This window comes from Ahaetulla prasina, chromosome 3, assembly GCF_028640845.1.
Source record: "Ahaetulla prasina isolate Xishuangbanna chromosome 3, ASM2864084v1, whole genome shotgun sequence".
NCBI classification, from domain to species: domain Eukaryota; kingdom Metazoa; phylum Chordata; class Lepidosauria; order Squamata; family Colubridae; genus Ahaetulla; species Ahaetulla prasina.
Window position 1 is genome coordinate 30,540,716 of NC_080541.1, and position 288,358 is coordinate 30,829,073.

The following is a 288,358-nucleotide window of genomic DNA, read 5'->3' on the forward strand; positions in this document are numbered from 1 at the left end:
AGAGTTTACTAGAAGATAAATAAGGTGAGTGTGCATAGTAGAAGCAGCTTTTAGGTATAAAAAGTTCTATTTATACTAAAGATTTGTGTGGAAATATGCTTAAAGTTTCAACAACCCACTTTTTTCGTTTGTACTCTGATTGGGTTTCCATGGAACCAGTTCATTCTATGTATTGTATGAATGCATACTTTTCTTTTTATCAGATGTTAGCTGTTCTAATTTTGTTACAGAAGTTTTGAAATATTATTTTATTTTGTTGCTGTTTTAATATCTGAAAATTGCCTGGAGCCTGTAAGGATTGAATCATGAGACCTTAGTTTGAAAAAGAAGACTTTATTGTGCATAGTATGTTCATTTTTTTGAAAGATGTTTTAAAAAATGTATTTCCCGCAAAACCCTTTTTAAAATAGCGGCTGTTTATATGGAATTTTGCGCATTTTTGTTTATGGAAAGATGGAGACTGTTTGATTGTTTGAATGTTAGTATAATGTAAAGTTTATTTGGAATAAAATGTACAAATCTGCTCTTGATAGAATCCATGATTCATTTCTTTTGCATCTCTGTCTTGATCAGGAACTTACCTATTCATATTTGAGGATTAATTGTAACTTGGTGACAGGCCCCATCTATTTTTTTTCTTTTTTACTTAAACAAACACCACTGTCATTTTCTCAAAAAACATATCACATCATAACTGTAAATATAAATTACTGATTTGGGGAATGAGATGATTATAATTCTCTCCCCCCCCCCCAGGAACTGAAATTAATGGTAGTAAAGGTGGAAAATAAAAAGGAGCTTGGGAGTTTCTCATAATGTTGTATTCACTGGGGAGTTGCCTTCCACTTGACTTGACTTAAACAATCATTCTTTTGCTCTCCAATAATGCAGTCGGTGGAAAACTGTGAATTATTTTACAGCTTTTGTTCAAGAGCTTTCATTAGTCAAAATGCTTTTTTACCTTTTTTTGATAACCAAAAAAAAAAAAATGTTTTCTCAACAAGGGCACTCTTTATTTTTGCCTTCACAATACAAGCATTTAAACTGGCTGCATTCTATTAAATTCACCTCCCTGTCTCTGTTTTCGATTTAGGACACAAATACAATAATGCCATTTTAAAAAATACATTGCTGAACAAAATTATACCTTCTTAGGCTTTGGGTACAAAACATTCAAAAATACAAGCAATGTTCTTTTAATCACTGCTTTTACAGATGATTACAAAATGCTTAACTTTATACAATGAAAGTGTACATATTCAATTACATAGTTCTAATGAGGTTGGATTTGGGGCAAAGGCCTAGAGCCTTTCTTATCCAAAGGATGGAAACCAAAAAGACAGTAAAACTGGGTTGCCAGCTAAACTAAGATATATTTGTCTTTGAAAAAGTGGGAGACTCAAAAGATTCAAATCTGAAGCAGGTAAGCATCTTCCAGATGGGTGGGCTTTAATACCCAGCATTCCCAACTATCACGGCCATTCCTAAGAAGTTGAGAGTTGAAGTCCACTCATCCATAGGATACCCAGATTGAGCTTTAATCAGAATCAGTAGAAAATATATGGAAGTTTTCACATAATTAATGGAAAGCTGCAAGTAATTCTGAGAAATTGTCACCTCTACTCCACAGGTTGCTTTTTATACAATAAGAAGATATGGAAAAAAAAACAAAAAACAAGATAGTCCTTCTTTCTAACAGTGAATTTATTATAGCTAATAAAAAACATAGGTGTCCTTGAAATGTATCATGATACAAGGATAGGAATTGCATTATGCAACGTGCACATTTTACCATTTTCTTAACATCATGATAAGCCATGGTGGCGCAGTGGTTAGAGTGCAGTACTGCGGGCTACTTCTGCTGCCTGCCGGCTGCCTGCAATTTGGCAGTTCAAATTTCACCAGGCTCAAGGTTGACTCAGCCTTCCATCCTTCCGAGGTGGGTAAAATGAGGACCCAAACTGTTGGGGGCAATAGGCTGACTCTGTAAACTGCTTAGAGAGGGCTGTAAAGCACTGTAAAGCAGTATATAAGTGCTATTGTTATTGCTATCATAGTCATTCCAGGGAGAATTTCTATGATTTCTGAGCTATAGCTGAGAAGACCTTGGTTTTGTTTTTTTTACCAATTGCTATTCCAACAGTGATGTGAAACTTTTCTAAAAATTTACATTGAATTAATATCTAATATTCTTTATTTTTTTAATTATTAAGGTTAATACAGTCACATGAACAGAGCAACTGCATAGGGGTTAAAGTAGTGTCCCATATAAACAAAGACACCCAATAAAGTAGACCAACAGCTTCTTCCTAAAAATACTACAAATATTAATTTTTATAGGTTCTAATATCTTTGTTTTCCCTAATCAGGGAAATGGTTGAGATTTTTTGAATGTTTCTTTCTTAAACATAAGAATTCCAGTATAGATATTACTTTAAATACATTTGAATATATCAGAACTGCATAAAATATATTAATAAATTATTTAGAAATAAAAATATTTGCTTGAAAATATATAAACTAAGAAATCTAAGGAACATTCGATCAAAATATTTAAATATAATTTTTGTTATCTCTCTGTACAAGCCAAATCAAACATGGGCAAGAATTCAATAGTTTCAACAATTTTAACACATTAAATCAATTGCCAATTTGTTTTTCTAATTATATGACCATTCTTTTTGGCATATTTCATCCATGAAATCACTGAACACCTACTACAATTATTACGAGGTATAATAACTAAATGAAATCTCCATTAAATTGTGTTGTTTCTTAATTCAATTTGATAGATGGCAAACAAAAAGGACTATTGATTTATGTTCTTATTTGTGGACTACTAGTTGCATCTGATAAGTCAACTACGGCAAACAGGAAGCATTTTGTGTATGTTAATGGAACATTTGATCGGATCCATATTAGTTTATTCCTTTTTTTTTTTTTTTGGTTTTCCTTACTTTAAATTCAAATTGACGAAGACCAGAGACAGGCCCTTCTCAACAGTACTCTATTTGACTGCAGTAACTTGGGAAATGTGTTTCCCAGGATTAGTATGCCATGCACATTTTTGCACTTTGAATTTTTATTGCATTACTTATGGACTTTTATTTCTAGATTTTTAAAATAAAATCTAACGTTTGCCAAGACAGTGAGCTGATAAAAATCCAATACAAATAATTATGCTTGTTATGTGTTAAAAAGACAAACCAGGAAATTTGGTGTGTGCTGGTTGTTTCAGTGGAAGCAAATAAGCAACCATTCCACATAGCCCAGAATGTCTCACTGAATAGTTGAACTGATGGATCATGACAGTTAAAATAATTAGTTAAAATACAATCCCCGAGGCTTAAATAGAATAGAATAGAATAGAATATTTTATTGGCCAAGTGTGATTGGACACACAAGGAATTTGTCTTGGTGCATATGCTCCCAGTGTACATAAAAGAAAAGATACGTTCATCAAGGTACAACATTTACAACACAATTGATGGTCAATATATCAATATAAATGATATTATTATTATTTGTTGAGTTTTCTCTTCACTAGTCTACTGACAAAAGCAGAGAAGCAAAGAAAAAAGCGCAGGGAAGGAAGGAGAGAGGGAAGGAAGTGGTAAAAAAAAAATCACCCCGACTCGGGAATGCCTTGAGAAGAAATTAAGAAGTGGGGGGGCTCCCGCCATGCAACATTCCTGCTCCCCAGTTTACAGAACCGGCAAGCCGCTCGTTATCTCTGCAGCTCTTAATTAATTCGCCGCCTCGCCTCCTTCCTTCCCCTTTTCAGCCCTCCCTCAGCCGTCACTTTTCCACAGCTCCGGGGACCCGGGTCAGCCCCGACCGCGCTCCAAACGTGCACACGCGGGTCTGACAAATGACCTCTCGAAATTATCTCAGAGCGCCGGGCTGCGGTTGCTACGACGACCAATGCTCTTCGGGTTCGCAGCGAGCCATGTGACAGTGACATTGACGTCAGCCGGAGGCAGGCGGTGTGGCTAGAGTCTCCGGCGGAGCCCGAGCCGTATGTGAGAGATCTGCCGAGTCCGGGGCTGCTCGCTCGCCCGCTCGCTCGCTCCTTCCTTTGCCGCCGCGCTTCCTCCGCCGAGCAGCCGGAGCATGGCGCATTAGAGAAGAATTGCATTTCTGCGGGGCGAGGTAAAGGCTGCATTTGGCCGCATCGCTTTGCTTTTTTTTTTCCTCTCCCCTGCGGTGGAAGAGCCTCCTTTTCCCGCCTCGTGTATGTCGCTCCCCTGTTTTCTCCTGCCTGGCGTGGGCTTGTTTGAGGCACCTTACAACTTTCCCCTCCGGGGCAGAAGGCGAGTCGGGGTTCCACACACACACACCCCCCTTTAAAAGTGAGGCTAGAGGCGGCGCGGCTCCTCCGCTGAGCTGAGCTCGGGGCAGCGGCGGGGAGTAAAAGTTCAGGGCGGGCGAGGGAAGGAAACGCCAGGCAGCCACCGAGACTGGGCGGGACGCTGTCGGCAGGCGTGGGAGAAACTGTCGGGGACCGGAGAGTCCACGGAAAGCGGCTTCTGTCTTCCTTTCCTTCCCCTGCCCTTTGGCCAGGTACAAAGAAGCCCCTTGACTTGATCTCCTGATCCGATTAAAAGAACCCTTTTTGGCCTCGTTCCTTCTTGCTACGAGAATCCGTGCTGGATTCCCAGCGGATCGAAGTTGGGAGCATTGGAAATGGCATTTGCTTCCAGGGGAATTTCGACTTGCATCTCAAGGCTCCACGCACCAACTTGGAAGGAAGCCCCATTCAAGTGGAAGCGAACTTCCAAGTCGGGACGACTTGTGGGAAGCTACCGGCGTCTCTTGACCGCCGAGAAGAAGTGGAGCTAATGCGAATTCTAGGTTTCCTGGTGTTAACATTACTTTAGATTGTGACAAACGAGTCTTTCTTTTTTGCTGGGAGGCTGTAAGAACGAGAGTCAGAAACAGACTGTTCCAAATCTGAGCTATGCCAATGGAATAGTTAACAAATGGTGTATTTTCAACTACCTTTCCATTCGCCCACTCCCCTTGCAGCTTTCCTTTTAAACTTTTCTTCTGGGGGGAAACAATGACTGGCAGCAATGAAAAATAGGACCTCTCATTTGAAAGATATTACTCCCCGTTGGAAAAAAAAAAACCCCACACTACTTGCTTACTTGCTTCCTGTATGAGGGAAACACTGATGAAAAATAAACTGCATTTTGCATAGAATTCCAGACTCTCTGGAGTTGATGGGCCAATAAATTTAAATAAATAATGTTTCATTGAGTTGTATTTGAATGAGAGTTCGCATGAATGCCTTTATATAACATTAATTAGAGTGATGTTGCTATTCCTCCTTTTGTCTAATTAGAAATATAGGAGCAATGACTGCAATATTGATGTTTTTGAAAGAAACAGCATGACATTTGCATCCAATCTGCATACTGTTTTTAAAATATCTCTTTGAAATATTTAATGAGTGACAAAAATGGCTTTGAAACTTACCAGATACACTAAAAAAGAGAAGTCTGAAAAAAGAATAGCATGTGATTTGTCTTGATACAAGGGTCTAAACATGTGGGATCGTATGTGTACATTTTATGTTCATGAGGGGGAATAAATACTTTGTTTCAGTTATTGTTTCCTAATAATTTGTGTTGCATTCCTGAACCTCTTAGGCAGCTTTTCAAAAATTTAATACTTGCTTATCAGTAAAATACTAGGATCTGTTCCCTGCTTAATATATTGGCTGAAGTAAAAAGAAGAATTAACCAATAAGAAATATGGTAACAGGTTTATAAATATTGCAGTCAGTAACTATTTTGCAATGTAGTTTTTAATTATTAAAAATATAGATGCATTTATTGTCTTAGAGGTTAAACAGAGCCTTTTGAAAACTCACTTTTTGTATCAATCAGTTTTAATAGATTTGGAATGAGAATTCTGATAGATTTAACCTAATGATAACATGTGTTTTTGAATTAATAAAATAATAGAATAGAATACAATAGAATAGAATTCTTTATTGACCAAGTGTGGTTGGACACACAAGGAATTTGTCCTGGTGCATATGCTCTCAGTAAAAGAAAAGATACGTTCATCAAGAATCATAAGGTATAACACTTAATGATAGTCATAGAGTACAAATAAGCAATCAAAAAACAATATCAATATAAATCGTTAGGATACAAGCAACAAAGTTACAATCATACACTCATAAGTAGAAGGGGATGGGTGATGGGAACAATGAGAAGATTAATAGTAATATTAAAAGATGAAAGGAACCAAACATTGACTGACATTTAAAGATAACGGGGTGGGGGTGGGGTGGGGTAAGGTTGTATAGATGACAGGTATAGGATGCTACTCAGTAAAATGCTTTTCTGCCCTAATTTTCTTAAGCAAAACTTTTGGAGAAAAGATAATTATGTAGCTGCAGTGGAAGATAACCGTTCCACTCAACTGCATTCTTAAGTTTGTATATGTATAATCATGTAGCAACACTGACAGCACCAAATGTATTGACAATTTCTGTAATGATTCATGGGTAGCTAAAATTGTAGTCTTTCCATTTTTACTACATCAGATAATAGAAGCAACAGTTTGCAGTGGTGATAAGACAGAGGTGAAGCAATTCCTGGATGAATGATTAGATTGAAATTTTCGAAGCTGCTGCCATAGCAGTGTTGAGTGGTTGGCAGAGTTGGTCTCCTGAGCATGCAATCATGTCTCTTTTGCTTCTGCAGTGATTGGTACTCGGAAAAGGCTGAGAACTGAGTGACCCATCAGTGCAGGCTGTAACAAGAAGCTTTGTTCTCCACCCAGATGCAAACATCTGGAGTTGCAAAGGACCCACCCAATTTCTATTGGGCAAACTCCCTACAGAGTGTGACTGGGTTCACATATCTTGTAAAGCCATAAACTGTTATTGTTGTTGTTTTCACTTCGATTTAGAATGGTGCTTTTGGGAGCCATGTGGGGGGGGGGGAAGTGATCTCTTGTATGGGTTTTTCTCAAAACGTTGACTCATAAACCATGATTGCCAAATCATGATCGCTGGCTCACACAACACTATACATTTTTAAAAGTGATTTTAAATTTAGATAGTATTTTAAACGAAGTAGTTGTATTGCAGAGCAAAGCATCAACCCCAGAATCAATTTTAAGAGACTTTTCCCAAATAACAGCCTTAGATGTTCATGTAAAATAAAAATACTAGTTTTTTAATTGTAATTGCTTTATTTATATTCTGCCTACCTGCCTAGAATAGATAGAGATAAGAATAGAATGCTATAGATAAGATGAAATGGAATGGAATGGAATGGAATGGAATTTTATTGACCAAGTGTGATTGGACACACAAGGAATTTGTCTTGGTGCATATGCTCTCAGTGTACATAACAGAAAAGATATGTTCATCAAGGTACAGCACTTACAACAATGATAGTCATAGGGTACAAATTTAACACTTAACGATACAACACTTAATGATAGTCATAGGGTACAAATAAGCAATCAAAAACAATGTCAATATAAATCGTAAGGATACAAGCAACAAAGTTACAGTCATACAGTCATAAGTGGAAGGAGATGGGTGATGGGAACGATGAGAAGATTAATAGTAGTGTAGATTTAGTAAATAGTTTGACAGTGTTGAGGGAATTATTTGTTTAGCAGAGTGATGGCGTTCAGGAAAAAAGTGTTCTTGTGTCTAGTTGTTCTGGTTTGCAGTGCTCTATAGCGTCGTTTTGAGGGTAGGAGTTAAAACAGTTTCTGTCCAGGATGTGAGGAATCTGTAAATATCTGTAAATAAGGGGTGTGGTTAAATAGTGTCCTTGGAGTTTAGAGACTGTAAGAAAGAGCAATAGGATGATTTTTTGTGATGCCATTCCACAGCCAATTTTTGATGGCTCCCACAGCAGCCATTTTGTTGAGTTCCATTTCTAGATATTTCATGTGCTCACTACCTCAAAATGGTTAGAGCTTTGCTGTACTTAGTTAGAAGTATTACATTTTTCTTCTTCAATTGGGTGGCTAAATTGCTGTAGGCAATATCAAGAAAGTTACATTTGATGAAGAAAAGTAGGCTATTTAAAAAAGGATTCATACTTTTTCCCAAATTACATCTTATCCTCCCAAACCCCCAAGTCATTAAATGAAAATGGAATCTCTGTAGACCACTTGTAAGCCAGGATTTGATTTAGAAATCAACCCTCTGAGTAATAATACTGTAATACATAAGGTGAATGCACATTTGAATGTATGAACATTCTGTATCTTTAGCAACCTCAGGTGGAAAAATGTTACTGGAAAACTGGATTTCTTTGCTGTTTTTTCTTGTTCCAGCATTTCAATAGAATTGCATTCTTGCTGCAGACTAAAGCAGTTATACATTCATATCATGCCTGGGGAGGAGAATATATACTAGGAAAACCAGCATATCCAATGCACAGGTTATTTGCTTATGACAAAATGACACACCTGCCTGTAGCATTCCAGAAAATACAACAGTCCCTTTGTACAATTTAGAGATCTTGCTGGCAGTGGAATCTCAGGTCATCCACACATGTGAGGAGCAAGACAAAAACTCATGTTGACAGGGGATGCCACTATTACACACCTTGACATCGCCATACAGCCATTGTGCCAGGTGATGCTTCTCAGAGCTACCAGGTTTTTAGCAGAATACACAGAAAAAGAATGTGAGTCTGTACAAGTAATACTCATGTATTCATTGGAGTGCAAGAACCATTTTGTGCAGGATTTTTGCATTAAAGCAAATTTTCTTTGACATAACCAGGATAGGAAGGAGACCCAAAGGTGCTTTTTTCAAGAGGCAGCTGGACTTTCTGGTTTTTCTTTGAAGACATTTTGCTTCTCATCCGGGAGGGGGGGGGCAGGTATACGACATCATCTATCTCCAATCTACAACACAGTCCTTTCAACAGTTCCAAGAAGGCTCCACACCAATTTGCACCACTCAGGTGACTGTGATGAAACAGATAAACAACCCGCTAAAAGAATGCAGATGTCCAGCTGTCTGCAAGGAGTATAAATCCTTCCATTCCCTACCATCCAGTCAGAGCCGAAGAAGCTTCTTGGATGAGAAGTGAAATGTCTTCAAAGAAAAACCAGAAAGTCCAGTTGCCTCTTGAAAAAAGCACCTTTGGGACAACCATGACCTGAATGACTGAGAATCTCTATAGAGAGAGAGGAAGGAGAGTTTTTGTTTTCTTGAGTCAAAAAAACTAAAGAGATGGCCTGAGACCATAAGAACAAAACCCCAAAGTTTAGGAAGTTCCTGAAGAGGGAAGCAACAACTCCACCCACCTTGTGCAGAGTTACAGTAATGTCAGTTAAGAAAAAAAAAACACCTAGTATTTACACTGTAAATATTACAGTTTTCTAATTGGTTGGTCACTTGTAGGCTTGGATATTTACTGTTCTCCCTATTCCAAGATCCAATTATGAATGCCAGGACCATAGGAAATGCAAGCAGAGATCTCCCAGGTAGGGTAGTTTAAATCTGAACCCATGTTAGGAAGGGAGAACCACTTCTACTAGTAATTATCCAGAGCTCTATGATCCTTTTTTTAATGAAACAGTTCTTTTTGGTCTGCGTTGTCCTCCCTGCAATTTGGGTGACAGCTCACAGGATACAGCTCATACATCCTAATGAAAGCAGCACTCTTGTGTATCTGACAGCCTTACTCCATCACCTGGAACTGAGTAATTGTAAAAAATGAGGGTCATTCTTCCCATTCTTAAAGCAAATTGAGCTATGTCCGGAACACTGCTCTAAAGAGGTGAGGATTTATCAAATGGTGTTGTCTCTGTCTTACTGTGGCAAAGATTCTGTGGCATATTACAATAATATATTGTATACAGGACTGAAGGCTAAAACATATAAAGAATGGTTGCTGGAATTGGGTATGTCTAGTTTAATGAAAAGAAGGACTAGGGGTGACATGATAGCAGTGTTCCTATCTAAGGCCGTGATGGCGAACATATGGCACGCATGCCAGAGGTGGTACGCAGAGCCCTCCCTGCTGGCATGCACGCCGTTTCCCAGGTCAGATCTCCGTGGCATTTCTTTCGTGAGCTTCTGTTTCCCTGCAAACGATGAAACAGAAGCTCATGAAAGAAAAAGATCTTCCCTCTTGCTGCGGTGCTGGTGTTGGGATGCCCTGCCTCCCGCCGGCCAGCTGGTCTTCGGGTCTCTGCTGTGCATGTATGCATGTCCGTGCATGCACACATTCACGCATGTCTGCAAATGCGCACATTTGGCATGTCTGCACATGCGCATGTCCGCACATGCACATGTGCATGTTGGCGCAGGTGCACGCCTATGCACCTTTCAGTTTGGCGATGCACGCTCGCAGTTTGGGCACTTGGTGTCTAAAAGGTTCACCATCACTGATCTAAGGAGTTGCACAAAGAAGAGGGAGTCAAGCTATTCTCCAAAGCATTTGAGGGTAGGACAAGAAGCTAATCAATGAGAGAAGTAACTTAGAACTAAGGAGAAATTTCCTGACAGTTGCAACAATCAACCAGTGGAACAAGTTGTGAGTGCTCCAACACTAAAGGTTTTTAAAAGAGATTGCACAACCATTTGTCTGAAATGGTATACGGCAGTCTGGCAAACCTATGGAACGCGTGCCAGAAGCGTCACACAGAACCATCCCATGTGGAATGCACGGCCTCCTCTTCCATGTTCCTGTCGTGTCCCACTCCTCTGCTGACGGCCGGGTCAGGGAAATCCGAATCAGGTGTGCCTCTGCAGCTCTGCCAAAGTCCTAGCAAAGTCCTCAGGGCAGGCAGGAGACCAGAAAGTGACTTCAGCAAGATATGTTTAGACTTTGCCTGACTCAGAGAATGCCAGAAAGCAGATCCTTTATATAGGCCATGGGGTGTGGCTCCATGACTCAGCACTTATCCAGGCCTGCCCCTCCCTTCCTTCTGTTGCCTCCGCCTATCAAGTCTTCTGACGCGAGGGTCACTCCAATCGGCAGCTGTTGGTAATTGACCTTCCTCAGGCTCACATGCTGTGGAGGAGGGGGAGGGGTCTAGTTGCTCCGTTTGCCTGGGCATGGAGCCAGAGCTGGGGGCTGGAGATACTTGCTCTTCTTCAGCCTGTCTGGGCATGGAGCCAGGGCTGGGGCCGGGAGGACATTCTTCAGCGTTCGGAAGCAGATAAGCAGACCCCGGCTGCAGTGAGAGCGGGCAAGACACAACAGTTCCTATTCACACACACGCACTGGTCAAATGGCCTGCATGTGCGTAGGAGTGCCAGAAGAGCAGCGTTCCGCCGTGCACGAGCGTGCCAGCACCTGAACTTCCGGATTTCTGTTGTGTGCATGCGTGACGGCCAGCTGTTTGTTGGGCACGCCTCTGCGCTAAAAACGGGAAGTTCAGATGCCGGCGTGCACATGCATGATGGAACGCTGCTCTTTTGGGTTTTAGTGCTCCCGCATGCGCAAAGCCATCAAGGCTGCGCTGTCCAAGCAGGTTGGTTTTGTGTGCCATTTTCAGCACGCAGGTCAGCATGCAGTGACGTAAAAGGTTAGCCATCCCTAGTATAGGATTTCCTGACAGTGGGACAGCAGGTTTCCTGAGCAGGGGGGTGGACTAAAATACCCCCAAGGTCCCTTCCAACTCTGTTATTCTGTTATATCACGTACTGAATTCATTGATAAACAATTACTATTGGTAAGCATAAAACATAAGAGATTTTCCCCCTTTTCCTTCTTAGTTTGTGCAGATAGAACTTGAGTTATGACTGTAATGAAACCTATCCATTTAAGGTTGTAAGTCATAACAGTCATAAAACGTGACCAGCCCCACTCATCGTTCGCTATGGATGCATTTTTGCTGAAATGCTGGTTTTCAGCAAAACTATAGTAAAATGCAGTCATGTGACTGCGGGATACTGCAAGTGGCGTAATGCACCCAAATTCTGATCACATAACTGCAGGAATATGAAAACAATTAGGACTTTGGATCTGGGTCATAAATCCTTTTTCCAAATAGTAGTAACTTCACATGGTTGCTTAAAAACGGGAAGTTCAGATGCCGGCGTGCACATGCATGATGGAACGCTGCTCTTTTGGGTTTTAGTGCTCCCGCATGCGCAAAGCCATCAAGGCTGCGCTGTCCAAGCAGGTTGGTTTTGTGTGCCATTTTCAGCACGCAGGTCAGCATGCAGTGACGTAAAAGGTTAGCCATCCCTAGTATAGGATTTCCTGACAGTGGGACAGCAGGTTTCCTGAGCAGGGGGGTGGACTAAAATACCCCCAAGGTCCCTTCCAACTCTGTTATTCTGTTATATCACGTACTGAATTCATTGATAAACAATTACTATTGGTAAGCATAAAACATAAGAGATTTTCCCCCTTTTCCTTCTTAGTTTGTGCAGATAGAACTTGAGTTATGACTGTAATGAAACCTATCCATTTAAGGTTGTAAGTCATAACAGTCATAAAACGTGACCAGCCCCACTCATCGTTCGCTATGGATGCATTTTTGCTGAAATGCTGGTTTTCAGCAAAACTATAGTAAAATGCAGTCATGTGACTGCGGGATACTGCAAGTGGCCGTAATGCACCCAAATTCTGATCACATAACTGCAGGAATATGAAAACAATTAGGACTTTGGATCTGGGTCATAAATCCCTTTTTTCCAAATAGTAGTAACTTCACATGGTTGCTTAAGTAAACGGTTGTAAGTTGAGGACTACCTGTATTCTTATTTTGCTTGTTTAATGTTTTACATTTCTTTTTTTAAGATAAAAACTTTTTAAAGACAAAAATAAAGATGTTAACTAAAAAGAGAGAAAATGACATTGTCCTCTTTTTATTCACGGCAAATTTAAAGAGTCACATTTCCTGAATATAAAGTATTCGGTACAATTGGTTGGACTTTTGTTTTGTGGATACTACTTGCTTTAATATTTATATATGCTTGCTAAGAGGTGGTATGTATGTTTCCTGAATAAATAAGTATACTAGAAATAAGTTGTGGGTATTTCAGTATTTATTTTGTGGCAGGGATGCTATAGATACCATCTTATTATGTGGCTTTGACAGTATTACTGTTGACCCAACTTCTGATGTTACTGCTGTAGGTATCCTGGGGGAGGTTGAATGAAAGGACCACAACATTTTTTCCATTCTGCAATGTACTATCACTAGCAATTTTGTGGTCTAGATTATACTTGAGAAGTTAGCAAACATTTGCAGGAGAAAAAGAAAACATATATCTTAATACTATAATAGCAGTAACCTCTGGTCCCTAATAAATATTTATTTATTTGTACCCCACCTTTATTATTTTTACAAATAAGGAGAACTTATCCAACAAAACCTCTTCCTCCTATTTGCCCCACAGCAACCCTTTGATATGGGTTGGACTGAGAGAGCGCGACTGACCTAAAGTCACCCAGTTGGCTTTCATGGCTAAGGTGGGACTTGAAGTCACAATCCCATTGCTTCTTGTTCTACCCTCAGGTGCTTTGGAGAACAGCCCGACTCCCTCTTTGTGGCAACCCCTGAGATATTGGAACACTGCTATCATGTCTCCCCTAGTCCTTCTTTTTATTAAACTAGACATACCCAGTTCCTGCAACCGTTCTTCATATGTTTTAGCCTCCAGTCCCCTAATCATCTTTGTTGCCCTTCTCTGCACTCTTTCTAGAATCTCAGCATCTTTTTTTACATTGTGGTGACCAAAACTGAATGCATTATTCCAAGTGTGGCCTTACCAAGGCATTGTAGAGTGGTATTAACACTTCACGTGATCTTGATTCTATCCCTCTGTTTATGCAGCCCAGAACTGTTGGCTTTTTTAGCAGCTGCTGCACACTGCTGGCTCATATATAAATGGTTGTCCACTAGGATGTCCACTAGGTTGTCCAGTAGGTTGTCCGCTGGCTCTCCTATATTGAAATAAAAGTCAATATTCCACATATCATCACAGTGTTATATTAGTAGTAACCAGAACAAAAAAAAAGGTATTTAATGTTAAATACAGAAATTATGTTTAACCTAAGTATGAAGAAAAGAAGTAACACACATATCCTCCAACACACAGAGGGAAGAAATTTTGAAGGTCATTTTCCAGGATTTTGACTTCTATTTTAATGAAAGATCTTTCTTGAGAAAGCTTCCTTTGGGAAATGCTATATCCCATAGTGCTTGAACTCTAGTTTCTAATTATATTTCCATAACATTTTTGTGACTAATGCACAAATACGGAGCCAAGAATAATTTAAACATCTTAAAATAATCAATATTAAGCAACTTCTGAGATTTTGAGCATATTCTAGGATTAAAACCCTACAGTCCAAACATGCAAAGAGAAACATGTTATCTTAGTAAAGTCTTGAGTAAATTACAGTATATAAATGTACATTTAAATGGGATATGTATATCATGTTTGTTGCTATCCTATCTAAAGTCATTGGAAAACAATGCTTTAAGTAAGTGCCAAAAGATGTTAAAACCCTATGATGCAACCAGTGTGGATATATCAGATGCTATTCCATTTTTGCTTTTGTTGTTGTTGTGTTATTTTACTGGACTTGGTCAGTAGCTTACTGAAATCCAGTATGAACAATAACGCTGATTGAAAGGTACAACAAAACTTCCCAAACAGCAAATATGTAATCTTCACTGAGTTTCAGGTTTAGAAATAACTCAGTGAAATCTTCTGGGAATGTTTAAAATAGCATTTGTTCTTGGCTAAAGAAACATTAGTGAACTTTTAAGCATAATAACTCTAGCAGGTGTTGAAGAATCAAGTAGCTATCTAAGAGTTGCCTGCTTTTTATTTTTTTTTAGAAAAAAGTTGGAATGTGAAAGAAAACAAAATTAACTATCATTACGTTGTGTAATTTAATTGGACATAAATAACAGATGGATATCTGGGTTATTAGGATTTCTTTCTCTTTTTTTTAGTTAAAAAGGCCATGGCATGAAAATAATTTATTAAGCTAATTTTAGCAGGATTTTAGTTTTAGGTTTTTGTTTTTTTAAAAAAACAATGTTTTAGACATTTCAGATGATATCAGTGAAATTTTCTGGTTCAAAAAGAAAATTTTACTAGGAAGTTTTGTCAGATAAACATTCAAGCAGTTCCATGCTATTGGAAAAAAATTAAGCCATGTTGCTGACACAAGTCTCATCTATGCCTTTGAACTGCACTTTCCTTTTACACACTATGTTAACATTAATAGAGCTAAATAGTTTAATTAGAGCAATTGGTGAAGTTAAGATACTACTTCAAACAACTACTCCAACTTTGGGAAATTATTAAAAAATAATGCTGGCCTTGCTAATCAATTCTCATTTGCTAATCATTTGCTCCGCCGACTCCAAGTTTTCTTTTGAGAGAGAAACATTTGGAATTTTTTTTTCTTTATGCAACTGACTTAAGTCCCATTCAAACAACTGTGCAATGTCTTCCAAAGCAGCTGATTTTGATTTGTCAAACTGGCTTGATTTCATTCTATGGTAACTGATCACACAAATACATTCATTATATTTTATTTCAGATATATCAAACTGACCCTTGCCTCTAAGACCTCCTTTCATTCATTGCAGAATAGTCTCTTCCTTTAGGTTTGAAATTTATTTAAAAAAAAGAAAGATGCATCAATAAAGCCTAGAGCAGTATTTTCAAACTTGATAACTTTAAGACGTGTGGACTTCAATTACCATAATTCTCCATGCAGGCTGGGGAGTTCTGGAAATTGATCCATGTATCTTAAAAGGAAGGAGATGAGTTGTTCATGAGGTTATAGCAATGAATTGTAAATCTGAACACTTCCTGGTTGACCAGAGAGTCAAGTAATACGTTGTTTACCCAAGGATATTACGAGTTTTGTTCTGCTAACTTCCCAGAGCAATTGTCATGGGAAGAGGAAGACCAACTTGGCTCTCTCATCAGCTAAGACAGGAAGCTGTTGGAGAAAGTATATTTTGCTCCTTTTGCCATATAAATCAGTTATTGATCATAATCCTGATGCTACAGCTTGGAACAACAGTAGACATTAGTTCTATTCATTGGTCATTATGGGTAATCCTTGAGTTATTTAGTGACATTCAAAGTTATAATGGTGCTGAAGAAGTGACTCATGGCCAGTCCTTGCACTTATGACCATCACAGTGTCTCTGTGGTCACATGATCCAAATTCAGGCCCTTGGCAATTGACATGACTTTCTCATGATTGCAGTGTCCCAAGATCATGTGATCGCCATTTACAATCTTCCCAACTGGCTTCCTACGAGCAAAGTCAATGGGGGAAGCTAAATTCTCTTAATGACCACATACTTCACTTAATGGCAGTGATTCATTTAATGACTATGGCAAAAAAAAAGGCTGTAAAATTGGGAATGACTGATTTTACAACTACCTTGTTTAGCAACAAAAGTTCCAGTCCCAATTGTGGTCATAAATCAAGGGCTACTTGTATCAATTCTGGCTACATCTGCTAACCAAAGGAGCAAGACACACAAATGGCTATTCAAGGTGGAGGATCGGTCAGAAATGCCTGTTCGTCCAGTTTATGACTCACTAGGATTGTGCAGATTTTTGCAAAGATTTTACTTTGACAACAGTTAGTGAAACCTTCCTCAAAGCTTCTTTATGGAGCAACATAATTAATGCTGCCTTCTCCAGCATTAGGTGACCCAAAGTACTCCTCTGCAGCTTTGGAAACTGAAAGAGGAGGTGTTCCATGTATTACTTAGATCAGGGGTCTCCAACCTTGGTCCCTTTAAGACTTGTGGACTTCAACTCCCAGAGTTCCTCAGCCAGCTGGCTGAGGAACTCTGGGAGTTGAAGTCCACAAGTCTTAAAGGGACCAAGGTTGAAGACCCCTGACTTAGATAATGCAAAAAGTCTATTTTTACCTTTTGTAAAGAGTGGAAAATGGAAAGAGGAGGCTATTGAACAAAACTCTTAATCACCTGTTTTGAGACTCCTCTCCGCTTCTGCACAGAGAAAACTCTGTAGCAGTGTTTTTCAAGCTCGGCAGCTTTCAGATGGGTGGACTTCCAACTCCCAGATTCCCCCAGTGAACTTGTTGGCTGGGGAATTCTGGGAGCTGAAGTCCGCCCATCTGAAAGCTGTCAAGCTCAAAAAATGCTGCTCTATCAGTTTTATATATAAATGAGGAAGAGGAAACAGAGGGGATGCGGATGTACTCTTTTTAGAAAGTACATCACGCAATGTACTTTCTAAAGAGAGATGGTCACCTTGCCTGCCTTATGGCTCAGTTTTTCTGATGTTGATAACCAATCATTTTCCTATCTCATTTTTCCAAGATAAAAATGTAGCAAATAGATAAATAATTTCCCCACTGACTGAGGTATAAACACGATCAAATAACCCCCCCAAAAATCTCATCTGAGATTTCCAGACTCTCAGAATTACTGGTTTTTCACATGAGTTAGCATGAGATTTTGGAGAGTTTTCATAAGATTTCATGTCAGATTACAGACACTTGTCAAGATTCTCCTATCTTTCAATTCAGGAGAAGGGCAAGATGAAGGTGTTTTTTTTTTATGAATCGTGGTGCTGTTGGGTCTGCATTGCTGGTTGCTATTGCAGCAGTAGTTTTAAATTGAAATATAGCAGTATATTCAATTGCTTAATTAATAAAATATTGAAAAAATTAACTTTATGTTAGCTATAACTTTCTCCTTTCTTGCCTCTTTTTTTTTCTTTTTTGGTGTGTCTTTACCATTTTCTTTTCCTTTTCTTAAAAATGCTCAATAAAAAAACAGATACAAACCTCCTCCAATGCAATTGTGACAATTATCCCTAAAGTTGTCTCTTAAAGGTTACAGAGAACATTTTTTGATAGAAAACAGATCCTTAAAATACTATTTTGTTATGTTGTTAAACATTTTATTGAGAGAAAAAAGGTGCTTACCTTACGGTATGAAAGGGAGAAAACAATGTGTTTCTCAGATATTAAATTATTGTGGGATTCTTCAGAAATATCCGAGTATAGGTAACAAATCTAAAAAAAAAGACTGATAGTTTGTATGATCTCTGTTTTGGAAGTTATAATGTGCTTCACTTAGATGTCCCCAGACATATATTTTCATAGCTTACTGGATCAACCTTTCTTGTATTTGATAAAATTCTGTAACATTGTCTGATTTGCTTCATTGGTCTCTTAGACTTACTGTACATTGCAATTTTTTCAAGACAGCTTGGGAGAGAATGAAATAATACAAAAGCAATTAAAACCCTAGTCCAGGGGTCAGCAACCTGTGGCTCTGGAGCCGCATGTGGCTCTTTCACCCCTCTGCAGTGGCTCCCTGTCACTCAAAATATTTGTCACAACTGCCAATGTACGACACCTGATGGCACGCGATTTATTGAGGTTTTCAACTCCCGGTAGGCCTACCATGGATAAATCCAAGAAAAGAAAAGTTTCAGAAGAAAACGGAACGTTTAATTCAATTACATATGCTAGTTTTGTGGCCACTCAAGCAATAGTCAGGCACGGGAAGGGTTTTGTGGTTCCTGGTGTTTTCTTTTCCGTGGAAAACGGGTCCAAATGGCTCTTTGAGTGTTTAAGGTTGCAGACCCCTGCCCTAGTCAAACCATCTAGCAGTCACCATTCTTCTGAGTGATGGACAATTGCATCTTCCTTCTTGCTCTGCAGTGTTCTTTCTGTTTTTTAAAAACAATATTTTTCTTAAATTTTGACATCATACATTAAAATACAAATTAACATACATGGGAAAGGGAATGACAAAAAATACATCACACAAATATAACAAAAGTGATCTATGTCTTTCTTTTTAGTACACAGATGTTAACAATACAACCATTTTTTTCTTTGTTTAAAGAAATAACACCAATCTATGGAAGATCTTGAAATACTTATAATCTACATACTAAAGACAGTATTCATTAAATGTTCTCTTAATGGCATCTAAAAGATAATAAGATATCAAATGTAAATCACCCTATATTTAAAAAGCTACAAGCTACTATTTCTCTAGTCAAGTCCAATCTAACCTTCAAAACCCAAAGATAAAAGTTGATTCTTCTCTGTATGCTGTAAGAAATCTCTCAATCTCAGTGTCCTAAAGCAGGGGTCACCAACCTTTCGGAACTCAGGGACCACTAAATTGATAATTTTAAATCCCATGGACCACTAATATGATCTGCCTAATGACCAGCTGGGTGGGCGTGGCAAAGTGGTCATGTGACTGGGTGGGCGTGGCCAACTCAATGTCACTCACGTCAAGGGGCACCTTGCCAGCCTCTACTCGTTACTTCTTGCCTGCCTGCCCAGGCACTTTAGGGCCCCAACAGGAAGCAGTTGCTAGAGCTAAGCAGCCACCATGAGAAAGAGTTGGCAAAACAGCTGGCTCGGTTCAAATTGAATCTAACTGAGAAGGAGGCTTAGCAGAAGCACCTCACTGAGTACAAGCATAGGCTTTTCAAGCTGAGGGAAGATCTGTGAGAGTGCAAGGCAGGTACTGGCGCCTTGCAACTCAGTGGGCTGAGATGGTCAGCTAGTTCCAGGCCATGGTGCAGTCCCACTGGAACAAGACCCTCCAGCTCTTCATCACTAGCAGCACTTCCCTCCAACCTTCGCCCAAAGCCCTGCACCAGGAGGTTGAAGCAGACCCCAACTCAGAATTTCTGCCCCACTCCAACCCGCACAAAAAGACTCTGAAGGGGGAGACTCTCTGCAGCAACATAAACGTTCATTACACGTATCCGTCCCAGGGGCTGTAATTTGAGGACCCCTGATTTAGTGCAATATAAAAAATGCAAATAATTTTTCTGTGGGCCACCAAAATTTTCTCATGGACCACCAGCTGGTGACCGCTGTCCTAAAGGACACTGGGGGGGGGACTTCTAGAAAGTTCTAGAAGGCAGAGATGCATCTACATAGCGGTCCTTCATTCTCAGAAATTGTGAGGCTCCATTATGGTCCTAAGTGGAGGACTACCTGAAATTGGGAATATAAACGATAACAGCAGTTCTTTCACCTAGTTTGTTAGCATTATTAAATGATTTGAATCTGCTTTCTTTTTCAAACATACTGTGTTCTTTGAGATTTCAGTGTAAACATATAAAAATCAGTATTGTTCATTTTGCTCGAGAACAGTTTCTTTATTATTTCCTGCTGTGTACAAAGAAGCACATTTCATTGAATAAATCCATTTATTTATCATGTTAACATCCTACTGCAAAAGAACAAACAATTCTTGAAATATGAGAAGAGGTAGTAAAGTGGTATCATGTTTTTTTCCTTTAGAATTTTTTACAGAGCAGAGTATCTTTTAACATTCATTCACCACAGGCGTTTCATTCCACAGCAGCAAAGGTCCAGTTCTACCTAATCCATTGCATTGATACAAAAAGAAAATCCATTTACTGTGCGCTCACATAGAGTAGGATTATAATCCTGTAATAGAATTTACTTCTGAATAAATATGTATAGGACTAAATTTTTAATATTTAGATATTCTCCAATATCAGTATTTTTGTCCATAGCCATATACAACATACTGGTATATTCAGATCAGTGGGTAGTGAAATTGGCAAATTAACCCACATTTTTTCTCCTTTTTAATTGGAAGGGTCCGTTTAGTCCATCATGTCTGATTCCCTGCTCAGTCTGGAATCCAAAGTGAGCGTTTTCAGCAAAACATAAAATAAGGTAGACTTGCAAACACGGAAGAAATACTGACTTAAATATAAGAAAACAAGGCAAGCTTGGCTGTTTTAAGCAAAGCTTTGTAATTGCAATCGTAATTAAATTTTGAAGTTCATTCCTACAAGATGTGGTGATGGTTACAGATTGGCTTGAGTTGAATTGTAGCAACTTGTATTAACTTTGATGGCAGTTTGACTGCTTGAAGACCCTAGTAGGCTTCCTTGTAGAGTGATTGGATACTATGAAAACAGCTGTCCCAGAAGTGCTTTTTCAAGAGGCAACTGGACTTCTGGGGGTTTTTTTGAAGAGATTTTGCTTCTCATCCAAGAAGCTTCTTCAGCTCTGAACAGTCTCTCTGGTCATCCTCTAGTAACCACCTATAAATGCCCTTCTCCGTGAATTTTTATTTTATATTATTTTGTCAAACAGTATACACAAGCATCAACATAAAACAACAACACATCATATAAGCATATATATGAGCAAAAGTATGAATAACTATATTAATTTGATATAATGAAAGGAAACAATAGGACAGGAGCGGTAGGCACTTTTGTGCTCTTATGCATGCCCTTATAGTCCTCTTAGGAATGGGGTGAGGTCAATAGTAGACAGTTTTTGGTTAAAGCTTTTGGGATTTTGAGAAGAGACCACAGAGTCAGGTAGTGTGTTCCAAGCGTTAACAACTCTGTTACAAAAGTCATATTTTCTGCAATCAAGATTGAAGCGGTTAACATTAAGTTTAAATCTATTGTTTGCTCTTGTATTATTGCGATTGAAGCTGAAGTAGTCTTTAACAGGAACCTGGCCCTCCAGAGGTCATCCACCAACGTGACCAAAGCTGTCTCCGTGCTATACCGGGCGGAAGCCGGACTGGAGCAGGTCTAGATAGACAGCTTCCTCCAGGTACTGAGGAACTGCCGTGCCACCACACTCTCTACAACCTTCGCCACAAAGCGAAGGTTGGAGACTGACGATAATTACCCAAAATAGCTGGGTCCAGGAAGGCTTCTTGAGGAGGGTCTCACCACCGCCTCTTTCAAGGCAGCGGAAAGACCCCTCCATCAAAGAAGCATTTATAATACCCCGGAGCCAGCCTCGTGTCACATCCTGAGTGGCCAGCACCAGCCAGGAAGGGCACGGGTCCAGTAAACATGTAGTGGCATGCAGCCTCCCCAGCAACCTGTCCATGTCCTCCGGAGCCACAGAATCAAACTCATCCCAAACAACATCAACAAGATGCCTCTCAGTCATCTCATCCGGATCACCGCAATCTTGGTCCAAGCTATCCCGAAGCTGAGCGATTTTATCCTCGGCACGTCCCTGTAAGGGGTCATCCCATCCCCCCTGGTGAAGGAGGGAACGGGTCACCCGAAACAGGGCGGCCAGGTGGTTATCTGCCGACGCAATGAGGGAGGAGGCGTAAGAACGCCTCGCCACCCTCAGTGCCACTAGGTAGGTCTTTGAAAAAGACCTAACTAGTGTCCAATCAGCTTCGGAGCAGCTGGACCTCCAGGTGCTCTCTAGGCGTCTTCTCCGGCGTTTCATCTCTCTCAGCTCCTCAGAGAACCAAGGAGCTAATCGAGATCTGCGCCGGGTCAGAGGCCGCAAAGGCACGACACGGTCCAAAGCCCCAGCCGCGGCCTGTCCCCAGGCCGCGACTAGTTCTTCAGTCGTGCCGTGGGTAAGATCCTCAGGGAACGGCCCAAGCTCCGTCTGGAACCTCTCAGGGTCCATCAGGCGCCTGGGACGGAACCAACGCATTGGCTCCGTCTCCCTGCAGTGGTGAGTAGCGGTCTGAAAGTCTAAGCGGAGGAGAAAATGATCTGACCATGACACCGGTATTGTCACTAAATCTCTTACTACCAGATCATTAAACCACTGTCCAGAGATATAAATCAGATCCAGCGCGGATCCCCCCGTGTTAGTAGGGCCATCAGTTACTTGAATCAGGTCCAAGGCCGTCAATGAAGCCTGGAACTCCTGAACCACTGTTGATGACAAGCCAGCCGATGGCAGATTGAAATCACCCATGACCAAAAGTCAGGGGATCTCAACAGCCACCCCGGCAAGTACCTCCAGTAGCTCAGGCAGGGCTGTAGTCACGTAGCAAGGAGCCAGGTACGCGATCAACAAACCCATCTGATTCTTATGGCCCCACTTCACAAGAAGGGATTCACAGCCGGCTATCTGAGGAACAGTGGTCTCTCTCGGCTCTAGACCCTCTCTCATTACAACCGCCACCCCTCCACCCCTACTTGTTACTTCTTGCCTGCCTGCCCAGGCACTTTAGGGCCCCAACAGGAAGCAGTTGCTAGAGCTAAGCAGCCACCATGAGAAAGAGTTGGCAAAACAGCTGGCTCGGTTCAAATTGAATCTAACTGAGAAGGAGGCTTAGCAGAAGCACCTCACTGAGTACAAGCATAGGCTTTTCAAGCTGAGGGAAGATCTGTGAGAGTGCAAGGCAGGTACTGGCGCCTTGCAGCTCAGTGGGCTGAGATGGTCAGCTAGTTCCAGGCCATGGTGCAGTCCCACTGGAACAAGACCCTCCAGCTCTTCATCACCAGCAGCACTTCCCTCCAACCTTCGCCCAAAGCCCTGCACCAGGAGGTTGAAGCAGACCCCAACTCAGAATTTCTGCCCCACTCCAACCCGCACAAAAAGACTCTGAAGGGGGAGACTCTCTGCAGCAACATAAACGTTCATTACACGTATCCGTCCCAGGGGCTGTAATTTGAGGACCCCTGATTTAGTGCAATATAAAAAATGCAAATAATTTTTCTGTGGGCCACCAAAATTTTCTCATGGACCACCAGCTGGTGACCGCTGTCCTAAAGGACACTGGGGGAAAAAGGGGGGGGGGACTTCTAGAAAGTTCTAGAAGGCAGAGATGCATCTACATAGTGGTCCTTCATTCTCAGAAATTGTGAGGCTCCACAATGGCGCAGGCTGGTAAGGCCTGTTATTAAGAACAGCCTGTTATTAAGAACACAAAGCCTGCAATTACTGCAGGTTCGAGCCCGGCCCAAGGTTGACTCAGCCTTCCATCCTTTATAAGGTAGGTAAAATGAGGACCCAGATTGTTGGGGGGGCAATAAGTTGACTTTGTAAAAAATATACAAATAGAATGAGACTATTGCCTTATACACTGTATTTGCCTTATTGCCTTATTGCCTTATTGCCTTATACACTTATACACTTATACAATATTGCCTTATTGCCTTATACACTGTAAGCCGCCCTGAGTCTTCGGAGAAGGGCGGGGTATAAATGTAAACAAAAAACAAACAAACAAACAAAAAACAACAACTGTAAGCCGCCCTGAGTCTTCGGAGAAGGGCGGGGTATAAATGTAAACAAAAACAAAAAAAAATTATGGTCCTAAGTGGAGGACTACCTGAAATTGGGAATATAAACGATAACAGCAGTTCTTTCACCTAGTTTGTTAGCATTATTAAATGATTTGAATCTGCTTTCTTTTTCAAACATACTGTGTTCTTTGAGATTTCAGTGTAAACATATAAAAATCAGTATTGTTCATTTTGCTCGAGAACAGTTTCTTTATTATTTCCTGCTGTGTACAAAGAAGCACATTTCATTGAATAAATCCATTTATTTATCATGTTAACATCCTACTGCAAAAGAACAAACAATTCTCGAAATATGAGAAGAGGTAGTTAAGTGGTATCATGTTTTTTTCCTTTAGAATTTTTTACAGAGCAGAGTATCTTTTAACATTCATTCACCACAGGCGTTTCATTCCACAGCAGCAAAGGTCCAGTTCTACCTAATCCATTGCATTGATACAAAAAGAAAATCCATTTACTGTGCGCTCACATAGAGTAGGATTATAATCCTGTAATAGAATTTACTTCTGAATAAATATGTATAGGACTAAATTTTTAATATTTAGATATTCTCCAATATCAGTATTTTTGTCCATAGCCATATACAACATACTGGTATATTCAGATCAGTGGGTAGTGAAATTGGCAAATTAACCCACATTTTTTCTCCTTTTTTTAATTGGAAGGGTCCGTTTTAGTCCATCATGTCTGATTCCCTGCTCAGTCTGGAATCCAAAGTGAGCGTTTTCAGCAAAACATAAAATAAGGTAGACTTGCAAACACGGAAGAAATACTGACTTAAATATAAGAAAACAAGGCAAGCTTGGCTGGTTTAAGCAAAGCTTTGTAATTGCAATCGTAATTAAATTTTGAAGTTCATTCCTACAAGATGTGGTGATGGTTACAGATTGGCTTGAGTTGAATTGTAGCAACTTGTATTAACTTTGATGGCAGTTTGACTGCTTGAAGACCCTAGTAGGCTTCCTTGTAGAGTGATTGGATACTATGAAAACAGCTGTCCCAGAAGTGCTTTTTCAAGAGGCAACTGGACTTCTGGGGGTTTTTTTGAAGAGATTTTGCTTCTCATCCAAGAAGCTTCTTCAGCTCTGAACAGTCTCTCTGGTCATCCTCTAGTAACCACCTATAAATGCCCTTCTCCGTGAATTTTTATTTTATATTATTTTGTCAAACAGTATACACAAGCATCAACATAAAACAACAACACATCATATAAGCATATATATGAGCAAAAGTATGAATAACTATATTAATTTGATATAATGAAAGGAAACAATAGGACAGGAGCGGTAGGCACTTTTGTGCTCTTATGCATGCCCCTTATAGTCCTCTTAGGAATGGGGTGAGGTCAATAGTAGACAGTTTTTGGTTAAAGCTTTTGGGATTTTGAGAAGAGACCACAGAGTCAGGTAGTGTGTTCCAAGCGTTAACAACTCTGTTACAAAAGTCATATTTTCTGCAATCAAGATTGAAGCGGTTAACATTAAGTTTAAATCTATTGTTTGCTCTTGTATTATTGCGATTGAAGCTGAAGTAGTCTTTAACAGGAAGGACATTGCAATAGATGATTCTATGTGTTAAACACAGGTCTTGTCGGAGTCGGCAGAGTTCTAAGTTTTCTAATCCTAGGATTTCAAGTCTGCTGGTATAAGGTATTTTGTTGTTTTCAGAGGAGCGGAGAACTCTTCTTGTAAAATATTTCTGGACTCGTTCAATTGTATTAATGTCAGAGATGTAGTATGGGTTCCAGACAGGTGAGCTGTATTCTAGGTCTAGCAAATGTTTAGGTCTAGCAAATGTTTTGTATGCTCTGGTTAGTAGTGTAGAGTTTTTGGAAAAGAAGCTACGCAAAATTAGGTTTACAATTCTTAGAGCTTTTTTTGCTATGTAGTTGCAGTGGGCTTTGGTACTTAGATCATTTGATATGAAAACTCCAAGGTCTTTAACAGTGTGGGGTTCATTTGTAAGGTAATGTCCATCAAGCTTGTATTTAGTGTTTGGGTCTTTTTTCCAATATGTAAGACTGAGCATTTGCTGGTTGAGATTTGGAATTGCCAAGTTTTAGATAAATCGGATACAAAGTCAAGGTCTTTTTGAAGGATAGTAGTATTGTTGGTGGTGTTAAATAGTTTGACTAGACAAATTTGACAATTTGTCTAGTTCTCATTTAAAATCATCTGAATTGGTGGGCATGTCACCCCATTGGATGGTGGTGACTTTCATAGTTTTATCTTGGCTTTAAGAACAAAATCTTTGTTACTTGGAAGATCCCCATTATTGAGAAACTATAAAACATTTGTTTGTTTGTTTCTAACTACATTGGGGAAGGAATGGAAAGGACATAATAATAGTTCCAAATTTGTAATTGAAATGAAAATATGAAATTGTTAGAAAATTATCCTTGACAAAATCAGATAAAGTTGTTTATCAGGTTTAGAGGAATAGTAAGTTACAACTGAATTGAAAGGAGGCAGAAAAATAAAAATATTGGGAACAATGTGTACTAAAACTGAAGACCAGACTAACTGACATTGTTTTATTGCCAAATTTATCATTGTCATATATTTCCAGAATTTTTTTTCCATCTCTGTAGTTACTTCTAAGAGGGAGGCATTGATAGCAGGGACAAAATGTCATTAGAATTTTTTTTAAGTTGAGATTCAGGACTTTTCAAATATACTAGAAAGGTAAAGTTTACCTTACATTGAACTCAACTCTTTTTAACTTTATGGACACATCTGTGCAGCCGTGTAGAAGTGGTTTTTCATTGAATTCTTCTAAAATGCGTTTCTGACTTCTCAGTTTAGCTTGTAGCTATAATTTGGGATCTCTTCCCTCTTGCACTTCCCGATGCCCTCCAGAGCTATTTTATTAAGTCTCTGAATCTACAGTAGCAGGTTATTCTGGCTGCAGAACTAATAAGAGCTCTACTTCTATATTGCCTAGCAACTAGCTGGAAGTATAGAAGTTTATACTGTAACATGTTTCTTGTGTGATTCAAGAAAAACAACCTTACACATCCTGCTTTATGATACTGTATATTATACTGAATATATCGCTCAAGGTTTTTGAATAAGCTGTTTGCATTCTGCATCAAACCCTTCTCAACCTCTTTTTCCAGAGCACGGCTTTGAAACAGTTGAACCTGTTTTGAATGCTGAAAACCATCTGTTTGCTACCAAGTGGAAAGTTTGAAGAAGCTGATCAGATAGAGAAAATGATTTTGACAAGTGGACAGATAAGAAAGAAAGTGAAAAACGCAGGTGTATGAAAACAGAATGGAAATGTGATGAGAATGTTAAGAGGGTAGAAATGAAAGTTTCTTTGCATTTTGAAAGAGAAAAGAACAGGAGCATGCATAACACTGTATTTGCTAAAAGTTGTAGGAATAAACTGCTCCTGGTTCCTATAGTCTGCAGTTTTTTCTCTGGAAATCCATTCCTACTCCCATACCATTCCACACCAGAAATGGATTTCCAGAGAAAAAATTGCAGACTACAGGAACCAGGAGCAGTACTCAGGTGTTCCTGAGGACACAGATAAACCTCCTAGTGCTTCAGTGACCCTCTAAAAGGATGCAAATGACCAGCTGTCTGTAATATAAATCCTTCCATTCCCCACTGTCCTATCAGAGCTGAAGAAGCTTCTTGGATGAGAAGTGAAACGTCTTCAAAAGAAAAAACAAGGGAATCCAGTTGCCTCCTGAAAAAGCACCTTTGGGATGAGAAGCGAAATGTTTTCAAAGAAAAAAAAACAAAACAAAAAATTCCAGTTGCCTTTTGGGAAAAAACACCTTTGGGACAACCATGACCTGGATGATTGAGAATCTCCATAGAACTGTATCCTTTCCATGCATCCCTTGTCTACGTTTTGAAGAACAGAGATGCAGTGAAATGTAGCTCATCCCCTGTAGTAAAGATAACGTTTTGCCTGTTCAGTCATGTCTGACTCTGGAACGCTTGGCTGAGGGAGTCATTGCTGGCTGAAGACATTTTCCATGGTTCATGTGGCCAGCTGCATGCCAAAGGTGCACAGTATGCTGTTACCTTCCCACTGAAATGGTACCTATTAATTTATATTAATTAATACCTATTAATTAAATTAATACCTATTAATTTACTCAGTGGTGAAATGCACTTACCTTCGCTCCCGGTTCAGAAATGTTAGTGTGCATGTGAGCGTAGCGAGCACGTGCCTCTTCTGCACATGCACAGAGCGTTCTGCGCATGCGCAGAGGGTCAAAAACGGGACATAATGACATCCCGGTGGGTGGCTGGAGCCTCCCGCCGCTGGCCCTATCGGTTCGTGCGAGCCAGATAGATCCAGCCAGATTTCATTTACTTGCATTTGCATGCTTTCAAACTGCTAGATGGGCAGCAGCCGGGGCAGGACCTTGAACCTTTCCAGCTGACAAGCTCAGTGTCTTTAACTGCCAAGCCATCACACCCTCTCCCTTGTAGTACTATAGAAATTCTAATGTTAAAGACAAATCAAATTAGAAGGGAAGAGAGAAAAATGTATCATATATGTCAGAAAGAGAATGTATAATATTGTGAGATACTTATCAAACAGAACACAATAGAGGTCTATAAATATGAAACTGGAGAAACTCAAAACAACATCTACTTCAGCACCTCTAAAGACCTTATAAGGTTTTCTCAGCATCCATCGAAGGAAGGAGTTCTGAATTCCATCGTTCTTGAATTAAAACAATAACTTCAATTATTAAAACATTGTAAATCCAAGCAGAGTAGGATGCATAATAATTGGAAGAACAAACTGTAACGGACAGATCAAGATAGCCGTTACTGTAAGATCTTTGCTTATTTGGGATTGAAATACAAGCCTCATTCAAACTGGGGTGAAAAGTCAAATTAGAAAAAGTTTCAGAGTATGCATCCTGTAAAATCATCCAGTGCAATTAAAAAGATCTGGGTGGATCATTGTTTCCTTTTGGATAATTGAGATGAACTGGATGTACTATCAGTATTGATTTGAATGATCTAAATTGAGCCAATTAGATTCATCTGAGTTGTATAGCATATGTAAAACACATCTGAATTATTGCTTTAGTTCAACTCAGTTACTACCCAGGACACAAGGCAAACCAGAAATTGCATTGCTTTCATAGTTTTGAAGCAATAAAAGTAGTTGAATAAAATACAATCAATGACTAGGTGCTCCTCGATTTATAACGAGACACATAGCGACCTTTCAAAGTTATGACGGACTTTCTGGGGTACTTACAACCAAGTCCTGAATTTTCAATGGCTGCCCCTCCCCATATTCACATGATCGCATGTTGGATGCTCAGCTGCCGTCCTGTATATATGGCTGTTTGCAACTTCCCCCAATCACATGATTGCATTTTACAACAGTGTGGCCAAAAAGCGGCATTTGCTTCTGGTTTTCAGCAAAACTGGACCATAGTTGGTTCACTTAATGACTGTGGTGATTGCTTTATGGCCATGAATATTAGCTTAACGATCATCACAAAAAGATTGTAAAATCAGGTCGGTCATAAGGATGAGCTGATTTATAGCCATCACAATTTGTTTGCTTGTATACCACTTTTATTATTTTTACAAATAAGGCAGGGAACATATTCAACATACCTTCCTCCTCCCATCCCCAAAACAGCCCTGTGGGGTGGGATGGGCTGAGAGAGAATGACTTACCCAAAGTCATCCAACTGGTTTTCGTAGCTAAGGCAAATATTCGTTTCTTGCTGTAAAGTGAAGCCAACCTTAGGAAGTCTTGATGATGAACTTACAATGAAATGAGATGAGATGGAAATGGTATAATTGGGTCGAAAATAGGAAAAAAGGGGAAATAATAGATAGTAGAATTAGTAAGAATTAGACGTTCTAATTAGAATTAGTAATATAATTTAGTAAAATTATATAGAGTATAGGAGAACACTAGGGATGATATGTAAATGGTCATAGTCATGCACAAGAGTTGAATGAAAATTGTTTAATTGTTAAAATTCAATAAAATTTATATTAACACAATGAGATGAGATGGGCCAACACTGGGTATTTTGAGGTGGTCACTCGTGCATTATTCTCAATTGGATAGTGACATGGGCAAAGTGGGTTGGAGATAGGGGTTCATTCATTTTTGCCTGTGGACATCTGCATTCCCCTTACTAGGAAACTAGCTATGCTTAGCTTTGTATACTAAAGACAGGACTAGAATTCCTGGTCTCCTGTTTTCTAGCTGGTGCCTAGACCAAACTGCCGCTCATGGCAAGTCTCCAATGCGATTGTAAGTCAAGGGCTGACTGTAATAGCAATGAGATTTTGTTGATTTTATTATTGGTACAAGGAGGTGGAAGATTTCAGTTATAACAGCAAAGTCAAGGCTCAGGTTGACTGAACAGAGGATTACTGTGGAAAAGATCATGAACTCATGTTCAGGTTCCAAATGAAAATGAAAAAATAAGCCCATCCAGTTTCCATGATATGATCTCGAGCCATCTTCAAAAGAGGATATCACGATTTAGTTTAAAGCCCAAATTCTCATTGATTGATAATTGGAGATCCTGTGATCTCCAATTATCAATCAATGAGAGAGAAATGACAGAAGTTGAGAGAAATGACAGAAGTTGAGTGTGGAAAGTAATTGTGATATACACAATAAAAATCCTATTTCAGAAGCATACATTTTATTCCATTAATTCTACTTTAAATCAGAGATTTATACAGTTTAAGAGGAGAAGGAGAAAATAAATTCATTCTTCTCTGTTAGAGTTAACTGTAACTTGCTTCATTTTTAAAGAAGCATATTGTGTAATTAATGTTATGCACAAAATGAAAAATGTATTTTGTTTTGATTACCAAAGAAAGCCATTGTAGTTAAAAAATTTAGCTGAACTGTTTTGGGCAGATTGTGGTCCACCTGAGCCGAAAACTGGAATATCTTAGTTATTCCCAGTTTCAGCTGAGTCAAAATCTGGAGGGAGCCTATGGGGTGAATGGGAATAAATTTACCATTCTTTCCTTACTCGCCTCCTGGGATCCCTTCAGATTTTGTCTCCCCTTTCTGTCCCCTCCTTTCTCCATGATCTGCATCAGCTTCTCCACTGATCTTTCCAGCCCCTTATTTTCTCTTAGCTACATCCTTGAATTCAAGCATTGCACACCCATTGTCTGTCTGTCTGTATCTGTATCCTGCCTTTATTATTTTTTATAAATAACTCAAGGTGGTGAACATATCCAAAACATCTTCCCACTCCTATTTTCTCCACAACAACAACCATGTGTGATAAGTTGGGCTGAGAAAGAGTGACTGGCCCAAGGTCACCCAGCTGGCTTTCATAGCTAAGGCAGGACTAGAACTCACAGTCTCCTGCTTTCTAGTCTTAACCATTAGACCAGGGGTGTCAAACTCAAGGCCTGGGAGCCAGATTCTACTGGTGGGGTGCTTAGATCTGGCCCGCGGGACTACCCTGGAAACGGCGAAGGAATGGCCTGCAGTGTTTCTGCCAGCAAAAATGGAGCTTGGGAGGGCCGTGTGCAGCCCTCCCGAGCTCCGTTTTCACTGAAGAGGGTTATAGGAGGCCGTTGCAGCCAAAAACATAGCCCGGGAGCCTGTTATCGCTGGCAGAGCGCTTGGGCCACCACAGGCACCTCTGACATGAGTGATGTCAAGCTGGCCATCCCCACCCTGGCCTCCCGAGGTCAAACACAACCCTGATGCAGCCCTCAATGAAATCGAGTTTGACACCTCTGCACTAGACTAAACTGGCTTGCTTGCCACTCCCTCTGATCTTCCAGACCTTTTCCCTTATCTCCTCTTTGCCACTATCAGTGGCCTTGTTTTTCCCCCCCATCTGTACCCGGGAAAATCTCTGCCGAGAACAAGCAAGTTTTGATCCATACTGTATCAAAGACATCTGTCTTGCGTTTGCACCTGTACAAACCATGTATATTTCTCTGGGATATGGTCCATCCAAAGGTGATTATTGTGTGCATGGAATGGTCTGCATAAAATGTTTTGTACATCCTTATTACAGTATCTCATACCAGAAAATAGTTATATCAATCCTTTCTGATATGAAAAAAGCCTACTGTTTCCCATTTCATCTTTTAATTAATGATTGATCATACAATAATTAGGCTGCCCAAAGTCACTGTAAGTTGGGCAGTCATATAAAGCTATTTAAGAAATAAATAAAATAAAATACAAAAAATAAAAGATACACCCAGGGGCTATTTAAAATATATATTTAAACTGTTGTCATACAAGATTGTATGATGTATAGAAGCATGGACTGAATTAGCAATACAGTAGTGTCTATGTTACAGATTTTAAAGGTACTGTAAATACAGATGAATGAGATACAAGGAATCTAGACTAAAGCAAATTCTGTGTATTGAAGTAGGCAAATATGTTCATGTTATGAAGGAGAAAAGGAATACAACATTTTGTTTAATTACATTTGCTCTTAAATCTGGAAAAAGAATGTGAATCTAAGAATAATTTGGGAAGAAAAATTACAATTCAAGATTTAATTCAGATCCTCTCCATTCCTTACATGCTCCACAGACATAATATGCAACATTGAAAGTATGTTTATAGGGTCTTTGGAGAAATGAGAACAAGGTAAAGAGAGAAGAATTACATTTTCTTTCAAACTGCCTTATCTTCATGCATTCCATTGCAATGATCCTGACTGTTTATTTAATGCAATATTTTAGAATGTATTTTCTTTAAAAAAACAACTACTCCTCCGCAGAAGATTTAACCAATTGCAAGTGCAAGCATAATTGGTGAACTTGAACAATATTACTCTTTCATATTCGTTACTAAAGAGGGTGCCTTTTCCTGTGTTAAAATATATTCCAAAATAAGTTTAGCTTTTTAAATTTCTACCATTTAATGTTGGCTTTTAATCAGTATCAGTTCTAAATGTTTGGGTTGATTTAAACAGATGCTTTTAAAATAATTACACTTGTTCACCTCTTTACATTGAATGTTTTCTATGCCTCAGTAAATAATGTGTAGCATACGAAGTATTCAATGCCTTTATCTTGTAGTAAACCTTTAGTACTGGACTGGACTAGTTTTTTAAATTTTATAGGGGTTTTAATTGGTTTTAATATTTATACTATTTTTAATTAATTTGGCTTTTGAATAAGTTTCTTAATGGTTTTCTTAATTTGTATATATATGTTTTTTAGCTGCCTGTGAACCGCCCTGAGTCCTTCGGGAGATAGGGCGGTATACAAATATGAATAATAAATAAATAAATAAATAAATAAATAAAGTAACTATTATCAGTTTTTGATTAGATAGAACAGAATTTTAGATAACTGGGTACCTCTATGGACCCAGAAGGTCTATCATTTATGCTTCATTATTCATTTATTGCCAGCTTTTTGAGATAGTCCACGCCAGGCCAGGAACCGGTACCGTGAATATTTTATTTTATTTATTTATTTATTTTATTTTGTCACAACAGTATATATAAGCATAAGCATGAAAATAACTATATAATATATAAGCATATATATGAGCATAAGTATGTAATAACTATATTAATTGGATATAATGAAAGGAAACAATTACAGGAATGTTTGTAATCCCCATACTGGCTGGGAATTCTGGGAATTGAAGTCCACACGTCCTAAAATAGCCAAGACTGAAAATTGCTGCCATAGCATATAATAAAAAAAACTTGAAATCCTGCAGAAGTTTCTCCTTGCCCACTCTTTTACTGAACATACTTGTTGTTTTTCCATCCTTAACATCTCCTGCATTTTATCATCTAGGTCCATGATGGTGAACCTATGGCACGTGTGCCACAGGTGGCATGCGTAGCCATATTGGTGGGTATGCAAACTCAGCTGTGGCGTACATGTGCGTGCCGGCCAGCTGATTTTTGGGCCTCTTGGACCCACCAGAAGTAGGGAAACAAGCTGTTTTTGCCTCTGGAGGGTTTTGGAGTGGTGGTGGGGAAGGCCCGTTTTTCTCTCTCACCAGTTTCCAGAGCCTTTCTAGGAGTCTGGGGAGAGTGAAAACCCTCCGGGGGTGTGTGTGTGTGGAAGGCTATTTTCACCCTCCCCAGACTCCTAGAAAGGCTCTGGAAACTGGTGAGAGAGAAAAATGGGCCTACTGGGCCATCGCGTGCCAGGGGCGGGGCTGGGGGCATAGAATTGTGGGTGTGGGCGCTCATGTGCGCAATGACCCCCCCCACCGCTCCTGGCACGCGATGGCAAAAAGGTTAGCCATCACTGATCTAGGTTATTTTATCAATCCTTTCCACTTATTTCTAATATCTCTATGTTCTTTAACCAATTAACACTCCTAAAAAGAATATCCAATTACCCAATTGGTTAGGCTTTTCTGGGGAGGACCTCCATTGGCAACATTTTAAAATGGCTGTTGGTTTACTTTCTTTGTGTCCTTGCTAACATTCTGAAACAAATCTTAGAGCATAGGACTTATATAGATACTGTGCTTACTATTCTTGTGAAAGATTTAATATATAATATAATATAACAACAGAGTTGGAAGGGACCTTGGAGGCCTTCTAGTCCAACCCCCTGCCCAGGCAGAAAACCCTACACCATCTCAGTCAGATGGTTATCCAACATTTTCTTAAAAATTTCCAGTGTTGGAGCATTCACAACTTCTGCAGGCAAGTTGTTCCACTTATTAATTGTTCTAACTGTCAGGAAATTTCTCCTTAGTTCTAAGTTGCTTCTTTCTTTGATCAGTTTCCACCCATTGCTTCTTGTTCTACCCTCAGGTGCTTTGGAGAACAGCCCGACTCCCTCTTCTTTGTGGCAACCCCTGAGATATTGGAACACTGCTATCATGTCTCCCCTAGTCCTTCTTTTCATTAAACTAGACATACCAAGTTCCTGCAACCGTTCTTCATATGTTTTAGCCTCCAGTCCCCTAATCATCTTTGTTGCTCTTCTCTGCACTCTTTCTAGAGTCTCAACATCTTTTTTACATCGTGGCGACCAAAACTGGATGCAATATTCCAAGTGTGGCCTTACCAAGGCATTATAAAGTGGCACTAACACTTCACGTGATCTTGATTCTATCCTCTGTTTATGCAGCCCAGAACTGTGTTGGCTTTTTTAGCAGCTGCTGCACACTGCTGGCTCATATCTAAATGGTTATCCACTAGGACTCCAAGATCCCTCTCACAGGTACTACTATTGAGCAAGGTACCACATATACAGTACCTGTGCATTTTGGTTTTTTTGCCTAAATGTAGAACCTTACTTTTTCACTGTTGAATTTCATTTTGTTAGATAGCCCAATGTTCAAGTCTGTCAAGATCTTTCTGTAACTTGAGCCTATCTTCTGGAGTGTTGGCTATTCCTGCCAGCTTGGTGTCATCTGCAAATTTGATGAGTTCCCCATCTATCCCCTCGTCCAAGTCATTGATGAAGATGTTGAAGAGTACTGGGCCTAAAACAGAGCCTTGGGGTACTCCACTGCATACTTCCCTCCATGTGGATGTAGTTCCGTTGAGGACTACATGTTGAGTGCGGTTGGTCAGCCAGTTACGAATCCATCTGGTGGTGGTGCTGTCTAACCCACATTTTTCTACTTTATCTAGTAGTAGGTTATGGTCTACTTTATCAAATGCTTTACTGAAGTCCAAGTAAATTATATCGACAGCATTCCTCTGGTCTACTAATTTGTCCTATCTGTTTGATAATGTTATATTAATACTTTATTTTTCCATCTGATTATCTGAAAGAGACTTACTTCAACAGGAATATAATTTACCAGGACTATCTAAATCCTTCTTCTTTACTTTTTTTAAACGTGTCATTGGCCACTTTCTCATCTTCTGATACAGAAACCAGATTTATGACATTAATATTTTATTAGAATATTAGCACTATGGTAATTAAATCATTTAAAGCACTTGCACATCTATACTACTTAATTTTGTTTGTTTTGTTAACTCCCCCACCCCAAAGTTTTAGCACTGCATCTCTTATCACCACCTCTTGATTTCATTATCAAGGGAGCTATCTTTCTAATGGTATAGCAATAGGAATTAGACTTATATACCACTGCATAGTGCTTTATAACATTCTCTGAGCAGTTTACAAATGTCAGGATATTTTCCCCAACAATCTGGGTCCTCATTTTACCAACCTTGAAAGGATGGAAGGCTGAGCCAGCCTTGAGCCGGTCAGGATCGAATTCCTGGCTGTGGGCAGAGTTAGCCTGCAATACTGCATTCTAACCACTGCGATACCACAGCTCCTTGTATCAGTTTAGACATAGCTATAGACTGCTCATTTTTTTCAGTGAAAATAAGTATGTAAAATTTATCCATCCTTACCACATGCTCTTTATTTTCCTTTAATATCCCTTATTTTCATAGATAAATTAGATTTTCTGTGCCATAAAACTAGTAATGAAAACAAACTGGCATAATACAGAATGCCTGTTCAGTATTACTATACTGAGTTGGAAGTTCACTGCAGCTCCTTTAGATAAAATTTTGGATTCTTTATACAATGAAAAGGGTAGACGGCGTTTGGGATCTAAATTTGCATTGGCTCTTCCTTGGCTGGCTAATAGCTATTATTTCTTTCTCCTAAAAGATGCAGGTTATTTATCTGGTGAGGGTGTCTGAAGAAGACTTTTGGCAAATTTCAAATATTAGTAAGCTTAACTATTTTTTTTTCTCCTCCAAATCAAAGAAACAGAGAGAAATTTTATTGCCTGTGATCTGGATGATGAAATGAAGTGCATATTTAAATCTGAAATGAAAAAGTTTGAGAGGAGGAAGGACTTTTAAAATCATTAAATATTCTATTCAAGGCAGATCTGTAAGAAAAGAATTTCAGTGTCTTTTATAGTTAGGAGGTTTAAATTCTAATTATTTCAAGCATTATGCTTCTTTCTGCTATTGAAATCACTAGGATTCCGAGGGATTAAATTTGGATTCTGACTATTGCTTTAATGTACTTAGCTGAGGGATTACTTGGATTGATACTGAAGTTAGTCCTAAAGCTGCTTTGGTTACTGATAGCTGGTTGAATTCTCATATGAAATCACCTTAAACCCGATTTTATTAAAAAGTTATTAACGGCTTAACTTATAAAAATCAAAGCATATAAAGAAAATAGAGTGAAAAAGAAGAAGACAGAACAAAATAATGTTTAAATGCATTTCTAGGATTGGCTGGATATTGTTGACTGCAATGAGAGTCTTCATACTGAAACTCCGATCTGTAAATGGATTGTTGTTTTTGCAAATTTGACTATAAGCTGAATTTATAAAATGAAAAGTTTCCATTGCCTGCTAATGAAGAATGATTATTTTACTGACTGTTTGAAATTATAGTAATTGGCGCAGTGGTTAGAATGCACTAATGCTAACTCATCGCTCACTGCCAGTTCGATTCTCGCAGGCTAAGGTTGACTCAGCCTTCCATCCTTCCGAGGTTGATAAAATGAGGACCCAGATGGCAATATGCTGACTCTGTAAATCACTTAAAGAGGGCTGTAAGGTGCCATGAAGCGGTATATAAGTCCAAGTTCCATTTGTCTGGGTTCCAACGGATGTCCTAATTAAATCATGAGCTTCGAGCCAAGCTTCAAAAGAAATCCAGTCATTTATTAGGAGCTTCATGTTGGCAGGTTCCCAAGTGAAGCCAGTTCTGACTCTATGTAATTTACTCCCCAATTATGACCCTGTCTCTCCTCCCCCAAGGTGTGACACCAATCACATTTGCCAAGGGAGCAATTTTGCGGATTTTAGAGGTCACTCCCCTCCGGCTGCTGTAGGTAACCCTGGGATACAGCCTTGAAAGAGATAAGCCTGGAATGTTATCTGTCTTTGGCTGCCGTGCTGTTTTGCTGGTTTCCCATCCCCCCTGGCCTATTTAAACTCGAGAGCAGGGCAGGGATGCTTTGCGAGTTGACACTATTGCTAATGCTATTGCTATTTCTTACTACAGATGCAAATTACTTGACATTTTGCCTATTTTTTAAAAGAGAGATTGGTCCATCAATTTCCCAATGTTTATCTGATTTTTTTTCTCTATGTATGGAAAAAGACTTTGTCTAAATCAGACTGGGCTGATATTTCTGATTCACTAGTAACTTGTTACAAGCACCTGGGATGTGAGGCCTTCCTTGTACTTTGAAGGACATTTATTTATCTATTTATTTATAGGGCTAGCTCAGATCTGCTAACCTATCAATGCTAAGATGCACCTTGAATTGTATCTGGTGTCTGGCAATCAGTGCAGCTTTTTAAAGATACTAGATGGGGTACTCATTACAAGGGGTACTCATTACAAACCAAAGTGCTATATTTTGGACAAACTACCACTTTTAAATGCTGTTCAAGAGCATCCTCATTTAAACCAGACATTATGAGAGTTAGATTTACCATTAAGTTCTTCCTTTTTTATTTGTACACAAGAACAAGAAGTGTCCAGCTTCAATTCTATTTGTAATAAAGCGCTATTCATCATCAGGTTTACTCATGTCTGTATCTCAGAGTGCAGTGAGAGGTGGGTTAGTTAGTATATGTAAAAGTTAAATATTATCTGCGTACAGCTACCTTGATGATCTTGATTTCCATAATGAAGTGGACTATGAACGATCAAAACTTACATGGTGAAAAATTTATTACTATTTAGTAAGCAGAAAGACTTATTGTGTAAAAACTGGCCAGTCTAAGAGTTCTTTTTAATGAATAGTAGCTGTTGGAGGCAAAAATCAGATTAAAACCGACACTGATTAAAATTCCCATACTCTTTATTTTCCCCAACTAAATACTCTCCTAGGATGGATTAAAACAAAACACATTAAACAAGGGATGTGCCAACCACTTGAATATAGTCACGCAAAGGAATATCTTTTGCATTTTTGGATAGATGGTTCCTGGTTGGGTCAAATCTTTTTTTAAAAAGATCACTGACTGTAATAGGAACCTGTTGAGATCTTAAGGTCAGCAGAAGATTCTACCTTAAAGATGTCATCACTTTCTCATGCTTGTTTGTCATGCACATAATGGAGGACACTATGTGACACCCCCAAGCTTTGGAATGCACCCCTTGGAACTTGTACTCAACCTCTTGTCTACTCTTTGATCTTTTTGGAAGAGTCAGCCTTTCCTCTTCATGAGACCTTTTCAATTAAAAATAGTTCATGAGGATTTATCAGTTTTTCTAAGGTTTTTAGTATTGCGGTTTTGATTTTTTAAAAAATCTGTTCCCAAGAATACCATTTAGGCGGAAAAATAGGATGAAGCATAGTAAAAATAAGTAACAAAGAATAAATGCATATTATTAAATAAATGCATAGATGCATATTATTAAATAAATATATATTATTCTATATTTTCTCCTGTAAATGCATTTACTGTGGCAAGATGGAGAGAAGAAGCAGAGAAATTCAGTGAGAAGCCAGTGAGAAGACAGTGTCTACAGAGCCCTTTTAAAATGAGTCTGGGTAATTGCTTGATATATACTCCTGTAAAAGCGCCGTTCTATTTAATTCCAGATATCCAGATAGCTGTGTGTAGAGTAGTCTTTTTCTGTCTCTTGTTTTCAAGATACAAACACAGCTGGTCCTTTTATTTCCTGCTATGCTGGAGTAGCGGAAAAGGGGAAAGGCAGCTAATAACTCTGCAACAGATATCACCACTCCAAAGTGACTATTATTTTAGAGCAAAAAAAAAGCCCAGGAGAAACTCGGTTCAAAATCTCTTAGCACATACCAGGTTTCCTTCGTCTTTCTCACAAAGCTAAGCAAGTCTTGGGCCTTTTAAAATTCCTAACATCTGGATTGTAGCCGTAGCCTGTATCTGTGTATGTACATGAACATTCCTGGGAGTGGGAAAGTAATTTGAGCAAGGATTAGTGAAACAGGCTTATAGCTTTCGGAAGAAAGAAGATTCATTTGAGGAAATATGTGTTAGGATGGGCAAAGTCTACTACTTACCCCCATCAGAACAAAGTCAGGGACAAGTGCTCAGGGACTCCAGTCCTGGAAAAACAGGTAGAAAGAAATTACCCTAAGGCAGGAGTCTTATAAATGAAGAGCAAGCACAGTGGAAGACCAAGAGAGGACATACCATAGAATTTTATCTATACACCAATGTCCCTTGTGTTCATCAGGCAGTGAAGAGTGGTGGGATTCATCCGGCTCTGTCTGGTTCGGGTGAACCGGTAGCAGCGACTGTGGGAGGCTCCGCCCACCCACCTGGACGTAATGCGTGAGCACTGCACATGTGCAGAAGGCCCTGCGCATGCGCAGAGGAGGTGAGTGAATCCCACCTCTGGCAGTGAATATTGATTTTTAATTGCTTGAGACCACAGATAATGTGAAGAAATAAGTGCAATCTATAGCTAGAACAATTATACTAAAAAAAATGATCCAACCTATCTTTCTGCCCCGATGGAAAGAGTTCGTATTTTGTTCTATTATAATAATATAATATTGTATCACTTTCAGCTTCTACATCAATAAATCTGGTGACCTAATTTTTCAGCTTTTGTTCAACAGCTGGAGGAAGGGCTGTAGTTTTTCTGACATCAAAGATTTAAAGTCAACAGTAAACTCAGCTTTCCCTAAAATACGTGTTAAGTTACTAAATTCCTTTCTTGCAATTAAACAAGGGGAACTGATCTGATCCAAGGTAGTAGAGTTGCAATAGCTCCTTTCCACCTAACCATCTGTTCTGATTGTGATGCAAAGAGAGAGACAGAGTGGTTCCAATCAAAAATAAGATTCAGTCCAAACATTTATCTTTTTCTTTTTAGATTTAGAAGACATGCCTCCTCGCCCTGTGTTATTCTCTTATTTTCCTTTAAATACATAGAAGAGTTAAATAGCAAAATACTCCTGTGATTTATCGGTTCTCATTTTAGCTTTGGCCGACAGGAAGTAGCATCTCATGGTTTTGTTAAACACGGGCTTTTCCCACACTAACCTGAGATCTTTTAACTGGGATATTTTAGGTTGACCTTTCAACCTCCTAAGAAACTGGATATTGAATTAATATGTAGCCTGAAGCTACACACCTACTTTTCATTTTAAGTCATTACAGACATACTGAGATGGCGCAATTCACAGAAAGCTTGAAGCACAAATCTCCCTTTTAGAGTCATAGGGCTGGAAGGAAACTTGGAGGTCTTCTTGTCCAAACCCCTGCCTGAGGCAGGAGACATTCCATCCTGGATTGTCCAATCTTTTCTGGAAGACTTCCAGTAATGTGGCACCCACAAATCAAAGAGGTAAGCTGTTATTATTGTCAATAAATTTCTCCTTAGTTCCAGATTCGATCTCTCTTTAATAAACTTCCACACGTTGCTTCTTGCCCTGCCCTCAGGTGCTTTGGAGAATAAGTCAACACCTCCTCCCCATGACTGCCTCTCAAGTATTGGAAGACAGCTATGATATCACCCCTAATCCTTCTCTTTGTTAGGCTAGTCATATCTAGTTCTCTTAACCATTCATCGTATACACTCTAGTCTCCTGTCCCTTAATCATCTTTGTTGCACTTCTCTACCTTCTTTCTAGAGCAAGGGTGTCAAACTGGTGGCCCACGCAGGCCACGCCCACCCCAGCTCGACGAAGGCGAAAAACGTTGCGATATGTCACGTGACAGCAACGTGATGCCGTAAGTTTGATACCCGTGTTCTAGAGCAGTGATGATGAACCTTTTTGGCACTGAGTACCGAAACTATGAGGGAAGTGGTTGCTCAGGGGCTAAGACGCTGAGTTTGTTGATTGAAAGGTTGGCATTTCAGTGGTTCGAATCCCTAGTGCTGCTGTGTAATGGGGTGAGCTCCTGTTACTTGTCCCAGCTTCTGCCAACCTAGCAGTTCAAAAGCACATAAAAAATGCAAGTAGAAAAAATAGGGACCACCTTTGGTGGGAAGGTAACAGCGTTCCGTTTGCCTTTGGCATTGAAATCATGCCGGCCACATGACCATGGAGACGTCTTGGAACAGCGCCGGCTCTTCAGCTTTGAAATGGAGATGAGCACCGCCCCCTAGAGTCGGGAACGACTAGCATGTATGTGCGAAGGGAACCTTTACCTTTACCGAAACTAGAGTGCGCGTGCCGGAGCGCTGGAACCCGGAAGAAAGCAGCTGGCCGGTACACATGCCTGTGGCGGCCAGCTGCTCTTCCGGGTTCTGTTGTGTTCATGCGTGCTGGACCAGCATGTGCACGCCAGAACCCAGAAGAGCAGCTGGCAACGGCACACATGCCCAGAGAGAGGGCTCTGTGTGCTACCTCTGGCACATGTGCCATAAGTTCGCCATCACAGTTCTAGAGTCTCAACATCTTTTTTGTAGTGTAGTAACCAGAATTGGACATAGTATTCCAAGTGTGCACTATATCGTTTTGTGATCTTGATGCTACCCTCTGTTGATGCAGCCCAGGACTGTATTGGCTTTTTTGGCAGCTGCAACATATTGTTGACTTACACTTAAGTGATTATCCACTAGGATACCAAGAGCCCTCTCACAGTTACTATTATTGAACCAGGTACTGCTCAGTTTATAGCTATACATTTGAACATCAGAACTGCAGGATTAGCAGTCTTACCCACTGGAGACTATCGAAGCCTGTGCAAGGCACAATGACATCACACACATCCTGACATCATCATGCCAGTTTGGTGTAGTGATAAAGGTGCTGTGAGTTCTAGTTCCACCTTAGGCATGAAAGGTGGCTGGGTGACTTTGGGCCAGTCACCCTCTCTCAGCCCCACTCACCTCACAGGGTTGTTGTTGTGGGGAAATTAGGAGGAAAGAATATTAGGTAGGTTTGCATCTTGAGTTACTTATAACTAATAAAAGTGGGATAAACCACATGTCAACCAGAGGAATTTGCCATGATTAATAGAAATTGCATCCTTTGTACTCATAATGACATAGTAGCCTATGTGGCATCACTTTTCCCACTCTACGGACTCCTATGGGAATATTTGGGAATTAAGCATGAAGGTACATTGTGAAACTTGGATGATGAAAAAAGGTAAAGGAAAAAAACCAGGAATCTGAGGAAGAAGATGGAGGAAGATATGGTAAATAAGAATAATGGAAGAGATGAGGAGAGAGTGTGAATTCCGATTTTTTAAAGATAGCAATGTATTGACTTACAGTAGCATTCAGAAATTCCTGTTGATCAAATTTGGCTGCATTGGCCAAAAACAGGAGTATCAAACTCAGTTTCATTGAGGGTTGTGTTTGAGGGTTGTGTTTGAGGGTTGTGTTTGAGCTCGGGGGGAGGGGGGGGCTGGGATGGGCATGGCCAGGGTGGGCATGGCCAGCTTGACATTAATCGTGTTGGGGGCGCCTGTGGGGGCCCGAGCACTTTGCCAGCAAAAACGGGCTCCCGAGCTCTGTTTTCAGTTGCGACAACCTCCTGCAGCCCTCTCCCAGAGAAAACGGAGCTCGGGAAGGCTGTGAGCGGCCCTCCTGAGCTCCATTTTCGCTGGCAGAAACACCACAGGCCAGTTCTTGGCTGTTTTTAGGGTGGCCCCACGGGCCAGATCTAAGCACCGTGCAGGCCGGATCTGGCCCCCAGGCCTTGAGTTTGACATCCCTGGCCTAAAGGGTGGATTTGTTTATTGGTTAATAATTGGCTTGAAAGGAATTTAAAACAGCATGATCTTTAGTTGTATCATTGCTTTCTATCACTCAGTGTTTGAAAATGTTTTTATCCTAGGTGTATTAATAAATTATTCACATTACATTTTGTTTTTATTTAAGTAGTATCCACTGCAACGCAAAAGAAATTGTAAAATAGAAAAGATAGGTGTAAAATCTTGTGTGCTATTTTTTTTTAACATAGTGGGATGTAGGTGGGAGCAAGAGAATGAGATACTTACCTTGAAGTATAACAGCAAATTTTCCTTATTGTTTAGGCTAGTTTGTGGTTGCCATGACTGCAACCTTCACCATATTGTGCTTTTTTAAATAGACATTAATAAGAGTAAAAGAGCAGATGTATAATTATGTTATTCTTACTCAGTCCATTAAATGTACAGATGGCATTATAAAATAGTTTCATTTGAAAGTATGTATTTAATACTTACTTGTTTATTAATTTCTATATTGGCAGATGATTAATTCAAACCCACAGATTCTTATGGAAGGATTTCAGAACATTCTCAAAGGACTCAAATAATATGCGTCTACTTAATACCTGCCCTGAAAAAAAAATGAAAAGACAAATATTCCTCTGAGAAATGGAGACTATTATGAATTTAAAAACAGAAGCAAGTATTTCACTTACATCAGAGGCATCTGCAGTTGGGAGATCAAAAGAATCAAGATGGCAGCTGCTACTTTTTGATCAAAGCCTGACCCTTTTTAGATGCATGGCATGGCAGGGTCATATAAAAGGGGCTGGGCTTCAATTATATGGCTGAGACTGCCATCTTGCCTTTTTATTACTTTCCCAACAATGCTCCTAATTTGGACCATTATTGATAGAATTCTGGGAAGAATTCTGGAAGTTAAAGTCCACAGGTCGTAAAGGTGCTATAGTTACCCACCTCTGTCACAGATAGACCAATGGTGGGATTGATTTTTTTCCCTACTGGTTCTGTGGGCGTGGCTTGGTGGGCATGGCTTGGGTGTGGCAGGGGAAGGGTACTGTAAAATCTCCATTCCTTCCCCACTCCAGGGGAAAGTTACTGCAAAATCCCCATTTCCTCCTGATCAGCTGGGACTCGGGAGGCAGAGAAAAGATGGGGGCAGGGCCAGTCAGAGGTGGTATTTACTGGTTCTCCGAACCACTCAAAATTTCCGCTACCGGTTCTCCAGAACTGGTCACGGTATTCAGAACCTGCTGAATACCATGTCTGGGATAGACTTGAAAAATTTGGTCATTGTAATGATATATGACAGTGACCTTGGGAGACAGGAGGAAAAACCACAGACTAGACCAGTGGTCCCCAGCCTTTCTAGTTTGGTAGTTCTACTTGCTCGAGCAGAGGGCACTTGAGCTCATGTGCAAAGTTCCTGTCGTGTCCCACTCCTCCGCTGACGGCCGGGTCGGGGAAGTCCGTATCAAGCGTGCCTCTGCAGCTCTGCCAAAGTCCTAGCAAAGTTCTCAAGGTAGGCAGGAGACCAGGAAGTGACTTCAGCAATATAAGGTAGACTTTGCCTGACTCAGAGAATGCCAGAAAGCAGATCCTTTATATAGGCCATGGGGTGTGGCTCCATGACTCAGCACTTATCCAGGCCTGCCCCTCCCTTCCTTCTGTTGACGCCGCCTATCAATTCTCCTGAAGCAAGGGTCGCTCCAGGCTCCAGCTGTTGGTAATTGACCTTCCTCAGGCTCACATGCTGTGGGGGAGGGGGAGGGGTCTAGTTGCTCCGTTTGCCTGGGCATGGAGCCAGGGCTGGGGGCTGGACGCACTTCTTCTTCCTCGGCCTGTCTGGGCATGGTGCCAGGGCTGGGGCCTGGAGGCATGCCAGGACATTCCTCAGTGTTTGGAAGGAGATAAGACGGGTCCGGCTGCGGGGAAAGCGAATGAGAAATAACAGTTCCACTTGTAAGAGTGGAGGACACTCTCATGTGAAGCGCCATTCACGTGAACAGAGCTTCATGTGCGAGCGCAAGCACCTGTTCTGACCTAGGCTTCCTGAGTCAGTAAAACATGAGTAGTCCCAAAAACCTCTTTTATTGCAACAGCTGTGAATTCTGTTCATTCACAGATGAGTCCCAAATATTTGTAAAGAGTACTTTGGGATAAGGCTGATAATCACTCACCTTTATCTCCCTTGACATGCTGCCAAAGACCTAATTGGCAAAGCCACATGGAGTCCAGAATAAAACAGAGCTTCCGACTTTAAACTGAACAGAATTAACAACACTGGTTCCTGCAAAGGCCCACATGCCTTTGCTCCTCTTTTAAGTCTTATGGGAGGGGCCAATCATCTTCAAGCCCTACTCCCGAGTTGTCCCTTTTGTTTTAACTGTTACTTGCCTTCTGGCAGCTCTGCGCATGCTGAGGTCCAACTCTGGAGGCTCCAGAGGCAGCATGTATCTCCCAGATGGCCCTTTCTCTGCCTCCAACACAGAGCCCTCATCCGAGCCTTCCCCAGACTCTAGGACTGGCCCATGTTCTTCCCCATCCTCCTCACTGTCCGACTCTGCTGCCAGCTCCGCAGGCCTCCAGCAGACCACAACAGCACCCACCACTTGCACGAGTGGAGTTTCATGCACAAGTGCTTGCCCATTTCTCCTGTGACCTGATTTCGAACAGGTCCCGGCCCGGTAATGGGCCCTGGCCCATGGATTGGGGACCCCTGGACTAGACAACAGTCAGATAAGAGGCAGTTGAGTCCATAGAAAAATGGAGTATGTTAAACGCCTCACAAGGGTAGCTCTTTAGTTTCTTGGACTGTAAAAGTGAGTGGGAAGAGATGTACTTTGAGACTTGAAAGATTAATTCCAGCCTTGTGAGGTCGTCCAGATAAGAATCACGTCCAGAAATAGCAGCTCTATTTTTATTGTAAAGTTAGATTAATATAATTGTTCAAATCTTGCAATGTAATTTTTTAAAAAATCTCTTCTGATATGGGGAAAATAGGAGGAGGGAGTATTATGTATACTCGCTGAGTTCCTTATACAGTAATAAAGGAGAGATAAAATCTAATAAATAATCTCTATTACTAATATAGATTACTCGGTTTTTAATTTTAAATTTAGCAAAAACAGGTGTGGATACTGGTTGAAAAATAATCCAGTAATGGATTATCCAGTAATGCAGATTATCCAGTCATGAAGATAATTCAGTGAGGGGTTGTTCAATGATATAAGCCAGTGATCGATATTGGGTAAAAGATAGTTCATGGCCATAATTACACAATGAACTTTCATTCTGAATATGGGCAATATTTTGACTACCATCCATACATAAAGTTATTACAGAATGAGGACAAATTTTGCATTGTAAACATCGCTTGGAGATGGGAGATACTTCCAATGTAATATACCAGATCTCCTACATGGATTGCCCTATGACTATGTAGGACAGACAGGGAAGAAGCTAACCACCAGATTGCAAGAATACAAGCAAGCGGTCAGAAAAGGAGACCCGAACTCATTGGTAGCCTTATAGAATAGAATAGAATAGAATTTTTATTGGCCAAGTGTGATTGGACACACAAGGAATTTGTCTTGGTGCATATGCTCTCAGTGTACATAAAAGAAAAGATACGTTCATCCATACGTTATAGTGCAATGAACAAAGACATATACATTCAATTTTGCAGCTACTAAGATTATTGGATGAGCAAGCACAAAAATAGCCAGGGAAGTGATTGAAGCTTGGGAAGTGTGCCCCTCAGCCAACAAGAGTGCTGATTTACCACCAGCTTATCAAGTAGTTAGGAGAAAAGGTCTTGCAGCACAAGGAAACAACAACTAACAACTTAATAGTAAGTAATTAATGCCCCTTAACAATAACTTTAGGATTTAATTTATAGCAGGATGTGTGGATTTTTCTGCAAAGTGGTTTTATAGAATAGAATAGATTTCTTTATTGGCCAAGTGTGATTGGACACTCAAGGAATTTGTCTTGGTGCATATGCTCTCAGTGTAACATAAAAGAAAAGATACATTAGTCAAGAATCATAAGGTACAACACTTATTATTTAAGTGGATTTAGATATAGTATTTTCATTTTCAAAAGGCTGTGTTCATTATAATATGGTGGTCTCTTAACAGTTATCTGGACCTATTTTACACTCCAATAAAATGGTGGTGCAGTACCTTTTTTTAGTTAATCTCCGTCTTTAATTTAAAAATGATATAATTTTTTTTAATTACAAAGGAGAATTTTAGTAATGTGTGAATATAATTCAAATGTAATTATACATAAAAACAAAATAAAATTAGAATGTTAGCAGTGTAAAAAAACAGAAAAAGGAAAAGAAATCCTTTGAATTATTCCACTTTTCTCCAAGATAGTAGTTATATCTTTATAATATCACTATCACTCACTTTTTACTTTTGGCTCATATCTAGACTTCCCTTTTCTTCAATAAAAAGCTAGTTCAAAAGTTGAGAATGTATAAATTTTGTTAACCAGGCTTTAAATTCTGATACGCAAGTATCCTTCCAGGAATATAGAATCTCTTTTTATACATGTATATATTCTCCATATGTCTTTAATTAGATTATTTATCTTTAGGTGGCTTTTCTGAAGCCTAACCACCTTAAGTAAGACTTTCCCAAATAGGTATTTTCCTCCTATAATCCCCAGCCAGAATGGGAGTTAAGAGCCAGCTCATCCGGAGTTGGAGACTCCGTTGGAGAAAGTGATATGTGTGGAAAAGAATGCGGAGGTATAAACATTTTTTCTCGTTTGAAGTGGATTATTATGAATGTTTTCTATATTCCAGGAAGTCAGCTGGAATGAAGAATAAAGGTTTCAATTTTCCAACAGGCGTGACATTCCAGGAAGGAATCTTGGAAACTGGAGTTTTGTGGGGAAGAGATGATTGAAGGCTAAAAAACGCCTACTGAAATGGATGGTGTGGGTTTAGCCAAGTGCCAAAGCCAGGGTAGTTGATAAAGGGACTGACTTTAGTAATTGGAAGTCGGCAGGAAATTGTGTTGAGGTGTTCACAGTCCTCGCTTAATAGCAATAGCACTTAGACTTATATACCACTTCATACTGCTTTTACAGCCCTCTCTAAGCGGTTTGCAGAGTCCTCTCAACAATCTGAGTCCTCATTTTACCTACCTTGGAAGGATGGAAGGCTGAGTCAACCTTGAGCCTGGTGAGATTTGAACTGCCAAACTGCTGGCAATCGGCCGTCAGCAGAAGTAACCTGCAGTACTGCACTCTAACCACTGCGCCACCTTGGCTCTTAATGATGGCAATGGGGACTGCAGGAATTGCTGTTGCTAAGCAATGTGGTCATGTGATGTGCTTTACAAACCCATTGCTTAGCGATAGAAATTCCTGCCATCACTTGAGGACTACCTATAGTTGAAATGGTGAAAACTTGGAGAAGCAGACAAGAGTGGGGTTCAGTGTCTTAACAGGACCTGATTAAATTGATATTTACCCCCAAAACTGGAAGAAATCAGACAAATGAAACAGATCCCCCCCACTTTGGAAAATTGCTAATTTCTCTAGAGACAATAGTAAAAGTCTAGGAACGAAATCATATTCAATTCTTCCTTTTGTGTATGTGCCATCCTAAACCAACCTTATTTTTTCTTTCTTTCTTTCTTTCTTTCTTTCTTTCTTTCTTTCTTTCTTTCTTTCTTTCTTTCTTTCTTTCTTTCTTTCTTTCTTTCTTTTCTTTCTCTGTCTCTCTTTTTTCTTTCTTTTTAAAGTCTTTATACAAATTAGAAAAATTGAGCATCTGTTTCGGCTTTACTTTTTATTCTTTGAGCTTGAGAAGACGATATTAATTTTGTTTGTTATATTCAGTATATTAACTTGCATCTCCTTCATAACTTCATCTTTTAGTCTGCTTGGAGCATTTTTTAAATTTGATTTTATTATCTCTAGTGTTATTGGTTTATTTCCCAAGGGAGATATGAAAGGCTAAAATCTCTGGTTACTTGCCTCTAAACTGTATATCTAGGAGATTCTCATTGTAAAAATTATTACACTGTTTTTGAGTTTTATCTTCTAATCACCATAGGTTGTGGGTGGCCTATCTCTCTTTGGGTTAGGACCCCAAGTGGGATGTTTGTTGGTGATGGCAGCAGGTGTCCTAAAGCAAGAAGTGCAACCAAGGTGTAAAGACCTAGATCAGGAGTCTTCAACCTTGGTCCCTTTAAGACTTGTGGACTTCAACTCCCAAAGTTCCTCAGCTGGCTAAGGGACTCTGGGAGTTGAAGTCCACAAGTCTTAAAGGGACCAAGGTTGGAGACACCTGATCTAGATGGTCTACAACAGGGGTGTCAAACTCAAGGCCCAGGAGCCAGAGCTGGCCCACGGGGTGCTTATATCTGGCCCGTGGGACCACCCTGGAAACAGCAAAGGCCCATGGTGTGTCTGCTATTGAAAATAGAGCTTGGAAGGGCCACGGGCAGAGGGTTGCAGGAGGCCGTCGCAGCCAAAAACAGAGCTCGGGAGCCCATTTTCATTGGCAAAGCACTCGGATCACCACAGGCATGCCCAACATCAGTGATGTTGAGCTGGCCACACCCACCTTGGTCCCCCGAGGTAAACACAACCCTGATGTGGCCCTCAGTGAAATTGAGTTTGACACCCCTGGTCTACAAGGTCATAAAGAATCTTCAATCAATCAAGACTTGCTTTTTCTGGCAATAGCAATAGCACTTAGACTTACATACCACTTCTGGGAGTTGAAGTCCATCCAACTTAAAGTTGCCAAGGTTGAGGAATACTGAGTTGGAGCTTCCTTGACTTTATAATTACTATACCCCAGGAGGCAGTATACAGCTACTTTGATCCCAATAAGAAGGATCACATCAATTACACACAGCTGTCATACGCTTCCTCCTAGTAGTCAGAAGTCATAAAAAAAAAACCTCAGAAATAAATATTGAAAAACTCCACACTTTAAGGGTTCTAATCCTGGAACCTCTAATATGAAGGCATAACCTAAGATCTATCTCTCTTATGTAAGAGCTCAAAGTAAAGAAGACTATGCTACTCATAGATAGGCTTGGACCTTAGCTTCCAGATTTTCTACTCAGATGAGCTGGTACTTCTGTGGGTAGAAATCCAATCCATCTAAAGAATGCTGGCTTGGAAAAGTTGACCTTTGATGTTTGGATTTTACCCAGTTCTGTGATAATTATGAATAATGTTACAGAAATATGTAACGAAATAACTCTTCCACTCTAAATTTAATAGTTTGGGCCCCATTAATTTCATGTGTGCTAGCTTAAGATTCTCATATTAAAAACTCAGAGATTTCAAGTGCTTAACTTTGGCTAAATCATGGCAGTTATCTCCTGGCATGTACAATAATAATGAAGTGGTGGTGACAGGGATCATTGATGGGGACTCATGACCACCATCGGAAGCAATAGTGAAATATGAAGTCAAGTCTCAGAAAACATTGACAAGATGGTCTTTGTAGTGGTTGGAAGACACCGACTTTCTGATGAGGACATTTTTGTTTCTTCCTGTCTCCCTTCACATCTCTATTCTAGCCACCTGCTGAGACACTACAGAGAAAAGATAAAGGGAAGTTGAAGACAAGATGCAGCAGCTGTAGAACATCTATGCCAGAATAAATCTAGAGGAACAGAGCCTTCTCTTGATCTTTAAATTCCATAAACAACTAGAAGCTCATAAAAAATAGCAGTCTGCAATTACTTCTGTTTATACCTTTGACATTTGACATTAACAAGCATAGTTTGGAGAATGATGTGAGGGGAAAGGTATTCATTGAATACTTTGAGCAGGTAATAATTTCAATGTCCTTACATTAATGTAGAAAACAGAGTAGTTGGGCGTGAGGTCACATATATTTTTACTCAGCTTAAAATCTTAGTTCTTTAGATGATCTAACTGTTTTACTTGATAACATTTCTGGAATACTTTAAGAAACTTGATATTCCTTTCAATGCTGTAATTTATTAGCAGGACAGGTTCTTAAAAGCCCTATTTTAAATTTCAGAATGGGTTTATTTATAAATAGATTTATGTTAATCTGAATAACTTTGTGTGGCATTTATTGCAATTTTATTATTATTGATATTGTTCTTGGAATAAAAGTGTGAGATAAAACATTTGGAAAATAGATATAACTGTGTCCAGGTTTGTGGCAAGGGCCAAATTCTGAAGAAAATACATTGCTACTTCCATGGATTTTGACTTTTTTAAAATATTAAAGGCTTTTTGGAATTTGTAATGTTTTATGTCTATTGTGTATTTTGAGACAGTGTTGTACTTTTTAAAAATTTATATTTTAATATGAAATATTTTTACATAAAGTATCTAAAGACACTTGGTTATTGGGCAGCATAAAACTATCAAAACATATGTATAAATAGATGATCAGGAGTCTGGGGTATAGGTCATGCCAGAATTTTTTCTGTTTTTTTTTTCTTTCTTTCAATGAAAGAGGGTTTGCATTTGCATTCAGATGAGGAGAAATTCCATGCTGGAATGTGGTAGTTTTAAACTCATGCAGTGGTTGAGTGGTATGCCTGTGAATGTCTTGTTCTTACAACCACAATTGGAATCAGAATTTCTGTTGCTAAGTAAGGTGGTTGTTAAATGAATTGTACTTGATTTTATGACCATTTTTGCTGTAGTTCTTAAACAAATCACTATAGTTAAGTGAATGTGGCTTTCTTCATTGACTTTTCTTTAAAGAGCTGCCTTGGAAGATTGCAAATGGTGATCAAATGACCCCAGACACTGCAATTGTCTTAAATACATGCTAGCTGCCAAGCATCCACATTTTGATTATGTAATTACAGATTAACAGATTTGGAAGGGACCAATTCTGGGTGGGGGGGGGGTTTGGTCATCTAGTCCAACCCCTCCCCCAAGCAGAACCTACACCATTTCTTACAGATGGCAGTCCAGTCTCTTTTTTTGTTTGTTTGTTTACATTTATATCCCGCCCTTCTCCAAAGACTCAGGGCGGCTTAAAGTATATAAGGCAATAGTCTCATTCTATTTGTATATTTTTTACAAAGTCAACTTATTGCCCCCCTAACAATCTTTACCTACCTTATAAAGGATGGAAGGCTGAGTCAACCTTGGGCTGGGTTTGAACCTGCAGTAATTGCAGGCTGCTGTGTTCTAATAACAGGCTTCTTAACATCCTGAGCTATCCCGGCTCTTCTTGAAAGCTTCCAGTGATGAAGCTCCCCCCACTTCTGAAAGCAAGCTGTTCTATTGGTTGATTGCTCTCACTGTCAGAAAATTTCTCTTTATTTCCAGGTTGAGCCTCTCCTTGTTCAGCTTCCATCCATTATTCCTTGTCTGGCCTTCAGGTGCTTTGGAGAATAGCTTGACCCCCTCCTATCTGTGGCAGCCCCTCAAATATTGGAAGACTGCTATCATGTCTCCCCTGGTCCTTCTCTTCACTAGACTAGCCATGCCCAGTTCCTGCAACCATTCTTCATATGTTTTAGCCTCCAGTCCCCTAATCATCTTGGTTGCTCTTCTCTGTACTCTTTCTAGAATCTGAACATCTTTTTATAGTGTGGTGACCAAAATGCTGCAGTGGTTGTAAGTCACTTTTTTCCGTGCTATTGTAACTTCGAGTAGTCGCTGACGATGATAGTAAGCTGAGGACTACCTGTAGATTTTTGAGCCTCCTGGGTTTCCCACACTTCCATCTAATTCCAAGGAAAGCTGTCAGGGAAGACCTCTATTCATTGGGCTATTTAGATAACAGAAGACTTGTCAACTACATGGCAAGCCAGTTTAGTCTACTGGTAAAGGCACCAGGCTAGAAAAAAGGAGAATGTGAGTTCTAGTCCTGCTTTAGGCATGAAAGTTGGCTGAGTGATTTTATGCGAGACACTCTCTCTCAGCCCACATCAGATAAACAAGGCAGTCAAACAATTCCTGTGCAACCAATGGATCAACACTCAGATGATCTGGAAAAAAGAAAAACATTGGGCTTGCAGGAAAACATGAATAAAAAAGGCTTGTTACCTACATGGGGAAGTCTTATCCTTGTAAAATACTTGAGGGGTGGAATCCTAATTTGGAAAAACTTAGAAAAAGGTTGACCTATTTTCTTGATCTACAAATAGGGTTTAGAAGTCAGAAGAAACCCTTGGGTTCAACTCTAACAAGACTTTCTGTGACATATATCCATATTGCTCACCAGCCCTTCGCCCTGACAATCTGACAAAGAAGACCTGGTGCTCCTTTATATTATAGAATCCTGGTTGTATCCGAGAGCCGAGGTGGCACAGTGGTTAGAGTGCAGCTGACTGCTAGCTGCAGTTCAGCAGTTCAAATCTCACCAAGCTCAAGGTTGTCTCCGCCTTCCATCCTTTCAAGGTCGGTAAAATGAGGACCCAGATTGTTGGGGGCAATATGCTGCCTCTGTAAACCACTTAGAGAGGGCTATAAAAGCCCTCTTCCAATCTGTTTCCTTCCCAATAAATTGGGATACCTGGGAATTATGAGAGTTGCAGTCCCAACTTCTGTTCTTGAAGTAGATTGCTATAGGGTTTAAAATTGTCTAAGGAGTGTTACTACACAGTTTCCAATATTGAAAAGTCATATATATGGTTGTTGGAGACTCTCTTCATAGGATTGAAATTCTGTGAGGAAGAATGCTCAACTAGGGTTCAGGGAAAGTAAAAATTTATTCAACAAAGCTATAGATAATCACTGTCATTACACACATTGTGTAATAACTTATTGTTTCCTAAGAAGCTTTGAGGTTTCATGCTTTGTCAGAACATCTTCTGCAAAAGGTGCTTATATTATTTTAATAGCATCATGAATAATAATGCAAATCTTCAGGAATAAATCTTTAAAATAAAACAAGCAAAGAAATATTAGGAAAGGAATAAAAAGTTAGGGGGGGAGTTAAGAAAAATGTATTTGAATAGTTTGAATGGTATAAGATAAGGTCACTACTTTGTTTATGAATTGTGTTTGTGTGGAGGGGGAGAAATTAAAAATAAATAAAAACTTGTATTAAAAAAAGGAATAAATCTTTAAAAGGCAGGCAAATTTACTGCAGGCATACAAGGCACCCTTCTGCAGAATTCTACTTAATGTCTCCCAAACCATTTTTAATATGGTCTATTGTGTATAATTTTAATTATGTAAGGGCCTGCTGGGTCCTGATTATAAATTCTATCATCAGTCTCTCAACAGCTGAAGGGTGCCTATGCAAAGTCTGCTGTTGATATTGCATCTCATTTTTTTGTACTTGCAACTAGTGTCAGTGCCTTTCTCTGTTGCAGAATTTATACACTGCATTGCACTGGCCCTGAATGCATTGATTGATATTTTTCATAAAATTGGTTTTCCTCAGAGTTTGGGCTCCCAAATGTTATCTCCATTCCTTGTGCCATTTGCAAAAATCATGTTGTTTTCAGTTGCTATTGCAAAACATATTCTTTGAGTTTGCCAAGTACAGCAGGGGAATATCTGTCACTAGGAATCAAGCAGCTTTATTAGTGTAATAAAGGTGAGATAAAAATAGCATGTTTAAGTCAGAGAGTTCCAAAGTGTTACGGGCTCTTGCATTTGTAAATGTTAGAAGTATTTACCTGTCATACACAAATTCCTGGCTTGGTAACTCCAGTAGCATTTCTGGATCACTGTATTGAGTTATTTGTGGGATGCTGAATTGGGTGTACTGTTGCATTTGTGAATTGTGTCTCTTGGGACTTCCTGTCTCAGGTGTTCAATATGCTTTTGCTCTGTGGGCTTGAAAGAGAAGAGAGCAGCTGGAAAAGGTGCTCCTATCCCTTAGTGTATGATCTGCCAGATGACAAAAATAAAGGAAACTGGGAGGCTGAAAGGATAATCTACAGTACTATGAATTAATTTACAAATCCTTTTGAATTGTTTCATGGTGTTAATTGTCTAAGACAGACTCCTGTCTTCAATATGGAGATTTCCTAGTAAATAAGGAATAATTATGTAAGATATGCCTTAAGAAGCTGAACCCAGTCAAGGTTGATTGGCATGAATGATCAAGACCATCATTGAACATCTAAGACAGGAGTGTCAAACTCAAGGCCCAGGGGCTGCATCTGGCCCATGGAGTGCTTAGATCTGGCCTGCAGTGTCTCTGCCAGCAAAAACAAAACTCTGGAGAGCCTCTGGAGCTCCATTTTCTCTGGCAGAGGGTTGTAGGAAGCCATCACAGCTGAAAACGGGGCTCGGGAGCCCATTTTTGCTGGTAGAGCGCTCGGGCCCTACAGGCACCCCCTACATGAGTGATGTTGAGCTGGCCACGCCCATCCTGGCCACACCCACTCTGACCCCCCAAGGTCAGACACAACCCTGATGCAGCCCTTAATGAAATTGAGTTTGTCACCCCTGATCTAGGCTATTGGGAGAAAAAAGGAAAATAGTTAAATAGTTCAATCATGTATCATTAAGCAGCTGAAGCTAATTAAATATTAAAAAACAAATGCAGTTGAAACTATATGTTTTTTAGCAGGGCTCTTGCAAAGTATTTGAAATAATGCTGTGCTAAGTACATTAATACAAGTGGTACAACTCTTTGCAGAGTGTTAAAATAACCACCTTCTTTGTAAGGGTTGCACAGCTGCATAGACGGCATCTCCCAAATATTTATGTGTGCATGTACACACACTGACAGCACTCATGTTGACACTGCTAGCAAAGTAAAGTGACAGAGAATTATAGTTCCAGCATCATTAAAGAGCTCCAGGTCAGGGAAAGCTGGGCTATGTTTTGAATTCAGAAAACTTGTCCTATATACTAGATAATAATATACTAGATAATAATAGCAATAATACTAGAACAACTAATAGATTTAAACTTAATGTCAACCGCTTTAATCTAGATTGCAGAAAATATGACTTCTGTAACAGAATCATCAGTGCTTGGAATACTTTACCTGACTCTGTGGTCTCTTCCCATAATCCTAAAAGTTTTATCCAAAAACTTTCTACTATTGACTTCACCCCATTCCTATGAGGACCATAAGGAGCGTGCATAAGCACACAAACGTGCCTACCGTTCCTGTCTTATTGTTTTTCTTTTCTTCTTCCTATATATATGCTTATACCTCCTTATATTTACTCATATATGTGTTTATTTACTATATAATCTTTTTGTATGATACCTGCATATATTGTTGTGACAAAATAAAATAAATAAAATAAAATAAATATAAGTTAAAGACATTGATACCCCTTCTTGGACCCCCAGCGTGGCCAGATTGTGCCTGTGAAATTTGATGGCAAAATCACTGGGTTTTGTTGGTGGGACTTTTTAGGCTGATTGGGCAGATTTAAGAGTATGGAAAGGAGTGGGTGGACCCACAGGTCATCCTGCCTCCATTTCTACCCTAATCCCTTAGTACATAGAAAAAGACTGAAAAAATTTAGCCCTACCCCTTCTAGGGATGTGACATCGTTTTTTGTAAACCACTCTGAATTGAGAAAGGTTAGAGCAGCCTAGAAATGTTGTAATATACAATCAAACACAAATAAATGTCTGTCTGGAAAAAAGAAGAGGCCACGTTGCAACCTAGCTGCTGAAATGTTGCCTCCTCCTGCTTTAATCCCATCCAATCCATGAACTGGGGTTCCTTTCTTAAGCATTTTTAGGTAATCCAGACTTAATTTATTATATGGAATCATATTCAAATTGGAAGATAACAGCCCTTTTCTGAAGGCTAACCTTCAATTTAGTACTTGCTCCTAATTTATAGAGGATCATTTTGCAGTAATGCATTGTCAGTTCACTCTTCCCCTCTCCTCATAGCGTTTATTTTGGGATTAAATACTTTAAAAATGGTGTCTTGGCTAAGAAAATACCTAAATGCATGTTTTCATTCTTTATTATTTTATTATAGTTAAGTATATTTTGCACTCAAGTTTTGTGTACGCAAACTTTTTGTTCCTTAAAAATGTTTCTGACCTGGAGTGTTTTTTAATATAAAGAAAATTTTACATGAGATTAAAAAAACTAGAGAACATAAAAGGAAAAACATGAAAAATAAAAATAAAAGGACCAAAGAAAAAGTGAAAGATAGCAAAAGACAAAGAAAAAGTCGGGTACCTAGAGAAGTAAATTCCAATCTTTGCAGCCGTTACAAACATAATAATTATCGTCTCCACCCTACTAAATTACATATCATGGTTCAGTTTTTCCCTTAAACAAACCTTTTAAATCAATAAATTCCCAAACCACCCATTTATATTTATCCATTTTCAGCAAAAAGGCCATAAAGGGTTTCCAGTCTTTAATAACTGTTGTTCTTTCTTTAATCAAACAAGTCAATTTAATCATTTCTGCAAGCTTTGCCAGCTTCCCGATCCATTTCTCCATTATGGCTATTTCTGCACTTCAGGTCTGTCATTCCTTATGCTCCAGATGCTTCATTCATTTCACTGGAATGTGATCAGTGTGTGCGTGTGCGTGAGCATTTGACTACCTCCCAAAACTTTGTAAAGCCTATGTAATTGTGGCTTTCTGCTGGTTGAATTCTCTTTACCAGAGATGCTCATATAATTATGGATTTTGATTTGTTTTATGTTTTGTTGGCCATAAAGATCACATATACCCTTTGATTTGCTATTTAGCTTTGTGTCATCTGACCTTTACAGTTAGGATAGTTAGCTGAAAAAATGTTTCCTTGTTTTGGTTTCCTTTTTTTGGCAATGGGGATATTTGATTATTAGCCCTTTGCGGGTTCTGTTTGGATAGCTGCACATACAGGTCATGTTACCTATTAGGAGAAGTAAAACTCTCTCTTCCCGTTGGAAGTAACTTGAATAAGAGACCAATCACAGAAGGATAGCAAAAAGAACAGGTAAGGCAACATCCTGGAAAAAAACTTATCTAAGAATACGCCAACAATTAGAGGGGATCCAATAGTTGTTTTATTAAAGCTAGCCAATTAAGAGTGAATCACTGGTCTCCTGCCATAAAAATGCCAGAGACTGTCAGCAAAATTCTTATATATGTTACAAAGATTGAAGAAGAGCAGATTTGACCATTAACAAAGAGTTGCTATATAACTGATAAGGAATACAATTAGGACATACATAATTCTGCTCATCCCCCTGTCTGGCAAGATTGTAAAAGGGTGCTTAAGCCCCGTGAATGCCAATCAAACTGGCTGTTATTCTAATTGTTTTACCCTGGACCAGTGGTGAAATATGAACAGGTTTACTACCGGTTCGCTGGCTGCACATGCGCGCTGTGTGCGCACAAGCACAGTGCGCACCATGCACCAAATGTGAGGTACGCGTGCACACAGTGCACACCAAAAGAAGGCATGGGGTAAGCAGAACAGCATGCAGGTGGTGTGTGATTAGCTGTGGCGCACATTTTTTTTTTTTACTTTTAAAAGCATTTTTTTACAACCTATTTGGCCGAATAGGTTGTAGAAAAATGCTTTTAAAAGTAAAAAAAAGGCTCTGATGATCTCAGCTGAGCCGCTCGATCATCAGAGCCTTTTTTTACCTTTTAAAAGCATTTTTTAAAAGAAGCAGCAAGCGGGCGACCAGGTGATTGGGTGGGCAATGGGCGGTGGGGCCAGGGATTTTTGCTACTGGTTCTCCGAACCACCGCACCATCGCTACCGGATCGGCCAATCTGGTCTGAACTGGGAGCATTTCACCCCTGACCTGGACCCTGTTTTGGTAATGCTATAATACCATTATCAGCATCTTTGAGAATGTTACACTTTATGGAGACACCGAGAGCGTATGTACCAAGCCAAATTCCTTGTGTATCCAATCACACTTGGCCAATAAATAATTCTATTCTATGTTCTATTCTAAATGCCATTCACTGATTAAACGAAGATTGTAACTCAAGGAAAATATATGTCATGATAGAATAGTATTTCAGGAAAGACAGTTAAGCAGTTTAGTGACTAAATCTGTTGATTTCTACACTAAACAAGTAGGCTTATACACAAACAAGAAGAGATTGAGGGAACATGGATGTCTTGGGTATGAGCACATTGGGCACATGCTGAATAATAAAAAATCCTTCCACAGCACTTCTATTTGACACCATCCATATATGGTGATCTGTGTGACTGTGGTGGCTGGGATTAATTAGAGATGAGCCAATACATTGGGGCTGGAGGGAACCCCAAGCTGGAAAAGCCATTAAGATGGTGCAGAAGATATAACCATTGCTGCAGCTTACTGGGAGTTCATACTTAGTCTTAGCCTGTGGAACATTACTATTAAACCTTTATTAAATCATACCTGAGTACTGGGAAACCATGAGTTCTAGTCATGCCTTTAAACACAAAGTCAACTAGTTGACTTTTAGCCAGTCAGTTTCTCTCAGCCCTAGGAAGGAGACAATGGCAAACCCCTTCTGAGAAACCTTCCCAAGAAAATTATATGGATTTGTCCAGGCAGAATTGGACAGGATTGAATGGAAGGGGAAAAAATCAACCCTACATTAAGAAGGCCAAATACCTGTAAGAACTAATGTAGCATTATGGTTAAAAAGTCAGAGAAAAGGAAAAATGTTCAGTATTCGAACTACGTCATATAACTAAGTGACCATCCACCAAAATATAGTCTTGTTTACCACCACTTCCCTTTGTAGAAATTGCAGTTGTAGCTCCTGAGATAATTCTAAAAATCACTCTTTATTCAAAAAGTTGAGAATCTTTTTCTTTATGTGCTTCCTTGAGGAGAACTATTGAGAAAGCTAATGAAATGGCTGAATTTATTGTTGAAATGTTGGTTTTTAAAATGTTTCTTAATAGATTATATGACATGATTTTAATTAGATTCATCATGTCTATAGCAAAGTTCTGGTAATGAAATCTAACCTTCATAACTTAATTATAAATGTGGACATTAGAATTAGGTTTGGTATACATTTTTAATAACTTTCATGGGAAAAGAATTTTCAGTTTTATAAATGTGTGTTTTATTGACTTTTTCCTTTTTAAAAAAAAATATTGAAGGATCCTACCTATATCGCTTTAAAAAACTAACTGGATTTGATAGCTGGTCATTATGGAATATAAAGGAGCATGAAAAATTCCTACTGCATTGAATCCTTAATCACATTCTCTTATCTTTTATTTTTACCTAAAAAGTTCTGTGTATACTTTCACAAATTTATAATAGCCACAGAAACCTGATAAACAATAGAAAAGCATCACTAATACTTACAATAATGTGCATTAAACACAGAAATGTTGTCTCTACTATATGGACATTACTAATCGAATTAGTTGAGTAATATAATTTTGTAACCCTTTCTGTTCTTTACATTGTGGAAAATCTGTATGAATCTATCTTGCCCTGGCTTTGATCAATGCCACTGTTACTATTGAATTAATATTGAATAAATATTTTCAGGTGTTTTAGATTAAAGGTCCCAAGACCTGTAAAGGGTGGGTTTAGCTATGGCTTGTAGGAATTGCAGTCAAAGTCATTTGGGGATCACTCTGCAATAAGCTTTTATGATGAAATTTGTAAAACTGGCATTTTATTGAAAACCCCTTTTGGTTATGCTAATTGTTTTATTGTGTATGCCATTCCAGGCATACATGTTTTATTATGCATACCACAATGTGAGATAGATGGCTATACGAATGTGGTAAATAAAGCAATTCATTACAACAGTGTCTCTAAAATCTTGGCAACTGTAAGATGTGTGGACTTTGACTCCCAGAATTCCCCATCCAGTATGCTGGCTGGGGAATTCTGGGAGTCAAAGTCTCCACATCTTAAAGTTGTGACGGTTAAGAAACTCTGCACTACAGGATATAAACAGCTTTAAGGAAAATGGGGCTTCTGAGCAGGCCTCCTCCTGTAGGGCTTTGCATTGGCTTATTAGATCATGTCTAGCTATACCCTTCGTCAGTCTTTCAGGTCTCCTCCCAGGTTCACTTAAGAGCAGGGATCTCTCTTCCATACAAAACATAAAATGGTATTCACATAATGAAGTTCAGTCACAAGTCAAAATCTGGTGCTTCTCATTTGCATGCTGAGGGATTCTGGTTTGGGAGAAGTGGACTGTACTGAGATAACTGTACTAAATGAAAATGTTAATCATTACCAAGAGAATCAGCCTTTTAAAAGGTTGTTTAAGGCCCACGCTGTTCATCATCCCTTGGTTTTGTACACAAGAGAATAAACTGCTTTTTCCCCCTCCCTTCTTTAGATAAAATCCTGATACCACCATGGGAAAACAGAACAGCAAGTTACGCCCAGAAGTGATGCAAGATTTGCTAGAAAGCACAGACTTTACTGAACATGAGATCCAGGAATGGTACAAAGGCTTTCTCAGAGACTGTCCAAGTGGACATTTGTCCATGGAGGAATTTAAGAAAATCTATGGGAATTTTTTTCCTTATGGGGACGCTTCTAAATTTGCTGAACATGTGTTCCGTACATTTGATGCAAACGGCGACGGAACAATAGATTTCAGAGAATTTATCATAGCTTTGAGTGTAACGTCTCGAGGGAAACTGGAGCAAAAGCTGAAGTGGGCATTCAGTATGTATGACCTGGATGGAAATGGATACATCAGCAAAGCAGAAATGTTAGAAATAGTCCAGGTATGTATCACTTATAAGAACCAACCAACCAACCTACCTTCCTTCCTTCCTTCCTTCCTTCCTTCCTTCCTTCCTTCCTTCCTTCCTTCCTTCCTTCCTTCCTTCCCTCCCTCCCTCCTTCCTTCCTTCCTTCCCTCCGCAAACAATGAATGAGTAAATTTGTCACCATTCTTGAATTACCATGTTCTCTTCACTAAAAAAATGTAATATGGTATTAATACTTAATCCTTGGCTAGAGTAGAAAGAAAAATCTTATCTCTGCCAAGATATTCAGATGTGTCTCCTTCTGAAGACCATTAAATGAGAAATTGGATTCTCAGTATAAATTCTGTTTTATCTAATTGTTCCATATTTTGATTGGTAAATTATGTTTTTCTGTCAGCTGTAATCCCTCCCTGTATGACGAAAAAACAGTGGCCGTCAGCTCTGCTGAAAAAGTAAAGTAAAATGAGATCTACAGTAACCAAGGCAATTAGAAAATCAAGGCAATTAGAAAATTCTTTTCTCAGGATGGTCTACTTTGTATTACAGAATTTTGATTCCTTATTTGGCTAGTGTGGGTATGTGCAGTATGGATAAGTATAGCCAAAGCAGTGAAAAACCAATATGTTGTAGCAGCTAACCTTGGATTAGCACTTGAAGTGACAAGATTCAAATCAGAAATCAGTGGAAGACCTTCAGCCTAACTTACCATGTTGTCCACCTAGAGACAAACAACCTTTCCCAACCCGATCTCTCATCTACAATTTCAATACCCTTGGAGTAAGCTTTGGAAATCCTGATTATTCTTGTTGGAATAAAAACTTGATGGATAACTTTGTCCCCGTAATCCTTTTGTCATACAGAGGGGCGGATTTTCCTACCCTCATTTCTGTACTGGTGCTGCATTCTTATCTTTTATCACCTTTAAAGTTGTTCTGTTCCTTAAGCTGACACCTGTCTTCTTTTGCCTATTTTGAAGTGTTCTTTTGCTGTTGCTACCACCATTTAAACAGGGGTCTCCAACCTTGGCAACTTTAAGCCTGGAGGACTTCAACTACTAGAATGCCCCAGCCAGCAAAGGTTTAAACAATAACCAGTGGATTTCACCACTCCAGAGTATTTAAGATAAAGTTTTAGTATAAATGTTTCATCTACCCCAGGTGGCTTGCTAAACTGATATTATTTCATGTCCCTTCTGTGGAATTGAGCCCTGGTGACCATTAATACAGTCTCAAACGAGACATGGGCCAGCAAAGTTGTGGCACAAGCTTTTGAGTTTCCAATTTGTTTCTGGGAGGAATAAAAAATGTCAGATGTCAGAAAGATTTTCTTAGAGATCTATTTTAGCATATATAGCAACTATTTTTTGTAGTTCTATAAATAGCCTATTTTAATTAGGTTTCTGAACTTCATATATTTAATGAAGGACTGTCGTTAAGGTTACCTTTGTTACCTGCCAATTTGATTTCATATTAGAGTTCCCAAGTTTAATGCTGTATTTTATTATTTTTGGCAACTTGTGTCATCACCATAGTATTTGTTGGAATTGCTCACAATAATGGCAAGGTGAAAAAAGGGAAGGGAAGGGAAGGGAAGGGAAAGGACAATTTCGACCAGTCTGTCAGGAAGCAATTTGAATTTCTTCTGTGATAAATATAGATAAACTTAGATATAGTGTGGCACATTGCAGTGGGGAAAAACCCACTTGCATCTGGAAAAGTACTAAAGGCTACTTTAGCATATACTAAGGCTATTCTCTGTATTAGCAATTTTTCCTATGATCTGTAGGCATCTTCTTTCCTGATGCTATTTCTTTTCAATATTCAGTTTTCCCCTAGTGAGTCAATTAGGGCCACCATAAATGCTTGATGCAAAAATCTGTATGACTGCTAGAGGGCGAAATATTTTCTGTGTCAATTTCCTGCCATCAAGTGTTCATACGGATTGTTGCAGACCTGTTCAATTATGTATGCCATTAAAACAAATGATACTATTTTTCATTTATACTTTATTATTAATTTGACTTCACTGAGTAGCAGTTGAATTTAGAAATAAAGCTGATTAATAAAAAAAATAAAAAATAAACATTTATTTAGATGCCCAATTTCGGAGAAACTGATACCTTGTTTCCCCGAAAATAAGACCAGAAAGTTATAGCTTTAGTTTGGAAACATTCTGTCCATTAGTTATAAGAAAGTAAATAATTAAACTATTGGACTTTGCTTGTGTGATAGCATCACAAAGATCACAAATTATTTTATTTGCATAATTATTTCATTATGCAAGTGATACACATCATTATAGAAGATCTATTGCATCCAGAGTTAATTATACTGAGATCCAATAAAGTTTTACTGAATATACTGTGTTTCCCCAAAAATAAGACCCTGTCTTATATTTTTTTGAACCCCGAAATAAGCGCTTGGCCTTATTTTCAAGGAGGTCTTATTATTTTGGGGCACATGGAGCAAGATGGGGCTCCTCTTGCCATCTTACCTGATTTCCACTCTGCATTTAAATATTTTCAGGGAGGGCTAATTTTCGGCGGGGGGCTTATTTTAGCGCATGGGCTTTTGAGGGGGATGTCTTATTGAGGGGGATGTCTTATCAGGGGATGTCTTATTTTCGGGGAAACAGGGTTATACACAAGTAATATAGGGTTGTTGTACTGCCCTGAATTAACTGAGAATAACTATAATTACCAAGACTAATTCTCAATGGAGATGTCTAAGGTTTCTTGGTTAAGATATATTCTAAGGTTCAATCACATGTCAATATCCTCTGAACACATTTCAGAGCATATTTAAGTGGACTTAATTCTTCAAGGGAGGGAATAGGGTTTTCTTTAAGGTATGCTTAGGAGGCTACACATTTATTATACTTGCAATTCAACTTTATGTATCTTGCATCACATAAATCTCCTAGTGTTCAGTAAGAGTTATTTTCAAGAAATGATATGGAATTACTGTACTTCTTTAAACAAAATAATCATCATTTTAATTTTTTTTCAGATACTTTTTTTTCTGTTAGTGTTTTTTAGTTGTACAGTAATATTTTTAAGGATGCTTTATTCCTCCACTTTATTTTAAATATGCAATATACTGAATATTTATGGTAAATAAACACAAAAACATTATTTACAAGAAATATACAATTAGAATACGTACTGGATTGGTCATTAACTTTTACTCCCACTGTTCAGTAATTAATGCTTTAAATAATGAGCACTTTTTTGCTCATTCAGCAATTTCTGTTATTAGTTATTGCAACAAGTGTTTTGACATAACCAATAGAGATGGAACAAGAAGTGGTTCCAGTAAGTCTTTTCCAGGGGTGGGGCTGCTGGGGGTTTGCAGGGGTTTGGGAGAACCTCTAGCTAAGATTCTGTGCAGTTCGGGGAACCCCCAAATCCCACTCCTGGCTGGCCCCACCCACCCTTCCCCTCCAAGGTGTCCTCACGTGGCCTGTTTTGGATGCAGGTAAGTCCAGGGCACGCATGGAGGCTCGGGAAGGGCGAAAAACAGGTTTACTGAAAGTTTGGGAAGACCAGAAATGGGCCCATTTCCAGCCTCCAGAGGGCCTACGGAGCCTGAGGAGGCTGTTTTTGCCCTCCCAGAGGCTCAAGGAAAGCCTCTGGAGCCCAGGGAGGGCAACCCCCCCCCTGCCGTGATGCAGGAGGCCAACTAGGCCACACCCACCATGGCCACGCCCATCCAGCAACTGGGCAGAGAACCCCTTGCTAAAATTTTTGAAGCCCACCTCTGGACTTTTCACATACAAAAAGGTATAGCATAAAATTTACAGGTGTGATGTATAATTGAAAACAAAGGGACTAGAAATCCTGGGAAACCAAAATCTCTGCGTACTGGTGTGAAAACCGATTTAAGGCTATAATTGTATGCTTATTTATATGGAACTAAATTTTCAGTAAGATTTAATTCTGAATAACTGGAATTAGAATTGTTCCTCTAAGTGCACCACAGGAAGGTATTGATTGCATTGTGGATCCTGTTCAGTTCAGTGTTTGACCCATGCTTTAACTTGTTTGAGCTGGAGCGAGGTTGTTCCAGTGATCATAATACAGGGATAACATTTAGGTGAATTAACCAAATGATGCTTTTGCTGAAAAGCAAGACTATTTGTTAGTTTTTGGAAAAACCAAATCCTCCCTTATAATTGTAGAATCTAAACAACATAAGGGAGCATCCACCTTTAAACTGCAATGAAATTTCGCTAGCAAAATATCATTTGGTTAATAACCCCCGTTGGTAATCATTATATCTTCATCTCAATGTGTCTTTGGGGATAATGAGAATTGTATGGTATATCTGTAAAGTCCAATATAGAAGAGGAAGCTTTAGTTACCTAAACTCCTGAAAGCTACCTGGGGTAGGTCTGCCAATGCACCGAATTCCCATTGAAGTTTCTGAAATTATGCCATTCTAGACCCTTCCTTTTCATATTCCATTTTTTTAGGCAATCTACAAGATGGTTTCTTCAGTTATGAAGATGCCAGAAGATGAATCAACACCAGAGAAAAGAACTGAGAAAATCTTTCGCCAGATGGATACCAACAGAGATGGTAAATTAGCTTTGGATTATCTTCCTTTTAACTTGCTTCTGTTGTTTCTGATCTCTCGATGCCTTTTGAAGAGCAGACTTGAATAAGTAGGAGTATGCCACTGATTCATAGATCCAGCAATAAGCTTCTGTGAAAGAATGATAGCTAATGTTACTGTGAAAAAGTTTTGGCCAAATGCTGCTGCTTGTTAGGTTGCTGTCTTGCAGCTCAACCCGTTACTCAGATAAATATTAGCATGTAGATTTAAGCCAGGAAATACACACACAGAGACAGACAGACAGACAGACAGACACACACACACACACACTGGTTAGAGATCCCAGTTATAATGGCACAGAAGACAAATCCTGGAAGCATTACAACTAAAATTCATTCCTCAATTCCTTTAAACATGTCTTCTGCTTCCAAATCTAGGCGTAAGAAAGAAGTCAGTTCTTTTTTTTATGGTTGTATGGAAATAGTTCGAAAATTGCTTTTAAAAACTGATTACAATCCAATTAGAAAGATATTTATTTTATAATGCTGCTATGAAAGCTATAGATGTGTCTTCCAATTCTCTCTTGGCATCACTGTGCTTTGTTAGCTCAGTGTCTTGATTGACTCAAAGCTTTTTCTCCTGAACTGTAGGTAATTTTTCACTTCCAAAGTAACAGATCAATTTTGGAAAGGCATTACTAATCACATTATTATTATTATTATTATTATTATTATTATTATTATTATTATTATTATTATTTATTTGATTTTTATACTGCCCTTCTCCCGAAGGACTCAGGGCGGTGTACAGGCAAGATAAAACATACAATGTACAAATTAAAATGCAATTTAAAAAACTTATTTTAAAATTAGCCTGGAAAAATTCATGAACTATGGAGAGGTTTTGTTTACCTAAGCCATACCTGAACAATTCCGTTTTTGCAGATGCCAAATGCCTCATAACTAATCACTGCCATCAGAGTTGATATTTCTCAGTTCTTGAGTAATGGAGATGATTTTACAATCGTGTAGACTAAGACACTTTTGAAGCAGGAACCTTTTCTCAATAGTAAAGATCATCTTCCGCAAAGAAGGAATCTCAGTTTTAGTTTCTGGCATCTGTAATTTAAAAGCAAATGGGTCAGATTCAGGAGAACCAGTGCCAATCTGAACAGACCAAACTTTCCCAATATGACCTTCTGGATGTTTTGGAGGTTGTAAACCAACACTTTCAGAGTCTGTAGTTTGGAGAAGCTTATAGTACACAATAATAAACTGTGTCAACAATATATAAGCTGGTGCAAGGTAGAATTTCAAATTTAAGTTTGCTATTGAATATTAGTTCTCTTGGCCTTGTCCTCACCTTGAAAGGGAATATAATACAAATATGCTAAACCAGCAGTCCCCAGCCTTTCCGACTTGGCGGCCCAGCACAGGGAGAGGGGGGATGGTTCAGTATGAGTGGCAGGTTCATGTGTGAGCACAGCTCCATTTGTGCGAACTCCAGCATCTGCTGCTGATGCAAGAATCCGTTGCTCACGCAAGTGGAGCTTCATGCACGATCACAAGCACCAGCACCTGCCACTTGTGCGAGTGGAGTTTCATGCCAGTGCTCACCTGCTGCTTGTGCAGCCCAGTTCTGAATGGGTCATGGCCCAGTAGTGGGCCATGGCTTGGGGGTTGGGCACCCCTATGCTAAACAATGCAAGAGATAGGGTTCAAAAGATCAGGAGGGAAAATGGGTGGAAGAAGTTGTGGTTGACTCCTTGACTCATTCAGTAACAGATTCAACACTGCAGAAATTATATATAGAGAGGCAATCATATGATGTTTAAGATCAAGATGTTATTTTTAAGGAAACTATTTATAGGGTTATACTTGCCTGTATATACTAAATTTGCATTGCATACTAAACCATAAATATATAGTTTACAAATCACAGGGATTAAACCAAATCTCAAATAAATTACGACAATACGTTGCATGAATTGGACCAGCATGTTGTACTGTAATATGTTTTGTTTTGAATTAGCATGTTGGGAGAACAAAGTATAGTGGTACCTCGGTATTCATCGTTAATTGGTTCTGGGAGGCACGATGAGTACCAAATTTTTCCATAAGGAATAATGTAGTGAGTTACAACACAGCCAACACTGACAAGTTCTAACTTTTGCATTGAGTACCAAACAAACGATGAGTACCGGGACAAAATTTTCATGTCAAAATGTATTGAGTACCAAATTCAATGAGTTTAAAGCAGTTGAGCACCAAGGTACCACTGTATTTTTTAACCATAACTTATGGCCTAGCATACTCTCTGAACCTAATAATAAGTAATGATGATTCACCAAACCAACATCTCTGTTTATTTTATAGGAAAACTTTCTCTGGAAGAGTTCATTCGAGGAGCCAAAAGCGACCCATCTATTGTCCGTCTCCTTCAATGTGATCCCAGCAGTGCTGGACAGTTTTAAAACTGATGTTTGTATTACTTTGTGTCTTTCTGGTTTGTTTCTTTTGTCTCGTATATCTCTTCGCCAGAACAACATTCATGGGTGGTGTTGCCTTTTTAAGGCTACCTTTGCCTTCTTTTGTGGCATTATTTGCTTTCCTTGTTGCCAGACATGAAGATGTTGTGCTTACACTCTCTCTAAAATGCATTCTGGATTACAGAGAGTGCAGTTGTCACAACAGTGTCTTTTTTCAAATTGTAATTATTTGTGGCCTGTGTGCCACTGAGTATGAATAGGACATTTCCTAATTGGGTTTATGCCTTAAGTCATGTCTAGTTTGCCAATTCCAAGCTGGTTCCAAAACTCTGAAAGATCTGAGGCACATGTGGAGAAGACTGAAGTCAACCAATAACTGCCATCAATCAATCAAATCTTTATTACAGTCAAAGACCAGCATAAGGAGGATGGGATACAGTCAATTAAAAAGCATAGAACCTTCATCAAGTAATTATTAAAAAAAAACAAAAGCTGTAAAACAAAAGTCTAAAAGAAATCTTAACAGGAGGGTTAGAAGCATTAAATGGGTGTAGGGGAGCATGAAGAACAGCGTGTGGCAAACTAAATCTATCATAGTAAAGAGCATTCTTGTATAATGAACTAAATGCTCCTTATTATTAGTTTATGGAACATCTGATGGATGTTCAGCACCGCTGCACAGAACCTGACAATATATGTTATAGCAAGGTTAGTATCTGAAAGCAGCAGGAAGGGGTAGAATTGTCCTTTGCACTCTGGGATGCAATAGTGGAGAGATAAGGCTAATATGAATGTCTTTACAAAAAAGGCAGAGAAGTATATGCGCTGATGTTTTTGTGTGTCTGGTAGCACAGGGACATCATCTCTCTGGATAGGAAACTTTACTGTGTTGGCCTTCAAAGACAGCTGAGGGGAGGGCATATGTACATCATTCCAGAGTAAAAACTCTCGGTTTATTAGGTACCGTATTTTTCAGAGTATAAGACACACTTTTTTCCCTCCTAAAAGAGGCTGAAAATTTGAGTGCGTCTTATACTGCAAATGTAACCCCATGCGGTGGCCAAAATGGCTACCCAGAACAGCTGCTGCCTTCTCTTACCCCTTCCGCGCTTTGCCTGCTTTAATCACAGGAACTCCCTCCGAGGATCAGCTGCGCTTTTGAAGCACAGCCCCAACCTCAAAACCAGCGAGCAAACTAATGTGCTGGGACTAGCTAGGTAAATACCTGGTAGGCAAAATCCCGCCCCCCTATTTTCCTCCCAAAAACCTAAGGTGCATTTTATACTCCGGTGCGTCTTATACTCTGAAAAATATGGTACTTCAAGTTTGGTTAGGTATGCCATTGGGGAGTACCTGCCATCTTCACTGGCAGTAAAGATTGGGGACTTGGCTAGATCCAGATGGTGCTACATTCCATTTAATGTGTCTTGTCCCGAATAGCTCTTCGCCAGAACAACATTCATGGGTGGTGTTGCCTTTTAAGGCTACCTTTGCCTTCTTTGTGGCATTATTTGCTTTCCTTGTTGCCAGACATGAAGATGTTGTGCTTACACTCTCTCTAAAATGCATTCTGGATTACAGAGAGTGCAGTTGTCACAACAGTGTCTTTTTTCAAATTGTAATTATTTGTGGCCTGTGTGCCACTGAGTATGAATAGGACATTTCCTAATTGGGTTTATGCCTTAAGTCATGTCTAGTTTGCCAATTCCAAGCTGGTTCCAAAACTCTGAAAGATCTGAGGCACATGTGGAGAAGACTGAAGTCAACCAATAACTGCCATCAATCAATCAAATCTTTATTACAGTCAAAGACCAGCATAAGGAGGATGGGATACAGTCAATTAAAAAGCATAGAACCTTCATCAAGTAATTAGAAAAAAAAAAGGAAAGCTGTAAAACAAAAGTCTAAAAGAAATCTTAACAGGAGGGTTAGAAGCATTAAATGGGTGTAGGGGAGCATGAAGAACAGCGTGTGGCAAACTAAATCTATCATAGTAAAGAGCATTCTTGTATAATGAACTAAATGCTCCTTATTATTAGTTTATGGAACATCTGATGGATGTTCAGCACCTCTGCACAGAACCTGACAATATATGTTATAGCAAGGTTAGTATCTGAAAGCAGCAGGAAGGGGTAGAATTGTCCTTTGCACTCTGGGATGCAATAGTAGAGAGATAAGGCTAATATGAATGTCTTTACAAAAAAGGCAGAGAAGTATATGCGCTGATGTTTTTGTGTGTTTGGTAGCACAGGGACATCATCTCTCTGGATAGGAAATTTTACTGTGTTGGCCTTCAAAGACAGCTAAGGGGAGGGCATATGTACATCATTCCAGAGTAAAAACTCTCGGTTTATTAGGTACCGTATTTTTCAGAGTATAAGACACACTTTTTTCCCTCCTAAAAGAGGCTGAAAATTTGAGTGCGTCTTATACTGCAAATGTAACCCCATGCGGTGGCCAAAATGGCTACCCAGAACAGCTGCTGCCTTCTCTTACCCCTTCCGCGCTTTGCCTGCTTTAATCACAGGAACTCCCTCCGAGGATCAGCTGCGCTTTTGAAGCACAGCCCCAACCTCAAAACCAGCGAGCAAACTAATGTGCTGGGACTAGCTAGGTAAATACCTGGTAGGCAAAATCCCGCCCCCCTATTTTCCTCCCAAAAACCTAAGGTGCATTTTATACTCCGGTGCGTCTTATACTCTGAAAAATATGGTACTTCAAGTTTGGTTAGGTATGCTATTGGGGAGTACCTGCCATCTTCACTGGCAGTAAAGATTGGGGACTTGGCTAGATCCAGATGGTGCTACATTCCATTTAATGTGTCTTGTCCCGAATAGCTACCATGCACCTTCCAATATTGGGGAATGCCACACAAGATTTTTTTAAGATGTCATTCTAGTGAATAAAGAGGTCTTGGGGGGCTTAATACATTTGTCAGGGAGAGTGTGCTAATGTTTATATGAGATCTGGGGTTAAGACACTTTATATTCAAATTTCTGTTACCATATGAGGTTAGACATAGGCTGTATTATTCACTACACATTTTCCTTAAAGGTATTCGAAAATTAGCTTATGCTAGGACTTAAATTCGTAGCTGTGAGAAGTACATGAAAAGCCAGTTTGGTCTTGTAGTTTAGGTGCTAGATTAGAAGCCAAGATACTTTGAGTGTTAGTTCTGCCTTAGACATGGAAGCCAACTGGCTGACTCTGGACCAATCTCTCTCACACTTGGAAAGAAAGCATTGGCAGGCTAGTTCTGAAAATGTTGCCAAGACTTATCTCTGTAGTCATCAGGAATCAGGGTTATTTCAATGGACCATAACAGCAACAGAAGTTCTACTACTGTTGAAGAAATCAATGCAGATCTTATTTTCCAATACAGAAGCCAAGATGGTCAATTAAATATGTGCATTCATTCTAAGAAATCCTTAGTGATCGGTATATGAGGTATGAAATTCCTTTTCTAAATGATGGTGATTTCAATCCTCCAGTCTGAATGTTGCAACAAAGGGACTAATGGCACCATGGAGCTAAATTTAAGTAATACACAATTAATGTTTTGTCTGCAAAGCTATGAGCTATAATAGAATTCATGATAAGGAATAACTAACACTTGCCTATGCTGAACCCTTCAGAGATGCCATACCATTTGTAAAATTATAGAAAATAATGGGTTTTTACAGATTATATAAATATTTCCACTATTTTTTTAAAAAAACCAGATTCTACAAATGGAATTTCTTATCCTTAAATAGAGATTCATTTGGAGAAAGGGCAGAGGAGAATGATATTTTATTTATCATTATCTTGAATATCATTTAGCGTCTTGAATCAGGAAGAGTAATTGTGCAAGTTGAGAACTGAGCTGAAGAAAACAAAGCTAAATGTTGGGAGTAATGTATGCCATGCAGTGGTGGTATTCGGGTGGTTTGGACCGGTTCAAGTGAACTGGTAGTGGCAACCTGCGGGTACCCACCCACAGCATGCAAAGTGCATGCTCAGGAGCTCTCATTTTCAGTGCGTGGCAAACCGGTGGTAAAATTATGTCAAACCCATCTCTGATGCCATGGTAGAGGAGAAAGAAGGCCTATCTGAAAGGCCTCTAGCTCTGAACAACTTCAGGAAGAGAAGAGGATTTGGTGATAATAGAACAGGGATCTCCAACCTTGGCAACTTTAAGATTTGTGGACTTCAACTCCCAGAATTCCTCAGCCAGCAAAGCAAAGCTGGCTGAGGAATTCTGGGAGTTGAAGTCCACAAGTCTTAAAGTTGCCAAGGTTGGAGACCCCTGTAATAGAATATTGTACTTGCATGTTACAGAGCCTTATTTTGTCTGTACTTAGTTGAGGAGAATCAGTAGTCCCAATATAATTGAAAACATATTTTCTAAGCATGTAACTTTACTAAGATTGATTTGCAGAGTAGAAATAAAGCAGGCAGGAAAGACATGGTTATACACGATCTTTTCCTCTTCCACCGCCATGCCAAAGCTGTTTCCTTCTTTAGCTTCAGTCTTGAAGCTTGGCTTTTAGAAAAACAATAGAAATGGGAAACAGGGCATTGTTCCAGGGAAGAATTAGAGATCTGGAAGTACATGCAAAAAGGAGAATCAGCTGGCAGGGAAGACATCTGTATATTTAACCCTTTAGGCACCAGCCAGGTTTGCTCTTCAAATATCTTGCCAAGACAATTTCCTCCATCATCAATGATTTTGGAGTCCCACTGGCACGAAAAGAGCAGAAAGGGAATATTGTAATGGAGAATTGGAAGGGTTTAACATTGTTGTGGTTCTGCGATTCCCTTTCTTACACAATAGTAGCATTTGCTTTGTAACATGTAGTTTTGTTCCAGTTCGAATGGAAAGGGGTCCAAAGAAATTACATGATTTACTGTAAACACTTGGCACCCAGGGGTGAAATCCAGCAGGTTCTGACAGGTTCTGGAGAACCGGTAGCGGAGATTTTGAGCAATTCAGAGAACCAGCAAATACCTTCTCTGACTAGCCCCAGAGTGGGGTGGGAATGGAGATTTTGCAATATCCTTCCACCAGAAGTGGGGAGGGAATGGGGATTTTGCAGTATTCTTTCCATGGAGTGGGGTGGGAATGAAGATTTTGCAGTATCCTTCCCCTGCCACGCCCACCAAGCCACGCCCACCAAGCCACGCCCACAGGACCATTAGTAAAAAAATGTGGATTTCACCCCTCTTGGCACCCAAGGAGGAGATTGATGTGAATTGATGGTAATTCCTTTATTATACAGTTATCTTCTCCTCCATTTCCTTGAAATCCCTTCTACAAAACTTTAGCTACGTTGAAGACAATGGATGGACACAATGGACTTTATAAACATTTTGGAACCCTTCCCAAAGCAACTGTCTGGTTTCATGATTTGTCAGGCAGCAGCGTCAGTTCAGAACTTGAGAATAAGCACCAGGGTTTGTTTGTTTTTTGGTTTTTTTTTACATTTATACCCCACCCTTCTCTGAAGACTCAGGGCGGCTTACAGTGTATAAGGCAATAGTCTCATTCTATTTGTATATTTTTACAAAATCAACTTATTGCCCCCCCAACAATCTGGGTCCTCATTTTACCTACCTTATAAAGGATGGAAGGCTGAGTCAACCTTGGGCCGGGCTTGAACCTGCAGTAATTGCAGGCTTTGTGTTCTTAATAACAGGCTTTACCAGCCTGAGCTATCCGGCCCCTTGCTTGACAGGTAAGAGAAGATGATAGAGAAGACCTTATTGGCATAGTTAAATGGGAACAGACTTGGAAGCAGTGTTATAAAGAACAATAGTCCTGTTCGACCTAAATTGTTAAATTTGTTTCAGTAAGGAAACTGCTTGTGGAAAAGATTTCAACCAAGGGGTTGGTTGTGAGACGATTAGTACTATTTATGGTAAGAAGCATTCTTTTTTAAATATTTATTTGGGTTTTGTTACATATTTTTTGAATTCCACCCAAAAAGGAAATTGGACAAATCCACTCATGAGCATTTAACTCGGGGTTGGCTGAACATTTTGATTTGTGACGTTGTTGTTTTTTAATTGCTTTTTTGGCCTCTAACAACCATAAGAGATGTAGCAATCTTGGCCTGGAAGAGTCAGAGCTGAAGTTTCTGCTTTTAGGAGGTTTTTGAAGGTTGCAATAAAAGATATATAAAGTTTATCCCCAAAGAGTTGAAGAATCATGCTTCTGAATTTCATTTTTTGGCTACTAAAATTGGATTTACGGTAAGAAATGGGGGAGGGGACAGGGAAATTATGTATGATTTCTCAGTTGTGAATTTACAGAGCTGAGAATCAATTTGTTCCATGTCCAGGCGCTGCAATCAAGAATAACACTCTGCAAAATGCTTTGTGCTGTTATGAGGAAATGTGTTATTTTTCTTCTAAAAATAAAAAGCCAGAGCCCAGCAACATCTTTGATTTTTAATAGCATTGGGCACCTAACAAATTTATGCCTGGGTATTTTTATTGAAATAATGGACATAATGTTGGCAAGGTAAAACTGTATATAAAACAGGCAGTAAGTGGTTTGTATTTTCACCAATCCACCTGACTACAGCATTTGATATAGTAGCTCCACTATATTAAAAGTTAGCTATTCTTTAATCATGAGTCTCACAAGCCCATCATTGTAAATTTAAAGCATTTCTGACCAAATTTCTAAAGTATTTTGCTTTATGAAGAAATGGGTGTTCATAAGGTTGCATTTGTCTCAATAGCTGATTTCAAAATAAAAAAGCAGATTTACCAAAAGTCTAATTAAGGTCATGCAAGGGTATGGCCACAATTCGTTCTTTCAAAAAAGCAGCCAGATGTGTCTTGGGTCCCCCCTCCTCTCTTTTTTTTTTTAAACATTGCCTTTGTTTAAGCAGCTGTGCTCATCCATTTGGATGCTTGGCAAATCTTTTGGCCCAGAGCCTTGTTTCCTGATTTAGGGACTCAGTGTGTGGTTTCCTCTCTGCTTACTTAAAATATGAAGAACAGAATACATTTTTATATTAATGGTTGGATGCAGAAACCATTTGGTTGCTAAAGTCCGGAGAACAGCTGCAAGGAAGAGAAGTAAGGCTAGATTTTAACTCGTATTTTAACATTTCCTTGCTCCTCCCAAGTTGGTGTTCTGGAAATAGAAGGGTTCCTTTGTTCAGAATGGGATAACTCGCTGCGGCCAGCTCACCATGGCCAATTTGCCACAGGACAACTCGCCATAGTTAACTTGCTGCAGGACAACTTGCCATGGAACAATTCAACAGTTCAATTTAATTATTTTAAATAATTTTTAAGTTATTTTAATTTTTGTCATTCACATTTCATTTTGTCCCTTGTTTGGCATCCTTTCTTTAATGATTATATTCCATCATTTCTTCAATATTAGTGTAACTCAGCAAATTGTCTCATGACAAATTGGCCGTAGCAAGTTGGATGCAGCGAGTTGGCTGCTATGAATTGTCTTAGACCCTCTTTGTTTATGGAACAAATAGGAATCTAGGATAGGAGTCTCCAACCTTGGCAACTTTAAGACTTGTGGACTTCACTTCTGGGAATTGAAGTCCACAATTCTTAAAGTTGCCAAGATTGGAGACCCCTGATCTAGAAGATCATTCCCCTTCCTTCCCTGAGGAAAAGTAGGAAATTTCCAACGGTAATGTTTACTTCTACCCTCTCCACATTACCCAGATCCCCAGCTCACAGATTTTGCTGAAAATATTTTGTGTACAGTTGACCAGCATCTGCATTCACTTTATGTGCTCATGTTCCTATAAAAAGATATGAGTAAGATCCAGTGGAAACACGGATGTCCATTGAGAGGGACAGTTGCGGAATTCTTGTCTTGATTCACATAACGTGTGTCCCTGATGCAGGTAAAAAAAGATCAGGTCTTCCATCACACAGTTGTGGTCATCATCATTACATCCACTGCATGGACATCTCTGAATGGAAAAAGGTTGTAATCAGGCATAAGATGCAGATTTTTCTACAACATAGCTTACATGTTTTATCTTAAATCAACAGAGTCGGCAGCTGTGTCAGAAAGAAGATGGAGGGAAGTCTTGTTTCTAGAGAGCAATTACAAGATGGTTGTCTTCGACCCATAACTCAGTCTTAAGTGCCATTTAAACAGTGATGCGTATTGTCAGTCCGTAGCTATCCATGCTCTGACAACTTGTTGCAATGCTGGCAACTCTGAGGGAGTGCAAAGGCATTTTTTTTCTTTATACTTGTTGAAGAACAATTCATGCCAAATGTTGAGGTGTTTTCACACAAGCATATACGCAAGCACACACCCGAAAGACATTTCAGGCTTCCTTTTTAACACATATGGCTTTATTTTAGGCCTTTGCAGGTAAATATTACGTTCAGAATAATTTCCATTTGCTTGATTGCGGCCTTTTGGAGACGCTGATGCAAAGCTTGAGGGAGTGTTCCTTTAATTTCCAGTATTACCACATGTTTTGGAGCCAATTGTTCCATTCTATTCTTAGTTGTTTTAGGGTAGCGCATGCAATCCTAGAACTGAATAAAGATTCAGGAACAAATTTAGAACACAATAAGTGCTGCTTTGCTATCTACAGAATTTCCATGGCAGTAAAGCTTTCAGTGTGTTGACCTTAGTTTGGAGGATGCTGGTCATGGCTGTGTTTCACTGATATCTGTGAGACACATCAGTCATGATCAACATGAGTCTCTGATTTCAGGAGGACATGAGTACAGTTAACTAGCCCTGGATGGCCTCAGATCTGTGGGTTTGTTACAGATCAGCCCTTTTTCTGTGTATGTGTAGTGTGAATCAACCATGCATTCCTGTGCTCATCAGTATCCAAACTATGTAGCATGCTTCCTGATCAAATTAAGGAATCCATCGATAAAAGTGGCTTCTGTGGGTGTAACTTCCTTTCAGGGATTAAATGAAAAAGTATATATTGTTTTTAAATGTTCAGCATGATACGTTAACTTAAAGCATATCTGTAGAACATAACCCACTTAGTTCATTTGAGAAGTAGAGCTGATTCGATGAATGATAACAATATAATTTCTGTGTTCTGAGGCATGGCATTCATGATTTCCTTTTCTATGCTTTTTGCTGGAATATATTTTTCCTACTCTGGGAAATGCATCTGTATTTCTGTATTTACTGTTCTGAAAATGATTTTAACTGTACTGACTAGTTTCCTATTGGATGAGCTCTTCCGTCCATCATTCACATGATATGCAAATTTTGTGAAAGTCTTAGTGTGATTTGCATTTTTAAAGCAGTACTGACTGTGTGATCCTAGTGTGTGTTGGTTGGTAGTGGCCATGTTGTTGTAAAATGTAAGGGGAAAAAAAACTACTTAAATCTTTTTTAAGTGTTTGGCTTATTAAAAGTATTGAGACCTGCATGTTAATTAAATTGATTATTCCTCTCTACCCCATTGTGGTAATGATGCACAAATGATGCAATTGTTTTTACTTGTATAGGGAACTTGCATTCTATGTTTGTCCACTTGTTTGTTTAAAATTGAAACTTGTTATTATGATCTGTCTAAAAAGTCTTCCTTCCTTCCTTCCTTCCTTCCTTCCTTCCTTCCTTCCTTCCTTCCTTCCTTCCTTCCTTCCTTCCTTCCTTCCTTCCGTCTTTTCATAGAAAAATTGATCCTGAAAAATGGTCATTTCTGTAAGTTCCTATCCACATGGTTTGTATTATCTTTCCCTATCCTGTCCTGGAAATATGTTGGAAACCTACTTTCAGAATTCTCAGCCAGCACACTATTCATCTTCCTGCTGGGAATCTTGGAAACTGAAGTCCAAAACACATGTGGAGATTCCGTTTGGAACATAGCTGATGTATAATTTTATGTTAAACAGATACATTAAAAGTTATTATATTGAATTGTTTTTTTCAACTCAATTTCATGCATTGATGAATTAGTAAATATCAACAGCTTGCAAGATGGCTTTAAACATGCTTAACCTTTTTTTATATTGCACCCAATGTTTCCTAGATCTGTTTAATCCCCCCCCCAAGTGTTCAGATTTGATAGCAGAATCAAAATTCTAAATGTTACAGTCTATTGAGAGCAATTCATGCACATAGATACTGACCAGGTGGGAAATTTGGATATTTGTCTTATTGATGTGGGACAGGTTTTTTTCCTCATGATTTGTTTGTTTTAGCAATGGAATGGAGCCCAAATTTCTTTAATGTATATTGAAGTGCAGTATAATATATGCAAACACTTAACAGCAACATTGGTGATTGGTTTTAAAAAAAAGAGAGAGGTAGAATCAGAGAGAACGGTGAACCTGTGATCATGTATTTTTACAGTGCCAAACATATGAACAATATTGTTTGAAGAAAAGTAAGAATTTTTTTACTGTATTACTGCTGAACAAATGTTGTTTTTAAATGTTGAATTTTAAATAATTTTGTATTGTATACCATTTTGTGACATGGTACTTTTTCATACTGGAATAATTGATTGCACCTGATCATAATTGTATTTTTTCCTTTTATGAATACATAACTGTAACCCACTATTTTTGAAAGATATGCAGATATTATGTCTGTCATGGTAACCTTGAATTTTGTTTTCTCTTCCAACTATTCACTGCTGTTACACTTTCTAGAAAGTTCAGTTCCATCTTTCTTGAGGAAAACCAAAATCATTTTCAGAAGCCCCCCAGCATGATTTCAAACTATTCTGAGTATTCCTGCTCACATACAGCCTATGGATGTCCACAGGAGTTCAGAAAAATCAAAATGGCCGTTGTCTTTCAGATAAATACAATATTCATGGTTTCTGATACCAAGAGACATGAAAGACCTACCACTTCACCAGAAAGAAATGACCAATCATTTTAGAAATTGATATAAAATTATTGTCAAAATGAAAAGACCAGTGATAGCACAGGGACTTGCTTTTCGGTGGTTTAGAAGATTTTATGTCTTTTACTTTGTGAGCATGTCAAAGGCATGTTTACTTAATTGCTGGCTGCCAAATTTTGGCTAGATAATTGACTGTTGCAATTCTACGGCTCTGAGTTTGAGTATGAATTTAAAGTGTGGCCAAGTAACAGCAAACAATAAGAAAATGTAGGACTGCCCTAGCAACTACAGTTAAAAGTCACCCCTGCTGTTCTTTCCATCATGGCCGGAGATTAATGCCTTTTGAATCGTATCTCATTATTAATAAGAACATGTGATTGGAACGCGTTGCCAATGAAGCCCACATGAAGTATAAGCTCTTGGAGTTGAGTTTGCTCTACTGATTAAACTAAACCATGGTTGGCTAATTTAACACTCAGCGACTGCAGTCACATAATTAACTAGATTAGGCTAAAATAAGATTGCTGTCTCCTGTGAAACAAGCCATAATAGTTTATTCATTCAGACATGGCATGGTTTGTAAAGATGAACACTGTGTACAAGTAGTCCTTGTTTAATGATCACATTTGGGACCAGCAAGTCTCACTAAAATGGTCACTAAGTGAAGCATGATTTTATGGTCCTATTTCAACTTTCCTTCACTTTATAGTTCTCCAAAGGTCGTAAAAGCAAGGCTTGGTTGTAGAATTACTTTTCACTACAGTTGTAATGGTGAATGGCCACTAAATGAGGACTGCCTGTATTGTTAAACTAGATTTAGGTGTATTGCTCTGTGTGAATCCAGGCATAATATGGCCCAAGTAGTTAATATATAATTCAATGTGTGCTTTTGAGGGAATGTAAATAAATACCCAGGGATGACTAATATCTATGGGGGGAAAAAAGATCAACAAAAGATGGTTATACTTTATGAACATTTATTTCTTTCCATTTAAAAATGTACAAAAAATATAAACCTGTATTATTTATATGTTTATAGAGTCCCCTTTCCCATTTACAAAACTATCATTAGGTAACACACAATATTTATACACAAAGCTTGCTTTCCAGAAATGAGGGCACTGCACAGCGTTTTTGGCATAAGTACTTTTTCATTTTTGCACCATGTCAGTATCTTGCAGGAAGAATTGAAATTAGAAGAATGAAACCATCAAGGTTAGAACAGTTAACAAACATTATTCATTTTAAAAATTTCAGCAGGCCTTCTCCCCATACAGTTTTTGCAGTGTGATGACAGGCTGAACCCATTGTGTCACGACAGGAGAAATTTTGCAAATTTGCATCTTTCCAACGGGTTTATCAAATTAGAACCAAAGAAAATAAGCAGGAACAAAGTTTCAAATCATAAATCCAATGCTTCTATGTCTGTATCAGCCATTTTTATTTGACAATGAGATCAACAAAAAGAAAAAAGAATAGAAAGCTAAATTAAGCTTCTATATGCCCCTGTTTATCTCATGTAAAAGTAAAAGTTAAAAATGGATAGACTTAACTGATCATGTTTAAATTTGTTAGGATAAGAAGTCATAACATGCCCCTCACAATTAGACAAATCAAAGTCTGACATTGTGCAACATTCAGTGCTGAGATCTGTAAAGCATCACCTTATAATGGGATGAGAGCTTTTGATATTTAAGGGATATATCACTCCTGTATAATCTGCAATTCATTTCGATTCCATAATATGTTATAAAGCTTTAAGTTCAACTTCCTGGAAATTTCTTTAAAAAACCCCCATATAGACTGTATCAATTTATTAAAATATTCTCAATGCATAAATGCAAAATCTGTAAATGCTACATATTGTCCCTGAACTTAACTCCTTGACTAATGGATGCATCATCAAGGCCACACACAAAAAATCTTATTTCAGAAGATAATAATCGTTTTTCATTTTCAGCATTATAATCTAATCTGCTGAGATACTTGTGAACATTTGCTCCTTGACCTAGTAGATCAGGGATCCCCAATTCCCAATCTGTGGACTGGCACTGGTCTGCAGCATGCTAGGAACTGGTCCATACTAACAAGCAATGCCCCATCCGTGGGATGGAAACAGCACACAAAACCATGCCCCCTTGGGTCTGCAGAAAAAAAAAACCCCTCTATGGAACCAGTCCCTGGTGCAGGGGTGAAATGCTCCCGGATCAGACTGGATCGCATGATCCAGTAGCGATCATGGCCAGTAGTTCAGCAATCCAGTAGCGATGGCGGACACCACCCGGGTGTCATTATTTCCTGGTTTTAACCAGGAAGTAATGTGTTTTTTACCTTCTGTGCATGCGCAGAAGGTCTGTGCACGCAGCACGTGCACTTCCGAACCGGTAAAGAAGGTAAATAGATTTCACCCCTGCCCTGGTGCCCAAAAGGTTGGGGGCAGTTGTAATAGATGATTTGGTTCTCACAACGTGCTAATACGTTGAATAAACCATATTTTAGTTGGCTTTGTCTGATCCAATCAACCATAAAATATGCAGTTCAGAGATACATTGGACCTTTCTGTGGTGTTTGCAAAGCTGCATTCCAAAAAAGCAGCATATTGGATCAGGCGGGAATAAATTTCATTTCATTTGCCTAAATATTAATTCAATATTAAAATTTGGTACCAGTTTTTGCAATACTAGGAACTGTGCCCAACTACTGGATGAAGCTAGGTTTCTGAATGGACAACTTCACCATAAATATGGTTTACACCAAAATGGTTGAATCTGCACAAGATGTTTTGACAAAGCCAATCCCCTTATAACTTCTTATTGCTGTTGTAACTCTAGATATTGACACCTATACAGACATCAAAACTCCAAATTCTCATCAACAGCCAAGCTGGCTAGGAAGATCTAAAAATTAACATCAATGATCCAGGGTACTTTGGTTAAGAAAAAACTATCTTAGAATGAACCAGTTTAACGTATGTGGTTTCTCCAACTTGCACAACAGGAACACACAATGTTTTCCAGCTCCATTTAGAAGAACATCAGTAATAAATAGATTCATTTGACAGCTCTTTTATTTCAATGAAACACCTACTTGCCAGCCGGGTCAGGTGAGGGAGCTGAACAAAATCTGAAAGAAACCCTCTAAATCAGGCATCCTCTATTAGAAGCACTCTGGCTGATTTCTGGGTAAGAAAGCTGCCTATGAATAAGAAGACCTAAAGCATGCCTGTCATTGTACTCCTTATTTAAATTACAGTAATTATTTCTAAATTTGTATCTACTGTATGTATAAATTATCACATGCAAATTTCCTGTAAAACTGCAATTTATCTACTTTGGCTGATATATGTCTGCTTTTTTTATCCAATCTATCAAGCGGTAGTGAATTGCAGTGCTGGAGGGATACAGAAGCTTCTGCAGTCTTTAGCAAGTGCCAAGTGGTGTTCGGCGAGTACACCTGATTCCTCCTAAACCTTTGCTGATCAAAAACAAAGCAAAGCCACATTTGAATCTCACCACTATATGTCACTTTAAAAACAAGTTTCCTATAAAATAAAGGCTATATAATTTTAATCCATCAGCCTTCAAAGTTTTACACTTCTAGAGATATTCAATTTTATGCACGCATACAAGTGGAGAACAAAGATGCTTTCTTTCAAAAGGAAAGAAAAATAATCGACAACTTGGAAATTCTGACAAGATTCTGACTGAAAACTAATAAATTTATGATTAAAGAAGCTGTTAAATTATATCTCAGGTCTGACATTTCTTCTGGGACATTTTAAAACTCAAAAGACATAAAAATGAGCCAATGAAAATTTAAACCTCAAAGATGTAAAGACTCAAGATGCTACAAGAAAAATAAATGCCTGCAGGATCAAGTGCTCTTTAAAATTGGTAGCAAGCTGATTTATATAAAAGAAACCTTTAAAAGCCTTTTTCTTCTGATTAGCAACCCAGCTATTACCAACAGCATGCTAAAGAGAAGTTATTACACCTGTTCAACTGTGCAGAGGGCAAAAGGAATGTAAGGGTGGGTTGAATGACCCAGAAGGTAAATTTTAAGGTCACATTCCATGGCCTGAAAAATAAAGGAGTGATTTAGGCAAAGAACAGATCGCAAGAGCCACCATAGAATAGAATTGAATAACAGAGTTGGAAGGGACCTTCTTAGTCCAAGCCCCTGCTTAGGCAAGAAATCCTACACCACGTCAAATGGTTATCCAACATCTTAAAAACTTCCAGTGTTGGAGCATTCACAACTTCTGGAGTTCCACTGATTAATTGTTCTAACTGCCAGTTTAGTATAGTGGTTAAGGCACAATACATCAAATGCTAGACATCCATAACCCTAGGAAGAAGGCAATGGCAGACCACTTCCAAAATTCTGGCTAAGAAAATTGCTAGGACTAGCCCAGGCAGTTGCCAGATGACCAACCAACCCAGAACATAGTTGGCATGCAGTCAAATAAATCATTGCAGCAGGAATCTTTAGGAGACAATGCTATAAAAACAGGGCTATATGAAAAACAGATCTTTCCATATATATCATGAATCATTGCTTGAAAGGTTCAGAAACCTGGGACTATTGCTCAGCAGATCTGAAGGCTTACTATGTTGGAGAAGGCTTAGATGAGAAATGGTTCTAATCTGAAGTTTCTGCTGATGAAGACAATGGCCTTTTTGTATGCATTACCTCTGTTCTGCTACTCTGCTAGTGCCCTTTCCCATTAGTCTCATCCATGGAAGTGCCATTAAAAACAACAAAGTAATACAAAAACCAGACTAGATATTGCATAACAGTAACAAAAAAAATGGTAGACAGTATATGTACACAGATTCAAATCAAGAACAGCATTCCTCTGTACATTTTTTATATTTACATTCTAGTGGGATTTATCGGAAACAATAATTTTACAAAACAAAAATGAAAAAAAGATCATACAATACAACTGTCTTTGGAGATATATTGACAAAAAAATTGCAACCGATTGAGTTGGAAAGGGAAATAAATGATAGCAAACGTGATGGGATCTGACCTGCAGTCTTTCCAAAATCATTCTGCCATCCATGCAGAATATATGTATTTTTGTTTTTGTTTAGGTCCATTAAGGATAAAACAAACACTTTCATGCATAATGTAAAATGTTCTCAACAAATATGAAGTTCACAAACTGCATTTCAGTGTGAACTACAATGCCAACAACTACCAAGACTCATGTATAAAACTAGAGAAGAGGAAATTGATTTTATTTTTTTCTCGGTCACTAATTCTTATGAAACTGAAGTTAATTCTTTTCAGATCCTAATTTTTGCAAATATATATGGTTTGGTTTGTTGCACTTAAGATTTTTTTGTGGGGGAGGGGAGGAAACTACTAACGATATATATTCTGGGACTGATCTCTATGTCCGTGCTCTTTTGTTTGCAATTTTATCTATTATGCAGAATATTTTACAAATATGTCCCCTAACAATGGAAATTTATTTCATTTATTTGTTTATTTGTATCCTGCTTTTATTATTTTTACAAATAAGGCAACAAACATATCCACCTTCCTCCTCCTATTTTCTCCACAACAACAACCCTGTGAGGTGAGTTGGGCTGAGAAAGAATGAGTGGTCAAGCCACCCACCTAGCTTTCATGGCTAAGGAGGAAATATAATTCATGGTCTCCCGGTTTCTAGCCTGCTTCCTTAACCACTAGATGGGGGGGGGGTCAAATTCACGCCCAATGGGCTGGATACATCACTCGCTGGCCACACCCAGTTTAGCTAAGGAGAAAAAAGTCATGATACGTTATGTGACAACGCCGTAACAATGCGAGTTTGACACCCCTGCACTAAATCAAATCTCTGTAATTTTTGTACACAATTTCATGAAAAAATGCATTTTACACATCTACTATGAACTAACGTCAGTACAGTGTATTTAATCAGTAGCTAAATTTCAGTTTGGTTAAAATGCAAGCCAATTGAATTCATTTCTGGCCCTAATCATGGGTATTGCTTGATTTCTTTAAGAAGAGAAAGAGAGAAAAAAACCCTCTGGACATGTGCAATGTATTTAGAAATCTAAGTCCAATTCTTAGTTACGAAAAACATAATAAAGTAGCCATCTTCAAATATATAGAAAGCTATTAGGCATTGTTATTCTCTGTTACTCCTGAAGGAAGTATGAGAATCAATTAAACATTAAGAGATGCTTTGAACACGAAACAGGCTGATGCAGCAGATGATGGGTTCTCCTCTGCTAGACATATATACTCGGTATTTACATCTTTTATAGGTAATCCTCAACATACAACTGTAATCAAGCCCAGAATTACAGCTATGAGTTGTGGCAGTTGTTAAGTGGTTCACCATGGGATTATACCAATTTTATACATTTTTTTTTGTAGTGGTCGTTAAATGAACCCATTTTTCTCAATGTGTGTTTTTTGATGGAAACCCGAAATAGATGCCAGAAACTGGCAAAAAATACTGAAAATTGTATTCATGTGCCCACAGGGCATTGCATATGGTTGTAAATGCAGGTGTGTGGGTGTGTGGGTGGGTGTGTGGGTGTCCAGCAGAACTCTAGAACCAGGACCTCTAATGAGGTCAATCATAACTTTGAATGGGTCACTAAGCAACTAGTCATTTAGCAGGGACCACCTGTATTTATATCCTCCAACATATGGCGTGTTCAGGGGATTGGACTTCTCCACATAATTCCAAACTTTCCTCCCAATTTTATACTTCTATTGTTTTATAACCATATAATTTTCCTAGAATGAAAACAAAACATAAAATACCTTGCTAAACTCACACTGATTCCACGTGGCCAGGAACTTTCAGAGGTAACTTGAATGGAAGAATAACATTTGTTTTAAAAAGGTTGGGTGAAAATTGGAAGCAGCCATTGGTGGGAATGATATAGAAATGTCACATTTATGACTCCTTGCATGATGCATTACAGAAATGAATGTCCATTCATCAAGAATGCATACCACAGAAGATTTAAAAAAACCAAAGCGATAGAGAGAGAGAGATAAAGAGATAGGAAAATACTTCAGGAACTGGAAGGCTGCAGCATAATGGAATAAGTCTGACTCTTCCCAACCTGGTGCACTTCAAATGACCTTCAGTTCTACTCTGTAAATGTCTGACTTAACGGGAGTTCTAGTCTAAAAATAACAGAAAGCATCTCATTGAAAGACCTGAGAAGCTGGTATAGTAAGGAAAGAATAATCTTCGTTGTGACAACAAGGAATTTTAACTTTCTAATGTGGCTTCTGGATAAGCTTTGAGCAAAAGGTATCAAAACCCCTGAAGAATCAACAGCTGGTGAGAGAACTTTGCTCTTTGGCCAGGAACTCTGCCAACTTCTTATCCAAACACAGAATAGAGTGGCAGTAAACACATCCACACAGATAGGAAAATATATTATTACATATTATAAACAAATATATACAGAGGTTAAAATGGATGGTGTTTTACTTACAAAGTACATGCCATCTGAAAATCTTAAAAGCCCTCAGTTGACCTGCAAAGGGAGGGATATGGCTAAGCTACCTGATACTCAGCACTGGAGGTTTGGTATACAGTAGGTGTATAAGATCACCAGGCACTTTGCACATTGTTAACGCTTATCAGGTTTTCTAGCAATTCATTTTAGAGTGAAATTTTAGTGATTAACTCCCAGTGGAACTAACATTATTTTTCAACTTCTTATTTTTCTTGCATTACCTATTTTTGTTGCTTTCATTTAAAGTCTCTGTTATACCTTTGCAACATCAAGATTGTGCAGTCTAGGATCCACTGAGTATTTACATGTTGCGGAGTGAGGAGCAATAAATAAGGAACTTTATGAATGAATTTGAATTTCTTCTTGAATTGAATTTTGAACAGACTCATCAGTAATTGTCAAATTGGCTTCCAGTGGCAAAAAAAATGAAATGTGGTTGTTTCCAACTTAGTTTTGTAACAACCTTTCTTCTCCGTATCAATGAAATCAGGGTTTTTATTATTATTTCTTCCTTCCTTGATGGCAAAAAGTTTTCACTTCACAAGGTCTATGCTGGTCTAGACTAGATTTCTGTCAACGTGACCTTGAAACCCTCCATTATGTTCTCCATGTTTAGGATGAAAGTATCTTCATTGGAATAATGTTCAATGATGTTATCATCCATATTTACCAGAATCCTGAAACAGGAAAGAGATACATTAAGAAAGTTCAGGTAATGGCTAAATATACAAACTCATAATACAAGTTCTTTCATTTTGATTTAGTCCCAAAGGTGTTTTTTCAAAAGGCAAATGGATCTTCAAGAAAAAACAAAGTCCAGTTGCCTATGGAAAAAGCACCTTTGAGACAACCATGATCTGGGTGACTGAGAGTCTCCATAGCCATTTTGATTTAGCTTATTGTATGAGCTTGGCCATTGTGACCATTCTGAACTCAGCCAATTCTAGCTTTTTCAATAAATCATGGTTTTAAAACAGTAGCTTTGTGGCTGTGGAAATCTATCAATTAAGGGATAGATTTAAACAGTTCAATACACAACAGTTCAATGTTGTGTGCAAGGAGGATTTTATTTTATGTTAACCATTTGTACAAGGGCCTTGACAAAATTCACAGGAAAACTCATTATCCAACTTGAAGTCCAACTCCAAGTTGCCCCATAAAATATTTCATGATTTTTTTTTGTCCAACATGCATATTCTTCTAACTGTTAAGGATTCAAATTCATATTAATTCTCCAGTTAGTTCCCACTTAATTCTCCTATGCAACTTCTTATGTTATTTCACTGTATTTTAAAAAAAATATTTTTACGATATAATTCCTGTGCTTTGAAGAGGAAAGCATAAATTCCAGATGCTGTTGGATTACAACTTTAATATACCTCAATCTTCACCTTAGTTGCTGGAATGGCTGGAATTGTAAACCAACATGTCCAGGGCCATTTTGAGGAGATTGGGTTAAACCACTGTAGGATGTAGAACTGATAAAAACTTTTGCTTGAAGCTCATGGCCAGTGAATAGACAATATCAAGCTTGATGGATTGATGCTGTAGTTGTGTAAGACCATTGGAAACTGTCTGGAGGTGAGGCAAGATTCCATAGAGGAATTTGTAGTTTAGAGAACTATAGGTAAATTATGGTAAGTTAAATGAACGGAAATCATAATAGTGGCCTCATTTAGGTGTTCCAACAGAAGAGAATATATGTACCACAGAGTTGAACTGTGGAGTCCTTGATGCTCTCTGGTTGTTAAATTGCAGATGTTTTATTACCCAAGCAGGTAACATCAATGCTACTGAGTGTGCAGTTTGTATACAGTAGCTTGTCCTGCCAGTGTTGACGAGGGTGTGGTTTTCACTTTACTGTAGACAGCTGGGGAGGATGTGCTGTGATACATTTACACATTATTCAAAAGAGACAATAAAAAAATTAAGAAGGAAACAAGAATTACTATATCTGGCATGTTAGAAGGAGTTCGTTCTCTTGTGCTGTTATCTTTAGGTGAATTGTAGCATTATTACTTATTCCTGAGCTACTTGGGTCAAAGCCCAAAGCCAAACTGAGAAGTCCCAAGGGCATTGTTAGCAACAAGTAGGGGAAATGAGGACCCATTGAATAAGCATGTGTATGCTAGCCCACTATGGCTCCCGAAATAACACAAGTGGTAGGGCAAGAAACCGTGTGGCTACAGCTTCCAAAACCTCTGTTGAAGGTACCTTCCAGTGGTGGTATTCAGCTGGTTTGGTCTGGATCACGTGAACTGGTAGCTGCAACTGTGGGAGGCTCCGCCCACCTGCTTGGACATAATGCACGACTACTGTGCATGCACAGAAGGCCATGCACATGCACAGAGCTGGCACATGCGCTCACATTTGCAAACTGGTGGGGAAGGTAGGTGAATCCCACCTCTGGTACCTTCCCAAGCTGCTAGCTTCCAAGAACAATTTCCACTAATTTGCTGCTCTCCAGAAGAACTGGACTGCAGCTCACATCATTCACAGCATCTCCATGCTGTCCAATGATAGGATATGTTCAAAATATCTGAAGGGCACCAAGTTAAGGAACACTATAGCAGAACCACCCAGATTAATTAGAGGCCAGTGGTTGATTTGATATCTATTGCAATCCCCATGTGAACCTGGAGCTGGGAATTTGTCTTGCAGCGTGAGCTTATATCAGAACATGAAAGATTTAAAAGCTTAGCTGCGGTCTCAGGACTACTTTATAAAAACACGAACTGCAGGATTAGTTGGTTTCTCTTACCCTTTTTTGCTTTTTTTATAAAGCTTTGTAATCTTCTCAGCTGGAAGGCCATATTTCTCAGAAATCTATATTTAAAAAAAGAAAAAGAAAAGGAGATAGATTTATTAAAAGCAAACCTACTGCAGAATCACTGCCCTCAATTAGATTTAGGCAATTCACAGCAGGCTACACAATGTCCCTTCTTAGTGCTGCAGAACCTGGAGATTGCACTCCAGAACACAGTGGGACATGCACACGGGAAATGGAGCACTTTTAGGTGTAGCTTCCTGCTGCTTTTAGTATTTTAATATTTGCCTATACTACACTTTCTGCATGGTTTCCTTCTTATGGCTTTCATCTCTACTGATTTAAAACAGGCTTCTCCCCTAAAGAATGAATTAAGATCAACTGTCTGAGAACTGAGCCTCTAACATCAAAAGTGAATCTTCTTGCAAGAATTTTGCAGATTAGTGAAAGTGTCAGGGTTCTGACCAATGCCCTAATGAAAGCAAGAGCCTCAAGCAAATTCTAAGAAAAATCCAGTTGTTTATTAGGAGCGCCATGTCGGCACGGACCAAGTGAAGCCAGCTCTGACTTCGCACCTTGCCTTTGACCCTGTTTCTCCCTTCCCCCAAGTGTGTCATCAGTCACATTCCCCAACAAAGCAATTTTGCAGGTAGTAGAAATCACTCCCTCTGGCTGTTGCATGTTTCTGTGGAGATGGCCTTGACTTTGGCTGACTGGGATGTGTTTTGTTTTGACTGAGCTGCAAATTCCTCGATGCAGCTGCGAGGCTTGATTCCCCATCCCCCTGCCTATGGCAATTCGGGAGCAAGTCAGGAAAGCTTCGCGAGTTGACAGAAAGCAATTTGGGAGTATACCATGATCTGGTGCTGTGCCTAAATTTCCAAATGTTGAAGGTAACAAAGAGTATTCTAAGCAATGGCAATAAACTTTCCTTATCCAGTTGCAGCCAACCATGCTTTAGTTTCATGAAACCAGACAGATGGCACAGCCTTAAAGAGTGCCCAGAAGCTTCACTTGATGGAAGCTGGGGTGGGAGGAAGCTGCTCCAGGCATAGCATTAAGATCAGATTGCACTTACAATCCAAAAACACGTATTTTAGTATAAATGCAAGTAGTTTTGGAATACAGTAATCAAGATGGATCCTTTTCAGATGTTCTGGTTTTAGTTGAATCTGCAACCGTAAAACTAGTGCCCAAATGGGCACACACAAGCCTAAAAAAGAATTTCTTGTCTGTGCCATCTGGAAATCTGGGGAGTTTAATTGGACATATTGACAGAAAGCCAAACTGAAAAGGGTTCTAAGCTACAGCATCTTATAAAGAAGACAATGAATCATCAGCCCTCATCCCCAAAAGAGAATCTAAATGAAGCATGAGATAACAGATTTTAGAACTTAGTTGATTCTACGAAAATGTTAGCACCCAAAGCAGTGAGTTATAGCAGTTCTTTCAAGTATATTATAACCAAGTTATTTCAAGTTATATGTGCAAAATGGAATCTTTGATCCCCATTTGTGGCATTAACCAAGGCTGAAGAGAAAGATTCTTGTGAGACATTTTGCTGACAGAAGAGAAACACAAATGATTCCAAAAAATAATGGAATTAATGGATGAGGCTCTGAAATACTACCCATTTATCTCAACTGTTCCCAAAACTTTTGGTAATAAAATATTTTTATTTAATGTATATAGCAAAACCACTGCTACCTTAATACGATTTTTGCAACTCTGTATGTCCAAGCTAAGTTTTTTCTAGAGTTATTCCAACAGAAAATCTTCCAAGTAGTGGCTGAACGTTCTTTCTCCTTCTGTGTTTCCCATATGTTCTCAATACTATCAGAAGAGTTCTTCCATCTTGATAATGCATTGAAGTTTTAATCTAGTTTAGTTTAGTTTAGTTTAGTTTTATTAGATTTTTATACCGCCCTTCTCCCGAAGGACTCAGGGCGGTGTACAGCCGAAATAAAATACAGAGTATATACAATTAAAAGAAATTAAAAGAAACTATTAATAAATGGCCGATAATTTAAAAATTTAAAAAATTTACAAATGTTTAAAATCTCTAAAACCCCAATTTAAAATCACTATTTATGCCCGTCCTGCTTGAATAAATAAGTATGTTTTTAGCTCACGACGGAAGGTCCGAAGATCAGGAACTTGACGTAAGCCAGGTGGGAGTTCGTTCCAGAGCGTCGGTGCTCCCACAGAAGGCCCTACCCTGGGGCCGCCAGCCGACATTGTTTGGCGGGCGGCACCCTGAGAAGGCCCTCTCTGTGAGGCGTCTGGTCGATGGGAGGCATACGGTAACAGCAGGCGGTCTCGTAAGTACCGGGTCCTAAGCCATGGGCGCTTTAAAGGTGGTAACCAGGATCTTGAAGCGCACCGAAGACCACAGGAAGCCAGTGCAAACTACAGAGCAGAGGTGTTACGTGGGCGCCTCGGCGGCTCCCATTACCACTCGCACAGCTGCATTCTGGACTAACTGCAGCCTCCGGGTGCACCTCAAGGCAGCCCATGTAGAAACATTGCAATAATCCAGCGAGGCGTAACCAGGCGTGGTGACCGTGCATAAGGCATCCCGGTCAAGGAAGGGACGCAACTGGCGAACCAAGCAAACTTGGTAAAAGGCCCTCCTGGTGACGGCTGCCAGATGTTCATCAAAGGACAGCCGGCCATCCAGGAGGGCGCCCAAGCTGCGGACCACCTCCTTTGGGGCCACTAACTCGCCCCAACAGTCAGCTGCGGATGCAGCTGACTGTACCGGATGCCGGAATCCACAGCCACTCCGTCTTGGAGGGATTGAGCTTGAGTCTGTTTCTCCCCATCCAGACCCGTACGGCTTCCAGGCACCGGGACAGCACTTCGACCGCTTCGTTGGGGTGGTCCGGGGTGGAAAAGTACAGCTGGGTATCATCAGCGTACAGATGATAACTCACCCCGAACCCACTGATGACCTCGCCCAGCGGCTTCATGTAGATGTTGAACAGGGTAGGCGAGAGAATCGACCCCTGGGGTACCCCACAAGTGAGGCCCCTCGAGGACGACCTCTGCCCCCCTGTCAACACCGACTGCGACCGGTCAGAGAGATAGGAGGAGAACCACCGATAAACGGTGCCTCCCACTCCCAATCCCTCCAACCGGCGCAGCAGGATACCATGGTCTATCCATCTATGTTTATGGAGACTGGGAGCAGAGATATTGCTGCATGTTCTTCACTTAAGAAATGTGGATCTCAGAATTGTTACTGCATTCTTAAAGGACACACTCCCCTGTCTTTCTAAATTTAACAAACTAACTTTTCAGGGACACTTTCAAATTGGGAAAACGTGCCACGAGAGGTTGGGGATGGCAGGGGATACAAACTGTCCTTGGCAACCAGTTTTCACAACACATCAAAGCAAACACCTTTTCCCATTGCAGGTCAACATAATCAAATTGCAGACCTAAAACTAAAGGATTAAAGGATCACCTCATCTGCATTTCTCCACTGAGAAAGTAGCTCTGAGTTGGATCAGAATAGACTGGACAAAGGGAGCGGGAGGTAATATTTTAAGATTCCTCTTTTTCCTTCTTGTGCCTCTTGAAAAACTTTCAGAGAGCACTTCACCGCAACAGTGCAGAAGACTGCTGGAGAAAGGTAACAGGAAAGGATTTATCAGTATTTCTCAACCCTAGAAACTGTAATGTGTGGACTTTTAATTTCCAGAATTCCCCAGCGTGCTTGCTAGGAAATTTTGGGAACGGAAGATCACATCTATCAAAGTTGCTAAAGCTGAGAAACACTGGAATTCTTTTCCTTTAGAATGGAACCTCTGATCCCCAGTGTGTCCCTTAAATAAAATTCTAAAATCCTAATGGCCAATTGTGATGAATTTCAATGTGTCTAAAAACTCACATCTTGTTTTAGTTATGATCATACATTTCTTTCTCAACACCATTTCTTTAGATAACTGAAATGGCTCTGAATTTCTGTAAAAAGAGTTCAAACGCCTGGGGGGAGGCTCGAGAGTGATTGAAATGCAAGGGAAAAAAATCTAATTGGGGAAAAAAAAGAACAGGATGGATCCCCTTATATAGTTATCTTCCTAGTGTGCATAATCAGGTCAAATGTTACCAGTTCATTAGAGTAATTGATCACTGTTCCTGCTTATCCATATTGATGATCCAGATACACTAATATGGAAATGAGATGGTACAAATATAGTGCAAGTCATATGGTGACCTTGTATCATGTGCATAATGAAAATGTGGTAAATATGTACTGTCTAGTTTAACAGGTAAAAGAGATTGAAGACGTACCATTTTCTAAGTCAAGAGCTCACTGTATTTTTCTTATTTAGAGCATAACAGAAAATTTCCCTTTGCTATGGACAGCCTGGCAGACTTTATTGATTCCACAATTGGTGGTGAATGACTGTTCTTAATTGAGAAAAATATTTATCTGGATAATGCCAATGAAAAAGAAAATATTGGCCTGTAAACTAGTTATGCAAGGTCTTTCCCTGCACAATGGTTCTTTGCGCTTAAAGCAGACTATTAAATCTTGTTCGCTCAGTTTGGCTTTCCAGCAATTTGAAATGAATTATCTCCATAATCTCTTGCTTTTGCACTCCTTTTTATTTTTATTTATTTTATTTTGTCACAACAGTATATATAAGCATAAGCATGAAGTAACTATATAATATATAAGCATATATATGAGTATAAGTATGTAATTATATAAATTGGATATAATGAAAGGAAACAGTAGGACAGGAACAGTAGGCACATTTGTGCTCTTATGCACGCCTCTCTGTTTTTAATTTTATTGTGTATGTATTTTTAAGCATTTTAATTATATTTCATTTTTATTTGTAATTCAGCTTTGGGATCTATTCTGAGCAAAAAGGCAACTTGGAAATTAATTAAGAGTTCACTTCACATCTTCCCTTATGACTCAGAGCCAAGCCAAGGGAAAATGGCAATGGAGAAAAGCTCTTAAGCAACGTTAAGGGACTTTGCCTTGGTCTCCATAAAGATAGAAACAGCAGTGCTGCCCCACAAGCAAAAGCAGGAGGAATTTTGTCATGAAAGCAGGAGGTAGATAATCCAAAAAAATTCAATCGGCACCAACAGCAAGCAGATTCAAGAGTTATTGTTTTGATCATTATGGATATGGTGGCAAATTATTGCAAGCCAGGAATCTGAGTCACTGCTTTTAATCACTTACTAGTAATTTCTAGATGTCAGTAATGACTAATTAGACTCTTAATAACAGCCCTGAGTTATCCAATTTCCAGAATTGTTTTTCTGAACTATACAGCACTTAACAAATATTCTATTTAGTATGTAGGTACACATACATGCTTTATTTTGAGTATGTACAATATATGTCCCTTTATATAGTCCTCTTATAACTTACTATTAAACAGGTCCCTCTGATTTTGCCTTAAAGGTTTTATGAAGAGAAGTGGGACAGAGTAATTCAGGTGGAAATCTATTTGCAATTTCCTGATAAAATTGAAGTTCTGTCCCTTCTAAATGGAACATTGTCTCTCATTTGATGGTGCATTCTGTTATTGTTCTTTTCAACTTATTAAAAAGTTTTATTCCCCAAAGTCTGAATGTTATGTTCAGCAATCCTATTCTTGCTTCTTCTGAGCTTTTGACAATACAATGGCTACCTGTGAGAGCTCCTGTTATAACAATCGGTTTGCAAGGGTGCCATATTATTTTCTTGTCTTTGGAAAAAGCAGAATGGGAAGATTTACTGCCCATTCTTCTGGTGTGCTATTGTAAAAGGAAGAAAAATGATGTGAATAATAAATCTAAGAAAATACTGTCAAGTATGGAAAGTTTGGGTGAGCCCACAGATCAAAAATTGAAAAATGGGAGAAATGTGCAAGTTGTAAACAATAGAGCTTTTGCTTTATGATTATGGTGGGTTGTAGTCCTGGAAACGTAGCTAAGCTTAAAGTGCCAAGAACTTCCTAACTCAAGTGAGCATACATCTATGTATATGAGTATGCAATTTTAAGAAAAAAAACATTTTATGTTGCCTTGTCAAAGTATAACATATATCTATGAAAGATTTCCTTCCCTATGGAAAGTGAAATATGAAGGTCATCAAGATGGCACTGTTCCAAAGATTTGTAGCATATTTGTAGCAGGTTTGCATTGCAATGTGGCATAAATTTCAAAAGCGCACAGGTTAAAATATTTCTGCATTCTAAACCCTACCCTTTCTGGCAAACAACCCATTTAGCAAGAGGCATCAATGAATGTGAGCTATTTAGTCGTTCCCACTGCCTTTCATGATGGGTTTTTTAAAAAAATACACCAGAAGGAACATAAAGTAATGTATAATAAATTATTTTTCAAAAATACAATAAATAGATTATAATACGTATTTAATTATTATTAAAATAAACATGGTCATTTAAAAACTACAGGAAATAAATAAATTTGCCTGTAAAAAAAAACAACCTAATAAATTGTACAAATAAATGTCATGCAAAACAGACAATATTTGAATCAAAGCAAGACGGCATTATTCTAGGCATGAAAGCCATTTAGTTCCATAAATTTCCATCTTTTGTGCCTTTTGAGATTGAATACCCCAGAAAGATCTGGTGCATAATATAGAACTGGAAATTTTTCCAGATTTATTGTTTCTCCAGGAGAACTTTTGCCCAGGTTTGGTGGATCCACCAGTTGTGTGTCATCTTGGACCAGAGATGTCAAAAGCATGGATGATACTTTTCTCATCTCTCAGACAAACTTGCAGTTTGAAAATGACTCAGAACAAAATTACTTGCAGTAGAATGTACCTATTTTGGGAGAGCTTCACTGGTTTCCAGGCATAATTTATGGTGCTGGTTTTTTGCCTGTAAAATTCTTTTTAGCGTAGCCTCTTGCTATCCAGAATTGTCTTTTCTAGAAGAATCCACCACTCAACATGATTTGGCCAGGAAATTCTGTGGCTACCCATCCTAGAGAAATGGGGGTGGGGAAGGGAAGGGAGGATGGGAAGGCCATTCACATTGGAGGAACATCTACCTGGTGGATGGGCTGAGACGGTTTACGATCTTTTGTCTGCTAATCCATCAGGATATAATGGACTTTACATCTCTTTAGGACGGACTGCCTGTCTCTTTTTTTCCATCTCTTTTTTCCATCCGTTACCGGACTCCAGAATGACATCCCAGTATAACATCTCGGCTGCCAAATGGGACATAGCCAGCTGATGGTTGATTCTATGCGTTATTCGCCACAAGAACTCTTGCGCCTGCGAGGTGCCCCCGCCTCGCAGGAATGGCCCACCACACTATCGAGGGCCGGCCTCTATGACGGGTCTTGGGACCCACAGAGGTGGCATGCTAAAAAGAAGGGTTTATGGGGTTTTTTAGAAAGGGAATTTTTAAGGGTGGGAGGGTAAGGCGGGTAATGGGGTAACCCGTCGGGTAGGGGCCAGTTCCTGCACATGCTCATGGCGGTTTTCTTTATTAGGTCCAGAGGTTATGGGGAGAGTGTGTTCCTATCTGTGAGGGTGGTTCTATTGACACGGTAAGTGGGAGAGGCAGGTATGGCGGGCGAGGGTCATATCAAGTTTCGGGAGCGCGTGCTCGATGTTTGAAAGCGATCACGCGCTCCGACCCTTGGACTTCACCCGTTCCCGGATGGTCAGGATCCTCAGAGCTTGGGCCTCCGGCTGATGTTGTGCAATGCCGGTCCGTGGTGAACAAAGCCCCCTCGTTTGTGACCTTATACAGGGGTTCCGCGGACCTTATGGGCATTACGGAGACCTGGTTGGGCACTGAAGGGGCGTGCCCTGGTTGAGTTGTGCCCGCGGGTTTCCGTGCATTCCATCAGCCGAGGCCCAGGGTAGGGGTGGGGGTGGCGGTTGTGATTAGAGAGAGTCTAGAGCCGAGGGAGACCACTGTACCTCAGATTGCCGGGTGCGAATCCTCTTGTGAGATGGGGTCATAGGTGTCAGATGGGTATGCTGATCACGCACCTGGCTCCTTGCTGCGTGACAGCTGCCCTGCCCGAGCTCCTGGAGGTGCTGGCTGGGGTGGCAGTTGAGACCCCAGACTTTTAGTCATGGGGACTTTAACTTGCCATCGTCCGCCTGCCATCGACGGCAGCTCGGGAGTTCATGGCTTCCATGACGGCCTTGGACATGACCCAAGTAGTTGATGGCCCTACTCACATTGGGGGTGGCACCCTGGTCCTGATTATTCTCTCTGGTCAGTGGTTGAGGGATCTGGGCTTAAAGGAATTAGTCATTGAACCTTTGTCATGGTCAGATCACTCTCTTCGCCTGGACTTTCTGACCGCCATTCACCACCGCAGGGAGACGGAGCCGATACGTTGGTTCCGTCCCAGGCGCCTGATGGACCCGGATGGGTTCCGGACGGAGCTTGGGCCATTTCCTGAGGGTCTGGCTCACGGCTCGACTGAGGAACTTGTTGCGGCCTGGGAACAGGCCGCGGCGGGGGCCTTGGACCGTGTCGTGCCTTTGCGGCCTCTGACCCGGCGCAGGTCCCAACCGGCTCCTTGGTTCTCCGAGGAGCTGAGAGGGATGAAGCGCCGGAGAAGACGCCTGGAGAGTCTCTGGAGGTCTAGCCGTTCGGAAGCTGATCGGACACTAGTGAAGTCCTATACTAGGACTTACCTAGTGGCATTGAGGGAAGCGAGGCGTAGCTACGCCTCCTCCCTCATTGCATCGGCAGATAACCGCCCAGCCGCCCTGTTTCGGGTGACTCGCTCCCTCTTACACCAGGGGGAGCGGGATGACCCGTTGCAGGGACGTGCTGAGGAGTTTAACGGTTATCTATACGATAAAATCGTTCAGCTTCGGGATGGTCTGGACCAAGATTGCAGTGATACGGGCGAGATGCGTGAGGGCGGTCTTGGTGACATTGTGTGGGATGAGTTTGACCCTGTGGCTCCCGAGGACATGGACAGGTTGTTGGGTAGGTTGAATGCCACCACGTGTTTACTGGACCCGTGCCCCTCTTGGCTGGTGCTGGCCACTCGAGAGGTGACACGAGGCTGGCTCCAGGCGATTACGACTGCTTCTTTGGTGGAGGGTGTCTTCCCGGCCGCCTTGAAAGAGGCGGTGGTGAGGCCCCTCCTTAAGAAGCCGTCCCTGGACCCGGCTGTTTTAGGTAATTATCGTCCGGTCTCCAACCTTCGCTTCGCGGCGAAGGTTGTAGAGAGTATGGTGGCATATCAATTTCCCTTGCACCTGGATGAAACTGTCTATCTAGACCCGTTCCAGTCCGGTTTTCGGCCCGGTTACAGCACGGAGACGGCTTTGGTCGCGTTGGTGGATGATCTCTGGAGGGCCAGGGACAGGGGTTGCTCCTCTGCCCTGGTCCTATTAGACCTCTCAGCGGCTTTCGATACCATCGACCATGGTATCCTGCTGCGCCGGTTGGAGGGATTGGGAGTGGGAGGCACCGTTTATCGGTGGTTCTCCTCCTATCTCTCCGACCGGTCGCAGTCGGTGTTGACGGGGGGGCAGAGGTCGGCCCCGAGGCGCCTCACTTGTGGGGTGCCGCAGGGGTCGATCCTCTCGCCCCCTCTGTTTAACATCTACATGAAGCCGCTGGGTGGGATCATCAGGGGTTTCGTGTGAAGTACCAGCTGTATGCGGATGACACCCAGCTGTACTTTTCTACACGGACCACCCCAACGGTTATCAAGTGCTGTCCCGGTGCCTGGAGGCCGACGGGTCTGGATGGGGAGAAATAGGCTCAAGCTCAATCCTCCAAGACAGAGTGGCTGTGGATGCCGCATCCCGATACAGTCAGCTAACCGCGGCTGACCATCGGTGGCGAGTCATTGGCCCCGATGGAAAGGGTCCGCAACTTAGGCGCCCTCCTGGATGAACGGCTGTCTCTAGAAGACCATTTGACGGCCGCTCCAGGAGAGCGTTCTACCAGGTTCGCCTGGTACGCCAGTTGCGCCTTTCTGGACCGGGATGCCCTATGCACGGTCACCACGCACTCGTGACGCCTCGCCTGGATTACTGCAATGCTCTCTACATGGGGCTCCCTTGAAGGGCATCCGAGGCTGCAGTTAGTCCAGAATGCGGCTGCGCTGGTGATAGATGGAGCCCTCGTGGCTCCCGTGATAACACCCATCCTGCGCAGGCTGCACTGGCTACCTGTGGCTTTCCGGTGCGCTTCAAGGTTTTGGTGACCACCTTTAAAGCGCCCATGGCATTGGGCCGGGCTACTTACGGGACCGCCTACTGCTACCGAATATCTCTCACCGACCCGTGCGCTCTCACAGAGAGGGTCTCTCAGGGTGCCGTCGGTAGCGGCAATGTCGTCTGGCGACACCCAGGAAGGGCCTTCTCTGTGGGGCCCCACCCTCTGGAATGAACTACCCCGGACTTCGCCAGCTCGGACCTCCGGACCTTCCGCCGCGGGCTTAAAACGTATTTATTTAATTGTGCAGGGCTGAGCTAGATTTTAAATTATTGGTTTTAAATTGGGTTTTATTTGATATTTTAATTCTAAATTTACGGGCTTTTTAGAATCAGTTTTTTAATTGTTTTATATTGTATTTATATGTCTTTTAAATGCCTGTACACCGCCCTGAGTCCTTCGGGAGATAGGGCGGTATATAAATTTGAATAAATAAATAAATAAATAAATAAATAATACTGTTGGGGGGTTAAATAAAATGTTGATTTTTATCCTTTAAGAAATCAGTTGGAGCTTTTGGTGAGTTTTAGTGGAACATAGCAGCATATTTTAAAATATGTTAATACTTAAAATTGATTTTACGGATGTTTTAAGCTACTGAGATAAGCCACATTAAGAGTTGCCTGAGTATACAAATAATCAATCAGCCTGCTCTACAGTCTTTCTCAGCAAAACAGTTTCACATTTTTACCATCCCTTCTCATCTTATGCAGTCAATAATCTATTTGTCACCATCCACCAACATCTTATGCAGTCAATAATCTATTTGTCACCATCCACCAACAAGTCAATTTGCCCAAGATATGGAATGCAAGAAAGAGTTACGGAAGGTTTTTAAAAAGGAGGGGGCTGCCACAGGCTTAATTCACACAGACTTGGAAATTTAAAAAAAATAGAGATGAACAACAAAATAATTAGAAAACAAATTGCTTTTGAGACAATATTGAGATTAGAAAAAATAAATACCGTATATACTCGAATATAAGCCGATCCGAGTATAAGCCGAGGTCCCCAATTTTACCCCAAAAAACTGGGGTAAACTGGGACTCAGTATAAGCGAGGAGGAAATGAGGCAGCTACCGGTCAGGGAAAGCCTCCCCCCCTCAGCCGAGAAGGCTGGCGGCTCCCCCGCCCCGCCCTCTCACTGCACCGGCAGGGCTTCCCCGCGCTAATGCAAAAGCCCGCCAAGTTTGCACCATCCGGTATAATGTGAAAAAAAGAAAAAAACAAAAACCTCGAGTATAAGCCGTATATACTCGAGTATAAGCCGAGGGGACGTTTTTCAGCACAAAAAACATGCTGAAAAACTCGGCTTATACTCGAGTATATACGGTATTAAAAGTTTTAGGTCCAGTTTAAGGTTTAAGAGATTTCTTCCTGTCAGTCCTGTCAGACTGATATCTTTAGGGATTAGGAAGAATCTCTTATACTCTTTCCACATAATCACTGTTATGGCTATTTATTTTCAAGGTTCAGAGACAAAAATAAAGAAGTCACTAATCAAAAAGGACGTGAACTACTTCAAGTTCCTTTTCAATCTGGAACAGCTTCTTGGAAAGAGATATCAGTAGCCAAGGATAATTGAAATAAACAACTCTTTTCTCTACACATGTTCAATTTATGTATATAATAAATATTTTGCTCATTAATGTCATTTTCTGTGGCATTTTAGTTGGTATTGAATAAATGTTCAGTCATTTTTAAGTTTGTATAGATATAAAATTATTATTTCTTTTCCTGCAATTACCCCAGAAATCAATGTTTGCTGCTTTAATACAATAAGATATGAGATGAGGTGACAAATACTTACTGCATCCATAAGGCCTTTCACTGTGGGAGATTTTAACATCAAAGCATCAAACACTTCATCCGCTTCTTTCCTCACATACAGCAGAACTAAAAAATAAAGAACCAAACTTTGGAGAAGACGTTTAACAGTTCCAGAAATGAATCATTTCCCTTGGACGGCAATTGCTTTCTTTCCACCAACTGACAATTGAAAAAAGCCAGACTCTTCTATTAAAAATAAAACTATCATAGAAAATAAGTATGTCATGGGGCGAGAGGCATATTAGCTGATTTGGAAAGGGTGTCTTTTTTTCCCTTCCAAGGAATTGTGTTATGAATAGCAGCATTTCTTAAAACTTTTAGAACTTGCAAAGCAATTCAAGGTGGTTACATTGGAATTCTCTATAGCATTGAGTTTTTGAAGTTCTCTATAGAATTGGATGACTTGCCATCATGGATATCAAATTGACCAATCAATAACTAAAAGTTCCATTAACTTCTACAGCAAATACTCAAATCGGATAAACTGAATTTTCTTTTTGTGATACAAGGGCAAAATAAGTACAGGTAGTTTTCAATTTACGACAGTTCGTTTAGTGACTTTGACGTTACAATGGCACTGAAAAAAGTGACATGACAGTTTTTCACACTTATAACCATTACAGCATCCCCATGGCCATGTGATCAAAATTCAGACACTAGGCAACTGATTCATTTATGATGGTTGTAGTGTCCTTCGTTACTTTTTGCAACTTTTGAATAGCAAAGTCAATGTGGAAGCCAGATTCACTTTATGTTCCGTCCCCCCAACCACAATCAATTAGAAACGCAAACTGACGAGATGTGCTAGTAATTTATTCTTGCCAAGTCCTCTTATCTATCAGAGCGACTGCAGTCCGAGCTGGAACAATCCCAAAGTTCAGAAGGAAACGAAACAGAATCCAGGAGCCAGAGTACAGCCAACGTTTTCAACAGTCAATTGTTTGTTCGTCACAAGAACTATAGGGCAGCCCCTCCTGCTTTTATATCCTGTGGGGTGTGGCTCCGTGACTCAGCATTCTCTAGGCCTGGCCCACCCTTTCTTTTGATGTTGCCGTCTCTCCTGTCTGCGATACTGGGGGTCCAGCCACGACTGATTGTCAAGCAGCTGAGTCTTGAGGCATGGCCTGAGAGGGAGGAGATGCAGGAGACAGAGGCCTAGTCATCTCCTCCACCTGGCCTGCCTCTGGGACTTGGAGCGGAGCCAGAGAAGGAGGCTCCACAGAGGGAAGCCCTGTCGGCTCTTCCCCCTCGCTCTCTGAGTCACTTTCTGCCAGGAGGCCAGGTTCAATGGTGGTGGGGGCGAAGACACAACACTTTACAACCATGTTACTAATTTAACAAGTGTAAATTCACCGAACAACTGTGGCAAGAAAGGTTGTAAAATGGTACAAAACTCACTTAGTTACTTGCTTAGTAACATAAATTTTGGGCCCAGTTGTGGTTGTAAGTCGAGGACTACCTTTAGTGTTCTGATAAAACAAAATAGTTTTTTCATAAATTGTCCGATAGTCCCTTCATCATTTTGAACCTGAGGTTTCAACAGTAACATCAGAAAGTATAGATGCTCAATTAAAGGTCCTCAATTGAAGTCTACTGATTCAGCAATCATTCAGTTACGATAATGCAGAATGAAGGGCATTTACCATAGTCTTTGTACTTGCAACCATCACAGCATTCCTACTGGCATGTGATTGTGATTCAGGTGCTTGGCAATTGGTTTGCAATTGTAAAGTTGCAATGTCCCGTAGTCATATTATTGCCATTGGTGACCTTTACTGCTTGCTTCCAAGAAGCAAATACATTGGGGAAGCCAGCAGGAACTCGCAAATGGTGATCACATGATCCAGGGATGCTGAGACCATGTACGATTAGCCTAACAATGGCAATTGGGATTGCTGTCATAAATCAGCATAGTCATGTGATGTTGCATTCTACGGTACAACCACATGGCTTTTTAATGGAGTTCACAGTCCCAATTACCATCAGTAAGAGACGGCTACATGTAATTTACTTATAACATGCATTTATGTGATTTTTGTGATATACCCTGATTTTGAGCTTTTGAGCCTGGCTATTTCTCAACTATGTCCCAAATTCTAACCAAATTTCCAAAAGCCGTCAAGTATACTGAGCTATCATTTGCATCTTCTGGGGGACTGCTACTCACTACATCTTGGAGGTATCCAGTTGGGAAAGTGTTGTGTATTTTATGTGGTTTATCATCAATTGCTGCAAGGTATATAAGAGAAAGACAAAAATAAGACTAAGAGCAAATAAGTACCTTTTTTTGTTCCTTCTTCTTTTATTTGTTTCAGCGGTGGTGGAACAAAGTCCTCTTCAACTGTGCGGAATATCCGTTTAGCTAGAATACTGCCACTGGGTAGAAAAATAAAAAGAAACAGATTTGTAAATTAATCAAGATACAATAATTGTCGGACAAGGAATGGCAGAGCCTGGGAGCAGAGTCAAAAGAGGAATCAGCCTAGAATCTTCGTGTAGTTACCAACAGACTAAGTCCAAAGTCCCTTGAACTCTTATCTAACTTCAAATTAGTGCTTTTAGTTTAGTAGATGGGCAATAAGCATGAGCAATAAATCAGTTTAATTGGAACTTCACATGTGCTCCTGGTCTTTTGCACTCGATAATAATCCTCCTCCTTGTCAAGGAACAACTGCTGATCAAGATTAACTAAAGACGGAATATCCATCCAATGAAGTCTCCACAAAACATACTTTTTAAAAATAATACACTAACTGAATCTGACGTAACTTTATATGATGGGATTTAAATCCTTCTTGCTGTAGAATGTATACTGATAGATATCAAGGCAAAAGCCACAGTAAGTACTATGGATCTGTTCTCTATGCTGCCATTTTAATTCTCTTTATTCCTTGAAAAAAGTCATCAGGCAAACCGATTTCAGTATCATATTTGCTCTCTGTTTAAAACATTCAAAAGGTAGCATTACTTCTGACATATATCCTTTGACTTTCTCTCCAAATTCCAGCTAATTATTTCCATCAAACATCATGTTATGATGTTTTAAGCATATTAAAATGCAATAAAACATAAATCAATGTTTTAATTAATGGTTTTCAGGAAAAAAAACCAAGATCAGCCTGTACAATGAAATGATGAAATAATAATTTTTAAGAAAATGCTAGCACTTTTGATAGGCCTGTTCTAAGAACAAGGTACGGTTAATTCCATGGGCATAATGCTGATGTATTATCTAAACTAACAGCTTGAGAAGTTATGTAAGATACTAGGCACAAAAAAAGTTAAGACTATAAACCAGTTTTGTGCTCATATATATTCCCAAAACTGGAACTCTGAGGAACTAAGCTTCCATTAATTTATTTGATATAATTTAGAGGCTTTCTGGTTTCAAATTTCTCTAAGCAGCTTATGCTTCAAAAGCAAGAAACACTAAAAATTCAAAAGCAGATAATAGATATCAAGGAAAAGAAATTATACATAACAACAATGACTGACTGCAGGGTTGTCAAACTAACGTCGTCATAGTGGCATCACGTGATGTATTGGGACATTTTCCCCCTTTGCTAAACCGGGCGGGGGCGTGGCCAGTATGTGACGCATCCGGCCCATAGCCCTGACCTACAGGGTTCAGCAAGCCTTCACTGCCCCAAGTCCTGGGAGAACACCCAGGTTGTCAAAGACTTCCAGTTTATCACCATATGGATTTCTGGAGGGGATCCTGTTCCAGAGAGCAGGCTTTGTCACGGAGGAGATATACATCCTAAGTCCTAGCAGATCAAATTGTTTAATTGTGGGGATCTGTTTCAGTGTTATTCATAGATATGAAGCAGTTTCTACTCCAAAAGGTCAACAAAGCAGGCATGCAGATCACAGGAAGGTAAGCGGAGCTAAGAGGAAATTCCAACAGTCACTGAGCTCCAGATGATTTACCAATGATTATTTTCACAAAATATTTCAAAATTGGCAAGCTGAACTGCATTTTCTTAATGTGCATTATTCAAGTTGTTAAATTTTTTTGTTAAGTTTTCTATAATCCGGAATTTGCTTTGCCTTGCTTCAGATGTCTTGGCATCTGAAGAACTCTGGGAGTTGAAGTCCACAAGTCTTAAAGTTGCCATGGTTGGAGACCCCTGCTTTAAAGCATACCTAACCAAAATTGTATCTCAGGAGGCGCAGATTATGATACTAAATATCAGATCATTTCTATCAGAAGCAATAGAAATTGCTACAACAAAAGAAACAACACTGTTGGGGGAAAAATAAAGTGCTTTGATTTGCACATTTATATTTATATTTTGTATAAGGGGGTTGGATTCTTAGTTACAAAATGTATAGTAAAGCTCATACCCTTCTCGTTCATCATCGTTGTTATAATAAACCTGCAAAAAAGAACAACAAACAGATTTATAGTTACGGTGTTTCCAGGAAATCATGCAAGAAGCCAAGCCATGAGTTTCTCTTTTTCACATAAATCAGTTGCTCATTTTGTTCATTTTTAGAGGACCTGTGAGAAAAAAAGTCTCTGACAGGTCATGTCTGTTCATTCTTTAGACTTCTTCCATTCTCTGTTGTTTGTTTGAATTAAACAAAGTCAGGTAAACACAGTTGGTTTGTCTGCCAAAGGTGTAAACGCCTGTGAAAAAAATGGATACGATGAAATTCTTCTCTTTCTCTCTGTATTTCCTTCCATCCTGGAAGAGTCAACACCCCTTGACTCTGTGGAGAAGATGTGGCTGTGCTTTAATGTGAAAAAATGGCTTAAAAAGAATACTTTCCAGATATTTGACTTGATGCTAGGGGTCAAATTTGATGTTTTAATATGAGGAGGAAGACACAGCTTTTTCTGGCACAGGGGCAGTGGTGGGTATCTACCGGTTCGCCCTGATTTGGGCAAACCAGTAGCAGTGGCGGGAGGCTCCGCCCACGTCTCTACGTGTGCGCAGAAGCTTATGCGCATGCACAGAAGTGTTGTGCATGCGCATGAGCGCACGCGTGCCCACGAGCAAACCAGTAGCGACCGAAATTGAAATCCATTACTAGACAGGGGTCACATTTGGCCCTGGAGAACCTGAAGAACAAAGGATGCACTAAAATTGGCGATTTCTGCTAATTCTGTTCAGAAGAGTTTGCAAAAGTCTCCCCTTGAATTTCTTTATAAAAAGTGTGTCATGATCAAAGGAACCTTAAAATCTCAGCTTTCCTTCTTCAATCTTAGAAAATACTTTTTAGCTGACAGTAACCCTGTTAATACCTATTAAATAATAGTAGATTAAAAGAAATATTTAATTTTTGCCCTTTCTATTTTAAATTTGGTTATGCTGAGCAAAAGAGCTAGATTTTGATAGTTCAACTCTTAGCTCTGTTCAGTTAGATTTAATTTCAGTTGTGATCCACAGCTCAAAGACAGAGGTTGTGAGTGGCATACAGAAAGCTCTCTGTTCAATCTTTGGCAACCAGATGAAATAATGACATGAATGAGCCTTTGCAGATTCAAGATTGCCACCAAAGTTCCCTAGTATGCTCTACTGGCTTAGTTGGTCAAATAATCTGATCTGGAAGAAGACAGCTTCAATTCCCAAAAGTTATTTACACAGAATGGATCGTGCTCATTTATTTTCAGGAAATAGAGGATGGACCAAACCATTACAAGGCAGGATAGACCTTCACATTGCCCAATTTCTTACCTGCCCAGCTCTTTGGAGATTGCCAAAATGAACATCTGGTATGAAAAGAACAGGTTGGGAATCCAGGTCAGCCATAGTTTTAAAATAGGTGATATCACTCTTCTTTTGGAGTGGCACAGGAGTCAACTTCCCTTCTGCTGTTCAGGGAAAATGGAAGAGAAGGTTACTGACCGGGAAGACATTCTTAGCACCAGACTGAGCACTGTACAGACCAAGAGAAAAAAAATTGCATCCTCACCATTAGGGCAAGTTGCCTGAGAAACTTGGCCTTTCGATTTCTTTCTGTTTTGTTTTCTTTCTTCATCCCGGATTTTCCTTTCGGCTCCCTGTGACAAGAAGCACAGACTTTAAAGTAAGTGGCTGTTCTGGAGAGGAGGTATTTGTCACCAGGAATGGGCTTAGTCTTACTAGTTGTGATTATTTTAGGGTTTGAACATTGTCCTGATTACCAATTTATTATGGTGGGAAAAAAATTCAACATGATAGAAAAGCTCTGCCCATATTTTATGTATGTTATACATACAAAGTACATAAAAAATAGCCAAAGCTTCCATTATGCTCTCATGGCCATCATGTTGACTTTTTAGCCACACCCTCAAGCACTCCTATTTGTGATATAAGAGAATATTTATAGCTCAGGGTTGAAATGCTTGGTTGTTTTCTTGCAGACATTACATTATCCAAACTAGGTAAGATTATCAGCACTGTTTGGGTTGATATGGTGTACTGCTCAGGGTCTTTTGGGATTGGAAGAAGGTTATAAATACTGTAAAACAAACAAGTAGCCAAATAGAATTAAGAAATATTGAAATGAGGCTATATATGTTATAGCTACATTGTAGGAATTTTTGAGGTACTGGTTTGTTCAGACTACTTTATTTGTACTTTGACATGTGGATAGCAACATAGTACTTAGGAGTTGCATGAAAATGGTGGTGTCCATTTCCAAGCCCATTCTCAACTTTGGAAGCTCAGTAGATAACATCAGACCAATCACTATTTCTCACCCCTACCTATTCAAGGATGGTTAATGAGGAAGGCAGTGTTCTAAAGTAGGCAGCTACTTCTAAATAATAACATTAGTAAGAATCCTTGACAATAAATACTAATTTGAGATGCGAACGAAAAGACAGTGATGTTCTCGATAAAATGCAAAAAATCCATCTTGATGAATCATACCAAGGTCTCCCTAATCTAATGTTGGATACTCCAACTGACTCTCGGCAGTTCACAAATAAAATAAAACCAATTATCATGAGACAACATGAGAGGATATAAATTTGCAGAGACTCCATTCTTACACAGCATTTACTGTACTTCAGTGTTACACAGCATTTACTGTACTTCAAGATTTGGTATCCAGTCCTTAATTCCAAAACACATACCTACATAGATACACAGACACACACATACTGGTCCCACTTCTGATTGCAGAGGCAGAAAGCTAATGAACACCAGTTATCAGAATGAACAAAGCCATAATACAGAATCTGTAAGCAACTGTAGTAACTTTTGCAAGCAGACATTTAAAAGATACAGATGTGTTCTGTGGGATTTCAAAATCTAGCTTTGTTGACATAGTTGGCTTCAAAGCAAATTAGAATCACTACTCTACAATACTAAATATACTACATTAAGGAACTCATTACCACTGTGCACATATTAGAAAGCAGACTACCTCTGTGGAAGCTTTTAAATTATAGCATAGTGTAACATGTTTGGTATCTTTGGTATCTCAAAATTCCTACTTGAAAAAAATTAATCCTATGGGGCCAGATGCAGACATTCCTGGAGGGAGAGGTGGGTGAGAAAAAAAAAACAGAAGGAGCTTATAGGAAAGATTCTTGTTGTGGGTCAGTACAGTGCTTTTGACTTGTAATGTGATCTGGCCATATTGTATATTTTTACTTTGCATCTTATATGGCTGTTTTGGTCTAGGAAGGTGGCATTGTCCGGCTGTCCTCGTCTGGGATCTGAAGACAAAGTGGTCAAACTTGGTTATATTGGCATAAGAGCCATTCCCTGGAAATTCTAAGGCTGCAACCTGGACTGAAAACCCAGCACAACCGCCACCAATAATAATCCTAAAAGAAGCAATGGCAAACTGTTTCAGTACGGTCATCTAGAAGTTGAACTGGGCCCAAAGGAGCTCTATCTTTCCTTTAAAAAATTATTATAAAAAATTATTTTTAAACTATGACAAGCAGATAGAAAATACATTTGATAAATAAACAAAATTATGAAATAAATGATATATAGTTGTGTTCTCATTCCTTAGGTCAAACCACAACCACTTTTGAGTTGTGATGAAACCGAGCAGCCTATAAATCAAATAATAAATGAACAGCCAGTACAATCCATTAGAATAGAATAGAATAGAATAGAATTTTATTGGCCAAGTGTGATTGGACACACAAGGAATTTGTCTTGGTGCATATGCTCTCAGTGTACATAAAAGAAAAGATACGTTCATCAAGGTACTTAGTACTTAGTACAAGTACTTAGTACTTCATTCCTAATATCAGACTTGCTCATTGTATTGGCTTACAACTTCTCCAACCATGTTGGTTAGTGTTTGGGTCTATTACTGTATATCTTATGTGTTCGGAAAAGTCAGATTGTGAATGGATGCCATAAGCCATGAATATCATGTTTCCTTTAGGGCAACTTAATAACCAAAGTGGTTATACTGGTTATAGTGGTGAGCATAGCTGCCTTCCAAGCATTTGACCTGGGTTCGTTTCCCGGCCAACGCAATTCCTTTATGGGTGGCTCAGTGGCTAAGACACTGAGCTTGTTGCTTGAAAGGTCAGCAGTTCAGCGGTTCGAATCCCTAGTGCTGCGTAACAGAGTGAGCTCCCGTTACTTGTCCCAGTTTCTGCCAACCTAGCAGTTCAAAAGCACGTAAAAAATGCAAGTAGAAAAATAGGGACCATCTTTGGTGGGAGGTAACAGCATTCCGTGCACCTTTGGTGTTTAGTCATGCTGGCCACATGACCACGGAGACATCGTCAGACAGCGCTGGCTCTTCGGCTTTGAAATGGAGATGAGCACCGCCCCCTAGAGTCGGGAATGACTAGCACATATGTGCGAGGGGAACCTTTACCTTTAATAACCAAAGAAAGCCTGTTTGATTTTCTGGTTAAGGCACCAGGTTAGAAATCAGGAGACTGTGAGTAGGAACAAAACTAGCTGGCTGACCTTGATCTATGACCTGAAACCCCCTCCCCAAACAAAATTATTTTAAGAAATATGCTTAAAATGATCTCTTTTAACTCAAAGGAATTCTAGCTTGGGTCCTCTGATTCAGAAAATAAAATTGGTAACATTTAGTAGGTTTCATAATTAAGATCAGCAATTGAAATATCTTCTCAACAGAGTACATTACTTGTAAACAACTGAGAGGGAAGCTATCGAGCAAAGTTAAAATTGTGTCTGTCTGTCTGTCTGTCTCTGTCTCTGTCTCTCTCAAAGGTTTCTTCACAGGCATGAAAGTAAGCACAGGGCGTATGGCTCTTGGGTTTCAGCAGTGCCTCAACTTCCTCACTGCTGTCATAAAAATCATACTTGAGAGGTCACCTAAAGGCAAAGCAAGGTCAGTCATTTATCCATTGCTAACCCAGTGGAGTTAAACAACCCTTTTGTTCATCCCCACAAGCAGTAATAATACTGAAAGTCTTAGATGCTCTTCATTCTATCATGCTGTTCTCACTGCTTGAGACCAGAATCTCTATTAAATAGCTATAGGTTTCTGGCTTGCATCCCACGGCCTTGCACTTAGCTGTGCTATTTAACTTGGTGCCAAGCTGGTGAATTAACAAGCTACCTTCTCCATAGCATTTTATTCTCCCTTAACATGAGATGGGGAAGGGGGATTTATAAACCAATGGGAAACCATGGGAAGGCTTTAGAAATTTATGATGCCATCCAAGGCAGGGGGTTGCAGGGCAATTCTACATAGAATTTGAATGTGTTTGAAATGGCTAAACTTTTAATGTTAATATTTCACAAGATTGGTTAGTCATCTGAATATTTTCTTAAATCATTCCAGACCCTAGCATGGTAAAATTGAACATATTTTTTTGCAAAAATATATGTACACGTATTGTTCACAGTAGGGCATTTTTGCCTTCCCTCTTTGCTTTCTTCTTAATGCATAGAAGTGGGATATACATTAAGTGTGCTAAAATCAAATTTATTTGGAAGGGGGCTGACATAAGGGCATCATATATATTTTAGAGAGAACTCCTCTATTCTAAGGGCTGACCACCTCAAAACTAAGATGAAGAATTTCATAAGAAATAAGGTGAAGTGCTTTGAGTTCTCCTTCCAGAGATAGCAACGGGACCATAGATTGGCCAACATTGCAGATCCTGTGGCATAAGTCTTTCCTATTGTGGTAAAATGCCTAATCTAATGTCTTAGGATCACCATTTCTGGAATTTTCAGTAGCATGATCAACAGTTGTGGTAAGTACAATAAAAGTCAAAATTTGGTAGACAAAAAGATGGATAGATACAAATATTTTAGGTAGAGATAGATGATAGATGGATGGATGGATGGGTGGGTGGATGAGAGGATGGATGGATGGATAAATAGAGATACAGACAGACTGACTGACTGACTGATAGTGCTTGTGTTATGCATTTGTCGATATATGTATATATGGATGGATAAGATAATATCTTATTTGAGATGGATAAGTAATATCCTATCAGAGTCTAAGTCAAATGTTAACTTTGGAAAGTTTTTACTGCAGAGGCCAGATGGACATGTTCTATCACCCTGATGTCAGCAAGACTACTTTTGATTTTTATAGTTTAATTTCTCAAGTCTCTCCCGGATGGCAAGGAACAAAGATAAAATGATGCAATAGTTGTACATACATAGTATTTTAAAAGACCATGATTTATGACACAAACTCCTCCACTCCAGTAGTTGATAGCAGCTTCTGCCTACAATAAATTAATCTTAAATTTGCTTGGTGTCAGAGCTGAGTTTCCTTGACAACCTGCCTGATGCTATTTAAGGGCTTTTGTGTGTGTGTATGTGTGTAAAGTACCATTTTATGGTAATAAGGAATAGCTAGCTATTCTCCAGGAGGTGAAAGGGTTTTAAGAGCAATTGAATTAACACTGAACGGAAACAAATCTCTGCCCTGGACTGTCAAGATTTAATGTGAGTCAACTGCATTGCAAATTCAGACCCAGAACAGCTGCTGTTTTACAAATACAGTGTGAATTTATGGCAGACCTTTTAGAAATGGATTACATTAAAATATAACAGCATAACTTAATAACAGAGTTGGAAGGGACCTTGGAGGTCTTCTAGTCCAACCCCCTGCCCAGGCAGGAAACCCATTTCAGACAAATGGCTATCCAACATTTTCTTAAAAATTTCCAGTGTTGGAGCATTCACAACTTCTGCAGGCAAGTTGTTCCACTTATTGATTGTTCTAACTGTCAGGAAATTTCTCCTTAGTTCTAAGTTGCTTCTATATATTCCAAATATCTGGAGTTACCTGTAAAGATTACCTGAAAAATAAATCCAAAGCCAATTGTGGTTGCCCCTGTCCTCATAGGTAAAAGTCACTATTGTCAAATAATGCCTATTCTGTAAGCGCCGCATTGGTTGCCCATGTGCTGCCACACTCCTGATCTACAATAGATGAAGTTGGAAGAGCCCTCCCCAAAGGCTATTCCTCTGGGATAGCCTCCTTCTATTGGCTGGATCAATGACAACTCACTCTGACTTCTTTTTATTCCACAGAATTTGTGGACACTAATGTAATGTCTAATGTATTTAGCTGTATAGCTACACACAAGCCTATTACAACCACCATTAAAACTCAGTTAAACACTAAACATAAAGACCATCAGCAAGTGAATAAATGCCAGACATTCTAGTCAGTGTAAGTATTGACAAGGTTCTTTACTACTCAGAGACCCCCCCAATCAGGGTGGCACATCTATGTCTACAGGTGCTTTCTAAATAGGGTCCTTGAGTGGCTCAGACTGCTAAGACAGTCTGTTATTAACAGCAGCTGCTTGCAATTACTGCAGGTTCAAGTCCCACCAGGCCCAAGGTTGACTCAGCCTTCCATCCTTTATAACAGGGGTGTCCAAACTTGGTCCCTTTAAGACTTGTGGACTTCAACTCCCAGAGTCCCTCAGCCAGCAAAGCTGGCTGAGGAACTCTGGGAATTGAAGTCCACAAGTCTTAAAGGGACCAAGTTTGGACACCCCTGCTTTATAAGGTAGGTAAAATGAGGACCCAGATTGTTGGGGGCAATAAGTTGACTTTATATATAATATACAAATGGATGAAGACTATTGCTTGACATAGTGTAAGCCACCCTGAGTCTTCGGAGAAGGGCGGGATATAAATGCAAAATAAAAAAAATTAAAAAAAATAGAAGGGCAGGGGGCAGTCAAAGTTCTGAGAATGATGTTCCAAGTAGCAGGCACCATGGCAGAAAAGTTTCTTTTTCTGGATCCTTCAGGTGACATTAGCTAGCAAACAGGACCTGTGACATGTCTGTGCTGCTGGATTTGATAGAATGAGTAGATATAAGCTGGAGAGAGGCAGTCCGTCAAATACCATAACCTCATGCAACACAGGGATTTACGGGTCATTACTAGCACCTTATAGGGACGTGGTGGCTTAGTGGGTAAGACGCTGAGCTTGTTGATTGAAAGGTCCGCAGTTCAGCAGTTCGAATCCCTAGTGCCGTGTAACAGGGTGAGCTCCTGTTACTTGTCCCAGCTTGTGCCAATCTAGCAGTTCAAAAGCACGTAAAAAATGCAAGTAGAAAAAATAGGGACCACCTTTGGTGGGAAGGTAACAGCATTCTGTTTGCCTTTGGCATTGAGTCATGCCGGCAACATGACCACCGAGCCGTCTTCGGACAGTGCTGGCTCTTCGGCTTTGAAACAGAGATGAGCACCGCCCCCTAGAGTCAGGAACGACTAGCACGTATGTGCGAGGGAAACCTTTACCTTCACCTTTTTACTAGCACCTTGAAATGCACCTGGAAGCACACTGATAGCAAATGTATCTTGCAGAGCAAAGGCATAACATGAACTGCTTGGAGTGTATATTTTGCACAAGCTTCCAGATTCTCTTCAAGGGCAGCCACCAAGTAACGAACATTACAGTAATTTCCAGAATAGATTCGGAAAATAAGCAGTGACTGAGAACAAGGCCTTCTGTTCCAAGAAAGAATGTATCTGGAACACAACATGACGCTGTGCAAAAGTCTTCCTGGACCCACAACTCTAGATAATCCATTTCATCCAAGATCCTTTGAAGATATTGTAGACCATCTTCTCAACAATGTTCCCTAAAAGGGGAAGATTGGATCCTGGATGATGTGTAATGTAGTTAGATTTAGCAAAGAGTTCTTGTGAAGTGGGATAACCAGCATCTCTTTAAGAGAAGGAGCAGCAACCCATTCTCTCAAGGATCAAACCAGGGTGAAATTCAGCCGGTTCTATCTGGCTCGGGCGAATCGGTAGCGGTGGTTACGGGAGGCTCTGCCCATCCATGCGGATGTCACGACGTCACTTTTTTGCAATGATTTTAAGCCTCTGCGCATGCACAGAGCACATTTGCGAACCGGTAGGGAAGGTAAGTGAATTTCACCCCTGGATCAAACTCATCCCAGATAAAAGAATAAGACTGCATCCTGGGTATCTCCATAGATTACACTAAATTTGGAGTCCAATTATGGTGGATCTGATCATGTTGGCCTAACCATTGCCTTGCATACTTCTGTGTAGCCTCACAGATGGAACTTCTGGCTCCCCCCTTACTGAGGAAGACCCAAGTCTCCTTAAAAAGGGTTGCTGGACAGCTATCCACAGATGTAGTAAAGGCGGAGAAGTACTTATGTTTCATGATTCTGACCGCCACAAAGTAGGCCTTAATAGCGGCTCTAATCTGTGTTTTGTTGAGTTCATATTTTGTCAATTTCCAGCAGTGTTCTAGGCATCCTTTCACCTGTTTTATCTCCCTCAATTCCTCTGTAAACCAAGGGGACTGATGGAATCCATAACTGGAAAGAGTCCGCATTGGCAGGATCCAATCTAAGACCTTAACATCCTCGTGTTCCAGGTTGCAACTGAGGCCTGTATCAGACCATTCAGCAGACCATCAGGAACAACCCAAGCTGCCTCCAAAACTTCAGGGTTGATTAGTCATCTTATGCTAGTTGACACTATCTGATCTTTGAAATGATGGTTATAATTGATTTTACCCATTGTACTTTTAACCAGTTTCATTTTTAGGCCTTGTTTTTGTGAACTGCCAGAAGTCCAGGGTCATCTGCAGCAATGGCCACTGATTTCAAAATGGTGGGAATGCCTGGCCAATCAAAGCCCCAGTCATTTTCATGTGTGAGATGTGTACTGTATGACATATGTCTGCCATATGAAGTCAGTGACAGTCACTACTCTCTTTCATTTCTTTGGGACTCTTTCCTTGTGGCATTTCTTTTTTTTCCTATCAGGCTGCTACATATTCTGAATATTTTATAACAGATCAGTTCTTATTCATTTTATATTATTGTAGTTTATTTCTAGCTGGGGCAAGATGCTTTGGACATTTGCTGGAAAAATGTAAGCGTTTAAAAGAAACTGAATAAGAAAACAAATATATATATATTTTTTTATTTACATTTATATCCCGCCCTTCTCCGAAGACTCAGGGCGGCTTACAGTGTATAAGGCAATAGTCTCATTCTATTTGCATATTTACAAAGTCAACTTATTGCCCCCCCAACAATCTGGGTCCTCATATGCCTATCACAAAGTCCCAGAATTAACCTACAACTTACACGGTTGCAATGAAGACAAGATGAGGAGTAGAGAAACTATTTATGCCACCTGGAGTTCTTTGGAAGAAAGAAGGAAAGAAATATTCCACAATATTTATTTACCCAAACTATCGGTATTTTCACGCTGTGCCACTAGATGGCACATGTGGATTTACAGAGAGAAAAACGAATACAACATAGGCCCCGGGTTTGTCCTAACCTCCACCTCTGATGTTGTTAGGTCTGCTTAAATGCCATTATTTGGTCCCTGTAGCTCAGAGGTCTTCAAACTTGGCAACTTTAAGACTTGTGGACTTTAGCTTCCAGAATTCTCCAGCCAGCTGGCTGGAGAATTCTGGGAACTGAAGTCCACAAGTCTTAAAGCTGCCAAGTTTGAAGACCTCTGCTGTAGCCTCAGCTGGTGAAACCAAGGCAGCCCAGTGAAAAGTTACTTGAAGGCCTTTTACTGCTGAGCTGGGAGACAAAATGGAGTGTTATTCCTTCTCATATACCTCACATCCTAGAAGCTGATTTAATGTGTAAAGGCACCTTCTTCCACACTTGTGGGAGTAGTACCTACTTCATACCACCTGAGAGCAACAGGGAAGCATGTATAGCTCTATTGTCCAATCTGCCCCTCTGTTTTTTGCCTGGGATGGCCACCTCACTCCGTTGAATGGTAGGGCTATCTCTGCTTGAGCTTCTGACAGTTCTTCTTCTACAACTGCCACAAGGCCTAAGAAACAATTCAAATGACAACCTGGAAGAGATTTCTTCAGTATAAAGGTAAAGGTTCCCATCGCACATATGTGCTAGTCGTTCCTGACTCTAGGGAGCGGTGCTCATCTCCGTTTCAAAGCCGAAGAGCCAGCACTGTCCGAAGAGGTCTCCGTGGTCAGGTGCACAGAATACTGTTACCTTCCCACCAAAGGTGATCCCTATTTTTCTACTTGCATTTTTTATGTGCTTTCGAACTGCTAGGTTGGCAGAAGCTAGGTCAAGTAACGGGAGTTCACCCCATTACGCGGCACTAGGGATTCGAATCACTGAACTGCCGACCTTTGGATCGACAAGCTCAGCATCTTAGCCACTGAGCCACCACATCCCCTTAGTATATATTATCCCAATGTTTGAGGTAAAGAAATAATATTTGTATCTGTGGTGGAATATCTCCTAATTTATAGCTATTCCTCTCTGTTTGTAGCGGGACAGTCAGAATCCAGTGTATGAATGGGGTATAATACACCGTAAGGGACAAAAGAGTTTGGGCTAACTTGAAGGTGGAGATAGGTAGTCCTTGATTTACAACAGTTCATTTAGTGACCATTTGAAGTTATCACGACACTGAAAAGTGACTTATGACCGTTTTCCACATTTTTGACTTTTGCAACATCCCCATGGGTCTCGTGATCAAAATTCAGACACTTTGGCAACTGACTTTTATTTATAATGGTTGCAGTGTCCTGGGGTTATGTGATTGCCTTTTGCAACCTTCTGACAAGCAAAGTCAACCGGAAAGCCAGATTCACTTAACAACTGTGTTACTACCTTGGCAACCGCAGTGATCCACTTAACAACTATGGCAATAAAAGTCATAAAGGGGGGGAATTCATTTAACAACTGCCTTGCTTAGCAGCAGAAATTTTGGGCTCAATTGTGGTCGAGGACAACCTATAAACACAAGGAAAGTTTTAGAAGGATGTGGATCCGAAAACAATATTCTTAGACCCTGAAATGTATAAACCATTCATGCAAAAGTTGAGGGTTGTTTTTTTTTATGTGTTCATTACTCCTGGCTCTCAAACAGTGTTTAAATAAGATTGTCTGCAGTCCAGGGACTGCAGTTTGAAGGAACTCTTGGCTATAAATGGTTATCTTAGGACCGCATTCCCAGAGACATTTATGGTTCCACTGATCATTACTGGGAAAGTAGGGTATAGAAATAAACCTACCTACTCCAACCTAGTCCTCCCCAGATGCAGTAGGATTAGAATTCCAAGCCATGACTGAAGAGAAGTTCAACACATCTTGAGGAAACCCAGTGCCTCAGAATCTCGGAATCCAAAGGCATAGAGAAGTGTTTTGTAACTAACCTAACAAAGAATCTAAGCTTTCCCAATTTCTGGCAATCTGCAGCCTGGGGCAAGCTTCAGTTTGAGTGATCACACATCCTATTTTAAGCCTCCTGAGCTACCCAGACTCCAGGTTTGATAAGAGTAACATTTTAACTACCCTTGTGCGCTTTTCTCTCACTTTTAAGAGGGCTTTGATTAGATCTGTCAACACTCATTTCCTGCTTCCCAACCATGAAATCTGAAGTATCAATTAAACAGGATAGTCAAAGTGATGAATATGTATAACTCAAAGGCTCTACTTCTTGTCATCTATAGGTCACCTTTGATGAGTCTTAGTCTCTTAAGCTCTTTTTTCCCCCCTCCTTCCTTTTTTAAAAAAAATCCATCAAGCGGAAGAATAGTCAGAATAAGACTGTTAACTCCTTTGGTATTTACTGAGCTTTTACTAGGCAGCTGTATCCTTAAATTTCTGCAAATATTTGACGTAAAAAAATAGACGTTAAAACACAACGCTTAAGAGTCATTGCTTGCAACAACCCCACCTCCTTTTTATTAAAAAAAGGGGGGCTGTTATTGTGATATTGCATTGCAGCTCTACTTGTTGGACAATCCAGAAGCCAAGTATATACACATTGTGAAGCATGAGCTAATGGGATAGCTTGGATAGCCTTTTATTGCTCTACCACTCTGTCATGCCTTCTCCCCACCCCATCCGCTACTGCATCTTATGAGTTCTCATTGCTTAGCAACCAGATCTCAGCTATTATTATTTTTTCCTCTTTGTGGGCAGAGTAAAATTGCTGGACTGGGATGTAATGTCCAAGGGTATCCCAACAGGCCTTTTCATAAAAGCTTGGCTATCCAAAATCTTCCAACTTCTAAATACCCCTAAGGACTGCCAAGAGTTTTGGGATTACAATGGATAAAATAATATCTAATAAAGAAATATATGGAGAAGCATTCCTCTGGTGGAGATCAAGTGATGTTAAGCTTTGCAGAGAATGATCTTACTCTGAAAGAGCCATTTGATTTCCTTGTTACCATTTCTTCCCCTTCCATTCAGTTGGGTCTGGAGTCCCTGCAGTTTTCTTGGCAAGGTTTTTCAGAAGTGGCTTGCCATTTCATCCTTCCTGGGCGGTGGTGGGCTTCAAATGTTTTTACTACTGGTTCTGTGGGCATGGCTTGGTGGGCGTGGCGTGGCTTGGTGGGCGTAGCTTGGTGGGCATGGCAGGGGAAGGATATTGTAAAATTTCCATTCCCTCCCCACACTCCAGGGGAAGGTTATTGCAAAATCTCCATTTCCTCCTGATCAGCTGAGACTTGGGAGGCAGAGAATAGATGGGGGTGGGGCCAGTCAGAGGTGGTATTTACCGGTTCTCCAAACTATTCAAAATTTCCGCTACCGGTTCTCCAGAACTGGTCAGAACCTGCTGAAACCCACCTCTGTTCCTGGGGCTGAGAAAAAGTGACTGGCCAAGGGTCATTCAGCTGGCTTTGTGCCTAAAGAAAGACTAGAACTCACCATCTCCCAATTTCTAGCCTGATGCCTTAGCTGCTATACCAAACTGGCTCTTTACTATTTCTAAAATAGTTTTAAGAATGTCAATTGTTTATTCATTTGCAATATATTTTGCACTGGTTTGTTAATCTGTATTTATTTCTTTTTACTAATTGTATTATTCCTTTTTTAAATATCAATTTGTTCTAAGTGCTCCATAAAAGAAATAGCAGCATATAATGCTATTTAATATGATTACTAATTTAATTGAAATATCTGATTTAATTGAAATACCAGTGTCTTAAAATTATCTTTGACAGTTCATTTTATCTTTTTTGCTGAAGAAATGGAAAGAAAATAGCAATACAATATGGTTTCCTAAGTTAGTAATAAAAAATTATTCAGTTTATATCTGCAGTTTTGTTTATTTATGGTAAATATAGTGAGCAAAGAAATCAGGTAGAACTTTATCCTTTTATAAAATATGCTTTTATGTCATTAGAATAGAAAACTTCCAATAGACTTGGGAAATAAATTATTACTAAAATCCTATTCAAAAATTCTATTAAACTGATAAGTGGGTAGATTTTTTAAACTATGCAATAGGATTTTTTTTAAATGTATAAACCAAACCAACTTCTTATAAGTAGCACCTTTAGTAAGAATTTGGAAGGAGTCACATTAGGAAGCTTGTATTAAAATAATATATTGCTTGTAAGAAATGTTTTAGTATTAATACCTGAGCACTCAACACTGCTGCACAACTAGATTTCCTACACATATGAATGAGATGGAATGAAGTTTTCATCTCAAAGTTTCGTGTAATTCTATACATGATTCCAGTGATTCTGGTCATAATAAGAAAATAGTTACTTAGCAACCGTCAAACTTATTCCTTTTAATAAAATGTGTTAGCTTTAAAAGGTTCTTGGTTTTAGGTATCTTCTTTTGAAACTTGTCCTACTTTATCTACTTTTTACCATTTTTTTCTCTTGGATTTTATCTCATTTGCTTTAATCATCAGAGATCAATCCATTTTTGTATGTCCTATTCCAAGACTTTAGCTTTATGATTAGAATCCTTTTCCAGTTGTCTGACGGTGGAGTTCTAAACTGGCTTTCATAAAATGCCTACTTATGGTTAGTCCTTGACTTAACAACCATTCCTTCAAGGACTGCTTGAAAGTAGGTTGGTGCTGAAAAAAGTGACTTGCAACTAATCGTTACGCTTGTGACCATCACAGTGTCCCTATGGCCATATGATCAAATGGGAGCTTGGCAACTGGCATGGATTTACAATGGCTACAGCATCCTAGGGTCACATGATCGCCATTTTCAACCTTCCAGCTGGCTTCCAACAAGCGAAGTCAATCAGGGAAGCCAGATTTTCTTAACAATGGCACAATTCATTTAACAACCAAGTGATTTACTTGGGCGTAATTCACTTAACAACATTTCACTTGGCAATGAAAGTTCTAGTCCCAATTGTGGTTGTAAGTCAATGACTACCTGTATTCTCCAGGACTATCCTAGATATCTTCCTTTGACTAACTTCTAACTTAGTGTACTCCAAATTAGTCAGATCTATAACTCCTGGCTCTGAGTTCTGGAGATTGTACTTCCAGCAGTGGGTCAAAAAAGGCTAATTGTAATTGTAAATCTGTAGGCAGCAGTGGGATTCAGCCGGTTCGGGCTGGTTTGGGCAAACTGGTTGTTAAATTTCTGGCTGGCCCTGCCCCACCACACCCGACCCCACCCCACCCCTTCCAGGAGCCCCCACGTGGGGACACACGGATGCCAAAAATGGGACACCCAGAGGCAGCGATAGGTGGCAGCAGCGATGGGCGGCAATGGCGGCGATCCCTGCAGCCTGGAACAGCTGATAGGCGGTATTCCGGGAGGCCGATCCAAACGCCAATCAGCTGCTTGTGTTAAATCAGGCTGTGCTGAAGCTGACCAGGCTGTTTGCTGCAAGGAGGTAAATTGCTGGGAGGCAGAGGCAGATTTTTCATTTCCTTGTTTTCCTCCCCAAAAAGATAGGAGCGTCCTATACTTTGGAGCATCTTATAGTTCAAAAAATATGGTAACCAAAGAAGGAAAAAGGGTTTGCTCTCCCGGTTATGTTGTAATTAAGAAATACATTATCTTACCTTGTCACAAAAAACTTTGATTTGGCAGAAGGCCCGATGAATGGGCTTATTGCTGCGATTATTGTAACTGTATGTGTCGATCTGAATCATCAAAGGAAGACCCTTGACTCCTTTTTGAGAAGAGAAGTCTGTGCTTAGGCAATTCACAGTGATGAAAATCTGATAGGGTTGAAAAACAGAGGTTTACACAGATACACTTTCCCACAAAGAATGACCTGCAAGCTCTATTTCATATTTAAAGTTCCATTTGGAGCTCCCCTTGAGAAATTTTCTTCCTTATAAACAGACATCAGTGTAAGTTGCTTTACTTAATTATTACATAATTTACAGTTCTTTCAATAAATGAAACTAATCTGGCAAAATGGTTTGTTCAGCTCAGTTAAAATACCTGTTAGACAAGGGCAGTGTTGGAATCAATAAAATTACAGTAGCAGAAGTCTCAGCCACAGAAATCAATATATGAAAGGCTTCTCCTCTGTCTTTCACAATAGTTTCTTGAAACTCATTGTTCCCCAAGGGCAGGGGTCTGCAAACTTGGCTCTTTTAAGACTTGAGGACTTCAACTCCCAGAGTTCCTCAGCCAGCTTTGCTGACTTTCAACTCTGACTTCAACTTCAGAGTTGAAGTCCACAAGTTTTAAAAGAGCCAAGTTTGCAGACCCCTGCCCAAGGGGAACAAAACTGCAAAAACAGTCACCATCATCGACCTGCTGATGGTACCTTCTGCCCTACAAAATTGTCAACTGTACATGAGGTGTTAAAACCAACTGAATAAACAATATTCATTCCCTTGCAGGACTCGAATAGTAATGAGAGGTTTCAGGCCAGCTTGAGCTGCTTGGTGACACAGGTTTTATTATTACAAGATTTGGAATTGCTCAGTGTTGCATTAGAAAATATACATGTATTTCTGTGGATAATTCTCTGTCGTTTTATTAAATGTTGTATACTAATGCCCCATTAGCACATGAACCTATGTCTAGGTCAGCAGTTTGCAATCTTTCTGTGACACAGGGCAAATATACCTTTAGATATAGGGGGGGTCAAACTCAAGGCCCATGGGCCAGATCCAGCCTGTGGGGTGCTTATATCTGGCCCATGGGGCTGTCCTGGAAACAGTGAAGTACCAGCCCATAGTGCCTCTGCCAGCAAAAACGGCGTTCAGGAGGGCCGCACGCAACCCTCCTGAGCGCCATTTTTGCTAGCAGAGGGTTGCAGGAAGCTGTCTCAGCCGAAAACAAAGATCAGGAGCCTGTTTTCGCTGGCAGAGTGCTCAGGCCACCCCAGGCGCCCCGACACATGTGATGTCAAGCTGGCCATACCCACCCCAGCCTCCTGAGGTCAAACACAATCCTGATGTGGCTCTCAATGAAATCAAGTTTGACACCCCTGCTTTAGAATAATATAATGACAGCCAATTTCTCAAAAGAGGGCAGAATCAGTGCCAAAACTAAGTAAAAATCTAAATCAAGTACTTAAATATAATGTGTGTGTGTGTGTATGTATGAATCTATATATGTTTGTGTATACACACACACACACACACACACACACACACCTTTCCCCTTCTAGCACATTAAACACTATAAACTGGACACAATTTTGGAGGAACTCTGGTGCTGACCTATAACATGTTCTAAAATTTAGTAACAAAACAAGTCATTGCATAATGTTCTTCTTATCAATAATCTTAAAACCAAAAATTCTTATGACAACAGGAACAGCAGAAGAATCCTTAAAAGTAAAAGATGGATTTTACAAATTTTAATAAATGCTGCTAAGAGCTCCATGACATGATATGAGTCCTCAAGCAGATTACTCCAGAATTGTACTGTTGCGAAAAAGACCCTGCTTTTTCTGGCTGATAATCTAATCTTGGGAAATGATGATACTCTGAGAATATTGACTTTTGCTATGACTTCTGTAATGAGTTCCTCAGAGGGAAAAGATTATATGTTCCTCTAGGATGCATCTGTGCATGAAAAATGATTTCAGATCTAATCTTGGCATCTTTAGGTAGGACTGAGAAGTCAACAAAGTCATTCGTTAGCACAGGCCAGACCAATTCCATATGCTAAGGAAATTCCAGTCAAAATATACTGGTCATATATAATGGAGAACCCATCTTAAAGCCATTGTACATTTAGCTAAGTATTGGCTACAATGAATAAGATTGGTTGATAAGCTACTCTGGATTTGAATTCATTACTTATGACAGAGTATGTTGTATAAACCAAGCCACTCATGGTTTACTGAACACATTGTTAAACAAACCATAGCTTAATTCTGGGGAGAATTTATAGCCCTAGTGAAATATGTGGTCTATAATCCTTTCTTTGTGGCTCTCAGGGGCTTCCTCTGGAAAACTAAAAAAGCATTTGAAGGCAAGAAATTCATAAAAATTAAGGTAGACTTAATATAATTTAAAAAGCAAATAATTTCCCACCAAATATCTAGAAAATGCAATGTTGCCTTAATGCAATGTTGTCTTTTGATATGCGACTGTAGGTACATACTCCATCAAATAAGTCTCAATTTCTGATTACTTTATAGATGTATCAATGTAAATGTTCTTGGCAAAAATACAAAAGTCATTTTCTATTTCCTCCTTCTGGAATATTTTTCAATTTTCCAGACTGGCCAACAGGGCTATTAAAATAGTAATCAAGTATGACCCTTACATTTTGAGATCAATCATGATTGACTAAATGCTGGGACCTGTTCAGACATTATTCCCATTAGTCTTTCCAGAAATGTTACACACAGCTCTGGGCTATCAAAAGTTAACCATCTGAAAATCAAAACATGATCAGAAGAAATGATAGAAGAACAGACAGATTTAAAACCTGAACTGTTGTTATTGGGTATCTTACCAGAGAAATTTAGTAAGGAGAATATATATTTGATTGTACATGTTATAACTGAAGTGAGGATAGTATTTGCGCAAAGATGGAAAGCAGAGAAAATCCCTATGGAAGGAGAAATAATTAAGAAACATGAATAGATTGACCCTGATAGTTAAAGAAAGAGAGGAATCGGAATACTTTAAAATATGGGGGCAATTCTATTATTGGTTGGAGAAGAGATACAGATAGGGTAATGTTATAATGAAGAAAGAGGAGAAAGAAGATAGATAAATGTATTAATAGAATAGCAACTAGATAAATGTATTACGAGGGATGCGGTAGCTCAGTGGCTAAGATGCTGAGCTTGTTGATCGAAAGGTCAGCAGTTCAGCGGTTCAAATCTTGAGTGTCGCGGAACAGGGTGAGCTCCCGTTACTTTTCCCAGCTTCTGCCAATCTAGCAGTTCAAAAGCATGTAAAAAATGCAAGTAGAAAAATAGGGACCACCTTTGGTGGGAAAGTAACAGCGTTCCTTGCATTTTTGGTGTTTAGTCATGCCGGCCACATGACCACGGAGATGTCTTGGGACAGCGCTGGCTCTTCGGCTTTGAAACAGAGATGAGCACCGCCCCCAGAGTCAGGGATGACTAGCACATATGTGTTATTAATAAATGTATTAATAGAAAATCAAGAAATGTGGGAGAAATGTTATAATAAAAGAAATGATGGTATTAAGAAATGATAAATATCAGAGGACTAAGAAGAAGACACAAAAGATGTACTCAGATGATACACTGAATGTTGGATTATGTATGTTTGTTTGTCTATAATATAAAAAAAAGTTATCCATCACTGGCTTATCGTGATGCATTAGGTACCTTTCAGTTTTCCATGGAGTTTAATCCTGATACCGTCTATAAGTTCAAGTACTGATAATGCTGAGATAATACAATCAACTCATGCAACATTTTCACAGACACTCTCCCTGTAGCTGAATTCATTCAGAAAAAGAACAACTAAAGGAAAAGGGAGTTTGGTTAATAGACTACAGGGTGAAAAAGCTTTGCATAGAGGATTTAGCAGCAATCATCTGATCACCAGGCAGATAGCACTGCCCAGTAATTTGGGGTGAAGTCAGCTTAGCTTGTTTACTTGACCAAACTAAAAGCAGCATTTCTATTCTTGATGGTTATCTCAGGACTATGCTTACGAACTACACGGTTGAACTTTAACTGCTATGAAAGTTGCTGGGAAAAACATGACAGATTCAGATTAAGCAATGAGCAGCGCTACCCGTCTTACTATAAACTCCTTTAGGCACCTTTGGCACACAGAATTTAGAAAACGTATGAAAGAGGGTGGCAGTGTTGTTCTATTGCCCCCATCCTTGATGTCTTCCGCAGCACTATTGACGGTCTATTGATAACTGTTGATAAGCTTCATTATGCATCTCTGACAGTGGGTGCAATGCAGAACAATATTCCTTTTGTTAGCAGAAATTTAGTCACTTGAGTCTCAAAAAAAAAAAAAGAGAGAGAGAGAGAGAGAACACCTTCAGAAAATATGACAACATGTTTTTGAAATTCAGGTTTCCCCCCCAGTATTTTCAAAGTATCTTGAGGTGGGGAGGAGGGAGGATAGAGAAAATATGACTCCAGTTTCCTCCTTTAATTAGACTCAAAAGTTTAAAAATATACGTTTTATTGCCTTTCTATCGTCAAATCTACTTTAGAGGTATCACCATGTCTGTACATCACAAAGTGGATTTGTTCTAACAAGTGCCTTGCTGATTCCTGACATTAAAAGACTACAGTGCAAAACTGATTCATACCAGACCTTTGGAGATTATAAACTGGGAAGGCTGAATTAAAGAAATAAATTCTTAAAAGAAGTAAATTATATTGACAGAGATGTACAGAAGAAGAAGAATGATGCAATATATGGTACATAGATTATCATTCAGAAAGATAGAATATTCCTCTTCTGACATTACATACCGTATATCAGGTCTCTTAAACAATCAAGAGAGGCATATGTGGTGATGTGTGCTTGTCGTATCAGTATTAATGTCATTTTCTTCCTTACAGCACACAGAAGAAAGTGGAATAGAAAAAAAGTGAGGGAGATCAATGGTTTTTGGAAAGGTTTCATGCTTAGTTCACCATCCAATTACCCTCCTTCTGAACCCACACTGGGAAGATTTATATTTAATTATGGAAAGGCAATTTGCAAGCACGTGAAATCAGCATTACTCAATTCCCTTAGTTTGTTTTTAATTTTTGTTTAGCTTTGTGGTTTGGATGACAGTGCTGCAGTGGCAGTTGCTTCTGAAAAATGAACAACCCATCATCAATTATCTGGAAAATAAATAATCTTTCAGCAACATCCTAGTATCATTTGCTTTCATAGGGATCTTTTTTACTCCAGCAACAAGGAGTTCAAGAGAGAAGAGTAGATTTATGGTACCATATGCTATATGGATGCTACGGAAAGAAAGAAGTTTGAAGGAAAAGCAATAGCGATCGCATATTATCTTGCTAAACAAGTACACCAGGATTGAGTAAAGCATTGTACCTACTGCCCAGAGATCATGAGTAAAGATTGAGTAAAGGAAGAATAAAGCTTGCAAACATGACTCTTGAATTATCATGTATCTTATTTTATTTATTTTATTTTTATTTATTTATTTTGTCACACAGTATATATAAGCATAAGCATGAAATAATTATACAATATATAAGCATATATATAAGTATGACTATGTAATAACTATATTAATTGGATATAACGAAAGTAAACAATAGGACAGGAACGGTAGGCACGTTTGTACTCTTATGCACGCCCCTTACAGACCTTTTAGGAATGGGGTGAGGTCAATGGTATACAGTTTTTGGTTGAAGCTTTGGGGATTTTGGGAAGAGACCACAGAGTCAGGTAGTGTATTCCAAGCATTAACAACTCTGTTACTGAAGTCATATTTTCTGCAATCAAGATTGGAGTGGTTAACATTAAGCTTAAATCTATTGTGTGCTCTTGTATTGTTTCAATTGAAGCTGAAGTAGTCTTTGACAGGAAGGACATTGTAATAGATGATTCTATGAATTAAACTCAGGTCATGTCGAAGGCGGCATAGTTCTAAATTTTCTAAACCCAGGATTTCAAGTCTGGTGGCATAAGGTATTTTGTTGTGTTCAGAGGAGTGGAGAACTCTTCTTGTAAAATATTTCTGGACACGTTCAATTGTATTGATGTCTGAAATGTGGTATGGGTTCCAAACAGTTGAGCTATATTCAAGAATTGGTCTAGCAAATGTTTTATATGCTCTGGTTAGTAGAGTGGTGTTTTTGGAGAAGCATTTATCCATTTATAGCATTTATCACAAATGCTATAATCAATTACAGGTAGTCTTCAACTACAACCATTCATTTAGTTATGATGTCACTGAAAAAAGCGACTTACAACTGGTCCTCACATTTACAACTGCCACAACATCCCTGCAGTCACATCATCAGATTTTGGGTACTTGGCAACCAGTATGTATTTATAACGGTTGCAGAGTTATACATCACACAAATCCCATGGTGATTGCAGGGGTGGACAGTCGGTGAAGACGAGGTGGAGGGGCTGCCTTCTGTGATGGATCCAAAAGCATGCAGGACAGAGAAGAGACAAGAGCAACGGAGATCTGCCAGATTACTCGGGAGAAGACCCTGCCCGTTTTGATAGCTTGCACCGGAAAGCTATTTATCACAGCAGACAGCGAGAGGCGTTGTGGGAACAACATGTTTGGTTTCTGGCTGTGTGTGTTTGTTCCTGGTGTTTCCTGCTAGACTTTGGAAACTCTGAACTTCTCTTATCAAGTGAGCTCTTGTGGGTGTTCTTCAATTTGGCCTGGTGGACTAAGTTTGTTTGGTAGACTTTTTTGTTGGAGCAACTTTCCATTGTTTTATGGACTATTGGCCATTGCCTTGTGGACTAACCTTGGCCTGCTTATGGCTGGAGTTATTTGTGACACTTCTGAGGCTTGGTGAAGGGAATTGCTGGGGAATATTAATAAAGTCTCTAAACCACACTTACATGTGCGTGGGTTTGTGTGAGTGCGACAGCACATTTGATTGCAATTTTCCCTGTTCTAACAAGGAACGTCAATGGGGGAATTTGGATTTGCTCAAGACCATGTGATTCGCTTACTGACCATGGCAAAAAAGGATGTAAAATCAGCACAGACATGTGATGACTCACTTAAGGACAGCAGCACTTAGTGATTGGAGTTCTGGTCCCAATTATGGTCATTAAGTTGAGAACAACCTGCTTGTGCAAACATTTTTGGTCTAGAGTTTTTTTGAGTTTGAAAGCTCTACTTTTTCTGTGAGTAGAATAGGTATGGTGGGCCAGAAGAAAAAAAACCTACAGAAGTTTCAATTAAATTGAAACAATACATAAGTATGATGACTAATCTCCAGGAATGCATTTCAGAACTCCTGTTACAATAAGAATTACAATTTGGCAACTACTTTTGTCTGTCTGTAGAGTTAGAACCAAAATGCACGCAGAGGTCTCAAAAAAATGCCCTTCTGATGCACAGAAAAAGTCTCAGTCAGCTTTAGGCCTGGAACAGACTGAGCAGAAAGGAGCAGAACAGTTCATCCAGTAGCCAATAGAAGAGTATGGAGATGGCCTTGAAGATGATATTCAATAACCATTACGTAAGTACCAGCTTAGTAACTAGTGTTGGTGACCAGTGTAATTTACTGAGGACCAGTATCATGTTCTCAAGACTTGGTAATATTTTGTATCTGGCCAAAATCTAGCAACACTTAGCAGCTTGCAAATTATACAGTTTAATAACAATTAAAATATCTATGCTACACTCTGAAACAAATAATGTAAATAATGAAAAAAAGTATTTTTTTTTCAAAGTGGCACAGTGCTTAAATTAAGGTTCTTCAGATTCCCATGTTTATAGTTTTACAAAATTGCTATGGAGAATTAGGTGACTCTCCTGCACTGGGAACAAAGGTGTCTCTCCTCTCCTACCTATTTCTGGTATGTAGGAATGATGGCAGTTACAGTCCAGTACATTCAGGAGACATCAAAAGTGTAGAGTGGTTTAGGAAAAGAAGATTTCTCATTCCATTCAGACTAGGTGCTTATCTCCTCCAACAATGTTTCCTCTAGTGCTCATCCTCTCGTCTTGCCTCTCTTTAACTGGAGTTTGATTGGAACTGAATCAAGAAATTTATCTGTACCACACCTGCATAACATTTCCTAGAAGCTTTTCATGCATGCTCCAATAAAGTTTTATGAAGACCTGCAGAGAACTCTCCTTAAAATTATACTTGAACAGCAAGAAACCATATAATCAAAACTTGTTTCACAGGAAGAAGGAAGTCTTAGTTTAAAATATTCCGAAGTAGAAAGTAAAATAAAAGTAAAATCTACATATGCTACTAAGAGTGGTGGTGGTGCAAAAAGCTCTTGATTTAAGTACAGGTAGTCCTCAACGTATGGCAATTCGTTCAATGACTGTTTGAAGTTATGATGGCATTGAAAATACTTATGACTGGTTCTAATGGTCATTGCAACATCCCTATGGTCAAATGATCAAAATTTGAATGATTGACAACTGGCATGTATTTATGACAGTTGCAGTATCCCAGGGTCACATGACTGACATTTGCATATCTTCCTAGGGGTCTTTTTTATTTATTTTATTTTTATTTATTTATTTTGTCACAACAGTATATATAAGCATAAGCATAAAAATAACTATATAATATATAAGCATATATATAAGCATAAATATAAGCATAAGTATGTAATATTAATTGGATATTATATTATATTATATTATATTATATTATATTATAATATAATATAATATAATATAATATAATATAATATAATATAATATAATATAATATAATATAATATAATATAATATAATATAATATAATATAATATAATATAATATAATGTCTTCCAACAAACAAAGTCAATGGGGGAAAGCCAGATTCGTTTAATGTCCACACAATTCATTTAACAACTTCAGTGATTTGCTTAAGCACCATGGAAAAAAGTTTGCAAAATTAGCTCTACTCACTAAACAAACACCTTGCTTAGCAATAGATATTCTGATTCCAATTGTGGTCATAAGTCAAGGACCATCTGTAATACATTTATCTTTGGGTCAAATTGCTAGAAAATTGTCTGAATGTATAGCACCATCAAAACTTGTCAATGTGCGGACCCAACTGCATTTTTCCAGAGAGGAAGAGGTTGTCTCATTGGTATGCCATTAACCAAGAAGTCCCCATCTCAAGTGATCATCAAATACAGCAGGCGACACACCCTGGCTGCGATTGGGAGAAGTCTCTTTTAAGGACAAAACACAGGAAACAAATATTTGGATGCAGATAACAGATCCTAGATAAAGTGAACAATCTAGGACCAAGTATTTTCTTGTTCTGGTGAATACAGTCATCAGCTCCTACCCTCAAAACGACACTATAAAGCACAGCACACCAGAACAACTAGACACAAGAACAGTTTTTTTCCCGAACACCATCAGTCTGCTAAACAAATAATTCCCTCAACACTGTCAAACTATTTACTAAATCTGCACTACTGTTAATCTTCTCATCATTCCCATCACCTTCCACTTATGACTGTAACTTTGTTGCTTGTATCCTTACGATTTATATTGATACTAATTCTTTCCTGATTGCTTATTTGTTGCCTAAGACTATCATTAAATGTTGTATCATTAAGTGTTAAATTTGTACCCTGTGACTATCATTAAGTGTTGTAAGTGTTGTACCTTGATGAAGGTATCTTTTTTTTTTTATGTACACTGAGAGCATATGCACCAAGACAAATTCCTTGTGTGTCCAATCACACTTGGCCAATAAAAAAATTCTAATACAGTCATCCAGCTCATGGTTTATTCAATTATCTAGTTTTGGCCAAACAGATGCAGATGTAGAAGATCCTGCAAAGCTATTGACAGCCACAGGGAATAATAAAAGGCACAAGAGAGAAATACCACAATTTATGCCAGTGAACTAATGTAGGTTAGCTTCTCATGACCCCTCTCCCCCCCTCCCCAATTTCCTGAGATATACGAGGAAGGGAAAGAAAACACTGTCAGGTTTTGATGATTCCATTATTATAGCCAATATCAAAATTACCAGATCTGTTTCCTGACCTGGTCCACCTCAAAGGGCTGATACCAATAATGTCCACAGATGCTGAAGACTTGTCTAGTATAAAACAGCTAGTTATAATCTTAATAACCTTATGGTTTAAAAATAAGAATCCTATTTATAGGAGAGAGAACAGAGAATTTAAGAGAATTCCATGCCACAAAAAGATCCTATTAGCAACATATTAATTGTGAAACAAATTCAAGTACTAATTGTATATTTGTTTGTTTGTTTTTATGTTATAGTTTCTTCAAAACACTCAACTCAGGCTAAAGTAGTGCATTAAATAAATACAGGTTCTTTGTGCAGAGTTAGCACAATTTTTATAGTTTTCCTTATAAATTCCAGACAAATTCAACGCCTTTGTTTCAGCTCAATACCAATGTCTACAACAAATGTTTACATTTCATTTAAACAGCTTCTGAAACCCTGCACCACACCCCAGCAACTACATAAAAATTCAATTTGCTGCAAAAGCTGATCACACACCTGTTCAATCGTGTGTACACTGCCTTTCTTAAAGACATCATGGTGTGTTAGGCAAAACATTTTACTTTAAATGTGTTTTAAAGAAGTGCATTCTCCAATAAACATTTTGATGGTTGTGTTTAAATATAGTTTCCAGTTTTAATCCACATTTTAAAATATCAATCATTAACAGAAAATGTATTGTTACAACTGTTGTATTAAGAAGATTATTCTAGGAAAATGAAATATACATCTCTTTCTCACTGACATACACAGTTGAACTAGATTAGGAAATCTACAGCACCTAAAGATCTGAAGGACAATTATATTCTAGTGAACTAATCAGCTTCAGTATGCATTTAATCTGATTATTACCATAGAAAATTAATACAGGAACTCTATGTCAACAGCTACATGCTGGAGACATTCCCTGAAGCTGTTTCTTTTAACATAAGAACTACATTTTGGCTTAACAAAGTCCTATTTTGAAATTTTGAAAAGATCAGAAACATTACCATTCCCAAAAGTATTTCCCAGCAAGATTATATATGATGCATATTTCTCTGGTAACACCAGATGTTTACATCCTGAGAGTAGATGGCAGTTATACTAACCGACAAGACGGCAAAAAAATTGTTGGTCGAAGGGAATGAGAAGCAATTATCTTTTTTCTCTCACCAATTTCTCACCATCATCTTCTCATGAATTTATGGGACTTTTAATAATATAATAACAGAGTTGGAAGGGACCTTGGCAGTCTTCTAGTCCAACCCCCTGTCCAGGCAGAAAACCCTACACCATCTCAGTCAGATGGTTATCCAACATTTTCTTAAAAATTTCCAGTGTTGGAGCATTCACAACTTCTGCAGGCAAGTCGTTCCACTTATTAATTGTTCTAACTGTCAGGAAATTTCTCCTTAGTTCTAAGTTGCTTCTTTCCTTGATCAGTTTCCACCCATTGCTTCTTGTTCTACCCTCAGGTGCTTTGGAGAACAGCCCGACTCCCTCTTCTTTGTGGCAACCCCTGAGATATTGGAACACTGCTATCATGTCTCCCCTAGTCCTTCTTTTTATTAAACTAGACATACCCAGTTCCTGCAACCGTTCTTCATATATTTTAGCCTCCAGTCCCCTAATCATCTTTGTTGCTCTTCTCTGCACTCTTTCTAGAGTCTCAGCATCTTTTTTACATCGTGGCAGCCAAAACTGAATGCAGTATTCCAAGTGTGGCCTTAGCAAGGCATTATAAAGTGGCACTAACACTTCACGTGATCTTGATTCTATCCCTCTGTTTATGCAGCCCAGAACTGTGTTGGCTTTTTTAGCAGCTGCTGCACACTGCTGGCTCATATCTAAATGGTTATCCACTAGGACTCCAAGATTCCTCTCACAGGTACTACTATTGAGCAAGGTACCACATATGCGGTACCTGTGCATTTTGGGTTTTTTTTGCCTAAATGTAGAACCTTACTTTTTTCACTGTTGAATTTCATTTTGTTAGATAGCGCCCAATGTTCAAGTCTGTCAAGATCTTTCTGTAACTTGAGCCTATCTTCTGGAGTGTTGGCTATTCCTGCCAGCTTGGTGTCATCTACAAATTTTATGAGTTCCCCATCTATCCCCTCGTCCAAGTCATTGATGAAGATGTTGAAGAGTACTGGGCCTAAAACAGAGCCTTGGGGTACTCCACTGCATACTTCCCTCCATGTGGATGTAGTTCCGTTGAGGTCTACATGTTGAGTGCGGTTGGTCAGCCAGTTACGAATCCATCTGGTGGTGATGCTGTCTAACCCACATTTTTCTACTTTATCTAGTAGTAGGTTATGGTCTACTTTATCAAATGCTTTACTGAAGTCCAAGTAAATTAATTTTTCTTTTCCACTTTTTAAATATTTTGTACTCAAGTAAAGATACATGCTTCTTATCAATTATTGAATGTATGCATTCATAACATGATGCACATATCCCATTAAAGTAATCTAAAGCAGGCCTGAATAACTTGGAGAATGAAAAGGGCTGATAAATTAGAAATTATGGGCTGCAAAGGAATTGGTGGCACATCAGCCAGCTGTTTGGTGGCTAGTGGAGCTGTGGCAGTGCCAGAACTGGCAGCAGTGGTGAGGCTTGGAAGTCTATCCCAACCCATGGGCCCTTTATTGAGGAGGCCTAATCTAAAGCAGTCTTTTTGTGGGGGAATATAATTTGGAATCATAGGAGGGAGGGATTATTTCCAGAGGGCAAAGAGATAGCAGAGTTTGGAATGTCTGGCGGGCAGGAAGAGAGCAAGGATGGACCTTCCCTAGCAATTCACAGAGTATATCTATAGTTTTGCAGATAATCTCTTTAGTATGGCAAGATTCTGTCTCTAGGCGAACAACAACAATAGACTATTCAGAAGTAACTCCTTATATTGTTCTTGGTTTGTTAGGCCTGATGGTTTTAGAACCAGTGATATTGCATAATATGTTAAGAACAGTGGTGAAATGTAAAATTTGTTACTACTAGTTCTTTGGGCGTGGCTTGGTGGGGGTGGGAGTAATATGACTGGGTGGGCATGGCCAACTTTTTTTTTTTTACTTTTAAAAGCATTTTTTCTACAACCTCTTCAGCCAAAGAGGTTGCTAAAAAAATGCTTTTAAAAGGCTCTGATGATCTTCTTTGATCCCGAAGAAAAAATTCTTTTAAAAGTAAAAAAAAAACTTCTGATGATCGCGCAGCTCAGCTGGGAAGGGGAGGGCAGGGATTTTTGCTACCCACCACCATTGCTATCGGATCAGGCGATCCAGTCTGAACAGGGAGCATTTCACCCCTGTTTAAGAAGTATAGGCAGCACCAATTCAGAAAGGATAGCTGCTAAGTGTAGTGAATATATTTAGGATTTAGAGTGTATGTATAAGAGGTAAGGGGTTTTTTTGTTTTTTGTTTTGTTTTGTTTTGCTTTCCAAGGACTGGACACATAATTGCAGGCAAATAGCTGCCATGAGATTTACAAAATGGCTTCCCCATGATCATAGCTACAAGGCACACAGAGTCTCCCAGATGAACTGGGTGAGATCCTAGTAAGTCTCTAAGGTATTGCTATAAATACATAAAGGTCAATGCACTGCAACATATTGTCCTAATTATTTTTTACTATAATGATACAATAAAGAATTCACGTGGGCAGTGAATATGGTGAGAATTAAGGAAGTGTCTGGGGATACAGTAGTACCACATATATAATCTGATTTGTCAACTCATTTCTGTCACTATGGAAACATTTTCCCTACGGTGTTATTTCTGATGGTTGTGGAAGATTCTGATCCATATAGGAATGAGTGAGTTGATGCAGATTTCAGAATCACATATGACTCAGTAGTATAAGAGTGCATCATAAGGATGAGGACCCTAAGCTATTAGTGTGTGAGGTAAGCTATGATGATCAAATAAAACAATATCAACAAACTAGCATATGTTCAAAGAAGAGCCACAAGAAAACTGAGGAAAACTGAATGAAGTGTGTATATTTAGCCTGCTGAAGAAACAACTAAGAGGTAATATTTAACTCTTCCAATATGTTGCATATTCTACAAATGTTCCATTAATGTGGGTTATGCTGCAGGAGGAAACAGGAATGCTAATTAAGAATACCTGGTCCAGCAAATTATACAATTATACTTTACAATGGAATATTTGCTTCAGTAATTCCAGGAGGCATTGTTCCTTCATCTGCAAATATTACTAGTGCAATTGCTAACTGACAGGATTATGGATGTATTTTGGAACAAATGGATTTCCTTCATGCTACATCCTTCTGATTCTGATATTACAATAAGCGTTTGCCATCTTGCAGATGTTGACCTTCTGCCCTTGTAGATATAACACACTGAAGCTATTTCCAGATGATGATAAACTTGATTCATGATAAATGCTTTCCAGCAAGAGTTGCTTCAGAAGCATTATGTGGTCAAGGAGAGGTGATTCTTTTTATCCTACACCCATGATGGTGAACCTATGGCATGCGGGCCAGAGGTGGCACGCAGCGCCCTCTCTGATGGCACATGAGCCATTGCCCCAGTTCAGCTCTGCTACAGATGTACGCACGCCTCCTTTTGGCCAGCTGGTCTTCGGGTCTCTGCAGCGCATGCAGGAGTGGGGGACAAGTGAGGGGCATGTACACATGTGTGGAATAGGGGGTGCATGCGCGGGGTGTGGCACGTGCAGGTGGCGTGCACGCTTGCGTGGGGTGGGGTGCATGCACGGGCTCCGCGCACACATTGCATTTTGGGGATTTGGGTGCGTGCTCGCATATTCGCACACACATGCGTGCTTTGGACACTTGGTCCGGAAAAGGTTAGCCATCACTGTCCTACACCAACTACCCCTAAGGCCAATGTTCTGTTAATCATGGAAAGTATTACTTCATGATATGCCATTCCCTAAAGTTACCCTGATCTGACATTAAAATCCCACTTCAAGTAAATCTTTCATCCCGCTTCAAGTTCATCCCAAGTGCCAGAAAATAGGCTAGTTGTGTGAATCATTTATACAAATAGAGTACATACAGTAAGTGGGTTTTATTTCTCTATGGGAAAGACAAATACCTATGCTGTTTGAAATGAGGCAAATGCCAACTTTATTCTTTGCATCTAGGAAGTCCAAAGTTCATCTTGGGAGACTCCATGTAAGATTAGGGAAGAAAATTCGCTGAAACTATTAGAACACCAAGGCTTTTCCCCACGCACATCTTGTTAAGCCATAATATTTGCTTTTAAGTTAATGTGATGCTTGAACCTGTGTTTTATTTTTAGGCACAAATGGAACTATTATGCTTTAATCAACCATGCGTTCCTAAAACCCTGACATGATATTTATATACTGTATATATAATGTAGACAATTTCCAGCTAAATGGTCTGATATTCCTAATAAAAGAGGATATAGTAACCCATGCAGACTTTCAAAATAGCTTCATTGTCAACTGGTACTTAAACAAGATTAATTTAAAAGTTCTCCAAGATTGGCAGTTTTAGACTAGTAATATCTGAACAACAAAATAACCATTATTAAAATGTCTATATTTTTTACGGATGTAGATGTATATCCTGTCTTTTACTCAAGAGCTTATGGTAGTACACTATTGGCTTTATTTTTTTCCCATGACAGTGCAAAATAATGTCTTAAGTTTTGTTTGCTAAGCAATTCTGCATGTTGTGCTACAAAAGATACACATTTTTGACAGATCTTACCTTTGCCTCTTCATTAACATCCCAAGTGAATGAAACAGCATTATAGGCAATTTCTTCAATATTTCCAATGGTGTTGAAGCTTTCCTTATAATCAGCTGTAACAAAAAATAAAAAGATCACAGATGCTTATATAAAATGCAGACATTTGTCCTTACATTCCAATATACGTGTGTGTGTGTGTGTAGATAGATAAAAGATAGACAGACAGACAGACAGACAAGACAGATAGATATTTTTGATTTGCAATTTAGTACTGCAGTTGTGGCTCAATTTGCCAACATCAACATTTTCTAAACGATACTACAACTATTCTTTAAAGTTGGTATAAGATACTTGAAAGATTACAGTAACCAGGTTCCCACATATTAGCCTAATTATGCCAGCCTGATATGAATTTTGGTTGATTACATTATATTAGCCAATATTTTATTGGGGGAATTATAGAACAAATAATTGGAGGGGGTTGTCCTGGAAAGTATGCAGAATTCAACCATTAATAAAAGACAAAAAAAGAGAGAGGATTTTTTTCTGAACTGGCACCAATCAACTGTAGATGTCAACTAAATTTAGCTTTAAATAGTTTTTGGAAATCTCACTGAAAAATGTAACAAGAGATGCCAGCTGTCCTTTGTCTTTGTACTTATGTTCTACAAACATTTACTATTGGTGAATAAGTAGAAGGATAAAATCTTCTTGCATATTGTCCAAGAGTAGAAGAGAGAGAACATTAAAAAAAAAAAACATAGAATGAGTAAAAGAAGCAGAACAGGCACCACCTGGAGTAGGAAACCCTGGAAAAAATAACACATACCCTCATCACCACTAAATCAGACTACTACAACGCTCTATATGTGGCATTTTCTTCCAAGTTTGCAGTTTGCTTTATGCAGCAGCCTAGATACTAATTTGCATGATAGCAGTTGCAAGCATTAACACTTAGACTTATATACCGCTTTACAGTGCTTTACAGTCCTCCCTAAGCAGTTTACGGAGTCAGCATATTGCCCCCAACAGTCAGGGTCCTCATTTTACCCACCTCGGAAGAATGGAAGGCTGAGTCAACTTTGAGCCGGTGAGAATCGAGTTGACAAACTGCTGGCAACCGGCAATCAACAGACGTAGCCTGCAGTTCTAACCACTGTGCCACCATGGCTGTGATAACAGCTACAGTAGGGGTGAAATGCTCCCAGTTCGGACGGGATCGCCCGATCCGGTAGTGATGGCGGCGGGTGGTTCGGACAATTGGTAGCAAAAATCCCTGCCCCCCTTCCCCCCACATGCTCAGCTGAGCCGCACGATCATCAGAGGGTTTTTTTACTTTTAAAAGTGTTTTTTTTTTTGGCCAAAAAAATTGCTTTTAAAAGTAAAAAAAAGCCCTCCAATGATCGCGCGGCTCAGCTGGGATTAACATAACATAACATAACTAACATAACATCAGAGTTGGAAGGGACCTTGGAGGCCTTCCAGTCCAACCCCCTGCCCAGGCAGGAAACCCTACACCATCTCAGTCAGATGGTTATCCAACATTTTCTTAAAAATTTCCAGTGTTGGAGCATTCACAACTTCTGAAGGCAAGTCGTTCCACTTATTAATTGTTCTAACTGTCAGGAAATTTCTCCTTAGTTCTAAGTTGCTTCTTTCCTTGATCAGTTTCCACCCATTGCTTCTTGTTCTACCCTCAGGTGCTTTGGAGAACAGCCCAACTCCCACTTCTCTGTGGCAGCCCCTGAGATATTGGAACACTGCTATCATGTCTCCCCTAGTCCTTCTTTTTGTTAAACTAGACATACCCAGTTCCTGCAACCGTTCTTCATATGTTTTATCCTCCAGTCCCCTAATCATCTTTGTTGCTCTTCTCTGCACTCTTTCTAGAGTCTCAACATCTTTTTTACATCGTGGCGACCAAAACTGGATGCAATATTCCAAGTGTGGCCTTACCAAGGCATTATAAAGTGGTACTAGCACTTCACGTGATCTTGATTGTCAGAACCTTTTCAAAGCATTTTTTCTACAACCTCTTCGACTGAAGAGGCTGTAAAAAAATGCTTTTAAAAGGCTCCTCTGGCAATCCCAGCTGAGTTGCCTGATCATCAGAGGCTTTTAAAAGCATTTTTTTACAACCTCTTTGGCCGAAGAGGTTGTAGAAAAAATGCTTTTAAAAGTTAAAAAAAAGAGTTCCCCACGCCCACCCAGTCACATTACCCTCCCCACCAAGCCACGCCCACGGAACCGGTAGTAACAAATTTTACATTTCATCCCTGAGCTACAGCCATATAAGACCTTCACTTCAGGCACTGCTGTGGGTCTCCGTAATTTCTCTGACATCACTCAAAATATTGGTTTTAAACTATAAAGTACAATATCCCTTGGCTTCCAGTTAGCTCCTAGTGGAACTAAACTGTCCTGTGTGCTGGTCCAGATTAGAGAGATGCAATTACTCCCTGAATAAAGACTGTTTTTCTACAGTGGTCCTCACTTCACTGATGATGTCAAACTATTTAACACTACTAACAATACAGCTACCCTTCAAAAAGACCTTGACTTTGTGTCAGAATGGTCAAAAACTTGGCAACTCCAAATCTCAACCAGCAAATGCTCAGTCTAACATATTGGAAAAAAGAACCCTAACATCAAGTACAAACTTAATGGACATTACCTAACAGATGACCCCCACCCTGTCAAAGATCTTGGAGTTCTCATATCAAATGACCTTAATGCCAAAGCTCACTGCAACTACATAGCAAAAAAGGCCCTAAGAGTTGTAAACCTAATTCTACGCAGCTTCTTTTCTAAAAACTCTACACTACTAACCAAAGCATACAAAACATTTGCCAGACCTATTCTTGAATACAGCTCATCTGTCTGGAACCCATACCACATTTCTGACATCCAATACAATTGAACGTGTCCAGAAATATTTTACAAGAAGAGTTCTCTACTCCTCTGAATACAACAAAATACCTTATGCCACCAGACTTGAAATCTTGGGTTTAGAAAACTTAGAATTCTGCCACCTTCGACAGGACCTGTGTTTAACTCATAGAATCATCTATTGCATCCTTCCTGTTAAAGACTACTTCAGCTTCAATCACAATAATACAAGAGCAAACAATAGATTTAAACTTAATGTTAACCGCTTCAATCTTGATTGCAGAAAATATGACTTCTGTAACAGAGTTGTTAATGCTTGGAACACACTACCTGACTCTGTGGTCTCTTCTCAAAATCCCCAAAGCTTTAACTAAAAACTGTCTACTACTGACTTCACCCCATTCCTAAGAGGTCCGTAAGGGGCATGCATAAGAGCACAAACATGCCTACCGTTCCTGTCCTATTGTTTTCTTTCATTGTATCTAATTAATATAGTTATTGCATGCTTATGCTTTTATATATATATGCTTATATATTATATAGTTACTTTCATGCTTATGCTTATATATACTGTTGTGACAAAATAAATAAATAAATAAAATAAATAAATAAAACTTTGAAGAATAACCCCAAGTGGTAGAGCAGTTCTGGTTTTCAAGTCTGTAAAACAAGAACTTGGGAGTCAATGTTATTGTGGTTAGTTTGGGGTGGTGCTTGTAACTGTTCTTTTCTTTTTCTTTTTAGTTCTATTACTGTTATGCTTTTATTGTTTTTACAGATTTATTATTGCATATTTTGAGGCTATTGTACATTTATGGCTTATTTATATTGCCAACCATCAGAAATCACTCCCAATGCAATGGCTTATAACAAATAAATAAATTGTTCATGGGTTGAAGACAGAAGGAGACCTCATCACAACCAAAAGGTCAGCTTTCCAAAATGCAGTTTTGTGCCAATCTAGTTTGGCTGGAAGAGGAAAAAAACCATGAACATTCTGTATGACACATTCTTGATCTCTTAATCATGGTCTAAAGACTGCTGGTTTATTATCTATCATGGGATTGCAACTCATTCTATTCCCTAAGATTCCTTTACGTTCATCAAAATAGATTTATAGAAATCTCAAGATTTTAAATAGTGATAAAAATGTACTGAAGTAGAACTTTCAAGGCAGGGGTGAAATCCAGCAGGTTCTGACAGGTTCTGGAGAACCGGTAGTGGAAATTTTGAGTAGTTCGGAGAACCAGCAAATACCACCTCTGGCTGGCCCCAGAGTGGGATGGATATGGAGATTTTGCAATATCCTTCCCACAGGAATGGGGAGGGAATGGAGATTTTACAGTATCCTTCCCCTGCCACGCCCACCAAGCCACCCCCACAGAACCGGTAGTAAAAAAATTTGGATTTCACCACTGCTTCAAGATATTTCTTTAAAAATTCTAAGGATTCACTTTCAAAACAAATTCATAACACCTTCATAAAGGTGTTGGTTATCACCTTTAAAGCGCTCCATGGCATAGGACCGGGATATCTTCGGGACCGCCTTCTGCTACCACATGCCTCCCACCGACCGGTACGCTCCCATAGAGAGGGTCTCCTCAGGGTGCCGTCAGCCAAATAGTGTCGTCTGGCGACCCCCAGGGGGAGAGCCTTCTCTGTGGGGGCACCTACCCTCTGGAACAAGCTTCCCCCAGGACTTCGACAACTTCCTGACCTCTGGACTTTTCGCCGCGAGCTGAAGACGTACCTATTCTTCTGAGCAGGACTGGCTTGATAGGGGTTTTTAATTTGTTTTAAAAGGGGTTTATTTTATATTTATATTATGTATTTTATATTAAAATTTAGGCCTTATCGAATAAGTTTTTTAAATAGTTTTTATTGTAATATATTGTATTGTTTTTACTTGGCTGTTCACCGCCCTGAGTCCTTCGGGAGAAGGGCGGTATAAAAATTAAAATATTATTATTATTATTATTATTATTATTATTATTATTATTATTATTATTATTATTATTATTATTATCATCATCATCATCATCATCATCATCATCATCATCATGGGTAATATAAACCCAGAAACCAATTTTTTGGAATAAAAGAATTACAGAATTACAGAATTACAGGTGGTAGACTTTAGGAGAAACCCTTCCATACTTCCACCTCTCACAATACTAGACAACACAGTATCAACAGTAGAGACCTTCAAATTTCTAAGTTTTACCATATTGCAAGATCTAAAATGGACAGCTAGCATCAAAAACATCATCAAAAAAGGACAACAGAGAATGTTCTTTCTGCGCCAACTCAGTAAGCTCAAACTGCCCAAGGAGCTGCTGATCCAGTTCTACAGAGGAATTATTGAGTCTGTCATTTGCATCTCTATAACTGTCTGGTTTGGTTCTGCAACCCAACAAGAAAGACACAGATTTCAGAGGATAATTAGAACTGCAGAAAAAAATAATTGATACCAACCTGCCTTCCACTGAGGACCTGTATACTGCACGAATCAAGAAGTGGGCCGTGAAAATATTTACAGCTCCCTCACATCCAGGACATAAACTGTTTCAACTCCTACCCTTAAAATGACGCTATAGAGCACTGCACACCAGAACAACTAGACACAAGAACAGTTTTTTCCTGAAGGCCATCACTCTGCTAAACAAAAAATTCCATCAACACTGTCAAACTATTTATGAAATCTGCACTACTATTAATCTTCTCATCGTTCCCATCACCAATCTCTTTCCATTTATGACTGTATGACTGTAACTTTGTTGCTAGTAATCCTTATGATTTATATTGCTATTGATTGTTCCTGATTGCTTATTTGTACCCTATGACTATCATTACATGTTGTATAATTAAGTGTTAAATTTGTACCCTATGACCAGCATTAGTGTTGTAAATGTTGTACATTGATGAAGGTATATTTTCTTTTATGTACACTGAGAGCATATGCACCAAGACAAATTCCTTGTGTGTCCAATCACACTTGGCCAATAAAAAATTATATTCTATTCTATTCAGAATTAAACTAATTTAACTTCATAGAAAAGACCTCTCGCAAGCAAAATGTACATTTCTATAATGAGCACGTGAAAAACTTCTGCCCACTCTCTTGTCCGCTCTTCATTTTCTATTTTTTTAAAAAAATAAAACACATACATTCTATTCAGGAGAAGATTATAAGATTAATATTCCCCATAGTATTTACATGATAGAAATCTCTGACTGACTAAAAAGAAAGAATTTAGGGTAGACTCTTTTGAAAGGCTGGGATGCTGTCCGGACAAGTGAAACTATCTGCTTGGAATGTCGAACACACCGGAGGGCACAGGGATCTGTGGAATTTTCAGATAGATCTGGTTTTCTTTGAGAGGAAGGTTCCCAGATGTCCATGTATCCGATTTTTAATCTAACTAGTAAAAAAAGTGGGGGAGGGACATCCTTCACAACACAGAATAACATTTTGAAGTTAAGCCACTACTGCAGGACAATTAAAAAAGATCAGAAAAAAGATCAGAAAAAAGATCAAGGATCAACATCGTTAGCATAAAACCCTGAATTCTAAAAAGGAACACACCAGCTCTCCTTCCCTACATCTTCCTTTTCTTCCTATTGTTCTTCTTCTAGCCTTCTTTCTAATACTCTCTGTTCCCCTGGCTTTTCTTGCAATACACACCCAATTTATATGGCTGCCAATCTATCCAAAGAAACGTTGGGTAGAGAACAAGCAAAAACAAGGCAAAATAAAAATTTCCATTAAAAGCAAAAACAAAGAAAGCAACTCGAGGTCCAATACAATCTCCATAGTCATCCATCATGGTCATCCACGCCAAACTCCTGTTGCTAGCATCTTCCTAGCCCCAAGGCTGGGAAAAGACACAATTCTTCATAGCCTTCCAGAAAGCCAATAGAGTCAGGACCATCCCAATTTGGGGATGAGGGGGAAGATAGTTTCACAGGGCAAGCACCAAGGTATGTGTCCAAGGCCCCCCAGGTAACCCTGTTTCAGCATGGGTGTTTGCAGGAAATCCACTCTGCCAGACCTGGAAGATGGGCCGAAATCACTAAAAGAGATATTAGGGGACACTAGTGTCAAAGCATGTAGGGCTTTAAAGATGACAGTCAGTACCTTGAATTTCATTCGGAAAACTTACTGGAAGACAGTGTAGCTGCCAAAAGATAGAGTGCCAGGATAGAATAGAACAGAATAGAATTCTTTATTGGCCATGTGTGATTGGACACACAAGGGATCTCACACATATGCTCTCAGTGTACATAAAAGAAAAGATACATTCATCAAGCATAATAAGGTACAACACTTAATGATAGTCATAGGGTAAGCAAATAAGCAATCAAATCATACTAGGAAACAATCAATATAAATCGTAAGGATACAGCAACAAGTTACAGTCATACAGTCATAAGTGGAAAGAGATTGGTGAACTATGAGACGATTAATAGTAGTGCAGATTCAGTAAACAGTCTGACAGTGTTGATGGAATTATTTGTTTAGCAGAGTGATGGCCTTTGGGGAAAAACTGTTCTTGTGTCTAGTTGTTCTGGTGCTCTATAGCGTTATTTTGAGGGTAGGAGTTGAAACAATTTATGTCCAGGATTCGAGGGGTCTGTAAATATTTTCATAGCTCTCTTTTTGACTCGTGCAGTATACAGATCCTCAATGGAAGGCTGGTTGGTACTAATTGTTTGGATGAATACACTACCACCATCCTGGGCCCACCAGATGTCACTGACAACATATAATTTTGTAAAACTACTTCTACATTCAGCATTATGAACATTAAAAAAATAATAATCTTAAACTGCATTTGCTAATATTAATCTACTAGATCCAAACCCTTCTTTAGGACCCTGAAACAACATCCAAATTAGGAATAAACTAAATGTATTCTTTGCATGTTGATGCAAATATGTGGTCTAAACATGTTCCTTACATGATTCTGTAGGAAGAATTTTTTTTAATGGCCTGGAAACAAGAGCTGGTAAACTTCTCCATCTCTTGGTATGAAACTTCCATGGCACAAGAAGAAGAAAAGTGGGATACTTTGCTCAGGAATTTGCAAACTAAAATAATGAAGGTTTCCTGTTAGAAAAACTTCTTTTTTTAAGGCTGTTTACCCCAGATATTGTGCCTTAACAATTGCTCAATATTCATAATAAGCTGGTGCAGGTCACTTTTCAGGTTTGACCAGTAGTTAAAATATATAATTGGTAACTGAACTGATTTTATCTGATAATGCTGTAAGAAACTTTGATTCCTAATGTTTAGATGCATTTTTCTTTTTACTTGCTTACTATTTTCTTTATTTCAGAAAATAAATATCTATATCTTTTCAAAGACCACAAAAGAAGTTTTGAAAGCTACTTGGAAAATTGATAAATGGTTGGCAATGCAATCCCCATCTGTTTCCTCCTGAAATCCCAGATCAGCAATGATCCTCACCCCTGGATAACATAATTCTAGAAAGGTAGCTAAAGAGACTCCAGGAACATATACCACATGTGGTGGACATGTAAGAAAGCAAGGAGTTGCTGGGAGAAAATTCATAAATGGTTAGAAATGCTAACTGAGCAACACACTGAGTTCAAACCAGAAACATGCCTTTTAGGAAAATTGTCGGAAAGTTATGACAAAGCAACCATTTACTTAGTACTACATATATTGTCGGCAGCTAGAATTACATATGTTAAATATTAGAAAAATGTGAACACCCCATCGGATGATGACATAATTAGGAAAATGTGGGATTGTGCTGAAATGGACAGATTAACTCTAAAAATTAAAGATAAAGAAGACTCAAAATATTACAGGACATGGAATAAATTTTAAGCATGGATAGAGACAAGAGGTAGAAATGAGAGGGAAGTTTATGAATGTCAGTACAACAAAGATGTATAAAAATATGGATATAATATGGAAAAATTTGTAAATAAACTAATGTAAATAGAAACTTAGTTGAAGTTTTCTTTTCTTCTCTTTTTTTTGGGGTGTATTGCTGTAATTACAGTTATAGTTATTAGTATGTATATTAAGATTTACCATTAATCTCTCTTTCTGGCTCTGTTTTATTTGCATTGTTATCCTGACATGGCACTGTCTTTTCAATAAAAAGAAAAGAGATTTTATCTTTATATTGTGATTATGCTCAAACATAGACTTTAAGTGTTTTAATATCTTCTCCTTATAGTATTTTGCTAAGGTTCTTACCCCATAATTCTTGTACAAACATCAAGCAATTACTGCAAGACAAGCCCAAAGTAGAGAAGATTCGGGGCAGGGAGAGATATGGTAACAATCTTCAAATAGCTATCAAGCAGAACCCCTGACACAGAACTAGAATCAGGTGGTATAAAATGGCAGAGAAGTTTAGGACAAAATTACTAAAAACAAGAGGTGTTGAAGAAAAGAAGAGGGTGCCCTTGAAACATGGCTTCTCCCTTGTTGGAAGTATTTAAGCAATGGCTTTGTCACAGATACTCTACAGGTAGTTCTTGATTTACAACACTTTGTTTAATGAACATTCAAAGTTACAACATCACTGAAAAAAGTGACTTATGACCCTATTTCACTTACAACACTTACAGCATCCCCATGGTCATGTGATCAAAATTCAGATGCTTGGCAATTAACTCATATTTATGACAATTACAGTGTTCCAGGTCATGAGATCACCTTTTACAATCTTCTAACAAGCAAAGTCAATGGGGAGGCCAGATTCACTTAACTGTGTTATTAATTTAACAAGTGCAGTGATTCACATAACAACTGTGATAAGAAAGGTTATAAAATGGGGCAAAACTCACTTAACAAGTATCTCACTTCGGAACAGAAATTTTGGGCTCAATTTTGTTCGTAAATCGAGAATTACCTGAGCTCACATTCTATATATAGATTATATATTACGTACGGGATTGGACCAGATGAAGTCCAAAATTCCTATGATTCTAAACTAGGTAAAAATACAAAAGTTGGAGTTTACCGTAAAGTTTACCGTAAAGCGGAGCAATGGAGAACTCTGAAGAGGGCTCCAATTTCATACAAAACACTGCAATATTACACAACTGAATAAATGGAACACAGAAGACCAACTAAGTCATCTTCTGTATGCTGTGTCTAAATAAAATCAGCATAAATGAAAGTTAAAATCTGACAAAAGGTTGGAAGAATCAGGAAAAGCTGATTATCTTTGAGAGGGAAAGAAAAAAACTAAGGAAAAGATCATATAACAACACTAAGCAATTAGCTAATATTAACATGTAATCTCTTATAACTTCTTTAATAAGAAGTATGATTTGTGTGAGCTGCCAGGAAACTTGAACAACTATGGGGGGAAAAACTTTTAAAGACAAAAAGAATACAACCCTGCTCCCTTATGAAATACCTCAATCTGGGCAAGGAAAAGGAAAAAGGACTGGTGGCACATGGATACTAATGCTGCCAATCTGGATTTCAGTACCAAGAAGACAGATGGTAGACCAAAGATCAAAGACTTTCACAAAATTGATGAAGGCAGCCTCATGCCATTATTTGCAAACTCTACTGCTTTAGTACATGTATGTAACATTGCAATTCAATTCCATCATTTGCCACCATCACTGCCTCCTGAGCTGGATAGGTCAAAATTTGACAAAAGCTTAAAAATTACTTAAAATTTAGTTTACATAATTTAATTACTTTAAAAGATTTCATAAAACTCTGCTTTTCAGTTGGTGGCCTGCAAGCACTATATTGCATAGCCACATGAGATAAAATGATTTACGGATGGATCTTTACTACCAACCACTGTTAATCTTTTGTCAATTATTTTGAAAGATGGAGGAAGTAAATGAAGAGTAAATAGGGAGAACAGGAGAAGATGAGAATAGGAAGGATGGCCATGTAAAGATATTCGTCCTTAGTTTAGACATCTCCTAAAGTCTTGGACAAGGACTCCCAGAATTACTAATGCGATACAATCCAGTTCATTGGGAAGATATCAGGAGCATTAAAAACTGATATCAAATGCAACATATCTCATGGCCAGTTGAAAAGATATATAGGAATGTGTGTGACTGGTTACCATGGTAATGAAAGAGAATAAGTGGGCAGTTTAGTGACAGAAAACTAAAGAGAAATTCTGGGAAACTAGAATCTGCAGTTTTGAATTAACTTTGAACACGAGACTTGCTTATTCTGCTATTTTCACCACAAGTTGTTTTTATATTACTAGTTCACCTAAAATACTTAACACATAAAATAAATTCAGTTTAGGCTTTGAAGATGTAGTCTTTGCTTAGACTGAATATTTACTCTCCTAGAAATATTATACTGTAGTTTTCAAGAGGTGAAAAGGAAGTTCCATATTGTAAGTTTGCACCAAGTGTGATTTTTTTGTTTTTACTGCAGCCTTGTTGCATACCAAACCAGACTTGATTTCCCAATTGGCTATTCCATCTTCAGAATAAAATTCGCTCATGGGGCTACTCACCAATGTCCAAGACCCTCTGTTTAGCTGTGTGCTGTCGTGAATGCCAATATTTCCAGTGCTTCAATTGCTCATCCCGGTTTTTATCTTCACTGAATACAACCATGATCACACTCTAGAAAGACCACATAACAATCATCAATTGGTTATGGTCACTAAACCAAAATGCTAAGCAATATAAACACAATATAAACACACACACATATATTTCACATGGTGTAACAGAATACAGTATTAAGGCATAAAAATTCACAAAACGACAGATAAAATATCTATTTTGCCAATTTTGAGTACCCTTGCTTTAAGCTATGGGTTTGAAGGAGCACTTTCCACTAGCTCTAATCGCTTTTGCGCAATCCTTGTTATTATTATTTTTTTCAATATAGAAGTCTTACATTGTAAAACATTTCAAAGAAACAGACAATACCTACAATAATTTAGCATTCCAGGACAGGTGTAGTGGCGTATGATATATTGTATTAAGAATTTCAGGTTTCAGGTTTCTGATTCACAATCTTTTTGGAGAAGAATGAGTTTAAGCTTTTATTAAGAGATTGGTTGTTATAACTGTATTCAAATTTCAACAGAATGAAAACAAGGACACATATTAAAAGTCTTTAGCCAACCAACATTATCGATTAGTATACATGCAAGACTAGCCATACCCGGACTTTGCTGATTGGATATCTGAAGCATTTGTTGTCCCCAGCTTCACTCAGTGTTACAGCGTAAAACTGCCCTTTGTTTAAGTAAGTCATTGGTCCTTCTCCTTGTTTTTGGCGGAGGGATTTGGTAGCTTCCAAAGTATATCGAAATGTGTTACTATGAAGAAAATAAGAATAAACTTAGAAAATACATTATTGAGGGAAAGTTGAATAAAGGCCTTGGAATTTTAAATGCATGCCTTAGATTGATGCATTAATTCATATAATAGCAATAGCACTTAGACTTATATACCGCTTCACAATGTCTTACAGCCCTCTCTAAGCAGTTTACAGAGTCAGCATATTGCTCCCAACAATCTGGGTCCTCATTTTACCGACCTTGGAAGGATGGAAGGTGAGCTGGTGAGAATTGAATTGAATTGACTTGAGCTGGTGAGAATCGAACTGCCGAACTGCAGGCAGCTGGCAGACAGTAAAAGTAGTCTGCAGTACTGTATTCTAACCACTGCGCCACCACGGCTCATATAACTATGAAAGATTGCAACCTCTTTTTAAGATTGTTCTTAGGATAATAGTTCAGTTATTGTTATAGAACTACATTACACTAAACTAAAGTTATTTATCCTAATAATGATGCTCTAGTAACAACATTAAGTTACACCATATAAAAGGCCACATTTGAAAATTCAATCCAGGTCAATGGCAACTATTTGGGACTTAGATATGGTCAGTGTCTAAAATATACATATATATATATACAAGGAGCTTTATATGAATTTCAGTATTGTGTCTGGATTGGGTGCAATCCAGACACAATACTGAAATTCATATAAAGCTCCTTGTTTACAGCATGCTCAGCTCACATAAAAGCCAAACTTGCTTTTGTAAAAGAAAGCGCTTTCTCAAGTCAAACAATACAGCATAGTCAATTTATAACTCAGACAGAATGCATCTGTGTTTTACATGAAACTGAACAGAGAAACAAATCCAGATTGGCAGTGCAACATAATATGAGACTGGATTCCCTATATAATACAACTGCAAACAAGACTGTGAACTAACTTACTCCATCATCCCTCACTTACATGCTGGTCAACTGGTTAAGATTTTTAAAAAGCTAGCAAGATAGATAGAATCAAAATCTTACATTTTCAAATTTTGCAAAAACTCAGTAGATGGAAAGGATAAAAAATACACAATTGAAAAAAATACAAAGAAATTATACATTTCAGTAGCGGAACTTGGACTATTTGTCCCAGGAATACAAGATTTCAAGCACAGCTCTGAGCATATTGGATCAAGGTTAGTTGAAAAATATAGATTTTCATAATAGTCCCACAATGGTTTTGCTAAGAGAGTTTGCTGAACAAAATACATATCTCTTCTCATTCAGCTAAAATTTGCATTGAAAGGATAATTTCCAATTCTTACAGTGGTAATCCTATCCCTGTGTTTGTTCATATCAAGTACAAGACCCATTTTTGTAGGCAGATCATGTAGTATAACAGCACCACCAGGTATGACTACCATCAGAGTCAATGTTTAGGAAGTACAGGTAGTCCTTGACTTACAATAGTTAATTTAGTGACTGTTCAAAGTTACAACAGCACTGAAAAAGTGACTTACGGCCATTTTTCACACCTTCAACCGTTGCAGCATCTCCACGTGATCAAAATTCAGATGCTTGACAACTGACTCAGATTTATGATGATTGCAGTGGCTCAGGATCATTTGATTACCTTTTGCGACATTCTGACAAGCAAAGTCAATGGGAAGCCAGATTCCCTTTACAACTGTGCTACTTAATTAACAACTGCAGTGATTCACTTAACAACTGTGGCAAGAAAGGTCATAAAATGGGGCAAAATTCACTTAACAAATGTTTCACTTAGCAACAGAAATGTTGGCCTCAATTATGGCCATAAGTCGAGGACTACCTGTATGGGGATGTTGTTCTTAATTGTTAAAATTTAAGAGCAGCTGCCCAGCTCTGAGCAAATTTTTGAACCTACATCCAGTCTCAGCACTATAGAGTCTCCTCACCTTATCAGCTGGTAAACATTTCATATGAAATACATGGTTGTGATCCAGGGATCCTTCCTAACTGAATGTTAGTCTCAAATTCAGAATAAATTTAAATAAATATGGATTTATTTTTTAGGTTAGATTATCATATATTCTGCCATTTCACTCAGCTTTCTTCTGTGTTTAAATGTAGTTCTCACAGTGACTGGAAGGAGAATGGATTACATCCTTTTGTAATTCAAAGTATTTGGCTTTGAATGAAATCATTAGTTGTACAAAAGATTTACTCTGGGTGAAGACTAGATCTTGTCTCTCCTTTTTGCAATGTTCCTCCCTCAATGAGGAAAACTGCTCTCATTTTATCCTATGCACCTGTCTGCCTCTCACGTTCTCAAGCTCATATTGGTGAGGAAGAAAGAACAAAATTCTGTCTTAAGAGGCGCCTTGCTCTTCAATTCTTTTGCTGTCTGGCAAATCTTAGGTTTTAGTAAAAAACAAAGTGAACCCAAGGCTAAGTCTTTCCTCCTCTTTATTACATCAGTGGTGTGATAAATGCCACACTCCACTGTCTGCACTATGTGCTGCTTCATTATTATGATTATGCAACCAGCAGAATTCTAGCTTCCTTTTTTTAAAAGATTTTTTAAAAAGAATTCCTGTATTTCATGGTAACACATTTTCATGTCACTATATCACTGACAGTGATCACAAGAGTGTTTGTGAACAGACAGAAGTTTAAAAGAACATTAGGTAAACACGATGAGAACAAAATTTAGTGTATTCTTTTTTACCAATATTTTGTGATGTTGGAAGCTATGATTGTAAAACTGTCAGTAGTTGAAAAAGTGCTATTCCAGGGCTAAAACTAGCAGGACTCATTCTTATTTAATCACCAGTACCTAGATAAAAATACACCTTTGGTTCTGCTAAGAAATTATTTGATCAAATGCTTTACTTTTGAAACCTAATAATACAAAATAGTAAAAAATACAATACAATATGTTATATTGATAATATTCCTCTCTTTCACTTATTTAAGAAAGGTTTTGCTTCTGAAAATAAAAGAAAGGAGAAAGGATATCTTTTGCATTTTTAAAAAAAGAACAAATGCTGAAGGTAATACAAATAATACTTTTGTAATGCATTCCTTCACACCTCTGTATTTATAAAGGAAAAAGTGAAAAGTGAAGGAAAAATGGGAAATGTGTTTTGATTCAAATAACCTCAATATAATGCACATTTGAGAAAAAGAATTCACATATATGCAGATGACCTTGATGGATCTTGAAGCTCTGATAGTTAATTCAGTGAAAATGTCAATACAACGTGACACGCTATGAAGGTGAATTCCATACTATGAGTCATTAGGAAAGGGATCAAAAACAAAATCAACATTGTAATGTCTTTCCAAATATACTTTATGGATACATTTAAGATATTGGACAAACCTCAATTGCTCCTTCTCAAAAAATTAATATAAAACTGGAAAAGGCTATACATAAAAAGAAGTTTAGAGTTGCAATTTTTTTCATTTTGAAAAAAAATAACGGTAGAGATGGTAAAGATTTTGAAAATTATGCATGTTGTGAAGAATGTGAATAGTGAATGCCTTTCCCTCTCTCATAATAATATAAATTGGATTTAACCTAAATTTATCCAATGAAGATGAATGATAGAAGATTCTGGAGAGTTTAAAGCAGTCTTAATCTTTTTACCCTGTTGGAAACCTTGAAATAACTTTCAGGTCTCAGAGAACCACTGCATAAAAATGCTAAAAAATATGAAAATTCACAGTACAATTCACTTCTATACAATTCATGTTTTTAACAAAGGAGCCTTGACTCCAGCTGTGCAGGAATCCAAATTAGGGCACTTACAACCGAATGCTTTTTAGGCTACATCAGTGAAAATACAGTTTCTAAATCACAGGGAATCATTGTTCCGTTTTACTCTGTTCAGGTATTTTATTCAATTCTGATCATCACATTTGAAGAAAGATTCAGATCATCTTGAACAGATTTGGAGAAGGGCAACACGAATAATTAAAGGACTGAAAACTAAGTGATAGGGAAAGAAACCAAACAGGGTATGAATGGTTAGCTGAGACTGAAGGAAATAATACTTTACAAATGTCTGAAGGTCAAAAAGAAGGTCAAGAGTTAAGCCTTATCATTCTAGAGGGCAGTTTACTGAATTCAATTTTCAGAAAGGCAGATCTTGCCTGATTGCTTGGGAAAATGTAAGTGAAACCAATTGCTAAGGGAAATATTAAGCACCTCTTCATTGGATAAGCAGCATTCAAATGAAGTTACTTAGGATCTGCCAAGGATCATTTACCACTCCAGGCTGTGCTGGAGATGCCAAGGAAATCTGGAACTAGTGGCTGTGGAGGTTGTTAGGGTCTGATAGAACAAAACAAGCTCAGATTAAATCTTACCGTGTTGCTATTTGTCAATAAATATCGGGAAAATACAGAGATATCTATACTGGTAGTTATTCTTTACAGGATTGGGCTTCCTTTTCAAGAAGTGTTGGAGTTCCTCCTAGATTTTCGTTTCCTGATTAAATAGCCAGTGGAAGCTGTGGCTAAGGAGCCTTCATCATCCAGTTTTGAATGAGGTACCAGTTATGACCCTACTTGGATCAGATGCTCCCAAGATAGTAAACCTTCATCCCAGGGGTGAAATCCAGCAGGTTCTAGAGAACCGGTAGCGGAAATTTTGAGTAGTTCAGCAAACCGGCAAATACCACCTCTGGCGGGCTGGCTCCAGAGTGGGGTGGGAATGGAGATTTTGCAGTATCCTTCCCCTGCCATGCCCACTAAACCGGTAGCAAAAAAACAGAACCGGTAGCAAAAAAAAAAAAATGATTTCACCATTGCTTCATCCTGATCACTGGACTGCACTTTGTGTGAATCTGCCTATGCAGATGATTTAAAATGCAGCATCTAGACTGCTAGTAGGAACAGTCATTGCAGGATCTCACCAATTTTAAGGCACTACCTGCCAATAGCTATTTGGACTCAATTCAAAGACCTGATTGTCAGAACCATATTCCATCTCTGCCCTTCTAGCAGAAAGATCTAGTGAAGCCTTGTTCAGGCTGAATGGCACAGAAAGCATGGGCTAGGTGCCAGGCATTTTTATTTTAACCTTAGTAACTACAAAATTTCCTGTGAAGCACTTTATGCTTGTATATGAACCCAGCAACTATGTAGATAGAACTGATCCTTATGGAGCAACAGTGGTGGGTACAAGGTAACACCTATATTATATTCACATATCACTCTCCCAACCATAGGTATCACCCTCTGGCCATTCAAAATGATGTGGAGAAGAAATTTTCTAATTCTTACTCTCACTTTGCTATGTGGCACAAATTATACGTATAAAACATGCCTCTTCTGGATCTCATTACAAGATATATTTCATCTTCTGAATTTCATTTAGATAGAAGAAGAAAACAGAGGCTGAGTATGCTCACTGCAAGTTTAAAAAGTCTTCTTCATGATAAATGGCCAAGCAAAATCAGTGTCCTCCATGAACTTTATAGCCTGAAGTCAAACAAAAGCTTTTATAAATCTAATGTACCTTCAGTATTTTCTCATTGTCAATACTTACTTAGTTGTTTGTTCATAAATATATTCCTCAGGACCCACAGAACTACTGCGAAATTTCTGAAAGGTGAAGAAATAATATATATATCAAGAGTAGTTGAGCAGAAAGTCATGACTAACTTAAGCTCTACTCATTTCCACTTGACTGGATCCAATCCCATAGATCTAAAGACAAAATCTTTTCTAAAACACTCATATGAGGAACAAAATATCAAGATAACTTTAAAAGAGGCAAGAAGTGTAGTTTTAGAAACACCTATATTCAAGATCATTTGAATCTCAAAAATACTTTGAATAATTTTTTTAAAACTCTCAAATGGACTATTGCAATTCACTCTACATGGGTCTGCCCTTGAAGAGCCTTCAGAAGTTATATCTGGTATGGAATATGGCAGCACGTCCAATTCTGTGCACTCCTTGATCAGCGCATGTTACACCTTTTCTCCTTGAGCTGCATTGGGATTCAATTTATACTGCTGGCTGTAATATGTACTTCCTTGCATGAGACCAAATTGTTTGAGGGACAACCTCCATCTGTTTATGTCTACCCATTCTATTAGGCCTGGCAAAAATGGCATGCTCCAGGTTTCATTTGCCAAGAAATGTTATCTGGCAGAAGCAGGAAGAGAGCTTGTTTTATAGAAGCACTCTCCCTTCAGAATATCATTTCCCTCAAGAGAAAAATCTGGGCCTGAGCTCATCGCATGCTTGTTTTCCATCACTATAGTTTTCCAGGTAGTGGATAAATAATTTCTATCCAATCTTTTATATCTGACTCCCAATGTATTCTCCCTTTAGAAACTTTTTTGCGAGAGTTTATACGGCCTATTTCAATCTTAGCATTTGGTTTCATAATTAATGTGCAAATCCCATAATAATGGAACATTTCATTGTTTATACTTTGAGTAAATGTCCCAAAAGGAAAAAAAATGTCTAAAAGGAAGTATCCTAACAACGTTGTATCTCTGTTATTGCACACAAGAATCTCCTAAAACATGTTCAGGCCACTTACAAAAGAGATTCTTACTACACTAAATCTCAACTATTTTTTTTTAAAGTGTACAATCTATATTTCATTAAGCCTTCCAGAACAACTTACACATACAAAGCAGCAAACAAAATTCAAAACGGTCTAAATTTAAAAAAAGTTAAAATAATATGTTCAAATTCTAAGAGAATCAAAATTCAAATACATTAAGCTGATAGATTAGAAAATGTAATAGAACAAAATTATTACTCTGTGTGTCATTTGAAAGGATAAGAAAATTAGCTGTCAACTCTGAAGGAAACCTGGGGTTATTACTTGGAACGCTGACATTAGCAACGGTTGCAGAGATAATCCTACAAACCTATAACAGAATTGAAATAATCTCTAGCTAGTCATCTTCTGCCTTTGGAATACATCCTCCAGAGTTTATAATTTATTCCACTTGGCAACTCAGGAATATCCAAGGGGTGGGCTGCTGGGGGTTCGCAGGGGTTCGGGAGAACCTCTAGCTAAGATTCTGTGCAGTTCAGAGAACCCACAAATCCCACTCCTGGCTGGTCTGCCCACCTGCCCCACCCCTCCCAGGAGTCCCCACACAGCCCATTTTGGATGCTGGTAAGTGCAAGGTGCACATGGAGCCTCGGGGAGGATAAAAAATGGGCCTACTGGAAGTTTGGGAAGACTGGAAACAGGCCTGTTTCCGGCCTCCAGAGCCTGGGGAGGTCATTTTCACCCTCCCAGAGGCTAAAAACGCCCCCCCATGGTGCAGGAGCCCAACAAAGCCAGGCCCACCATGGTCACATCCACTCAGCAACCGGGCAGAGAACCCCTTGCTAAAAGAACCCTTGGGAATATCCATTATCCAAAGCCATTGTTTTAGAGTTGGTTTCTCAGTTATGCCTAAATCACTGACTTATTGGGGTGATAAAGTAAATGAACTGCCCTGTCTTCCACTGAGAAAAATAAAAAATATGTGAACAACGAATAAACCTCACACCTTCTGCTCCCACATTGCCCAAAATAACAGACATACCTCTGTTCCTCCATCTTTAAAGGTATCACTGTATGTACTGTCCGGAGTGCTGCGTTGATCGTCTTTCATATAGGTTGAATGGGGTGTGATGCTGGGCACTTCATAATGCGGATGTTCGAATATGACCCCCCGATGTTCTTCATTTTCTCCCCTGGCATAATGCACCGAAGGAGTCATGTAAACTGGGGTGTATTCCTCTGCTTTTACCACCATCACCCCGGTCACAGAAATGGAAGATGGGCTTCCTGATACATTTGAACTGAACTGCTCCCTTTTGGAAGTGTCCAGCTGCTCTTGGTTCACGGAAAGATTTACTGGCACCGTTTTCAAAACCTGCACTCTGTTTTCACCATTGCTGCTCAAGTTACTTTGTGTTTCACTAGTGGAAAGGCAGTTTCTGAGGGGAAAAAAATACAGCGAGTAAAAGCAAATTCTGAGAGGCGGCAAATAGATTAAATACAAGCAAATAAACAATCAAATCATTTATTTAATTAAATGTTATTAGCATGGGGTGTTGATATCTGTGCTGAACTAGAACAGGGAACCCTACATTTGAATTTGCCTTGAGTCGTGAAATTCACTAGTAACCTTGGGCTAAGTGGAAGGAGAGAATTTGACTTCCTTCAAAGAAAAGTGGACTATAAACAATACTCCAGGCTGCTGTCCTGATGTTTATAATGCTTCAGATTAATATTGCAAACAATCCTGGAACACATTTATGAAGGGCAGTATAGAAATAGCAATAAGTCATCTGAAGTATCATGAATGTAACAGTTTCACTGTTTGGGTAGCTTGCCCATTGTCTATCACTCCACCATGGAATGCTGCTGTTGCTTTAGCTGTGGAAGAAACAGCCAGGAGAGTTCCTTCTGGAACATGGACCTCATATGAAAAAAGAGCATTTCTCAGAACAAGATATCATGGGTAGGGTGCTCTTGCTGATTGAATGTGCCACCCTTATGGGGGGGAAAGTGTCAAATGCAGTTAAAACTTTTTAATAATATAAAACAATATTTAACATTTAAGAAAATGTTTTAACAGAATAATAGAGTTGGATGGGACCTTGGTGGTCTTCTAGGCAAGTGGTCTCCAACCTTGGCAACGTTAAGCCTGGAGGACTTCAACTCCCAGAATTTCTGAAGTCCATCAGGCTTAAAGTTGCCAAGGTTGGAGACCTCTATTCTAGGCCAACACCTTGTTCAAGCAGGAAACTCTATACCATCTTAGACAAATGGCAATTCAATCTCTTTTTTAAAACCTCCAGTATTTACAATACTTAATCGATTGTCTTTTATAATCCCAACACTTCCAGTCTGATTTTTTAAAAAACTTGGCTAATTTTATCTTTATCTTTAGATAAAATCCCCCATCACACATACTGTACACATAGAAAGAGAGAGACAGATTTAAAGACATTGTACCTTTTGTCCTGGTCTTCTTGATTATCACTCACTTTGTTAACAGGCAATAATCTTCTATCTCTTGGAACCTGAAACATCAGGACATGCAACTTTTGAATGTTGTATTTATTTAAAGGATATTAAGGGCTCCTTAATGATAGTGATGGAACCATCAGGATTGATGACTAGATCTAAAATTTCAGATCAGTTTTACTTGGTCTTTGGTAGTCTGTGGCTCACATAAAAGCTAACTACAGTTTCAAGGGCAGATTACAACCAGTTCTAAAATATATCCCTTGGTTAATTATTTTATTTATTTCCATGATTAATCGCTGTGTATAGGGCAAAAGAAGAAAGGGACGACAGAGAATGAGGTGGCTGGATGGAGTCACTGAAGCAGTAGGCATGAGTTTAAATGGACTCCAGAGGATGTAGAGGACAGGAAGGCCTGGAGGAACGTTGTCCATGGGGTCGGACATGACTTCGCAACTAACAACAAAAATCTCATATAATGACTCCAGGTGGCTCAAAACAATTTGTAAAAAACATAGTTAAAAAAAACCCCTTGCCCTTCAGTTGTCAGATCAATTACAAGCCATGGTGGTGCAGTAGTTAGAGTGCAGTACTACAGGCTACTTCTGCTGACTGCCGGCTGCCTGCAATTTGGCAGTTCAAATCTCACCAGGCTCAAGGTTGACTCAGCCTTTCATCCTTCCGAGGTGGGTAAAATGAGGATCCAGATTGTTGGGGGCAATATGCTGGCTCTGTAAACCGCATAGAGAGGGCTGTAAAACACTGTGAAGCAATATATAAATCTAAATGCTATTGCCATTGCTATCCTCACATCAGCCTCTTGGATTGAGTCTGGAAATGCAACTGGAGCCAGATTTATTTAAATGCAACAGATTTACCTGCTGCAAAAAAACCATTTTCAGGATCTTATTCCCTACCTTATAATAGTCATATAATAATCCCAGAGCAGCAGCACTGTCCTCGTCTCCGTTGATGCTCATCATAGCTTTAGTAGCTGCTGTTAAGGGGTTTTCCAGATAAGACTTCCAAGCTTCATCTTCACTTGTGTAAGCTCTTCTGGTATTAAAGGGAGCATCGCTTGGCACTATAGTCACAAGCCGGTTTTTACTGCGGTTTTAAAACACACACAAAAAAGCATGCTATCATATCCGAAATACTTTTCTTTACCAATAGCTCAATTTAATCCTAAACAGGATGGCGGAGGAAAAACTAATCTAATAATTTAAAAAACTTAGGACACAACAATTAAAAACAATATGCTCTGTTATCCCACTGAATATGGGAAAACGAACAAAGTGATCTTTTCTGTATTCCATAACTGGAAACGTTGACAAGGTTCTTTATGGAACTTTGGAAAGACTGAAGACTTTCCAAAGTATATATTTCATTATAGTTTTGTGTAGAAATTCCTCTTCATAACTTAATATTGCATTTTCAACAAGAACCATTTTGTATAATAATGACTAGGGCAGTACTGCCAACGTAGCATCCTCCAGATATCACAGTCTGCAACATTTGTCATGATGATGGTGAAGATGAGATGGGCAAAAACTGGACTACACCATTGGACTAGAATCAGAAAAGTTGGGATCTGGTTTCTATTTTGTTAGAACTTTCACAGGGTTATCCTGGACCAGAATAGCAGACTGGAGATTACAATCTCTCTGGTCTTGTCCAAAACAAAATTTTGTACTTGGCTTTTAGGCAAGTCAAAGCCTCTCAGAATTATTTCATACAGTGATATCAAATGCAAAATGAGGGCAACAACATGTTTATTCCTTGAAGGAAGGGTGAAATATAAGAACGCATGTGCTTTCTTTTATGTAATCATTTTGGTTATTTGTAATAGGGAAGAACCTCTTAGGTTAAGAAGGTACTGGAAATTATGAAAAAAATCAAAGAATATGACTATAAAAGTAGTCCATAATATATTAAAAAATCCATAAAGGGCAACCTGTAAAAAGAGCTGGATTCATACTTTAAATTGTTTGTAGAAGATCCCAATAAATAATAATAATTCAACTTATGTACTACATGGCCAGTCTTGACCCAAATATTAAGATTTTAAAAATAGAATATTCCTTTAAACTATTTTATTTTGCTTGTTAACCTCCCACTTTCTAAGCAAGGTTCAATATTTGTTACATACAATTAAGGTACTACGATGATTGACAGAGTCGTCCAGGTGTTCCAGCCAAAAAAATTGATTTTACCAATAAAAATACAGAATTCCCATAACTCTGGAAATCAAGTAAAATGTGTTTCCTCATTCTAATTATTGACTAAGTTTGGTCATGCATTCAACTGCAATATCAGACTTTAAAAATTAAAAAGTAAGTATTGAAATTGTGCAAAATTAACCATAGAGTTTTTTCAAAAGTGGTCATGGAGAGTTCTGTGCTTGACATTGACTTTGGAAAAATGTTGTTAGGTGGGTCCATTTCAAAGGCAGCATCTCCCTCCAATATACTTGCCGCCCAGTGCCACGAGCTTGTTAAAGATGCATAGCGATTATACAGTAGCAATGTGCTGGAGGCCTCATTTTTATTCCCCACAATGCCCCCAATATTCCAGTGCTCCTAAAAATTAACATAGCAGCTTCTCCCTCAATGCTTAGTCTAGAAGTCTGGTGTTTTTTTTTAAAAGGAAGTGGGATCTATGAGATGTCAGAAGTCAAGTCCCTAACAGTTGCCCAAACATGTTGAGTTACTGATACAAGACATGGAAAAATGTTGAGAAATACCAGGCTATGTTAAGAAGTCAGAACATGTAGGCAGGCAGGGAATCAATTACACAATAACTTTATCATTATCAAATGCTAGAAGTTAAAATATTTTAACAAGCAGCTGATATATACTGTATTAGCTCAGTCCTTTTAATTAGGTATATCTCGAGATAAACTGTCCATACTGAATTAGCATGCTGTTTTAAATTGTTTTAGTTTCTTTATTCAACCCACTGCTTGACAAATTATCAGAAGCTAAAGATAACTAAACCTAAGCACATCCTTAGGAATATAAGAAATTGCCCTGACACCAGAATCTAAGTTATTGTTTATGAAACTAATATGGTTATCTGTGGTAAGCAGTTTATCTCACCAGCTATTGAATTCTTTTAACAGAAGATGCCAAATACTGAACATGTGTGCTTAAAATCAGAAATGTTCAATCTTTTTGAGGCCATGAATTGTCTTTTAATCACTGAAAAAAGTGCCATGAATTTTCTTACAAAAATATTAGAAGTGGCATAAAGGCTAAATTAAATTTACATTAAATTAAGATGGTGAAAACAATTATTTCCCATCAATTTATTAAGTTTCTGCAATGTCCTAATCATTATTATTTGGTGTTAAGTTTTGAAGGCGCTCTGTGTATTTACCTAAATTTCAAGGACAAATTCTACACACGTATTTTTCTATGCAAACCTCTTTATATCTCTGACATAAAAACCCATTATGCATTTCCAGCACTTAACAAATATCAAACAAATGACATTAATATTGGTGATTCAAAAGAGTTCTGTTCCATGTTTAAATATCTTCCTACCAGGGACAAATTGGTTAAAAAAAGGAAATTAAACCAAATATCACTTTTTTGTATTAGAACACCACAAATATCTGCTTTCACAGGAAAGTAATCCAAATGTATGAGGAATGTACTCAATGCAGCCCCCAAATGTCTAAAATCAAAGACCTGCTTTCTCAACAGTTGAGCCAGGAAACATTAAAAGCCTAACAAAGATTTTAAAAAGCAAATTCCCCAGCAAAACCAAGAAAAAAAGAGTCCCAAAGAAATCTTGATGTCACCCATATTTTTGCCAAAGCTCCATTAATTCATTACCCAAAGGTGTTTTTTTCAAAAGGCAACTTGACTTTGTTTTTCCTTGAAGACGTTTCTCTTCTCACCCAAGAAACTTCCTCAGTTCTGAAGAAGCTTCTTGGATGAGAAACGAAACATCTTCAAGGAAAACAAAGACAGCCCAGTTGCCTTCTGAAAAAGCACCTTTGGGACAACCATGACCTGGATGACTGAGAATTTCCATAGACATTAATCCACTGCTTTTACTGTCTTTTCTCACCCTCCCCAAAATGTTAAGGATGGCCTAGAGCAGGGGTTTCCAACCTTGGCAACTTTAAGACTTGTGGACTTCAACTCCCAGAATTCCTCAGCCAGATTTGCTGGCTGAGGAACTCTGGGAGTTGAAGTCCACAAGTCTTAAAGTTGCCAAGGTTGGAGACCCCTGGCCTAGAGCAGGAGTCCCCAACCCCCGGCCCCGTGGAAAAAAACTCTCTCCACAGAACCAATCCCTGGTGCCCCAAAGATTGGGGGCTGCTGGCCTAGAACTGCCAAAAAAATGCTCCATTCCTGATTTACATCAGTTACAAAGATTATACAGCTCAATTTGGGGGATATAGATAGTGGGTTGTCGGGACAGGGATGTTACTATATTTTGTATTGCAAGAAACACACTATTGCATAGCAGCTTCCTACAGAAAGAGCTTCTTGCATTTGTTTGGATTTTTTTTCCCTATTATTACTGCATTATACCAAATATTAAAGTGCCACTCTGGATTATTTGAAAGGAAAATTCATTGCTGCTTATCTGAACACTTGGCTGGAATAATTTTACAGGTGCCATTTTCAAAGAATGAATGGCAGAAGGAATATGAGGGAGGAAGATAAGGCCTGGGAGGGGTAGATAAACATGTGTGGGAGAACCTAATGATTATATTTTAAATGGAACTCTTGAAACCGTAAGTTTCAATTTCTCTGCCAACTGCAGAAAATGTTATTTATCTTCTCTTTCGCCTTCCAGCAGAGTTTGTTTGCTCTATAGTGTGTGTGGGGGGATCTTCATCCAGTTATCTTGATGTGGCTAACCTCAACCTAACCCTGACCTTCCCCTAAGGCAAGGCTTCACTGGCTTTGATGAAGCAAGCTAATTGAGAATGACCCAGAAGGTAGATTCAATCTATACATTAAGCAACCTTGAAGCAGTCAAAGTCAGATGCAGCACAAAAGACAGGAGTAATTTCTTGGGGGCAAAATTTGTGAGACATCTGCAAAGGGATCAAGAGCAGAAGGAATCCAAGAATGGTGCAGAAGAGGATTGGTGATCCAGGATTTTATTCCTGAAATTCTGTACTGTACACACAATCAACCTCTCCTTGGCTTTGATTGAGTTCAATACTAATTGTTTAAAAATTTACTGAACTTCATTGAGTGTCAGGAAATAAAGCCTTAAAGAGACTGGTGCCAATTCCAGAGATTCTCTTCCACTTCGCTGCAATCCATTCCCTTTCATAGGAAACTAGTTGTCACTCAAGCAAACTTATTTAGATTTGTAGCTGAGAACTCTGGAGTTGTCATTCCCATACATCTGGCAGGTGCCAGGCTAGGAAAGGCTACATTTGATGTTTCCAGAAAGAATGAGCCAATAGGAGGATTTTAGCTTTGAAGAAAAAGCAAATGGGGTCATGCATGCATCTATTCGGTTGCATTCTTGTAAGTTTAGAATAGCAAATTACCCACTACAGAGCATTGGGCTGTGTGTTTGTTTTTCACCTGACAAATAAACAAATACTGTCCTAAGAAAAGAAATTGAGCTCATTTCAAAGAAAGGCCACCCTTTAGATTTCTCAACAGGGAAATTCTATTTATTTATTTATTTATTTATTTATTTATTTTTTCAAATTTATATACCGCCCTATCTCCCTAAGGACTCAGGGCGGTTCACAGGCAGTTAAAATACATATAAATACAGATTAAAAAACAACAATTAAAAAACTTATTCTATTGCCCAAATTTAAAATAGTATAAATAATAAAAACCCCTTAAAACCCATAACTTTAAAATCTAATCCAGTCCCGCGCAGATAAATAAGTGTGTTTTAAGCTCGCGACGAAAGGTTCGGAGGTCCGGAAGTTGACGAAGTCCTGGAGGGAGTTCGTTCCAGAGGGTGGGAGCCCCCACAGAGAAGGCTTCCCTGGTGTCGCCAGACGGCACTGCCTAGCTGACGGCACCCTGAGGAGTCCCTCTCTGTGAGAGCGCACGGGTCGGTGAGAGGTATTTGGTAGCAGTAGGCGGTCCCGTAAATAGCCCGGCCCTATGCCATGTTTAAGCCAAATAATATGTAGAGCTTTATTTTGGAATAATTCCATGGCTTTCCAAAGGCAGACTTGCAATGTTGGAGTCCTTCTCTCCCCTCCCTCCCTCCCTCCCTCCCTCCCTCCCTCCCCCCCCTCTCTCTCACACACACAGAGCATTGACTTGTCTCCTTAAAACAAGACCTCTCTTGCCTTTGTACTGGAAAGTATATATCAACACTACGAAGTCAAGGAAGTAGCAGATGATAAGCCAATGAAATAATAGCTGCTCCAGAAACTTAAAGGTAATACTCAAGAATAGCTCTGCACCACACTAACCACCCTAGGAATTATGTTCAGTTGTAACTAAACGTAAATAAATATAAATGCCATCTTTCCACCATCTCCCTAAATTCATCTGCCGTCTTTTAAGGCAAAGAATCTAATAACCCCAATAGTAAGTGGGATTCAGTTCCCAGTCAAATCAGCTTTTGTATGTAAAGGAGGAGGGGTATCTTTAAAAAAAACAATTATTCACTTGTTTTTGTATTTGGCAATCTTAAATTAGCTTTGCCTGGAGAAGATCCCCTCCACCTGCAGAGGGACACAGGCTATACAAATGAATGGGTTACATACAATTGTAATGATACATGGAATAATCTTGGGAAATAGGAACAACTTCAGCCAGAGCAATGATTAGATAATGGGGAACTTAGCCAGCAGAAGGACTTACTGCTAACCTACACACTTGTAAAAAAAATAGAGCTAGTTCTTCTGGGTGTGCTTCCTATCTGGACTATTGCACAAGGCTAGCATCAGTTTAGGGTATGACAATCCCTCAACGACAGTGGTTGTAAGAGAAATCATTTGGCATGGTGGTTAAGTTTATGAGCTGAGGTTTGCGAGATCAGGGGATTCCAACCATGGCAACTTTAAGTCTGGCGGACTTCAACTCCCAGAATTCCCCAGCCAGATTTGCTGGCTGAGGAACTCTGGGAGTTGAAGTCCGCCAGGCTTAAAGTTGCCAAGGTTGGAGACCTCTGTGCTAGATTATCTCAGGCCATTCATTTTCAACCTATCCAATCTCACAGACTTGTGGGGGGAAAAGGGAGAAAGGACACCATCTATGCCTCCTTAAGCTTCTGAAGGAAACAAGGGACCTATGTTTAATAAATACCTTAAAACATCCACATTAAAAATAGTCTGTTTAATTTTATTTATTTATTTATTTATTTATTTAATTACATTTTTATACCGCCCTATCTCCCAAGGGACTCAGGGCGGTTTACAGCCTATTAAAAACACAAAAACAGATATAAATACAAAATAAAACCCTAATTAAAAAACTTATTAAATAAGGCCAAATTTAAAATTATAATTAAAATACAAAAACCCCATTAAAAGCTAAATTAAAATTAACATCCTAGCCGAGTCCTGCGCAAATAAATAGATGTGTCTTAAGCTCGCGGCGAAAGGTTCGAAGGTCGGGAAGTTGACGGAGTCCTGGGGGAAGTTCGTTCCAGAGGGTGGGAGCCCCCACAGAGAAGGCCCTTCCCCTGGGTGTCGCCAGTCGGCACTGCCTGGCGGACGGCACCCCAAGGAGTCCTTCTCTGTGAGAGCGCATGGGTCGGTGGGAGGCAGTCGGTGGCAGCAGATGGTCCCGTAAGTAACCCGGCCCTAAGCCATGGAGCGCTTTAAAGATGGTTACCAAAACCTTGAAGCGCACCCGGAAGGCCACAGGTAGCCAGTGCAGTCTGCGCAGGAGAGGTGTTACATGGGAGCCACGAGCCAACATAATAATTTATGTTGGGACGCACCATCGTATTCTTATATTTCAGTGCAAAATGTTTTATGCCGTGGACTGACTTCAAGGGGAACATATGCATGATTCAATAAGTATAAACATGAGTGATAGAAAACAGTGTAAAACTTTCTAAAAAGCCTTTTCTTCTTTATTGAAATATGTTTTATAGCAGGGATGAATAATTATTTGTGATATAAGGAGTACAGGCACAGTGGGTGATGGAGGAACACCATGGAATTGATGGTGCTAAGATGAACTTGGATGGTTCCAAGTGTTTTTTTAAGCTTAGGATACAATATAATACAAATGAGATGTGTGAAGTCTAGCAGCGACTGAATAGAATAGAATAGAATAGAATAGAATAGAATTTTTATTGGCCAAGTGTGATTGGACACACAAGGAATTTGTCTTGGTGCATATGCTCTCAGTGTACATAAAAGAAAAGATACGTTCATCAAGGTACAACATTTACAACACAAATGCACCCATCTTCATTGTTAAGCCAAAATAAATATCATTATCAGTAAAAATATGATTTTTGTTGTTAGTTTTCAGTAATGTAATTTGAAAGAAGGACGCTTCAATTAGGTATGAAAACCTCATGCGGTGTGCTGGTTGCTCAGTCCTGATTCATAGTATCATTATTTTATCTTAATCAGAATGTGTGAATCACTGAAAGATCTAGATGTGCCAGGCATCTGCATTCTAATAAGACATTGTTTCCCTTTTACATTGTTTCCCTTTTACACTGGGTTGTGAATCATTTAGCCAATGAACATAAGACCTTTTTTGGTATTTGTTGTGGTCCGCCAGCAGCCCGTGGAGCTAGCAGCAGAGTCAGACAGTGAGGAGGCTGAGGAGGACCATGGGCCAGTCCTGGACTCTGAGGAAGACCCAGACAAGGGCTCTGCATGGGAGGAAGCGATGAGGCCGGGCCAACTGGGAGCGATGTACGGACTCTGAAGCCTCCAGAGGCGGACAGCACAGAGGCAGAGGAACAGGTGGAGCCTGTTCCTAGTGCACGCTTGTGAAGAGCTGCCAGAAGGCAAGAGCAGTTAAAGCAAAAAGGACAACTCAGGAGTATGGCCAGGAAATGATTGGCCCCTTCCATAAGGCTTAAAAGAGCAGCAACGGCTCTTGGGCTCTTTGTAGGAAAACAACGTTGCTACATTTGTTTCTAGCCATGGTCTCTTGTTTCTGAAGTTCCTGGGGCTTTGCCAAGAAAAGCTTTTGGCAGAAGGCCAAAGAGGACAAAGGTTTGTGATAAGGCCAAAGGACTTTTTCTGAAGGATTTGTTTTGGAATTAATTTGGACTAAGCTGAGAATGAGTTGTTCTAATAAAATACGTTTGTTTAGGACTGATTGTGTCTGGTAATAACTACTTGGGCCTAGGACACAACAGTATCGTCTTTTATACACAGACATGTAGCTACTGGGTGGGATACTAATTTAAGGAGAAAGGCATATCACACAATGGATGAAACCAGGCACTTATATTTTTTAAAATTGTCTTTAGGGCCAGCTTCTGATTTCTTTTTAATTATGCATGTTAAGCTTATTTTTACATTATAATATTTAAGTTTTCTTGCCTGAAAGCTATGGAAAGCCAAAACTTCTCAAGCTGAGTCTGAAAATTGCCAGGTGACAATTTCCCAAGCATTCTTATTGGCAGGGTAATCCTCAAAAACTTTTACCACCATTGTCATGATCTGCATTAAGGAAATCAAACAATCCACCAAATTATGCACTGACTCTCTGTTTCCAGGGATGGGCAAATTCTGTTGGTCCAAAGGCTCCATTAGGCTTTTGAGTTGGGGGTTGCTTTCAAAAGATAAGCATGGTGATAGACTTTCAGCAGTTCTAAGCTGTAAAATGGTGTTGTAAGCATTGGCAAAAATCCACCTTGCTCCTTAATCTTTTCCATTTCCCCATTTTAAAATAAAACATCCTGAATGTTTTAACCCAACTATTTGATCTGTGGGACCAGAAAGCAATGGTGTCAGGTTGCATGCAGTCGGTGCATCATACTCTGTCCACCCAAGCTCAATTCTTCTATCAGTCTAACTTAGAAGCAAGAGAGATCTCATTTCCCCCTCTTCTTTTCTGAAGACAGTGAGCGTGATCAGAATGATATCTGCCTCTTGCCATTATTCTTTAAGAATCCTCTGGGCCTCCCAGAAGGTCAAGCTGGGAAATGAGGTTGACAAGAAACTGGAGACCTTTTTTTCCTTTTCTTTTAATGATAGGAACTACAGTTATTTCAATTTTTAAAAAAGGAATAACTTGGCAGAAAGACTTCTGGCATCAAGGAGAATACCAAAAGTGCTGCAGAAAACATGGAGATTAGAGGAAGAAAAGATTAAATTAGAAACCAAATCAGGCAGCTGCATTTTTGTTGTTAGTTTTCAGTAATGTAATTTGGAAGAAGGACGCTTCAATTAGGTATGAAAACCTCATGCGGTGTGCAGGTTGCTCAGTCCTGATTCATAGTATCATTATTTTAAGTCCTAGGAACTACTTTGAGATATAGCCAATATAGTATTTCTATTTACTTGTAGTATAGATAATAACTTCCTACCTGCCTGCCTGCCTCCCTGCCTTTCCTTCCTTCCTTTCTTTCCTTCTTTCCTTCCCTCCCTCCCTCTTCTTGTTCCTCCTCTTCTTTCCCTTTTGTAGGAGGGATCCTGAGGTGAAAGCACCTCATTTTCATGTCAGCTCATGTCTGTAACTGGGAGTTGTATATTATAAAATAGTCCTAGCATGGAATAGAAGAAGAGCAGGGATGAAATTAACTTCCCTTCCCTACCGGTTCACCAATGAGTGCACACTGCGCGCATGCATGCTTTACTTGCGCGTGCCATTGTCTGCACGTGCATAAAGCTTTCTGCGCATGCGCAGAGGCTTAAAATGTTGCCAAAAAGTGACATCATGATGTCTGTGCAGGTGGGCGGAGCCCAGCCGCCACCGATTCTCCTGAGCCAGATAGACCCGGCTGGATTTCACCCCTGATAAAAAGTCTGAATGCAAAAATAGGTTCTTTCCTCATCCTGCACAGGACAGAATTTTGCAGACAAGATTTAGTTCAACATTTCAAATGTTATACTCTCTTTTATACTCTCTTTTACAATTAAAATAAAAATAAAAAAGGACAAAAATGTCTTTCAGTCATTCATATTTGCTGATTCAATGGACTTGTAAAATTCGTTATTGAACTGCACTTCAAACACCAAAAGGAAATAAATCTCTGCCTTAAGCAAGTTATTAACTCACTTTCTATAGGCAACAGAAAAGAGAGAGAGAGAGAGAGAGAGATGAAAAAGGAAAAGAAGAAACATTTATTTATAAATTTTCAATCCCAGTTTTTAATCCATTATAACAAATCCACAGAGGGATAGTTATTTATATCAAGTCCTTGAATTTAGGCTTAACACACAAGCGTCAGCACAGCGAAATCATTTCTGAATAATCATGTACAGAATTGCAGTGCCAGTTTCATGTCTCAAGTGCGCAATTGGGACAAATACAGTCCCATAATTCCCTGCAAGGATAATTATTGACAGTTTCTTCCTGATGCTTTTCTCCCAAAGTAAAAGGACACAAAGAGTCAACACATGGGAAATGTACAAACTTTTTTAATTGAACGAGTCCAGAAATATTTTACAAGAAGAGTTCTCCATTCCTCTGAAAACAACAAAATACCTTATCCCACCAGACTTGAAATCCTAGGCTTAGAAAACTTGGAACTCCGTCGCCTTCGATAAGACCTAAATTTAACTCATAGAATCATCTATTGTAATGTCCTTCCTGTTAAAGACTACTTCAGCTTTAATTACAATAATACAAGAGCAACCAACAGATTTAAACTTAATGTCAACCTCTTTAATCTAGATTGCAGAAAATATGACTTCTGTAACAGAATCATCAGTGCTTGGAATACTTTACCTGACTCTGTGGTCTCTTCCCATAATCCTAAAAGCTTTAACCAAAAACTTTCTAAAAAGCCTTTTCTTCTTTATTGAAATATGTTTTATAGCAGGGATGAATAATTATTTGTGATATAAGGAGTACAGGCACAGTGGGTGATGGAGGAACACCATGGAATTGATGGTGCTAAGATGAACTTGGATGGTTCCAAGTGTTTTTTTAAGCTTAGGATACAATATAATACAAATGAGATGTGTGAAGTCTAGCAGCGACTGAATAGAATAGAATAGAATAGAATAGAATAGAATAGAATAGAATAGAATAGAATTTTTATTGGCCAAGTGTGATTGGACACACAAGGAATTTGTCTTGGTGCATATGCTCTCAGTGTACATAAAAGAAAAGATACGTTCATAAGGTACAACATTTACAACACAAATGCACCCATCTTCATTGTTAAACCAAAATAAATAATCATTATCAGTAAAAATATGATTTTTGTTGTTAGTTTTCAGTAATGTAATTTGGAAGAAGGACGCTTCAATTAGGTATGAAAACCTCATGCGGTGTGCAGGTTGCTCAGTCCTGATTCATAGTATCATTATTTTATCTCAATCAGAATGTGTGAATCACTGAAAGATCTAGATGTGCCAGGCATCTGCATTCTAAGACATTGTTTCCCTTTTACACTGGGTTGTGAATCATTTAGCCAATGAACATAAGACCTTTTTTGGTATTTGTTGTGGTCCGCCAGCAGCCCGTGGAGCTAGCAGCAGAGTCAGATAGTGAGGAGGCTGAGGAGGACCATGGGCCAGTCCTGGACTCTAAGGAAGACCCAGACAAGGGCTCTGCGTGGGAGGAAGCGATGAGGCCGGGCCAACTGGGAGCGATGTACGGACTCTGGAGCCTCCAGAGGCGGACAGCACAGAGGCAGAGGAACAGGTGGAGCCTGTTCCTAGTGCACACTTGTGAAGAGCTGCCAGAAGGCAAGAGCAGTTAAAGCAAAAAGGACAACTCAGGAGTATGGCCAGGAAATGATTGGCCCCTCCCATAAGGCTTAAAAGAGCAGCAACGGCTCTTGGGCTCTTTGTAGGAAAACAACGTTGCTACATTTGTTTCTAGCCATGGTCTCTTGTTTCTGAAGTTCCTGGGGCTTTGCCAAGAAAAGCTTTTGGCAGAAGGTCAAAGAGGACAAAGGTTTGTGATAAGGCCAAAGGACTTTTTCTGAAGGATTTGTTTTGGAATTAATTTGGACTAAGCTGAGAATGAAGTAATTCTCAGTTGTTCTAATAAAATACGTTTGTTTAGGACTGATTGTGTCTGGTAATAACTACTTGGGCCTAGGACACAACAGTATCGTCTTTTATACACAGACATGTAGCTACTGGATGGGATACTAATTTAAGGAGAAAGGCATATCACACAATGGATGAAACCAGGCACTTATATTTTTTAAAATTGTCTTTAGGGCCAGCTTCTGATTTCTTTTTAATTATGCATGTTAAGCTTATTTTTACATTATAATATTTAAGTTTTCTTGCCTGTAAGCTATGGAAAGCCAAAACTTCTCAAGCTGAGTCTGAAAATTGCCAGGTGACAATTTCCCAAGCGTTCTTATTGGCAGGGTAATCCTCAAAAACTTTTACCACCATTGTCATGATCTGCATTAAGGAAATCAAACAATCCACCAAATTATGCACTGACTCTGTTTCCAGGGATGGGCAAATTCTGTTGGTCCAAAGGCTCCATTAGGCTTTTGAGTTGGGGGTTGCTTTCAAAAGATAAGCATGGTGATGGACTTTCAGCAGTTCTAAGATGTAAAATGGTGTTGTAAGCATTGGCAAGAATCCACCTTGCTCCTTAATCTTTTCCATTTCCCCATTTTAAAATAAAACATCCTGAATGTTTTAACCCAACTATTTGATCTGTGGGACCAGAAAGCAATGGTGTCAGGTTGCATGCAGTCAGTGCATCGTACTCTGTCCACCCAAGCTCAATTCTTCTATCAGTCTAACTTATATATATATTTGTTTTCTGAGGTTTTCACGGGTGTTTGTATATAGGTCTTTGGTTGTTCGGGTTTTCTCCCGTAAAATTGGAAGTGTCTTGGCCGTTTCGACGAAGTCTCATTCACATCTTCAGGCTTCTTCGTGCTTCTGGGAGCAATGTGTGATCGCAGCTGTTTCTTCCTTTTAACTGCTAGTGGGGTTTGAACTGATTGGGTGGGAGCTTGGCTGTGCTCTGATTGGATGGGGGTTTTCTGTGCTCTGATTGGCTGGGGTGTGTCCTGTGTTGGTGGGGGCTTGGTTGTGCTCAGTCTAATCTGTGCTGCAGGGGATTTGAGCTGGTGAGCTGCACTGCTGCTGTTTGGCTTCGTGTTGTGGTCGTGCTACATCTTCAGTGGGTGTCAGTCTGCTGCATGTATGGATTGGAGGGTTTGAAATGGCTAATGTTGCAGCTGCGGTCTGGCTTCTGGTCCTTGGTCGTGCTTCCTGATCAGTGTGGGTTTGGGTCTGCTTTCTGGGTGGATGTGTGGTGGTGACATCCTGTGTGGACCTCGTGAGTGTGGGTCTGGTGTCATTCCTCGTGTTAGGGTCACGCTTGTCAATAAGGGCAGGTTTCCAAATGGCTGGTAGGCGGAGGTACCATCTCGTTTGTCCATGCTGTGTGGGCGTTTTTCTATCTCGATGGCTTCTCTGATTATTCTGTTGTTAAAGTGTTCAGTTTTGGCGATAGTTCTGGTCTTTTTAAAGTCAATATCGTGTCCTGTGACTTTATCGTGTTGGACCAGGGAAGAAGTTGGTTCCTCTTTTTTGAATGAGTTCTTGTGTTCTTCAATCGTGCACTTATTCTTCTGTTGGTTTGTCCAATGTATGTGGTGGGGCAGGCGGTGCATGGGATTTCATATACTCCTTGATTTTCTAACTCAATTTTGTCTTTGGGGTTTCTTAGGATGGTGGATATTTTTGGTTTGTGCAGAATGCTGTCTTGATGTTATGTTTGTGGAGGATCTTGCTGATTCTGTCTGTGGTGCCTTTTATATATGGGAGGAGGGCTGTGTTTTCTGGCGTTCTTGTAGTCTTCGGAGTTTGTTGGTGTGCGTGTCTGTCTTGAGGGTGGTCTGTGTTTCGCCTCCAGACGGCAAGTTGTTTGGATTTGTCCCAAAGTGCAGGGTGCATCTTGTTGCTGAGTTTGAGGTGAAGTGTGAGGAGATCTTTGTTGATTTGATCTAGGAGGAATCTTTTGTGTGAAGTTCATTTCTGATTAAGGCCAATTCTGTTCTTTTTTTTTGGTGGCTGCAGAGTTGGAGTGGAATTTCAATTGGAAGCATTTGGGATTAAATTTTCATCGCGGCAGTTTAGAGGAATGCGAGGTCACATAAAATGGAAGCTCTTTGGACTTCTAGTTTTCATAGGTCCTGGTCAGATGGTGGATTTCCTCCCGTAGAGGTGCAATATTTGTGAGGTTTTCACGGGTGTTTGTATATAGGTCTTTGGTTGTTCGGGTTTCTCCCGTAAAATTGGAAGTCTGATGGCTTCAAATAAGTCTCATCATCTTCAGGCTTCAACCGTGCTTGGGAGCAATGTGTGATCGCAGCTGTTTCTTCCTTTAACTGCTAGTGGGGTTTGAACTGATTGGGTGGGAGCTTGGCTGTGCTCTGATTGGATGGGGTTTTTCTGTGCTCTGATTGGCTGGGGTGTGTCCTGTGTTGGTCTTGGTTGTGCTCAGTCTAATCTGTGCTGCAGATTTGAGAGAAATCATTCAGAGAGAAATCATCCAGATGCCCTAAGCTTCCACGGCCTCACGGCCTCCCAAGATACACAAAGAAGGAACCCCACCAGACCCATAGTCAGCTCCATAGGCTCACCTCTACAAAACCTAGCCAAATTTCTCGCCAAACAACTACAGCCCTATGCAGAATCCATCGCCTCACATGTAAAAACTCATTCCAGTTCATAGAGATCATAAAGAAACAAAACTTACAGCCCAGCGACCTACTCGTGAGCTTTGATGTCATATCCTCTTCACCCAAGTGCCAATCAAAGAAGCCTTGACAGCTATCCAAAACAAATATAACCCCCCCAAGCACATACTAGATCTGACCAACCACTGCCTATCCAACACATACTTCATCTATAACGGACAAAAATACAAACAAATAGAAGGCGCACTGGGATCACCCTCTCACCTGTCATTGCCAACCTCTACATGGAACACTTTGAAACCCAAGCACTAGAAAAATCTGATCACAAACCCAAACTCTGGCTCAGATACGTAGAGACCTTCATAATCTGGCCACACGGGAAAGAAAACTTGAAAACTTCCTCACACACCTCAATAGCCTACACCCCAAAATACAGTTCACCATGGAAACAGAAGTTAACAACCAACTTCCTTCCTAGATGTCTTAGTCTACAAGAAACCCAATGGCTCCTAGGACACACCATCTACCAGAAGAAAACACACACAAACCGCTATCTGCATGCACTCACACCACCACCCAGCACAGATCAACTCCGGCCAAGACACTCATCTCTAGAACAAAATGCTTAGCTGACGAACAACACCTAAAACCGAACTACACACTCACAAACGTACTAACATCCAATGGATTCCAGAGAAATAAGATTACCAAACTAATCCAAAAGAACCCCCACTAAAACCCAAGACAGAGAGCAAGAAAATGGCACAGCCCTCCTCCCATATATAAAAGGCACCACAGACAGAATCAGCAAGATCCTCCACAAACATAACATCAAGACAGCATTCTGCACAAACCAAAAATATCCACCATCCTAAGAAACCCCAAAGACAAAATTGAGTTAGAAAATCAAGGAGTATATGAAATCCCATGCACCGCCTGCCCCACCACATACATTGGACAAACCAACAGAAGAATAAGTGCACGATTGAAGAACACAAGAACTCATTCAAAAAGAGGAACCAACTTCTTCCCTGGTCCAACACTTTAAAGTCACAGGACACGATATTGACTTTAAAAAGACCAGAACTATCGCCAAAACTGAACACTTTAACAACAGAATAATCAGAGAAGCCATCGAGATAGAAATTCCTTTCTTTCCTTCTTTCCTTCCCTCCCTCCCTCTTCTTGTTCCTCCTCTTCTTTCCCTTTTGTAGGAGGGATCCTGAGGTGAAAGCACCTCATTTTCATGTCAGCTCATGTCTGTAACTGGGAGTTGTATATTATAAAATAGTCCTAGCATGGAATAGAAGAAGAGCAGGGATGAAATTAACTTCCCTTCCCTACCGGTTCACCAATGAGTGCACACTGCGCGCATGCATGCTTTACTTGCGCGTGCCATTGTCTGCACGTGCATAAAGCTTTCTGCGCACGCGCAGAGGCTTAAAATGTTGCCAAAAAGTGACATCATGATGTCTGTGCAGGTGGGCGGAGCCTCCCGCAGCCGCCGCTACCGATTCTCCTGAGCCAGATAGACCCGGCTGGATTTCACCCCTGATAAAAAGTCTGAATGCAAAAATAGGTTCTTTCCTCATCCTGCACAGGACAGAATTTTGCAGACAAGATTTAGTTCAACATTTCAAATGTTATACTCTCTTTTATACTCTCTTTTAAAATTAAAATAAAAATAAAAAAGGACAAAAATGTCTTTCAGTCATTCATATTTGCTGATTCAATGGACTTGTAAAATTTGTTATTGAACTGCACTTCAAACACCAAAAGGAAATAAATCTCTGCCTTAAGCAAGTTATTAACTCACTTTCTATAGGCAAGAGAGAAAAGAGAGAGAGAGAGAGATGAAAAAGGAAAAGAAGAAACATTTATTTATAAATTTTCAATCCCAGTTTTTAATCCATTATAACAAATCCACAGAGAGATAGTTATTTATATCAAGTCCTTGAATTTAGGCTTAACACACAAGCGTCAGCACAGTGAAATCATTTCTGAATAATCATGTACAGAATTGCAGTGCCAGTTTCATGTCTCAAGTGCGCAATTGGGACAAATACAGTCCCATAATTCCCTGCAAGGATAATTATTGACAGTTTCTTCCTGATGCTTTTCTCCCAAAGTAAAAGGACACAAAGAGTCAACACATGGGAAATGTACAAACTTTTTTAATTGAACGAGTCCAGAAATATTTTACAAGAAGAGTTCTCCATTCCTCTGAAAACAACAAAATACCTTATCCCACCAGACTTGAAATCCTAGGCTTAGAAAACTTGGAACTCCGTCGCCTACGACAAGACCTAAATTTAACTCACAGAATCATCTATTGTAATGTCCTTCCTGTTAAAGACTACTTCAGCTTCAATTGCAATAATACTAGAGCAACCAATAGATTTAAACTTAATGTTAACCGCTGTAATCTAGATTGCAGAAAATATGACTTCTGTAACAGAATCATCAGTGCTTGGAATACTTTACCTGACTCTGTGGTCTCTTCCCATAATCCTAAAAGCTTTAACCAAAAACTTTCTAATAATGACCTCACCCCATTCCTAAGAGGAGCATAAGGGGCGTGCATAAGCGCACAAACATGCCTACCGTTCCTGTCCTATTGTTTTTTTCTTTTCTTCTTCCTATATATATATATATATATATATATATATATATATATATATATATATATATATGTTTTGGTTTTGATCCGTGTAAAATTGGAAGTGTCTTGGCGCGTTTGAGAAGTCTCATTCGTCATCTTCAGGCTTCAGCTTCTCTGCTAGAAGCGTGTGAAGCCTGAAGATGACGAATGAGACTTCGTCGAAACGTCGCCAAGACACTTCCAATTTTACACGGGAGAAAACCCGAACAACCAAAGACCTATATACAAACACCCGTGAAAACCTCAGAAAACATATATATATATATATATATATATATATATATATATACCTCCTATTTTTTTTACTCATATATATGTTTATATACTATATAATCTTTTATATGATGTTGTGACAAAATAAATAAAATAAAATAAATAAATTACGTCATCTTAATTTGGCACAATGATGCTTGTTTGTTATGAATGGGAAACTGGATTAGCCAGTTTGCCAAAGTGCACCGATGGTTAATATTTTGAAATGGATTGTGTTTGGTGGCTCCCCATTGTATATATTCCCACTAAATATTTTCTGACTTATTTCTTTGTGATATACGTATTTATTAAAACATGCGCACAAACCTAAGGCCACTTACTGTACACGCCTCTTAATTTTCCAAGCATAAAGTTTAGTGTACATGGAGAAATCATCCAAAATGTAACAAAGAGTTCCTAGGGCTAAGCTGTCATGATCTGGAGAAGAAACTTGGTTTCCCTGAAGCTATTTTGATTACATCTGCTTGATTGGAGACCTTCTCTCTGAAACTTGTCTCGCCTGAATTCCTTTTACAAATTTTGAGATCTAAACCTGGCTCCAACAAATGAGCTAATATCCTGTTTAAATGAAAGGGCTTCTACTTTTAGGGCATTTCCAGACCTAAAAGCTCTTAAGGTACCGTTCCTATTTACTAACTATATAAATGCCTGGAGTTGTGTGGGTTGCTAAGAACGTAGAGAAGTTTCCTTTATCGTGTATTTTACAATATTTGTGTGCCACTTTTTAATCAGAATAATTATGAGAAATCCAATATATTCTAATGAATATAGTTTCAACATAATAGATTTACAAAGGCAATGGACTCTTCCTTGGAATCAAACATTAGATGGGTGCATTAAAACTAGACGGTTTATATTATTCTGGCCTCCTGAAATGTAGCAATAAGGGAGGTAAATTAGAAATACAACCCAACTGGAATTATTTTCACTTCTTCATCAGTTCTATATACCAGCTTGCCCCCCACCCCAAAAAAATTCAACTCTCTGTCTCTCTCTCTCCCCATTATTTACTGATGCCTAATTGTGGTTTTAAAGGGACAAGCAGGTTTTTCCATTTAAAACTGGAAATCCTGTCCCTGTCATCTTGGGTCCCTATTGATTTCATACCATTGCTGACTCACTAAAAGATTATCGTAAACGCAACCACTGATTCCCAAAAGGTTACCCATCTCTGTAGCAGACAAAGATAAGGAATTCCTTCGGGAATTGTCATGCAGGTGCAATAGTGACAAATTTAACAGTCAAGGAACATAAATGGGATGAAGCTGTCAAGAACTGATAGAAGTTATCCCAGGAGAAAAAAAACCTGGCATTTTAAGTATAATTCTGAGACTACTGATGGTAGGCGAACAGTCTTCAGTCTGACTATGTGATGAAGGACTCCTAAAATGACTTGTAATGCACATCATAATTCAGTTATTTATATGCCTAACTTTCATCAGGATATAGTGGTGGGCAAACAGAAAAAGAGAAATCTCAGAATTGCCATCATTCAGTCAACATGGCTGCATTTACACTGTCTTGCCTACATAAATTGCTTGACTATCATAATTACATCTTGATTTAGCCTTTAAAAAACTATTCTACCTGAGGGATTTCCTGGCTTTATATGAACTTGTCCAGAAGTAGAAGTAGCCTTCTAAAAATGTCCCTGCTTTTTGATGTCTCTGTATTAGGCCCAAAGGAGACGTTCTTCTCTTACATTTTTCTCAAACTGAGAACATTCCTGAGAATCATACTCAGCTTCCATACTTTCTGTTTTTGGAAAAGGCATCAATTCTTTTTTCTTTAGAGAGTCTTTTTTAGTTTAAATTGCTGCATTATCAGGGGTTGGCAACTTTCTTCTATGTATGGTCCAGAGTCCATGGTATCACTAGTATCATTTCCAAAGAAATTGTTGTTCTGGCCATGCCAAAGCTTCTGGTAAAGCTGTAACCAAGATGGTCACCCAAGGAGGTGCTAGTGCTCTCTCTCTCTCTTGTAAGCTGGCTAAATATATTTATTTGGATGACCCCAGGCAAGATGATTTCAAGGGGCAGGCCACATCTAGCCTGTAGGATATGGGTGGCTAATCCCCGCTCTATATGGTAGATTAAGGAGCTATAATGGTTAGAATGCAGTATTGAAACTGACTGCTCACTGCCAGGAGTTCAGTCCAGGAGTGCTTTGCATTATGGAATGGTATATAAATCTAAGTGCTAGTGCTATTTTTCCATTTTTATGATATTATCTTAATATTTTATTGCTGTAAGTAGTTCATTGAGTGATCTAACAACAAAAACAAGCTACAAATATAATACAATAATTATGCTATGCTATAGCTCATTTGCTCATTGTTTCTATTTATTTATTTTATTTATTTATTTGTCACAACAGTATTTATAAGCATAAGTATGAAATAACTATACGATATACAAGCATATATATAAGCATAAGCATGAAATAACTATACGAATTGGATACAATTAAAGGGAAAATTAGGACAGGAACGGTAGGCACGCTAGTGCTCTTATGCACGCCCCTTACAGACCTCTTAGGAATGGGGTAAGGTCAATAGTAGATAGTCTTTGGTTAAAGCTTTGGGGATTTTGGGAAGAGACCACAGAGTCAGGTAGTGAGTTCCAAGTGTTAACAACTCTGTTACTGAAGTCATATTTTCTGCAATCTAGATTGGAGCGGTTCACATTAAGCTTAAATCTATTGTGCGCTCGTGTATTGTTGCGATTGAAGCTGAAGTGGTCTTCAACAGGAAGGACATTGTAATAGATGATTTATGAGTTAAGCTCAGGTCATGTCGAAGGCGGCAGAGTTCTAAATTTTCTAAACCCAGGATTTCAAGTCTGGTGGCATAAGGTATTTTGTTGTAATCTACCTTTCTCTCTCTCTCTTTCAACTTTCCATCTCAAAATGGTTATCAAAAGTACATAAACCCTTGAACATAATTAAATGGCACAAATAAATATTGAAATCAATCTAAGGGAAACAAAAAAGCTTAGTTTCCATGGTGAGTGTTAAGTCCATCTCCAAAAGACAGAGACTGGGAATCAAACACCAGTTGTTAAAGATTGAACTGCCCAATTAGGGAGCCTTCTCCCAAATGCCCAATAAACGGGATCCTGAATGCAAAGGCGTTTTTAAGAGAACCTTGCCTGCATATCTTAATGCCTGAACAGGTGTATAAGGAGAGAATTATGCCTTAAAAAGATATCACAGACTTAAATCAACACATTAAATTGTGTCCACAAAACAATTGGAAAGATATGCAGATTCCTCAATTCAGGGATAATATGATCCTAGCATTGTCACCAGTGACATGTTTTGTTGCTGAATTTTGCACCAGTTGAAGTTTCTAGATACTTTTCAAAGGTACTCAAAGTAGAACATGTTGTAATATTTTTATCCACTGCATACTGAATATGCTAGAAGCTCTGCAGTTAAGCAAAATAATTATGGCCTGTTTAGCCAATGATAGCTTCAGTCTTAACTGGTCTGGCCTTGCGTTTCTGTGCATGGATTGGAAACCTGAATGGGCATAGAAACAAATCAAGATTAAGCTAAAACATTACAAACCAACCAGCCATCCTTATTTTGACATCTTCCAAAGAAAGTAGCAGTTAGTAAGAAAATAACAAACCCTGGTTTCAAACTGTGGCTTACAGTCATACCCTCCACTCCCTTCATACATCACATTAACTCAAGATCATATTACTTATTGGCTCACTTAGTATTTGAATTTAGTAATATGTACTCAACTACCTCTTCCATATTCACAGAGCGGATTGCATGAAGTGGTTTTTATATCCTCCTCATCTCTAATAGCCTGTTGTGTTTAACTTTCCTGAAGGGCAATACTTCTATTGACAAGGAGAAAAATTATTTTTCACAAAATAAAATTACATTATCTTCAGAAAAATAGTTTTTTTTAAAAAAAAAATACATATCGTCTTCTTGAAATACAGACAATTGCCTGTTTTCCAAGGCTTCACAGATAAATGAACTATTGTTGTATAATTAGAGGTTCCATTAGGACAGGGAAGATACAAATTCTAAATCCCAGATCATTGGCTGACTTTGAGTCAGATATAATCTCAAAGAGTTGTTGTGAGAATAAAAACAAAATGGAAATAACTGTGCATATGATTTTAAGCAAGTAAAGAAAAGATGATATCACAAACAAAATAAATGCACAGCTAGAAACATTTGGAAGACCCTTTCAAATGGAAACAAGGCATCAAATTAGAAAAGTTACTGCTGCAGCATCCAACATGGGATTAAAGCAGCTGTCTCTTGACAAATATCTCTATGATCTATTGTAGATTCATATCTAGAAATGTCTGCACCCTTGTTTCCCAATTCTCCCATCTCCCACAGATTCAGTGCACATGTTTCTGAGAATAAAAGATGAAGTTTCATTAGAAGTCTTTCAATCTAGTTTCCTCTGGATAAAAAGTAATAAAATTGTTGCCATTGGTGCAAAAAGAATGTAAAATTAGTAGAAGCCATATAGTAATTTTGAAGGATAAAGTGCAAAAAAAAAGGGTATTGTGAATTTATTAGTTTTGTAATGAACCTTGTTTGCCTTATTTTCATATGCAAATAATTTAAGTACTAGATGACTTTAATGCAACTATGTAAATAAAAATTAAAAGAACAATACTTTTAAAACTTTGTATAAAATCTCGCATGAAATAAACGAGAATGCCTTACCAATCACATATGTCTTGCAGAGTAATCCTAAACCCATTTATTGAGACACAAGTCCATCAAATTCAGGATATCAAGTAAAATGTTCATAGGAATGTAGCCTGAACGTTACAGAAATTAATTTCAGCATTAAACCAAAATCTGGTTGACTACTTTAGCCACAGAAATACAACACATTAAAAAACAACAAAAGAAAAAAAGAAAAACACACAGTTTCTTCACTTCTACTCAAATGATTAGAACAGCCTATGCTTTTCAAGACATTTTAACTAACCCAGGCATATACGTAACATCTCAGATACTGATCAAAATCTGTTGTTTAAACAATTGTCTTCATACCAGACTTTAATGGGCACACCTACTTTAATAATGAATAATGTGCTATATGGAACAAAACCACTTTCCAAAAGTTCCAGGAGATGATGTAAAAGATTAAACTTTTTCATCTTGTTTTATCAAATCAAAACCATCATTGCTATTTGCACACAATCTTGAATCAATTGAGAGTTATTATGCATTAAAAGAAGTTCCAAAAGACTCCGTGGAAAGACCACCTTATTTTGAATGATCTTGCCCTCTTGTACTGACCATGAAGAGGTACATTTCTTCCCAATGGACAAGGAGGGACGATGGCGGGGGGGGGAGAGACCAATACATCACTGCTATATTAGTCATTGTCTAACTATGGAACTTTTATGTATTCCATTCTCAACTTTCAAGAGAGTCAGTCCTCTTCACCAACCAGTTTTCTCACATTAAAAATTTGTCAAGTCCTTTTTCCTGCTAAACTGAATCCTGTTGATTTCGGCTTCCTTCCCTCTTCTTTTGTCTTTCCGTTTTCCACACCTGTAGGTCAATAGCCCAGGACAGAAACTCCACAACAGACGTTTTGTCCCAGTGCTAGAGATTATCTTCTTGTGCATGATAACAATGTGCTGCACTGGCTCAGAAGGAAGTTCAAGATACAATCTATTATTCCTGATCTTGAGACCCAACCCACTGCAAGATTCTGGCCTTCTCCCTGCAACATTGGTAGGATCTGTAGCTACCAGGAAGCTCAGAAGGAGCCAGTAACAACTGCCATAAGGAAGACGCAGTCATAGGGAGGTGCTGGGAGGGGGAGATGAAGTCTGTACAAGATTGTCTAACTTCCACCTTGCACACATTTGAAAATCGGGAAAGGAATACAAGGGAGGGCACTATAGAATACAGCACTATGTCTGCACACACAACAATTCCAGAATCATAATGTCCTTTAGCGTTGGCACGTTAGAACTTCTTTTAAAAATGCTAATGTTATTTGATTTATTATGAACATTCCTAAACAGTAGGCTTTATTGCTTATTTTAAAATACTCTCAATGTACAACCTAGAGTTTTTCAAAGAATTTTGAGGTTTTTAATAAAGTGCATTTTGATTTTACTCTTATTTGAGAGTTTAAGGAAGTGAAATTCATAACTTTTTTTTATCATGGAGTGGAATATTTTATGCCACATGTACATACAACGTAGTGGAAAAACGAAATAATATTTTTACCTAAAATCACTTCCTCTTACTGAAGGGGGGGGAAATCCCCATATTCCTGCCCCCTCCATGCTCCCTTCTATAATATGCTTATTTTCTGTTTCTAGAACCAGGGTGTTTTTAATCCTTCCCCTTACCCCTGCCCCCCTTCTCGCCATCTTAATTCCCCCTCCCAGTTTGAAATAAAGAATTCCTGAGATCCATCTTTTACATCTTTCTGTCCCAAAATACACATGCATAAGTGCCAAGAAAACGGGAAGAAGATGGCCGTTTCTGATCCAATATAAAAGCTCTTTTGTTGCATTCACATACAAAAGCCAAGAATCGCATTTCATATCTAGGCCCTGAAGGACATGAAGGCATTGGTCCTCCAGTTCTATAGCACAGAAGTAAAGCTCTCCCCAAACTTTGGAAAGGTACACAGACAATCCAGAGCCAAATTGTTTTGGGTTTTTTTTTTAAAGTGGGGGGGAATGCAAAAAGAGATTGGGGAAGTTAGTGGAATTCAATAGGTCTCCTGTGGGTTCTATTTAACCCTTGTATTCCTTGTATAAAGGAGGAAATGTAATCGCAGTGCCTCCACCACCGAGATCGTGTTTTGTTTTGGTTTTTTTTTCTTTAAGGGAAAGAAAACACAACCAACCAGTTGATCCGTTCAGGAGCAGCAAAAGTAGCAAGCTGGCTGTGATCACTTACTTGTCCGTCTCTTGTGACATGTTTGATCCAATGAACTCTCTCCCCTTTTCCAGATGCCTCAGTCTCTCTGGTGAAACTGGACTTTCAAGTCTGTGCAGGTAAAGGTGTGCGTGTGCGTGTGTGTGTGTGTGCGCTCGCGTGTGAGAGCGAGCGAGCTCCCGGGACGGCAGAACCAGAGCTACTGGTAATTCTGCTTTTCTTTCCCCCCTCTACTTCTCCCTCAGCCAGCCGCAGAGGTAGGAGTGGGACAGGTAAAGCCCCCTTCTCCCCGCCCCTCGCATGTGGGAAGAAGACTGGCTGGCCTTTTTTTTTCTTTTGCACTCCCTCCCCCCCCTCCCCGCCCGCGGTTTAGGGCACCGAGCAGCCAAGCAACAAAAGCTGAAGGCGCCTACAGGTAACTTTCCCAAGAGAAGTTGGATTCTTTCACTCAAGGATAGCAGGCAAGAGGGGCGAGCCGCGAGCTGATTGGGTGGAGTGGGCCTTCAGGTGAGCAGCCATTGGAAGAGGCGCGCTCAGGTAAGGCCCTGGCTTAGAACTCGGCGCGATCGCACCTCTGGGAAGCAGAGCCGGAGTGGTTGAAGGAGCGTTGGGGGTGAAGGGCGGGGAATTCAGGGCAGAGAGAGACAGAGAAGCGGAATGGGACGCTGGGCTATCGGGGCAGGTGAAGCTGGGCAAAGGAAGCCGAACTCCCTGGCGGAGGGTGCCTGAGGAGATTCCCGCTGTGACTGTAAATGGAGGTGGGGGGGTGCAAGAGGAGAAGACAGAGAGACAGAGCAAGGGAGCCGCAGGGTTGCCTGGACTTAAGCTGGGACAGGCGTTGCGGGGAAGCGGCCCTGGCAAACTCGCCTTCGGCTTTGCAGCTGCTTTCCGAGTCCCGAAGTCACCCCGCCGCCCGCCTCTCAACCTGTCGCTCAAAAGGCGGGGAAGTTGGCCTGGTGTCCCGAGGCAGAGCTCCAGGCACTTGCCCGCTCTCTGTGCGGACCTCGACAAGAGGTTGGGGGACAGAAACGGCCACCTTAAGCCGCCTTTTTTCCCCACAATATGTTTTTTTTAAAAAACAAACAAACTGCTACATAAATTCCTTGTGTTTCGAAGTGCCCTGGGTTTTAAACTGCCGCGACAGGATTTGCAGGCCTGCCTAGGGCCATGAAGGGGCTGAATATTAAGTTATGGCGACTTCTTCATTGCAGATCTCAAGTTTGCTAGGGTTTGCTTAGTGTTGTTGTTTTTTCCCCAACTAGATATGGAGGTAGATAGAGAAAAGGGGGTCAGTCGCATTCCACCTCTAGCCCCTTTGCTTCTACTGAAAACTTTGCTTCCTTGGGTAAGAAGAATAAATATGAATTGTGTGTTTTCTCACCCCCCACCCACCCCCACTGTAATGTTTGCAGTATGTACAGTTTTTGCCTTACTGCCTGGCTTCATCCCTGCCAGGTGTGTGATAAATGAGAATTAATACACACTATTTTGCTTTTTTTAAAAAAAAAAAAAAGTTTTCAGGAAGTGCTTAGGAGCTTTTTTAAAAGTAAGTTCCGGAGTGGAAATGAACAATAATAAACAATATCCAGTCCCTAAACCCTGGATGGATCCTTCATGTTTAGTCCTTTATCCTCTGGTATTTCCACAGAGAACAATCTGTAAGTATAGCGTGGTCTACCAGTGAAATGCAAGATTTCCCCCATTTTCCAGGAAAGACTTATCTAGTGTTTGCTACAGGCCCTGTCAATCAATGACGTGGAAATAAGCAATTCAGTCTGCTATTTTATCTATGCTTATTTGGAAGTCAATTCCTCTTAACACTCTGGAAGTGATATCCATGTAAGGAACTTTCCCATTCAGCTGTGGAGAGGAAGAAGATTTGAACAGATAAAGATTTTAGGAGAATGATCTCTTTTGATGTAACAGAAATGCCAATCTGATAGTTATCATTCAATGGACTAGTAAATATCTCTTGTGGTCCTATGAGCTTTTATGGGGGTAGTAAGAAAGTAACAATGGAATTTACAGCTGCACAATGGGATGATAATCACTAGTTTCATGGCTTTCAAAAAAAATTAGGGGGAATAGATGACTTCTTGAGGAAAAATCTGTCAACTACTATAGCAAAGACAAGTATGTAAGATACTTGGACCAAAAAATAAGGAGTCTTTTGGATGTTTTCAATGGGTAATATAATCTTAAATTTAGATGGCTTTTGTATATCAAATTAAAACTTACAGAACTTTTTTTGAAAATTCTGCTTTAATTTTTTTCCAAATAGCATAAGTTCAGAATAATAGCCGTGAATTGGGGATTAATCCCCTAATTCTCAAACACTATGGAAATACAAGATGCATATTAGCTTAAAAACTGTAAATCTTGGATCATATTGTACACCAAAAAAGTTATGTCCAATGTAATATTTATTACTGAACCTGCCCATTGTGAATTAAAACAAACGGACCGAATGTTAAGAGAAATCAAGATCTAATCCTTTGTCCAAAAAATTGAATAAAAGAATATGATGCTTAACTATGTAATCCTAATTACAGTTGGAATGGAATAAACAGGAAAAACAGTGGGAGTTGCTAAAGAGTCAGTCTCATGCTTTATTACATTTGAAACTCAATGTTTCTATACTTTCACTTTGGCTACTTTCTGTCTCAAACAGCTATAATTCTATGGTGAAAAAAAACCAAGGTAAAAGGCAACTGTTTCTATACCAATTTAGCATAGGTATGTATTTTTTTCCATTTAATAATAGTATTGTTTGGGTTTGCTGTATAGGGCCAGAAAAACAGGTATTCAAACAACATTTAATGAAGTCTACAAAATATAATTACAAGTACATCAAATTATGTTTCTAGAAACATGAAAAACAAATTTATGGGATGAAGAGGCTAATGGGTTATATTTGTATCAAAGCAATGCTGCTAATAAGTACAATAGAAAGAAAACAGATGTTTGAATAACAGTTCTTTTAACACAGGAGTGGCTTACATGTTTGTGCTTTTCTATTGGTATGTCATTGAAAGCTCCTGCGCAGATTCCAATAAAGAGCACCATGCAGAAAGCCAGCTACTAATTTTGCAACAGGTAGCACTTATACTTAATCCTTTTTGTATCTTAAAACTTAGCAATCATCTTGTTATATAATTTGTTTTGAAGGGGGTTGTGACTTAGGTCAAGGAAGGTTTATTTATTTTTTCAGCTAGCAGAAGATAGCAGTTTGATTGTAATGGGTTAGGTTGCCTTACTTTAATGGTGGTCATTCTTTTCCTGTATAGCCTACTGTAATTTAGAATGCATGGCTAAAGCAACATTTGACTTGGTGTATCAGGAATTGCAATCCAAAATGTTTGGAGGGTGCCAAAATAATCTCTTGGTAGGTCATCAGAACGCCTTTCCTATCCATATTTATGATTTATCATAGCACCTTAGAGAATTATTTTCTGTATTATTGACTTTCTGCCTCAGTCTAACAATATTTATGCAGAAGTGAGTTCATGAAAGAAATTCCTATCAGGGATAATATTACTCAGTTGTTTCTCATCATCTACATATGGCCAACCAAATACAGTTAATATTATGGGAATTTATTATAGTTCCCAATTCATTACAATTCCTTCATTCAGTAAAAAAACCCACTTTATTACCATCATAACTGGTTTTTCGTCATGATCGTGTATTAGGAACAATGGCATGGTTTCCAAAATCTATGAAATTAATGTTACGTTAGCTTTCCCTAGTTTTCTCCAGAGGAGCTGCATTATCAGAGTTTGACGAAGGTAGGAAGTGGAGTCCTGATCAACCATCTAAAGTATGCCTTATGAATGTTCATTCATATCCCCTGGCACTTGGTCTTACCTGTTCAAACATGAGTTATCCTGGATTACTTCTCAAAGCAAGAGCAACAGCAGTTAACACTGCAGTGTGTTAGCTTTTAAACAATGCTGTTGTGGTAAATTGTTAACTTTGCCTATTGTAGGCAACTGTTGACAGAAACTGGAGACAAAAAAAAATCAGTGATTGATATGGTCAGTTATTAGCACTGTGCTTCCCAAAGGCAATACTACTTAATTTGACACGTAGAGGCTGTCTGGAATTAGATTTAATTCTCTTCTCAATACCATAATTATCTGTGCAGACAGTTCAGAATGCCTTAAGTGCAGATTATTCTTTGTGCCTATAGGTCAAGAAAATACTTAAAATATTTAAGTGAATACTGATTATTCTACTCTAATGTAGCCATAGTTTCAACAAACATAATTGAACCAAACTAGTTATACTTCGTTCATATTCTTGAGGCTCATTGCAGCAGTTAACAGTTCAAAAAAACAAACAAACTTCAAAGCTCTTATGAATCCTTGTGCTTGCAATTATGAGAATAGTATCCACTCATTGTTTATTACAGCCATAAGACCAGGTACAGCACAAGAATAGTATTTTTTAATAACATTCCCTGAATAAAACCCCCCACACAAATACCTTCTCCTGATGTAATAAAAATCTTGCATTTTTCTGTAAAGAGAATAGATTGATGGAATAAGTATGCTAGTAAAAATATAGGCTAATAGTCTACCTCTCTTTGCTCACTAATAAATATTTCATGCTGGATATCTGTACATAGAATAGAATAGAATTCTTTATTGGCCAAGTGTGATTGGATACACAAGGAATTTGTCTTAGTGCATACGCTCTCGGTGAACATAAAAGAAAAGATACATTTGTTGAGAATCATAAGGCACAACACTCAATGATAGTCATAGGGAAACCGTCAATATAAATCTTAAGGATATCAGCAATAAGGCTACAGTGATACAGTCATAAGTGGGAGGAGATGGGTGATAGGAACGATGATAAGATTAATAGTAGTGCAGATTTAGTAACTAGTTTGACAGTGTTGAGGGAATTATTTGTTTAGCAGAGTGATGGCATTGAATTTATACATATGATTGCTTTGCCTATATTTCTGAAATTTTAGGCTATGGTTTAGGTTTTGGTGATGATGAATCTTCCGTCGAAATTAACAAAAAAAGTTAGTTGTAATTTGGTTGGCCAATTAACATTATAAAAATAAAAACAACAATTGCAATATAAACAAACAAGAGCAATATATGATCTGCAAACATTTTCAGATACAAGCACCTTCATCAATGATATATTTTCTGATTATCTGAAGTGGGGTAGGATGCATGCACTTCTATCCTGTCCTTTTTTCAAGCAACCCAGGCATTATTGTAGATTAGACATAATCAGTTGTCTAAACCTACTGAGTAAATCTTTATGGCTCACTGAGTATTTAAGATCATGTTTCTCTTCCAAAGTGAATGCTTTAGTTGCTATAAAACTTATCTTACCATATAAGTCTGTTAGAAAATGATATCGTGGTAGTATTAGAAATAGCTAGAAGTACAGGAAACGTCTGTAGAAAAAATAAATAACAATGTCAAAAAATAGATGTAGTGCTTGCTGATCTTCTCCAGTTCCAGAGATTTAGCCTGTATAGAATATGGAATCAACATGAGAAAGTAAAAAAATTTTTGAGTATGAGTAAACATTAAATACTCCAGCCTCTTACTTTCCAGAATTAATCTTTCTAAGGTGATTAATGTAAGAATAAAAGTGAGGAAGAAACTCTGCATGCTCTACAACGAAGACAGAACATAAGTATAATAAATTAGTATTAGTGCCTCTGAATCAGGAGCTCACTTAACCTCTCAGTACTAGTATTAGCTTTGTACGCTGACAGTTGTCATCACATAGATTGTTATTTATGTAGAGTATTTTTTTTATACCAGTTCTATTGCTAATCAATTTTGTTGGATGATCTGAAATTCTATTATCATGTGAGATAAAAAGGGTCATGCCTGTATGCATTTTCTGTAAGCTATATAATTCTTTAAACCTCTATCACACCCTCCTTCCTAAATAATATTTTTGCTAATCCTAGCAAATGCCAGCCTAAAGCCTAATTTACCCAACCTAGAACCCTCTAGGTATTTTTAGCTGCCTTCTGTCATATCCTCTGATGTCTGAATTGTAGACAGTACTTTTTTGATGCTTAGATAGAATAATCAGAAATGAACAAATAGTTGGCTCAAATATAGCTAAAATATATACTGACTTTCAAAGTAGGTTATGAGATTTTGCCCTAATTAGCTCATATAATAATGATGATGATGATGTTGAATATTTGAATTGCTTTATGTGTAATACCTTGGCTACTGAGAAGGACTTGTTGATTTACATAATTATTTGCATGGGGGATATAACCATCACAGACTTATCAGAACACTAGCTGGCATCATCTCTAACCCCCTCTCCAATATGACCTTCTCTATTTTCCCTGCTTAATATTATCCTTTTTTTTCTGAGTAAATATCATGTTTCTAAACGAAGTTTTAGGCTGAAGCTGCCTACTATTTCATTTTCTGAGAAAGCTAATGGGATGCAAAACATTTCTGGGAATAAACTTAATGATGGAGGCCAGAACTTAGATCTGCAGCCTACCCCTTTTTAATTTTTAAAGGTTTTTTTTCAATGTGAAAAAAAGATTGGGATAAATGCCACTGAGAATGGTATCTAAAAGTATATCAGTACCATAGTCTGCCTCACTGAGCATCCCAGAATTAGATTACCGGTACTTAGTCAATTTGTAACAGAGGTAAATGAGCTTTTTAGTTACAGTACTAATTAAATCTCACAAATACTTCTTATGTCCTGTTTTGCATCTCATTATAAAGGAATTTATCTATCCCTGGAGACGTTGACTCTCAGCAGGTAGCAGCACCTGGCTGACCTTGTCTGAGGCACCACGGGTTCCTGCTTGGATGGGAGACTAACCAGGGAGTAACAAATTTGTGGGCCAGTCTGGAAAGTCCAGAAACATCTTGAAGTGGATCATGACAAGCTATTTCCATTGTTTTACAAAGAAAACTGCATGATTATGTCCATGAAGTTACTTTGGAATTAAGCTCAATTTGAAAAAAGACTACTTTTAATGATGTTTTGTGGAAAATGTAATTGAGATTACTCTGAATGGTATTCAGTAATGTGCAGTGTATTTGTGGGCCGCATACTTCAAGTTACTGCATGATTTTTTTTCGCCCTGAGATGACTTTATAAATAAACAGTGATCGTGTTGAAGAACTTACTTCCTTATTCCTGTTCAGAAAGTAAATAGAATAAGCAGAGTTATTTACATTTGTCACAATTTTCCCTGCACCTTCACTTCTTTTTTTCTTTTTCTTTTAACTGCTAGGTTTTCTTACATGGTTCATAAAAAAAACCCATTTGATTTAATAAAGAAATTGAACTAGTTTGATGTGGTTGCAGCTTGCAGTCATTCTAAAGATCCATTTTGTTAGGTTTGTTAAACAATAACTTGTATATTTAAAAGAGATGAATGGGAGCAATAGATTTGTCTCACCTAAACTTCATCAGCAGCTAAGTGGATGAACCATGAAGTTTTTCTGTTTGCTCCAGCCATGTAAATATACCCACAAAATTAGTGGCCTGCAAAAATCATAAACTGTGATCCATTTGTAGCAGCCGTACCATTTCTTGGGTATGGTGAATGGTATTTCTCTCCTCTGGCAGCCCACTTTATTTCCATGTTGGGCATAAATGGAAAGATGATCTGATCTGTCTCTCTTCCATCAGCCAGTTTCTTCCCCTACCTTCAATTTAGTGTCTATTATTCGCTGCCTCGAGTTTGAATGATGACCATTTTTTTCTGTTGCTGATTGAACTACAAAAAACTAATTTGTAATGCCCAATAAAATAATTTGGGACAGTTCTAAACATGAATACAATAGGTAGTGGGACTTCTGCCTTTGTAGCTTTGAAGATGGAATGGGACCAGAAATAAGAACATATTCTATGCTCAGAAAATATTCCTAATTTAATCACAAACACTGGGATTGTGAAGGAAGACAGCTCTGAATGCTGCTTCAGTGACCGGTTGCATTAATTTGTGATGGCACTCTAGTCAGCCACAAGTCCACTGTGTACCCTTGCAGATTTTGTTGTCAAATGGAAAATTGATGTTGGCTTAATAAGAGTAAAACCAATGCTATGAACTCAAAATACCATCCACTGGTATCTTGTCACTTAGCTTATATTTCAAAGTAAATAAATTGAACATTTTTATAGTGGCAGTGAAGCATCTATTCTTATAGATGTAGTTAAATATTGTATGTCTGCTCTCCCCTCCCCCCCCTTTTTTTGTAGCATTCAGGGAAATCTTTTCATTTATTTAATTCCTTCTCATGTTGCTGTGCATGAATGAGTAAAGTTGTAGAGGATGTTGATTTTAACAATCTGACTATGTCTTTATGATCATAAGAAACCACTGAAATTTTTATGGGTAATATTCACTCACCTTTGCATCTATATTTCTGCAAGCTAGATGGCCAAAACAATATGCTTAGTGATACAGCCAAATTCTTCTAATATGAGGCATGATATACCTCTTTAAAACTTGGCTTTAACATTATTTTGTCTGGGTTAGAGAAAGGAAATGTTGACAGATACACATTCAATCCTATTTCTGGAATAAAAGCTTTTAGAGATGAAAATTATTTTAGTCTATTATGTGGTAACTAAACCAGAGAAAGTATTGATTGCATTACGTCTAAATCGGCACCAGGGTATCATCACTGGTTTGGATATTTTCTGTTATTTTTAACCTTCCTCTCTTGGAAGCTAACAGAACATGCATGGATTTCCACCTCACATTCATTTTTTAAAACAATTTTAATAAAAGTTTTCAAAATAAAAATTATAACCAACGCAAACTAGTATAAGGAAGGAAACAGAAAAAGAAATCAAAAGAAAGCTAAAAGTCCAAGAAAGCAAGCAAGCGAAGAAATTGAAAAGAGGGAAAAAAGATACAAGGAAGTAGCTTCCAATCTTCTTTATAGCAACTATAACTACAATTATAAATTTACTTCTTTCTCTAAAGTTACATAACACTCTTCTATGTATAATCTATTCTGTCTAATCGTTAAGGCCATAAATCATACATTCATCTTTTTGTTGGTTTTATTATTCTCTCTTTTATTATTAAAAGAGATTTTGGGTTTATCTGTAGTTTCATTCCAGTTTTGAATTCATAAAAGATTCCTAAATAGGCCACCTGAACTATATAGATTCTAATTTGCCTTTTCTTAGAAAAATCGCTTCTAATGGGGAAAAACTAGAAAATTTCCACATAAACAAGATTAAGGGAAGAATCTCAGACCCACTGAAGATAACACTGAAAATGTTTAATTGTAATTTTCTCAGAAATTGCTTTTTCTCTACAGTTTGCAGCAGCCTGATACTGATTGGTTCAAAAGTCAAAGTACCTCTGGCCCCCTGTTTAATATTGTTTCAGCCATGTGGAAAGATAAGCTGGTTGGATGGTTTTAAAATGGGAAATGAAGCTCGCTGGGGACAGATGATGTAGATTAGACCACAGAATAGGAAAATAGGAACCTTGCTAATCAGGATAAGTGGACTGCATAATGCTGGTTGTGTGGGCTGAACTGAACAGTTTGTATTCCTAGATTCTTAGCAAAATGTTACCATTAACTGAGGCAAATGTTGCAGTATTTTCTATTGTACCTTAAGAGCACTCTATGTCTATATGGTATCTGTAGAGGAGGAAGTTTGCATGATTGTTTCTAGTATAGACTGTAGCTGGGTCAAACTCTTCTTGGAATTTCTTTGTATGAACCATCCCACTGTTTACATAACGTTAATGCTGGGCGCCACCCAATGACGCTGAATTTTTCTTCCTTTATTTTCCTGTTGCCCTTTGTGGAAGAATGGAAACATTATGAAATTATTTTATTCAAAAGAAAAATTATTTAATATCAGGATAAAACTCTGGTTACTCAGTTCTACAAATTATGAAAATCAAAGTAGATTTATATTACCTATAACATTTTTTGAATAAGATGTAGCAAAATAAGATACTCAGTCAAAAAAAGAAGCTGAGATCCACCATCCAGTTCTTTTGAAGACTGAATTGACACTTTCTCTCTTGATCCATTTTAGTTGGCTTTGTATCAATAAAACTTAATCCCAGAAGCCAGCCTGAGAAATGGACTTCTGTACAGTGCAGTTAAGTTTGGCTACGATTACCCTACCTAAAAGAAAATTTTGCTGGACACCTTTTCAAGTAGGTGTCCTCCATAGGTATATTACAACAGCAATTCCTCAAATTCCACCAAATATTTGGAATCCATCTGGTAAAGGAAAAGTATTCCAGACTTCCTTAACTGTTTTTATAGGAAACTGCAATTTATTAACACAGTTTAAGATTCTCAAATTTTCGACAAAGTTGAAAACAAGTGTTTCAACTTCTTCCTGTAATTGTGGTTGTTTTATCGTGTCAACAAACTTCCACTCAATTGATTTGAATATATAACCAAATTGATTGCTACAATTGATTAATCCACATTGGTCAGAAAACTGGGTAAGAAAATCCATATTGTTCAATTCTTTTGATGGGTTGCTAAATTGGAAAAGTTACCAAATGACATTTTGATAATGTATGGGAATATTCCTCTCCAGGATTAATCACTAATTAGGAGCTAGCAATTGACTGAACCTCTCCCAGGCTCCACCTGGGAGACACCCATGTGATTAAACATTAAATATTAATTAAATAATATAGTTGTTAACAATTAAACACATACGTTTGGCAGCAGAAAATTATTGTGTAAATATTCAAAGTACCCAACACACAAAGCAATCAGCTCTACAATTAGACATGGTGCTAAAAGCTTACAGTCATTTCACAGTTTTAAAACCATGGGGAGCTCAAAGCAGTAATAATAATACTTATTCTAGCTCATAGTTATTTCTTCTCCTGCACACCTAAATGCAGGCATGCAACACACACACACGTGCATATTATTTTATGCTTTAGGAATAGACAGGTTCTAAATAGAAAACACAATCGACTAAAATCACTAGCATTGCATCACTGTGCATATATTTGGATGACTTGTCAATACTAGAACAGAAGCATGCTAAACAAGTTTGAAGCACCATTTAAAGTACTAATGGTGTTGCAAAAAATAAATAAAAATCTGCAAACTTGCCCCTCCTGGTCATTGTCACATTTCACACCCGCATGTGCACAATGTATCAGGAACATAAGCAAGTTTTAATGTGTGAACTTATAGGGGCTGATAAACCTTACAATTGGCATTAGTCACTGAGACCCAGCATAGACTGATAATCTTCACATGTCCCTTTTAAGTTGGATCTGGTGCTGGGATTTCAATGACATAATCAGAAATCAAAAGTTTGATAACTCTGTTCATATAACATTACCTAAACTTTCATATACTGTAAACTGATATCAAAATAATCTTACATAAATATTAGTAATTAGCTGACTTTGTGATTAGTTGAAGGCCGTATAATCTGATTATCTGTACTATCCATAGATTGATTGGATAAATATAATTCTGGTACATAACTAAAATAAACTTCTCACAGTGTTGCTAAGTACCAGTATAAGCAATCATGGATGACAGAAAAAATAGATATAGTCTTGTCTACCATTAGAAGTCCAGACCTTGCTTGGCTGTAATTTCATCCCTGCTGGCTATTGCTGTGTTAGCACAGGTATTCAAAAAGTGCTCTTAATTTAAAATTAAATCTCTAAAATAAAAAAGTTATAGTAGATGCCACAGTAGATACAATTATACTAGCATTCATTGCCCTCTGATTATTAATTTTGCACTGGGTAAAAAAGCACCTAACGAAGGGCAAAGTTCTACTTTTATCATCAGATTGTAAGTTGTTATGTGGTTCAGCCTACATGTGTTTTTAAATGACATTTATAGTTTTATCAAGCAGACATTTGAGGAAGGGAAGATGTGGACCCTGACTTAATTGCAGATAGGCTCTATCATATTTCATATATGTGCTTGCAAATGCAATATCTGATTGTATTTGGTTCTGTTTGGTGCAATATTTATTTTGAGTAATAAATATGTGAGTGAGCATTCCTACTACCAATTTAGCCATCTATCCTTAAGCTGAATAAACGTAAATTCTCCCACTCTCTAATAAAGACACAAATAAGATGTCAAAATGAATAACCATCTGTTAATCTTGGCATTCACTTCCTAAGAAATTAAGCATGAACTTTATTTATGTGAACCACCAAATAACTAAACATGAACCATTATTTGTTACCCGATAATGCTAGTATTAGGGGAGCTATTTCCTTTGAAAGTCTGCCGCTTTCTGACATATCTAAACACCTGGATTTATCTACAAAACTTATTACAAAAGTTTGCACAACCGGAGTATATGCAGTTTTGTGAGATTCATTTTTATGGTGTAAAAGGAAGAGAAAATTAGTTGCCCAATACTATAAGCCTGTTTGGAGGTGCATTTATTTGGAACAAGTGCTGACTGTGCCTTGCTGCTTTGTGCTCGACAAGCCTGAACTGGAAGGAAGAAAAGAACAAGAAGTGCCTGTTCCACCTTTCCCAAACACTGCTTTGGGAACTGGTTCCCCCATGGGAAACTTGACAGATTTCAGAGCAGCAGCCGGGAGTCAAGCAGAAGGTGTCTTGTTGATATTTCCAGCTGCTACACCAGTGTTTCTCAACCTTGGCAACATTAAGCTGTGTGAACTTCAACATCCAGAGCATTCCCAATGCTGGCTGGGGAATTCTACAAGTTGAAGCCCATATAGTTTAAAGTTGCCAACATTTGAAAAACTTTAGTGGCTGGAAATATCAACAAGTCACCTTCATCTACACCAGAGGTCTTCAAACTTGGCAGCTGGAGAATTGTGGGAGTTGAAGTCCACAAGTCTTAAAGCTGCCAAGTTTGAAGATCTCCGATCTACACAGATGAAGCATTTCAAGTTTGCATTTAAGGTATAGCTGTGTCTTTCAGGCATGCTATTTGAGCCCCCTTTAAATATGGCCCTTGGCTGGATTGGGTTGAGTTTGGTGACCATTTGAGAGTGCCTTCATATATTCCAAACCATCCCTGCTTAAAATTATTTGTAACCCTGTGCTAGGGTCAAAGGTCAAGAAGTTTAGGATTTCGTGGGAACATGCGCTTGTTTGGGTTTGGTTCAAAAGCTTAAGTTACCTGCTTGACAGGTAGCAATTAGAGAGTAATAGCTTGCCAAACTGGAATGTCGTAGCTGAGGCCCATTGCCGAGGATCTGGTTTACCTGTTCAACAGGTGTGGGCTGTAGGGCTAAGATAAGTATGTGCTCACACAGCATTCCAAAGAATCAATTTTCCCTTTAAAAGACATTGTCATGACTGCAGGGCATAAAAGGGCTGGGTTGAGCCCCTCTGGAAGGCAGTTGGTTATTTGCACAGCAAAGAAACAAAATAAATAGTGGCAGAGGAGATAAGGAAAAGAAATGGAGGGAAGAACAAGGCTCTTGTTTCTCTCCCCTTTCTGTTTTCCTACTGGTTTGGTAAGAAGTACAACTGTTTGGTTAGTAAATGAATGGAATGAATAGTCCTGTCTTGGAGCATTTTAATGTACAATACAAGCCTTCCCCAGATGAATGGTCTCCAAATGTATTTTTAAGAATTTTTTAAGAAAATGTTGGATAGCCATTTGTCTGAAATGGTGTAGGGTTTCCTGCCTGGGCAGAGGGTTGGACTAGAAGACCTCCAAGGTTCCTTCCAACTCTGATGTGATGTGATGTGATGTTATGTTAGTTATGTTATATTATGTTATTTGGCTGCAATATCCATCATCTATGATAGCGTGGGGACAGTATATTTGGAAGCCACCAGTTAGTGACAGTTGAAATGTGCTCCAGATTTCTTTGACACTTTTCTTTCTACCTTCTCTCATGGCTCTGTGATCATCGTTCCAAATGCAGTTTTGTATGGGAGCTATATACTTCTAACCCTAACCTCAAAGAAATGTTTCTAATGCAGCATTGTAAAGAAAATATTTGCTTGAAATGTCCATTCTGTAAGCAGTTTATGAAAATTATAATATTCCAAAAATACTAGAGCCTTTTTCATTTTATTTTGACAATATTCCCGTAAAGTATGCTGTTATATCCTCCACCTACTCCAGTGTTTTTCAAACTTGGCAACTTTCAGATATGTGGATTTCAACTCCCGAATTCCCTAGCCAGTCCACATAGATTTTTAAATTGTCAAATTTGAAAAACACTGATCTAATCCATAGTGAGAGCAATATCTGCATAGAAATTTAACCCGTGTCTAATCTAGCCATTTAGCCCCTATATCAGATTACTCTCTATAATGATATTTGGAAGATCTTGTCAGTATTTAATATATTACATATTTCTTTACTATGATTTTCTCAAATTTAAATATTAAACATACACTATCTGAAATTTGAATTCAGATGTTGCAACACTGGTTGGGATCAGATTTTTAACTGCTTATTGAATCAATATAATGTAATACAGGGTGTCAAACTGGGGGCCCACGGGCCGAATGCATCATGTGCAGGCCACGCCCGCCCCAGGTCCGCGGAGGGAAAAACCATCACAAAACATCACGTGATGGCAACGTGATGCCATGAGTTTGACACCTGTGGTGTAATAATTACTGCAGACTCTTGAACTAGGACAGTGAGATCTAGGTTCGGTTTCAACTATGGAAGTGACCTGAGATCAGAAAATTATTTAGTGTCCAGGATTATTGTTATGGGGAAAAAATAAAGGAGGACATCTGCTATGTATGCTACCTTAAGATCTTGAGAAAAGATGGGATATAAATTTAGCAAAATTAAAATAAATACCATTTTAATCATGCACACACATAGATATGAGATGTACCTTGAGATAATAGCTAAAATAGAGGAAGAAGCACCACTGTAGGGTCACACACATCATGCTAAGCTGCAATGTAATTTACTTGGTTTGTGTGTTGTGCAAAACTAGCCATTGTGGTTTAAAAAGAGAATTCATAGCTTAGCCTGATGGGCTCAAACAGCCAATTATAGCTTAGTCCACAAATTGTGGTCAACAAAACCAAGGCTTTGTGTAACAGTGACAAGTCAACTGATATAAACAAGCTGAACAAATGAATCTTGGTCATCTTCTATAGAGATTATCCTCAACTTGCCTTCTGGATAAGTTTTTCCCCCCTAGAACTGATTAGTTAACTATTGAGTTGGTTCAAGCAATCCTGTCAGCATGGAAGAGCACATTGTAGGCCTTGTTCCTTATGCTTTCTTAAAAGTATATTTCTAATAGTTTAGATGTTCAGCACCTTCTCATTTTGCCCAAAAATGCCCTTATCTTACCTTGTTCGTTTACCTATTATTCTTATAGATTACTATAGTGGTCCAAATAAATATCCCAACAGCCAGTTAAAATTAAATGCTTATCCATACAATTTGCCATGAGGCAGAGCATCTCAAAATACCTTGAGTCAATAAGAGAATAAAAACCAAAACCATATTCCTTGGAAAATTTTGTAGTGATGGAAACGTAGTTTTAAAGGGCACCCAGTTTTTTTTTAAAGCCTAAGGAGATTCTATTCCCACCTCCAGGTTTTCTTAATAATAATTACTCCTGCAAGCCATTGACAAATGGGATATTTCATTGAATGAACGGCATGCATGGCCACTTGGAATGAAGCTCCTAGGAATTCAGTACAGAGAAACTTCCAATTATATGTGTGTAAAATTCCAGCCTAACTCTGGGCCTGGATTCAACTATTTTGAAATGAAGATACATCCTGTAGTTTAAAAGTATGTTTTAGAAGTGAAATGAACCACTGATGCATTTAATATGGCCTCTCCAGAGCCACTTGAAACTTGGCTTCATGTTTTAATTACATTGAAAAAAAGCTATCAGAGCAATTATTTGCTTTGCATTGCTGGAGTACCTGGAAAAGAGACAAAACTTTAATATATCTTCTAAAATGCTTTCTGAGGCTGCATTATATACAAACCTTATTCAATGATATCCATTTGAAGAACTTGTTTATGTTTTTTGACACTTTTCTTCAGAAAATCCTATTGGTTTCCTGCTTTGTTGCATTGACCTGTCCAAATCATTCTATGATTCTGATTTTTTTTTGTTTCTCCAACTTTTGCATACTGTTATCCATAAGGAGGACCACTCCTTTCTTAATGTTGAATTTAGCACCCTTTGCAAATTGCTATAGACGTTCTCAATTTTTTCCTTCACTGCTTCTGAACGAGCTGAGATATGTTGGAGCTTGAGATGGAAGACCAGCATCATTTATGGCTTAAAAATGACACAAAACCAAGAGTTTTGTAATCTTCCACTTTTTATGGAATGTTTTAAATTCTTTAAAAAAATGTTCTGTCAGTGTGCAATCAGTAAAAGCATACAGATAGTTTTCATGTAGTGACCACAATTGGCATCAAATCAGTAATTAAGCAAAGTAGCCGCTTTCACTAATTGAAACCATAACTTTGCCTATGATTTATTTATTTATTTATTTATTTATTTTTGTCACAACATCATACAAAAAGATTATATAGTATATACACATATAAACATATATAGGAAGAAGAAAAGAAAAACAATAGGACAGGAACGGTAGGCACGTTTGTGCGCTTATGCACGCCCCTTATGGTCCTCTTAGGAATGGGGTGAGGTCAATAGTAGAAAGTTTTTGGTTAAAGCTATTAGGATTATGGGAAGAGACCACAGAGTCAGGTAAAGTATTCCAAGCACTGATGATTCTGTTGCAGAAGTCATATTTTCTGCAATCTAGATTAAAGCGGTTTACATTAAGTTTAAATCTATTGGTTGCCCTTGTATTATTGCAATTAAAGCTGAAGTAGTCTTTGACAGGAAGGACATTACAATAGATGATTCTGTGAGTTAAACTTAGGTCTTGTCTAAGGCGACGGAGTTCCAAGTTTTCTAAGCCTAGGATTTCAAGTCTGGTGGGATAAGGTATTTTGTTGTTTTCAGAGGAATGGAGAACTCTTCTTGTAAAATATTTCTGGACACGTTCAATTGTATTGATGTCAGAGATGTGGTGAGGGTTCCAAACAGGTGAGCTGTATTCTAGAATTGGTCTAGCAAATGTTTTATATGCTCTGGTTAGTAGTGTGGTGTTTTTGGAAAAGAAGCTACGCAAAATTAGGTTTACAACTCTTAGAGCTTTTTGCTATGTAGTTGCAGTGGGCTTTGGCACTTAGATCATTTGACATGAAAACTCCAAGGTCTTTAACGGGATGGGGTCGTCTGTAAGGTAATGTCCATCTAGTATGTACTTAGTTTTAGAGTTCTTTTTCCTATATGTAAGACTGAGCATTTGCTGGTTGAAATTTGAGCTGCCAATTTTAGACCAAGCGGTTAGATGGTCAAGGTCGTTTTGAATGATAGAAGTGTTGTCTGTGGTGTTAAATAGTTTGACATCGTCAGCAAAGAGAACACAATTACTTGAGATATGGTCACAAAGATCATTAATGTATAGAATAAAGAGTGTTGGTCCAAGGACGCTGCCTTGAGGAACGCCACTCTTGACAGGAACAGGATTTGATAAAGCATTGCCAATTTTGACCACTTGTTGTCTGTTAGACAGAAAAGCAGATATCCATTTGTGGAGGGGTCCTGAGATGCCATAGGATGTTAGTTTAAGGAGAAGTTTATCGTGTACTACTGAGTCAAAAGCTTTGCAGAAGTCTATGTAGATTGCATCTATTGATTTGCCTTGATCTAGATTTGAAGTCCATATGTTTTTGCAGTGGAGAAGTTGTAAGTTACATGATAACTTTTTCCTGAAACCAAATTGTTTGTTGGAGAGTAGGTTGTTAGTTTCTAAGTGTGAGGTAATGGATTGATTGATGATAGATTCCATGACTTTGCAGGTGACGTAGCTAAGGGAGATCGGTCTGTAGTTTTCGACTAAGCTGGGGTCTCCTTTTTTGAAGATGGGGATGACTGTGGCTAGTGACCAAAGTTTGGGAAGAGAACTGGTAGTGAAAGCTTTATCAAAGATAATACTTAGGGGTTCAGCTATATTAATGGAAAGTTTTTTTAAGAAATATGCACATAGACCATCAGGTCCAATAGAAAGCGATGGTTTTAAGTTGTGAAGAGCTTTACCAACGTTGTCTTCTGTGAAATCTATATGAGTTAAATCATCATAGTCATTGCTGGTTCGTTTGTGGAATGTTGGATATGTGTTATCGGAGTTAACAAAAACTGAGCCAAAGAAAATGTTGAAGAGGTTTGCTTTGACTGTTTCGTCATTGCATTCTTTGTTGTTAGAATCTTTTAGTGGTGGGATGGATCTTGAATCTTTAAGTTTACTGTTGACAAAATTATAAAAGGCACGATTGGAATTTGTGCGTAGAAGGTTTTCTTCTTGCTTGGTGTGGTAATTTGTGCATTCAGTTTTATTTGGTTGCATATGTTTCTGTAACGGTTTCTGAAGTTTGTAACATAGCCTTTTTGTTTCTTTTCCAGAGGGATTTTTGTTGATTGAAGCTTTTTTATTGATATGGGTAGTTTGTTTTTCTTGGACATGGTAGTCATTCGTGGTACATATAATTTAATGACTCTATTGATTTCAAGTAGGAAGATTCTATAGAGGTCATCAGCGGTTATGCAGGTTGCAAACAGATTTTGCCAGTTCAGAAGTGAAAGATCGTTGTTTATAAGGTCGTAATTGGCTTTCTTGAAGTTGTAGTTGGGAGTTCTGGTGTTATGACGATTTAAGTATGGACGTATATTGAGACGAAAATCAATCATGCAGTGGTCACTGTTTGAAAAAGGTTCTTTAATTTGTAGTCCGTAAATTGAGTTTGGATTGTTGCAGAAGATGAGGTCAAGGCAGTTGTTGAGTCTTGTATTGTTAGTTACAAGTTGTTCAAGACCTAGGTTTGATCTTACTTTCCTTTGCTTTACAGACTTGTGAAGGTCATAAATGTGAGGACTGATCATAAAGTTATCCTTTCATCACTGTTTTTGCCTGTGGTTTAAACGTCACAGCTAAGAAAAGCAGTGTAGGACACATTACTGTATTTCTGCTCTCAGCAATGATATTGGAGAAATTTGTTTCAAGTTCAACAGATTTGCTTAGACAGATTGGGGCATCAGGCCGAGTTAATTAAACCTGGTTTGCATGATATCTCAGTCACAGCATGATTAGGTAGAGTATCTTAATCACAATTTTTATCCATGTTTGCATGGCATTAGGGGGCATCCAAACCCAGCCAGAGAGGAATTATCTCTTCCATTTAACCTCTAGACATGGAGGTAAAAGCAGGATGAAGGTTGTGGTTCTTTCATTTTTCATCCCCCATAAAATGTCTCCTTCCCATGAAACGAGATTCCTGGTAGTGAAATAAGAATAAGGGAAGGAGGAAAATGCAACCTTCTCCCATTCATTCACCGTGGCCTGATCGAGATTGGCATGCACCCATCAGTATGTCCAGGGTAATATTTGGCTTCTCATGTTGGAGAACTGTATATTTATGAGACAAATTCCTCAGACATAGAGGTCCTTAATCTGTTTTGCTTCATCTCCGTGAGGAATATGTACCTTACCATAAGGCCATTTCAGGTACTCCAAATGCGATTTATACATTATTTAAATCAGTGGTGGGTTTCACATTTTTTTTACTACCGGTTCTGTGGGTGTGGCTTGGTGGGCATGGCTTGGTGGGCGTGGCTTGGTGGGCGTGGCATGGGAAAATACTGTAAAATCTCCATTCCCACCGCACTTCAGCTGAAGAATACTGTTAAATCTCCATTCCCTCTCCAATCCAGGGGAAGGTTAGTGCAAAATCCCCGTTTCCTCCAGATCAGCTGGGAATTGGGAGGCAGAGAATAGATGAGGGCGAGGCCAGTCAGAATTTTTACTACCGGTTCTCCAGAACTGGTCAGAACCTGCTGAAACCCACCTCTAATTTAAATCCTCCCCTTTCCATAGCCTTAACAATATAAAGCAGGCAAGCCTCCACTAATATGATAAAATATCTCTGTTACACAGAAAATGATGTGCTTGATTTTCCTTTTTGTTTTACAGAAATCAAACCATTTTCACCCGATGCTCCTGTAATTGAAATGATTTCAAGTGGGTTTTAATTCCAGCACTTCAAGAAATAAAAAGGCCTCCCTGCCATCTCTCCCAAAAAGCGAAGACACGAGTCAAACTTCCCTTGGAGGATGAAACTCAGCTAATGTGAGGGGAGGGAAGAATTTTAAGCCCAGACTTGAATTTGGTTAAAGTTGCAAAAAAGCTCTCTTTAGAACAGTGTTTCTCAACCTTAGCAACTTTAAGATTTGTGGACTTCAAGCCTCATGGCTGGCTGGGGAATTCTGGGAGTTCAAGTCCACATATCTTAAAGCTGCTATAGTTGAGAAACACTACTTTAGAATCATGACTTAGGAAAATCAATGGAAATAAGAGTTCCGAACCTAATATTATCCTGCTCACGGCATGTGAGATAAATGTGTTCACTTAAAGAACCTGCTTCAAAGTTTGCACACTCTAAAATTTGTCATAATCGTGCGTGATCCTGAATTCAAACGTTGCACTTTGAGATGCCTGCCTTTTAATTGTGCCTTCTTATTTTGTCTTGTAATGGCTTGGTTTAATACAGACTGGATGTCAGGTGCAAAGGATTGGTCCGTATATGAAGGGCCAGTTAAACTGATTTATTGCTAATAATGCCTATGCACAGGGATCTTCTCAACTAACAGGCTAGAAAAGGGTCAGTAGGATTAAAGGGAAGTTGAACTTAGTTTGCTTGTGGCTACATAAGGATTCTAGGCTGATCCCTCTTTTAACTCTGCCCCCAGGTTCTGCCATTCCTCCTATACTGGGATAGTGCATTTACTTAGGAACATTTGAAGAAGTTTTGAATAAGCTAATATGCCGTAGTAAACTAAACATAATGAGATAAAATGGCAGTTTTCCTGCCATACTTACCCAGGCATAAAACTAGGCAGTGAATATGCAAGCTCACAACCATGGTCCATTCTGTGAGCGGGGATGGTTAATGAGATATACGAGATTCATTTAGCCTAGTTTAACATAATGCATCAATGCTCAAGTGGAGTTCTGCCATCTGGAAGAGGCCTGGAAATAAAGCCAAAAACAAACAAAACCCAAAGTGTGGGTTTATTTCAGGCAGATGGAGTTTTCACACATTACGATGTTGACCAAATGGATAGCTTCTTGTCTACAGATTCACATGGCAGGAGTCTGTGACTGATTCACCACCAACACTAGGTAAGTGCAGTGGTTCATTAAGATTGGATTGAGATATACAAGTCCCCCCAAATATTGTTGCAGTCGCTACACGCTTTTTAAAAACTTCTCACAAAACAGATGCACTGCTGTAAGCAAAAAAAAAAATCCAAACAGCTGCACCCATTATCTTCATTTCCCAGAGGATAGGAAATCTGTGAGAATAAAATAGAAGGAGAAAAAGAGTGCAGCTGCTTACCCACTAGTAAGAAGAGATTGGAGACTTAAGGGGAAAATGAACACCCTGGAGCAGGGGTCTCCAACCTTGGCAACTTTAAGACTTGTGGACTTCAACTCCCAGAATTCCTCATCCAGCAAAGTAAAGCAAAGCTGGCTGAAGAAAACTGGGAGCTGAAGTCCACAAGTCTTAAAGTTGCCAAGGCTGGAGACCTCTGCCCTAGAGTCCAGCATTATTTTATGAGTAGGATCAAGAAGGTCACTGTTAAGAAAAGCAAGTGGTGATTATCCTTCCAAGAAAGCAGCTTCCTCAGTACTCACTCCATCATGGCTGCACCATAGAACAAGGTTAAGCTGTGAATGTGATGATTTTGCTTCTGTTGGCAAGCTCTTTTAATTCCCCATGCTTCTTAAGGTAGTATCATCAGTAGAAAATGTTAGTGGTGGCTGGCTCATCTAGTCCTGTATTAGTGTTAATTTGGATAAGGACCTATACATAGATGGTGTGTTTGAATCAGTGTTGACTCCTGGTGGTTGCCTGAATGGAATCCCTGCAATTTTCTTGGCAAGATTTCAGAAGTGATTTGCCATTGTCCCTTTCCTAGGGTTAGAAGAAAGTGGCTGGCCCAAGACATCCAGCTGGCTTTGGGCCTAAGGCAGGATTAGAAATCATGGTTTTTCGATTTCTAGCCTGGTGTCTTAACCACTGCATCAACCTGCCTCTGATATTCATAAATCTACCTGCTTATTAAGATTTACTTTTTAGGCTTGGCTGCAGTTCTCTTTGCTGATGGAAGAGTAGTTTTGGTAGGGCAACCCCAGGACTGCGTGCTGCTTTCTCAGAGGCACTTGAAATTTGTCCTGGTCCAAGAGACAAATAGGGATTCTTCTACCAATCTGTGTTTGTGTTACATATTTTATTTGTTGCCCTTTAAATACCTTACATTTTGAATATGTATTGCTAAGTTTATAAGCCAATGTGAAGCAATGTATAACTATTTCAAATAAAAATGTTCAAAACCTGACTTTTGTTTATACTTCTTTTTAACTGTAGATTGTTTCATTTGTCAATTCTTTTAATATAGATTAAGCTGCCAGTACTAAAATTTAAAATTATGTATGTATGTATAAAGTAAATGTTTGAAAATTTAAAATACATTTACACTCATGCTACCCATTCTCATGTTTGGCTGAAAGATTACCACTGATTACTTATTACTCTTACTTGCTATATGCATTTAATATATGGCTGTTTAGACACTTGTTATAAAAATTAGAAATTTACCCATGAGTACTTTAAGAAAATCTGTTAAGTTATATTAACTGGTGCTTTTAAAGATGTTGATTGAAAGACGTTCTGCCATAGAGAAGGAATTTCTCAGCATGCTCTAACATGTAATCCAGAATGACTAAAAGATACTCTAAGACAGGAACTTAAGGTAAACATTCACCCTCAAAAGGCAATGCTAACACAGTAGAACAAGAGTATAAGAATGAGTCTTGTCGATGAAACACATGTTCATTTCCAAACATAGTGAGATGTTCACCAAAATCTTTCTAAGAAGAGCTCATAAAGGAGGGTATTATCTTATTTATCTCTTATTTATACTCTTATTTGAAGGGCTGCTATTGAGATGGTGATTTTATAGACCTCCTAGCGTTGTTAGCTTTCGGCTCTGATATGCCTTAACTAATGTGATCAAGAATTGCAGGAATTGCAGTCCATTAACATCTCAAATGTATAAATCTAAAAACTATTATTACTTTCCACAGCATTTCATTCACCTACTGGCCATAGAGTCTACTTACAAATTTGTGATATCTTCTTCGAAAGATCTAAATTAATGGCCGGTCCTGTGTTGGGACGTGGAAAGCTAATAATATGCTGTGTAAGAAATACTACCCATTACTGCTATGTTTGTGACTTGTCCACTTTACAGGGTGAGGGTTTCTAGGGTTAAGTGATGGAGTAAAAGAAGAAAAACTCCCCACCTCATCCTTGCTGATTTTCCAAATCAGAGTTCCAAACTCTTTAGATTTGCTATCTAAATAATCTCATCCATTTATTTTAAACCTTTTCACGCCATTTTTCAGTCAGAAAGTCTCCCAGAACAGTTTGCAGATTAGCAACAAAATAAGAGAGTCTATCATTTTAGGATTATAGTCTAAAAGGCATGAAATAAAAGGAAAACAGGACAAGAGGGAGGGGAAAAGACCCAGTCTGCATGCCCAATGTTTACAGTTCTGCTAAAGAAGATAACATGGAACTTCTGAGCACTGCATCCTTTGACCATCTGGTCCCACTCAACTTAGTATATCTTAGACATTTAAATTAAAAAATGAAAACAACCAGGTTTATGGTTCTAGGTCCTACACAGATCCAGAAACATGCTTAGAAAACAAAAATGCTGACTGTCTTCAACTCTATGCTTGCTTTCAAAATGTTGCCAGCTGCTTATTAAATAAGTAGTGAATAGCATATATAGATGTTATCAATATCACAAACCTACCTGCCTGCCTGCCTAGAATGCTGAACCCAAACTAATAAAATACATTGATTTGCAAAATACTTGTGAATCCTACTTTATCTGTTGTGATAAAACAGAATACCAAGGAAGCTTGTCAGTTGTGTGAAGTCTATTAAGACCCAGAGATGAAACTGGATTTCCCAAGAGGTAAGCATTAAGAAGCCAACTCCTTGTCTTCTACCATGGAAGCAAAATACAGAGATACAGCACCGTAGCTTGTAATAGTGTAGGGAAGCTATGCTGGCTGAAGAATTCTGGGAGTTGAAGTCCACACATCTTAAAGTTGTCAAGTTTGAAAACCTCTGGTGTTGGGCAACCTTGTTTTCAGTAGGATTGCTCTCTCAATGGAAATCTCTAGCATCACCCTTTACACCTTGATATCATGGTACCCAAGTCCTCTGTATGTCCACCAATAACAACAGTTATTTCCAACAGTTTTCTCAGACTTTGCCAATTTCTGTTCATTGCTCAAGATCAACATTCTCTTTTTAAGAATGAACATTTTAATAAACTAGGTAGAAGATGATTAACATAACTTAACAGTTAAATCTTAAGTTATGCATTTATTATTTTTAAACAAAAGGCTAGTCCCTCAGAATAACCTAGAAATAAAAATAGAAAATAAAGGCTTTATGAAACCATTCATCTTGTTCCAAAGGAATGCAAGGTATGAGGATAATGGCTAGAACATGTAACCTTGCTATGGGGGAGGTAGAGAAGAAGAAGAGCCAGTCCTCCTGATGGAAGATTTTAACAGAATTCTTTGAAATGGCAGGAATAGTTCAAGATGAAAGAACAGTACAGCTGTGATTTAGAAATGAGTTTTAGGCAACTTTTCAACAAAACCTCTAGAATGTACAGGCCTCAAACTTCATCGTGCATATAAAGAAATGGTGTTTCACAAATTAAACATATGTTATATCAAGTAATGGGATGCGGTGGCTCAGTGGCTAAAACACTGAGCTTGTCCATTGAAAGGTCAGCAGTTCGGTGGTTCTAATCCCTAGTGCTGTGTAATGGAGTGAGCTCCCGTTACTTGTCCCAGGTTCTGCCAACCTAGCAGTTTGAAAGCACGTAAAAAATCCAAGTAGAAAAATAGGGACCACTTTTGGTGGGAAGGTAACAGTGTTCCGTGCACCTTCAGCCACATGACCACAGAGACGTCTTCGGACAGCGCTGGCTCTTCGGCTTTGAAACGAAGATGAGCACTGCCCCCTAGAGTTGGGAATGACTAGCACATATGTGCGAGGGAACCTTTACCTTTTACCTATATCAAGTATCTTTCCAAAATGTATTCACTGTACTCTTTGTAAGGAATGTGGGTATTATACAAAAGAATATGTCAAAAAATAATTTAAACATATCAAACAGTACAAAATCAAAAACAGCACAAAATCATTTTTTTTATTTCACACCTTATTAAATTTCTGATTTTTCCTGAATGGCTTGGGGACACCAGTTGTATAACCTCTTATATTAGGGATATGTAGATCCCCCCCCCTTAAAAAAATAGTGGCCTCCTAATGTCAAACCTGTAAAGGATACTTCAAAAAAAATGGGCAGAACCAATCAAACGAGATGGATCAAAACAAAACTCATATTTAATTTCAATGTAAACAATGAAAATTAAATTCAGTAAATAAGGTTGCTTCTTACAAATGTAATGACTTCTGACTTTTGAAGAAACTCTGACATCCACATTTAAAGAGTTATGTGTGACATCCTGAAACTTCAACCTGTAGGCATGTGTTTCTCAACCTGTGTCACTTTAAGAGACCTGGACTTTAACTCATTCTCCAGTGAGGAATTCTGGGAGTTGAAATCCATCTCGCCAAGGTTTAGAATCACTGCTATAGATTTATGTTCTTACTCAGGTAAGTTCAACAAAGATAACTATTGCAAGGAGCAGGATGAGCTTCTATCAAGCTGACCTTTTTTAATTTGTCTAAGACTTTTTAAAGCTCTGAATCATTGCTGGCCTGCTAAACAGATTTAGGATGATCCTTGGATGAATAATAGATATTTTTGTATGCATATGCACATTTATTTAGTTTTAATATTTATATCAGAATAGTAAACTATACTAGTTCATGAAATAGACTATTCAGCCTTGAGCTAATAAGAAGCAAAACTCAAACAGAAGGCAGTCAATGGCAAGCAATTTAAGTGTGGATTATGATATTATAGTTGTATTGAAACCTTTCTGCCTCTCCCTGCTCCTATAATGCTCCATGTCATTGTTCAAATATGAGTTAGTCTTCGTTTGATTTTGCATATGAAGATCTTGCTGATTTCAATCTCATCTTAACTGTAATGTAAATAAAAGTTAAAAGTGAGGATGGCCAGCCTAAGGTTAGGGGGCAGTGATGGTTATCTTCTACTTGCCTCTATTCTTATGCATCAAGAGGCAGAATAAAAGAACAGACTACTAAATCTTTGCCTTGGAGCAGATACCTTGTTATGTAAAATAAAGATTAAAACAATTCTAATCTTTTAATAAATCTGAATACAAAGTGCCAAGATACCATATGTAAAAATGCAAATCCATGAAACAAATCCATAAAAAGCATAAAAGGAGGAAAATACAGGAAAAATCCATTCATCATTCATTGTTATTTATTTTTTTCAACGAAGGGATTACTTTCTACCCCTCTTCCCATTTTCTTCTTCCCAATTTATGAGTGTGGTTTCACTTTGTTTGAAAGTATTTTTATAGTAATATATTTTCTTTCTTCAACTAAACACATTTTAAAAACCTAATTAGTGGAGCTAAGCAAAATGCAGGTAATAAGATACCCTCTAGATGATTTTGATTACAGTGCTCATGATTCTGGCCATAGATCAACATCATCATCACAACTGGGGCTGTATTCTAAAACAGGGGTCTCCAACCTTGGTCCCTTTAAGACTTGGCTGAGAAACTCTGGGAGTTGAAGTCCCCAAGTCTTAAAGGGACCAAGGTTGGAGACCCCTGTTCGAAAACATCTGAAGGGCTGCCCCAGTGGTGAAATCTGAACTGGTTTACTACCGGTTTGCTGGCTGCGCATGTGCGCATTGCACGCGCATGCACAGTGCGCATCACGCACCAAATGCAAGGTGTGCGCACACGCAGTGCACACCAAAAGGAGGCATGAGATAAGTAGAACAGAACGCATGGGGGGATGATCAGCTATGGTGCGCAATCTTTTTTTTTTAACTTTTAAAAGCATTTTTTTTACAACCTATTAGGCTGAATGTGTTGTAAAAAAATGCTTTTAAGTGTAAAAAAAGGCTCTGACAAACGTGCGGCTCAGCTGTGATTGTCAGAGCCCTTTTTTTACCTTTTAAAAGCATTTTTAAAAAGAAGCGGCAAGCGGGTGACCAGGCAATTCGGTAGGCATGAGTGGGAGGGTGGGGCAGGGATTTTTGCTACCGGTTCTCCAAACCACCCGCTGCCATCGCTACCAGATCCGTAGATCCAGTCCAAACTGGGAGCATTTCACCCCGGGCTGCCCTTGGTATTAGGGTTCTATGATGCAGCTTCCCCATTTTAGTTACTTAAATATTTACTCACATCAACTATTCCTAGTCAATGTGATGACATCTGGAGGACAACTGCCTGGAAAAGGCTGTCTTCCTCTTTCAATTCTTCTTCTGGGGCCTTTGATTTGTGGTGGCACAGTGGTTAGAATGCACTACTGCAGGCTAATTCACTGCTCAGTGCCAGGAGTTGGATTTTGACAGGCGCAGAAGGTTCTGCACATGCACAGAGCATCAGTGATGACATCCAGGCAGGTGGGTGGAGCCTCCTGCCACCGTCACTACCAGTTTTCCCAAACTGGGGCAAACCAGTAGAAACCCACCACTGGCTCAGAGTTGACTCAGCTTTCCATCCTTCTGAGGTCGGTAAAATGAGGACCCAGATTGTTGGGGGCAATATGCTGACTCTGTAAACCACTTAGAGAGGGCTGCAAAGCACTATGAAGTGGTATATAAGTCTAAGTGCTATTGTCCCAAAAAATTACATACAGGAGAAGATAGGTGTAAGCATTCATTTGTTTAGAGAAGATAACCTTTATTGTAATTTTTTTACTGTTAGCACACTGGCCCACATTAAAAATGAAATTATGTTGCCTGCTCTCAAAAGAAAATATATATCTACCCATACCCATACATAACACACATATACACATGCTGTATATATATATATATATATAAATATATATATAGCATGTATATACATATAGCATGTATATACATATAGCATGTACACACACACACACACACACACACACACACACAATCATCTCCAAACCCCCCATCACCCATAACAATCAACCAGCCATCCCAATATTCAATCAAGTACCCATCACCCTACCACCCATTCAACCAACCATCTTACCAGCCATTCAACCAACCATCTTACCAGCCATTCAACCAACAGCCATCCAACCAACAATCCAACCAGCCATCCAAACAGCCATCCAAACAGCCACCCAACAATCCACCCAACCAGCCATCCAATCAACCATCCATCCAAACAACCTAACTACCATCCAACCATCTATACAACATCTGTTGTACACAACCCCCAACCTACTAACATCCAAAACTAGGTATGCACGACCCTTACCTCTTCAACACCAATCACTTCAGATCTCAAATGCAAATTGATAAATGCAAGAAGCATAGTCAACAAATTACCTGAATTTATCCTCTTATTAAACAGTGGCACAATTGATATCATTTTTGTTTGTGAAACATGGCTGAACTCATCCCTTCCTGACTCCATTATCTCAAACAAAGAATATCAAGTCTATCGATCAGATCGTGAAAACCGAAGAGGTGGCGGAGTGGCTATCTTTTACAAAAAGTCACTGAATCTAAAAAATATCCAAATAGAACATAAACTCTCTCTTCCTGAAACTATAGTATGCGACCTATCCCTTGACACTACTCTTTGATTCTTACTATGCTACAGAGCCCCTGACTATGACATTACCCATGCAAATATGCTAACCTCAATGCTAACATGGGCTACCTCTTGCCCATATCCTCTCATCTTCCTGGGTGACCTAAATCTACCTCTCATTAACTGGACAACTAATGAATGTTCAACTGACCCAATCCATACTACACTATACAACACTGTTACAAACCTAGGTCTTGAACAACTTGTAACTAACAATACAAGACTCAACAACTGCCTTGACCTCATCTTCTGCAACAATTCAAACTCAATTTACGGACTACAAATTAAAGAACCTTTTTCCAACAGTGACCACTGCATGATAGATTTTCGTCTCAATATACGTCCATACTTAAATCGTCATAACAACAGTACTCGCAACTACAACTTCAAAAAAGCCAATTATGACCTTATAAACAACGATCTTTCATTTCTGGACTGGCAAAATCTGTTTGCAACCTGCATAACCGCTGAAGACCACTATAGAGTCTTCCTACTTGAAATCAATAGAATCATTAAACTATATGTACCACAAATGACTACCATGACCAAGAAAAACAAACTACCCATATCAATAAAAAAACTTCAATCAAAAAAAAATCCCTCTGGAAAAGAAACAAAAAAGGCTATGTTACAAATTTCAAAAACCGCTACAGAAACATATGCAACCAAATAAAAACTGATGCACAAATTACCACACCAAGCAAGAAGAGAACCTTCTGCGCACAAATTCCAATCGTGTCTTTTATAATTTTTTCAACAATAAACTTAAAGACTCAAGATCCATCCCACCACTAAAAGATTCTAACAACAAAGAATGCAATGACGAAACAGTCAAAGCAAACCTCTTCAACATTTTCTTTGGCTCAGTTTTTGTTAACTCCGATAACACATATCCGACATTCCACAAACGAACCAGCAATGACTATGATGATTTAACTCATATAGATTTCACAGAAGACAATGTTGGAAAAGCTCTTCACAACTTAAAACCATCGCTTTCTATTGGACCCGATGGACTATGTGCATACTTCTTAAAAAAACTTTCCATTAATATAGCAGAACCCCTAAGTATTATCTTTGATAAAGCTTTCACTACCAGTTCTCTTCCCAAACTTTGGTCACTAGCCACAGTCATCCCTATCTTCAAAAAAGGAGACCCCAGCTTAGTCGAAAACTACAGACCGATCTCCCTTTGCTGCGTCACCTGCAAAGTCATGGAATCTATCATCAACCAATCCATTACCTCACACTTAGAAACTAACAACCTACTCTCCAACAAACAATTTGGTTTCAGGAAAAAATTATCATGTAACTTACAACTTCTCCACTGCAAAAACATATGGACTTCAAATCTCAATCAAGGCAAATCAATAGATGCAATCTACATAGACTTCTGCAAAGCTTTTGACTCAGTAGTACACGATAAACTTCTCCTAAAACTAACATCCTATGGCATCTCAGGACCCCTCCACAAATGGATATCTGCTTTTCTGTCTAACAGACAACAAGTGGTCAAAATTGGCAATGCTTTATCAAATCCTGTTCCTGTCAAGAGTGGCGTTCCTCAAGGCAGCGTCCTTGGACCAACACTCTTTATACTATACATTAATGATCTTTGTGACCATATCTCAAGTAATTGTGTTCTCTTTGCTGATGATGTCAAACTATTTAACACCACAGACAATACTTCTATCATTCAAAACGACCTTGAGCATCTAACCGCTTGGTCTAAAAATTGGCAGCTCCAAATTTCAATCAGCAAATGCTCAGTCTTACATATAGGAAAAAGAACCCAAAACTAAGTACATACTAGATGGACATTACCTTACAGACGACCCCATCCCGTCAAAGACCTTGGAGTTTTCATGTCAAATGATCTAAGTGCCAAAGCCCACTGCAACTACATAGCAAAAAAGCTCTAAGAGTTGTAAACCTAATTTTATGTAGCTTCTTTTCCAAAACACCACACTACTAACCTGAGCATATAAAACATTTGCTAGACCAATTCTAGAATACAGCTCACCTGTTTGGAACCCTCACCACATCTCTGACATCAATACAATTGAACGTGTCCAGAAATATTTTACAAGAAGAGTTCTCCATTCCTCTGAAAACAACAAAATACCCTATCCCACCAGACTTGAAATCCTAGGCTTAGAAAACTTGGAACTCCGTCGCCTTCGACAAGACCTAAGTTTAACTCACAGAATCATCTATTGTAATGTCCTTCCTGTTAAAGACTACTTCAGCTTTAATTGCAATAATACTAGAGCAACTAATAGATTTAAACTTAATGTCAACCGCTTTAATCTAGATTGCAGAAAATATGACTTCTGTAACAGAATCATCAGTGCTTGGAATACTTTACCTGACTCTGTGGTCTCTTCCCATAATCCTAAAAGTTTTATCCAAAAACTTTCTACTATTGACCTCACCCCATTCCTAAGAGGACCATAAGGGGCGTGCATAAGCGCACAAACGTGCCTACCGTTCCTGTCCTATTGTTTTTCTTTTCTTCTTCCTATATATATGCTTATACCTCCTTATATTTACCCATATATGTGTTTATTTACTATATAATCTTTTTGTATGATACCTACATATATTGTTGTGACAAAATAAAATAAATAAATAAAATAAAATAAATAAACATATACAAATATTAATACTGTCCATTTTGAAATGGAAAGAGGAAACTTGAGAGTTCACAAGGTTGATGTTATATGGCAGGGGTCCCCAGCTGGTCCCCGGCATGCTAGCAACCGGTCTGCACAAACAAGTGAAGGCCCATCTGCAGGATGCAGGCAGCATGCAAAACCACAGCCCCTCAGGTCTGTGGAAAAACCTTTCTCCACGGAACTAGTCCCTGATGGTTGGGGGCCTCTGCTAACAAAACTGACTGAATCTGGATGTTCTGCTTCAGATACCATGAAGCCTCCTCCCAGAAGGTAACAAGGAAAGCAGGTCATGAAGAGGATGTGTAACGTCCCAGACAATCCTGTAGACCTTGCCTTAAGCATTGTTTATATGGTATGTTCTGGATAGAAGGAAGTGAACTACCAATGATCTTTTCTGCCATCCTCACCACTCTCTGCACCACCTTTCTGTCTGAAGCAGTAATGCTTCCAAACCAGACAGTAATACAATATGACAGGATGCTCTTGATTGTCCTTCTTTAGAAAGTTGTAAGGACAGGGGAAAGAAGATGTACTTTTCTCATGCAATGCAGAAAATTAAGGCTTTTTATTATACCAGTTCACCAAACTCTCTACTTTCTTGTGGTAAGCACCCTCATTGTCATCTTGAATAAGGCCCACTACTGTTGTATCATCTGCATACTTCACAATACATTTGGTGGCAAACCTAGCACAACAGTCATGAGTCAACAGGGTGAACAACAGCAGTCTTAGGACACAACCCTGAGGAGAAACTGTTCATGAAAATGGTGTTAGAAACATTAGTCCCAACTCGTACATACTGAGAGAGAGTGACTGGCCCAAGATCACCCAGCCGGTTTTTCATTCCTAAAACAGGAGTAGAACTCACCGTTTCTTAGTTCTTACACCAAACTGGCTGTCAAATATCACAAAAGAATGGGGAGTTAAAAAGTTATGATGGCAGCTGCAGTGATGCAATTAAATTCTGCCCCTTTTTTATGTGTATCACAGAGCTGCCTCGATTTTTTGCCCTCCATTTAAATGCCAGCAATGATAGTTTATCCTTGAGAAAATAATGCCACATCAAATGAATACTACCTCAAGGATCGAAGGACAGGTGAATCAATAAGCTTTGGGAACCAATTCTTCCCAGCCTTGCTAAATACCAAGGCCTGTTGAATCTTTAGTAGTACATACCTAATGATTGCATAATGCCTCAAATAATTGTTTAACTTCCAGAGGCATTTTTGTGTCTCATTCTGCTTTGCCAATTTCCTTCGCCTTTCATTATGCATACCTGAACAGTGCATGTTATATCATGATGCCTCTCAAGTGTTTTCTTCCATTTTTGCTTGTTCTTTTCCAGATGCACTTAAAATCACCTTCTTAAAATGAGCAAGGATATCACAGAAGGGAAACTTGGGAAGAAGATGAGAACTTCCATTTTGCTCTTTCTACTAAGAGCTGAAGTCAGAAAGTTGAAATATTTCTTGGTAGCATTTTTTGCATAGTTTATATTGCTGATGAAAATTGTATAAGTTCTGGTAATCATCAACATGATTTTAGATTTTATAACTGTGTGCAAAGTTGATAGTTCAAACAATGAAAGAGAACACTGAAAGAGAATCTCGTATGAGTCAAGGACAACTGATTGCCCAATTCATAACCAAATAGATCTCTAAGCTTATTACTAAGCTAATGGAAAGGTAAAAGTTATTATATTCAAGTTCATACACGTCATGCAAAGTAGCCATAAGCACACACAGACCTTATGTGTTATCTTAGTTCAAACAAAATACAATTAACTGGAAATTATAACTCTAAACATAACCACAGGAACCAATTTATTTCACTTAGCAGGATATACGGGAATCACCAAATAAGCTAATTTACAGCCCTCCACATATTTGCTGAGATCATGTCCTATAGAAACTTAATATCTGCATACATAAGAATGATACAGGAAGGTATTTCTTACTTATTTCTGATCACTTAGTTATTATCTAACTTATTTATGATGCATTAGAAAATAACACAATTATAAATTGAAACTTATGCAACCTATGCACAATTTATTTACTGCTCTATACGGTGTAATCTATATATCTATATTGTTATGGCTTTATGGTTTCCCAAGAAGTTCCTTCTTAGGTTTCATTGTGACAGGAGAGATTTGGGGAAGGAGAATAATGCAGGGTCCTAACGGGATGATTTGTGAAGTCTGGGCAGCCAAGAGAATCAAATTGCAGATAATACTGAAAGCTATTCAATGTGGATTTCATCTAGTAAAGCTAGTCCTCAATTTACAGCAGTTCGTTTAGTGACCTTTCGAAGTTACAACGGCACTGAAAAAAGTTGACTTATGGCTGCTTTTCATACTTACGACCGCTGCAGCATATCTATGATCATATGATCAAAATTCAGATTCTTAGCATAGTTGAGACACTTGCAGTATCCCTGGGCCATGTGATCCAGTGGTGGGTTTCACTTACCTTTGCTACCGGTTCGCTCGTGCATGCCTGCACAGAGCATATTTGATGACATCCGGGCGGATGGGCAGAGCCTCCCACCACCGCTACCTACCGGTTCGCTCAAACTGGGGTGAATTGCAACCTTCTGACAAGCAAAGTCAATGGTGAAGCTGGATTCATTCAACAACCATGTTACTAATTTAAGAACTGCAATGATGCACTTAACAACTGTGGCAAGAAAAGTCATAAAATGGGACAAAATTCACTTAATAAATGTCTCACTTAGCAACAGAAATTTCAGGTTCAATTGTGGTTGTAAATCAAGGACTACCTGTATTACCATTCTAGCCTATTACCAATCCTCTGAGTCATATCTGAGCTGAATATGTATCTTTCTTTGCACCATAAACATGCATGACATTTTCCTGCATTAGTGGCAGGGCTTTACAGACAGATCTTGCTCTTTTTTGTCCATCAATATATGTGCACCATCAATATAATATGAATAGATTTCACCAAAATATATGTTAAAATATCATGCCAATGAAAGCAGAAGTGCTTTGCTTATACTGTTTTTATAAAAGAGTCAATTGTTTTCCTGGCAATATTTAAATATTTAGATCTCTTACAGTAAGGAGGAGAGGAAATCCATATACAGTAATATCTGTATATAGTGGATGTATTCATTCAGTTTTATCAAGTCTGTTGTAAACACAGCCAACTTAGATATATTCAATTTAGATAGTAAGTTAGATATGAAAATGTAATACTATGGGAGTCTAATCTACTGTAATTTATATCATTTTAATTAAACTGCTTGGCATTTATCTTTTTAAACGTTTAAAATTCTAAAACAACAATTACCATTCTAACAGTTAGATTATATACTGTGTCAATAGCATTATTCCAATATTACAAATGCAGAGCTTTGACATGATAGATTAATAAATGTAAAGAAAAAGATGTTCTTGAATCTGATTTCTGATGTCTATGAAGTTTTCTTGGATATGGTATTGAAGCGGTTGGCTACCACTTTCTTCATCTTCCCTCTCTCTCTTATAACCTGAGATTTCCTGTTTTCTGTCTGTCAACTAAAGGCAAGTATGAGACTAAGAACTACCAAATCAATGAATATTGGTACCAGCTGAGTACTAGGCTCCTGCCTACAATTAAATTAACTGTGTTCCAATTTCAGTAATCTCCTTGTGACATTTTAGATGTAATTACACATATCCTAATCCGTCAGTGGAAGCAAAGCCAACAAGACCAAAAATATCTGTTTGCTTAACTGGAAGTTTCTGTTCACCTTGTTGGGTTGGGTTGAGTTTGTAGGGTGCCGTGGATCAAGAAATAACTGTTTGAGTTTCACTTTGTTGGATGAATTAACACTACAAGAATACTTTTCTTTCAGCTTCCCAAGATCAACTGACTTTCAATTGCATGAAGATTGGATGTTCTCTAAACAATTATCCTGGGACAGAGTCATCATGAGAAGTTTCTATGGCCGTGGTCTTAGTGGTGTGCAATTGGATTTTGACACTACAAGATATAATTGTTTAACCTGTTGATACCTAAAGGATTAAGTTTTCTTTAACTCTTTGAATTTGCTTCTTTTAATTCCACCATGGCTAGAAAGAATGAGATTAGACTGACAAGTTACTCAGGTCCAATAAGGATGAAATGAGAATATTTTAGACATCAAATATCTAAACATCAAATGAAATTTTCCATTACTCAATCTTTTTAGGTATATACATATTCTTCTTGACTTAATGTGTTTTCCTTCAGGATAATATAGTTACTATTGTCTGATAGTGAATATGATACAATTATGGCTTTTCTAGATTCTTCTTTTGACCTCATGATATTTATCCAAAGTGCAAAATGCAACTCTTGCTAGTTTTGCATATTAGGATCCCAATCAACATACAGAAGATACCATTAGTGGTGATTGAAAACTTGTGCATCAGAACTCAGTATTAAGAGGCTAAGGCAAAATTCCATAGAACATCCTCAAAAGAAGGAAGGCATCCCTACTCTTTGGAATAGGTAAAGCAGGGGGAAAAAACCAGGTGAAATCAACATGAACATGTTAAGATGGGGAAAACGGGCAGGGAAAAATTCTGTTAGAAGGCATTTTGCCTAGATAGCCACAAAAGTGACAATGCTCCTTTATCTTTTTTTAAATTAAAAACTCCATTCTCTTGCTTTCCTTATTGGGAATATGAAGAAAACCAGCTAACATGAATTATTTGTGTGTGTGTAATGTCTTTACCACAAAGTTAAAATCTAGTTTATATCTACCATTTATATCTACCATTTATATTTAACCTTTCCATTATCCCATTATCCATGGCAAGGCATAAATCATATTGAAAGATTGTGAAGAAATTATCAAGTTATGTGAGGATTGAATGGAAGATTAGCTAGCTCATTAAACTTGTGTCTTTTGATCTTTGAAAATCTGCTGTGAGCCAATATTTCATACAATTAGTGGTGAAACAGATTGTCTTGATTTGAATGAGAGAGTTAGTGAACTTGCTTTTCATAAACCTGAGCATATGTCTTTCAAAGAGAAGATAATGAAAACACAACTGATCTGATGTGTCAACATAGTGAAAAACTTGTCCCTGAGACAGAGAAGAATCACCCAACAAGACTGGCAACTTTCCATGTGAACTATACCCTCTAGACAACTTCCAGAATCTTGTAATTGTATAGACATTTTGTCTTTAAAATGGATTTGGACCGGGGTGAAATGCTCCCGGTTCAGATCGGATCGCCAGAACTGGTAGCGATGGAGGAAGGTGGTTCGGAGAACCGGTAACAAAAATCACTGCCCCCACCCCGCCCATGCCCAGCTGAGCTGCGCGATTATCAGAGGTTTGTGGTTTTTTTTAACTTTTAAAAGCATTTTTTCTTTGTCCCCCCCAAAAAAAGCCTCTGATGATCGCGCGGCTCAGCTGGGATCATCAGAACCTTTTAAAAATATTTTTTTCTACAACCTCTTCAGCCGAAGAGGTTGTAGAAAAAATGCTTTAAAAAGAAAAAAAAGTTGGCCATGCCCACCCAGTCACATTACCCACCACCACCAAGCCACGCCCACAGAACCGGTAGTAACAAATTTTACATTTCACCACTGATTTGGACTGAACAACTCTTCAAAAGGACATTCTTTTACATAAAGTTGTTAAGTAGGATGCATGGCTAGATTCCTTTCCAGAAAGGTTGAGTTGTCAAAGTTAAATTAATTTCTACTACTGCCCCTCAATAGTTACTCCTTGTGCAATAATCTGAGCAAGCACCGTTTACTATTGTGTTTACTTCTGTTAAACTTCTATACATCATCCCCCCAAATGTACATGTACATCCAGCCCAACAGGATGGGCATGTTCTGGGTTTTATCAGTCAAGGCATGTTGGCTGGCAGGGACTAGGAGGCATGCTTTCTCAGGCTGTAGCCCGTTTCCTCTGAAAAATTCTCCCTCCAGAGGCCGGGGTGGCCCTGACTCTGTTCACCTTTTGTAAGGGCTTGAAGACCCAGTTATGTGCTCAGGCCTTGGATCCTGAATAGCAATAGCAATAGCAATAGCACTTAGACTTATATACCGCTTTACAGTGCTTTACAGCCCTCTCTAAGCGGTTTACAGAGTCAGCATATGGCCCCCAAAAATCTGGCTCCACATTTTGCCCACCTCAGAAGGATGGAAGGCTGAGTCAACCTTGACCCTGGTGAGATTCGAACTGCCAAATTGCAGGCAGCCATCAGCGATTAGAAGTATCCTGCAGTACTGCACTCTAATCACTGAATGTATTAAGAGCCCGATTTGCTGGTTATATATACATGCAGGGGTGAAATCCAGCAGGCTTTGACAGGTTCTGGAGAACCGGTAGCAGAAATTTTAAGTGGTTCGGAGAACCAGCAAATGCCTCCTCTGGCTGGCTCCAGAGTGGAGTGGGAATGGGGATTCTGCAGTATCCTTCCCCTGCCATGCCCAACAAGCCACACCACGCTCACCAAGCCACCCCCACAGAACAATCTCTCTTTGTCTGGAATTGTGGAATCAAGTAGTCGATGGGGATGTCCCGCCACCCTGAGGGGGACCAGGGGGGCAAGCAGGGAGGTGTGAGGACCCCCGAAAGGCAAGGTGGAGCTGGCACATGCACACTGGAGAGCTGGTTTTTGCGTGAACATGCACGCCAGAAATCAGAAGACCAGATGGCTGGCGCGCATGTGTATGCCAGAAACCGGAAGATCATCTGCTTTTTCAGTTCCCGGTACACATGTGTGCACGCTCCTGTTTCGATACTCAGTGCCAAAAAGGTTTGCCAATACTGGCCTAGGACACATAGGAATGAATCCTAACACATCTAGAAGGCACCAGGCTGGTGGATAATGGGTGACAACCGGGCTGCTTTCCAGTAATTTAACCAATAGGTTTCTGCCCAGCTTTAGCAACAAGTTCTTGTTGGAGCCATTCCAGTGTTTATTCCAAATGAGTAAATGTAGAGGATTTACAAGTAGTCCTTGACTTACAGCCTTTCCTTTAGCGACCGTTCAAAGTTGCAATTGCACTGGAAAAAGTGACAACCATTGCAGAATCCTGAAAGTCCCATGATCAAAATTTTGATGCTTGGCAACCAGCATGTATTAAGACATTTGCTGCATCCTACGGTCATGCAATTACATTTGTGATTTTCCTATCTGGCTTCTGACAAGCAAAGTCAATTGGCAACTCCAGATTTATTTAACAACTGAACGATTCACTTTAACAACTGCAGCGATTCTCATAAGAACTGTGGCAAAAAAAAGTTCATAAAACACAACTCACTTAACAACTGCCTTGTTTAACAACAGACATTCTGGCCCCAATCATGGTTGTAAGTCAGGGACTACCTGTACAAAATTATTTTATATATTTTTTATTTTAAATTTTATTTTGTGTTAGTTCCAGGAACGATCAAGATGCTCCTTTTAGCATTTGCAGATTGTTCCTTCCTTGGTACTGTGCTTGTATGAAGAATAACTGGGGGGGAAATCAATAGGAGAGGATCCTGTGGAAACTCTAGTAGCTCAGTATATATCCCTGGATTTTTCAAAAATTAATAAACGTACCTAAACTGCAGAAAAAATAATTGCTACCAACTTGCCTTCCATTGAGGACCTGTATACTGCACGAATCAAGAAGAGAGCCGTGAAAATATTTGCAGATCCCTCGCATCCTGGACATAAACTGTTTCAACTCCTACCCTCAAAACGACGCTATAGAGCACTGCACATCAGAACAACTAGACACAAGAACAGTTTTTTCCCGAAGGCCATCACTCTGCTAAACAAATAATTCCCTCAACACTGTCAGACTATTTACTGAATCTGCACTACTATTAATCGTTTCATAGTTCCCATCACCAATCTCTTTCCACTTATGACTGTATGACTATAACTTGTTGCTGGCAATCCTTATGATTTATATTGATATATTGATCATCAATTGTGTTGTAAATGTTGTACCTTGATGAACGTATCTTTTCTTTTATGTACACTGAGAGCATATGCACCAAGACAAATTCCTTGTGTGTCCAATCACACTTGGCCAATAAAATTCTATTCTATTCTATTCTATTCTATTCAATGTATCTAAACTTCAAACATATACACTTATCCATATTATGAACTCTGGGAACGTAAAAGGAATGCCCACATCTTTTTTTTATCCAATATCTGGTGACTAATAAAGCCTATGATCTTTAATTATAAAATAAATAATGATTCTGAGCAAATACTTACATTTTGCATTAGGTATAGTGTCTATACCTTGTAGGCCAAGAAGGACTGAGGGAAGAGCAAACATCCTCTATTAAAGCTGAGCCAAGCTCCTGAAGCAAATCTCTTTTTTTGCATTCCATTTTTTAAAAATTCATAATAATTGCCCCCAAAGATGAGTTATGCAAGGTGTGGTTAACAGCTCAGCAATCTGCCCAGGGGCATTAACAGAGTCAATAGATTGGTGTGCAAGCCGTCAGGTTGCATAAGAATGGAATGAAATGTCTGTGTGCGGGAATAGGAGAAAAGATTCACAAAGCTTTTCCATTGAGATTCTTAGGGGATGTTGGAATTGGGTTAGAACAAACTCGTTTAACTTCCTTCTCCAGAAAAATCCAGACTCTCCTAGAACCCAATCAGAGGTGGGTTTCGGCAGGTTCTGACTAGTACTGGAGAACTGGTAGCGGAAATTTTGAGTAGTTCAGAGAACCAGTAATAAAAATTCTGACTGGCCTTGCCCCCATTTATTCTCTGCCTCCCAAGTCCCAGCTGATCGGGAAGAAATAGGGATTTTGCAGTAACCTTCCCCTGGAGTGAGGTGAGAATGGAGATTTTACAGTATCCTTCCCCTGCCATGCCCACCAAGCCATGCCACGCCTACCAAGCCACACCCCCAGAACCAGTAGTAAAAAATTTTGAAACCCACTACTGAACCTAATCCTTGACTGAATATTCTGGATGAAAAGCTGTTAAGGTATTTAAATTTAGTAGCTGGAGCAGTGGGGTTGTGCAGTGAGCCAGAATACACCGTTGTGGTTGATTGGTTGAAGAGTGCGGTGTGTGAGGCAATCTGCACTGAGATTGGTTGCTGTCGAGGTGTGTGTGGGAGTTTTCTTTCTCCACCTCCTTTTTCTTCTGTGTGCCCTCTGTGATTTACCTCAGGATGCTCCTGTTTGCCTGACTATCTAATTCATGAGTATCAAACTTGTGGCGTCATGTTGCCGTCATGTGATGTATCATGGTGTTTTTTCCCTCTGCGGAGCTGGGGTGGGCGTGGCCTGTGCCTGACGCATCTGGCCCATGGGCCACCAGTTTGACACCCCTGATCTAGTTTACTGTATATAGAAATGTAAAATATATTTATTTATCTAAAACTACAAGTTCCTGTCAGTGTCTCTGACTTCATTTAGACACCTGCTGCGCAATTCCCTCACAAAAGCTTAACATCTCCCTGCAATGATAGATGTACTCTAAATCCACAGAAAAATTGGCTACAACATTGAAGGGAATCTAAGAAATAAAATCAACAGATCCATGATAAATAAAGTAATCAATATGCTTATATGAGAGAGAGCAAGAGAGAGATATGCAAATTTGGAAATAATTTTGATTAAATTATTATGTGGCATCGTCATTTTCGACTTCTAGCAGTCACAAACATTTTTCCATGACCATCTATCTCAGAGGTCTGCAAACTTGGCTCTGTTAAGACTTGTGGAGTTGAACTCTGGGAGTTGAAGTCCAGAAGTCTTAAAGGAGCCAGGTTTGCAGAGCCCTGATCTATCTCTAACTTACTTTTTCAAGACTCCCAGTGGTATACTATAACAGAGTCCATCTACCTTGCTGGTATTTGTCCTCTTCTCTGTCCTTCCATCTTTCCCAGCATTAGATCCTTTTCCAGAGATTGAAAATAATCACTAGAATTTAAATCAATGTATCACATCTTTCAGAATAATGCAGGAGACTGTGTGACTTGCATGTCTACTCACTCTGCTGCCTGGCCAATAATTATTGATAGCCACTTCAAGGTCACTCCTGCTTTCTTAACATGATTTTTTTCTTTAAACTGAGCAGAGCTTCAATGAGAGAAAGCCTTAGGAAATTGCTATCAGATAGACTTTCAAATGGAAGATTGTCTTTTGTAAAATAAGGTACAAAGTCACCTTGTTGACAGAAGGAAAAAGTGTACTTCCCATGTTGCCTTCACCCAAATTCTGTATATATATATAAATCAGAGCATAGGTGGTTTTAATTTCAGCTATTCAGCTTAAAAATATTGAGTGGGTATAAACATATCAACCTACCCAACAGATTTAGTTTAGCGAAGGTTAGGGAATTTACAAAGCACTGTGGTTTTTGAGAAACACCCCATAAATGTTAAAAACATGTTTTCATTGTAGTTCTAGAAATCACCATCTTACACCTATCTACAAGTTAAAGATACACCTATCTACAAGTAAAGGGAGATTACTATAACTGATCAACTGGTGGATGCTTCTGAAATTTGAGTAATCCTGTGAAGTTAGGAAGACTTAAATCTGAGTAGATATACAGTATGTGAGGTCAGGGGCATTGAAGTCAGGATGAGGTGTATAAAAACCTAGATGGTAGATGCAAACAGATGACCTTTTTTTATGTCTGCCACCTTCCAAATGTTTGCGCTTCAATTTTTATAAATTCTATCCAGTATGCTGGTTGAGGAAACCTACAAAGTCTGAAGAGCAGCATGTTGGAGAAGCCTGGTATCAATTCAAAATATGTATATCCATTGTTAATCAGCATTTAACTGCTTTTCACTCCCTTCAGTAAATGTTCATGTTTTCCCATTTAATATTTATGTAAACATAGTCTAGATTGTGCTGTAGTTTTCCATTGCATTTCAGACATTGCTTTCCTCCAAATACAAATATAACAAATGAAGTATTTTTAGAGGATGGCAGAATTATTATGTGCCATCGACAAATCCAAGTGAATAGACAGGTAGATGGATCAATAGATTGATTTTGTTTGGAACTTTGTGTCAATTGCTCTCAGCTCCAATATTTTTCTATAAGATGAGCAGATGCCAGAAGTCTATTGAGGCTTTGCTGTGTATTTTTCAGTTTGCAGTGCACAGACCTCCTATTTTAGCAGCATTCTGAGATCTTACACACTTATTAACAATTAAAATAAAACGAAATCTAATCTTTAACACGTGTCTAATATTTAAAACAGAGGAAGGCAATCTGGTGCCCTCTGATTTGGGACATTTGGGACTACAACAACAACAACTCATTGCCATATAATTAAAACAATGTTAGAAAATAAAATTATCTTAATGCCATCAGTACTAAGGAAGTAGGAGCATTCCAGAGATAAAGCTGTAACCCAGCAAAAGCTTTTCCTGGTTGCTACTCAACCAACTTTCTCTAACAAAAGAATCTAGAAGAAATCTTGAGGCAGATGGTAATTAGTGTTACAATAAAAAGCTAAAAGGTGCAGCAAATTACAGAAATGAACGAACAATGGCCAACAACTCCATAAAATTCCTACGGTTGTGGCAAAAGAAATCATCTTTCACCAAAGCTTTCTAAAAAAGGGCAAAGCAGGGGTGGAAGCTCCCTACTGCAAATCTATTCCACTTTTCTTAATAGTTGTTTGTTGGAATTTACCCCAAGTAAGAGTAGAAAATATAGAAGTGTGTGCCATGTGCTTAGACCTCTCTGCCCTGAACTGCAATAACTCCACGTTAAGTGGAAGATTGTTTATTTAAATAATACCTAACTAGTGAAGGTACCTGTTATATTTTATTTATTTCTCTGTCTAATTTAGTGCTGTAGATTGCCTAAACTGCTGAGAACTCTGAGCAGTTTACAATAGCTCAGGGAGTTCCTGAAAATGATTCACATCGAGTCAATGTGTTTTCAAATATTAGTTACAAACTAATATTAGTAACAAACCAGAAAAAGGGGGGATACACTGGTTAAATTTCTTGCCATGGAAACAAAAGTGACAATGGAGAAAAATACTTATATGTGAAGTTACTTTTTCTAATATCAGAAAGACTGATTTCTTCAGTGTATAACTGATTGATTAACTGCATGCAATCAAGTCAAACCCATAGATTTTTTTCTATCAGATCTTCCCCAACCAGTTCTTCCAAGTCTCCCAATGGATTAACTGATTAAGTAACTCATTATGGCTTTGTCAATTTCAGGCAACAGCCCAGGGTGGGAGAGCTCTAATCAACTAATTAAGGTCACAGAGGAAGCTTTTGTTTAGTTCTGCTTAGCACTTACTAGGGAAGTGCTGTGTAGTGGAGAAAAGTTACTTAGGAAGAGCTAACAGAAGATAGAAGAATATTAGGAAGACATACAGTAGATAGTATATTGAGGCATTCTATTTAAATACACCAATATTTAAAACAGGTGTTGCCAAATGAAAAAAAAAACTTCATATGTTTTTGAGGCAAATACATAAGTTTGCAGAAGCAACTGTTATAGTTTTATTGCAGTTTCAAATATAGAGCTGCTGCAGTGGTGGGTTTCAAATTTTTTTTATTACCGGTTCTGTGAGTGCGGCATGGCTTGGTGGGTATGGCAGGGGAAGGATACTGTAAAATCTCCATTCCCACCCCACTCCAGGAGAAGGTTACTGCAAAATCCCCATTTCCTCCCAATCAGCTGGGATTTGGGAGGCAGAGAATAGATGGGGGTGAGGCCAATCAGAATTTTTACTATTGGTTCTCCGAACTACTCAAAATTTCCCCTACCGGTTCTCCAGAACTAGTCAGAACCTGCTGAAACCCACCTCTGAGCTGCTGACATGAACTCACAAAGGTTTGGAGCTCCTTCTGAATTAGTGGTGATTCTCTTGTAGAAATGCCCTCCACTTATTGCTGTGACTGGCTTTAGAATTGCTCTATGGTGTTTCTTTCTCTAGTTATGAGATCCCTCCCTTCTGCTTTGATACAGCCTGCCTGAGGCATTCATAGAACTAGAAATTAAGAAGCTGTCACCATTTGCCACTATCCCTCTGCTAAGGTTAAATTCACATTTCCTGTTACCCATCTCCTGGCATTAGAGCTGTGGTGGCACAGTAGTTAGAATGCAGTACTGCAGGCTAATTCACTGTTCACTCCAGGAGTTCTATTTTGAGTGGCTCAAGGTTGATTCATTATCCTTCCATCCTTCCAAAGTCGGTAAAATGACCCAAATTGTTGGGGGGGGAACATGCTGACTCTGTAAACCACTTAGAGAGGGCTGTAAAACGCTATGAAGTGTATATAAGTCTAAGTGTTATTGCTATTATGTAGAATGGGTTTTTTGTTTACATTTTTATAGGCTGCAGAACTTGTTCTAATGATATAAAATTGGCTGCATCTAAGTGAACTTGATTTTTTATATTAATGTCTTAATTTACCTTAAACGTAAAGGTAAAGGTTTCCCTCGCACATATGTGCTTGTCGTTCCCAACTCTAGGGGGCGGTGCTCATCTCCATTTCAAAGCCAAAGAGCCAGCGCTGTCTGAAGATGTCTCCGTGGTCATGGAATGCTGTTACCTTCCCACCAAAGGTGGTCCCTATTTTTCTACTTGCATTTTTTACATGCTTTTGAACTGCTAGGTTGGCAGAAGCTGGGACAAGTAATGGGAGCTCACTCCATTACGCGGCACTAGGGATTCGAACCGCTGAACTACCGACCTTTCAATCGACAAGCTCAACATCTTAGCCACTGAGCCAGCACGGATTCCACAAAATGGCTTAGGACCAGGATACATACGGGACCGTCTACTGCCGTCCTCTATCTCCCAACGACCGGTGCATTCTCACAGAGAGGGACTCCTCAGGGTGCCGTCAGCCAAACAATGTCGACTGGCGGCCCCCAGGGGGAAGGCCTTCTCTGTGGGGGCTCCTACCCTGTGGAACGAACTTCCCCCTGGACTTCAACAACTATCTGACCTTAGGACCTTTCGCCGCGAACTTAAAACCTATTTATTCCGCCTTGCTGGACTGGCTTGATTTTTTAAATTTTAAATTTGATTTTATGGGTTTGAAATTTCTGTCAATTTTATAGGGTGTTATTACATTTTAAATTTGACCATTTGAATACGTTTTTTAAGGGTTGTTTTTTAGTATTGTATGTATTGTTTCTTTTGTATTTTATTTTGGCTGTTCACCGCCCTGAGTCCTTCGGGAGAAGGGCGGTATACAAATTAAAATATTATTATTATTATTATTATTATTATTATTATTATTATTATTATTATTATTATTATTATTATTATTATTATTATTATTATTATTATTATTATTATTATTATTATTATTAAAATCGAGTTTGAAAATCCCTGGAGGACGACTGGAAATATCTCTGCTACAGGTTTGGTTCTGACTTATTCCTAACTGTAATTTTGGCTCCCTCTAGTCCTTTTTAGCAAAATAACTAGACAACCTGTAACCCATTGGGTCATTGTTCAGGGATATTGTTTCCCTACCAGATGCTTCAACAATGGCAGAACTTCTAATGAGAGGGGGGGAGGAGGAAAAGGAGAAAAGAAAAAGACAATAATTTAATGCAATGTTTTTCAAACTTGGCAACTTCCAGACATGTAGATCAACTCTCAAAATTCCTCAGAATTCTGGGGGTTGAAGTCCACATATCTTAAAGCTGCCAACTTTGAAAAATAATGATATAGAGCAACGATGCTAATCAAACTGGGATGGGAGAGGACATTAACCTAAAAAGATTGATCATTGGTTTTTGTCTGTACATGCATGAGATTCTATTTATTTATATACTGTAGCCTTTGTGCCCTTATGGTGAAGCTGATTCATCTCCTTTCACAAGGAAAAAAAAAACATACAACATACCCTCTTACCAGTGAGTAATGCAAATTCCAATATCAACTACTGCAAACTTCATCCTGTATTAAACCATGCTTGCCCTTAAGCTTGGCAGACAGGGATTGACCAGGGTTCACCTTTATCCACCTTTTGTTATTTCCCCTTGCTTGCTCTTTCTGCTGCCTCTCTACCCTTTTTAAAAACTCCATCAGGCAACATATGTTTCATCCCAAATGGGTTTGAGCAACCTGAAGCTTCAGTCCTGCACGTGCTGACTTGTTTACAGCTGCTTTATGGAGATGCCCTAAGCATAACTGGGAACCAAAGAGCACGTAGGTATTTGCAGGATCTGACCAACATGGGATGGAAAAGAATGAGCATATGGCATCTGCTAGCCTTTGGCATGGTGTGTGATGAGAACAAGGCACAAACGTTGAGTAGAAGACCAGCCTCTGATATGTGCAAGGGAGACAAATATACAGTGTGATGTTTTTGGATTATCCAAATGCAAATTAAGGATATTGTGGGTGAGGAAGCATACTAGAGTGCAATAAAAATGATTTTTTTAAATGTCCAGGACAGAGAAATGCTGTCAGTCCTAAGTAATGCAGGTAACTCAGGAACACTAATAAAATTTACATGCACAGAAGGAAGGTAGAGTATGAAGGGTTTATTCTTCCTTTTCAAGAAAACCATATCTGACTTATGCATCACTGACTGCTATCTAATCTACTTTTCAAAAGTCTGGGCAAGGAACACATACGACTTCGACAAGAAGCTTTCTCCAACCTGCTGTCTCAGAATTGTGGCAGTGGTAACCCAATTTGTTTAGATGAACAGTGGTTTTTTTTTGTTGTTGTTGCAAAGATCCATAATTCAGCTGGAAATTGGTATAGAGTGGAATCTTAAGGGGCCGTGAAAAGAATGGAAGATGATGGAGCTGTAGCTGATGCCCCCAGCATCAGTATAGAGCAGAGGTGCCAAACTCCCGTCCTCATGGCGGCATCACATGACATATTGGGACTTTTTTTGCCTTTGCTAAACGGGGTGTGGGCGTGACCAGCACGTGACACATCCAGCCTGCGGGTCGGGAGTTTGACAGCCCTGGTATAGGGGCTCACATGGGCTTTCAGCAACTTAGTATCACAGATCATAACAAATACTTTTCTATATTACTTTACTCCCATCTAAATTATTCATATTTTCATCCAGATATGGTAGTCCTCTTGGAATGAAAAAAACCCCCTGATCTTTCCAAATACTCAATAATACTTTAATAGGGCTTTAATCTGTGGAGCTGGGCAATCATTGTGCCACTCTCTTTAGAAGACATCATGTTTGATGTCTTCTACAAGACCTAGAATTCCAGAACAAAATTGTCAGTAGAAATGTTGGGAGTTATAGTCTCTATACACTGGGAGATATAAGCATCATAACTACACAGAGTATTTACATATCATACTCCCCCCACCCCAAAAAAAGAGAAATAAACAAGACCATGGATTGGCATATAACATACAAGTTCCAAGCAGATACAAATTTAGAAATAAGAAAGATAAATGCCACAGATCATTATAGTGGATAAGCTGCAAGTAAAGTGACCCACGTATGCACTGTTCAGGTACTTAATTCATATAGCGGTAGTCCCAGAGATGGGTTTCAACAGGTTCTGACCAGTTCTGGAGAACTGGTAGCGGAAATTTTGAGTAATTTGGAGAACTGGTAATAAAAATTCTGACTGGCCCTGCCCCCATCTATTCTCTGCCTCCCAAGTCGCAGCTGATTGGGAAGAAATGGGGATTTTGCAATAACCTTCAACCAGGAGTAGGGTGGAAATGGAAATTTTGGAATATCCTTCCCCTGCCACACCCACCAAGCCAGGCCCACAGAACCGGTAGTAAAAAATTTTGAAACCCACCACTGGGTAGTCCCCAAATCTACTCATGCTGTGTCTTATACATATATTATTATCTGTATTATATTACAGTTGTTGTTAGTTGCGAAGTCGTGTCCAACCCATCGCGACCCCTTGGACAACGTTCCTCCAGGCCTTCCTATCCTCTATCATCCTCTGGAGTCCATTTAAGCTCACACCAACTGCTTCAGTGACTCTATTCAGCCACCTCATTCTCTGTCGTCCCCTTCTTTTTTTGCCTATATTACAGTAGTTCAATCTATTCCTTTGATGAATAGTCTGAAACCTGACTTCTCCCATCTATAGGAAGTATATCTGAGGAAGATTTCAATAAGACTCAAACACTTGCTTGGATTATTATTATTACTATAAATATGAAAGACAAGTACATATTCTGGCTAACTGACTCTGAATCTTATTTTGTGATTTCATAACATCATCAGAGATGAATCATACCACATATCTCATTAATTATAAGAAAATGAATAAGAGCTCTTTTTTTGGGCTAATAGGCATTTGATTTATCATCTTAGGTCTGCTGATCTGTCGCCTAGCAAATTTCAATATCATGTCTTTTCCAGCATATTATCCACAAATAGAGGAGCTGTTATGGAAACAAAACCTTGTTTCTGGTGGAAAGGAAAGAGGTTGGTGGGGGCGAGGGGGGGGAAACAAAGATTCCTAATGGCACCATGCTGCCATCTACTGCCTAAAGCCTCCATTACATTTTCACTACTTATTTCTCCCCACATGACATTAAAAATGCTCTAACTGCCAAAAGGGCCCAGATCTACCTCAGGCAAGACCTCACTGCAGGGGAGGGGCCTGGAGATTTCATAGAGTCCAGGTCTCTGACCAGATCCACCCCAGCTGGAACCAATCTCTTAGGAAAGAGAACTACCTCTGAATAACTGCTCCCTGCTCACTCCAAACCCACAATATTGGCACGGAAGGTTTCCGTGAGCTATAATATTAAGAGCCAGTAGAGGCCAACAGAACTAGGAAGACTGAACTCCCTCTTATCTCCAAAGGTCATCTAGAAGTATGACCAGTGTAGTCTCCGTGCTGAACCTCCATCTGAAATCTGATCCCATAGATTCACACAATCCACTTTTTCAGCTTCCATCCACAAGGGAGGATAGAAACTGGTCCAAAATAATCCAATCAAGACAGACTTCCAAACCAGGGATCGCTAACCTTGGCAACTTTAAGACTTGTGGACTTCAACTCCCAGAATTCCTCAGCCAGCAAAGCTGCTGAGGAATTCTGGGAGTTGAAGTCCACAAGTCTTAAAGTTGCCAAGGTTGGAGACCCCTGTTCCAGAGCATTGGTTGTACCACAGCCTCTTTTAAAGAAAATGGAAACACCCCCCCCCAAGAAGCATTAATTACCGCTTGGATATACTCTCCTATCATTTTGTAAAATGCCTTAACTAGCCAGAAGGAACAGGGACCCAGCGGAGAAGTAATGGAGCTGACACTACAGAGAGCCTTAATCATTTTCCTCAGGACTCAGATTCAAACAGTGGCTGATTTCACAAGAAAATCCTCAGTCAGCTGAAGTCCAAGGGAGCTCAGATCTGGGTGGTTTATGAAAAGTTGTGAGAACTCTTCACAGCAGACCTTCAAAATGTTTTTGATAATTCTGATTATACAAGGAAATTCACATGTTGAGAGCAGCCTCCATCCGTAGCAGTAGCATCTGTTCAATTTGTTCTAAGGCCTAGAGGAAATATCTTCATTCATTTATTCTTACCATGCAAATTTACAAAAAAAGAAAAAGGGCTTTGTAAGAAAGTATGGGTGACAAAGAAGAAACAAAATGCCTTGGGCAAATTGTCTATAAGGAGTCACAAATGATTGATCTCAGATCTATTTTTTCCTTGGTTTGAGACATGTAGTTGATTGGCTGCTGTTTAGTACTAATCTGCTCAGCTGGAATCCATGAGTCTTACACACATAGGGATTTTCAAGCACTTTGATCGAGAAAAACAAGCTTTCATCAACCTCCAAAGTTGAAGTTCTTCTAAATATTCATTAAAAATCTAAACAGACATGACAAAGCATGCTTAATTATTAGGATCTAGGCACAGTTTACTAAAGGTTAAGAACAAGAATGCTGAATTATAGGTATCTAGTACAATATGCAAGGATAAAACAATTGCAAAATGTATGCCGCGTTATAATACAGTTGTTAGCTTTTCACACTTGCATCCTGGCATTACAAGTCATATTTTGTAATTTGTATCCCTTCTCCCCACCACTACCCATTGCCTATGTGCAACACCTGTAATGTATCTTTAAAAGTTTTGGCGGGAAAATAGCACGTTGCTGATTGGTTGAAGCCTCTGGCTAAACTGTATATAAAGAGAGGTTTTTCCCAGCACTGGCTGCTGGGTCCACCATATAGTAAAGAGCTGTTGTCACTATCCTGGTCTCCTGCCTCGTTATTGCCCGAATCTAACACTGGCGACGAAGGTGGGATCTCGAGGCTAAGAGCGCCAGGAAAAGAGCTGAACTCACGAACCCAGCAAACAAGGGCGGAAAAGCAGCAATGTCCGGCTACACACCGCCAGCGCCATTCGACCCAGCTAAGGAAAAATGGGGGTCATACATGGCTCGTTTCGAGTGTTTCCTCGAGGTGAACGAACTTCAAGGAGTTTCAGACAACAGGAAACGAGCGTATTTCCTGAGCCACTGCGGTCCAGACGTTTTTGACACCGCAGAATCCTGGCGAGCCAACGCCGGTACAGTCGGTACCGTGGCAAACTCTGCAGACTTTATTGAAAGCCCATTATGCACCGGCGCCGTCCAAGTATGTGCAGCGGTTGGTCGGGGCGCAGACAGCAAGAGGCGAGTCCATCAGCGCATACATGGCCGCCCTGAGGAAAGCCTCAAAACATTGCAGTACCGAGACTTGGATGAGGCATTGCTGGAGCAACTCATCCGCGGGGTCAGGGACATCCGTTTGCGGGCGGCTGCTGTCTAAAAGCAACCTAACGCTGGCAAGCGCCTTGGGAAGCCAGGGCTCACGAGATGTCTACCCAAGCGGCGGAAACCCTACAAAAGCAGGTCGCACCAGCGGCTGGTGCGAAATCAACCCGGTCCACAATGAAGAGGTCCAGGCCGAATCGGACGGTGAGGAGGAGGAAGGTCTTCCACACGGGAGGCGGAGAAAGAAACCGGGGTGACTGCGAGTTGCGGAGGGCAACACCAACGACAACAATGCAAATTTAAGGATGCGTTGTCGGCGGTGCGAAGGAAGGGCACCTAGCACAGGTCTGTCGAGCACCCCAACCTTCCGCCAAAAATTCAAACCGACCAATCAGGCGCGGGGCAGTGAGCGGCCAGAGTGGTCAGTTTAAAAAGGCGCAGTTGAACCAGACTGTCGTGAGAGTGGGCCACGCATCAACACGCCTAGAGAAGAAAATCTTTACAAAGGCAAAGATTGAGGGGGTGCCGTGCCGATTGGAGGTGGACACCGGCTCATCGATCACGATCATGTCCTGGGACACTCTCGTGAGAGCCTTACCCGCCATCATAAGCGCAAGCTGCAACCACAGAAATTAAAGGTACAAGACTACCAAGGAATCGCATCCCTGTTAGAGGTAGCGTCCGTCCACGTCGAGTATGGACAATACAAGAAAACTCTGCCCATCACCATCGTCGATGGGACCCTGCCAAGCTTGTTGGGACTGGACTGGTTCGAGCATTGGGCATGGGGTGACTGGAATCTTCAGAAAGCGAAGTCGACCTCAAAGGCGCTCGTGAAGAATTTGGGGCGTTTTCAGAGACTGCCTGGGCAAGTACAGGGACCCCTATCTCTTTTAACTTAGACCCCAAGTTGCCCTATCCGTCTAAAGGCTAGGAGGGTCCCGTTAGCCCTAAAGCCCAGGATTGACCGGGAACTGGACAAGCTAGTAAACCAGGAATTCTAGTGCCAGTTGACCATGCTAAGTGGGAGACCCTATAGTCACCCCAGTCAAACCGGACGGGTCGGTCCGGTTGCGCTGACTAAAACAGCAGCTTAACAAAGCGTTGCAAAGAGTCTTACCCGTCCGGTGGTACAGCACTTACTGCACTCAATGGGGCAAGGGCAAGTTTTGCCAAGCTAGACTTGGCCCAAGCCTATCAACAGCTGCCCGTAGATAGCAGCACAGCCGAGCGCAGACAATTGTGACTCACAGAGGGCTTTTAAGTGTACCCGGTTACAGTTTGGGGTTAGTGTGGCTCAGGGTTATTTCAGAACCTAATGGAGCGGCTATTGCAGGGCCTACCAGGGGTGGTACCATACTTTGACGATGTACTGGTATCCGCTGAGAATCTAGAGGAATTAGGAGAAAGACTGCGAAAAGTTTTGGGCATTTTCCGGTCTGCCGGTCTCACAGTTAAACTGAACAAATGCCAGATCGGGGTTGAGTCTGTGGAATTCCTGGGCTACCGGATAGACAGGGAAGGGATTCACCCCACTGAGAGCAAGGTACGGGCCATCAGGAAGGCCCCGGTCCCAAAGAACAAAACGGAGTTACAGGCATTCTTAGGTCTGGTCAACTTCTACGCGGTATTCTTTTTTTCTTTTTTTTTTTTTTATAAAAAAAGTTTTATTTTTACAATCTTATCAAATAATTCATCCAATGTACAGTTATATACAATTAGTCGGGCCTGCCCAGTCACCACCCCCCTTTTTAACCTTCTTCCCTCTTCTACCTTCTTTTACTTTCCAAACCTTCCTCTCCTTCTCTTATCTACCTCCTCTCCTCCCTCCACCCTACACTCTTCTCCCTCTTCTACCCCTCTTCCTTCCTCTTCTCCTCTTTCCTACCTCCTACTCTCTCTTTTTTCCCTCCCCACCGTTCTAAAATGGCAACTGGTCAGACCCGACCCTACATTAATTATATTTATACATCTTCAATAATCCCTGTACATTAACCATCACTCCATCACTAACCTCAACCCCCAATTCCCTTCCCTTTACCCCCACCCCCACCCGACTTCCCAGAACAAAATGCAGGGTATCAAAACTAACAATCATAATCTAAAATCCTAAATTATAATCTCTAGTCTCTCCACGCTTATTCACACTCTCAATTCCCCTCTCCTTCAAAAATATATCTAATACAAATTATTTCCTAAATTTACTCATATGCTATTTGATATTTTTTTATCTGATACTTATTTTGAATATAATCAATCCACATTTTCCATTCTAAAATATATTTTTCTTGTGTATAGTCTTTCAAGTAAGCAGAGATTTTTGCCATTTCTGCCAGATTTGATACTTTAAGAGTCCATTCTTCAATTGTAGGTAATTCTTCTTTCTTCCAATATTGAGCAATCAAAAGTCTTGCTGTTATTAAGTTCAGAATCAATTTAGTCTCTATAGCTGTACAATCCATAATTATTCCTAGTAAAAAGAACTGCGGGGTAAACTTAATCTTCTTTTTCAAAATATTCTGCATGATCCACCATACTTTAATCCAAAATGCTTTAACTTTTTTACAAGTCCACCATATATGATAATAAGTAGCATCTTCACAATCACATCTCCAGCATTTAGCCTGTACATTAGGATACATACATGACAATTTTTTGGGGTCTAAATGCCATCTATAAAACATCTTATAAAATTTTCTCTCATATTTTGCGCTTGTGTAAATTTAACATTCCTCACCCAAATTCTTTCCCAAGTTTCCAACATTATTGGTTGCTGAAAATTTTGTGCCCACTTAATCATACAATCCTTAACCAAATCAGTCTCTGAATCTATTTCTACTAATACATTATACAACCTCTTAATATGCTGTTGACCTTGATCTCTCATTTGTTTTAACAAATTATCCTCAATTTGCTTAACACCTATTTTTTGATCTAATTTCCATCTAGCTTGTAGTTGTCCATATTGGAACCATGTATAATTTTTCCCTTCTTCCCCCATCTTTTCTCTAGATTTTAATTGTAACTCCCCCTTTTCCATACAAAGAAGTTCTTTATAAGTAACTACCTCCATCTTTTGATATATATTTATATTTTCTATCATGTGTCTCGGGTTTGCCCATATTGGAATCTTTCCATCTAATTTGTATTGATATTTCCTCCAAACCCTCAATAATGCATTTCTAATTATATTATTTTAAATATTTTATCAACTTTCTTATCATATAATAAATAGGCATGCCACCCATATAACAAACCATAACCTTCTATATTCAGAACTCTTTCCTCAGTTAAATTAATCCAATCAGTAATTAATGATAAAACAACTGCTTCATAATACAATTTTAAATTAGGCATTTTAAGACCCCCCCTTTCCCTTATATCCTGCATTACTTTTAATTTTATTCTTGGTTTTTTGCCCATCCATACAAATTTACTAATCCCCTTTTGCCATTCCTGTAATTTAATATCATTCTTAAACACCGGTATCATTTGAAACAAAAACAAAAACCTGGTATTTTTACGCGGTATTCTTAAGGAATAAAGCAACAGTAGCCGAGCCGCTGCATAAATTACTAGCAAAGACGGCTGCATGGTCTTGGGGAAAGGCGGAAGCTAGGGCATTCGAAGGGGTAAAGAATCTCCTATCGAGTGATAGCCTCCTTATCCAATACAATGGCACGCTGCCATTAGTGTTAAGCTGCGATGCATCCCCCTATGGGGTGGGGGCTGTACTCAGCCACAGGTTACCAAATGGCACAGAAGCCCCTATTGCATATTACTCCCGAACCATGTCATCAACTGAAAGGAATTATAGCCAGCTTGATAAGGAAGCCTTGGCTATAGTCTCCGAGTAAAGAAATTCCATGAATATGTATTTGGTCGTGATTTGAAATCATCACGGACCATAGACCTTTGCTAGGTCTGTTGGCAGGCGACCATAGCGCCGTGGCTTCGTAGACTGACCCGATGGACTATCTTCCTGGCAGCGTATTCTTACAAATTACTACACCGGCCAGGGAAGGAATTAGGGCATGCAGACGCCCTGAGCAGATGCCCGTTACCAGAGACTATGGAAGACCCCACCCCGGGGATACCAGATCAGCTAACTGACTCTTTGGACTCTGGCCCAGTCACATCCAAAGAGGTGGCTCAGGCATCGTACAAGGACATTACAATAAGAACTGTAATTGGTTGGGTACAAAGAGGTTGGCCCGCTGCGCGGCGGCGTTTAAAGAGTTTGTAAAAAACGTGGGAACTCTCAGCTCAAGGGGTGCCTGCTATGGGGGGATCGAGTGGTGATCCCGGAGAAATTGAGGAAAAGGTATTGGATCTCCTTCACGAAGGCCACCCAGGGATCGTGAGAATGAAGGGTCTAGCGAGAAGCTATGTGTGGTGGCCCTTAATGGACTCGGAAATTGCTGAAAGGGTAGGAAATGCCAGGCCTGCCAGGAGTCCAGACCGCTACCCCAACGGCCCCGATTCGGGAATGGGAGAGACCCCAGGGCCCTGGTCTAGGATCCATATCGATTTTGCCGGCCTTCCACGGCCAAACCTTTTCTGGTAGTAGTCGATGCCTACTCCAAATGGCTGGAAATCATTCTCATGAGATCCATGACAGCCGATGCCGTGATTTCAGTCCTACGGCACCTATTTGTAACTCACGGGTTGCCCGACACGTTAGTCTCCGATAACGGCCCGCAATTCACGGCAACCCAGTTTGAAGGGTACTTGGCAGAAGAGGGCATCCGGCATGTCCTCTCGGCGGCTTTCCACCCTGCGACGAATGGCCTTGCAGAGCGTTCGTTCGGGCGCAAAGAAGCATTGTCCAGAATCAGGCCAGGCGACTGGCAAACAAAATCGATACCTTCCTGGCAGTCCAACACAGAACCCCTGTGTCACAACTGGCAGAAGCCGGCAGAGCTATTAATGGGTCGGAAGCTCAGGTGCCCACTAGACCGTTTAAACCCAAACTACACACCAGGCGGTTACAAAGGGGAACAGGGTAAAACAAGAGGAATGGCTGTAGGCGACCTAGTGTGGGCACACAACTACAGCGAGGGTCCGACCTGGGTAACAGGAAAAATCCTAGAGATAACAGGACCAAAATCATATCTAGTAGAGATAGAGGATGGCCGGGTATGGAAGCGCCACATAGACCAGATAAGGAAGCATAACGGTAAATCAGAAACCGGCGAAACAGGCCCTGACTACCCAATGAATGAATCCACAACTGACTCAAACCCGGGGCAAGCAGCGAGACTTATCTGAGTTCGAGGAGGCCCAGCGCCGCCAACCGGTGCCTTGGGAAAACAACAGGGACGACTCGGCAAATAATCCAGGGCCGGAGGGCCTAGAGGAGGAGCTGAGAGGAACAAACAGTCCCTCTGGTCAGCTCGACTCACTCCCAGAGAATGAGTTGCGCAGGTCCGAAAGAGTCAGGAGACGCCCAGTCTACTTGCGTGATTACGTTGAAAAATAAGATGTTAATTTTATGTAAATAGTGGTAAAGTGTTTTCTGGGAGGGAAGGAGTGTAATGTATCTTTAAAAGTTTTGGCGGGAAAATAGCATGTTGCTGATTGGTTGAAGCCTCTGGCTAAACTGTATATAAAGAGAGGTTTTTCCCAACACTGGCTGCTGGGTCCACCATATAGTAAAGAGCTGTTGTCACTATCCTGGTCTCCTGCCTCGTTATTGCCCGAATCTAACAACACCCCTGAAATTGGAATTCAGAATAACAAGAGTACCAGAATTGGAAGGGACCTTGGAGTTCTTCTAGTCCAACCCCCTACTCAGGCAGAAAAGCCTATACCCGTGATGGCTAACCTTTTCTGGACTGAGTCCCCAAAGTGTGCGACCCCAAAATGCAATGCGCATTTAGCCTTGCGCATGCCCCCGCACATGTACCACCCCAAATGCACCCCCCGCCCAGACGTGCATGGCCCCTGCATGTGCCCCACCCCCTGCATGCACGCACGGCCCCACCGCATGCACCCCACGCATGCCTGCTTCTCCCCCTTGCACGCCCCCCGCCCCCCATGTATTCAGCAGCAGAGCTGAACTGGGGCAACAGTTTGCATGCCCACAGAGAGGGCATTGTGTGACACTTCCACCACACGTATCATAGGTTCGCCATCCTGGGCCTATACTATTTCAGACAAATGGTTGTCCAGTCCCTTGGACCTCCCATACTGGAGCACCCACAACCTCTGGATGCAAATTGTTCCATTGATTAATTGTTTGAACTGCCAGGAAATTTCACCTTAGTTTTAGATTGCTCCTCTCTTTGATTGTGGGTGCTTCAATCCTATAGCAATAGCAATAGCACTTAGACTTATATGCCGGTTCATAGTGCTTTTACAGCACTCTCTAAGCGGTTTAGAGAATCAGCATATTGTCCCCAATAATCTGGGTCCTCATTTTACCCACCTTGGAAGGATAGAAGGCTTGAAATTTTTTGTAATTTTATATGGGGTATTTTAGGTTGGGTCAATTGACGGTTTTAATTTGGCCATTATTGAATATGTATTTTAATTGATATTTTAATTTTGTATATTTAATTGTTTTAACTTTGGCTGTACACCGCCCTGAGTCCTTCGGGAGAAGGGCGGTATAAAAATTTAAATAAATAAATAAATAAATAAATAAATAAATAAATAAATAAATAAATAAATAAATAAAATTTGATCTGCTGTACTGCAGCTAGCAGTCAGCTGAAGTAGCCTGCAGTGCTGCACTCTAACCACTGCACCATCTCGGCTCTTTAGAGCAGTGGTTCTCAACCTTTATAGTGCTGCGACCCCTTTAATACAATTCCCCACGATGTGGTGACCCCAACCATTAAATTATTTTCGTTTTGAATTTATCACGCCTGAAGCCGTATTGGCTAGCGATCTGAACTGCTTGCGATTGCCTTGAGGACGGAGGCATTAAAGCGGAGACTCCTCCCCTATTAAGTTTATCGCGCCTGAAGCCAGATTAGGCTACCGATTGGGAGTGATTGCAGCTGGCTTGAGAGGGAGACATCAGAGCAAAGATTTCTCTCTTTTTTAATTCATCGCGCCTGAAGCCGAATTTGGCTAGCGATTTGAAGAGCCTGCAGCTGGCTTGTGGAGTCAACCATTGGAGCGCGATTCTTCGACTCGCAAGTATACTTCCCATATTTCCGATGGTCTTAGGTGACCCCTGGCAAATCGTCATTCGACCCCCAACGGGGTCCCGACCCACAGGTTGAGAACCGCTGCTTTAGAGGTTTTTAAGAAAAGACTGGACAGCTAATTGTCTGAAATAGTATAGGGCCTCCTGCTTGAGCAGGAGGTTGGACTGGAAGACGGTCCAATGTCCCTTCCAGCTCTATTCTGATTGATTGATCACAGCTCTATCCTTTTAATGAAAAGAAGGACTGGGGTGACATGATAGCAGTGTTCCGATATCTCAGGGGCTGCCACATAGAAGAGGGAGTCAAGCCATTCTCCAAAGCATCTGAGGATAGAACAAGAAGCAATGGGTGGAAACTAATCAAGGAGAGAAGCAACTTAGAACTAAGGAGAAATTTCCTGACAGAACAATTAACCAGTGGAACAACTTGCTCCAACACTGGAAGTTTTAAAGAAGAGATTGGACAACCATTTGTCTGAAATGGAATAGGGTTTCCTGCTTGAGCAGGGGGTTGGACTAGAAGACCTCCAAGATCCCTTCCAATTTTGTTATTCTATTCTATTCTTTTTAGTGGGTGTTATGTACAGATTGCAGTTGTAGCTGCCTTTTTTTTTCATTTTGTTTAATCCCTTATAAGGCCAACCTGAAAAATGATTTTCAAAAAGTAGTACTCTACAGTTCTGAATACAGTTCGTTCGTTTAATACTTAGTTATCTGCTTCATAAAGGAAAGAATCACATCTCTTCCCTACCAATTAAATTCCCAATATAACTATATTTCTATGGGCGTTAGAATAAGATAACAATTAACTTATATTAATTGGCTTTATTTTAGTCCCAGGCTAATGCTGCTAAACTCAGCCTCCTGATTAGAACTCTCAGCCTCTGTTGACTTGAAAAAAGGTTAATTAATTCACCAGAGAGGGAATCCTCAGGTGGATTTTCAGCCCTTGTTACACAAATCAAACCTCCATATAGAGAGATGATCTGCTATGGGCTATTTATTGAACCAGTAGTCAACCTTTTTATATCTACCCCCCACTTTTGTATCTCTGTTAGTAGCAAAATTTTCTAACCACCCATCAGTTCAACAGTAATGTGCCGTGTATCGTCATCTGCACATGCCTCTCGTGCATCGTGGATTGGGTTTGGTGGGGGAGATGCCAGCTACCAGCTCTGCTTGTCTGTTACAGCTGGGTGGTGTGGGGGGAGATGCGTGAGCTATTCTGGGATGAGAGTCTTTTATTTGCGGTTGCACTATAGTTACATAGTTACATAACGTGAACTAAACTTATGCACAGGCAATACAAATAATATATTTTAAGGAATTTAAATTGTCACGGGGAATTTTATGAAAACCTAATGAAAATGTTTTTAAATAATGCTATGAATTTTTTTTAAAAAGTCAATTAAATTAAAAAAAAAAGGAAAGTGCTTCAGTATCGGACAAAACCCCTACCGCCCACCATAAAAGCTGGAACGCCCACTAGTGGGCAGTAGGGACCATGCTGACTATCACTGAGTTGGATAGTGTGCACATAGGGAAATGATTTCACATGTAAAAAAGGCAACTGTATTTTCTGTATGCTCAGATTTCATATAGACTCTCTCACACAAAACACACATGCAAATTGTATATATATTGCTTGGGTTTTCTATTCATCCAGTTATTATTAAACAATAAAATGTTAAACTTTCTATAGCAGCACAGTTTAGATACAGGGTGGGGTTCATGCATTATACTAAGCTAAATTGCAATTTGTTTGGTTTAGAATGAAGTATGTTCACTACTGGGGTATGTAATTAAGAAAATGTGGTTTAATGTATCATACAAGCCTAAGTAATTGTGGTTCATTTTTTAAAAACCACAATTAAGGATGGTGTGAACCAGTAGCGGGTTTCAATTTAGTTTGCTACTGGTTCGCGCGTGCGCGACACTTCTGCACATGCACAGAAGCATCCAGGTGGGTGGACGGAACCTCCCGTCACTGCCACTACCGGTCCAGTTTGCCCGATCCGGGCCAAACTGCTAGCAACCCTCCACTGCTATGAACCAAACTGCTGACCTTATTTGCTTGCTTTTCTTCTATAATGTTTGGCACTTGCTGGATTTTCTGTTGGAAAGAATCATAAAAAATTCAATTTGATCCAAAGGGGAACATTTTCATGGCACATTAAAGACAAACTAACTTTACATTTCTCTTTGGCTTATATCATACTTTGTTTTAATCAGGATTTGTTGAATAAGTCAAGGTCCATCTAGCAGGTAAGTAGTGTGCGCTCTCTCTCTTTTATTGCTCTTGTTTGGTCATTTAAGGCAGGGCTGGGGAACTATGGCCCTTTTATGACTTGTGACTTCAACTCCCAGAATTCCTGGGCCAGGAGTTGAAGTTCCCAAGTCATAAAGGGGCCATAGTTCCCCACCTCTGATCTAGGAATACTGGTAAGCTAAGACTAAGGCAGCATCTAAAAACAAGCTGGGAATAATTAAGAAAACTACAAATAAACCTAAATCCTCTTTACACATTATTTAACTAACAAATCAACACACCTGAATCAATTTGTGATCCATCCTCCAACTGGCCAGAAAATTCTGGGAGTTGAATTCATATATCTTAAACATGTTGAGCTTGGGAATCACTGGGTTAAAGTAACAGACAGTAATTAACCCAAAGTTACTTACTTACCAGGTTTCTGTGGGTGAGGGTGGATTGGATCCTTAACTCTCCAACTTTTTAATCATTACACCATACTGGTTGCCATATTTTACCACCTAAACCATGAATTATTGATTAACATCTCAATCTCTTCTAAACCTAACTGAAAACTCCTTTTTTTAAAAAAAAATGTGAGGCATGATTTTCAAATCATACTCTGTAGGAAATTCAATTTTACCATTTAGAGCAGGGGTCTCCAACCTTAGTAACTTTAAGGCTTGTGGACTTCAACTCCCAGAGCTCCTCAGCCAGCTTTCCTCTGGCTGAGGAACTCTGGGAGTTGAAGTCCACAAACCTTAAAGTTACTAAGGTTGGAGACCCCTGATTTAGAGCCAGTCTAGTGTGGTGATTGAAGTGCTGAGCTGGAGGCCATGAGTTCTAGCTGGTGTGGAGAGAAGCGATTTTGGGCCAATTATTCTGTCTCATCCCAGCCTACCTCACAGACTTGTTGCTATAAAGTAAAACAGGAAATGGAAGCATCATATACTATCTCTTTGCCAAGGTTTAAAAATGACTGCACTGCCCAAACCCTATAATATAATAGAGGAGAGACAGGTAAATCTATAACAGCATCTGTGGCAGGGGTGAAATCCAGCAGGTTCTGACAGGTTCTGGAGAAACCTGTCAGAAATTTTAAGCAGTTTGGAGAACTGGTAGTGGAAATTTTGAATAGTTTGGAGAACCAGCAAATACCTCCTCTGGCTGGCCCCAGAATGGGGTGGGAATGGAGATTTTACAATATCCTTCCCCCAGGAGTGGGAAGGGAATGGAGATTTTGCAATATCCTTCCCCTGGAGTGGGGTGGGAATGCAGTATCTTTCCTCTGCCACGCCCACAGAACCAGTAGTAAAAAAAATTGGATTTCACCACTGATCTGTGGGGAGATGGGGGGGATCAAAACGTTACTATATGGTCATTTTTATATAACGATTGTGAGTTCAGTTTTGACTTTTTTGCCCTGTTAGATGCCTCTGCAAATATGATAATTTCTGATGCTTATTGTATTTCTAAAAACCCATTATAGGAATAGCAATAGCACTTAGACTTATATACCACTTCATAGTGCTTTATAGCCCTCTCTAAGTGGTTTACAGAGTCAGAATATTGTGCCCAACAATCTGGGTCCTCATTTTACCGACCTCAGAAGAATGAAAAACTGAGTCAACCTTGAGCCTGGTGAGATTTGAACTGCCAAACTGCTGGCAATCGGCAGTCAGCAGAAATAGCCTCCAGTACTGCATTCAAATCACGGTGCCACCATGGCTCATATAGATAGATACCGTAGATAGTGATCATCAAGTTTTCGGCACCCCAGAACTGGTAGCTTGGGTTAGCCAGTTTTCAAAAACTCAATCTTCAAATTACAGAAACACTATTTAAACGCAGCTTCAAAAAGAGAGTCTATATTACATGCAGTTACAATAATATTCCTAAATTAGTATATAGAAGCAGTCTCCAACACTTTGGGTCAATGGATATAGTTGGACTTCTCAGCTTGCTCACTTGCACCCTGATGAGAATGGCCAGTGTCACAAAATCTTACCTCTCTTAAAACAAGATGGAGATACACCTCTCCGCTCCTAGCCTGCCAGGATCCTTTCAGCCACCTCCATTAATTTTTACCTTTATTACTACAGCTGAAACACACTTTCAAAGAAAACACCCTTCTATTCTTTTGCGCTAATATATATGGGGGCTAGGTAGAGCCTGGCACATCATTATAAATAAAGATGATGCTAAGGCTTATAATTTACTTTGCATCATGCCAACTTCCCATTTACTTCTTTATAGTAAACATTTTTAAAAAGTTAGATTATGGTTGGGGGCCTAGGAGTTGCTAGACGCCAGATCTATAAATTATACTCCATCTTTCTGCATTTTCTAGAATTTAATTCTCATAATTTAAGCTAAAGTACATGGCTTAATTCTACAATCACATTTTCCCACCTGGTATCTATAAAAGGATGATTTACAAAAAACATGCCGATTTATCCAAAATGCCATGTCTGGATTTATTCCCAGAAACACCCTTGGAACAACATGGGCTAGATGGAGGTTTGGCATAATCCAGAGGAAAAGAGAACATTTTGCATTTATGATTTTGGCAAGGCCCTACCTCCAATTATTTTAAATTAGTTTGTCCTAGAGCTGTCATAAGTCCTAATCTTTCACCATGCTGATTGGGAACTGTCCACCAAAATACTGTATTTGAATGATATCAAATCTGGCAAAGCTGTTCTGTGCTAAATATAAGGTTAATGCCCAATTTGGTGCCCTGTTGGTGCCAAATTTTGCGAGATTTCACTGCAGCCTATGCAGAGGATGCTCAGAGGATGCCACTGCTGCCTGCAGCAATTTTCTCTCCTAGTTATGTGGCTTGCTTGCTGAAGACAATATTTCTTTTTTGGGCATACATTGGTTAATCATTATATGCAGAAAGCAGCAGGGAGAAAAAGGTATATGAACTGATTGTGATCTTTGCTCTTAGATTCCCCCACCCATATTTTTCTAGTGATAGGGAAAAAAGACAGGTGATCAGCAACAAGGAAAAGTTACACAGGAGGAACTTCTGGTGGTATGGGGAAGAGGATCTTGAAGAGCTGCTAAGGTTTTGCAATCACCCAAACTGTAACACAAAGGCCTAAGGGTGGACTTCATGCTCCTGGCACTCCTGTGCATCCAAATAAGATTTCTGTGAATGCACCAGTGGCAGAAGGGAGAGGAACAGTGGTGAAATCTTACTATCGGTTTGCTGGCTGTGCATGCGCGCTGCACGTCCGCATGTGCAGTGCGTACCATGCAACAAATGCGAGGTGCTTGCACGCACGCAGGGCCTGCCAAAAGGAGGCATGGGGTGAGTAGAACAGTGTGCGGGGGTCAGGGTGATCAGCTGTGGCGCGCAATTTTTTTTCCTTTTAAAAGCCTATTCGGCCTAATAGGTTGTAAAAAAATGCTTTTAAAAGAAAAAAAAGGCTCTGACGATCGCGCGGCTCAGCTTTTTCTTTACCTTTTAAAAGCATTTAAAGCGGGCAACTGGGTGATTGGATGGGAACGGGTTGGGGGGAGGGATTTTTGCTACCGGTTCTCCGAACCACCTGCTGCCATCGCTACCAGATCAGCCAATCCAGTCTGAACTGGGAGCATTTCACCACTGGAGAGGAACACCCTATGGATTGGGGAAGGGATTCTTAGATAAAAGGAGTGTAATTAAAATGGATGAAATCAAATAAATGCTGCAAAACCTTGGGAAACACCTGCAGACTTTCTTGAGCACCTTCAAAGCACAGAGTCCTCCAGGAAAGAAGATCTGCCTGTCAATGTATGTTAATATCTCTATTTCATATCTATAATACCAAATATAAAATGACAGGTCAATAAATTGCTTATAAATCAACCAGTTTCCTGAATGAATTCAATCATGCTGATATAACACAGTAAGTGGGGGAGAGAGGCAATCTACGCTGTAGGCCACACGGGGTCACATCTTATTGTCCTACAATGTCAGTATGGATCACACTTCAAAGGGTTTAATGCCCACCTCCCCAAAGAAATCAAATGTACCATATTATGGTTTATCATGGACTTCTGGATGTCTTTTTGGACTTCTATTACCTTAAGCTAGAGGTACTTTTGGAATGTTAATCTTTATGCCTCATGTATATTTATGCCTAAAGAGCTTCTTGATGCTGGCGAAGAAGGAGAGTGCAAAAGTTGGCTTGAAACTCAACATTAAGAAAACTAAAATCATGGCATCCGGCCCTCTCAATTTCTGGCAAATGGATGGGAAAGAAATGGAGGTAGTGACAGATTTTATTTTCCTGGGCTCCAAAATCACCGCAGATGGGGACTACAACTAAGAAATTAAAAGATGCTCGCTCCTGGGGAGGAAAGCCATGGCAAATCTAGACAGCATACTAAAAAGCAGAGACATCACCCTGCCAAGAAAAGTGCTTATAGTCAAGGCTATGATTTTCCCGGTTGCAATGTATGGCTGTGGAAGTTGGACCAGAAGAAGGCTGAGTGCCAAAGAATTGAGGCCTTTGAACTATGGTGCTGGAGAAGACTCGGACATGACTTCACGACTAACTACATTTATGCTTTGTTTCTTATTCTTCTGTCCTTAGTAACTAAAAGGTAGCATGTCTTAGAGTCAGTGGTGGGTTGCTACCAGTTTGCTCTGGATCGGACTATTTGGTAGCGGCAGCGGTGGGAGGCTCTGCCCACCCGTCCGGACGTTTCTGCGCATGTGTAGAAGCATCGCGCATGAGCGTGAGTGAGCATGCACCCACGAGCGAACTGGTAGTGATAGGTTTTGAAACCCGCCCCTGCTTAGAGTGAACCCTGGCTCCCGTTTTCACTACATCAATCAGCCATCAGCTGCAAGGAGTTGGTAGCATGGGAAAAACATAAGAAGAAAAATGCTCTGGCATCTAACCAAGTTCTTTATCCCACCAAGATTTGAAGCAGGCCATCTTTTTCAACAACCAATTTGTAATATCCTGAAATGAAGCTGGTTAATTCAGTTAATAGCTTGTGGATATATACCTCTACCAGCAAGCCTTAAACAATAGCATAGATTTCTTCTGAGTTTGCCAGCCTAAATTTTGCAAGGAGGTGTGTGCTTGGATGTCCACTAGGAGGGGCCCATGACTTCGTAATGCAAATGATATTAATTATGTACTGTATATTATCTGGGTTATGATATAGTTGACACCAACTGCATCATTTGAATCATTTCAAATGAATCATGTGATGTTATTCAGGTATCAACTGACAGCTGCGCATAGAAATAGTGCAACTTAAATTAATCTGACTTTCATATGATTATAGCAGCCTTCCCCAGTTTCTGCCTCCTCCCCAGGTATAACTTTCAGTGCCCTACCTTATAGTTACCACAAACCACATGCCAAATCATTGGCAATCTGTTGCCTTTTATTTTTAAAAAGACCATCAGCATCCTTGGGAAGGAATGTGTCCCAGGACAGTTAGGGCTGTGCTGAAGGATCTTTTACAAGAATTGTTGGAGAAAAGGTCTGAGGTTATCAACACCATGTTTTTAGGAAGGAAAGAAAAGGGCTTGAATGAGACAATTGTCCACAATGGACTAAGCCACAGCCGGGAAACTGAGAATGAATCCATAGCACGCGTATTATTAAATTGTCTTTTAAATTATAGTTGACGTTTTGAATTTCTCAAACCAACTGTTAATCAGCCATCCAACCTTACACTATCAGTACATATCAGCTACTGCAAGAACATTAAAGAATCTAAGATGTTTGCTAATTTATTTAGCATAAATAAATAAAATAATTTAGGCTACCTAACTTTGAGACTCATTTTTTTCCCCATTTGCTGTTACAGTATGTTCCTTGACTGCTTTGTCTGTATTTTCTATTAATCTTCATATTGGAGTTTCCCGGACAATAACTGGTCTCCGTTGGGTTTGAATCACACCATACTTGATTCCCAATGTGTACTTCAGCTATGAAACACACAGAACCTTGCATGTCTTCCTTTTAATTATTGCATAGTTTCTGCTAATTTTGATAGCACATTGATATATGGCAGTTTACATAATAAGAGTAAGCTAAAGATAAAGTAACATTATGTGTTAGCCCAATGTGAAGGGGCAGATTTGCCAATTTTTTTCTGTTAGTGGACTGGTATTTGTAATTAACTGATGCCTATAAATCAATACAGGTAGTCCATGACTTACAACAGTTCTTTGTGACCATTTAAAGTTACAACAACACTGAAAAAAGTGATGTATGACCGTTTTTCAAAGTTACAACCTTTGCAGCATACCCACGATCCTGTGCTCAAAATTCAGATGCTTGGCCTCTGGTGGCTCAGCAGACTAAGTCTGTCTGTTATTAACACAGCTGCTTGCAATTACTGCAGGTTCAAGTCCCACCAGGCCCAAGGTTGACTCAGCCTTTCATCCTTTATAAGGTAGGTAAAATGAGGACCCAGATTGTTGGGGGCAATAAAGTTGACTTTGTATATAATATACAAATGGATGAAGACTATTGCTTAACACAGTGTAAGCCGCCCTGAGTCTTCGGAGAAGGGCGGGATATAAATTCAAATTTTAAAAAAAACTGGTTCATACTTATGATGGTTGCAGTGTCCCAGGGTCATGTGATCACTTTTTGTGACCTTCTGACAAGCGAAATCAATGGAGTAGCCAGTTTCGCTTAACAACTGGGTTAGTAACTTATCAATTGCAGTGATTCACTTAACAACTGTAGCAAGAAAGGTTGTAAAATGGGGCAAAACTCACTTAAATGCCTCACTTAAGATAAATTTGGGGCTTAATTGTGGTTGTAAGTCGAGGACTACCTGTATTAAATTTGGCAACTTTAAAATGGATGGACTTCAATTCCCAGAATCCCTAGCCAGCTTTGGGGAATTCTGGGAAACAAAATCTACTCAACTTAAAATTGCCAAAGTTGAGAAACTCTGCTCTAAACAAATTGACTGCAATTAGTGACTTCCTGTCTATTTTTTTGTTTTTTGGGTTGTTTTTTGTTCTTGCTTTTTCAGAGGAACTCCTGACTTGCAAAGACCTGCGCTGTTCCAAGCTGCAAAGCCTTGATCCAAAAAAGTGCTCTACTAAATGAAAGCAACTGTCTCTGTCCTCTACATCACCTACCACTTTACTCAAAATCAGAATTTTTTAGTTGAGCATAATGAAAAATAAACCTTCACCAAGCAACTGTTAACAAAATTTGGATTGCTCCTGCATTTAAAGTTAAGGCCACCAGATGGCATTAGGGCAAGAGCCTGGAGTTCTATTGAATTTTATATAGTTTATTTTCCAGATGGAGGTAAAAAAGGGAAATATTAAACTGTAAATTTGCAAATCAAGGAATCTTTGACCTCAAAATGACGAATTAATCAGGAAATAGAAATGAATAAATAGCATCTTCAAACAAATAAAATTATTTGTCGTATTTAAGAACCACCCATTTCTCATAGAGAGCATCTGGGCGGTGTACAATAAAATATTAGAAGCATAAAAAAATATGTAAAATTCAAAAGAGGCAAGGGTTTAGTGCTTTCTTGAAACATGGAACATTAGTCATGTGTTGCACCAGAAAAAAATAGGAAAGGCAGCTGGATTCTGTCTGCTGTGTGTTGTTGGTTCTGTTACCATTGCAAGCATTAAAGGTTTTCCACTGGGTTTGCCAACAAAGACTTTTGTGTGGCTTTTTAAAAACTCTTTTTTATTCCTTGTATTATTTCTTGCAGAAGCCAAATGTCATCCTATCCAGTCAGTGCTCTGAAGGCCAATGTCATGCAGCTGCTTTTCCATGGATCGTTGTATAACACGTTAGTTTCTTATGGCCCTTGCTTGGGAGGGAGCAGCGCTCTGTTGACTCCTCCATTCCGGCTTTAGCAACACTACATTGCACAATGATGAGTGTCATTGTTGTGGGAAAGCCAGGCATAACTGCATGCTCTCTGTAGCCATCTTCCAGAACTGAGGGAAATGAGGTCACAGCTTGCATTGCAGAACCAGGACTGAACTTTTCTCCTGGTACCATGTAGATGTAATCACACTTCTTTGAGTTAAGAGCCCCAATATCCCAACTGCTTGTTGCTCCAGGGGTGTCTGCAGGAGGGTCATAAAAGTCAAGATGGCAACTGTGGTCATACGAATGAAGCCCTGATCTGTTTAATGTGGATTAATACATATGATTGACTCCGATTCTGTGTCAACTATTCATTTTCAGCTCCTGGGGACCGTATCGATTTTCTTAACAATCTACTGGTCTTTCAGATCTTCCAATGATGCACTCATCCTTGTAAATGAGTCCATCCACTGCGCTTCTGGTCTTCTCGTTCCTTCTACCTTTCTCAGCATTAGATTATGACGCATGTAAAAAGAGGTGCGGCTTTAATAACATGATTTGCAGCTGCCATCTTGACTTTTTTGACTTCCCTACTAAATGTCCCACACCAGCCTTTTACTTCCAGACAGACCACTGTAGTTTATGGTAGACCAAACAGGTTAGCTGAGCATTAACATCACTGCCTCTGATTTTCATAAGTAGTGAAACTGGATTATGTTCTGAAATAGCTATGTTATTTCAGCCTTGGAGCGCTGTTTGGCAGCTGGGAAGGCAATTTTCAACATTCTGTTCTTTGGTTTCTCTATTTACTTTCATCACTTCTTACAAACAAGCTTAGAACTAAAGCTCAGGATAGAGCTATAAATCTCTCTGTTTTAATATTGCAAATGGTAAGCCAAAGAAATTGTATTAAAGACTGAGAAAATTGGCCCCACTTGGATAGATTGGCTTTCATGTTTAAAACTTCATTGATAATTACCCTTACATTATTGCTAATGATACTGCTGTCAGCTCAAAAAAAATAAGGTTGAGGAGGGAAGGATTGTCAAAGAATGGAATTAAAACTCATCTCTGTTTTCTGATGGTCTGTTCTGCACTGCACAAACTGCATTGGTTGCTAAAAGTTCAGAGATATCATAATGTCTCTTTGTGGTACATGGAGTTCTCTATTTACCGACAATCACTTAACAACTGTTTGAAGATAAAATAGATTCCCCCGCCCCCCCGAAGAACTTATGACCCAATTTGAAGTTTCATTGGCTGCAACCCCCACTGCAAGCACATGATCAGATATTAGGCACTTGGCAACTGGATCACTTTTATTTATTTACTAGCTGGATGCCCGTGCTTTGCTACAAAACTATGTGCTTGATAAATTGACACAGCTTGAAACTTAATGTAGAATGTGTAACTCCATAGCATCAGAATGTGCTAATATAATGCAACTGACAGTTGGAACAGAGGGGGAGGGGGAGTAGAATGTCCCAGCCCGCGGCATCCATCGGTGTTCATCTGGCTAGCATCCTGTCAGCGTGTGAGAGAGTTGAGGGGAGTTTGGAAACTCAAACAGTATTTGCTGCATGAGCAACAAGGAGACAGGAAGGAGGCTGGGCATAGCTTAGCTGAACTGTTCTGTAGTAAAGCTGCTTGCTGCTGTGAAAGTAAAACTGAAACTGAAAGTCTTTTCCTCTGCTTGTGTTTTGCATTTGGAACAGATTTCTTTTGAGGTGGGATTTCTTTGAGAGCGTGTTAATAATAATATAGGAAATACTAATGCTCTGATGGTCATTTTGAAAAATCTTTTCTTAGTGAGCACCTAGAAGCCAAGAGAAACATACGTGGCAAATTTCAAGTTTGTAAGCTTTGTGATTCTGGAGATTTTGTGATTAATGTGTGTGTGGTTTTTGCTTTTATTTATATATATAGATTTACTTGTATCCTGCTATATTACTTTTACAAATCATTCAAAATGCTGAACATATACATCTTCCTTCTGCTATTATTCTTACAATTCTTCCATACTTCCACCTCTCACAATACTAGACAAGACAGTATCAACAGTAGAAACCTTTAAATTTCTAGGTTCTATCATATCACAAGATCTAAAATGGACAGCTAACATCAAAAACATCATCAAAAAAGGACAACAAAGAATGTTCTTTCTGCGCCAACTCAGAAAGCTCAAACTGCCCAAGGAGCTGCTGATTCAGTTCTACAGAGGAATTATTGAGTCTGTCATTTGGACCTCTATAACTGTCTGGTTCGGTTCTGCAACCCAACAAGAAAGACACAGACGTCAGAGGATAATTAGAACTGCAGAAAAAATAATTGCTAACAACCTGCCTTCCATTGAGGACCTTTATACTGCACGAATCAAGAAGAGGGCCGTGAAAATATTTACAGATCCCTCACATCCAGGACATAAACTGTTTCAACTCCTACCCTCAAAACGACGCTATAGAGCACTGCACACCAGAACAACTAGACACAAGAAGTTTTTTCCCGAAGGCCATCACTCTGCTAAACAAATAATTCCCTCAACACTGTCAAACTATTTACTAAATCTGCACTACTATTAATCTTCTCATAGTTCCCATCACCAATCTCTTTCCACTTATGACTGTATGACTGTAACTTTGTTGCTGGCCATCCTTATGATTTATATTGATATAGTGACCATCAATTGTGTTGTAAATGTTGTACCTTGATGAACGTATCTTTTCTTTTATGTACACTGAGAGCATATGCACCAAGACAAATTCCTTGTGTGTCCAATCACACTTGGCCAATAAAAAATTCTATTCTATTCTATTCTATTGATCAATAAAGCATTGTATTGTATTCTTACAACAAGCACCTGTGAGGGGTTGGGCTGAGAAAAAGTGATTGGCCCAAAGTGATCCAGTTTGCTTCCATGAACTCATGGTCTCCCACTTTCTAGCCTGGTGCTTTTCTCCCTCCCTCCTTCTCTCCCTCTTTTTCCTGGTTTCTGCAAGTTACTTCTGGTTTCTGCGGAAAAGATGACCATTACATAAACTGGATTCGCATAACAACCACTGCAGTCACTTAACGGCTGTCGCAAAAAAGGTAATATAATTGGGCATGGTCATGTGGTGACTCAATTCACAATCACAACAACATACCGCCACAATTCTGGCCTCAATTACAGTTTATAAATCAAGGGCTACCTGTACGCAGCAGAAGTTCTTAATCTTTTTCTGCTCAAGGGCCCCTTCTGAACCTCATTTACTTCACACAGAAGAAAAAAGATACTTTACTATATTAAGTGTTGGTTGAAACAGGGGCGGCTATATAAATGTTTTGAATAAATACAGTTAATAAATAAATCTGCACTGTTTGCTAATCTAAACTGACTTTATATTATATAAGACAAAGTACTTGTAGTAGCTAACAAAACCAATTATTCAATTTTATGCTGTCATAATACATTAGCAGATAAAAAAATTTAAAGACATAAAATGTCTAGCAGCAGCATAAGGCACCCTAGAAATATGCCCCACATTGAGAACCACTGGTTTATAGTACCAAGGAAATGGCAAGTGCGCGCACACACACACACAATTTTCTTTCATGATTTAACCACGTCCCACGCCTTTTTGTTTCTTGAAGCCCTGTGGCATGGGGACACTTACATAACACCCTTTGACAGCTTTTTAAACCATTTTTCGCCCTGTAATTGTGCTGCATTTGCAGAAAGCTCCTGTACGAAGCCAGAAGATGAAGCTGCTTTAAGAAGCTGCTGACTGTTGCTCTGTGAATGTCCTTTTGGGTTCTGAAGCATCTTTTCCCTTCCAAATCCATAGTGCTATTTAACTCTAATAACCACTCAAGGGAGTTTAAAACAAAATACAAAATAAATGTAGAAATACATAATGAAATATAACAGCAAAATCAATCCAATCAAAACCTAATTTCAATAAATATAATTAAAATCTATTAAGAATTAAACACTTGATGAAAGTGACGTCTTTCGGATTTTAACATCCTGGAAGAATTTCCCCCCCAATCTGGAGTTCTTCAGGTGTGCTACAGTGTTAAGAGGCTGTCATCAGAAATTTTTCTACAGATGGTTTGCCCTTCTTCAGACTCCGGGATTTTTCCAACCTTATGAATAGCTCCTTTTTGAACAGAATGAGGTCATTTTGATGAAGAGTTGTTATTAATGTATAGGGTTTCATCTGAAAGTGACTGGAAACGATCTTGGTATAGTTCATGAAGACAATATACAAAAAAACAAACATATACTCTGTGCTGCTAATAAATGAATAAAAAAGAAAACTGCCAATATCATAATGTCTTGAATCAGATCTTTGGAACACTATACATGCTTCAAGGACTGCACCTTGGAAATGTATAGTAGAACTGAAAGAAGGAAACTAACATTACCAATTATCTTAACATTTATTTAAGTATTTATAAATCACACCTGCTTTCTGCTCACTGCTAAGTGATATATAATTGAAAAAACTGTACAATAAAATTTCAGCAAATAAAACCATTCTTTTCCATGGCCATTTGAAGAGCAGTGTCCCTTGGCACGTTTCCTTTCAGTGTCCCTTTATGTATTGTGTCCAACTATCATGCCTCCCCCTCCCTTTCCCCCACTTCAGCTTAAAAGTCCTCAAGCCCTGCATCTTCACTACAAGTAGTCCTCGACTTACAACAGTTCACTTAGTGACCATTCAAAGTTACAACGGCACTGAAAAAAGTGACTTATGACCATTTTTCACACTTATGACCTTTGTAGCATCCCCATGGTCACATGATTTACATTCAGATGCTTGACCACTGACTCACACTTATGATGGTTGCAGTATCCCAGGGTCATGTGATCCCCTTTTGTGACCTTCTGACAAGAAAAGTCAATGAATGAGGAAGCCAGATTCACTTAAAAACCATGTTACCAATTTAACAAATGCAGTGATTCACTTAACAAATGTGGCAAGAAAAGTCTTAAAACGGGTCAAAACTCACTCAATAAATTTCTCCCTTAGCAACATAAATTTTGGACTCAATTGTGGTCATAAGTAGAGGACTACCTGTATTGCTCTCCTCTCTATCCTATCAAAGTCCTTCTGGAAAGGTAATGCCCAGAACTGTACATAGTACTTCCAGTGTGATCTCATCAGTGTCAAGAAGAAAGGAATAATGAAGTTACCTATCTTGCACAATAATCACCAACATGGATTGCTCAACAGGTTAACAAATTCATGAAGGAAAAGGCAATCAATGAGTATTAGCCATACTGTGTATTATTGCCAATAATAGAGGCAGAATACCTCTCAATATCTCAATATGAATTGCTAAGAAATATAAGTAGGATATAATGATTTGTGGGAATGTCCTTCTCAGACCTGGAAGTCATCTTCCTTCAGGCTTCAGGCCTGCCATAAAACCTACTGTGGGAAATTGGGAGAGGGGATTACATAGAGGGAAGAAGATATGTAGTCAAAATAAAATTCTTTATAGAAAGTCAAGGCCAAGGTGCCCTGCAGCTGTGTTAAGAATGAGGAGGTATCTTTTGTTCCAGACGGTACCTGATTGGATGTGTGGTGGACATGTGGGAGAGGGAGCAAGGTCTTGAACTTTCTTTTGGATGTGGAAACCCCAGAAGCTCTCAGATTCACATTTTCCCAGACGTGCCAATATGACATCTCTAATAAAAGTTAGCTTTGAAGAACTTCAAGCCTCGGAGTTTGATTTTGCTGGGGGTGTTACTTGGAACCCTGACAGTCTTTAGGAGACAGAAGGAAAGCCAGAGACTAAATAACCATCATGCAAAAGCTATCTCAGTTCATGGAAACAAAAACGGCACAGAAAGCATCTCAGGAGGGACCCTCCCTAATTTGTTGAACACAAAAATAAAGAAGGGGAGAGATGTTTTCAGATTCTCTCATGTAAATAAAAGTAGCATTAGTACTCAAGGTTGTGCTTCTTTGGACTATCTCAAAGAACTGACATGAGGTTCTACTGTGATTAAGCTTCGTTTATAACAATAAACAACTGTTTCATTATGGTAGGAATGGAATCCTGTTCAGGACTTCTTTCTGCAACCAGCGAAAAGTCAGAACAGGAAATGCTTGCATTAGTTTACTGAGGTAATTTGATATGATGACATAGAAAGATAACTATGTATCAAAATGATAGTCTTGCTCTTAAAGATGCATTAAATACTTTAAAAAGATTCTTCAGTCGTAATCTTCCCTCGTTCATGTTCTTTCAACATTCTCACAAAAAAGGTCCCTAAAGGGGAAGCTGCCAAACTTGTTACCCTTGTGAATTTGCTTCTGAGCCCTCACATATGCTGTCATCTACATATCTGTTTATATGCTATGTTTTCTTACAATAGAGTAAAACAGTATGAACATTTAAATAATTTACGAATTCAGATATTACCTGCTTGATTTGTCCATTAAAGAGGTCCTTTAAAAAAATAGGTAGTCTTGAATTACTTTGTTATTAGGAAATATTAAAATTTCACTTCTATTTGTTAATTGCTAGATCTATTAGGCTTTTCTGAGAATGAATCTAATTGAAATCAGTAGCATTTATTTCACAGCAGAAAAGTTTAGGGTGCACTATACATTATGTTACACTGGTTTTTTTAAAAGCACTAATACCTTAATAGTAAACTCATTCTAAATTAATGAAACTGGAAAAGCAAGAAACGGCAAAATGATTGCAGTTAGACTATATGTGAACCCAAAAAGGAAACAATCACTTTAGATGACAAAAAGAAACACAAATTAGCACAAAATTTATTTGAGTTTCTCTTCTTCCTTTGAAGGGGAATATTACAAATAGGTCTGGGCTGTGAGCCTGCTCAATCTCTTATATTTGGATTCAGTTACTCTATGTGGACATGACCTTGGGAAGTGATGGTGGTGGAAGAAATGCTGCCTAGGGAATGATTAGATAAGAGACCACATAGCCCAAATCTACATAATGGATAGAGAAAGAGACTCAGAAAGAAACGTCCCTAACTTGTTGGCCTGAAATAGAGATTGCAGCAGATCTTACTATCAGACTTGCAGGATTTCCCTGGTAGATCAGACCAGAAACATGACCAGATGAGCTAATTATACTTTATTGGAAGACTAGATTAATATTGCAAGTCTGATAGTACAAATCTTCTAAAATAGGACATCCATATCCTATTTCTATACAATCCAATGTGAGTTAAATATCTATGCTATGACAAACAAGGATATTGCATAATGCTGTAATAGTATAATTTTAGTGCAGCTTTAGGAAATGACAAAGCAAGAGCTATTTCTGGAATGTCTACAAAGTTCAAATTTGTAGTCCTATCAAATTACTCAAGGACATGATGGCAGCAATTTCATCTGATAAACTTATAATTTAATGTAGCACCTAGTTATTGAAACAAATATTTTTGTTTTACATCGTAACAAAACTTAAATGGAAACTTGCTTCTTCTCCTTAAACCTGAGGACCTGCATCCTTTACCACTTTCAGCTATCTCTTTCTGAGTAGCAAGTGCATTTCTGTAATCTAGGACTCTTGCATATGCATTCTTTTCTCTTTACAAAAAGACTCGAAAAATAAACAATGCACATAAAGGAATTCTTTTTCAAGTGATTTATAAAATGCCTTTTAACCTGATCATACTTTATGAAAAACATTAGTGTTTACCAAGAAACAATCCTATATAATCCTTTGACTATATTCTATGAACCTATCCTATCATACCAACAATCACATTTAAAAATAGGAATAAAACCATATAAAAACATTTAACATAAAACATATCCATTAAAACAGATAGGAAAGGAAAATCAACTCTGTTCTCTGATTTCACAAGATAAAAAGCTTTGCCATTTTCAGTTTCCATTACCTGATTTATACCTTAATTTATAAATAAAAACCAAGAAACACCTTTAGACATCTTTAAGAACTCTTGAAATAATCTTTGGACCTCAAGGAACCCTGCATAAAAATTACAATAAATGAGAAAACTTCACAATACAATTCTAACCAATACAATTCACAGTTGCAACACTTACAAGAGCAAAGCACATCAGCAGCTGATTTGCAGTGCATAAAGGTTTACACCACTAAGTGATAGCTTCATATACAGTAGCACGTCAAATAAAAAAGGATGTTTATTTTTTCTTCAATCACAATATTTCACAAATCCCTACCACCTATTGACAGAACTGTTGAGAAAGACTAATTTATGTTGTTATTCCTCTATCAGGAGAGTTAACTAAAATACTACATGGTTGCTAGTGGGACGTTAGACAATATCACATCATGAGATGCCATTTTAACTTTGCAGAAACTGAAACCTTCAAAACATGCAAGATGATTCGTCACAGTACCGCACATCCTACTTGGGTTAACAGATTAAGAGTTGGAAGGGACCTTGTAGGTCAATTAGTACAACCCCCCACCCAAGCCGGAGACCCTACACCATTTCTGACAGATGGCAATCCAGTCTCTTCTTGAAAGCTTCCAGTGATGAAGCTCCCACAACTTCTGAAGGCAAGCTGTTCCATTGGTTGATTGCTGTCTCTCAGAAAATTTCTCATTTCCAGGTTGAATCTCTCCTTGTTCAGTTTCCATCCATTATTCCTTGTCTGGCCTTCAGGTGCCTTGGAAAATAGCCTAACCCCTTCCTCTCTGTGGCAGCCCCTCAAATATTGGAACACTGATATCATGTCTCCCCTGGTCCTTCTCTTCACTAGACTAGCCATGCCCAGTTCCTGCAACCGCTCATTGGTTATTCCAAACAACTCGAATGAGACAAGGCCACTTCAGTGATGTCCCATTTTACACTGCAGTTGGAATCTCACCTCATAGTTTGTTTGTGATATAAAAGTACTTTCTGTGTAGAAAAATCACGTCTTTACAATAATGTTCTTATGTAGCCTTCTTTGGGACAGAAGTTCCTATGTAGGATTTCCATGGCATTTATTCAATACAAGGGGAGAAGTCCCTATTGCAGTAATTTAATTACAAGTAAATGGAACAAGTCATCTTACATGTGCTGTTACAAATGTACTGTTACAAATGTGCCAAGGATGCAAATGACTGCAGAAATCATTTCTGAAAACCTGAGGATGTTTGAAGATGAGTGTTTCATGGGAGGATCTGTTTAGTTAGTACAAGTAGCTGTCATTCCACATATTCATACACAGCTGTTACAAGTGAAATACTAACTCTCCTCCTGTTTCCTGCAGCAACTAATTTTAGACTGCAAGTTCTTTAGCAAGTCTCTATTTTCTTCATTTTAAGTGCATGCAAAAGAAATGTATAAATAACATGTCAAGTTATAAAAATCAATATATACTTGACATTTCAAACTAAGTAACCAAATGATTTAACAGCTGGCTACAGTTATGAAAAAGAAATACAGAACAGAGCAAAACATGCCAAGAAATTGTTCTTATTGACTGCAGTCAATAAAGGTAGGCATTCTGTATTTTAAGCAATTTAGCAAAAGAAAGGTTTCCCCAGTTTTCAAAAGTATTGGATTGCAACTTTCAGAATTACCAGCCAGCACTTCTAAAAATTGAATTCTCAATTCCTTTAGTTACTATATAAAACAGCATGTACCAATTATGCAGCCACCCCAATTCGAAACAAAGCTTCAGCTTAACATTCAGTAGGTTTCTGATTAAATTTTGAAATACTTGTGATGTTTGAAACCTGGAAAAGTTACATAGTATGCATTATACCCAAAGCACGTGCTTGTATAGGTTAGGCCCATGGTAGACTTTTATTCAAAGGAAATCAAGGTTACTGTCTAACTATACTGCTGACTGGCTTATCCAACTATCTACAGAAGCTCTCTGGTTTGTCCCAACAATAGCTGGAATTAAAGAGAACAGCTTTTTTCATATCTACAACTAGGCTGTGAAAACCTTCCAAAGGAATTCTGTCTCACTTTAAGAATTAACTTTGGGGAGGAGGGATATATACTGCTGATGACTTGATTACTGTTATAATTTATGTACTGAATAAACTAAGTTATAGTGCTATGAATGCTTGTTTTGGAATAAAAGTTTTTGATGGCTCTTACTTCTGAACAGTCATGCAAAGCATAGACAAAAATTATTTGGCACTGAATTATATTTGTCCAGTGTTCCATTTTCTGAATAGGAATTGGAATTATTGTGTTTCTCCTGATCTGCTACCATTGTACTGACTTTATTATTTTTTGTAATCCACTATGAGTTGATTTAAGATTTAAAAATATGTACATTTGAAAAATAAATGAATTAATTAAATAAACAAAAGCTGAAGCCAATGATTACTGGGGAGCTGCTCTCTTCTGGGTTTCGGCCCACATGAGCATGACAGAATTCCTGAATACTTGGGAGGGCCCGATGTGGCTGCCAAGACTGCTCCCATCTCCTCCGGCTCATCTTCTGGGGTTGGCTTTCTCCCCAGAAGAGATTCCTTATCAGCTCCTCTGGAATAGTCCTGGAAGGAGCTATCTGCCAGCTGCTCATTATCAGCTCCGCATTCATGCTCCGACATCATTAAGAAAAAGTTGTCAGTCCCCTAGGTTGTGATCCTGGATGACTGATTATTTTGAGTTCTGGCTTAATGTCAGCTTGCCTCAGATCAATGTTTAAGAAAATAAAGACCCAACTCCATCATTTTGAAGAAATTGGTAATTTTTACTAAACAAGTCTGAATGCAATGGAAGCAAAGCCAGAACTGAAAGTATACTAAAACAACAGACGTCATATCCTCTCCTGAGCCCTCCTCCCACAAGAGTTCAAACAGTTATAATCCAATGTCGTCTTCCTCCTTGGCCACGTGTAGTTTCACTTCCGATATTCTCCCTCTGTCAATCTTCTGGATGGAATGTGAAGCAGGCAACTCCCGTTACATTAACATGCCAAATCAGTTCAAACATCTGTTTGAAAGACTATCTCCCTCCCCCATACATGCAATGTCAGCCGAACGCTAGGAACAGTACAAACCTCCCCCCTCCTCCATAAATCATGTAAGACATTCAGTAAGAAGCAAACCTTTAACGAAGTAATAACAGTAAAACAGTCTAGTAGGAGAAAACCAGCTGTCCGGTGACATGCACACAACAGAACCCAGAAGAGCAGCTAGCCACCACACGCATGCACCCCAGCCAGCTGCTCTCTTCTGGGTTCTGTCACACCGATGTGCGTGCATGCTCCAGTTTCAGTATTCGGTGCCAAAAAGGTTAACCGTCACTGCCCTATACCATTTCAGACAAATGGTTGTCCAATCTCTTCTTGAAAACTTCCAATGTTGGAGCATCCACAACTTCTGGAGGCAAGTTGTTCCACTGATTGTTCTGTCAAGAAATTTCTTTAGTTCTAGGTTGCTTCTCTCCTTGATTAATTTCCATCCATTGCTTCTTGTCCTGCCTTTCCGGTGCTTTGGAGAATAGGTTGACTCCCTTTCTTTGTGTCAACCCCTTAAATATTAGAACACTGCTATCATGTCACCCCAGTCCTATTTTCATTAAACTAGACATACCCAATTCCAGCAATCATTCTTTGTTTTAGCCTTCAGTCCCCTAATCATCTTTGTTGCTCTTCTCTGTGGTCTTTCTAGTCTCAACATCTTTTTTACATTTTGTGCCACCTTTTCTATCTTTTCAAGTAGCAGGTTGTGGTCTACTTTATCAAATGTCTTACTGAGGTTCCAATAAATTATATCCACAGCATTTCTCTGGTCCACTAATTTTGTCACTTTGTCTAAGAATGCAATATGATTTGTCTGGCAGGATCTGTTTTTGACAAACTCATGTTGGCTTTTGCTTTTGTTTGTATCTAGGTGTTCTCAGATTTGTTGCTTTTATTATCTTTCTCAGAAGCTTCCCATGTATTGATGTCAGACTAATCTGTAATTTCCTGGATTATTATTTTTTTTTGAAGATGGGAACTAATCAGATTTTTTCCAGTCCCTTGGTAATTCCCCAGTGCTCCAGGATATTTGAAAGATATAGTTCAGTGGTTCTGAGGTCACATCTGCCAGTTCATTCGGAACTTTGGAATGTAATCCATCTGGTCCTGGTGATTTGAACTCATCTAGGGTAGACAGGTTCTCTCTTATCATTTGAAATTCAGAAATAAACTAGTTGCAGCTCAGGATAAATCCTGAACTCCATATCCATCCTTTTTTGAAAAACTGATATTTTTAATTCTATCAGATGAGATATAGGTTCTTTGATAGTATTTATAGTTTGGAACCTACATTATCTTCTAAGATACCTTGTAACAGCTATAATGGCTGAGAATAAAAATGACCAGTTTCTACTACAAGTGTTTCAAAATCATTATCCTGCAAATAAGTCACTTCCTTTATTTTCTTTCTTTGTGTAATCTTGTAATTGGACATAACAGAAACAAGGCCTCTGCAACCAAACCTAATCACTAGGAAGATTCATAGAAAAGTAGGCCCTTTTTAGACAAATAAATCCCAAATCTTTTATGACTTTATAACAGACCTAATAGGATCGTGATGGCGAACCACTCAGTGTCGAAAAGTTTCGCCATCACTATAATAGGATGTATACTTATGAAGTTATGCAGCCTATTTTAAATTTGGAAAAGAAGGCAATCAGTAGAATATAACAGTTAGTGAACAGAGCATCTGAGATCATATACTTTAATGCTTAGTTCCTTGATATTTTATTCTACCAAAAGCAAACTCATTTTCTGCAAAATTTCACCTCTTTTGGACCAACTGACAACCCCCCACCATTAGTTTTGGAATAGCAGGATATACATTTGGCTACAGAATTACTCAAATTAAAAGCCAACATATTATCACATCTACTGTATGCCCATTCTTCAAAACATGTACTTTTAGGACAAAGGTTTCATTATTCAAGCCTAATTTTCACATTTTTTCCAGTCTTGAATGTGATACCGTGATTATTGTTCAGGACAGACCCAAGCTTGGGTTACCAAATAAACACTAGGAGAGCCAAAGAGGAAGTTATACCTTTCAGTAAATGAAGGACACTGGTCTCATTTGTATCACCATGCTCCTGTCCAGTTCATCTAATCCTACCCTGCCATCCATCTTTCTTAAAGATTCTTTTTTCTGTCTTGCTTCTCCTCAGGTCAGTAACCCTCTGCCAAAATTGTTGTTGTTAGTTGCGAAATCGTGTCTGACCCATCACGACCCCATGGACGTTCTGCCAGGCCTTCCTGTCCTCTACCATCTTCTGAAGTCCATTTAAGTTCACACCTACTGCTTCATCCAGCAGCAGACTCCATCCAGCCACCTCATTCTGTCATCCCCTTCTTCTTTTGCCCTCAATTTTTCACAGCATTACGTTCTTTTCCAGTGAGTCCTTCCTTCTCATTAGATGGCCAAAGTATTTGAGTTTCATCTTCAGGATCTGGCCTTCTAAAGAGCAGTCAGGGTTGATCTCCTCTAGGACTGACCGGTTTGATCACATTGCAGTCCAAGGGATTCGCAGGAGTCTTCTCCAGCACCATAGTTCAAAGGCCTCAATTCTTTGGCACTCAGCCTTTCTTATGGTCCAACTTTCTTCAATAGAAGCCCGTAAAAGTGAATATAAATATATAAATGGTGCAACTCCTTTATTTATTAAAATACATGTATAGATACAGTATGAATGTATTTATATCAGTGTTTTTCAACCTTGGCAACATTATGATAAGGGCAAGCTGAATGGCGAATTCTGGGAGTTGAAATCCACACATCTTAAAATTGCCAAGGTTGGAAAAACACCGATTTAAAGGGCTGCTGCTAGGGCCGCCCAACCGGCAAAAGCACAACTCTTATAGAATGGCAAACATCCCCAATGACAAAGAAATCCAAATTCACCACAACAAAACCCACCAACATATATGTTCATTTATATTCATCTAATTGAAGATGCTCCGAAGGCTTCAGCTGGCTGGGGGGGGGGGAAGGGAATGTGTTTCCCGAATCTTGCCCTACTTTTCCAAGTAGCTCCCACCAAAATATTGTTTTTCAAGGTTTTGGGCATAGAGGTGGGATTGGTTTGCTTCTCCAAGGCTTCCTGCTGTCCTTCCCACCTTCAAATTGCAAAATGTGAAAAACATACACCCTTCAAAAAAGATCCTTCCTGCTTTTTTTATTTATTTATTTATTGTTCACATTTATATACCGCCCTATCTCCCTAGGGACTCAGGGCGGTTCACAGGCACTTAAAAATACACATAAATACAAACTAAAATAACAAGTAAAAAACTTATTCCATAGCCGAATTGTTAAAACCATATAAATAATAAAACCCATTTAAAACCATAAAACCATAAAATTTAAAATCTAATCCAGTCCCGCGCAGATAAATAAGTGTGTTTTAAGCTCGCGACAGAAGGTTCGGAGGTCCGGAAGTTGACGAAGTCCTGGAGGGAGTTCGTTCCAGAGGGTGGGAGCCCCCACAGAGAAGGCCCTTCCCCTGGGTGTCGCCAGACGGCATTGCCTAGCTGACGGCACCCTGAGGAGTCCCTCTCTGTGAGAGCGCATGGGTCGGTGAGAGGTGTTTGGTAGCAGTAGGCGGTCCTGTAAATAGCCCGGCCCTATGCCATGGAGCGCTTTAAAGATTGTCACCAAAACCTTGAAGTGCACCCGGAAAGCCACAGGTAGCCAGTGCAGTCTGCGCAGGATAGGTGTCACGCGGGAGCCACGAGGGGCTCCCTCTATCACCCGCACAGCCGCATTCTGGACTAACTGAAGCCTCCGGATGCCCCTCAAGGGGAGCCCCATGTAGAGAGCATTGCAGTAATCCAGACGAGACGTCACGAGGGCGTGAGTGACCGTGCATAAGCTCTTTTCAAAGAGCTCCAGCATTAGGGGACTGGAGGCTAAAACATAAAGGAACTGCATGGCTAGTCTAGTGAAGAAAAGGACTAGGGGAGACAAGATAGCAGTGTTCAGATATTTGAAGGACTGTCACAGAGAGGAAGGTATTGAATCTGTTTTCCAAAGCACCTTAAGGCCAGACGGAAACTGATCAAGGAGAGATTCAACCTAGAAGTAAGGAGAAATTTTCTTACAGTGAGAGCAATCAACCAATGGAACAACTTGCATTCAGAAGTTGTGGGTGCTTCATCACTGGAAGCATTCATCTACCATAGGTCGGATATGGTGTAGGGGGTTGGACTAGATGACCTACAAGATCCCTTCCAACTCTGTTATTTTATTATTTCTTCAGATAATCAGGAGAGTGTCATGGCGCGGGCTCTATTGACATAATCATTAGAGAGCACCCACCTTAAACTGAGAGAGAACCATAACAAAACCCACCCACATATACGTTCATTATTTATATCCATCTCATCGAAGACTCTCCGAAGGCTTCAGCAGGGTATCGGGGACGGGCGGAGGGGGGGATGTGTTTCCCGCGTCTTGCCCCACCAGGCTCTTCCCAAGTAGGGAGGACTACAAAACCCCATAACTCCACTCCCCAGGCAACATGTAAGTACAAGTCGGAAGACCCGGTGGCTTTCCCTGAAGCGAGTCGGTTGTCCCAGACTGGAGGGGAAAGAGAGACCAAGGAAGCATGGCGCGCGCGGGGGAAGGGGGGCTATTTCCCCGCTGCCCGCCGCTCTCGCTCCCGCCTGAGGTAAAGAGCGCGGCGCCGCCATTGGCCCAGTTCGGGCGCAGCCGGGCGCCTTGGCGGGAGCGGCCTCTCCTCGCGCTCGGGGCGGCGCGCGCTGAAGGGGAGGGGTGGCGCGTGCGCGGCCCGGCGAAGGTGGGGCTGCCGACGGACTGACGGACCGGGCGACAGACAGGAAGACGGACAGGAAGGCGCGCGGGCTCTTCCATCCTTTCGAGCGGGCGGCGGCGGCCGCTGCTGCGGGGCTGCCCGGAGCCACTCCTCGCCGTCGACTTGACGCCTCGCCGGCCGGAGAAACCACAACCCGGGTAAACGAGGCGGGAGGAGGAGGAGGAGGAGGAAGAAGGGTTGTTTTTTGGGGGGAGTGGGGGGTGTCCGCTGCCTCCCCTGCCAGGCCCGAGGGCTTCTCGGTGGCGAGGCCGACCGACCGCCTGCTTAGGGCGGAGGGCAGCGCCTTCCCGGCCACCCGGGCGAGGCCGCCCTTATTATCCCCAAGGTGGCGAGGAGGCGGCCCCGCGTTCCTCCGGAGCTTTGCCGGGCGTTTTGGGGGGTGACGGCTGGTGGCACATTGTTGCGCGGACTCCGAGAGGCAACACAGCTTGCCGTGGCATTTGCTGCTCTTCTCGGGGAAAAGCGGGAGGGCGCCTTACCTGGGACGGGACCCGGGGAATGGTGGCCGCTGCCCTTCCTGAAAGAGCTGCCCGAAGCGGGTCTTAAAAGCCACGCTTCGGCAAACGGCGTTTTTTTGTATATTTCTCCCCCTCTGTTGTCCTTTCGAAAATATTTGCCGGGATTCCTGGGAGAAGTTAACTATGGAGATGCAGTAGTTTGACTGGGTCTACCTGTTTACCTTGAATAGGTGAGGCTGGTGGAAGCATAATGTTCCTCTAAGGTCCCAGGCTCTTCTTGAGGCCTGTCTCTGCCTAAGAGAGGTTTCTTTCTGCCTGTTGTATTGCACAGAGTTAGGCTTGGCCTCTTGTTTTCCCTTCCACTTGGGTTATTATTGGCTTTGAATACTCTATGCACAGCATAAACCCTAGTTTACTCTTAAACTTTTTCATAGCGACTACTTTTCTGATCCTGCTGCGTATGGTAGTTTCCTTCCTTTCTTTAAAGTCACATGATGGGCCTGACTCCTCTGGTTGTCATCACAAGCAGCTTAAAGTCCATCTGGAATGTTTATACTTTTGCCTTCGGGTACAGGGAAAATTAAATATAATGATGTCTCATAAAGTTCAAATTAAGTTGAACAAATAGTTAATTTGTGTTCAGCTTCCTGTGTACAAAGTAGTGGGTTTCAGAGCAGAAGCACCAGACCTTGTTACCATTTGCTTCTCCGTTGTTTGCACTGTTTTCAATTTTTTTAAATATTTTCTCCTAGGAAACAAAGTCTTGTTGCATGAAAGATGTAAGGCTTAGCAGTTTAATCTACTACTGCTTCTTTTGGACTTTCTTGGGCAGCTTTGAAGACTTTCTCAACTTGTAGTTTTGTTCTCCTTAGAAAATTGTGTTGCTGTTGATTGATTATGTTAAGAGTCAAATGTATTATTTCAGACTATAATTTGTAATGCAAGAACATGAATATGGACTAGAAGAAAGTATATAATGAAGTATATAATGTTGTACTGTGCTTTTACAAATGAGAAGCTATCTGGTGTTGAATATTGTGAGTTTGCTTGAAAACCAGGAATAATCTGGTAGCATATGTTAGTTAGTTACCTGCAGTTTCAGGAGAACTAGGTGCCATAAATACAAAATTCTTCTGGAACTTAAAAGAATTCTAGTTGACAATCTCATGGACAATCTTGGTTTGTTTTTAGAAATACTCAACCAACCTTTTAGAATTCTCAGCTGTTCTAAACAAGGTACCGTATCCATAAATTTACTGAAGACCTGATAAAGCAGTGGCATGAATTTTTGGGGAAAAAAACCATGCATCATAATAGGAGCTAGTGTATAATACTGATTGACCCAGTGTAATAATTATACAGATAATAATTTTGATTAAAACAATTGTCAGTAATTGGCATTATATATAGCAAATGTAACCCACATGGTTGTAACACTCTTTGCTTTGAATTAATTTAGTGATGTGTAGATGAAAAGGGGACATTTGTGAAAAATTAGGATGATATATGATGTAAGGAAAGATAGATCTTCCACATGTTCCCTTTGAGTGAAATAAGAGATTCAGTCATCGCATAGAATTATTATTTTTGTCCTGTTCTGTTATCAAGCAAAGAAAAGCCAATATTTGTTGAGGAAGGCTAAACTGGATTATGTAATGCTGAATTCTATATCTCCAGTATTCATTGTCTCAAAAGAAAATGGTTGAATTTTAGGTCTTCATTTTATTGATTATTGATTGCTGTGCTCAGTTAAAATTATTGCTTGTAAAATATAAAGCTGCAATCTATAGTAAAATAATTTACAAAACTCTTCATCTACTTTTTAAAAAGCCAGTTAACTGGGTAACATTCCTTTTCTAAGCACTGGGAAAATTAATGAGGGTACTTTTGAAAAGTTAAAATCATTACTGAATAAGTTTATCCATCTCTTCTCCCATATATTTATTTCCTAATCTGATAAATTTTGTACCTCTTAAAAACACTTTAACCAAATTGCAGATCTAGTAAGTATTTACATGAACTTCAGAGTGATGATTACAACAGATACTAAGCTGAATAAAATAGACTTTTATTCTTTTTGTGGAATTGATTTTCATCTGGAAAAATGAAATCTAGATTTAGTTATCTTCAGGTTTTTTAAAAATATTTTCCAGTAAAATAGACACTTTTGCATGTTCCTTTTCCGAGTGAATTTACACATTGACATCCTACACAATAAAAAAAAAATGGTTTAGGATGCAACTAAAGCAAACCAGATTATGTTTAAAAGAAAATTATTAGATCAGCACACTCGGTGGTTAATGCAAATCTTATCCATGCGTGTGACCACCAGAGTGACCTCAAGCCAATCATGCTAACTTGAATTTCATAGAGCAACTAGGAGAATAAGAAGATATAACCCTGTACAGGTAGTCCTCAACTTAAAACAGTTCATTTAGTGACCCTTCAAAGTTACCTCGGCACTGAAAAGAGTGGCTTATTTTTCACATGACCATTGCAGCAGTCCCATGGTCACATGATCAGAATTCTTGGCAGCTGAGTCATATTCATGATGGTTGCAATGTCCCAGGGTCATGTGATCACCTTTTTCAACCTTCTGAGCAAGCAACGTCAATAGGGAAGCAAGATTCACTGAACCATGTCACTAACTTAACACTTGCAGTGATTTACTTAACAACTGGGGCAGGAAAGGTCATAAAATGGGGCAGTAATCAATTAGCAAATGTTTCATTTGCAATTTCAACAGAAATTTTGGGTTCAATTGTGGTCATAAGTCGAGGACTAACTGTATATATTGTCCTGAATTTTCTTAAAAGTTGGGTTAGAATCCAAATGTGAGTTGAGACTTTTTGTGTAACAATTACATTACTTTCAATCTTGCCTATCTTGAAAGCAATTTAACTGGATGCAAGCAATGGCAGTTTTAAATTGTAAATCAGTATATACTGCATATTGTTTGCTATACTGTAGTTATAACTGGGTAGATGCAACGGACTATGGAAAATATTAATTGATTTGTTTGGTTCCGTTCATTTAAGTTCTGTTAATAACAGTTGCCTCCAGGCAAGATGGGTGGCATATAAGTTGAATGAATGAATAAATAAAGCAATAAGTATTAATTGCAAATATTGTAAAACATTTCAATTCAAACATTCCATGAAATGTCCAATGTGTGCATGGATTGGCAGGAACATGTCCCTGGTGGTTAGTAAGGCTCAACAGAGACTTAATTTCCTTAGAGTCCTGTGGAAAAATCAGGTGGAACAATGGCTGATGACCACTTTCTATCGGTCTACGATATAAAGTATCCTTACATACTATGTAACACTATGGTACATTGGTTCAACAGCTCTGGACAGGAAGGCACTACTTTGGCACAAGAAACCATTGGTTGCCCCCTAACACCACTGGATGACATCACCAGGTCTCGTTGTTTCAGCAGAGTAAGGAAGATACTTAGGGACGATTCACATCCTGGTCAGTGTCTTTTCTCACTTTTACCATTGGGCAGAAGACACAGACGTATAGCCACCCAGACAAAGAGATTTAAAAACAGCTTTTACCCATGGGCTGTCAGACTCCTAAGTACAACTACAATCACTCCATGCATACATGGAAACATATGACTAGTTTCTAATTACTTGTATAAGGACCATTTTCTATATTATTCATGTTGTTTTGTAATTTGTTATGGATTGCACCAGTAGAGTAAGTCAATTTTGTTGTATATATACAATGACAATAAAAAATATAATAATAATTATTGTTATTATTAGCTACCACTTGGTTGACTTAATTACCACATGACAATTACTTTGACAGACTTGTGTTTCATATTTAGAGTATTTGTGTAGATAAGCAGACCTCATTCTCTGTTATCCCATTCTTCTTTTGCTCTCAATCTTTCCCAGCGTTAGGCTGTTCTTCATTGAGTCCTTCCTTCTCATTAGGTGGCCAAAGTATTTCAGTTTCATCTTCAGGATCTGGCCTTCTAAAGAGCAGTCAGAGTTGATTTCCTCTAGGACTCGCTGGTTTGATCGTCTTGCAGTCCAAGGGACTCGCAGGAGTCTTCTCCAGCACCATAGTTCAAAGGCCTCAATTCTTTGGTGCTCAGCCTTTCTTAGCCATACATTGCTAACTTTTCACAGCCATACATTGCAACTGGGAAAACCATAACCTTGACTATAGGTACTTTTGTTGGCAGGGTGATGTCTCTGCTTTTTAGAATGCTGTCTAGATTTGCTCTAGCTTTCCTCCCCAGAAGCAAACATCTTTTAATTTCTTGGCTGCAGTCTCCATCTGCAGTGATCTTGGAACCTAGGAAAATAAAATCTGTCACTATTTCCATTTCTTCTCCATTTATTTGCCAGGAATTGAGAGGGCCAGATGCCATGATCTTAATTTTCTTAATGTTGAGTTTCAGGCCAACTTTTGCACTCTCCTTCTTCACCAGCATCAAGAGGCTCTTTAGTTCCTCTTCACTTTCTGCCATTAGAGTGATATCATCTGCATATCTGAGGTTGTTGATATTTCTCCCTGCAATCTTAATTCCAACTTCTGATTCATCTAGCCCCACCTTTCTCATGATGTGCTCTGCATGTAAGTTATATAGGCAGGGTGACAGTATACAGCCTTACTGGACTCCTTTCCCAATTTTGAACCAATCAGTGGTTCCGTGTCCAGTTCTTACTGTTGCTTTTTGACCTGCATATAGGTTTCTCAAGAGACAAATAAGATGGTGTGGTACACCCATCTCTTTAAGAACTTGCCACAATTTGTTGTGATCCACACAACAGGTTTTATAGTCAATGAAACAAAAATAGATGTTTTTCTGGAACTGCCTAGCTTTCTCCATGATCCAGCATATGTTGGCAATTTGATCTCTAGTTCCTCTGCCTCTTTGAAATCCTGCCTGTACTTCTGGTAGTTCTCGATCCATATACTGTTGGAGCGTAGATTGTAGGATTTTAAGCATAACTTTATTAGCATGTGAAATGAGTGTAATGGTGTGATAGTTTGAACATTCTTTGGCATTGCCTTTCTTTGGAATTGGAATGTAAACTGACCTTTTCCAATCCTGTGGCCACTGTTGAGTTTTCCAAATTTGCTGGCATATTGAGTGTAGCACTTTTTACTGTATCGTCTTTTAAGATTTTGAATAGCTCAGCTGGAATACTGTCACCTCCACTAGCTTTGTTGCTCAGATTTCCTAAGGCCCATTTGACTTCACATTATAGGATGTCTGGCTCGAGGTCAGTGACCACCCCATTGTGGTTATCAGGGACATTAAACTCGTTCTTGTAGAGTTCTTCTGTGCAATTTTGCCACCTCTTCTTAATTTCTTCTGCCTCTGTTAGGTCCCTGCCATTTTGGTCCTTTATCATGCCCATCTTTGCATGAAACATTCCCTTCATATCTTGTTCTGTCCCCTCCCGGCCTCAGCCACACGAGCTGGCTAAACGAGCCAGTAATTGAGTTCACGGCTGCTATCAGTCCTGGCAGGGAATCTGCAGCTGCCTGCCAAAGTCTCCCTTATCTTGGGGTTGCCGGGCAACCAGGAAGTCAGCAATCCAGGCCGAATGTTCAGCTCAATTCTCCACGAGTCAAAGAGTTCAGCTCAATTTTTGCTCGTCACGAAGCAGAAGAGCAGCCGGGGCTGCTTTTATATTCTGTGGGGTGTGGCTCCATGACTCAGCACTCTCTAGGCCTGCCCCACCCCTTCCCTTGTTGTAGCTGCCTCTCGTATCTCCGAAACCTGGGATCTAGCCAGGCCTGATTGCTAGCAGCTGGGTCTGGAGGCATGGCCTGGGGAGGGGGAGAGTCAGGGGACGGAGGCCTCGTTATCTCCTCCACCTGGCCTGCCTCTGGCTCCTGGAGCTGAGCCAGAGGAGCCGGTGCTCCAAAGGTAAGTCCTGATGGCCCTTCCCCCTCACTTTCCGAGTCACTTTCTGGCAGGGGGGCCAGCTCGGGGGCGCAGACACAACATATCCCCTATTTTCTTGAAGAGATCTCTGGTCCTCCCTATTCTATTTTTTTTCTATTTCTTTGCACTGTTCATTTATTTATTTATGTATTTATGTATTTATTATTTATATTTCTATACCGCCCTTCTCCGAAGACTTAGGGCGGTTTACAGCTAAGTTAAAAAGACATATACACAAATTAAAACACAATATTTGAAATTTAAAAATCTGAAACCATAAGGCCGAATATTAAAATAAAAAGTAATAAAACCACTCAATTAAAAATTACTCTTAGGCCAACCCTGCTCGTTGAAACAAAAAAGTCTTGAGCTCGCGCTTAAAGGCCCGGAGGTCAGGAAGAAGGCGTAGCCCCAGAGGCAGTTTGTTCCATAGGGTAGGTGCCCCCACAGATAAGGCTCTTCCCCTGGGGGCCGCCAGCCGACATAGTTTAGCTGACGGCACCCCGAGGAGACCCTCCATGTGGGAGCGCACAGGTTGATGGGAGGCTATTGGTGGCAGGCGGTCCCGTAAGTAACCTGGTCCTATGTCATGGAGCACTTTAAAGGTTATCACCAACACCTTGAATTGCACGCGGAAGACCACCGGCAACCAGTGCAGCTTGCGTAGGAGAGGTGTTATATGGAAGCTCCGAGACGCTCCCTCTATCCCCCGTGCAGCCGCATTCTGTACCAGTTGAAGTCTCCCGGTGCTCTTCAAGGGGAGCCCCATATAGAGAGCATTGCAGTAATCCAGGCGGGAGGTAACGAGGGCATGAGTGACCGTGCATAACGAATCCCGGTCCAGGAAGGGACGCAGTTGGCGGATCAGGCGAACCTGATAAAAAGCTCCCCTGGCAACGGCCGTCAAGTGTTCTTCCAACGACAGCCGTGCATCCAGGAGAACGCCTAAGCTGCGAACCAACTCCCTGGGGGCCAGTGACTCGCCACCCACAGTCAGCGACGGAACTAGCTGACTGTACCGGGACGCCGGCATCCACAGCCACTCCGTCTTGGATGGGTTGAGTCGAAGTCTTTTCGTCCCCATCCAGACCTGAACGGCTTCAAGGCACCGGGACATCACGTCGACGGCTTCGTTGGGGTGATCCGGGGTGGAAATGTACAGTTGAGTGTTATCAGCGTACAGCTGGCAACTCACCCCAAAACCACGGATGATCTCCCCCAACGGCTTCATATAGATGTTGAACAGGAGGGGCGAGAGAACCGACCCCTGTGGCACCCCACATGTGAGGTGCCTCGCGGTCAATCTCTGCTCCCCCGCCAACACTGTCTGCAAGCGGTCGGAGAGATAGGAGGAGAACCACCAAAAAACGGTGCCCCCCACTCCCAGGCCCCCCAACCGCTGCAGCAAGATACCATGGTCGATGGTATCAAAAGCCACTGACAGATCAAGTAGGACCAGGATAGAGGAATAACCCCTATCCCGGGCCCTCCAGAGATCATCAACCAACGCGACCAAAGCCGTCTCCGTGCTGTACCCAGGCCGGAAGCCGGACTGGCATTTAAGAAGACATTCTTATGTCTTCTAGCTATTCTCTGGAATTCTGCATTTAATTGGGTGTATCTTTCCCTTTCTTCCTTGCCTTTCGCTTCCATTCTCTCTTCAGCTATTTGCAAAGTTTCTTCAGACAGCCATTTTGCTTTCTTGCATTTCTTTTTCTTTGGGATGGTTTAGTTGCTACCTCTTGTACAATGATGTGAACCTCCATCCATAGTTCTTCAGGCACTCTATCTATCAGATCTAATTCCTTAAATCTATTTGTCACCTCTATTGTATATTCATCAGGGATATGATTTAGTTCATACTTGAGCGGCCTAGTGCTTTTCCTACTTTCTTCAATTTAAGCCTAAAGTTTGCAAGGAGAAGCTCATGATCTGAGCCACAGTCAGCTCCTGGTCTTGTTTTTAGTGACTGTATAGAGCTTCTCCATCTTTGGCTGCAGAGCACATAGTCAATCTGATTTCTCTGTTGACCATCTGGTGATGTCCATGTGTAGAGTCGTCTCTTGGGTTGTTGGAAAAGAGTGTTTGCTATGACCTTCTTATTCTCTTGACAAAATTCTATCAGCCTGTGTCCTGCTTCATTTTGTACTTCAAGGCCAAACTTGCTTGTTATTCCAGTTATGTTTTGGCTTCCTACTTTAACATTCCAATCCCCCATGATTGGGTGTTAATTTTATAAAGTGTTGTAGAGCTTCATAGAACCTATCAATTTCATCTTCTTCAGCACCAGTGGTTGGGGCATAGACTTGGATTACTATGATATTGAATGGTTTGCCTTGGATTCAAACTGAGATCATTATGTCATTTTGGGCATTGTATCCCAGTATTGCTTTTCCTACTCTTTTATTGATTATGAAGGCTATTCCATTTCTTCTGAGGGATTCTAGGCCGCAGTAGTATATCTGATAGTCATCTGAATTAAATTCACCCATTCCTGTCCATTTTAGTTTGCTGATTCCTAAGATGTCGATGTTCAGTCTTGTCATCTCTTGTTTGACTACATCCAACTTGCCTTGATTCATGGATCTTACATTCCAAGTTCCTATGGAGAAAAAATCTTTACAGCATCGGACTTTCTTTTCACCACCAGATGCATCCACAGCTGAGCGTCCTTTCAGCTTTGGCCCAGTTGCTTCACTCTTTCTGGTACTACTAGTACTAGCCCTCTGCTCTTCCCCAGTAGCATATTGGACACCTTCCGACCTGAGGGGCTCATCTTCCGTTGTCATATCTTTTTTCCTTTTGGTACTATCCATGGGGTTTTCATGGCAAAGATACTGGAGTGGGTTGCCATTTCCTTCTCCAGTGGATCACGTTTTGTCAGAACTCTCTGCTATTACCTGTCCATCTTGGATGGCCCTGCGCAACATAGTTCATAGCTTCATTGAGCTATGCAAGCCCCATTGCCACAACAAGGCAGTAATCCATGAAGGGGTAATAGATTGTAGATTTATAATACATATCCTTTAGTTTTAGTATTGATTTTTGGCCACAAATGAGCCATATGACCATACTTCTAATCTTTTTTCCCCACTGTTATTTTTCCTCTTATAGAAATTAAATACAATCCTCTCCAAGTTTTTAGTGGTGTTCAATGGCTAAAGAACCATTGTTTTTTTTTAAAAAAATTGATATTCTTTTTATCCAGAAATGCTGGCAAATATTTTCCTGAGTGATAAAAGGACTAACCTCCTTTATTCAGTGAGAGATTGATAGTATTCCATTCATGCATAATAGTTGGGTGGGAACAACATACATTACGAAATGTTGATTTGCCACAAAATGTAATGGAATTATAGGAGCAGGGAAATATAATGACATTGGAATATAAAGCATATGAATAGTAGAAGGGATATTTGTTATGAGAATATCAATTTCAGCAGGAGCCTTATCTTATTTAATTCGATTACATTTGTTTAATACAATTATATTTATTAATGTATATTTGAATAGCACTGTGTGACTTACAAAACTACATATATAATATACAGAATTCAGAAATCACTCTAAAATAATATTAAAAAATAAGTGTTTAAAACTCAGGAAGGCAGGAATATTAGGTATATTTGCTGTCTTGGGTTGTTTATAAAAATAATAAGTAAGTCCAAAATTGAAATAAGAGGAGACCAGATTTATCAGCAATATAGTAGTAATATATTTTGTTGTGTGTTAATATATCTGTGGCAGGATCTACAAAACATGTTCCATTGAAAACTGAATTTACCAAGAAGACTTTGTGACAATCCTGCAATTATTTAAGGCCTAAGCTTTGTAAGGCTTTATACATCTAAATAAATACTTTGAATTTGGCTTGGAAATCAACTGGCAACCATTGTAAATGTTTCAGCATAGGAGTTTTTTGGGGGTGCCACTCCCACTCCCACTGCAGCATGCTTCATTTTGGAACAGTCACAATTCTGTAACAATTTGGAGGACAGTCAAACAGTACAGGAATGTTGCAATAATCTACACCTGATGTTACTGGCACAGGTATCGGTGAAACCAAGTCTCTCTTCAAGTATAAACACAACTATCACAGTAGTGGAAGCTCATGAAAATCTTCACTTGCTACTGTTATCCAGTAATTTATATGTTTATATAATTTAGACTATCATGCAAGTTCAAGGAGAACTCCTGGACTATGAACTTGTTCCTTATTCAAAATAGATTATATCTCATAGAGTAAGAAAATTTTTTGTAGTTGTACTGTACTGCAAGGAAATTGGAAGTTTTATTTATTCTCTTTCCACTCCCTCCTCCCCTTCCTCCCTGTTCCTTCCAATAATTCAACAATCTCTTGTCAAATTTCATCATTGTGAAGTATACCCAATTCTATACTGTCTTGAGGATCCCTGAAGTAAATTTGAATACATTTGGCTTGCTGTTAGGGTCTGTCATTAGTTTTTATGTTCTTTGTAAAACTTTGCATACAAATTTATTTTAAAAAATATACAGTATCACCTGACACTAAAAGCTTTACTTACATTTTGGTTCAGCTATCTGATGTGTTTAAATTAGCTGCCTTCTGCAGCTGATATGTGATCCTGGGAAAAGGCATGTTTGGCTGCAAATGTTTCTGACAGCTGCTATTGTACATGTGTGCTCTTGTTACTATGAATCACATGTTGCCCTTTGAATCGGGATCATTGCAATACCCTACTTCATATTTTAGCTTCTGAAACAATAATGCTAAGCCTGCATAGGCTGATACATTCCTTTAATTTAGGAACTATACATGAATAATCAGTTATAATTTCTGCACTTCTAGATATGGCTCGTGGACAGCAGAAAATCCAGTCACAACAGAAAAATGCCAAAAAGCAAGCTGGACAGAAAAAGAAACAAGGCCATGATCAGAAGGCAGCAGCTAAAGCTGCTTTAATATATACATGCACCGTCTGTAGGGTAAGAGGCTCTGAAACAAAATACTGGGCAATCTTTCTAGATTTTAAATCGGGAGTATGAAGTGTAGCAAAGCAACATCCTTCTTTGTGAAAGTTTGTATTGTATACATAATGGGTAAGGAAATTTTGCCTTAGAGCTGTTGTCCCTTAAGAGCAATATATTGGGGAAGCTTCCTTCCGAAGGTAATATAGCTGGAGTTTCCAAATAAGAACTATATATTATTTAATCAATATATGATTACACTAATTAAATAAAATTATTTATATGGGACTTCCAAAAATTATGTGCAATGAACATGAAATTAGAAGAAACATGTTAGCTAAAATATGTAATATAGGTAGTCCTTGCTTTATGACCATCAGTTTAGTGCCCAAAGTTACAATAGCACTGAAAAAAGTGACTTACAGCCAATCCTTGTATTTAAAACTGTTGCACGATGTTGCAGCATCCTTGTAGACATCTGACCTTCCCAGCTGGCTTCCCTGATTCTAATCAAGGGTTGGATAACCTCCCCAGATGCTTTTATCTAGGAACCCCACCTAGATATTTATAGAAATTATTATCCTTCCAATTTAAAGATTATTGATTTGATAGGGGTAATGATAGAAACTTCAGTCTGCCAAAAGTTGAGTTATTGACTCCTAGTTAATATTTATTATTGTGGTCAGAAGATAGTAAAATGTTTTCCTTTAATGTCATATTAGGATTAATATGAAGAAGATTAAGCAGTTCTAAATAATTTATCGGGAAAACTATATATGTATTTCATTAAATAAATTTTATTATAGTTCTCTGAAGCCCAACACTAAAAATAGGCAGAGTTGAATTCTTTTATTTCAATAAGGTATGTCAAGTAAATAAATATAAAAGGAAGGGTACATGGAGAGGCATTATTATGTGACCAAATTTGTGAGAGAATTAAAGTTGAACTTGGGTGAATATGTTAAAAAAGGGAAATTAAATGAGGAAAGAGATGATAATATTCCAAAGCCCATTGACTACTGATTGACTCAAAGAAGCTAAAGGAATGTGGCAGATGGAATAAAATAGAATAGAATAGAATTTTTATTGGCCAAGTGTGATTGGACACACAAGGATCTTAAGGATACAGGAAGAAGAAACTGTCCTTGATTCTGAATGAACATTTGTGTTGCTTTATTCTCTCCTTAATCAGACACAGATGCCAGATCCCAAGACCTTCAAGCAGCACTTTGAGAGCAAGCATCCCAAAACCCCCCTTCCTCCAGAATTAGCTGATGTTCAGGCATAAAGTTCACTGGTAATTTTGTACCATTTAAATTTTAAATTAATTGATCATAAATCCTAAATAATTTTGTCTCATTTATATTTCACTTGTTGTATTTCTGAAGGGTATGAAAATGGAGAGAGAACTTTAATATAAAATCAACTGCTACTTGAGCTTTTTCGGAAAGGGAGGGGAATCTGTTGTATTTACAACTTAACTTGTGTAGTTAGGCTATTGTTATCACCAGGCCTATTTGCAAAACTGCAGAAAATAGCTGAAAGGATATGTTTATAATGTTCTCATTTTGATTTAGCTAGCTCTATTAACAATTGTTTGTGATGGTTAATTTTAAAATTGGATGACATTAAATCAGTGTTTTTCAAATTTGGCAACTTTAAGATGTATGGACTTCAACTCCCAGTAGTCTGAGAAATTCTGAGAATTGAAGTCTGCACATCTTAAAGTTGTCAAGTTTGAAAAAGACTGCATTAAATTATTGCATACTATTAATAAGATAATGCCTAGCAGTTCAATTAATGAATTTATTCTTGTGTTTCAGGTGAATTCATGGAATATTGACTCTTCTGTTGTCAGACATTACATAACAAATCTGCAGCTGCTTTTCTAACAAACTCTTGATCAGCAAAAAAATGAAGGGGCTATAGAAACATTCATATTTTTATGCTGTTCCTCTTGGGCTTCATGTAAAGACAACTCTGTGTAATTGTACAGTTGAAAATCTGGAAATTGGTTCATTCTAAAAAATTTTTTACAGTTGTAATTATATTGATGTTCATATTGTGTAAAATAACTCATTTAATAAAATAGTACTTTGATTTTACAATATCACAGGTCAAACGCTTGTAGAAATTCTATTTCCATGTTTTATTTGCCTTATAAATCTTCAACAAGTGAACTTCTCACCCTGCCAAAAATTAGGTAGTTTAGTTAGGGTAGATTCATTGCTGTTAATGAAACAAGGAAATAATTTCTCCATTCAATACGATACTTGCCTGAGCGCACTCATTTTCTTAAAAAAACAAAAACAAAAAAACCCCACTGCTTTTGACTGAAGACGTGTGCACTTTCAACTACTTAAGGTTGGAGTGCCTCTTCTGCCCGGCCATTGTGAAATTTCACTCTGCATTGAGGCACTTGTATCTTGGATTTATGCACTGGAGTCACCTGCAGTAGCAGTGAATCATTATACTAAATGGTGGGATATCAGAAGTATACTTGAACTGAACATTGTTGTTGGTTTTTTACATGATCTGAGTGGTTCAGACTATAGCAACATGAAGTAACTGCTTTCTGTTGTGAAGACCCACTGTGTAACTTCTCAATTGTACCTGTAAGAAGTGGGCCACCTGGCAACCTTTCATATGTAAAAATGACTACTGTAAATGTTTCCCTGTTTGAAAACAAAAATGGAAAAAGCTTATTTGTTGGAATAGGATTGCATATGACGAGAGAAATAATGGCTTATTCATTTGATTAGTTGGAACTGATTACATATAGCAGTGTGGATGCTAAAATTTCAATACCAGGCAGTGTTGCATTATGTTACAGATTTCCAAACTATGTTTGAGCAGGATTCTGATCTCAGGTGCAATCTATAAGTTCTGCCCCAGGTGCTTTTCACTCAAACAGATAATTTGTGACTGATTACTTATGTTACTGGTTTGACACTGATAGTAATATTAACCAAAGTTTGCTTTGTGCCTAGAACAGACATCTTTGAAATCATTCTGTTAAGCCAGTACACATAATCCACATTTGATACATAAAAAAATAATAATTGTGATCTGTTTGTTTACTAATCTGATATGTCTGTTAAGTTGATGCTATTTTCATTACCCTGGGGTAAACAATACCAGTAACACTGCTTACTTGCACTTGTAACCTGACATTGGAATAAAGCTCTTGCTTCGTTGTTTTTTTTCCTTACCTAATATAATGTCCTCATTGTAAAATGACAACGGGGGTCCCACACGCAAGAAACCTGCCTTTCAAACCAATAAGAGGTACTGAAAAGTCGGACTGGAACACAGTTTTAAAAATAATTTGGGAGGTTATATGTTCACTAATTTTACTTTACTTTGTTTATGTGGAATTCCGGAAAGCTGCTTTCAGATAAATTCATTCCTCAGGCAGATACATGTAATATTTTTTTCAGACTAGTTATCAACAAATAAATGGATGGGAACAAAAAATAGGTTTATACTAGATTAGTACAACTGACCCACTTATGTTGCAGGCTGCATTTTTCTGAATTGCTGTTATAAGTAGCTTGTGTCTGTACACTGGGCAAGCTAAATCTTGAGTTGTATATTAATTAAACTGCTAAAGATAAATTGTTTCTAACCAGTCAAAGGCCACAAGAAAATCCTGACATTTAACACATGGGAATGAATTGGATGGGTTGGAACTATCCAGAATAAGAATCTTTTAATTCTCTGTGTTGGTTAAAGGAATGGGTGTAAGGAATAAGTGAAAAAAATTCCAAGTCTTGTGGATAGAATCTTAATTTTGGATCAAAAGACACAATTGTACATTGTAATGTGTCTGATTAAAATCTTTTTAAAGAAAAAGTCAAAAATGTGATATTTCCTGCCTACCTAATGCAAGTGTCATTTCTTTAACCTTGTGGCTAACTGAGCAGCTTTAGTTCTTTGTTTAGCACAAGGAATGGAAATAACAGCAAAAGTTTCATTTGATTTGCATGTGTCATTCATAGATAAAACCAAGATAAGATTAGAGAAAATATGCACAAGGACTTTGCTGTTATGAACATTGTGTATTGGTAGTTAGCAAGCCAGCATGCTTTTACGTAATTTGTTTAAACCGTCATTCATCATACTTAAAATGCACAAGAAATAATGTGCCAAAATACACAATCCAGTAGTGTGTTTTCTTCCAGTGATATTGATCACAGTCCTATTTCAAAGGCTAGTTTGAATGTGGATATTCCAAAATAATCCTTAGGGATCTGAGTGTTGGCAAAGAACCTTAGTAAAACATTTGGTTTAAATACTGGAATGCTAAATGTAAAATCTAATAGTTCAGACTTGATTGTTACTGTTCTTGGAAAAATGTATCTGGCTTCTTGAATTTCAAAACTGGATTATATCAAGTGAGACATTTTTCTTCAATCTGGCAGCATGTTATGTTTGGGGCTGTTGCTGTTGCTTTACTTACGTGATAGTACAACTCTAGCGTTAGAGTTGCAGAATTCTTGAGAAAGTGGGTGTGTGCGCAACATTTTAAAAAGTATGCATTTAAATACAGTCATTTACGGAATGGTTGAGTCTAAACTTTGGTCTTGTCTGAGTATGAACCAGAGTATTGTAAAGCAATAATTTAAAAATTCCAAATCTTGTGGATAGAATCTTAATTTTGGATCAAAAGACACAATTGTACATTGTAATGTGTCTGATTAAAATCTTTTTAAAGAAAAAGTCAAAAATGTGATATTTCCTGCCTACCTAATGCAAGTGTCATTTCTTTAACCTTGTGGCTAACTGAGCAGCTTTAGTTCTTTGTTTAGCACAAGGAATGGAAATAACAGCAAAAGTTTCATTTGATTTGCATGTGTCATTCATAGATAAAACCAAGATAAGATTAGAGAAAATATGCACAAGGACTTTGCTGTTATGAACATTGTGTATTGGTAGTTAGCAAGCCAGCATGCTTTTACGTAATTTGTTTAAACCGTCATTCATCATACTTAAAATGCACAAGAAATAATGTGCCAAAATACACAATCCAGTAGTGTGTTTTCTTCCAGTGATATTGATCACAGTCCTATTTCAAAGGCTAGTTTGAATGTGGATATTCCAAAATAATCCTTAGGGATCTGAGTGTTGGCAAAGAACCTTAGTAAAACATTTGGTTTAAATACTGGAATGCTAAATGTAAAATCTAATAGTTCAGACTTGATTGTTACTGTTCTTGGAAAAATGTATCTGGCTTCTTGAATTTCAAAACTGGATTATATCAAGTGAGACATTTTTCTTCAATCTGGCAGCATGTTATGTTTGGGGCTGTTGCTGTTGCTTTACTTACGTGATAGTACAACTCTAGCGTTAGAGTTGCAGAATTCTTGAGAAAGTGGGTGTGTGCGCAACATTTTAAAAAGTATGCATTTAAATACAGTCATTTACGGAATGGTTGAGTCTAAACTTTGGTCTTGTCTGAGTATGAACCAGAGTATTGTAAAGCAATAATTTAAAAAAAGGTGGTGGACCATACATATCCATGGGGGATTAAAATATTTTGAAACATGAATTTGATTTGTTTTAATTTGTACTTCAGGAAAACTATAAAATCAAGAGAACATCCATGATTAACAACATTGTTGCCTCTTAAATATATTCTTTCTCCTTGCTGATTTCAGTATCTTGTATATTAACATGAAAACCAGATTGCTTACATGAAATATAAGTGCATGAGAAGCAGCTATTCCTTTTTTATGCCTTTGCCAGCATCCCTTGCAAAAATTATGATTTTAAAAATTTACTGGCTGTACTGAGTATTACAGTAGATGCAAGAAACTAGGGTCCATGTATCTTATAGGGCTTGTGCTAGTGCAGGGTGTAAAACACGCGGCATCACAGCAGTGTCGTGTGACTTATCGTGACTTCCCGTCGCTAAAACGCATGGGCGTGGCCAGTGCATGACGCATGCGGCCCACGGGCCGAGAGTTTGACAGCCCTGTGCTAGTGCTTGCAGCATGTTTCATGGAAGTGGCTGATCTACCATGGTAGCCTCAATCTAAGACTAAAAGCTGTGTCCAATAATGCAGCCTACAGGTAAGTATTTGCCACAGGTTGCTCTTCTAAATGTTTAATTTGAGAGTACTTTAGTTAAATATATGTTCATAGTAGTTCATTGATATATAACTGACCCCATCACCTTCCTTCGTAAGGCTATGCCGATGATCAAAAAAGTAATTTTTATACTTTATCCATGCTAAGCATAGTTTTCCATAGGCCTGGTAAGATAACACATGTACTGTACTGGACAATTTTATATGAAAAAAACAAGGTAGTTCTGACTCTGTTAATAGCACACTACCAGTTTTAATCTGTGTTTTCCAGTTGTGTTAGTGTTTCAAAACTTAGACTTCCCAGACGAAAATTACCTGCCATAGGTATTCTGGGGGATATAGTTCCAAGGACCTTTATTTAATACATACAGATTTAGCAGACTTAAGATTTAACGGATAGGAACTTTGGCCTGAATTTCAAGCAATATCACACTGCCCGAACAAAGTTCAAAGCTAGGATTATGTTATCTGACACAACTGCAAGACAGCTGCCCAGTTGAAAGAACCATTTTCCTGCTGGATCTAAGCACTACTGGCCACTATTGCTTAGCTGAGCAAGTCAGTTCCAATCCCAAATGTCCCTGATGGTGGCATTTGTTCATTGGGCCTTTTTTCTGCCTCTCCCCTCTGGCGATTGCTATTAACAACAAGCCCAGATGTGTTTGAGGACAAAAAAATCCTTTGATGATTAATCTCCTTTGGACATCAATGAACATCCCTTTCCCCATTTGTTAAATCCAGGGCTTCTGTAACTATAGGGCACTAGGATGGAGGAATCTGCAACAAGAAATCTTGAATAAATTCATACTAATTTGTAGTCTGCATATAACCATGCATTTTTATTCAAATGCCATCTTTACAACTGTATATGGACATTTGTACATATACATTTATGTATATGGACATTCAAAAGGCCATTCTGAGAAATAAAAGCAGCTTTTATTTTGAATCTGGCCCTTTTGAATTATTTGTTTTCCTGTTAGTAGTAAGTAAAATGGGCTCATGATGAATAGATCAAATGCCTTAGGCCAGATGTAATAGAATTGATGCATACTGAACTGGTCTTGAATTCAATTTTCTTTTGAGTATCACAACAACCATAGCAAGGAAATTAAACTCCGGAGTCCTCAACCTGAAGATGCTACATAAATGCCAGGAATGTGTAAACGTGATTACTAAGGAAGGAATTTGTACCTTTAATGGTAAGAAGCCACGTTAGTCTATGGTGACAAATTAGAACTGCATAAAGCATGTTAGTCGGAAAAGGTGCTAGCAAGACTCCTTGGGGTTTTTTTGTAACTTTTTTTTTTTTTAAATGTGAACTACTCGTGTGTGTGGAATCACTAGATGATGGATGATTTCCTGTGGCTTGTTAGGTTTCACCTCTAGTGTTTGCTGCTACTTATGGAAGGCTTGTGATATAGGAACTAGAATTTTCCACCACAAATGGATTTTTTTTGGCGGGGGGCAATCAAGGAGTCATTTGGAAATAGAGTGAGACGGCATCTCAACACTAACTACTTGGACTAGTTACCATCTCTCATAAGCTGCATGCTTGTAGACTTGGGATATTTGTATGGTTTACAGTTGAATCTCAGGACCAAGTGGTCTGCATTCTACTTGGTGGCTGTAATCATTGCTACCCATCTCAAAATTTCAACTGCTGTATGCTTTGCCT

At 39.2% G+C, this 288,358-nt stretch overlaps 3 protein-coding genes and 1 long non-coding RNA gene across 13 annotated transcripts; 3 read left to right on the top strand and 1 right to left on the bottom strand.

Annotated features, from left to right (window-relative positions):
* The first annotated feature begins 3,877 nt into the window (after window positions 1-3,877).
* Window positions 3,878-81,255, top strand: NCALD (neurocalcin delta). Of its 2 annotated transcripts, XM_058175492.1 has the most exons (5): window positions 3,878-4,152; window positions 61,811-62,207; window positions 66,666-66,771; window positions 69,124-69,228; window positions 77,259-81,255. In XM_058175492.1, the coding sequence occupies exons 2-4, from the start codon at window positions 61,830-61,832 to the stop codon at window positions 69,219-69,221; spliced, it is 582 nt and encodes a 193-aa protein (XP_058031475.1). In that variant the 5' UTR covers window positions 3,878-4,152; window positions 61,811-61,829; the 3' UTR covers window positions 69,222-69,228; window positions 77,259-81,255. The 2 variants fall into 2 exon arrangements, with proteins under 2 accessions (XP_058031475.1, XP_058031474.1); XM_058175491.1 differs by lacking the exon at window positions 77,259-81,255 and having other exon boundaries at window positions 3,879-4,152; window positions 69,124-69,238.
* Window positions 81,256-84,992: 3,737 nt separating this feature from the next.
* GRHL2 (grainyhead like transcription factor 2) lies at window positions 84,993-185,395 on the bottom strand. 5 transcript variants are annotated; one of them, XR_009154178.1, is made up of 17 exons: window positions 185,042-185,394; window positions 160,362-160,551; window positions 159,433-159,500; window positions 158,012-158,408; window positions 155,995-156,050; window positions 150,350-150,506; window positions 149,688-149,799; window positions 138,322-138,416; window positions 122,578-122,736; window positions 108,279-108,366; window positions 108,041-108,177; window positions 106,704-106,735; window positions 104,638-104,732; window positions 102,337-102,422; window positions 90,319-90,383; window positions 88,937-89,441; window positions 84,993-88,234 (listed from the first exon to the last, which is right to left on the bottom strand). XR_009154178.1 is itself a non-coding variant. In XM_058175489.1 (16 exons), exons 1-16 carry the CDS (start codon window positions 185,059-185,061, stop codon window positions 88,120-88,122), a joined length of 1,869 nt encoding a protein of 622 aa, XP_058031472.1. In that variant the 5' UTR covers window positions 185,062-185,395; the 3' UTR covers window positions 84,993-88,119. The 5 variants fall into 5 exon arrangements, 3 of the variants coding, with proteins under 3 accessions (XP_058031472.1, XP_058031473.1, XP_058031471.1); XR_009154177.1 differs by having other exon boundaries at window positions 88,102-88,234; window positions 88,949-89,441; XM_058175489.1 differs by lacking the exon at window positions 88,937-89,441 and having other exon boundaries at window positions 108,041-108,174; window positions 185,042-185,395.
* A 169-nt stretch (window positions 185,396-185,564) lies between these two features.
* LOC131194463 (uncharacterized) lies at window positions 185,565-207,452 on the top strand. 5 transcript variants are annotated; one of them, XR_009154181.1, is made up of 5 exons: window positions 185,565-186,365; window positions 186,535-186,678; window positions 188,056-188,116; window positions 191,767-195,133; window positions 205,024-207,452. It is a non-coding gene; the product is annotated as an uncharacterized LOC131194463 (long non-coding RNA). The 5 variants fall into 5 exon arrangements; XR_009154183.1 differs by lacking the exon at window positions 191,767-195,133; XR_009154180.1 differs by lacking the exon at window positions 186,535-186,678.
* A 61,781-nt stretch (window positions 207,453-269,233) lies between these two features.
* Window positions 269,234-283,804, top strand: ZNF706 (zinc finger protein 706). Its single transcript, XM_058175493.1, has 4 exons — window positions 269,234-269,397; window positions 280,470-280,606; window positions 281,781-281,885; window positions 282,412-283,804. The coding sequence occupies exons 2-3, from the start codon at window positions 280,472-280,474 to the stop codon at window positions 281,874-281,876; spliced, it is 231 nt and encodes a 76-aa protein (XP_058031476.1). The 5' UTR covers window positions 269,234-269,397; window positions 280,470-280,471; the 3' UTR covers window positions 281,877-281,885; window positions 282,412-283,804.
* The last annotated feature ends 4,554 nt before the right edge of the window (window positions 283,805-288,358 follow it).

Bases quoted from the DNA above. Each gene is read 5' to 3' on its own strand.
- NCALD (XM_058175492.1), top strand. From the start codon at position 61,830: ATGGGAAAACAGAACAGCAAGTTACGCCCAGAAGTGATGCAAGATTTG. The intron at 62,208-66,665 runs GTATGTATCACT...CCATTTTTTTAG, and splicing joins AAATGTTAGAAATAGTCCAG to GCAATCTACAAGATGGTTTC. The intron at 66,772-69,123 runs GTAAATTAGCTT...TTTATTTTATAG, and splicing joins GATGGATACCAACAGAGATG to GAAAACTTTCTCTGGAAGAG.
- GRHL2 (XM_058175488.1), bottom strand. From the start codon at position 185,061: ATGTCACAAGAGACGGACAA. The intron at 158,409-159,432 runs GTACAATGTCTT...TTTTCCCCTCAG, and splicing joins CAAGAAGACCAGGACAAAAG to AAACTGCCTTTCCACTAGTG. The intron at 138,417-149,687 runs GTGAGTAGCCCC...TTTTTGTTACAG, and splicing joins ACAGAGGGTCTTGGACATTG to CTGATTATAAGGAAAGCTTC.
- ZNF706 (XM_058175493.1), top strand. From the start codon at position 280,472: ATGGCTCGTGGACAGCAGAAAATCCAGTCACAACAGAAAAATGCCAAA. The intron at 280,607-281,780 runs GTAAGAGGCTCT...CTCCTTAATCAG, and splicing joins ATACATGCACCGTCTGTAGG to ACACAGATGCCAGATCCCAA.